Source organism: Abrus precatorius, unplaced genomic scaffold, assembly GCF_003935025.1.
Source record: "Abrus precatorius isolate BTA unplaced genomic scaffold, Abrus_2018 Scaffold11, whole genome shotgun sequence".
In the NCBI taxonomy this organism is placed as follows: domain Eukaryota; kingdom Viridiplantae; phylum Streptophyta; class Magnoliopsida; order Fabales; family Fabaceae; genus Abrus; species Abrus precatorius.
In genome coordinates this window covers 17,088,953-17,340,290 of record NW_020874303.1, presented here as the reverse complement: position 1 = coordinate 17,340,290, position 251,338 = coordinate 17,088,953, and the positions used below count along the sequence as shown (strand labels likewise).

At 31.2% G+C, this 251,338-nt stretch overlaps 25 protein-coding genes and 1 non-coding gene across 49 annotated transcripts; 16 read left to right on the top strand and 10 right to left on the bottom strand.

Moving 5' to 3' along the window:
- Nucleotides 1-5,727: 5,727 nt before the first annotated feature.
- LOC113854452 lies at nucleotides 5,728-13,963 on the top strand. Of its 2 annotated transcripts, none has more exons than XM_027485428.1 (12): nucleotides 5,728-6,960; nucleotides 7,176-7,310; nucleotides 7,440-7,584; nucleotides 8,434-8,736; nucleotides 9,102-9,327; nucleotides 9,423-9,589; nucleotides 9,665-9,775; nucleotides 10,040-10,091; nucleotides 10,228-10,337; nucleotides 10,462-10,590; nucleotides 11,345-11,434; nucleotides 12,409-13,963. In XM_027485428.1, exons 1-12 carry the CDS (start codon nucleotides 5,768-5,770, stop codon nucleotides 12,919-12,921), a joined length of 3,174 nt encoding a protein of 1,057 aa, XP_027341229.1. In that variant the 5' UTR covers nucleotides 5,728-5,767; the 3' UTR covers nucleotides 12,922-13,963. The 2 variants fall into 2 exon arrangements, with proteins under 2 accessions (XP_027341229.1, XP_027341228.1); XM_027485427.1 differs by having other exon boundaries at nucleotides 8,434-8,748.
- Nucleotides 13,964-14,379: 416 nt separating this feature from the next.
- LOC113854774 (protein SUPPRESSOR OF GENE SILENCING 3-like) lies at nucleotides 14,380-18,901 on the top strand. Of its 3 annotated transcripts, XR_003502796.1 has the most exons (6): nucleotides 14,380-16,034; nucleotides 16,183-16,480; nucleotides 16,639-16,883; nucleotides 17,699-17,856; nucleotides 18,272-18,706; nucleotides 18,748-18,762. XR_003502796.1 is itself a non-coding variant. In XM_027485989.1 (5 exons), exons 1-5 carry the CDS (start codon nucleotides 15,009-15,011, stop codon nucleotides 18,495-18,497), a joined length of 1,869 nt encoding a protein of 622 aa, XP_027341790.1. In that variant the 5' UTR covers nucleotides 14,380-15,008; the 3' UTR covers nucleotides 18,498-18,901. The 3 variants fall into 3 exon arrangements, 2 of the variants coding, with proteins under 2 accessions (XP_027341790.1, XP_027341789.1); XM_027485989.1 differs by having other exon boundaries at nucleotides 16,267-16,480; nucleotides 18,272-18,901; XM_027485988.1 differs by having other exon boundaries at nucleotides 18,272-18,901.
- Nucleotides 18,902-21,167: 2,266 nt separating this feature from the next.
- Nucleotides 21,168-21,731, top strand: LOC113856511 (VQ motif-containing protein 31). The gene has a single exon (XM_027488344.1). The coding sequence runs from the start codon at nucleotides 21,168-21,170 to the stop codon at nucleotides 21,729-21,731; it is 564 nt and encodes a 187-aa protein (XP_027344145.1).
- Nucleotides 21,732-23,777: 2,046 nt separating this feature from the next.
- LOC113856307 (calcium-dependent protein kinase SK5) lies at nucleotides 23,778-28,982 on the bottom strand. Of its 3 annotated transcripts, none has more exons than XM_027488080.1 (7): nucleotides 28,253-28,982; nucleotides 26,473-26,616; nucleotides 26,214-26,366; nucleotides 25,981-26,096; nucleotides 24,541-24,708; nucleotides 24,088-24,312; nucleotides 23,778-23,997 (listed from the first exon to the last, which is right to left on the bottom strand). In XM_027488080.1, the coding sequence occupies exons 1-7, from the start codon at nucleotides 28,797-28,799 to the stop codon at nucleotides 23,842-23,844; spliced, it is 1,509 nt and encodes a 502-aa protein (XP_027343881.1). In that variant the 5' UTR covers nucleotides 28,800-28,982; the 3' UTR covers nucleotides 23,778-23,841. The 3 variants fall into 3 exon arrangements, with proteins under 3 accessions (XP_027343881.1, XP_027343882.1, XP_027343883.1); XM_027488081.1 differs by having other exon boundaries at nucleotides 23,834-23,997; nucleotides 26,214-26,354; nucleotides 28,253-28,905; XM_027488082.1 differs by lacking the exon at nucleotides 28,253-28,982 and adding an exon at nucleotides 27,312-27,419 and having other exon boundaries at nucleotides 23,834-23,997.
- A 2,644-nt stretch (nucleotides 28,983-31,626) lies between these two features.
- On the bottom strand, nucleotides 31,627-35,229 carry LOC113855344 (protein DYAD-like). 3 transcript variants are annotated; one of them, XM_027486953.1, is made up of 8 exons: nucleotides 35,142-35,229; nucleotides 33,917-34,264; nucleotides 33,450-33,833; nucleotides 33,304-33,361; nucleotides 33,142-33,225; nucleotides 32,518-32,810; nucleotides 32,299-32,407; nucleotides 31,627-32,213 (listed from the first exon to the last, which is right to left on the bottom strand). In XM_027486953.1, exons 2-8 carry the CDS (start codon nucleotides 34,189-34,191, stop codon nucleotides 32,106-32,108), a joined length of 1,311 nt encoding a protein of 436 aa, XP_027342754.1. In that variant the 5' UTR covers nucleotides 34,192-34,264; nucleotides 35,142-35,229; the 3' UTR covers nucleotides 31,627-32,105. The 3 variants fall into 3 exon arrangements, with proteins under 3 accessions (XP_027342754.1, XP_027342755.1, XP_027342753.1); XM_027486954.1 differs by having other exon boundaries at nucleotides 31,732-32,213; nucleotides 33,917-34,193; nucleotides 35,142-35,201; XM_027486952.1 differs by having other exon boundaries at nucleotides 31,732-32,213; nucleotides 33,917-34,193; nucleotides 35,007-35,198.
- Nucleotides 35,230-38,615: 3,386 nt separating this feature from the next.
- LOC113855718 (zinc finger BED domain-containing protein RICESLEEPER 2-like) lies at nucleotides 38,616-40,756 on the top strand. Its single transcript, XM_027487347.1, has 3 exons — nucleotides 38,616-39,231; nucleotides 39,278-40,614; nucleotides 40,712-40,756. Exons 1-3 carry the CDS (start codon nucleotides 38,616-38,618, stop codon nucleotides 40,754-40,756), a joined length of 1,998 nt encoding a protein of 665 aa, XP_027343148.1.
- A 3,027-nt stretch (nucleotides 40,757-43,783) lies between these two features.
- On the top strand, nucleotides 43,784-55,826 carry LOC113855146 (E3 ubiquitin-protein ligase CHFR). Of its 2 annotated transcripts, none has more exons than XM_027486648.1 (15): nucleotides 43,784-43,885; nucleotides 44,616-44,766; nucleotides 45,155-45,252; nucleotides 45,924-45,985; nucleotides 46,083-46,174; nucleotides 46,277-46,400; nucleotides 47,883-47,969; nucleotides 51,792-51,882; nucleotides 52,532-52,639; nucleotides 52,878-52,978; nucleotides 53,213-53,278; nucleotides 53,364-53,451; nucleotides 53,865-53,925; nucleotides 54,868-54,931; nucleotides 55,549-55,826. In XM_027486648.1, exons 1-15 carry the CDS (start codon nucleotides 43,825-43,827, stop codon nucleotides 55,678-55,680), a joined length of 1,386 nt encoding a protein of 461 aa, XP_027342449.1. In that variant the 5' UTR covers nucleotides 43,784-43,824; the 3' UTR covers nucleotides 55,681-55,826. The 2 variants fall into 2 exon arrangements, 1 of the variants encoding a protein (XP_027342449.1); XR_003502832.1 differs by having other exon boundaries at nucleotides 43,806-43,885; nucleotides 53,865-53,990; nucleotides 55,549-55,597.
- A 4,504-nt stretch (nucleotides 55,827-60,330) lies between these two features.
- LOC113853778 (myb-related protein 308-like) lies at nucleotides 60,331-61,782 on the bottom strand. The gene is made up of 3 exons (XM_027484382.1): nucleotides 61,630-61,782; nucleotides 61,370-61,499; nucleotides 60,331-61,115 (listed from the first exon to the last, which is right to left on the bottom strand). Exons 1-3 carry the CDS (start codon nucleotides 61,760-61,762, stop codon nucleotides 60,449-60,451), a joined length of 930 nt encoding a protein of 309 aa, XP_027340183.1. The 5' UTR covers nucleotides 61,763-61,782; the 3' UTR covers nucleotides 60,331-60,448.
- An 8,315-nt stretch (nucleotides 61,783-70,097) lies between these two features.
- Nucleotides 70,098-70,616, bottom strand: LOC113856131 (defensin-like protein 1). Its single transcript, XM_027487815.1, has 2 exons — nucleotides 70,562-70,616; nucleotides 70,098-70,267 (listed from the first exon to the last, which is right to left on the bottom strand). Exons 1-2 carry the CDS (start codon nucleotides 70,614-70,616, stop codon nucleotides 70,098-70,100), a joined length of 225 nt encoding a protein of 74 aa, XP_027343616.1.
- A 4,407-nt stretch (nucleotides 70,617-75,023) lies between these two features.
- Nucleotides 75,024-78,276, bottom strand: LOC113856233 (patellin-3-like). The gene is made up of 4 exons (XM_027487969.1): nucleotides 76,952-78,276; nucleotides 76,642-76,766; nucleotides 76,411-76,546; nucleotides 75,024-75,517 (listed from the first exon to the last, which is right to left on the bottom strand). The coding sequence occupies exons 1-4, from the start codon at nucleotides 78,191-78,193 to the stop codon at nucleotides 75,260-75,262; spliced, it is 1,761 nt and encodes a 586-aa protein (XP_027343770.1). The 5' UTR covers nucleotides 78,194-78,276; the 3' UTR covers nucleotides 75,024-75,259.
- Nucleotides 78,277-83,089: 4,813 nt separating this feature from the next.
- On the top strand, nucleotides 83,090-86,885 carry LOC113856661 (serine/threonine-protein kinase SRK2A). The gene is made up of 9 exons (XM_027488604.1): nucleotides 83,090-83,748; nucleotides 84,292-84,366; nucleotides 84,462-84,563; nucleotides 84,661-84,714; nucleotides 84,804-84,896; nucleotides 84,986-85,078; nucleotides 85,249-85,353; nucleotides 85,445-85,543; nucleotides 86,332-86,885. The coding sequence occupies exons 1-9, from the start codon at nucleotides 83,629-83,631 to the stop codon at nucleotides 86,644-86,646; spliced, it is 1,056 nt and encodes a 351-aa protein (XP_027344405.1). The 5' UTR covers nucleotides 83,090-83,628; the 3' UTR covers nucleotides 86,647-86,885.
- Nucleotides 86,886-89,672: 2,787 nt separating this feature from the next.
- On the top strand, nucleotides 89,673-95,761 carry LOC113854015 (ferrochelatase-2, chloroplastic-like). Of its 3 annotated transcripts, none has more exons than XM_027484801.1 (11): nucleotides 89,673-89,938; nucleotides 90,030-90,200; nucleotides 90,842-91,169; nucleotides 91,371-91,514; nucleotides 92,095-92,196; nucleotides 92,899-93,002; nucleotides 93,098-93,224; nucleotides 93,637-93,789; nucleotides 94,400-94,500; nucleotides 94,649-94,850; nucleotides 95,024-95,623. In XM_027484801.1, the coding sequence occupies exons 2-11, from the start codon at nucleotides 90,094-90,096 to the stop codon at nucleotides 95,246-95,248; spliced, it is 1,593 nt and encodes a 530-aa protein (XP_027340602.1). In that variant the 5' UTR covers nucleotides 89,673-89,938; nucleotides 90,030-90,093; the 3' UTR covers nucleotides 95,249-95,623. The 3 variants fall into 3 exon arrangements, 2 of the variants coding, with proteins under 2 accessions (XP_027340602.1, XP_027340601.1); XM_027484800.1 differs by having other exon boundaries at nucleotides 89,718-89,904; nucleotides 95,024-95,761; XR_003502721.1 differs by having other exon boundaries at nucleotides 89,718-89,938; nucleotides 93,637-94,012; nucleotides 94,400-94,850.
- Nucleotides 95,762-96,152: 391 nt separating this feature from the next.
- Nucleotides 96,153-102,570, bottom strand: LOC113854016 (TOM1-like protein 5). 4 transcript variants are annotated; one of them, XM_027484802.1, is made up of 11 exons: nucleotides 102,114-102,570; nucleotides 101,709-101,808; nucleotides 100,887-100,993; nucleotides 100,342-100,420; nucleotides 100,092-100,190; nucleotides 99,891-100,004; nucleotides 99,120-99,280; nucleotides 98,659-98,734; nucleotides 98,213-98,298; nucleotides 97,342-97,503; nucleotides 96,153-96,931 (listed from the first exon to the last, which is right to left on the bottom strand). In XM_027484802.1, the coding sequence occupies exons 3-11, from the start codon at nucleotides 100,985-100,987 to the stop codon at nucleotides 96,574-96,576; spliced, it is 1,236 nt and encodes a 411-aa protein (XP_027340603.1). In that variant the 5' UTR covers nucleotides 100,988-100,993; nucleotides 101,709-101,808; nucleotides 102,114-102,570; the 3' UTR covers nucleotides 96,153-96,573. The 4 variants fall into 4 exon arrangements, with proteins under 4 accessions (XP_027340603.1, XP_027340604.1, XP_027340605.1 ...); XM_027484803.1 differs by having other exon boundaries at nucleotides 96,231-96,931; nucleotides 100,887-100,987; XM_027484804.1 differs by lacking the exon at nucleotides 100,887-100,993 and having other exon boundaries at nucleotides 96,231-96,931.
- Nucleotides 102,571-107,996: 5,426 nt separating this feature from the next.
- LOC113855348 (alcohol dehydrogenase) lies at nucleotides 107,997-111,979 on the top strand. Its single transcript, XM_027486962.1, has 8 exons — nucleotides 107,997-108,494; nucleotides 108,819-108,954; nucleotides 109,097-109,166; nucleotides 109,247-109,340; nucleotides 109,542-109,755; nucleotides 110,203-110,344; nucleotides 110,730-110,900; nucleotides 111,431-111,979. Exons 1-8 carry the CDS (start codon nucleotides 108,197-108,199, stop codon nucleotides 111,620-111,622), a joined length of 1,317 nt encoding a protein of 438 aa, XP_027342763.1. The 5' UTR covers nucleotides 107,997-108,196; the 3' UTR covers nucleotides 111,623-111,979.
- A 3,444-nt stretch (nucleotides 111,980-115,423) lies between these two features.
- On the bottom strand, nucleotides 115,424-122,899 carry LOC113854590 (DDT domain-containing protein DDB_G0282237-like). The gene is made up of 11 exons (XM_027485683.1): nucleotides 122,768-122,899; nucleotides 121,557-121,710; nucleotides 121,172-121,344; nucleotides 119,453-119,871; nucleotides 119,182-119,260; nucleotides 118,456-118,802; nucleotides 117,848-118,287; nucleotides 117,584-117,746; nucleotides 117,342-117,503; nucleotides 117,174-117,262; nucleotides 115,424-116,019 (listed from the first exon to the last, which is right to left on the bottom strand). Exons 2-11 carry the CDS (start codon nucleotides 121,667-121,669, stop codon nucleotides 115,869-115,871), a joined length of 2,136 nt encoding a protein of 711 aa, XP_027341484.1. The 5' UTR covers nucleotides 121,670-121,710; nucleotides 122,768-122,899; the 3' UTR covers nucleotides 115,424-115,868.
- A 6,047-nt stretch (nucleotides 122,900-128,946) lies between these two features.
- Nucleotides 128,947-133,145, top strand: LOC113854575 (phosphatidylinositol 4-phosphate 5-kinase 1-like). The gene is made up of 8 exons (XM_027485651.1): nucleotides 128,947-130,176; nucleotides 130,265-130,429; nucleotides 130,560-130,725; nucleotides 130,866-130,976; nucleotides 131,077-131,270; nucleotides 131,366-131,496; nucleotides 131,586-131,625; nucleotides 132,675-133,145. The coding sequence occupies exons 1-8, from the start codon at nucleotides 129,158-129,160 to the stop codon at nucleotides 132,982-132,984; spliced, it is 2,136 nt and encodes a 711-aa protein (XP_027341452.1). The 5' UTR covers nucleotides 128,947-129,157; the 3' UTR covers nucleotides 132,985-133,145.
- Nucleotides 133,146-142,103: 8,958 nt separating this feature from the next.
- Nucleotides 142,104-148,033, top strand: LOC113853735. 5 transcript variants are annotated; one of them, XM_027484313.1, is made up of 9 exons: nucleotides 142,155-142,394; nucleotides 142,522-142,651; nucleotides 143,309-143,400; nucleotides 144,241-144,388; nucleotides 145,097-145,228; nucleotides 145,318-145,470; nucleotides 145,739-147,346; nucleotides 147,433-147,593; nucleotides 147,679-147,929. In XM_027484313.1, the coding sequence occupies exons 2-9, from the start codon at nucleotides 142,526-142,528 to the stop codon at nucleotides 147,824-147,826; spliced, it is 2,568 nt and encodes an 855-aa protein (XP_027340114.1). In that variant the 5' UTR covers nucleotides 142,155-142,394; nucleotides 142,522-142,525; the 3' UTR covers nucleotides 147,827-147,929. The 5 variants fall into 5 exon arrangements, with proteins under 5 accessions (XP_027340113.1, XP_027340114.1, XP_027340115.1 ...); XM_027484316.1 differs by lacking the exon at nucleotides 142,155-142,394 and adding an exon at nucleotides 143,007-143,140 and having other exon boundaries at nucleotides 142,538-142,651; XM_027484312.1 differs by having other exon boundaries at nucleotides 142,104-142,651; nucleotides 147,679-148,033.
- On the bottom strand, nucleotides 147,929-152,810 carry LOC113853737 (MACPF domain-containing protein At4g24290-like). The gene is made up of 6 exons (XM_027484317.1): nucleotides 152,322-152,810; nucleotides 152,000-152,238; nucleotides 151,443-151,644; nucleotides 150,664-150,847; nucleotides 149,890-150,056; nucleotides 147,929-149,346 (listed from the first exon to the last, which is right to left on the bottom strand). The coding sequence occupies exons 1-6, from the start codon at nucleotides 152,571-152,573 to the stop codon at nucleotides 148,678-148,680; spliced, it is 1,713 nt and encodes a 570-aa protein (XP_027340118.1). The 5' UTR covers nucleotides 152,574-152,810; the 3' UTR covers nucleotides 147,929-148,677.
- A 4,219-nt stretch (nucleotides 152,811-157,029) lies between these two features.
- LOC113853678 (MACPF domain-containing protein At4g24290-like) lies at nucleotides 157,030-162,905 on the top strand. Of its 2 annotated transcripts, none has more exons than XM_027484194.1 (7): nucleotides 157,030-157,511; nucleotides 158,056-158,294; nucleotides 158,601-158,802; nucleotides 159,795-159,857; nucleotides 160,097-160,289; nucleotides 160,909-161,075; nucleotides 161,842-162,905. In XM_027484194.1, exons 1-7 carry the CDS (start codon nucleotides 157,260-157,262, stop codon nucleotides 162,529-162,531), a joined length of 1,806 nt encoding a protein of 601 aa, XP_027339995.1. In that variant the 5' UTR covers nucleotides 157,030-157,259; the 3' UTR covers nucleotides 162,532-162,905. The 2 variants fall into 2 exon arrangements, with proteins under 2 accessions (XP_027339995.1, XP_027339996.1); XM_027484195.1 differs by having other exon boundaries at nucleotides 157,332-157,467; nucleotides 161,842-162,818.
- A 2,036-nt stretch (nucleotides 162,906-164,941) lies between these two features.
- Nucleotides 164,942-173,586, bottom strand: LOC113853866. 3 transcript variants are annotated; one of them, XM_027484547.1, is made up of 12 exons: nucleotides 172,818-173,586; nucleotides 170,834-171,156; nucleotides 170,610-170,702; nucleotides 170,406-170,496; nucleotides 169,221-169,314; nucleotides 168,253-168,350; nucleotides 167,957-168,026; nucleotides 167,496-167,599; nucleotides 166,861-166,977; nucleotides 166,280-166,356; nucleotides 166,083-166,127; nucleotides 164,942-165,964 (listed from the first exon to the last, which is right to left on the bottom strand). In XM_027484547.1, exons 1-12 carry the CDS (start codon nucleotides 173,088-173,090, stop codon nucleotides 165,463-165,465), a joined length of 1,887 nt encoding a protein of 628 aa, XP_027340348.1. In that variant the 5' UTR covers nucleotides 173,091-173,586; the 3' UTR covers nucleotides 164,942-165,462. The 3 variants fall into 3 exon arrangements, with proteins under 3 accessions (XP_027340348.1, XP_027340350.1, XP_027340349.1); XM_027484549.1 differs by having other exon boundaries at nucleotides 165,011-165,964; nucleotides 166,280-166,332; XM_027484548.1 differs by having other exon boundaries at nucleotides 165,011-165,964; nucleotides 169,236-169,314.
- A 3,769-nt stretch (nucleotides 173,587-177,355) lies between these two features.
- LOC113853795 (probable magnesium transporter NIPA7) lies at nucleotides 177,356-182,537 on the top strand. Of its 4 annotated transcripts, XM_027484419.1 has the most exons (10): nucleotides 177,356-177,650; nucleotides 177,725-177,781; nucleotides 177,882-177,972; nucleotides 178,085-178,245; nucleotides 178,348-178,475; nucleotides 178,633-178,770; nucleotides 179,271-179,363; nucleotides 179,466-179,573; nucleotides 180,037-180,040; nucleotides 182,251-182,537. In XM_027484419.1, the coding sequence occupies exons 1-10, from the start codon at nucleotides 177,530-177,532 to the stop codon at nucleotides 182,385-182,387; spliced, it is 1,038 nt and encodes a 345-aa protein (XP_027340220.1). In that variant the 5' UTR covers nucleotides 177,356-177,529; the 3' UTR covers nucleotides 182,388-182,537. The 4 variants fall into 4 exon arrangements, with proteins under 4 accessions (XP_027340220.1, XP_027340222.1, XP_027340219.1 ...); XM_027484421.1 differs by lacking the exon at nucleotides 179,271-179,363; XM_027484418.1 differs by lacking the exon at nucleotides 180,037-180,040 and having other exon boundaries at nucleotides 179,466-179,583; nucleotides 182,257-182,537.
- Nucleotides 182,538-184,289: 1,752 nt separating this feature from the next.
- TRNAH-GUG lies at nucleotides 184,290-184,361 on the top strand. The gene has a single exon. It is a non-coding gene; the product is annotated as a tRNA-His (tRNA).
- Nucleotides 184,362-187,424: 3,063 nt separating this feature from the next.
- LOC113856342 (ammonium transporter 3 member 1-like) lies at nucleotides 187,425-192,284 on the top strand. Its single transcript, XM_027488127.1, has 3 exons — nucleotides 187,425-188,087; nucleotides 189,183-189,468; nucleotides 191,755-192,284. The coding sequence occupies exons 1-3, from the start codon at nucleotides 187,425-187,427 to the stop codon at nucleotides 192,261-192,263; spliced, it is 1,458 nt and encodes a 485-aa protein (XP_027343928.1). The 3' UTR covers nucleotides 192,264-192,284.
- Nucleotides 192,285-195,631: 3,347 nt separating this feature from the next.
- Nucleotides 195,632-200,801, top strand: LOC113853935 (probable LRR receptor-like serine/threonine-protein kinase At5g63710). Its single transcript, XM_027484657.1, has 11 exons — nucleotides 195,632-195,669; nucleotides 196,144-196,296; nucleotides 196,677-196,809; nucleotides 196,961-197,032; nucleotides 197,303-197,446; nucleotides 197,724-197,789; nucleotides 197,896-197,966; nucleotides 198,201-198,344; nucleotides 198,661-199,002; nucleotides 199,366-199,760; nucleotides 200,113-200,801. Exons 2-11 carry the CDS (start codon nucleotides 196,188-196,190, stop codon nucleotides 200,422-200,424), a joined length of 1,788 nt encoding a protein of 595 aa, XP_027340458.1. The 5' UTR covers nucleotides 195,632-195,669; nucleotides 196,144-196,187; the 3' UTR covers nucleotides 200,425-200,801.
- Nucleotides 200,802-211,355: 10,554 nt separating this feature from the next.
- LOC113856275 (auxin-induced protein 6B-like) lies at nucleotides 211,356-211,844 on the top strand. Its single transcript, XM_027488026.1, has one exon. It carries the CDS (start codon nucleotides 211,441-211,443, stop codon nucleotides 211,765-211,767), a length of 327 nt encoding a protein of 108 aa, XP_027343827.1. The 5' UTR covers nucleotides 211,356-211,440; the 3' UTR covers nucleotides 211,768-211,844.
- Nucleotides 211,845-233,960: 22,116 nt separating this feature from the next.
- LOC113855174 (diacylglycerol kinase 2) lies at nucleotides 233,961-241,487 on the bottom strand. Its single transcript, XM_027486689.1, has 8 exons — nucleotides 241,327-241,487; nucleotides 239,534-240,649; nucleotides 237,639-238,014; nucleotides 237,489-237,565; nucleotides 236,905-237,024; nucleotides 236,630-236,794; nucleotides 235,039-235,176; nucleotides 233,961-234,399 (listed from the first exon to the last, which is right to left on the bottom strand). The coding sequence occupies exons 2-8, from the start codon at nucleotides 240,617-240,619 to the stop codon at nucleotides 234,247-234,249; spliced, it is 2,115 nt and encodes a 704-aa protein (XP_027342490.1). The 5' UTR covers nucleotides 240,620-240,649; nucleotides 241,327-241,487; the 3' UTR covers nucleotides 233,961-234,246.
- Nucleotides 241,488-251,338: the final 9,851 nt, after the last annotated feature.

Sequence of the window (251,338 nt, the reverse complement as noted above, 5' to 3'; positions counted from 1 at the left end):
ATTAATCAATATTATTCATTTCAATCATTTCTTTATAATTTTAAAGACAGTAATAACCATTATTTAATGACATTAAGAATTAAAATTGTCATATTTTAATAATTTTAAGAATTAAAATTGAATTTTATAATTCATAAATTAAATTGATCGAAATCATATTTTCTAAATTATTATCCCATAATATAATTTTTTTTTATAAAACTTACTCACACTCTTTGAGATTTAATGTAACTACACCAAATACTCCTCTTAGTTTTACTTTGCGCGTACTTTCCTCAGTTTATTAACGGCATAAAGTATATCCTTCTTATTAATATAAGTCTGTTTCTAATTTTAAAAAAATCGATTATAAATTTATTAAACCTAAGAAGTGCATATGTAATTTATTATTGTGAATTTTTTCCTTAAAATACAATGTTTGCTTTTAAGAAAATTATTTTGTTATTCAGAATATTTTATAACTTTCGTTTATTAAACTTTAAAGATAAATACAATGTATAAAAACAGTATATTGCGATTGCCCTTGATTTTGCTAAAATATGATATTTTTAATTAACTGTAATTGAAAATAAATATGCCTCTACTTTTACATTTTAAAACGAGTTTCTCAATGTGATTGCCTTACCAGGACAGGGTATGGCAAATGGGAAAAGGGAATATAATAATTTAAGGCTTCGTACGTAGCTCATTTATTTTGTGTTGGGAGACAAAGAAGGTATGATTGGAGAATGGCATAAAAATTCAAACTTTGATACTAATAATGATTGATAAATTAAATCATTCTGGACATTATCAGGACATATCCTATTTCACTTTACAGAAAACAAAAACTAAAAACCCATATGCCAATTAATTTTGGTAATTGATTAATGTCATCACGTCATTAAACTTGTGCGACGCTCCATTTCATAAATTGGAAAGAAACTGTTTAATTCCGAATGGTTTTACTTTTTATATCTCTTGAACAACGATTATTTGAGAAAGGGTCTATTATTCGAGTAGAATGAAAAATAAAAAATATATAATATATAATGAATGTCATAAAGATAAGTATAAGGTAGATATAAAAATTTGAGTGTAAAAAAAATATAGTTACTACTGTATATAAAAAATAAATGAAATTAGCTACTTTTTAAACTTCGTGTCCATTTTATTTAATTTTTCAAATATATTTCATTTCACATTATTCTGACATGTAACGATGACTCAAAATATCCTTGAGGCAGTATAATTCATCACAATAAAACATAATTAACGTAACTTTTTGCTTCTTCTGTCTTTGATAAAAGAAGAAAGCTCTAAAACTTTTGGGAGTTTTAAAAGTTTTGGTAATGTTTTAAAATAGTAAACGGTTTTATTAATATTTGAAGATAATTGAACGTTTATGTTTATGATTTGTCTTAGCGAGTGAGTATTAAGTACCTACCACATACATTCTTCAAAATCTTAAAAGATAAGGAAACACCGCAATGAGAGGCATTTGTCATGTGAGTCTCTTACTTTTTCACTGTTCTCATATCAACCAAACCACAAATCACTGATTCATTGCTTATTTAATTAAGCATCGTTCAACCGACGCTATGACGGCAACGCTAAACGATGACATGCACTTTAAAATTTCAAACCCACCATTAAAATATTGCACATGCATGTAGCCGTAGTCAGAGACATTGTAGCTTTTAATTATAATTATTTTAGATTCTTAATTGTTAAATAAAAATAGTAAATATTTTTATGTTTCTAAGATAATAAATATGTGTCATTTTTAATGATATGATGTAATAAACATATATAAAATAAATACCAATGTTATTAAAAAGTATACATTATAATTCTTTATAAGATTTTTCTTTTCAAATTTTTTTGTGGAGTATATAAGACAAGTGTATAAAAAAATGTAAAAAGAAAAAACTAAAGTTTAAGTGGTACATGTAAAATTCGGTAAAACTTTTCCATGCACTTGCTTAAAAACTTGCTCAAATTATACATGTTTAGATTTTCTTAAGGTATGTTGGGTGTTTGATTTTGAAAGGAAAGAAAAATGATGATAAATGTTTAATTTCTAAATTTTAAAAGTTATATAATGTTTGTAAAAATAAATAAATATATTGATGTATTAAGTTTGTTTTAATTTAATGTTTTATAGTTTTTATTTTTTAAAATTACATAAAATTATACAATTCTAATTAAAAAATTCACAAACACGTCATTAATTTCTTGTAGGAATACTTCCAATTCCTAAATATAGAATTATTATTAATCTCTGACATTTGTCGAACCACTTAAGCCTATCTATTTCAAAGTTAATATTAAGTTGTCGTAGATGCTTTGGTTAGTTAGAGATTAAAAAATAAAAATATTATTAATGTATATCCAATATATTTTATACTACACTCTTAATATAATCTTATACGATAATTATTTTTTGTTCTTTAACACGTGTCTTAAGGACACTAGTTAATGTTACTCTATCCATTAAATATAATTAAAATGAGTTTTGTTATAACTTTTATCTTTTTACATATCATTCCCCTATTTTATAAAATACTAAATACAAATATATTTGTTATCTTAACAATATAAAAACTATTTAATAACATATTTATTTAGGAATTAAGAAGATTTATAGACATATTTTTTTTTTTACAAATATTTATTTAAAACGTGCATTAAAATTAGATTTAACCGTACATTACAATAAAAACGTGTTTGTAAAAGATTACAATTGACTTTTTAACAATAAACTAAACCAGGCACTTAATTTATAAACGTTGTTCTTGATAAACTCGATAAACAACGTAGTAAAATGGTAACAAATGTTGCAGTTGACGTGTTCAAACCAATGAAACGTTGTTTCTCTTCCTTTGCAATTGCCGATTGACTTGGCTTTGAGGGAAAAGCAATCTTTAAACAACGTAAATTGCTTTTGTTGGAAAGTGAGTGAGGTTGGTGGAAGTGTCTTTTACACAACCACTCAATAATGCATTGTTTGGTAAGAATAAACAGAAAAGAAAGAGAGGGGAAATAAAAACACTGTTTAATTTTAATACATCATTAATACGAAGACATTTTTTCATCAACTAATAAAAATATATTACAAATATAAAAATTAAATTTACTATTATAAAAGTTAATAATACATAGGCAGTGTGTTGTATTACCCTTTTTCTCTAAAATTTTATTTTAAGATTGTCGGTGAATTGAATTGAATTGAATCGGTTTTTGAAATAATCATTTCAAGTTCATTGTTTATTATTTTATCATTTCAACAAATAATGAACTGAATTTTATATAAAAACATAGAGTTTAAACAAAAGCACTTAGATTTTGAACATATTTTAAGATTTTTTACTGAAAAAAAGTGTGATGATTATTAAAATACACAATGAAAAAAGTCAAAAGTATGACGTATTTAAATTTATAAGTCAAATTCGATAGGACTAAAATTAATATATATCATTGTAAATTCACATACTATCAAAGGATAATTTATACGTTGTCACAGGTAGCATTTTTCGATTACAAGTTAATTTGTTTAATTTTTATTTTACTTTATTTTAGGATAAACTACATTAATACTCCTTCAAATTTAATAAATTTTCATTCGATATAATTTTTTATCCAGAAAAAATCTCTCCTAATTTTTTATACACGGGTAATTTTCTTAAGCATTGCATAGGTATCACTAAATTAAATTATTCGTTTAAAATAAATATTGAAAAATATAATATGTAACTGTTTTTAAAAAGTAAATATCATAATAATTATTGTTAAAAAATTAAGTTGAATATAAGTTGTAAAAAATCCAACTTTAAGTTAATACTAAATTAAGAAAAATCACAATGTAAAAAATATTACTACCATGTGAGCATGAATTTGGATAATGACAAATTTTAATTCGGCTTTTGCGTCGATTGCATTAACTAACAATGCACTGTTCAGAGTTCAATTCTAGCTGTAATCGTTTAATTAATAGCACTAAACAGCAAGACAAGACAGTAGCTCCCAAACACTTAAGCCTTAATTTCCGTGATTATGGAATTTTGACTAAGGAAAAACCAAACCAAGCCAACTAATGGGTCTCAGCATTATTCGTTAATGTAAAGGAAATGAAATAAATAATTAATATCTTTGTTTGAGACCTTCTTTTCTGGATTTTAAAATAACATCCCTACTTTGAAAGTTGAACGTTCCCTTGGGTCTTAGGTCCTATAATTAATATATTTTATTAAAGTGAATTCACCTTGATTAACCACTTTCCGAGGTAGACAAATTTTGTTAAAGTGAACTAATTAGTAGTAATACATATTTAAATGTTCAAAGGATTGCTTAATCAAGATATTATGGATTATATTAAGGTGAAGAAGAAAAAAGCACTCCATTGATAAAATGGCCCAAGGACATGTTCTATGGTGTTTCATGCTCTCTGGTCATTAAAAACTTTGAATAAAAATATTTTTACTGTTTTTGAAAATGTCGGCACATCTACAGAGACTGCAACAGCGACAACTCATCAACCCCTCTCACATTTTCTTTTGACATATTATTAACTCATTCTAATTTTATTCTAGGTAGCATCCCTTCTTGGCTTCGCCTTTTTCTTGTTTTATTGTTAATTTTAAAACAAAATATCAATATTTCAAAAAAAATTATTTGTTTATAGTTTTTTTTACGTGTTATAGAATTAAATTTATAAAAAGCGTAATTAGAGAAAGGTTAGCTATATATTTTCAATATTTTTATCGTTTTTAATGAAATTTAACTAATTATTAAATGTGTTGTAAAAAAGTGTATCATTAACGTTAATCTCTTAATTATTAAGAAATAAATTGTTTCAATTGGTAATACTGCAGAAATAGTTTTTCCTTTCATTGTTTTATTTGTTGACATTATTTTAAGCAAACGTTTTAACTAAAACACAACTGCACTTAAAAAATCGAAATACATAAATACTATGGCTCTACATTTCTAATATAAAAACTTCCATGTTGAGAGACAAATGGATAAAATAAATCAAAACATAAGTACTGTCAAACCTTAAACACATATGTGAGAGTGAAATTGCTGCTGCTAAGAACAATTACAACCGTGCCATATGCTAACCCACAATAGATTTAGGATTTGTGAATTCAACTTTGTTCAGCATATGAGAAAGGCAAAAACTGATGTGCACAAAGGAAAACAACTGAAGAGAATATATCCGAGACACAATCAATACATAAACCAGATGATGAGAGGAAATTGTATGTATTTGTTAGAAGTATTGCCATTTCAGAAAAGAAAGAAAGAAAGAAAATTACCATTTAATAAAGATTTAGAAGTATTCTTCTTTGAGAAGCGTGTGGTAGCTTAACCACTTTTCTCAGCATCAAGGTTAGGCAAAAGAAAAATTAAAATACACTAAAGAAAACAATTTAAAACTTCCTGAATAAATGAAAATGTCGTCACAATAAATAATTTAAAATAATAACAATTATTACTATTAGTAAAAAAAATAAAATTATATTTATCCTAAGATAAATGAAAATTATCAAAATATGACAAACAAAAAGTTTTTAACGGTTACCGTGGAGTTTTGACGGCGTGGTAAGTTATAACCGAATCCAAACTTAACCCCGTTATCAGTTTCTATTCCCTCAAAATCAGAGTTTTGGAGGGAAAAAAAGGAGAGCGAAAATCCATGGATTCGCTTCTTCCTTCTTAGAATTCATTTCCATTAGTGTTTCAAAATTTTATTCTCTTTCGATTCTTTGATCGAATCCTCACTATGATGGATTCCGATTCCAATAAGAAGAGAAGGTTGGCGAACGATCCTTCTTCTTCAAACAAGAAGCAAAGGACCATTACAGCCTCCGTTGTTTTTAAACACTTGGAGGTTCCTCTCTTTTCCGCCGCCGAAAACGGCACCGTTTCACGATGCAACTCCTTGCGCCTTCATGCGGATCAGCCCTACTCGATCGGCCGCAAACCTCGCGACTGCGGATTTGTCTTCCGCGACCCTCGCGTGAGCAAGCGCCACTGTCAGATCCTCTTCGACGGTTCCCTCCGCAAACTCTACATCCTCAACGGCGTTCTCTCGCTCAAGGATTCTACCGCCACGTGTCACCTCCTTTACGAGTTCAGAAAAAGGGCTATGACGATGACGACGTCGTCTCGCGACAGCGACGGTGGCGTTGAGTTTCGAGAAGCTTCCAACGGGGTTTTTGTGAACGGCGTCGAAATTGGAAAGGGAATGGCCGTGGAGTTATCGGTTGGAGATATGGTCTCGCTGGTTTGTGGGAACCATAACGGTTCGTGTGCGATTGGGAACAATCGAATTGGGTTTGTTATTCAGAGAATTGATTTCGAAGGGTTTAATAGTGATGACTGTGTTGAAACTGATGAATTAACATTCTCGGGGCACTCACAAAGTGGGAAAAGGAACAAGAGGGTTTTTGCTGTTAGGGCTAATGTTTCAAGGTATGAGGGGATTATTGGAAGGGCAAGGTTTCTTCTTGGTAAGTGTAGAGACATATTGCTTAGTGATGATACTGTGTCTTGCATTCTGCGTGATGTGCAATCTGGATTTAAGTGTGTCCCTGGTAATGCTGAAGTGCAATCAAGTTCAGCAATACTTTGTGACAGTAAAGTGATGAATTTGGAGGGGAAGAGTCACGGTTTTCGTCGAAAAGAGGAAGTCAGAGTTAGTTGTTTGGATGGTGTTGGCGATGAGGTTCGTAATGTGATGCTATTAGATTCTGTAGGGAAGAATGATCCTCCTTCCGTTGGTGACTGCTGGCAGGAGAAACATGGCGGCAATGTTTATTCGCCGCCTGGGAAGAATTTTTACTTGAATCGTCTGGAATTTATGGACCATGTCTCCTCGGGGCTTCACCGGTCCATATCTCTCCCGGAACTTATTCATCCCGTTGAAAGCATTTCAAGGATGTTTATTGCAACATTTACGAGTGACATAAAATGGTGTGACTACCTAAAATTTCCCAATGTACTATTTTCCTTTCATAATACTCTCTTTTTGATTGAACTGTTTTGTCTCTTGACTTGTGTTTCTCTTTTGTGCCTCTTACTATTTTCGTTTCGCATCTGCTTACTTCTTGATGTCTCAATATGATGTGTGAACTGCTACACTTGAGTTTTTTTTGTATTTTACAATCCTGACTGAGTTGTCTTGTTAGGTTCTTGACATATTGCAAGATTCCTTGTCATCTTCCAGTTACAATTGCATGCCACAATGCTGAGAGATGTTGGAGTTCAAGACCCGATGAAAGAGTATTTGTGCCTTACCAGGATTATCCTAACCTAGTTGTAGTGTAAGTTTTTTTTTTTTAATATTTTTTTAGGGTTGGGGGGTTTGGCGGTGACGTGCAGTTTAATTATGCCCTTACTATGTGCTGCTTTATCTGTCCTATTTGTTAATGAAGTTTGTCATTGGATATTAGGTGTCCTCAATTCCCTGAAACCATAGCATTTAGTAATAACCGTAAGAGACAGGGGATTGCTTGCCATCATCCAAAGTTGATTGTTCTGCAAAGAAAAGATAGTATTCGAGTTGTTATTACATCTGCAAATTTGGTGGAAAAGCAGGTATTCTATTAGCCAAACTTCTACTTATTAATGTTTATACATTTTTTATCTTACAAATTGAAGAGCAAAATGTTGTATTTATGGTATGTAATTGATTAAATTGGTAAAACATCAAATGCTGAGTGGCCTATTGCCCTCAGGTGAAATGTTTCTAGCATAGGAGTATTGTCCTTTCGATTTGGGTTCTTCTTGCATCCGAATTCTATTAGAAGTATGGTATGTAGATCCTTTCATTAACATCATAGAACGTTTATTGGGTTCAGTGGTGACGTAAAGATTAAAATAATGTTCTTTCACGGTTTTATCGAAGAAAAGTTTATAATTTAAAGAATATGCTGAATATATTCTTACAAAGGACAAGGTTTCAGAAATAAAGCCATAACTAACATTTTTCTTGTATTGGCTGTACTGTATTTTCACTAGTTATTGTCATAAATAATATTCTTTTGGCATTTCATTTTTAATGTACAAAAACACTGCAAAAATTGAGTGGACCAATCATGTGAGATGGAGAAGCAACATAGTAAAAGAAGGGGAAAAAAGTTTTGGAGGCCTCTTTACTTGGATAAATTAATATAAAATCATAAGCTTTAGCATTTCTCTTGCAAAATCTTTAGATGAATGACATAAGCTACAGTTGTCATGGTTTCGTTACTTGAAGTTTGAAACCTAAAATGGCAACATTTAAGTGATTTTTTTATGCAGATCATCATGTAAAATTTATGTACATTAGCATGTCTATAAGACTTACCTTGAATAGTGTGGATAGTAGAGTAGGTTTACAACTATTTTATGTTTACATGTCATTAACAGAGTAAAATTATTGAATTAATTTTAATTGTTATGTAGTGGAACGGTGTGACTAACACTATATGGTGGCAAGACTTCCCTCATTCCATTTCTGTTGATTTTGCATCACTTTTCCCAAAAAATGGCAATGGTGAAATTCATAGGGACTCAAAATGTGATTTTTCTGCTCAGTTGGCTGGGTTTATGGCATCACTTGTTATTGATATACCCAGCCAGGCTCACTGGATTACTCAGCTGACAAAATATGACTTTGGAGGTGCAACAGGACATCTTGTTGCTTCAGTACCTGGAATTCACTTTTATAGAACTTCTGTTCACTCAGAATCTTTTTGGGCCTCTCCTGTATGTACTCAAGTATGTCATGCAAAGATATTGGTAATTGATTGAGGTGCGGGTTGACTACCCTTGCCTCTGCCTCTGTAGAGTTATTTTTTTTATAAAAACTATCATCCTTTTGTGCTTTTAATATTTGAAAACTGCATCCACCTTGCTTACAGTTGGGTTGGAGTATTATACTCCAAAAATCTATCTTGTGGGTAAGGTGGTGCTAGTATACGACTGCACTTTTTATGGTAAATTCCAGCACTAATGTCATCCGTGTTATTGTTTGGGGGAAAAAGTAACACCTCTTCTTCTGTACATTCTTTGACTTCAATTTATATCTTATAGATACTAATTACTGTGCATTTTCGTCATCTGGTTTGAAGCTTCTTGGTTCAGTTGTGGCATCAGTGGTTGGTTTAAGCCATGTTTTCCGCACTGTGACAGACTCAAACAGTGCAAGACTAAAAGCACTGGCTGCTTTCCTGAGGAAGTCTTGTAAGAATGCTTATGGGATGTTGGAAATTGTTTTAAAAAGAAATCCTAATGTGCCAGTTGACGAAAATGCTGTTAGTGTTCTTGTTCCCAACCCTGATCAAACTTTTGAAGGAGGTAATCTTCATTTTTTGTGTTTTGGACTTGCATTTAAATTTTTCATGCAACAATTAACAGTAATAATATCTATTGTTTTTCATTCCTTTCTATAGATTATGTTCAACTTGGTTTTCTGCCTAGAAATATAGCAAAATGGGTTTCTCCACTTTGGGATGCTGGATTCTTCACATTTTCTGGATATGTTTGTCCAAAAGAGGCCCTTGCAGCTGCCTTGGGAGAAAACTGCAAGAAAGTACAACTAGTACTAAATGTGTCAGAGGTGTGTTGAGTGTAGCTTCTATAGGATGACTTGTTAGTTTCCATGTATATGTTACCTGACATATAGGCCATGCAGGGGCATCGTTTTAAAGATATGTCAAAGATGATGCAATCTGAACAGATTGTTGCATTGTGCTCACTCATTGCTTCAATTCAAAGGTGTTATGGCCTTTGGAGATTGCAAGAGGTAAATGGTGCCTGGGCTAGAAAGACCTTTTTGCGTTGATTGTGTCAAGATGTTTTATATTTGTTAGAAATATAAATAAAATACTCCTTCTAAAGCTTAAGCAATCTTATCTTCTTGGGTTTGCTTTTGATGTTTTGAGTTATACCTAATCCTTTTCTAATATGGTATCAGAATCTATCTACTTGCATATGAATGAAGAACTTTATGCTAAAATAGTTTTTGAAAGATCCTGTTATGAATAATTAATCTTACTTTTTATACTAGGTTCTAAATCGATATAGATGGCCTGAATCATTAGAGTCTGAAATTATATATGGTAAGTGGATTATTATTATTATCAAGCATAAGGCCAACCTTATTTCATTGCAAGTCGAAATCAACTAGCTGACCCCACCCCATTCTTTTATCATCTTTTTTGACTAATATTGCCTAGTACCTTTTCTGTCAATCAGGTGCATCTTCTATTGGTTCGTCTGTCAATTCAAAATTTCTTGCTGCTTTCTCAGCTGCTGTTGGGAAGAAATCATTGCAACATTTTGATTCGGAAGAGTCTGATCCTGAAGTAATTTGAAGGCTTTTGCTCTTCCATTATATTTTCTTAAAAAAATTTGCATCTTTTCTGCTGGATGCATGATTTGTTGAAATTGTTTGTTCATTAATTCAGTAATTTAATGATGGTTTGACAGTGGGGCTGCTGGAATGCTAGCGAAGAAATGAAGAATCCTTCTGTTAGGATTATTTTCCCCACTATTGAAAGAGTGATGAATGCTTATAATGGGATTTTGCCTTCAAGACGTATTCTTTGCTTCTCAGAGGTGATATGCTTTTCTAGTCAACTTTGAATGCATAAAGTTACAAGTTGTGTACTGGAATATATATTTTTCTTTAAGCTGGATTCCTTTGGTACCCTTATTTTAATGAGTGAGCTGGTTCCCTTAGTAGTTAGTGGTCAATATTTTGTTTAGTGTCCTATTTAATTGAAATATGAATACAAAAACAACTTACTATACTTTTATTTCAAATAAGGACAGATGAGCAGATATTAAACCTTAATTGTTAAGGGTTACCAGTACACTCACAAGAAAAGATTTCCAGTTAAACATCTTTCTTTAAGACATTCTATTCTAAATTATCAAGGACCAGTCCTCCGTTGTGAGTTTTTTACGAGACACCCACACAAAGATCTTGCATGGGACAAAATTTATGGGTCCCTACTTTGGATCTGAGCCAATCTTTCTTAACATATGAAAAATTCATTTCCAAAGAGGTATTCTAAATGCATATACAAATACCACTCTCCTCCCCCGACCTCTAAGACATTTTAAAGGGGTCATTCAAAGGAATTATCTGAACATGAACTTGGAACTTTCAAGATCAGAAGAATTTTGTTCATTATCTTTCTGGTATCACACATGTGCATGCCATTTAGCTCGTGTTTGTGATTCTTTAGTATTGAAATTTGTTTTTTGGAAAATTTCTTTGCAAAACTATATTAGGAAGGTGAACTTTTGACAAATATAGATGGTAATCATGTGAACAATGCAGAACTGATTCTCTACTTTTCTACAGAGAACATGGCAAAGGTTGAGGACGTTAGATATACTACATGATGCCATCCCTCATCCCCATGAAAGAATAGGGCATCCCATGCATGTCAAGGTAACTGTATACTAATTTATACCCCTATACTACTTTTTTTATGATTAACTAGTTGCTGTATGTATTCTTGTTATGCTATGGATAAAGTCCCTTGTGCTGATGAATGTAATGCTGATTGACAGAGATTTGCGTCTTTTCTTTTTTGCGTCCTGTCTTATCCTGTCTCTAATTTTGAATTTAAAATCGGTAAATCATAATCCTGAATTAGATCTGTGCACTTTCAGAAATTTGAATTTGTATAGAAAACAGACAAGGGTTAACTTAAGTGATCTGAATGTGTCAAAATTTTCAAGCTCAAGAAAAATATTTGTGGCTCAGGGATTTTTGGTGAACAGTTTCCTGATCTCATTCTATTTTTTAAAATATTTTAGGTTTGTATATGCCTCGATGATGGTCAGCATGATCACAAATCATATTATCATACAATCTAACGATAGCAATGGGCTTGCTATGGAAGCTATGATTTAGCTTATTTGTAAATCATCAATTTATATTGTTTGGTTGCATGGAGTGAAATATTTTTTGTTTTTTCGCTGCTTCTGCTGTAATAATTATCATTTTCCAGAGGTTCCCCACCATTTTCTGTCCTTTGCATGTACACTTGTTCTGTGTCTTTTTCTCTGACATTTCAGTCATTTTTCTAAGGAAAACTACAGAATCCAAATCCATCTGTATATGGCCTTTTGTCATGTCTTTGTTGGTTATGGTTTCCAGTGTACAATTGTATAGATAGTGACAATGTTGATGAATTTTCACTCTATTTGTTTCAAAAGGGTTTCTAAGGATTCTAATATGTACTTTAAACATGCATACGGTTGTCACTTGGTTCTGTTTGTAATCTTATGCCCCATATGCTGTTCCATAAGATTGGACTTGGGTGATTAGCTTCTCAATTATTAAACCTATTTGTGCTTCTCCCCTCCTACATCACAAATGTATGTTTTAAATGATTTTATGGAAATTTTTTTGCTCAGGTGGCACGTAGATGCTTCTGGTCTGGGAGGGATGCACCTTCCGTTGGTTGGGTATATTGTGGGTCTCATAATTTTAGTGCAGCTGCTTGGGGGCGACAAATTTCAAATCCTATCAGTACAAGAAATGACGGACCTCGCAAAGAGGACCCTTCTGTGAAATATGGGCTTCACATTTGCAATTATGAACTCGGGATTATATTTACTTTTCCTCCTAGAGAAAATAATGATTGCCCTAAATTGAAAAGCACAAATTTAGATGATATAATTTTGCCATTTGTTGTGCCTGCTCCTAAATATGGATCTAGAGATAGGCCAGCTACTATGCAGACTATGAGGGAGGTTATGGTTGAACTTGCTGAGAAAGGGAGGGAGAAACATGCAGAACAAGAAATGGAAGAGCTTGACGAGGAGGAAGAACTGGAATCAACCAATTATGTTGAACAGGAGAAGGAAGAGGAGAAGGTATATGCTGAGATACTCTGGAGTCAGGTTGATTCTTCCTCGAGCAGTTGAACTTCTGCAAGAAGCAATACTGGGGGTATTTGATACACAATTGATTCTTCACATGGTACTAGGCTTGGAAACTAACAGAAATAGTGGCAATTATTCAACTTGTGAGGAAGTAAAGGCTTATCCCGAGATATTAGGATTAAAGAGCAAAGCCCTTGGCATGTCCATAGAAAGTCATTACGAACATTCATCCGGGAACTCCATCTTGTCTTAAACAAGTTGATTTATATTTGGATCAGAAACTGGTATTTTCTATCTCTTGTGGTTCAGCTCATTTTAGGCTTGGTAAATTATTGATACCACTTCGTAGCCTAAGGTCCCAATTCTTGTTGCTGCGACTGCCTTGTTTATATTCCAGCTCCACGCGGATTTCTTAATGAAAGATATTAGGAAGACTGATTGATGGAACCTACTGTAGCATTTCTCATTTTTATGAATTCAATTGGAGGATTTGAAAGTGGTAGTTACATATGCAACAGATCCATAAAAACAGACCAATAACCCCAAGAAAGTACAAGGTAGGACCGATTGTGATTAGATGGTGAAGATTATGTAAATGTTAGGTGATATGGGTCTCAGCGTGTAACATTCTTTTCTGCTAGTTCTTTACTTCTTGAAGCTTTGGAAATGTGGGCTTCGACAATAGGCTGTTGCTGTCACTTATGGGATTGGACTTGAGGATCCCAAGAGATCAATAGAGGCAATGCCATTCCGTGGTGCAACTAGGGTTAGCAAAATTGAACTTGCAAAATCTTCGGCTGGATACTATGTTGGATCAGTAAGGGTTAAGGTTGTATGCATTAATATTGAATTTGAAGACATCCTTTGCCAGGTAACTGCAGAAGGTTGCAACCACCTGTTTGATTGTCACATCAATTGGTGTGTATCCCTATTTATGATACGGCGGAGAATTGAGCGTTGTATTGTTGGAGACAGTAGACTGCATTCATTATGCAACAATTCTTTCATAGTGTTCCCATTTTTGGGACAAAATAAGAACCCGTCTGTTATATGAGCAAACAAATGAATGTATGATTTATTTCGTAAGTTTATAATGATTTTGCAGTTATATTTTCATTGTCGAATTAGATTTAAGAAATTTTTTAACGTAGATTTAAGACTGATTTGTATTTGCATTTGAGTTAGAATAAATAGATTGATTTAAACAATCTTTTGATTCTTGTAAATATTTCAAAAATTTAATTTCTGGCTCTATTTTTTTAAAAGAAAATGAATTTTGGCCTTAAGTAAAAGTGCTGAATTGATTAACATGATTTAACTCAATATTACCCTTTATATCTTAATAGTTACTTAAAAATGTATAGATTTCATAAACATTTTAAAATTTAGTTTTAGTTTTTAGAAATGATTTTTTGTCTAGTTTTGATTCGTGTATATATATATATATATATATTTTTTTTTTATTTTTTTATTTTTTTTATTTTTTTTTTTTAAAGTGAACAATTTTAGTATTAATATCGACTTTACTAACAGTAATTCAAATAACCGTTGTCAGGTGTATTCTAGTTACTATGGCAAATTTTTCTTTCATCGTTTACTATCTCATCTTTACTCAAAGGCCAGGTAACTTTAAAAATTTGAACGTACGGTAAGCGTTAATTTTGGTGAATAAAGTTTTAAAGTCCGAAATACGACAAACTTGAGAGACGAGGCTGAGTCAACTCTGACTTCCCTTTGCTCTTTCCTGAATTGCTCCTTCCTTCCTTCCTTTCTTCAGTACCAACGCAACTCTTTCCATTCTCTGTTAGCTTTCTCACTCAGACTACTCAGTTACTCTTTTCATTCCATTCCTCACTCACTCTCTGATCTAAACTTTTTTGTTGCTTTTTAATTCAACTCGGAATCTGTTCTAAGTCATTTTTAGGCACCATATGCTTAATATTAGTATTGTTGATATACTGTGTTGAATACTAGAAATGAAAGAGTTTAATTTTGATTCACTGTTTGTTTGTGTAAAATTTTTTATTTCAACCATCAATCATTTGTCTACCGGAACATCACAGATTCCATGTTTTTGTGCTTGACTTGACAACAACCATGATCCAGATTCCAGTACTGAGCTCGTAGAAATGAATTCAAACAGAGGGGGTGAAAGACCTTTCACTATGGCAAACGATGATTATTCTTCCAAGGGGAAAAACATATTGGAATCTCATCCAGAAACTGAGCAATTAACTCAAGGTGTTGCTGAGGAAGATGATGGGGAATGGGTGGTATATGCAAGGAAATCTAAGAGTAAGGCTAGAAGCAGTGCTACTAAACCATGGAGTCCTCCAGTTCATAATTCTAATTCTAGAGGAGTGGGAAATACAGAGATGACTCAAAAGCCGGTCAATCGGAATCATGGTGGAGTTGGAAGGGCTTCTGGCAGTAGAAATCCTTGGCAGTCCCAAAATGACAACTTCAAGAGACCTGTCAGCGGAGGAAATGAAATGCCGCAGTTGATTACTAGTGAATCTGAAAGCAACAGTGTGACTTCAAACCCATTTATTCAACCTCCGCTGGAGCATGGGTGGAATTGGAAATCTAGAACTGGTTCTAAACAGTCCAAGAGTGGTGATGATAGCCTGGTAAAGGATGAAATTACAGTAGAGTCCCCTGTGAAGAATGATAGTGTTGATGATGAGGGGGAGGAGGGCTTTGATGTTATGGAAGACACTGATGACGATCTAATCAGTGATGATTATGATTCTGATACTAGTCAAAAGAGCCATGAAACTCGTAAGAAGAACAAATGGTTTAAGAAATTCTTTGAGATTTTGGATTCCCTAAATGTTGAAAAGATAAATGAAACTGAAAGGCAGTGGCACTGTCCAGCTTGTCGAGGTGGTCCTGGTGCTATTGATTGGTATAGTGGGCTGCAACCTCTTTTGACTCATGCTAAAACAAAGGGGTCAAAAAGGGTGAAGATCCATAGGGAGTTTGCTGAGCTTTTGGATGAGGAATTGCGCAGAAGAGGTACTTTGGTAATTCCAGCTGGGGAAGTATTTGGTAAGTGGAAAGGCTTAAAAGATGAGGATAAAGATCATGAAATAGTTTGGCCTCCGATGGTTGTTATTCAGAATACAAGGCTTGAACAGGATGAAAATGACAAGGTAAAATTTCTCATTTGCATCAAATGGTGAATAATTGGTGATAGTAATATTTTTATTTTGATATCTGGGATTAATGTGGCAAAACATTATTAATTTTCCTGAAATATTTCGGAAGTTTGTGTTAAATCCATGTTTTCTTTGTATGTAGTGGATAGGTATGGGTAACCAGGAGCTTCTTGATTATTTTAGCTCGTATGCTGCTATGAAAGCTCGACACTCTTATGGCCCGCAGGGTCATCGGGGGATGAGTGTTTTGATATTTGAAGCCTCAGCTGTAGGTTATCTTGAGGCTGAGTGCCTGCACAAGCATTTTGCAGAACAAGGAACTGATCGAGATGCATGGTTTAGTCACTACCGTAAATTGTTCCTCCCTGGTGGCAGGCGACAACTCTATGGATACATGGCTGTAAAAGAAGACCTGGATTTTTTCAACAGGCATTCCCAAGGTTCCTTTTCGTTTCTTTTCCTTCCTTGTACTGCTGATTGTTTGATTTGTTCTGGTTGCATGTCAACAAAGCCTTTTCTGTGTGAACAGTATATTAATTCTTTTTTTTTTGTTTGGGGGGGGGGGGGGGGTTCACATTTTTTGTGAAATTGTATACAGGTAAATCTAGACTCAAATATGACATGAGATCTTATCAGGAGATGGTTGTAAACCAACTTCGGCAAATGAGTGAGGACAATCAACAACTTATTTATTTCAAGGACAGGGACGTCAAAAAAGAAAAACACGCAAAAGCTCTTGAAGAATCTTTGGGTATAGTGACTGAGAAGCTGCGAAGGACGATGGAGGAAAATCGTATTGTGAGGTTGAGAACTAAAATGCAACATGAAGAGAACAAGGAAGAGGTAAAACTAATAGCTGACGACTTTTTGGTACTCTAGATTTATGGAGAAACTGCAGATAGATGCATTTTTGCTTTCCTTGGACATGTACTTCTAGCTGTTTGGATGTGCTTTAGAATGAATTGTTTCCTTGAAAACTGTTATCTGTAATTTATACTTTTTAGTACAATTGCTGAATTTTCATTAGCATGGGTAAATTAAACTTTCTCAAATTTACCTTCTCTTCATGACTCAGATGGTTTTGCATATAATATTGTGACTTACGTGCCAATAGAACTTCAGTCTAACCTGTCAAATTGGAGGATCAATGAAAAAAAGATCTTGTCAATGTTTGGTTATTTGATCTACGTGCAAAGCTCTCACTCATAATAAATCAATGAACAATGATAACGAATTGCACTGGCCCAAAATGCTAGTTTATTTAAGAGGATGTTTTCTTTAATTCTTTAGAAAATTAACAGATATTCTTGTAATGATTTAGTATTAGTAAATGATGGTTATCACTGTTTTGTAGTAAAGTTAGTTGCATAGTTCCTCTGACCCAGTTTTTCACATCAGTTTGTGTTGATAAATTAATTAATTCAATTACTTTTCTGCCAAGTGTTTTGGTAATTTCATGCTATTCATAGTTTGTTTTCTCTTTTCTAGTTATCCAAAAAATAATTTATTATTTTCACACTGGGATGATTTCAATCTTAATTTACTTTCCCTTATGGTTATTCATTGTCAATATTTCACAAATGTCTTCTAGGTTACAAATGTTTCTTTTTATTCTTGTTATTTTTTCCTAACCATTGGATACTTTGTCTCAATGGAAGATGTACATGCAAGAACAATTTTTCAAGGATCAGATCAAAATCATTCACGATTCAAGGACTGAAAAGGAAGAAGATTTTGAGAGGATGCAACAAGAGAAACGTGAGAAGGTGAAGCAGTTAAGTGCTGGTCATTTAAATGAAGAGGAAAGGAGAGTCAAGTAAGGACATGTCACTCCTTGAAATTATATGTTAAATTCAGTTGGACTAATCGCCATTAACTTTTTATTCTCATCTGGTGCTAGTATATGTTGTGAAAATTTTGGGAAATGCAATTGCGTGTTTGCTTCAATTTATTTTGAAGAAATGATTGCTTGCTTTTACTAACTTCCTGCAAGAGCTTTTGAAAAACAAAAAATTATTACAGTAAACATGCACATTATCTCTTGGGCGTTTCTGTATTTGATGGCCCTAGGAAAATTACAAGGAAAATTAATTCACATTAGCAAATGAATATTTTGAGAAGAGGTTTATATGCATACATAGAACAATGTAGTCCAGTTGTTTTGGATGAGCAGTTGTGATATTCATATTTTTCATTGGCCTGTGGTAAAATCTGATTTCTTTGGATGATAGGTCGGATGAATATCTAAAATTTGTTGAATTTCAAGATAAAGAAATGGAAAACTTTGTTGCTGAAGAGGAGAAACTCCGTCAAGCTCATAAAGACAACATTGCTGCAATGACCCGGAGATATTGGGAGGAAAAGGTGCAGTGGGAGGAAAAGTTTAATAAGGAACTAGCCAAGCTGATGGAGAAGTACTCCCTATCTCACCCAGAAACAAAGTCCAATGGTATCTGATGATAGGGTGTAGCACAGTGCGGACAAAAAGATTAATGCAGCAAACTAAACAGAGAAAATAAATGGATAGATTGTTCCAAGTTGAAGACCCCAAACGTCAGCATTTTAGTATTGGAAGACAATATGCCTGGAGATTGAAAGCTGGCCAAAATACAGTTGTCATTGCTTATTTTCTGTTCTTTGGGACTAGAGGCTAGAACTTTTGACGTGTTTGGTTGTTTAAAAATTTAATGAATAGCAGCAACTTTAGATGCAGGGTGTGAATGGGTATGAATGGAAGCCTGATAGATATATGGGATGGTGCTTCCTTGGAAAATTGGTATCATTAGTCAAGCCTGCCTCTGCTGCTTCAAAATAGCCTGATTCAACATCTTCATAAAAATATATTTAATGGTCTTAAATATTAAATTAGTTTTTCAGCCTTGAAACGTGACTGTGGTTTAAGGTTGATTTTATTTAATTTAAAGCAATGAAATTTTGTTAAAAAAAATATGATCATATTTTTATATTTTTTAAGCAATAAATATGATTTTTAATAAAATTCTTTATCACTTATAATTAATATATTTTTTAACTAATCCTTGCCGAGCTCCTCATAAATAAAGCGACATATGTTGACGCAACCAGACAAAAGATATTTTATTGGATTCTATTTGTGACCTTGGTAATGGTAACGTTTTCCCACGTACTAAAACAGAATATAACGGATGACAACGTTTGACGTGACGGATTGCAGGTCAGTAATTTCATGCTTGTTGCATATTTAAATTACCCCTCATGAAAAATTACCATATATATATATATATATATATATATATATATATAAATAAAAAACTGCCTGGAACTCTTTTAACCCAGTCTGTGATTTGGACGTACCTTAACATTTTAAAGGTGAACTAACATTCCAAATAAATGGTTCTAGATATAGACGGTGGTTATTGGTCTCTAGATGTGGTTATTGGTCTCTAGATGAGCGTTATCTTAAAAAAAGGAACTAACCATCAAGTTGTCTCTCTCTTTAGAATGGTTAATTTTTCTTTGAATATGAGTTAAGCCAATCCATATTTGGAAGTAACTGGAAGGAAAGTGGTATGGTACATTGCCCTTTACAACATGTAGTTGATGTGGCAAAGCCAATGGCAAGACTACTTTTTGAGGTCAGAGATTCTTTGTCCTAACTGGCCTGCAACCTTTATACCAGAAATCGTTAACTACACTCACTTCCAATAGGCCCCTCCCTCTCTCGGAGACTTTTTTATTCTTCCTCTTCCTTTTCCTTTCTTTCTCAACTTGTTTTCTTCTTGGGATATTGAGATACAAGAAAGCAGCTGCATTGTTTTACTTCCATCAAAACCACCTTAGGTAGGCAACAACCTTTTCTTATATCATTTTAGTTTCCAAGTTTCTTATTTATATGGTTTTCTCAAAGTTGACATGTTATTTCATATGGTTTCCAGTCATGTCAACTTGTTTTTTTGTATATAACTACAAAGATTTTGAATTTCAAGACATTGAATTGTATAGACAAAAACCCCTTCTCTTGGGATTCCACACAAAGTAGAAACTAGTTGTGGGTGAATATTGTTGTCCATTGCAAGTTTGCGTTGGTTTCTACTTCATTCCTTGCAATTTAATGGTTCAATTTTCCATTGAATGTGTATGAAAATGGAGGACGAATTTTTTATCAGGTCAAGTTCTGTATCCAATCCATTGTTAGCTGAATGGGACTTAATAGCTTTACAATGAGCTGAAATTTTCTGGAATGGGATTATTTCAAGCTGGAGCCATGTAGAAAATCATTGCATGCATTTAACATTATATTTTTAATTCAAAAAAGAAAACATTATTTGGAGGTAAAAAAGTTAACAGTTGGTCTGTGCACCCTGGCTAAATTTGAGTTATCAATTTCAGTCAATAAATGAGAGATCAGAGAGAAAAAGAATAGACAGACAAGTCCACTCCAAGACCTCATGAGTCAAAAAGAAAACAGGTAAACCAGGTAATAGACAGTTAGGCATAAAGTGTTCTGAGCAACAAAATCTCATCCACATCCTATAATAAGAAAAACATATGATTCACCAAGCTCTTGATGGATTGGGTCAACAAATGCCAACCCTCCACCTAGAACATTATTGGGGGACTGTGTAGTGTAGTTTCAAATACATGTCCTGTGTTTATGGACACAGCTCCTAAGAAATCCTCTACCTTAATCTAATTTGTTAGCCATACCCCATTTGAAGAATTATTTGATACGACATGCTTTGGACAGGACAGAAAACAATTGGCTTTCTCATTATGACAAGAGATGTGGGTCATCATCAGTCATGAAATTATTTAACTTTGCATTTCTTTAGAGCCCTCAGCTACAATAGGTCTATCCATGGATCGCCAATCATATATTATTATATCACCTCTCGTAAAACTTCTTTTGTCATGAAATAAAACTCATAGCTCAAGTTGTTTTTCTTTCCATTTTCGTGTGTGTAAGACATATAGATTGCAAATGTTTTTGGAATAAACACTGATCAAAACATACCATATGAATGGTATTTGTTAGTTCCATGTTAGTGTGCCATGGATCATTTTGTATCTGAGTTGAATTTAATCATCAATCATGAATATTACAGGTGAGATTCTAAGTGACTGTAAATCTTATTGTCAAATGAAGTGATGAGAATGGAGAAGCCACCAATCCATGGTACTGCAACTGATTGCAAACCACTAACCACTTTTGTTCAGACAAACTCAGATGCATTCAGGGAAGTAGTACAAAGATTAACAGGTCCCTCAGAGGCTACAACACCAAAAGAAGTAGAAACAACAAAGGTTGCAAGTGTGAAAAGGACAACATCAAAACTCCATGAGAGAAGGAAATGCATGAAGCCCAAACTTGAGATTGTTAAACCCAGTTTTCATTATAAATCATCAGGTGCATGTTTGTCACCCTCTAAGTCAAGAAGTTCTAGCTTTCCTCCAAGCCCTGGATCAGGGAGTTCAAGTCTTCTTCCAAGCCCCACCACCCCTTCAACACTGTTCTCTCAGTTAACTATTCTAGAAGATGAAAAGAAAGAAGATTCCTTAATGCCTCAAATAAACACAGAAGAAGAAGAGAAAGCTATCAAAGAGAGGAGATTTTATTTGCATCCTTCCCCAAGGTCTAGACCAGGTTACACTGAGCCTGAGTTGCTTATTTTGTTTCCTCTGGCATCTCCCAATGCAAATGAGAAAGTATAGTTTTGATCATCATAACCTGTTCCTCTGTTAAATTCAGCATGCTTCAAATTACATATATACCTGTTTATGGGGGCAATACTTAAAGTGAAATCAATATATAATGTATGCCCTCTTCTACTTATTTGTTTATTTTTTACCAATTTGTAATACATGCTTTGAGGAGAGTTTCTTAAGTACTATCTTTCCCTTCAAGATTCCGTGAACCCATGCTTGTATAGTTTCATCTCAATAATTAGCGTTTATTTTTAATGTTAACATTTATTATATAAATTATTAAAGTGATATTTTAACTTTGATTGAGGAATAACACAAAAGTAATGTAAGATATTACATTTTATGTCTTTTTTATTATGGTATCATTAAGTAGTCTAAAATTGTATTAATGTGTGCACAATTTTAAAATAAATGTGAAAAAGGTTGGGCATATAGCTCTTTCTCAATTTGCAACCAAAATAAAATTCTAAATTCAACTTCTCGCTGGATTTTATTTGGAATGTTTAAATTTTGCAAGTTTTATTAATGAGTGTCTTAAAGAAAAGTGTTAAAAATATAATGTTAACTAATGGGATAATAATTAAGCAATAAAAAATGATTTACTCTTAATGAGTGTTTTTCAGAATACAAGTTAACAAGAGTTTTTTTTATTGTAAATATTGTGCCAAATATATAGCTATATCCTTTTATTCACAACCACTCACAAAAATTACAAAAAATAAAAATTTTAGTGTTCATGAGAAAGGCTTTTTTTTTGGCTCATGTACTTTTTTATTTCCATGTTTTATTTCCTACGTGCCAATTTTTTTTTTCTAATTTTAACTGTACATATTTTGTCCTCATAATTTTTAATAGTTAAATTCAATATTTCACTCAAAGTTTGTTTAATAATTATTGAAAATGTAATAGAAATGTGGCATGCCACTGGTTTACATATATTTATGAATAAAAAAAATACATAATTCAAATAAAAATAAAAAAATACAAACAAGCCTTTGAAGTTTCTTTTTGTTATTTTTTGTATTTAAATATTTCTTTATTTTTAGAGAATTGTGTTGCACCTTAATTATATTTTCGTTAATTGTAGAATAAAATTCGAGACGAGAAACTTAATTTTAAAAACTGAAAAACTACAAGAATTAAACAGTAATAAATAAAATTAAAAGGATAAAAAGGAATATGAATCAAAGAGATTAAAAATTTTATTAAGTTATTTTTTTATTTTAAAATTTATAAACATGTCTTTGAATTTTAAATTTATTTTTAATAAAATTTTCAACCACATTTCTATTAGGACTTTATTAAGTATAAGAACTTAATTAAACATTTTAAATAATTTAAAGACTTATTAAATAATTAATTAGTAACATAATCCTTGAATTATTTAATTTTTTAATTATAATATTATAATGTAAATATTCATTTAAAAAAATTTAAAATCTTATTACAAACTTTCAAAATATAAAAATAAAAATATCTAAATAAGTTAATGACCTACACATTAATTTAGCCTATTTTATAATTATGGGACCAACAACTTATATCTTGGTTGACTATTATTATGAGTAAAAAATTTATAATAAGTATTTTTTTAAGAATTTTATTAACCTTAAATTTAAAGATTGAGAATAAATAGCTAATAATAGCAAAATTTTATTTAAAAAGTTAATATTTATTATATTAAAATGTACTATTTTCATTAAAAAAATTTGTTTATAAATGTTTAAACTTAGTCCTTAACAAAACTATGGTCGTCAATTTCATCTTCTTAAGTTCACATTTGTAGTAGTGAACTATGGTTGTCGATCTGAACCTTATATTGCTTCATTGTACATAATTTTAGACAAGTCAGAGAGCTTTATATGTGAGGATTTAATTTTAGATAATTTTAGATATTGATTGTGCCATTACCTTCGCTGGCAAGGGGCTTGACCTTTATTCGTTGTGTGGACCTTGTCAAGATCAAGGTGAAAATCTTTTTTCGGAAAGATGAGTTTATTAAATTACTAACGGATATGCATTGTAAAAAAAAAAGGAGATGCAAAATTTTGTCACGCAACAGATAACTTTGCAATAAACTAAAATTATCTTTTGGCAAATTTTCGTCTCCAAGTTACTACTTAAGGTAGCCATCAATAAATTGATTGGGCCCATTGTCTACTAATCCTAGAGCATCTCTTAAATTTAGTGTTTTTCTCATGGTTCGCCTTCCTATCCCTCCATTTCCCTTTCTCATCATGGCAGCAAATTCCCCATAATCTATTTGCCCATCCTGCATCACAAGACTGCCATTAGTACTCAACAAACAATGTTGGCATATAATCTTGAAAAATGAATTAGGAATTTTATGCTCAGTACTTACGTTATCTTGATCAATTTCCTTGACGATGTCATCAATATGGACATCATCTAAACCAAAGTCCTTACAAGCTTGTTGTATCTCATCAATGGTTATGTAACCACTACCATCTTTGTCAAAATAGGAGAAGGCTGAAACCAGATTTTCCTCTCTCTCTAGCTTATTTAAATGAACAGTGGCAGCTATGAATTCACCATAATCTATTGTTCCACTTTTGTCAATGTCCGCCTGTCACATACCAAATAAGATCTTATGTCCCACGTTAATGGACTAAAAAATTATTTACTGAAGAAAGAAAAAATGCTAATAACAAACTCTTCTCAAAATACTTGTTATTATTGAATGAAATTCATGTCATGGCAATCCTCTTCCCTATTTAGTGGAATCCACATAGATTTCAGCTAATACTAGGATGTCAAAAGTAGTGTGTAATTAGCATTCTTTAAAAGATCTTACAGCATCCATCAGATCCTTGATTTCAGACTCCATAAGTTCAGATCCTACTCGCTTCAAGCCATCTTTTAATTCATCAAATGTTATGGTACCACTGTTGTCTGTGTCAATCATCTTGAATAACTCTTTCAGACCACCGATTTCTTCTTCAGATAGCCTCTCAGCAATAACCTAGAATTAAGCAAGCCAAACTGTAAATAATATGAATCACTTTCAACTTCCTGCTTCCAGAAAGCAGGAATGATAAATCCTAGTTCAAACACTTCATTAACTCAAATATTTTACAAACTACAGAAATATAGTGATCTTTGAAGTTCAGGCTAAGGTGTAGTAGTATTTCATTTCACTGGTTTGTCTTAATGGAAAATTTAGCAAGGTAGCAGTGAAAGGAAAATTCTAAAAATTTTAATAACAGAATGTAAATAAGCTTCTTTAAAATTCTATTCATGTTGGCTTTCCGACCTTGGTGTTTCCTACTTGAAGCAACTCAAGACTTTGATGCAACCAATGGTTCAAGTTCCTTCAGAACTGAACCTCAGCAAGCTTTGACTTCCAATTTTAAGGCTCATGGATTAAAAAAAATGTAATAATAAGGATGAGGCAGCCTCATGGTCCATATCCGACACCCAAAAAATAGAATTCATAAGTCATAACAAAGAACAGAAATCCAAAAACACATGTACAACAAGAATCAATATAAAAGTAGAAATCGGCCTTCATATCAATGAAATGCATCTAACCAATCATAGCTGTTGAGAAATCCAGGACATAATGCAAATGCGAGTCCAACCATGTAGCTTTCTCGCTCCAATGCATCTAATGCCCTTGGTGTTGCTTTGATGGTTAGGGTGATCAAGAGTGAAAGTTGATCTTTTATTTAATTTTTGTTTTAACAACAAAATGACATTCAGTAAAATTCACTAATGATATTTATTATGAAAAAAATCCTTCATACTTTTTAATTTTCCCATGAAAATATATTTTAAAAAATTGGCTCCAGTGAAACACTCCACCAGTTTCTGAAGGGCAACCAAAAACCATTATACATGAGAAACATAAACACAATAAGCACTGCATTCCTTGAATGTCAAAGTAGGTACAAGATAGCTTGGGTATCTAATACCTGATGGTGCATCTTGCATTCCTGCAGGCATCCCACCATGTTTTGAAATAACATTTAGATCCAAGCAGCTTTTTTGAGTATAGTGAAAATGAATGCACAAGAAATTGATAAACTACCAAAAGAAGGCCTTCCAGTGGATCTTGAAATAATTGCAATCTGCTTAACCGAAATTTTAATAATAAATGCATATAATTACTTTTTCATTGTAAAAGGAAGACAAACAACTTAGTAGTCATGAAAGCAAACTTGTTCGTCCATGCTCAGCTTATAAACACCAAGAAATTGTCTAGGCTCAGCAAAAAGGTCTACAGAAGCCTTACACGTAATGCCATCTTTTTCAGTTTATTCATTGCAGAGAATTGTTTCAGACGAGATAAAACTGCAGAATCAAGAGGTTTATCAGGTGCAATGTTGTCATCAACAATCCATGGGTGACCTGACACAGAGGGAAACTTGTAAAAATCTTACAGCTGTTAACCCATTCTAAGAATTGTTAGAATTAATGCTGCTAACTCAATCATGCTAAATGCTCAATATAAAGTTTGGGACTTACGAAGTACTTGATGTGCTGTAAGCCTTGTTTTTGGATTTTGATCAAGCATTTTCCGAATTAGATCCTTGGCGCTGTCTGAAATGCTAGGCCAAGGCTCAGACTGAAAATCAAGTTTTCCTAGTAAAATCTGTCGGAAGATCCCTGGTTCAGTTTCTGAAGGTGACAAATATGCAGATTAGCATTAGCTAAGGCAAAGGATGAACATGAAGAAAACAGTGCCAAAATGGTAATTAAACAAAGGAATAACAAATAGCTCTACCAGCCCAAAATGGTGGCACCCCACTTAATAAGATGTACAGAATAACCCCAGCACTCCACACGTCTGATTCAGGTCCATAGTGCTTGCGCAAAACCTCTGGTGCAACATAGTATGGGCTCCCAACAACATCACAAAAGGATTCACCTGAAAAGTATCTTTCTATGTTAGGCATAGTGGCACATAGATAGCCCTCTCCCAGAGTCCAAACTTCTAGCAATTAGAATGCCAAAAAAGGCACCAAAATGCATGGGGCAGAAAAGATTACTAAGTACAGAAGTACTAACAACCCTTACGCCATTTGTGCACCCTTTCTTTTTTTCCCCTGTAATACAGCACATTGTTTTATGGCATCGTCCCCTTTGAACCCCAGTAGAAAAGAAAATCCCTTTCCTCGCATATATAAGACATAACAATTGTTTCTAATTGATGTAATACATATATGTATTAGCTTTATCTGTTTACATGACTAAAAATTCCATAACTAAAGATTGTGATTTTAATTAATGAGAGAACAAAAATTAAACTAGATTCTACTTTTGGAAATCAACTATACATTTACTACGACATGCAATCATTAAGGCATTCACCGGAAACAAGTTTATAAACCTAATGAAACTCCATTTATAGTATATATCACTATTAAACACTTCAAATGCAGCTTTTACAGAAAAATATAATAAAGCTTTATTTTAATATCATTTGATGGTAGGGTCTAAAACGAGTTTTCAAGTACCAGGACTATGTCAACAAGAATGAAATTTCTAATTTCCATGGACAATAGTTACACGGGACATTTTTAATTATTTATTACATAGAAGAAGCACTTGCAGAGCACAAACTTAGAGAACTTGTTATCGTTAATATAATTATGAAAAGCAAATATGAATTCTTCTCCAGAAAAACTACTATGCACATAAAAGATGCAACCAAGAACTGAAATCTGGAAGTTCAACAAGAGTAAAATAATATTTTGGGATCACTCAAGAGAAGACAAAACAAATAGCATAGAATTAATTTAAGCTGCCAAAAATGTTAATTCATGCAACCAAGGCTTATTACTCAAATTCATGACAGCATGAAAAAGGAAAACATAAAATTCTTGGAATTTAAAATCAAACACGGAAGCAGTGACCTATATTCTATAAGGACCCATGATGGACTTGGAAACCAGCTCTGAACCCTGTAGAAAAGGGAAAGAATATTCTCTTCTCAAATTGACCACATTTCAAAAACAAATAAAAAACATAAGCCAGCACAGCCATTCCCAACAACTCTTGGCCTCTGTAATTCAGTCCTATCCACAACAACCAGCTCATAATCAATTCAAAGAAGCATCCTGCTTAAGGACCTATGGCCCTATGCAAATTAAACAAATAATTACACCCAACAATACAACCCGACCCCTTTCTCGCCGAATGAACCGAAAAGAAAAAAATTGAAATAGAATACAAGGATCAAACAATCAGTCAAATTTGGGACACAACATTCGTTGTGCTGTAAATGTTCCCGGTTCAAGAAAAGTTGTCTCCTGTGAAAGATACCAGAGTTCTGAACAAAAAATGAGTCCAATTTGGGACACAACATTAGTTATGAGTCTTATGACCTTTGGATAAGGAATCCATCAATCTCTAGTTATCCACAGATTCTAAATTTAGAAAGTAAAACAAATAAATAAACCACAAAAGAAAAGAGAGAGAGGGTCATTCAACATTCATTCACACTCTCACAATGCTAAAAAGAAGATAGTAAAAGCAATTTGAATAAAAACCAACCAACCCACCAGGCTTGTAAAAAACAGACAAACCGAAATCTGTAGCTTTAAGCTTAGCATCCTCATCAACAGTATCAAATAGAAAGTTCTCAGGTTTGAGGTCCCTATGCATGACACCAAGCGAGTGACAAGTCTCAACAACCTCAACAATGGTCTTTATCAACTTCGCAGCTTGCCTCTCACTATAGTGCCCCTTCTGCACGATCCTATCAAACAATTCCCCTCCCTCACACAGCTCCATCACAAGGTGCACCGCAGAGGAATCCTCGTAGGTTCCTTCGATTCGAACAACGTGCGCGTGTTCCGACAAGTGGTGCATTATCTGAATCTCCCTCCACACATCCTCGTAATCCTCCTTGCACAAGAGCTTCCGCTTGGGAATGGACTTGCACGCGTAGCTTGCACGCGTTGCCCTGTGCGTGCAGAGGTAGGTTGTGCCGAATTGACCCTGTCCCAGCTTTCTCCCCACCTCGTACACCTCCGTGATGTTCCTCGTCCGGTACGGTAGAACCCATGCCGGTTTCACCGTTACGGTGGTCGAACTCGATTTCGCCATTGTTCTTGTCTTATCCCAAACACAAATTAAAAAGAGAATGAAGAAGACAAATTAATAGCTTTAATTATAATTAATTAATTAAATTAATTAAAACCGTGCTGTGTGGTGTAGTTGGGCACTGAGTGGGAAAGAAAAAAGAGGTTGTATCTGGTGTTCCCCTGTGAACCATTCTCATCTTTCTATTATTCATTTTAACAACGGAAACACAAACTACTAGCAAGTTGTGTTGTCTTCTGTCTCTTTCCTCTTTTTTCCTATGGGCTGTTTCAACTTTCCACCCCATATTCAACCACCACGTGTCTAAATTTCATTTTTTTACCGCATACGCAACTATAATTTATAATTATTATTCAACACGCACATCAATGAGTATAAGCAGTTTCAATTTAAATTTAACAATAGTAAATATTTTTAAAAAATTATCGGATCAACTATAAATTATAATTTTGTAATTAATTTTATCGCTAAGACCATGATTATTTTTAAGTCTTGTTGATGTCACTTTATTATTTTATATTTTAATTAATGACGCATACAAACAATAGGTGAAAGGACATCATGCCTCGCCCGTTCCACGACCACCAACTCTGCCCATGCTGGACACTGGATATGACATTTTACACCTTTTTTTAAAAAAATTATAATAATTATTTAGATTGATAATATATATAGTCTTAATTATCTTTTTATACTTAAATTCATCTTACATAAGTAATATTTTTGTGTAGAAATTAGAATAAGTTTCTGGGTCTAAGGTTAATGAGAGTGAGAATAATTTTTCTGATCTGTATACTCAGATTTGAATATTGTCTAGTCTAGAAGATCCAACAAAAAAGAATAAGGCATATACATTTAAAAAATTGGCAAGAATTGCAGACTCATAAAATATATTTATCTTTGTACCTTTCCAATTGGATGACATAAAATGAGGGATGCAATTGATCACGTGTGTCACTGAATGAATACAAAGGTTTGAGTTAGCTAATATCTTCAGAATTATGTCACACAAATTATTTTCCTATTTATTGATGTTGTGGACTGAGTCACGTGCCATTCATCTCTGTCATTATCCCTTCGCTATTCATATGTTTAAAACTTCAAACAAAGGGGCACATAAAATATCTTTTTTTTTTCCTACCACTTGCGATATTGTGCATTTTTATGTGAATGTTCTTTTTTGAAGAGAAAGAAAGAAAAAGAAAAACTTATATAATATATAGCTATATAAAGTTTTTAAATAAGATCTTAAGTGAATAGAGTTTCAAAATTTTCTTAATTTTATATTTTTAATTTTTTAATCTGAAAATTTGTATATTAATCTCTCTTCTCCTCTTTTACTTTTAAAATCTTTTTCTTCTTCCTTCACATTCTTAGACAATTTGCCTCCGCTGTCAGGTATTCATAATTCTAGATAACAATAATAATTATAATTTATTTATGATCCATCCTTAAAAGACGAGATCTGTGAATAATTTACGATTTTTTTAATAAAATATTTGCAAGTTTTAAAAATATGAAATAGACGTGAGTAAAGCAGAATTCAGTTCCCCTCATCAACTGGGTAACGAATAGCGTCATGCATTAGTAATTTAAGTATAAAAATAATGAATAAATAAATAAAACTTTAAATATTCGCAAAATTTGTCAAGAGATCCTCTGTTAGAAATTTTATTTTTAATTGTTAATATCAAGGATACATATTATTTATAGTATTTATATTTGTTATTTATAAATACTATAAATAACAAATATAAATAAAGAAAGATAGAACACTCAAATAGAAAAGGTTCAATAAAGAAAGAGCACCAACTCTAAAATAGTTTAGTTCGCAGTAATTTGTCGTTATTGATTTGGTTAACCCACTTCTTAAAATTAAATTGCAATTCTACAAAAGAGAGCTAATAATCAAATCACGTGGAGTACGGAATAGACACTGCTCATAATCTATCTTTATATGCAGGTTATGTTTATATTATAATTTATATAAATGCATTCTACCTTTATGCATGTTTATCCTTTCATGCTCATGTTTGGCATACAGGAGCAGAATTAATCTTGGGACCCGAACAAGCAATTTTCAATTACTGACAACTAAGATTATTTATTTAGAAAAGGTTCAACGAGATTCAACAATGGCAACTCTGCAATGTTCTTTGTTTTGCATGTCGAATAGTAAGATCCCTAACTTTTGAATTGTTAAATCCTTTCAAAGTTCGAAGTAATTTCAACTTATTTTCACCAGAAAGAACGAATTATGGGGAGTACACTATTTCAAACAGGATTTAGTACGACGAAGAAAATAATTTTATATTCTAATCAAATTACGTGAATAGCCCTCAACAAGACACGAGAAAACAAAAGGATTCCAGCATCCTTCAACACTCAATAGAGTTTGGATATTTCCATATTTAATAATTTTTTAAAATAATAATTTATGCCGTAAATTTAGTAATAATATTTATTAAATTAAAAACAACTTATGAAAGTAATAAATTATTTAAACTCTTCCAAATAACCCTTTAAATCATGATATTTCAGTCAAAGTGAATAAAATACTATAATCACTGTACTCCTTGAAACTGATTTCTTCGGTAGAAAAAACTAACAATTTCATTTTTGTCGACACTTCTTTTCCTATATAACGAAGGTAACTCTTCAGATCTTATATCGTTTAGAAATGTTGTAAATTTTAATAGTAAAAACATTACACATTTTTACAACTTGGAGATTGTGAAGGATTGAGTAGCTATAGGGAAGTCACATCGTCATAACACCTGAATAATGAAATTAAAACACTGGGGTGGGGAAGTGACATAATACATAATCACAAGTTACATACATCATACATATAATCCAGAAGATCCGATGAACTATAATGTAGGAATTCTATATATTAAAAGATCCACCTTATCCCCAAAATAAGATTACGTATATATTTTAAAAAGTCACTTAGCTAACAAGTTAACAAGGGCAAAACCTACCAGAAGAGCTATCTATCATAAGGATCTTCATTTTACCACAAAACTAGAAAACTGCCACTTATAATAATGTCGTACCAATGACCAAACGACCTACCTCAACCATAACCAACTGTAACGTAAAAGGCCAGGGGAAAACATCAACAATTTGCAGCTCACTGTGAGAGAGACTCAGAAGCAGCTTCCATTAATTTAGTGGTTGGAAAAGGATTCCACTTTACAGTTAGATTGTTAATTCTGTACAATATCTAAACCCTACACTCTTTAAGAGTAACAAAGGAAAACCTCGACAGATGATGGTTAGAATCATCAAATTAGGCTTCATATTTCAAAGTAGAGTGTACTTCATTGCCAGCATGCGATATACAGTATTTGACAACTCCAATAACTGCTGCTCCAGCTTATCCTTCCATGTAAATAATTCCACGAACATTTCCTGTGAGGAAACTATTCTACAATGAGTATTAAGCTGCAAAATATTAAAATCTAGAAATATTACAGTCAAGGTTTGAAACAATCACCTGACACAACATCAATGAGTTGCCAAGGTCTGACTTTGAATTAACAGTTGTAGAAGAAACAGGGGTCACATTAGGTTGATGTTCCTTTGGCACCAACTCCAGCAAATCACTATAATCATGATAAAAAAAATGAGGGGGCTACTGAAATAACAAAATCAGCATTTTCCTCTGAAAGGGAGCATGGAAGAGTTTTAAAGAATAAAATTTGCTGTGCATTACATCTTCATGTTAATCAGTTCATTGTGCGGCTGAGTTGGTATGGTTGAGTTCAGATTTTGGAATACAGCCTCTTGCGGAACATTAAGCAGCTCAGAATTCCCAAACCAAGGTGCAAATCCATTTCCTTGAATATTGAATAAGTTGGTGGTTTCTGGCCAATACTCCCATCTTACTGAAGGATGACTTAAAGTGGGGTGTTCTCTCAATGTTTGCACATCACTCAATTTATTTGTTATTTCCGTTAGCTGTTGCTCAACTTTAGTTCTCCAAATCAGAGTGTCTTCATGCATGCCCTGTCAATATGTAAAGCTACAGTAAGCCAGAGATCATTATCATGGTCAGATTAACCAACCAAAAGAAAACACATTCAACATAATATGAATCCCATTGAGGCCTTGTTTAAAAGTTACATAATATATAGTTTTATTAGAGCTCACTTTCAAAAGTCACTATTTTTAGCATCTAAGAAAAACACTACAACAGTTTTTTCATCTGAAAATTTCAAATAATTATTATAATTTTTTAAACATATCTTTAAAGCAATTTTTCATTTTAAAAAATAAGCACAAGGAACAAGCCCTATATTCTTAAAGAGAAAAAAATGTGGAAATATACTGCTTAGACCTGTACAGCCTTCAAAGAAGTCATAATCTCAGTTACACGCTGCTCAGTCATAGTTTTCCAATTCACAAAACTTTTCTGTCTCTCCTGTCAACAGATATCAAATATAGAAGTTCATAAAGTGCTAAAAGAGACAGCAAACCATTGAATTACTAAATTATTCACCTCCATCAGACACATTTCACTTTTCTCTTGCTTCCTGCCAATGAGCTCTTGCATATCTCTGCCATGCAAATTAACTTGTTAAAATTAAACATACAATAGTAACCATACAAAATTATTTTAAAATTTTGAGTTTCCAGGTTCAATACTTTTTCATTTGGGCCATTTCTATTCGAAGCACTTTCAGTTCACCAATAGAATCAGTATTCTGAGAAGGGACACTGCCTCCCCTCGATGTAGATGGTGGTATCCAGTAAGGGTCTTGCACCCCAGCCTCCTGGCGAACCTTATCCAAATTAGCACACTCCAACCAATACTCCATGATTCCATTGGTGTTGAACCATCGTCGAAACCGCTCAGCTCCTCCAGGTGCCACTTTACCATCAATGTGCTTCAGTAAGTGGTCTAACAGTCCAGTATCACCAATGTGCTTACGAGCAGCCATTCTTAGTGCAGGTCGGGTAATTGGATTTTGAAAAGTTGCACCTTCACCCTTTAAGACCTCCCACATGCGTTGTTCAGCCAACTTATACCTATATTACATTACTGTCTCAAGTTAATACAAGTAAAAAGACAGTTACAAGTAACAACAGAAAGTATATCATATATTATTTACCTCTCAGCCGACCATCTGTCTCTGCTTTCATGCTTCTTTGTTTTAGGCTTGGCACTACTTAGCCTTTCACATATATCTGCTTTAATCTCTCTAAGACGATTAAGGCTAAGGCGTTTTCTTTTCTTAAATTTTGGCATGAAGATGTGTTCAGCTTTAATGATTTTTTCTTTATCTTTTGATTCCTCTACCTTAGGAATACTTGATGAAAGTTCATTTCCACATTCCTCATGCTGACCAATGGACATGACTTCATGACAAACACCCAAATGACCCATCCCTGCAGAATGCAGATCAGTCACACTCTTTGGTGCTCTGTTGGTCTCACACAACTTCTGTACATTCAATCAGCTGCATTACAAAGCATTAAAATAAAATAAAATAAAAAATTAAATATTCCAAAAAAATATGAATCCAACATTTGCATCATGGCAGTATCATTTAAAAGATAACGAAAAAAATCAACCGAAACGCTTAGAGCAATGGCACTACCTTTATGAGTCATGCCATATTATATCCAATGTAACACAGTAAACCATACATTGCAATTACAAAAGTATAATTTGACCAACTATTTAGTATGAAGCTGAAAAGGAAATACAGGATTGAAATACAATTTAACTTTAGGAGTATAGACATATTCATGTTGGATATAACATAATGAATATTATTTAATTTCAGGATCATTCAATATATATTCCTACAAGGCAGATCATTCAATTTAATTAATTGTTTGATATAAAATTTTTGCCTGGCACCTATTGAAGTAAATTGATGCCCCAAAAGTCAAGTTTCTCATACAAAAGCAAGTTTCTCCACCAGAGTGTGGAGGAGAAAGAGAAGTAATGACATAAAGGAGTGTCCAAATAGCTTCTCTTCAATAGTTGCATTACATTACATATTCAAAAGGGAAAATAGGTAAATAACCCCATGATAATCAAACTTTAACAATAAAATCAAACAGTAAAAGATAGAACAAATAAAAAATAACCAAGCTCAAAAATAGTTTTAAAAAGTTTAATTCAATTGAACAAAAACACGTTAGATTAATAGCATAAAACCATAGCAAACCCCAATTCTAACAGGAGATTACAAATCATCGGATTCAGAGACAATGAGCGCGAATCGGCGATTGAGAGAGCAATGAAGAGGAAACCTAATGAATGAAGGTGAATTGTGCGATTAGGAAAGGAATGAAGAGAAGAGAAGAAGAAGAAAAAGGGGTTACAGTGACGAAACGAAGAGAGGAAGTGGCCGACACAGTGCGAGGAAACCAAACAGCGACTTTGTGAAGCTAACGTTGCTTGCAACGAAACGCATTACTTTCTTTTCTCACTTTTTTAAATACTAAAACACTAAACCCTAACCGCCAAAACCCACAAAATCCTCCAATCATCAAACATCATTCGAATTCTTAACCATAATAATCATTTTTTTAATCAAAATACCACCCATACCTTCTTCTTTTTTTCAAAAGTCCCTTTCCCTTTTCTCGTTCTGTGTTTTTCTTTCTTTAAGAAAAATATTTTTTAAATATTATACTCAGTATTCAAATTTGTAACTTTAAAAGTTATTTAGACAATAAACAATTTGAGATGGGTCAATGGGTATAAAAAATTCTTTAAATAAAATAATTATTTGTATAAAAAAAAATCTACAACAACAGTTATAGGAGATAATAGAAGGTAAGAGACAAAAGAAAAATATAAATGATATGTTAATGTGGAAGTGTGATGGTAATAAACACTACAAGTGACAAATAAAGAAGTGCAAGTTATGAATAATGGACAATTTGAGATGGATCAATGGGTATAAATAATTTCTTTGATAAGGTAATTATTTATATGAGAAGAGGATTTACAACAACAGTTGTGAGAAACTGTTGAAGGTAAGAGGCTGAGAAAAAATGTAAATGACATGTTGATATGGAAGTGTGATAGTAATAAAGACTCCTTGTGGCTATATTTATAATTACTTCAGGTAATGGTATTCGTGTGGAAGTGTGTCTAGTCCAAGCATTACACAGAATTTGGAAGATTAGTACACTAAGAAAAGTAGTGTTATTCGTGTTTGTTGTCTAATGCAATTTCAATACTGGGAAATTTAACCAAACACAGATTAATGATTTCTTCAGAAGTTTTTGTGTTGTGTGATACTAATTATGAGGATGTACTACACATTTTTTTTGCATTGTAATACTTTTATGAGTCTGGGGTATATGGTGTTTGAATGGTTTGATATTAGTATGTATTTACTTGAAAATTTGCATGAGACATTACTGAATATGTGTGAAATTTCATGTGAAAAAATAAATGAAAGGGAGTTGTAATAGCATGATTTGCAGTAATATGGACAAACTGTCTTTAGAGGAATAATATCATCTTTGATAACAGTGTAGTAGATGTTAATGAAATGTTTGATTCTATTAAATATTGTTATTGAAAGTGACTCGCATTCTTAGAAGTAGGGATGGAAACAGGCTAGTCCACTTGACAGGGGCCTATGGCCTGTCCTGGTTTAGGCCTGACCTTTTTAATAAACAAACCAAGTTCAGACTTTTTTTAAGGTCTGTTTAAGTAAATAAGTCAGGTCAGAGCTATTTATAAAATCTGTTAGGCCTGATAGGCAGGCCTGTATAAATATATATATATATTATATAATTTAAAAATAAAGCTGTTAAAATATATTTAAATAATAAAGTTATTTAATAATATATTTTTTATATTCTTAATTCTATTATTATTAAATTAATATATTATGTTATAATTTTATTTATTTATAATTATAATAAACAGAAATTATATTCTATTAAAAATTAAAAATATTTATATATCATTACACTTTTTAAATAATAATTTATTTAATAATAAATTATTATATTTGTTATACTTAAACAAGTTAAAAAATAGTTGTCTTTGATCAGGAATAAGATACAATCAAAATTAAATAATAAAATTATATTAACATATTTTTTATACTCTTAATTTTATTATTATTAATTTTATTATTTAATTATTATGTTATAATTCATTTTATTTATAAAAAATAGAAATTGCTTAAATATGAATTATATTTTATTTGAAAGTAAAATTTTATAAAAAATAAAAAAAATAAAATAAAAAACTTATTATAATATATATTTATATATATAATCAGACCATGTAACAAATAATATAAATGATATAATTATAAATAAATTATATAATAATATATATTTTTGTTACTTGCACGTGTTTTCATTAAATTATTAGTTAATTTATTAATTTATATGTAATATATAAGTATATGTTTTAATTTACTATATCACAGTATCAGTAATATTTTTTATATTACATTAATATTATAGTGTAGTTAATTTTACGTTTATTTATTAATTTAAAATAATAAATTAATAAAATAAATAAAATTAAATATTTTGTAATTATTTTTTTAATTTAATAGTTATTATTATTGTCATTATATATATATATATATATATATATATATATATATCTTAAGATAAAAATTTAAAAATATAATTTATTTTAATTTAAATATAAATTTTAATATATGCTCATATGTTATTTTTCTCAATCTATGAATTTTATAATATAAATATTTTTTATTTACATTTTTTATAATGACGATATTTATTTACTTTTAAAATATAATAATTTTTTTAGTTGATTTAACAAATTTTGTAAGTGTTATTTTTTGTTATTAATTTTATGTGTTTACTGTGATTTTATTTATTGAATATAAGATGTCTTTATACGAACAAAATATAATTATCATAAAAAATAATTAAAATATTTAATAATTTTATAAAATTAAATTGAGAAAAATAAAAATATAAAAATTTTATAATATAAAAATATTTATAATTAATGCTCAAACAATATTTTAAAAATTATTTATAAAATTGTATAAAAATTATTATAATTATTTAATAATTATCAATAACACAAATAAAAATTTGAATATATGTAAATTAATTTGATAATAAAATAATTATATTTTTTTAATATTATTTAATAACAACAATCATTATAAATTTTTAATATTATACAAATTTTATTTTATTTTATTATCTTTTCTTAAGCAATTTTATTGGTATAAAATCTATAATAAAAAATTACATTGATTGTATTCACTACATCACAAACCTAATATAACCACATACCTCTGAACCAAAGCTGCTATAGTTGTTTGTCTTCTTCCTCAGATCTCGTCGTTGCTCACCTTCATTCGTTGTTTATCTTCATCTTCTTTCTTTGATCTCGTTGCTGTCCACCTCTATTTGCTATTCATCACTGTTTATCTTTTTCTTCTGTTTGTCACTTCCATTTGTATTTCCTCCTCCATTGCTGTATCTAGCTCCACATTCGCCTTCACCACAGGTCACTTGCTTTCAGCATAATACTTTGCAAATATTTTTAGTTTGATGAATGGCATAATCTCTTAAAATGTGATTATTGATTGTTTATAGTATATTTTGTTGGTGGTTTGCTATTATTAGAAGTGATAGTATCAATTTTTGATAGTCAGTTATGATTTAAAATTCTAATTGCATTGATATTTGCTTCAATTTGTTTGGATGTGCAAGATTAATGGTTTCTTGCAATTTCTTGCAAATGTATGTATTGAAAAGTGATTTGATTAGTTGCTTTTTTTTTTAATCTTACTTTGCTTTTATTTTTCCTTTATGTTATAGGTTTACTTAATGTCTTCTCCACTTGAGGGTAATGAGGCAATGTCATCTAGCACTCGCCCTCCAAGTAATCTTAATGTACAAGCACTAACATCTTCAAGCCAACTTCAAGACAATAGTGATAAAAGTAAAGATCAAAATGATGAGAATTGTGTTATTAAGAGGAAGAGGCAGAAGACATCAGCTGTTTGGAATGATTTTATTGAGACTGAAATCTCTGGAGGAGTAACAAAAGCTATTTGCAAATATTGTAAGAGTCATTTTTCTCACAGTGGGAAGGTAGCTAGCACTAGTCATATGAAGAGACATGCAGAGAATTGCTTGCAAAAAAGATTACACATAGCCTCACAAAAGAAGCAGCCCACCATTCCATTTCAACCCTCCAACTTAGGAGTCAATCCTTTTGTGACACCTGATGTGAGATATTCAAATGAGAAGATGAGAGAAATAATTGCAACAACAATCATGGTGCACGAGTACCCTTTCAACATTGTTGAGGATGAAGTTTGGATATGGGGCTTCCAATATGCAAATCCTGAATTTAGCAAAGTGTCTTGCAAAATAGCTAGAAGTGATTGCATAAAAATTTATGAGGCAAAGAAGAAAAACTTGAAGCTTTTGTTGAAAGGTGTGAACAAAATCAGCTTAACTCACAGGTCATTTCATTGATGCAGGGTGGAATCTTCAAAAGAGGGTCCTCAGTTTTGTGAAAGTGCCTGCTCCTAGACGCGGAATAGATGTAGCAGATGCTATTTTCAAGTGTCTCAAAGTTTGGAGGATTGAAGACAAAGTATTTTTTGTGTCTGTTGATAATGCTTCCTACAATGATTCATGCTTGAGGAATCTTAAGGACAACTTATCACTCGATAATAAGTTAGTCCTTGATGGAAAATTGTTTCATGTCAGATGTTGCGCTCATATTCTAAATCTATTGGTCCATGATGGACTTGGTAGAATAAAGGATATCATTCACAATATTCGGGAGAGTGTCAAGTATATTAATTACAACGATTCAAGGTTGAAGGTATTTTGTGATATTGTTGAGCAGAAGCACTTGAAAGAAAAAAAGCTCATCCTTGACTGTCCAACGAGATGGAATTCAACTTTCAAAATGTTGTCAACTGCCTTAAAGTTTAAAATTGTTTTTCCAACTTATAAAGAAAAAGAGCCACACTATACTTATGAACCATCTCAAGAAGATTGGGAAAAAGTTGAGAAAGTTTGTCAACTCTTAAAGGTTTTTAATTTGGCCACTCATGTCATTTCTGGTAGTGATTATCCAACTGCAAATTTATATCTTCCTGAAGTTTGGAGGGTTGATAAAGCAGCTGAGGATGAAGACTACTTTATGAGAGAAATGGTAGCAGTAATGAAAGTTAAATTTGATAAATATTGGGGGGAATGCAATCTACTAATGGCTATTGCAAGTGTTTTGGATCCTAGATGCAATTTTTATGTTGTCAATTATTGTTTTTCATTGATATATAAACCTGAATATGTGGCTAAAGAGAATGTGGATATGGTGATGACTTCATTGGAGATGCTTTATGAAGAGTATTTTGAATTGAGCAAGAAAGAGGCATCTGCTAGCATTAGTGGTGAAGTTGATAATAGTGGCAACAACTCTTCCTTCAATGTCCCTAGTTCTGGCTTATTTACTGGATTTGAGCAAATTATGAGTATTGTTCGTGAAAAGCAAGCAATTCCTCCAATGAAATCTGAGCTAGAAGTTTATCTTGAGGAGGGTCTTTGTATTCCTGATTCTAATTCCAACTCTTTTAGTGCTTTGGAATGGTGGAAAAATAATAGCTTGAAGTATAAGATTCTATCAGAGATGGCTGCTGACATTCTTACTATTCCGATTTCAATAGTTGCATTAGAGTCCACATTTAGTGCTAGAGGAAGAGTAATTGATGAATTTCATTCAAGATTGAATGAAGAATCCATTGCAGCACTCATTTGTGGTGGAGATTGGCTTCGCAACAAGTATAATTTGAAGAAAATACAAAAGGTATCAATTTTATATATTAAAATGTAAATTTATCCTTATATTTGTTAAATTATGTCATGATATAATAATATGAGTAATTTCTTTTATTTTTTTCAAGGTACTTGAGTTTCAAGAAGAAGATGAGATCATTTTGAAGATTTGATGTTAATTTATTGGATATTGCAATAAATTTAATGTTATTAGATTGTTGTTATTGATTGTAAAACTTTGTTACATTGTTAAACTTTATTTGGATTGATGCACTTAATTTTTATTCTTGTTTTATTATAATCTATAGTTACTTTGAATATAAAGGTAAATTATTATATTTGTTTGAACAAGCTAAAGAGCAGTAAAGTCTTCGAAAAAGATTAGAACGCATTTAAAATTAAAGAAATTAATATTTAAAAATAAAATAATAATATTATATTAATTTATTTTTATATTCTTAATTTTATTATTATTAATATTTAATTATTATATTAATATATTATATTATAATTTTTTATTTATAATAAATAAAAATTATATTATATTCGAAACTAAAAATATTTATACACGATTACGCGTGTTTAAAAAATAAATTTATTTAATCATAAATTATTATATTTATTATATTTAAACAAGCTGAAAAAAAAAATAAGATACGGTCAAAACTAAACGAATTAAAATTTAAAAATAAAAATATTAACATTCTTTTAATAAATTTTTTATATTTTTAATTTTATTATTATTAATATTTAATTATTATATTAATATATTATGTTATAATTTTTTAAATTTATAATAAATAGAAATTGCTTAAATATAAATTATACTTTATTCGAAAGTAAAAATTTATAAAAAATGATAAGAAAATAAAATAAAAAATTTATTATGATATATATATATATATATAATCAGACTATGTAGCAAATAATATAAATAATATAATTATAAATAAATTATATAATAATATATTTTTTTGTAACTTGCAGGTGTTTTAATTAAATTATTAGTTAATTTATCAATTTATATGTAATATATAAATATATGTTTTAATTTATTGTATCAGTAATATCTTCTATGTTACATTAATATTATAATGTAGTTAATTTTATGTTTATTATTTAATTTAAAATAACAAATCAATGAAACAGATAAATTTAAATATTTTATAATTATTTTTTAATTTAATAGTTATTATTATTGTCATTATATATATATATATATATATATATATTTCATTAAGTTTAAATTTATTTATTTTTTAAAACATAAGAATTTTTTTTAATTGATTCAACAAATTGTGTGAATATTATTTTTTTATTAATTTATATGTTCATTATAAATTTATTTGTTTAATATAAGATATCTTTAAACAAACAAAATATGTTTCTAAAATAAAACTAAAATTTTTACTATTTATATAATATTTAAAAAATAAATCAAGAAAAATATAAATATGAATTTTATTAATATAAAATATTTTATAATTAATACTTAAATAATATTTTAAAAATTATTTATAAAATTATATAAATATTATTATAATTATTTAATAATTATTAATAACATAGATAAAAATTAGAAAAATATATAAATTATTTTTTTATTAACAGTTTTTGTTAACAGGCTTCAAGTCAGGTCAAACCACTTAAACAGACAGATCAGCCCTAAAATAAAGCCTGTAACAGGTAACAGGTTAGGTTTAGGCCTAATAATTATGTTACAGGCTAGACTTGTTTAAAGTAGAATCTGGCCTGACCAAATCTGTTTCCATCCCTACTTAGAAGTGACGAGCGGTGGAACTTTTGGAAAGTTAAATTGCGTATGTAAATTACATTAATAATCTTTTGACATATATTATTAATTTCTTTGGATATTTTAATCTTTTGACATATATTATTAATTTCCTTGAATTAAAGTATCCATTGTACTCGTATTTTATTTTTAATAAAATATTGATGCTTAAAAAAAAAAAGTTATTCTTATAAATTTTTAATATAATTTTTATTAAATTTTTAACAAATACTTGAAATATAGTTGTTAATAAAATTTAAAAGAATAAGTTAAAACCTACAATGCAATAATATATAATAAAATTAATAGTTTAATATATTTATTAAAAAATGTTAATAATATATTTTTTGTTAAATTTATAAAAAAATTTGAGTTTATTTATTTTTTACTCTTAACTAGATGTTTTTCTTTTGTATGTTAGCATTTTTAATAAATTTAATTAATAATAAAATACATATTAGAGACAGTGTATTACTAGAATTCTTCCTCTATTAAATTATGTCATGAGTTATCTATAATTAAATTACCTTAGTCAAATATTTTTTGCATGATATCACTTCAAATTCTTCAAGCAATTGTATTGTTTATCTTAATTTTTTTTAATTTTATAAGGTTATTTATGGAATTAATTTTATGTATTTTAAAAAAATATTTTTAAAATATTTATTTTTAAAATAATTGATATTAATTTTAATATTTGAATTTATTTGATATTATGTTTATTGGTTTTTTAAATAAATTCTATCCGCCTATGAGTACAGTTGCATATATATACAACTTTCTTTTCTTGAACATTTATCTTTGCATTTCTTTTACATTTTTTATACTCTTTGACAGTGAGGAAACAACTTCGTTTTATAAATAGAACTGTTCTTAGACATATTTTAATATATTTTAATGTTAAATTATATTGATACAATTATTAAATTATGCATATTAAATTAAAAGAAATTAAATGTTTGTATGCATCTAATTTTATTACTAATATATATTTATATTTTAAAAAAATATTATAATTAAATTATATAAAAGTTGTAAAATTGAGTACGATAGTTAAAATTTAATATATAATTAAGTTATAAAAAAGAATTTAAAAGTATGTTTAATTTCTGTTTTAAAAATAATTTTCTATTTTTAAAATTAAATTCTAATACAAAATTGTATTAGAATTATATTAAAATTTATTTAAAAAAGAACTGTTTGCAAAACAGAAATCAAACATATTTTTATTTTTAAATTAAATTCTTTTAATTTGATAAATATAATATATTTTTTAAATAAAAGTAAATATCAACGGACTAAACATCGGGTGGATACCTAATACCCACACCAACACGGTGACAGGACGACATCATGCACGCTTTGCAACACTATAAATAATAAACCCTTACTCAAGTTCAACACTTGAACACCTGTTCCCCTCAGAAAAACAGAAGGCCTTTCTCATCAATGGAGGAAAGAGGAGAATGCTCTGCTTCCAAACCCTCAGATGAAATCTGGGCCAAGCTTGGTAATCATCGTTCTTCTTCAATTTCCTTTTGGGTATCCATAATCATACCAATTTATTACAGATACCAATTCAAGTTTCAAACTTGGGGCAATCCATGTTTTCAATTCTCCCCCTTCCATGCCGCTTGTGGGATTTCATTTTCATTGTTCAAATTTTAAATGGAAGCAGAAGTAGGGTATTTTTTTTTTTTTTTTGTGTGTGGCTGGAATGCCCAAGCCCCCATTTTGTAGAATGTGTAAGGTTCCATTTTTTTAACATTGTCATTGTAAGTTGCTCGAAATTCATTTTATGCTACGTTCCCGCGGTTTTGGGCTTTGGTTGATTAAAAGGTGTTGTTGCCTTCACAATGACAAGAACTTTGTAGGTTTGCATAGAGAAGGAGTTGGGATTGTGTTTCTGTTGAGTTGAAGTGGATGAGAGGGAATAGAGAGGCTAGTGATACAGCTTATTGTTCTATTGGTTTGTACATTTCATGTTGGTTATTGAGGATGTAAATTGAACGCATTTTACAAGCATAGTTCCTTCAACTGATAGGGTCAGTACGGTGTTTCCTAAATAATAAGATTGCAAAATACAGGGATGAGTTTTCTTTGAAAAATTTTAAATAACATAACTGATTTGATCATTTTCATCCCAATTTCAAGGGTTACCAACAATTGGAGAGATAGATTTAGTTTGATGTTTGAAACTTCCTTGAGGTTCTTATTTTGGTCAAGCTATTTCCTTGCAGTTCCATCAGACTCGAGATATTCAGACGTGGAAATAAGGTCAGATGAAAAAGTAATATCTTCGGAGATATCAGCTACTTCTAATGACAAACATAGCTGGTGCAAAATAGTTAGGAATTCTGACTTATGTTCTGCCACAATGGAAAACAAGAGGTAAAGTCATGACTGCGTAATAATATTCAAGTAATTAAGTAAATCATGCTCCCTCTTAGCCAAGACAAATATTTGTGTTTATTAGATATTATTAATTTAAGAAGAACAGGGAACTGTTATTTTTAAAACTAGAAAATGCAATCTATATGGCCTTCTCACCCACCAGTTTTTTATATTATTGGACAAATATCATTCAAAATTGCAGTTGAAGTGGATAAATTTCTTGATTATTGTCAGTAGGAATAATCATATTAGTAAAATCAGTTCTCTGCTTTGCTATGGTTGAAATCACTGTATCTTTCCGGAAGGGTCTTTATCCTTTCATTTGCATACTTTACTCCAATTTTAATTTTTCTTTTTTTGGGTGTTTTATGCATTCATATTGTAGTCCAAATACAGTACTTGTTGATGGGGCTGAGTTATGCAGTGATGACACCATTATCATTAAGGATGGAAGTAAAATTATCCCAGGTCCTGATAGAGAAGGTCAGAGTCTTCTAATATTTTTGGCAGTGCAACAATATCTATTACCAATTACATATGATGAATAGAAAATTGTAAATTTTTGTTTGCATATCTATCATTCAGTTGTTGTGGTTCTATAAAGTAGTTTTGCTGTTGGGCTACTGTCAATCCATTGATTTGTTTCAAGCAAAATTTATTCCAAATTTTCTTTGGGTTGAGTTACATGTTATACTGTTTTCTTTAATAAAATTCAACTTGGTTTTGCAAAGTGGTAATAATAATTGTTCAGTGTGTCAAATAGCCAAGTCATTAGAGGGTTTCAGCATAAAAAATAGGTGATTGATTGTCATCATGTTGCCTTGTACAGTCCATGGGCATAAATTATAGCATAGTAATTTGTGCCTGTTTTAATCCTGACCAAGTTGTGTTCAAGCAAGTGCGAATTACATGTCTCAGTAGTGTTTCTGCTTTCATCTCGTTAAATTGTATTTGGCAGTATTAAATTTCAATTATGGTTGATTAACATGATTTTTGGGTCTTTGGAATAAATAGTGAATATCATTATTGTGGTCTTGGACAAAACAAAATTTATATGCTAATTATTTAGTTTTATATGCTATTTTTCAAATATTTCTAAGCTGGTTATGAATTACTTTAATTCTATCTTTCTCTCTCTCTCTTCATGGCGCTAGGATTGTTCAGCTACATATTTCATATCATGTCCAGTCCAGAAACCTGCCAGAGGCAGCTAAAGGTTGACAGCCTCTAATTTGTTCTGCATCCTTAATATCTTCTTCAATACTCTTTTTATCTGTAGCAATGCTGATGACTTGACTGTGTTTCTTTTCCAGATATGTGTAAATGTCGAGCATGCAAAGTGTTGCATTTGCTTAAACATATGGCATGATGTTGTTACTGTGGCTCCATGCCTTCATAATTTTTGGTATGGGTAACATTTTCTCTCTCTCTCTCTCTCTCTCTCTTTAATATTGTAGTTCTGTTTCAGTTCATTGACTTTTGCCAGAATTGCTACGTGGCATTACAGCAATGGTTGCTTCTCAGAGTGGCTTAGGAGGTCAAAGGAAAAACGTCCATCTGTCCTTTGTCCTCAATGCAGAGCAGTTGTTCAATTTGTTGGGAAAAACCACTTTCTGCGTACTATTGCAGAGGTAATTGTATGCTGAAGCATTTCTTAGAGATTTAGCTGAATTGTAGATGATAGGTAGTCAAGTGTGTTTATTGTTTGGTTGTAGACCTTGTGGTGTCCTCCACTCATGGGTAGTTGAAAAGTTGGAGGAAAACGACTATGTTGGGAATGGGTTAGAGTATTGTTTCATACATAAGACAGTTTAAGCCTTATTCTCTTTCACAATTCCTAGGATGAGCTGTCCAAAATATTGTTTTCTAAAGTTACTACTTGCTTATATTTGTTAACAGACTTGTAAAATACTACCTCCAGTTCAATTTATAAGAAAGAACTACCAATATTTTTTTGTTCTATATAAAAGAAACGAAAATAATTTTTTAGATACATTAATTGTGAAGTTCTTTGTATACCTTTATTTATTGTAAGTTTGTATTAACAAGGTACCCACCCTTTATCCATAAAAGTGGATATATTCTTTCATTTAAGATATATCCACTAATTTGGCCATTTAATATTATATGTATTTCTGCAATAGAGGATAAATTTACAACATATAACTATTTTTTATTGGTTTTGATGAATAAGATACCTGCTTTTTATAAATAGGACCAGAAGTAGTACTAATGAAGCAGGGAATTTTGTTTATTTATTTAGTTTTGGGGTGGGTAGAACAATGGAACATGAGCATCAGTGGTATTTTCTCTGCCATGATCTTCAAATTTTTCTTAATTGCAGTGGAAGTCCACAGCTCTGGGGGCTCAATAGCCCTCAGCTCTTATTGTGGGGTCAATCCATAAGGGGGGAGGCACTTGTTCTGATTAAAGTATATTAATTTTATGTCTGATATAAGATATTTGTATCTCTAAAATCTTTATCCGGTGAGTGACTAGTCTTTATCATACATCTCCTTGTTTTGTTTTTTTTGCCTTGACACAATAGAAAGTCTAGAGTTTTGCATGTGTAATATCTTCCCAGCTCTTAATGTGTGGGTCCATGATGAAGGAAGGGAACTTGTTTGGATTCAAATGTGTTCTCAGTCATTTTGATCTCTAAAAGCTTAAGCTTCTACTATTGACTTGTCTTTATCATAGAGAGAAACTTCACACACATTTCTAAATATTTATGAGTGGGTTCCTTGTGATGACTAATAACAAATTCTTGAATAAACTCAATCTAATTTAATCAAAGGAATGTAGGCATCATTTATTATTGACATCAAGAATAGCATCTAGGAATGATAATTAATACTTTTGATGAACATAAAGTTCATTCTTATGAAGGTTCTCTTTCACTTTGTTGTCAAACCTCTAATTTGTTTGATCTATTGATTTTCTTCTCTTTTTTTTTCTTGGTAGTTTGTCTAAACTATTTCATTGAAAAATGAAAAAAAAAATGTTTTCTTGATATTGCCCAATGATGTGGATTATCCATGTGGTTGATTTGCTTGGTGTAGCAAGGCTTTGTTGTCTCCACTCATTATTTTTTTCTATATATATTTTTTTAGGATATGCTAAGGGCTGATTCTTCCCTACAGCGCTCTGATGATGAAATTGTGCTTTTAAATGCTTATGCATCAGTACGATCAAACCTTGTAAGTAAGATGATTCTTTTAATGGTCAGAATTTATTTTCCTCTAAATCATTATGCAATTTGTGTCCATCTTTACTGAAATTTCAGATATACACACACGTAATTCTATGATCATTTATGTTAGATTTCAAATGATTTAGGCATTCACAAATATGTAATTTGATAGTAGATAGGTTAAAATAATCATTTGATTCCTATAGCTAACACTCATTCATAGATTGGTCCCTATGCCCAAAAACACTAATTTTTGGTCTCTATAGTATTTAACTTTACATATTGGTCCCTGTTGTTTGTTCCTGTTATGACACTATGAGTTGAAGCTGATTTGTCTAATGAAATCCCTAGTGGCGCTGAAAAGTGACAACCAAGATAAATGATTCAACCACCTTTAAACCCATTGAAACCTTAATATGTTGTCTTCTTGTTGCCCGCTTCCCATCATTATCATTTGACTATTACAATGCAAATTTGGATGATGGTGAAGATAAGCCGCGGTGGGAGATTTTGGTCTGAAATAGCAACAAGCGAAATGAAAATCAGTCAAAGGGGCTGGAACGATGCATGCTGTGAATGTGGAGGTAGGGTGAGAGTGTATACATCATGGAGTTCCCAGAATCGTGGTCGTAGGTTCCTGAGGTGTCCAAACTATAGGGTATGCAGGATTATGAAAAGCAATGTGCATTACAAAGGTGTTCTGAGATTTGGTTTTCATGGTTATTGATTTGAGTTATAGTGTGTTGATACAGGAGTCATGGAGTTGTGGTTTTTTTTATTGGATGGATGAGGCAACGTCTGAACGTACAAAGGAGATCATTGAGGGGCAACGAAAACTCTTGGTAGATCTGAGAAATAGAGTTTGGTTTTACAATCTGTTAGTGTGGAGCTCATGGGGGTTGATAATTGCTATTATGGTCACCATATATGCAAAAAATGTAAATCATGTTGAGTAAGAGTAAGAGAGGCTGGTTTGCTGATGAAAAGAGTAGATACATGGAATTTTTTATTTTGATTTGAAAATGTGATGAGACGATGCCGTTTGGTTTGAGAAAATATTTTCATTTTTTTGGAAACTATTTTCATTTTCATGTTTTTTGAAAACAGAAAACATGCTTTAGTGTTGTTTTCTATCTTTAGAAAATGAAAATAATAAAATGTGTTTGGTCTCTTTTTCAATAAATTAAAAGTTTATATAATATTTTTATATAAAGTAATTAAAAAATTGAATTTATAATTTTATTAAAGAATATTTTTTAATAAAAAATTTAAAAATATGCTAGTCCCTGGATCCTAAGAACTCTGCTCGTCACAACTGGATCCAACCACATAATATACAACAACACTCATCACAATTGGAATTCAAAGCTTGTACCACGAAGGCTCAGAGCTATGGGAGAGCAATGGAAACTTGCGGCAAAAACCCACCATATATAGCCTCCATCATGCCACCTTGCAGCAATAAAATGTTGCAAGGAAGAAGACACAAATATTCATTGGTGGATGAAAGGTGTAATAGGAAGAGAAAGACAATGCTTGCTCCAAGTCGCCAGATGTTGCAGAGACACTAGAAATGAGAAAGGATTCTTACAATTGAAGAAAAACAAAGTGTTAAATATTATAATTATGCCACTTTGTTTTTTACTTTTTCATTTTCAAAATGTAGTACTGAAAGCACACAAAACACCATTTTCTTATTTTCATTTCAGGCCTGTTTTAAAAATTAATTTCATAAAAATGTTTTTTAAAATATAACCAACTTTGTTTTAATTTTCATTTAAAATGAAAATAGGTAAAACATGTAGAACTTTTATGTTTTGAAGAATGACATTTACAATTTGGTCAATGCTTTAGCTTTAATTTATTGCACTATAACTATACATAATTGTTAAAGAATTCAAAAAGATTTGATGATAATGATAGAAACTTTAGGAGAATCATCTCATAAAAGCTTTATAAACTTCCATACTTCCCATGTGAGACTCAAATTCTATACTTTACAATTGAATCTTAACATTCCACCTCACTCCACAGCCCTAATCCATGTGGGCTAGTTGTATAAATATAGTCCCTTGACTAGTCTCAAACATCGACTACAAGGTTGCATCACCACTTGCAACTCTCATTTGGAATTGAGAGACATGGTGGAAGACTCTAATACTAATTGACAAGAATCTTTAAAAGTTAGTCGTTATAACTAGAGAGTTCAAGGCTTTATAAATCTCACACGAGAATCATATACTTTAATGTGAGACTGAAGGTTCATACCTTGCAATTGGATCCTAACATATAGGTTCGTGAATAACTTAATGACCAAATGTAAACAAGAGGGAGTTAAATGATTGACATGTTGCAATAAAAGTAGCATCCAATTACAACAACAATAATACACTACAAAAACATAGCAAAGTGAATAAAATATTTCAAAAGTGATCCACAAAAGTTGTGCAAAGCACTTGGGGCAATAAGCAATTCATACAAAATGATCCCTGTTTACAAAACCGTTCCCAAAATGAAAACTTAATTTGTTAGAGGTTTAGCTACTCCATTCCATTTCTTCATGTCTTTGGTGTAGAACCCTGATCTGGTTGTAAGTTTTGCACATCCTTGGTGCACAATGTTCTGCAATTGCTAAGTTGTGACAGTAGGATTTCCTCGTTATAATTTTTTTTGTTGGCTCATGGATTTGCAATTTGGGCCAAAGATTAGTTTGTTTTTGGTGTTGATGTTGAAGCTTGCAAAGTGACAATGCCTGCAATAGATCAAATCAGGTTATTCTTGTTTTTATAGTAGATTGAGTCACAATTGGTTGAAAAGATGGTTTACATGCAATCACACTTGCGGCACATCCACTCAATCTTGGTTGGAGAAAGCACCCTTAGTTTGCTAAGAAGAAATTGCACCCTTGGTTGGTTGAGATGATGCACTCTTAGTTTGGTTGGAGAAAGATGTGTTGCCCTTTTGCCTTTACCTTTGTTCTTAGCAGTTGCTTGTCCTTTTTCTTTCCCCTTTTGTTGTAGCAAGGGGTGGAGGTAGAAATGCAATATTTTGGCAAGTCTTCATATTGTGGCCATACATGCTACACTTGCTACAAATGATTGAAGTGTTCATTCTCTTCAATTTGTGTGGTTTAATGGTTTATCCTTCTCCACTCTAAGAAGCTTCTCCTCCCTGCCAGCAACTGGTGTCCTATCTTGTGGAGGCAAGATTGTAGGTAATTCAGTTAGGTGCCACATCTATTCTCCATTTATGGGATGGATGGTAGGGGCATAACATGCTTCATAGTGTCTGTGTAATCCTGTACAAAACTGATAGAATAAATTGCTGCAACTACCTTCCTGCATAAAGGAGAAGTTAGGATAATAGAATCAGTATTATTGTACACAACATCATGAAATTGAGTACTTGCAAGTTGCGAGGAAGGCCAGTTAGATCCCAAAACATGCATGTGCAACTTTTTTCTTCCAAGTCCACTTGGAATGTCTTAGGATAGCTCTATACCTCATATTTGTCCTTTAACTCTTATAACAGACCACTTATTTGAAAATAAAATTGTCATGTTTTAATATTTTTTTATAAAATCAAGAAAATCTACTAACTTCAACTAATTTTATTGGTTTGTGTAATAAAATATCCTTTCCTTTGTCATGCAATTTCATTGAAAGTGAGTTAGATTATGATTAAACTCATTTGGCAGATTCTTTTGTTTAATCAGAGAACATCTATTGTTATCTCTCTTTTCTTGGAATTTTAGATCTTGCATCACAGTTTTATTTTTTAATTTTGTGTTTATGTTCTTTTGCCCTTTTTTCTGTGAATTTACTATTAGGTCATTGGATCTGGAAAGAGGAATCGAAAGAGGGCCTACACACCACTGGATAATCAAACTGATGGCACAGACCATCAGTGTGCACAGTGTGGTAATAACTACAATTATGTCAGATCTGGAACAAGTCCCTAAGAGAATACAATTTATGTAGCACAATATTTTCCTCCCACAATCTCCGTAGTTTGCGGTGCTAATTATTCATGGCATCAATTATCAGTCATTATCCATAAGAATATGATGTTTATATTCTGTGCTGGCCTTCATAAAAGAGATCTTTATGCTTTTCCTTTTGTGCCATGCATGGGCCTGTAATTCGTTCTTTAAGTTTAGTAACCAAATGCACTAGTAATGTCATTAATGTGCACTTATCATCAATGAATCATAAAAGTAATTCAAAATACATAGGAATTGAATGCTCAAGAATGTGGAAGGCATATTTTGTTTTTTGAACAGAATAGTGCTTATGATACTGAAGCTTCTCTCTTTGAAATGGCTTATTGAACAGATATGTTATTGATTTACTTTTTCTGTCTTTCTTTTTTGCCTTGTCCCTAGACCTGAAATGGATTTGAATCTATCTGTTTGCATACTCCCTATTCGAGATTGTGATTATGCTCTTTGATTTTCTTGACAATATGCATCACATGTCATAGAACAAAAGAGAAAAAATAGTCAAATTTGCGTCTTTTGTCTTTATTTCTTTGTCTCATCGAGTTAACTATGTCACTTATGATTTTTAGTTACTGAAGTTAGTGGGTTCTGTTGCAATCAAAACACTGTTCATCTTCAATGTCAAGCATGTGGAGGAATGATGCCTTCCCGTACTGGTTTTGGTGTTCCTCAATATTGTAAGTTGTCAAGTCTGATTTAGCCAATTGCACAGTCAAACTTTTGTTTTTGTTTTTTGATGAATGGCTTTTGATTTGGATTAAGATAATTCATGCTAGCTTGTAGCATTGTGGTCCTTCTAGGTTATTCAAATTTGTGCTGGTGAACTGGAATATTTTATTTATTTTTTTTGTCGAGAGGTTTAGTTTACACATTCATTCATGATGTCAGATAATTCATGTTTTTCTTTTATTATAGGTTCAGGATGTGATAGGCCTTTTTGTGGAACTTACTGGCATGCTCTTGGGGTAACTGGAAATGGCTCTTACCCTGTTTGCTCCCAAGAGACTCTCAGACCTGTACGAACTATCGTTCATTATAATTGTTTAACTTTAATGATAGTTTCTTTCTGTGTAATTATTATTGTGCCATTACAGGGTGGATGTTTTTATCAATTTCCATCATCCAGTTCACCGTGCAACCCAACCTTTTCCTGTTTGGCTCTTTTCTGCCAAGCATACTAAAGGCTGTTGATATGATATAATGGTAACTTACGCACAACCTTTGTTTGCCTTTTCCCCCTTTCTTTGCAGGTCTCAGAACATTCTATCTCAAGAATTCCATTGGTAGCACATGAAAAGAATCTGCATGAACAGAATGTATGGGCTTTCTGATTCTATATTTTTATTATTTTTGGTTGTTTTAGCTGATTATTTATTACTATGACCATCATTTATGGTTTAGATCACTGATAGTTGCATTAGACAAATGGGGAGGACATTGCAGGATGTTATTTCAGAGTGGATAGCAAAGCTGGACAACAAAGAAATTGGTAAAGTGATAAATTTCCCTGCTCTGTAATGGTTAATGAGAGGCATTTTTCTGAGTTTTTAAGGGTACATTTGACTTGTTTTCTATTTTCATTTTCAGTTGATAAATATTTACAAAAAGTGTTGCCCTACTTTCACTTTGTTCCATGTTTTGTTATTTTGTAAAAGAAATGCCAAAAACAAGATGGTATTTTTGAATTTATTGAAAATATATCAACGGAAATTGAAAAAAACAAAACAAACATACTGTAATATTTCTGTTTTACATTAGCTTGCTATGCACAATGCAAATTTTCAATCTAGTGGTGGATTTAGCAAATTATTGTTTTTGTCAAGTTTTTCATTGTTGTAAATTGATCTGAAATGCAGCATCAACAGATCTTGACTTACACAGGTCTCCTTTTTCTCTTGGCAGATACAGCGCGAATGATGCTAAATCATGCTGAGAATATTACTGCTGGGACTTTTTTATGCTGGTAAGCATTGTCCTGAATCATGGAAAGCTAAAGTGGAATTATCTAATTCAGTCCCGGACTTTTGAGTAATTCCAATTTCCAATTGTAGGTTTAAAGTATTGTGTCAGATGATAGCTTCATGAAAATTTTTTAAGTGGATGCATCTATAATCCAATTACTGCTGTAAACTAATGGAATGATAATTGAAAGTAGCAATTGAGGCAAGAATACATAGGATGTACAAAGTGTGCTGTTGAAACTCTCCTCTGATCTTATTTTTATTTTGCAAGCTTTTAAGTAAGGAAGTATATTTTATTCTCGCTTACATGTACCACCCCTAATTTGTGTTGTTTTCGATATGCGAGTTCTCAATACATTAAGTAGAAGCGTTATGTTTTGCTTTTTATTCAGAAATTACGAGGAAATACCTTGGGGTTATTTAGTTTGTTGCAATCTTCCATTTGCTTGTGCAGTTTCATCTTTTGAATTTTTACACACAACTGCTTTTAAAATCAGGTTTCCAAATATAATGACCAATCAACTTCTATCGCATCTTCCAAAATACTATTTTAAAACAACTTTTGATTGCAGTATTCAAAAGGTGTTCTATAATCCACGAAACCCAGGTTCACATGAACTAATCTTTACAGTTATACACTGTCAATTTTTTAATGGAATAACATTGGTTTGAATTTAAGGCTGTTATAGCCGTGCATGGCCTTGTAGAGACTGAACATCCCTTCTAGCAATTAATTTGGCATGTATTTTTAATTTGTACAGACACCCATACTCTATTTGTTTAACATTGAAGTGTCATATTCGATGCTGGCTTGACTTATGAATCTATTTGAATGATAAAAACACCTTTATCTGGTTGACAACTGTCTATAGTACAATGGAATTAAGTCTCTGATTGTCATTTCAGCCTTTGCATATTCCTAATGCATTATTGTAATCATGCAGTGATTGTTATCAGAAGTTGGTGTCATTTCTCTTGTACTGGTTTCGCATTTCAATACCCAAATATGTAAGTACCTTCAACTCAAAGCATTATTCTGATAAACTGATTCTAGGTCTACTAAAACTATTTATTGGTTTGGTTTTCTGTACCTCCCTCACTGATCTGTCCTCTTTAGTGTTCACTTGTTACAAATATTAGGCCAAAAAATGGTCGACCAAATAGAATCGGTAGTGTTTTTCTCCTCTGATAATTTATGTTCATGAAAGCAACATAAAATACATGTGCTTAAGAAAAAGAAAATATCTAATGCTATATTTGTTCAGAAGAAGAATGCTAGTAACACTTTTTCAAACACCTTTTGTTATTGGTTGAAATTCGTTAGGGTCTTAGTTTCTATGTATTATGTCGTACTTTTATTTAGGGAGTTTCATATGAATTTCAACTAATGGCAAAGAAAGAATTGGAATTTGGAAAGTGTCTCATTTGGTATGTTTTGCCATGTTGCTTGGTTTCTGAATTTAGTCCTTACAATTTAGTGCATATGAAAAACTGATTGCATCTTTTAAAATATAATTGAACAGAAGATAATTACTGATTTTATTCTTATATGATATTTATTATTAATTTAGTTTGAAATTGGTGTGCAAAATTGACCCTTTTTTGTTTTTATTTATTATTAAAAGCTTCTTCCACCAGATGCATCAGCAAGAGAAGATTGCTGGTATGGATATGCATGTCGAACACAACACCGTAGTGAAGAACATGCTCGTAAAAGGAATCATGTGTGCCGTCCAACCCGAGGCTCCAATGTGTGATTCATGTAAATATTATTAAAAAAAAACAACAAAATGCTTTCTCGGTTAGAGTTTTCCTCTTATTGGTTCCCAATACTTCCAGTATTCAAAGCAATTCAAAATTAAAAGCTGGTTATCTAATTAATAATTTTATCCTAATTTCTTTGACTAAAAATGTTGATTCCCCAAATGATTATAATATAAGAATCGTACATACTATAATTCAATATTCAAAGTAATCATCAATCACTTAAAAATTTTTAAACCAATAATCTGTTTGGTATACAATTAAAATTTAATGGACAAAAATTTAAATGACATATTTTTCAAGGACTGGAATGATGGGGTAAAAATTTGAACTTTTACAAACTTAAACGTAAAACACTTTCCTTTCAAGTAACTCCTTGCATTTGCCTATTTGGTGCAAAAGTTCATATTGTAATCCTTTTTCATGCTACTTTATACGAATCATTAGGTTTTTTCAAGGGGAAAAAAAATTATCTCCTAAAAAATCACAGAATATTTTCCCTAGCAAAATGATAACAGCTATGAATTGGGTGTAACGCACTGGTGCTGTGGATTGGGGAAAGAAAGGCAATGGGAGCTCTCACCAAGATTAAACATCCTATGGTGGCCAATTAATGAAATTGTATTTTCTTTCAGAAACTTGAAATTAGAATTTGAATCCTACATGCCTTAGTTAATTTTTGCCATAAGACGGATTGGATAAAGATTTGTTTTAATAAATTATTCTTAAAAGAGATTTATACAGACGTCACATGACTTACATACTTTTCTTTTCCAGCTTCTGCAGAAATCAAGAAATTCAAGTCTATCAAAATTGTGCACAAACAAAAATATTTCCAATCGGCGACTTTGACATTACATATACAAATATGACTTAATTCAAAATTGTACACAAACAAAGAAATTCAAATCCAGGCAGCTAAATGAATGAGGCCCTAAATTCATTAATGATGACTTTAGCATTACATATATGACTTGATTGAGAAGACATATATAATTGCGAATTAAATAAAAAAAAAACATTTTTATTTTGGTTATTCACTTCTTTTCTTGCTGTGGTCACTCACTTTAGGAAAGAAAATTCTTCATTTTGGATCCGTCTGACTTGTTCCTCATTACTTGAGGCACGCTGATAAATTTTGAACTAGGTTTAGATTTGACTCATTAGTTGTGATTTGACTCAAATAATGATTTAACATAATATGATCCAAATAAATAATGATATAAAAATGTTAAAAAATCAAGCCAGTGAAATCACAAGTTAAATATTGACTTAAATATATATTTTTGACCTCTGTAAAAAATATCTGCATAAGTCAAAATTGTGGGCTTTAAAACTAAAGAAAAATAAAAATAACGGGTGATCTAATTGTTAAGAGTCAAGCTTTCTTATTTTTGTTGTTTCTCACTCTCTTAACCTAAACCATCAATAGTGGGGCTAGATGGGTTCAGTATACATTTGTCAATCACCCAAGTCAAGTGTGTCATTTAGCTTGAATAAACCTAACATGAGTTTGAGCATCATTGATTTAATTTCTTCATAAAATAATAACCGATTAATATTTTATGGAATAAATAATTGTTCTAGATGCAGCAAGGGGCTGAGACCTCAACTGAAGATGACAATTCATAAAGAGTTGAGAGTTTGAAATAGACCAAACTACAATAATAGTAGAGAGAGAGGAAGAGAGTTCAAACGTGGAAGACTCACGTGGAGATGAAAATGAAAGAATTAGGTGCAATGTGAGTTTTCTTAAATCCTAAACCTTCTGGAAAACTTTATTGAATAATAAACAAAGTCATTGAGCACTTTATTCGTGGCACGTCCATGGAGTCAACATAATACCAATTAAAACATATCCATATAATTTTCTTAAACAATAGTTCAAATGATTGGGTTACGTGTTGATTGAGTTACGGAACACGTAAAGAAATTGTACAAATTCAAAACTCGTATTCTTTTCGCTCATCCTTTTAAAAATACTTGTGACTACACAGAGACCTCACTTCAGTGAAGTTTTCCTTCAAAGAGAAAACACGTTGGCAAAATTCAAATTGGGTTATGGAGTTGTGGTGATTAACATTTACTATTTGACAAATAATTAACAAAGTAATTAAACGTGACAGATGTAGATTGAAGATATATAATAACAATGATGCATAGGGATAAAAGAAAAGAGTGAGAATTTATGAGAGGGTAGGTGAAAGAGATGACGTGAGCAGCATTTACCTACCTAACCTGAGGAGGGTTCAATGTTGATGTTTCATGCATTGATTCATATGTTTAGTATATTTTGTATTTTGTAATGTTATGTGATGTGTGTGTGTGTGTCTTCTTCTGCTCCAAGCCATGCATTCATCCTGGAAACATGTCTGGCCCCACTCCTCACCAAACGCTTCTCTTTTCTCTTCGATCTTCAATCACTGACCTTTATTCTCACTTCTTTTTTGTTCTCTTCTGAAATTTTGAGTGGTCGATGGACATTCTGCCCAATCACATGACATGGGCCACATCCACATTCATTTATTAAAATGGATAACGATTTTCCACTCTATCCTATGTGTCAATAATATACATGAAAATCCGTACGTATAAAATATAAGCTATGTATATTGTTCATAAGGGACAAGTATGGTAGGAATATTCTTCCACCTCATCTTGTTTATATTACTTGAGAGTTATTTAACGATTAATTTCAGTTAGTACGTGTTTAACGATTTCGTTTCTAGAGGCTGCCCAGGAAAACTTCAAAATCATATAAACTCTTATTTTATAACTTTTTTTTTTGTTCACTCTTTCATGGGTATTCGTGTTCAATTTCCTAACGAAGACTTCATTTTTTTTTTAATTTATCTGCACAAATTTGTAAAATTTCCTGGAGATGCAATCAGGTAATATACTTACTTATAATAAGCACTAATAATTACCAGATCCAGAATCATCTAAGTAAACATTTTTCAATGATATAAATTTCTAACATCATTGAACGTTCACACACAAGCATGTTGCTAGCTAGACGTTACTGGGTTTTCAATATATAAAATTGCTCAAAATATAGAATAGATTTATTATCAATTTAGATATTATAAATTAATTTAGAAAGTTATTATTAGTATCATGAATGAAAATAAAGAGTAAAACGTATTCAAATTTTCTAAATAAAAAAATTCTGGAAGAAAATAGAAATTAGGTGCCAAAGTAGGGAACTCTTTTTATAGTAATATAGATTAAATGGACAATAATAATGGAAAATTTTGGGAAATAGAAACTGGATAAATGAAAAAACAAATTTTATAGTAATATAAATATTACATTACTTAAAATTTATAAGAGTTTAATTTGTAAATATCAATATCGATATATATTACAAATTAAAGTATAAAATTAATGACATTATGACTAACAACGAGAAAAACGTATATACAAATTTTAATTTAACATAATGAAAACAAATACCTTGTTATGTTAAAGTTATTCTTTTTACTATTTAGACAATTTAACTATTAAATTACGTAATCCTAATAATATTTTCATGTTAGGATGTACTATCATTTTTATGCAGTAGTTGGTATACGTTACAAACGAGCGAATAACAATACTTGAACATGTGTACTTCCACAGCGATACAATTAATATTTGTTGAAAAGTCAAAAGTAGCCTTTAACATATAATTATCAATTAATGTAAAAGAAACTTGTGCCCACAAGTATTATAAACCTTTGTCAACCAGATCAGTTTCTTATATTATCATTTCAATAAATTTATTTACTAATTACTTCAATCACAACATTTCACTAAAAAATTCATTTATCAATAAAAAAAAGTCAAACATTAGATTATTTTTTTAATAAAGCGAGCAATTATTCAAATCAACCACTTTAATGTTATCTTGTGAGATGTAATGAAGGGGGTTAAAACATTATTAAAGCAGTTAGCTGAAATGGGTCAGTAGTGGGGTTTGAGTAATTAGAAATAAATTATAAGTTTAGACTTTTACAATGTAATCATTGTAACAAAAATTGAATTTTTTTTACTTTGTGTTTAAAAACATGATAGCACTATTTTTATTTTTTTAAAATCCCGACAGTTACTGTTTGTTTATTATACAAATAGTTAGTGAAAAGCACTTAAAATCGAACATGTGAGAGATTTATTATGAATATTTGCAAACGACGCACACTGTCTCTATTGAGCATGTCAAATAAAAATAACATATTTAAATGTAATTAGTGTCCCTTCTTTACAAAGAAAATACAAATCCGGGTCAAGACAAAGAAAAAAGTTATTTAAAACTATTGAAGTAAGTAGATTATTCATGTTTTATATCTTCCCCATTATTAACAACTTAAGAAATGGGTCGGGGCAAAGAAATTAACCCTTATACAATCAGCAGGCAGCAAATTAAATTGTATAAAAACGTATCATCATTATGATATGCAGCCAAAATTTTAGTGTGTTCAAAACTTTTAAACATAAATTCAACATAACAATTATAATTAAAAAATTAAAATAAACATGAGTTTATAGTATTCAAACATTTAATCTAAACATGTTATTAGTCGTTGATATCAAGCATTTATAATTGACTTTAGAACTTAAGAAATGAAAAATTTTAAACAATTAATTGAAACCAAAATCATCCGAAAAAATCTCTAAAAAAAGTTATGAAAATCTGCAACTACCGTCCTTGTTCATTGCTAACTACAAGCACTAGCGACGTTACATATAAGGACTCTATCCTATAAGTCTTATTTCTGAACCTCAAATATTCATATTCTTGGCCCCCATAAAATCGGTACACTCATAGTCACACAGGTTATTGTCAGTAACAGTTGAAATAACTGTAATAGCAGCACCAGAACCCATGGCTTTGCAGCCACAAGCTTGGTCACTTTGCAACCCTAGATTGTAACACTGGCACATACATTGGCTACCTTGCTGTTCTTGTTGCTCTTGTGGTTTTAGCATATCTGAATTCATAGAATCAGAAACTTGGGGCTGATCAGAGGGTGGGGCTAAGGAAAGCTCCAGGCTGAGTTGAGGATAAGGTTCCTCTGTGGTAACACCACTGCTACTATTTGAGTCTTCACCAGCTGAGTTAGTTATAATCTGTACCTTCGAATTGAGATAAACATTGAAGTAGTGAAAACTGTAGTTATTCTTAATGTTGTTGCTGCTGCTGCTACTGTTAATACTGCTGTTTTTAGTGTTCTTCTGGCTTGTGGTGTTGACCACAGGCACTGGAGTATTAGGTGTTGGACTTGTGGTGGTGGCAGCGGCTTTAGAGGAAGTTGCGGTGTCCTTGAGTGATTTATGGGTTGTGGGGTCTATTCCACGGACATGGAGTAGGCGCTTGAGGTGAGTGTTCCAATAGTTTTTTATCTCATTATCTGTTCTTCCAGGTAATTTTGCTGCTATCAGAGACCATCTGAAAAATTCATAATGACAAAATACCATAAACCCGTTTCAGAATTAATTTCTCATTCAAAAAAGAGTAAAGAGACAAATAAGAACATAAAAGTCATTTAATGTTGTGAGAGTGTTGTTTCAATTTATTTGGATTTTATCTAATGATATATTAAATTGATAAAAAATAATAATAATATAGATTTATTAGATACTCAATTTTTATGATGTGACAATTAAACGAATATACGTAGAACTAAAGGTTAGTGTTCATACTTGTTTCCATGTAAACGGTGGAGGCGAATGATTTGGTCATTTTCTTCTTCGGTGAAGTTCCCTCTCTTGAGATCAGGTCTGAGGTAATTAATCCATCTGAGTCTGCAGCTTTTGCCACATCGAAGCAAGCCTGTGCACATAATTAATCAAACCATTGGACAAGGTACATTGAAAATTGTTCTACTAATTAATTGTAGCTATATATATACAGATATATAAATGGTGAAGGATGTTGTGGGAAAAGTGTATGGTAAATTTACCTGCTTCTTTGGGAAGAGATCTCCAACAGCCTTCGCCATGAACCTTGATGTAGTTGATGAGGCGTTGGTCTTCCTCTTTGGACCAAGCACCTTTGATTGTGTGTTCTTTGTCACAACAAGGACTCCTACCCATGATGGAATTAAGAGTGAGTGAGTGAGTGAGTGAAGAGGGGATGGAGAAAAGTGAGAAGAGAGAATATAAATGGGAGGTGGTGAAGGGTGCAATTGACTAAGGGATCTTCTTTCTTTCTTTTTCTCAAAGTGATTGGAAGAGAGTATTTGTATTTGACCGAGTTGGTGAGAATTCAGAAAAGACGAGTGGTTACCATTTAGTGATCCATTGAGTAGGTAGCGCTACATTTCGTGTCTTTCAACCTCTCTTCATTTCCTACCCTCCCTCACCCCTTTTATTTGCACTTCTGCCCCTATCTCTTCTTCTATTCACAAACCAAGTCCTAATGAACAAAGTAACTTTTTTTTCTTCCATAAACTGTCTTAATTTTCTTCTTTTTAATCCTTATATTTTAATTTATTTGTTGCTTTGGTTGTGTAGTTTTGATTATTTAGTTTTTACTTTATTTTTTGTCTAATTATTAATAAAAATATAAAAAATAGTATTTAAGATCAACACTTTGAAACTCTTTTTTTTTTTACGTTCTATATGCTTTTTTATTTGTTAATATATAAAGTTAATATTATTATACTTTAATTACATTTCATTAGTTGTTGAATACAGTATTAAATGTGAGACTCGTTTTTATAATCAAAATATTATAAACATTAATTATAAATAAAATAAAAGAATCAATACTGTAATTAAATGTTTTATATTAATTATTTTTTTTAAAGACGCAATTATTCTAAAGCGTTGTACCAGTTCATTTTAAATTAACAAATATTGCCCTTTATTAAGACACAAATTCTCAACGGTTATTTCCTTTTATTTTAAATGAATAGTTTCAGCTGGCGAATTTAATTATTTTGTTAAGTTAATAAAGAAAAAAATGAATAAAATATTTCTGATTTTTTTTCCTTTTGGCCACTCTCGATTGTGTTGTCATCGCAATGTTATCAAAATTCTGATTCTTAATTAGTTTGGAATACTATTTTACTCTTAATTAATATTAATATATGTCATATTTACAACTCTTTAAAGAAATTCCAGATATATTTTAAATTAAATTTATTTACATGTGGGACGCTAATAAATAAAAATAATAAATATTTATTACATTACCAAATAAAATATATTTAATAATTTAAAATTTTTAAATTACTATCTACTATTTAATCACTATTCTTAATCTGTGCATCAAGGATTTGAATTTTTGAAAAAAAATGTAAAATTAAAATATATTGGGAATGATAATTTGAAAATCTGTTTTGCATAATTAATTTTATTTAGACAGCAAAGTAAAATTACTTTTAAATCATAAATATAAATATTTTTTTGAATTCACTATTATCTTAAAATTTGTGCCTGAGAGTATACGTTAAAAGGTAATAAATACATCTGTTTAAATGCCTCGAATTAATATAAAGTAGTAATAAAATAATTTAAATTATATTTTTGAAAAATTAAAAATTTGAAATTTGATTCAATTAATAAAATAAATAATTTTTAAATTAATTTGAATTTAATTTTTACGATGTATACTATGTTAGATTGATTTATGAAGTCTCTTGATTTACCCCGAAGCCTAACCATAACTATAAATGATTGTGTAAAATAGAAAAAAAAATTTGTTTGTGTAAACTACAATGTTCAAGTATAATTAAAATTAAATATATTTTTTAATGAATTAGCCAAACAACTTAACAAAGAAGAGATTATAAATAACCTTTTTTCATGTGTGAAAAAAAATGTAATTTTTATTATATGTATGTGTCTTATAAATTAAGAGATATTTTATATTTTTTATTGAACTTAAAAAATTATCATAATTAATTTTATATAAATAAATAGAATAGTCAGGAGTTTATTAAAAAAAACATGAACTTTTGTAATTTTTAAAATATTAAATAAATCATATTAATTTAAAAATAATATACCATGACATCTCAAAGTTATTGTTACTGTATTAAGTATTTAAATAAAATTATATCGTCATCATTCTTTTTCCTTTTTTTAGAATTAAAAAATAATGTATATTTAGAATAATAACATAAAAATATGTTTAAAATATTTTAAAATTAAATAACAAAACAATATTACTTTTAAATTACTAATACAAATGTGTTCTGAAAAAATTAATTGAGTTGACTAAGAATCAATTATCCCACAGAAAATCTATAAATTTATTTTAAAATTAATTCTACTTGACGACCATAAAATTGACTTTAAAAACTCAAAATCTAAAACAGTGCTAACAAAATCCATTTCAAATTAAGGGTGCGACTTTTGTTCGTGTTTAGTTCACTGACTATCTTTATTTTGTGTTGAGCCAATTAGGCAAATTACACTATTGTACCCATCATTTGTCAGTTTAAGTAATAAGAAATATAGCTTTCATTAAATGATCTATATTGCAAGATTGAGAAAGAAAAAAGATTGTCAAGACCCACCACAGCAAAAGTAAATTTCCAACATATTCACACGATTCCCTGATTTACAAGTTCAAAATAAGCCAATATGCCTACCGAACATTTTCTTAGGTACACTTCTAAGACACTCTTATCTTTGATGATTCGTTTCCCCAACCTTTTTATGTGTATGGTCTTCCACCTTTCCACTTTCTTTCTAACCAGTTCTTTTCTTACTTTATCTATTTTTTGTTTCATAAAAAGGATTTCTAGAAGCATTATATATTCTTTAACTTACTCCACTCACTCTTGTCAATTCAGATTTCATGAGTAACTAACTTCCCCTACCACCCATTATTCAGATTTTAATTAATTATTTCACCCAGTACAATATATATACAATCACACAACAATGAACTAGCCTCAAGCTTTTATTATACTTCATGTGTATGTTTTCAAATTTGGATCAGAAGTTGACCAGAGTGTTTTCCTTAATAGAGAAATGATATTTTTATGATAAAAAATCATAATTTTAATGCAAATTAGAGAAACATTACTCAGAATAGTATAAGTTGAAGCAACAAGACATCACATGATCCATTTATCTTTTTATTATATAATACTGCCACTGATTAGTATCTCACAAAAACACTGTCATATTCGAACTTCAACGAACCTCCTATATGCCATCCAACATGGTCATGTCATTTTGAGCCAACTGTGTCAATTTTTACGAACATGGTTGGTAAGCCTCACCCTCTTACCTTAGCTTTTAGTTGTTTCTAGAAGCACTGAAAGAAAAACAAAATAAAATGCATTTAAGTAAGGGGAAGAATATGAGGTTGGTGACCCACCTCCTTCTCTCTCCATGGTTTTCCAACCCCCCATCCATTGAAGGGAGTGGGGCATTCATTTTTGTGCTCATGTCACACTATTCTCATGCTTTTCAACTTTTTCACATATGAATACCTTTAAAATGTTAGTTAAATAATTAAAAAAATATATTAAAAACATAATAAAAATGCATTGAAAATGGAATCAAGTCACATGTTTGTTTTTATGATGTTTGAATAAAAAAAACACTTCAACAAAGAAAAAAGTTAAAAAAAAAAAATGATTAAGAAAATGTAAAGGTGAAAGAGCAATATAATGTAATGTGCAGCCTTTCAACGTCACGTGGCATATATTCCACAATTCTAAACCGATTATAGAAGCATCGTGTTTTGTTGACGAATTCTTCCACGTTGACAATAAAATCCGAGTATTATTGGGTTTATTATATCTGAATGAAGTGCCTAATTCGAACCTTCCATTTCACTACACATCTCCATCCGTTTGTAAAATCTTCTACCAAACAAAGTAGATTCGCAGAATCGGATTCAATCTTGTTAAAACTAAACAGTTCACTTAAATGCACTTTGTATGTAGGGTGTGAATGAACCAAGAAAACAAAATATATTACACATTGAATTCGATCATATCCCCATTATAAATTTTCCTACCTCCAAATGATAGTGTCCCAACTTTCAATGTGGAGTTGGGGGTAGGTAGTGTGACGTATACACCTTAATACATAAGATATTCGAGAATGTTGATACACAAAAGTTGTGCTAAAAATATTATTTTTACTGTGTAACACTTTTTTCTCTCTTAATAAATAACATTTTTATATTCCTAAGCTGGGTCTATTATTAATCGACTCCAGTTTTGAATTTTAAGTCCAACTAAGAAGCACTGTGCAGGTCTTTTCCTTTATTCTACAAATGAAGGCTCCATATTCAAACCCCTCAACTGCTCGTGTTTCCTCCCTCCCTCCAATTAGTGTTTCTATAGCACTCGTTGAAGATTTAAAGATAAAAACAAAGATTTGTATAAGTTCAATGCATTGAATGTTATATTTTTTAATAATACTTTTCATTTCTTTAAGAAAAACCCCAACCACGTAGCATAACCAATATTCAATAGAATCGAGAAAAAGTAGAGTGCATAAAACTTCGCGTTGTTGCTTTGAGGTTGGTTGAATTGTCCTACAAAGATGCCACTCGGATAGCATTTTATAATTAAAGAAATATTAAGATCAATATTCTACGTAAGCATGTAATAAATTTTAAGGAATAATTCTCATTTTAAGGATTTAAAATCAATCCTAAAATTTGATATTAACAAAATCGTATAATAAAAAAACGAAGTATGCTCTACAAAATGACATAAAGGCTACCATCAAATACATTACCCAATGGCAATTAATGAGCTTTGAATTTAACCTGGGCTTTTACAATATACCCCCTATAGCTAAGAGATTATATAAGAAACCCATGGGCCAGGTGTTTTCGAATGAAAACTAAAGACAAAATCATATTGGACAAAAGTTTACAAAAAAGTAAGAGAAAATCAAAATCATTTTATAAACTCAACAAAATAGGTTTCCAGTTGTTAGTGTCGAATCGATTTCCATTATAGTTATAAGGAATAGTGTGGTATTTATACGTGTTAATTAGTTCTTCAACTTACTTTTAGGTAACTAAAGTAACATTAAGCGTAGCTAATCCTATTACCTGGACACAGTTAATCTGAAATTTCATTTATTCAATTACTATATATCTTTTTCTGAATTAAAAGAAAAATATGTTATACACATATGAAGATATGAATTCAAATTATTTTTATGTTGGATGTCATAATTTTTTTGTCATAATTTCCTTATAAATGACCTTATTTTTTTGTCATAATTTTTTACGCTAATAATATGATTTTAAAAGGTTCAATAAATACGCCTAATAAATTACCTTTTTTTCATACTTTTTTTTATCACAAGACAGTATCTTTTATAAATATTTGATACTTAATTACTTTCCAACTTAAAATACTTTCTAGTATATGGTTCGTTTTTGAAAACTATTTACTCTTGACAAAAAAAAAATAAAAAAATATAAAAGCACCGTTAACTACTTGTCAAATGAATAAACATTCTCCTTTGCAGTTCTTCAAGCTTATCAATTCTTCCTGTATTTATAGGAGAAAAGGGCATTGAAAGTTTATACAGAAATTTTGGAAATCAAGGAAGTTAATTACACTTTACTTGACATGAATAACGTCAAATAAATACCTGCATCTTTGGTGGTGGTGACAGAATGAACATGTTTAAATGCAATGCTTAAGAATTATATATTTTTTATTTCTCTTAATTACAAATGGTTGATAATTTTCATACGGTGCCGCAACTCTGTTTACGGTAAAAAATGACAATTGTAAACAAATAATCTAAAGATCAATCTGAGAACTGAATTTAGGTCTTCTTTAGATTCTTTTAAGTGTGCTGTTAACGTGATGCTCAAATTAACAGCGTAAAAGAATATTAAGCAAGAATAGGGAATAGTAATTGTGCAGAATTGAATCAAACGTAGATGCTTTTATAAAAATATAGTAAACAGGAAATAAACAGCGTACAAAGATATAAGCAACAAGCACTGAAATTAAAATGCAGAAAGATAAATGCGGAAATGTAAAGGTGCGTGAATGTAAACGTACGACTCCTGACAATAAACAACAATGACTGTAATGCCTCCTTGTAGCTGGTGTCTAGCACAGTGCAAGGTTTCAGCGTCTCAGAGAGTTTAGGTGCGGTGTCTGGGTGCAAAAAGTTGTCCCTTATAAAATGACGCTTTAGAGTATTTATAAACATGAAGAACACCACCGTTCTCCTCCTTTTGCGGGCACTTCTTAGTAACTTCCTTCAACTGTTGATGCCCATCATCCACGATTGCTTGTGATCGTGTTGTTGGTTGGGACTTCTTTCGTAACTGCTATCGTCAATGATCTCCTTTGCGTAGTGGTGAATGTTAATAACTGCTGGTAACCGCTATTGGATTTTGCAATGACTTGACCTATCGAGACTCTTGCTTTTCGAGTATTTCTGGAAGAAACCTAAGAGACTCATTTAGTGTTATGGCCTTAGAAAAATTTCTTCTTGACTTCTCTTTTCGAGCAATTCTGGAGTTTTTGAGAGCTTGTCTTGGTCTTGTGGACTTAGAATATTTTCTTTGCTTATTTCTGTTTTTCAAGCAATTCTGAAGGAAATCTGGAGTTCAACCAAGTTTGTGGACTTAGAATATTTTCTGACAACTTCCTGTTTTTCGAGCAGTTTTGGGTGTCAGGAACTTGGAACTTCCTCAAAACGCCTCGAAAAGCCGTCAGTTTTTTGTGAACTTCGAATATTTTCTTGTCAGTCTTGTTTTTCGAGTAATTTTGGGTGTCAGTGACTTGGAAACTCCTCAAAACTCTTCGAAAAAACCCTTAGTTTTGTAGACTAAAGAATTTTTCTTGTTAGTCCTATTTTTCGAGCAGTTTTGGATGTCAGTAACTTGGAAACTCCTCAAATTACTTGAAAAAACCTTTAGTTTTGTGGACTTTAAATATTTTCTTGTCTGAAAAAAATCTACAATATGACAAAAATATTCTAAAATAGCTCAAAATGTGTCCCTTTTAATAAAACTGAAGGTCTTAGATGGTCTTTTAATATTCTCTTATGTTTAAGCTTATTTTTTAACTCCTTCTTGACTCTCAAAACAAAACTTGTTGAAATGTAGTTTTCTTCAAGATAATTTTTAACTTAAAAAATTTTTCTTATCCTAAACAAATCCTTATCCTTGTTAGAGTAGAAGACACAAAATTCAATGGAAAGAACACGTCCTGCGCCAACGTTGCGCCATATATGCATATCATGTTGGATTTTCTTTTGGTTCAAGAATTTCACATTAGGCATAAGTGTACGTGTGTCATATAAACCTAATTATTAACTAACAATCTTGTACTATTTAAATTAATTTTAGATGAAGTTTTAAAGATTTAAATAACATTTATTATGTTTCTCTTTATAGAAAACATGACATATATCCTTTTTTTAATTTTCTTCTTCGAAGACTGTTTAGTTAAAAACTGCAACATGTCAAGCAAGTAAAAAATAAAAGTTATAGCAAACATCTACTAAAATTTTACTTTTTATAATAATAATTCTCTTATAACACGGTGACTTGTTTTCTATTTGCTAAGATATCAAAATGAGCTTTTGAATTTCTATACACTTCCTCATTATATATCTTTTCTTTCATTTTCTTCACTAACGAAATCGTGCTGGAAAGAGGTTGACAGGTTGTGACGACGGTGTGACGGTCATAGGGTTTATGTTATAGTCTTTCTCAAATATATACGACAGGAACAACCGAGTGAGGAGTTCCGATGCTAAAGATTAATAATCTCAGTGTTCTTTTGGTGAGTTAATAATCTCTATGTTAATTCAACAAGATTAGGTCTGATTTTCTTTTTAAATTCTCTTCAGTTCAAAAATTGATACTTCAATTAGTTTTTATAAGCTGTTTTTTTAACTTTTTTCTTCATTAAAAAACTATACTTTTAATATTCTTAAATCTTTTTAAAAATAATATTTAGCAAAGAAGCCTAAAAAGGAAAAAGCACTGAAACAATAGTACTTATATCATATATAATAACGATGTGTAAATACCTAGTTTGATTAGTACATGTAATTTAAGTTTAGTGAGTTTATTCAAAATCTATGCTGTGGGAAACGAAATCAATATCCTGTTTTGGATAGGCATGTGTATCAATTGTGTGTGTTCTAGATCTTGTATTTTCCTGTTTGTTCTAGGTTTCGTTCTAATATATATACGTGCCTATCAAAAACATTAAAAGGCAACATTAATACCAAACTTTATTTCCATTAATTATTATTACTTCAGTTAAAATTGATTACACCCCGAACTTAGCAGGAAGATCATAACGTCATGATGCATATCATACTTGCTAGAGCGATAGTCTTATGATATTATTATATATATGATGACTAACTAGTTAATCACCTAGCACTCCGACACTATATATGTATCAGTTATTGCTAATTTATTTGTGATAGTAATACATGAAAAGGGGTTTCAACAAATCTTAGTGCAATAGCAGCGGCGACGGACCCCATGGCAGTCACCACCAGAGAAACCTTCGGTCCTGCATACATGTGCACAGTTGTTGTCACTTAGACATACACCCTTGAACCCGTGGCTTTCTGATTCGCATTCTCTAGCCTCTCCTGTCTTCACTGCCACATCTACTTTCATTCCATTCATCAAATTCAATAATTAATCACAATACAATTACACAAGATCGAGCAAAAAACAAGTTCATCATGTCTATGTATTTTATTTTATTTAAAGTTAATCGTTTTTTAACATGCAATTACTCAACTATAGAATCACATGATAAAATAAGAAATAATAGCTTATCACATCTTATTAAATTTTAATCTACATTTTTTTTTATCATATCTTAATATGTATAAAAAAGTATCATACTATATGTGTCCGAAATGATCAAATTAACACGGAATATATGTACATCTCACCGGCAGCTAAGACAAGAAGGAGCAAGAACAAAAACCCAAATGTTTTCCTTTCCATGAGCAGCTATAAAATATACGAACCACGGAAATTCAATTGTTGAATCCCTTGGTAGTCTCTAGTTTAGTATTTAGTACATAGTATAAAGGGAATCAAATGTGGCCTTTTGGATCTTCTTATATAATATGGGACTTGGAAGCATGAATATATATATATATATATATGACGTGTCAGAGAGATAGGAAAAGAAATAGTGTGACAGTGCAAAGATGGAATTGAAAATGCGGCATCTGTTGCTGTCTACGCTCGTGACATGTTAAATGCGACAATAGGATTTGAAACGACATGGGTTGTGGGGTTGAAGGTAGTAACAAGGGAAAGCATCGGTTTCACATGCAAAACTGCAACGTGTGCACAGAGAACGCTTGCGACCTGCCACGATAAGCTTGTTAGACATGTACCTCCAATAGGGGAAGAACAGAATAGAATCACCACGACATTTTTTCGGTGCCATTATGAGGTATGTTTCTTGCTACCTTAAACAGGTTTTGTGTGTGTATGTTTATACTTTCAGATTCTACATTCGTAGAATTTAGAGGTGAATGCTCGAGTTAAATGGTACATCCAATGCGTCAATTCACCTTTCTCCTGCACAGAAAGCATGGGCTCGTAGATTTATTAGGCCCATATAATAAACAACTATAAAAAGAACTACGGGTTCGGCAAGGGATAATGGGTTCGTCGGTTTTAAGCACCCAAATTGAATTGATCATGGGCCTGACCAAATGTTAAAATACGGTGAGATAACCTTGTTTTTTACAATAGCACTCCGTCCAGGAAAAAGCCCAAGAAAAAAAATATATAGGCCCAGAAGCTATCTCCTACATCAGAAAGACAGCGGAAAACAAGCTGAAGAAAAACAAAGAAGCAGGCCAAGCAAAAAGGACAGAGCCCAAAAGATACATCAGAAAGTACAATACAAAGAGGAAATTAAAAAAAATAATGATATATTGTTTATTTAATTGAAAAGGAAAAAAATAATTTTCAGAAATACAATTTTATTTTTCTATAATTTAAATTTATTTTCTTTAATACAAATATATATTAATCTTACCAAACTCGTGTAAATTCAAATCCGGTAGCTTAGGCTGGATACAGCAACTGCTGCCAGGCAAAAGGTACAACGAGGCTCAGATGATATGGGTTAATTTTTTTTCTTCAACAAAATATTATTAAAAAATTTAATGAATAAAGATGAATTTTTAAACGGGAAAATATAATCATTTTTGGGAATAAGTGTAGGAGCTGAATCCTGTGTGAATATTATTTCTCTCGAGAACACTAATGAATACATTTTTAAAATGAATCTATATTATTCAATTAATCACATAAATCCTCTCATAAAAAAACGTATTAATTATAAAGCTTTATTTTGCCTAGTTTCTCTCTTATTTTAGTGGGGTTTTTATTTACTTATTTATTTATTTTGGTCATGAGCTTTCATTTATTATTATTTTTCATCCTTGTCTGTTTTGTGCTGGGCTGAAAGGTTCTAAGTCAGATTTCAATTTTTTTTTTATCTTATGTTGTTTTAAAAGTTATTCTATTTTTCAAAAAAAAATATTAAGAGTATGTTTGATTTTCATTTAAAAAATAGTTTTTTTGTTTTTTAAAATAAATTACAAATTTATATTATATTATATTTTTAAAAATAGAAAACTATTTTTAAAATAGAAATCAAACATGCTTTTAATTATTTTTAAAAAAATTTTTTTCTTGTATTTATTATTTTCAAAATTATTAAAAATTAATTTATTATTTTCTGTCTGTATTTAAACATGAAAATAAAAGCATTAATACAATAGTTAAGTCAAATACAATTATATTTTTTTAATTCAAAATAGTTAATATTTTCTTAATTTTTATAAAAGCTCAAGCATATAGTATTTAGAAATAATAGTAATAACAGAATTTTAAAAACACATTTATATCTTACTTGGCAATTTACTTTTACTTGAAATTTCACGTTTTATTGTCAAAATCTACATATGTAGGAAAGAGGAGTATTTTATATCCTTTTATAACGTAGCTCGTGAACAATTACAAGGCTTGCAGCTGCAACTAAAAGTATCATGGCAAGAAGAAATTATTGAGTGAGTTAAGATCATTAGTGTCTATAATTTTCATCAATTATCATACAATATGTTTTTATTAATTAAAAAAGCAGTCACAAATCATATGATAATTTTTCTAAGAGAGAAAGATGCATACAAAAAATAAAAGAAGAATAATATGAACCCTGGCTCTGTGCACTGGCAAAGGCAAATAGTCAACTAAAATGGCATCACGTTGTTGCTTGTTGTCTTGGTGTTTCTAAATGCTGACCCTGCATGCATCTCTGTTCTCTATCTTCCAACCCCCCCAACCTATTCATTACTCATAACATCTTTGGAAGGCATGCCTTTGGCTTTAGCGCTTTACCTTTACACTTTCCCTAATCATACAATCATTTTTTGTCACTTCATTAACACTTGTGAACAAGTCCTTCCCTCAGAGAGTTTATCATTTGTCGTATAATTTTCAACTCAAAATACTATTCTTCATAATATTTTAGATTGGAATTGGATTCCCCTCAATCCCATCAGTCATTTCTAATTTCTTTCTGTCTTCTTTAATCTGTTTTGCTAGCAAAAATTTGTGTGACTTGACCCAAAGATACAACAATATACAAATAAAAATAATGTAAGAAGATGAGTACCAAAATATCAAATAATGTAAGTCGCTGACAGGCTAGAGGGATATGATTGCTGCAAGGATTCCAAAAGATTTGATTTATTTAAAAATGAGAACAAAAAAGAAAGAGAAGTTTTTGTTTGGATGATGAGAGAACATAAATTAATTTTCTTTTTTACTGTTTGAATGAAGAAAAAAATTTTTAATTGAGAAGAATAATTTTAAATAAGCTTTATACTTTCATAAAACAATAAATAATAAGTAAATTTTCTATTTCAATATTCGTTTTTCTCTCATTTATTGCTACACCGAAAAAGCAGAATGTTTTTGATGGAATCCACACAATTTATTAATTTTTCTTAGTATTTTTCTCTCAATTAAATGGTAAAATATAAATTTTCTCAATCTATTTTTTGACTCCCGCTAACTAGCATCTAACATTTTTAATATATTAATTAAAAAGTTAAGAAGTCTTTTTTTTTATTAAAAAAACATTAAAAGTCACAAAGTAAATGCATTATTATATTTTTTTAATACAATATTTGTATTCTTAACAATGCCTTAAACAAAGAAAGGCATAATGAGCAGTGTCTACATGTACAGAAATAACGTTATTATTGATTTTGACAGGCTTTGATCAAAGACGAAAAAGTACTAAGATGTTTTATGCCTTTACCCAACTAAAGAAACAAAAAACATTTCTATAACTTTGCTGCCTGGCTGGTCTAAATGATGGTCGTCCTGCACTTGATGCCTTAAAAGGATCAAAAGTTTGTTTGAAAAAAGAAGGCAAACAGGTGCATAAAGAATATTTAAACAGATAAAAAGCTACATAGGTTAGATTAATAAGTGGGCTTTATGATGAAATTCGGTGCAAAAAAAGTTAAAGTAGCCACCATACTACTCCACATTTAATTTCTTTGAGGGCCCCTCAATGTCTTCTTGTTTGTCAATTTACACATTGGACTTGTTGAGATTCAGGGCTCTATATACCTTACAAATTTACTCTCTTTTTTTTGTGTGTGTAAAACATCATTTACTTCGTTCAGGAGATTGAGGAAATCTATCCTGTTCTACCCTCATTTTATTTTATTTCTTTAATTTTTATTGTTATAATTATAATCTCTATTAAAGTGAAATTAGAGGCAAAATTATAATTGAGGTCGAGGGCAACATATTTAATTCAAAGTGGCCTCATCTGAACTGAATTCTTAGATAAAAGTGTGCATGAGACAGGACCGATACCTATCAGTATTAAATAGATAACCAAAATTTCCATTCTCGCTGTCAATTTTGTTTCTTACGGCAAAGGCAAATAACAAAGATGATTCAACTAAGTCTTCTCTACATTGTACCAATGTGACATATTGCAGAAGTCCAGAGTCATGATAATAATCCATATCACTTTTTTTTCCATGGTGGGAACATGGATCATGACAGCTCTCAAACACATCTCATGCTGGAATACAGACAGAGGGACAGTGATATAAAGACCCCACCAAAATTTACATGATATTCATAACATATAAAGGGTATGATTGGAAAAATTTATGATTCTCAGAACTTTTTTAACTTATTTTAATAATTATTAAAATAAATCTTTTTTAATTTATATTAATAAAATTTATAGTTAAATTTATTATATAAATATCTTGTATAATAAAAATTTATTACATAAGCAAGATGTAAACGCATCCAAATAATATGACTAACAGATCAAAAAGATACCCTCCAATTCAAAAAAAGGACATTGACATTTATCTTAGTGATAACAACACCAATAAATAATTGCAAGAAAGACACGAAAGAGTATATATAATTATATAACATGATTGAACACATAATAATCATTAAAATAAAAATAAAAAAGAAAAGAAAAACTATTTATATTCATATATGAACAGCAGGAAAGTTCATCTTTGAAGCTCTGGTACTGTTTTTGTCCCTCCCGCTTGCACATAATGATGTTTTCAGTCAGAGGGGGAAGGCTTGGTCTTCAAACGGTACAAGAGCTTCTTCTTCTTAGAACTTTGATTGTCAATGGTGAGAACAACTTTCCCCGGTTCACCTACTTTAAAACTGTTGCATAGCACTGGTTCTTCTGATGATGCAACCTTTCTAGCCTTTTGCACAATTACTGTATAGCTTCCTTCTGAACTAGGCACAAATTCTGCACCATAGCTTACTTCCCACCCTATTACTCTCAGCTCCCAAGAGAGTAAGCAGTTCTGAAGATTACCAAAAAAATAAAAGTAAAAATATTAAAACCATTATACCATTTATCAAGGCAAATATGCCCAACAAGTCTCTATCTTCTCATCAATTGTAATAAAAAGGTTTAGTGTTGGATTTAATTGCTACACGTGGTTTTAATTTGCGAAGTCAAGTCATATAACTGTTTCTGATAACAACAAAAAAATGTGGAGCTTAAATATCCAATCCTATGAATCAACATCATTAGGTAGTTATCTAGACAGTGAAAGAGTTCATAGGCTGTTGAAGTTTCTTTTCTTCTTGGACTTTTATTCTACACTCTTGATCCTATTGCCTCTTTTTCTCCTCTGAAGTCTTTTTCATGTTTCATAAATCCATGTTAACGTTGGTTGCTAGCTCTTGCTTAAACATGAATTTCTCACATCAATCATTTTATGAGGTAAAATGAAAATATCTGAAAATTTTTTATGTTCAAGGTTACATTATTGTTTGTACAACCTAGCTAATCAAGCATTTAAGTGGTCCATACCATTTATTGGTTTGCTAAACACGGGAAGGTTTTTGACTCTCAGCAATATTAATAATTATCTGAAGCAAATTTTGACCATTCCAGCTTCCCAGCAACAAATAGCTAACAAAAGAAACAGCTTTCTATGTCTACTTTCCTTTTTCCCAATTAGGAGTATAATCTTTCTTTGTTTATTTTATTTTCTTAATTTACTAACACATGGTGTATTTACTTTCAGGCGTGCACAGTCTTTGGCATAAAATATGAGAACTATTCAAAATTAGATATAATATTGGTGATAAAGGAATCCTATGAAATATACCCCATTCCGATGCAGCATTCTTTGGATTCTAAAAACCAGTCAATTCAATTCCGACAAAAAAACAAGGGAAAACCCACCTCAGTAACAGAAAACTCCACGGTATGTTTTGCTGCTGGCCTTACTGTGATTTCTGTAACAGCATCGGTATTTCCGAATTCTCCATCTTTGCTTAGGCCACCATATTTTACCGGAAGCTGCTCCGGAGCTATGTATCTGAAAGTGCAAAGAGACAAAAGTTAAAACTGTCCAAATACAAATCAAACAGAAAACAACAAAGAATAGCAAATTTTGAATCTTTATGTCTTCACCTCAAAAGGGTCTCAGTTGATTTGGAAGGCCCAGCAAAGACAAACTTGCTTTTGGTTCTCTGAGTAAGGAAAGGGCTTATCATCCTATTCACTGCCAGGTACCACCATGGCACATTGATAAATACCTGAAGCCCGAAACATAAAGATTTAGAATAAGATATATTCGAATTTGAACATCCAATACCCACTTAAAATTTCCTCACTAGTGCAAGCAAGGAAGACACAAATACAGATCAGATATAACAGTTAATTAGCATGCAATTAAAATTTACGAGAAAACAATGAATGATTAAAAACTATAGAGGAGTACCTGTTTGGCCACAAATTCAGGATAATTGTCCTGAAGCAATTGAAGAGCGTGTTTGGTGGCTTGTCTAAGTTCCCACTTGCCAGGTCCAGGAGAGTTCTTGAGATCATTGACTTGAACGATGGTGCAAATGCCACCAGGGTTGAAATCCAACTTCCTTATACTCTTCTCAAGGAACTGAATTCTCCATCTCAGGAATTTTTCTCTCTTCTCCTCATCAGAAAAAGTCTTCTTGTACAACTCCTTGTTCTGGAACTCTCCATATATGTTGTAACACACAGGGTGGCCCTCCTTGTCGAATCCATGCATGAACACCACTTTCTCCAACTCATCACCGAGCTTCTCCTCCATCAACTCTTCCATTCCAAATTCCTTCCTCCACCGGATTGTGTTCTTGATCATGGTGAATGCCTCCTTCACCTTGAAGTCTCTGGCACGCAGAAACTTCAACAGAATCACATCGCTCCTGTCATCTTTAAGCAGCGGTATCCCCCAAATGGATACTTCTTCAGGTGGCAATGGAACTGAAGCTTCATCCTTTGCTTCTGTTTCAGAAGCTTTCTCTGTAGATGGAGGCTCCTCTGTAGGAACAGAAGAAGAGACAGCAACAACGGTCTCTTCAATGGCCTCCACAGTTTTTGCTCCATCATCATCCACAGATGGAGCAGCATCAGCATCAGCATTAGCAACCTCAGTTTCTTTCACTTCTTCTTTCTTCTCTCCTTCTTCTTCTTCTGTTTGTTTGGCAACTTGCTCCTCCTCAGTTTTTTGTACAGGTTCTTCTGCTGTGGCTGCAACAGTTTCAACCGGTTCAGGAACTTGTTCCTCATGGGGCTCTTTCCCTTCCTTGTCTGCAGTTAAAGCTGGTGGCTTTTCTTCTTTGGGTGGATTGTTAGGGGAAGAAAACTCGTGCTTGTTGAGTGCTTCTTGAATGAGGTGTTTGAGCTCTTGGAGTGACTTGTTTTCATTCTCGGGGAGGTCAGAAAGTTTGGTACTTTCTTCCTTGAAGGAACAAGATTCGGGGATTTTGTCATCATTGTTGGTGTCGTCACTATTGGGTTTGGACAGGTGAGTCTCAAGAGTCACAGTTTCCTCAACGGGCTTCTTCTTCTCTGGCTCAGGTTGAGGATCTTTCTCTACAGTGGGGGTTTTGTCAGGTTGAGGAACATGAGTTACCACCACTTCCTCCACTTGCACCACTGACTCTTGTGTTGTGCTTGTTTGCTTTGGAGCCTCCTCAGCCATGTTTGTTTGTTTGAAGAATGAATGTGGGGTGGTGAATAATAATAGTAAAGAACAAGAAAAGAGGGTAGAGAAAGAGAAGATGGGGAGATAAGAGGGGGGGGGTTTGAGGGGGAGGAGTTATAAAGAGAGGTGATGGAAGTGATGAGTGTTGAGGAGAGGGTGTAAGGAGATCGTGTAGGGGTTGTGCCAGCTTGGAAGGTGGATCCTCAATGGAAAAGGTGGGACCCGTGTGTTATCTGTACATTGTAATGTAACGTTGTAATTAGGCAAATCAACGGCGGTTTTGCCGGCTACCCTTCTCAATTATCAAAGGCATGCCATTGGATGGCCCTACTTACCAGTTACTACCCCAGGTTTCTAAGCCAACTGTATTAACTCATTTTTCATTCCATAACGCACCCCCCAATTCTTCTTTAACAAATGCCAATACATGATATGCGTTTGCTTTCAAGATGCTCCTATAGTTCTACAGAATAAATGTGGTGAACAATAATTCAAAGGCGCAAAGAGGGGAATGAACAACGTTAAAAGTTTATGACGAGGTGTTCATACGGTGTTACTGTTACCTAAAAGCAAGTGTGCGTTGCACTTTGCACTTTGCATGCTTCTGTTTCTGTTCTGTTTTGGTGTCACTTGTGACTGTCTAGCTGTGTACCTATTATTATCATTCCATCCAGGCCGTTAAAGTCTTTTGGTTAGGCCCACACCATAACCAATATCTTCGTTCCATTACATTTCTTTTGCCAGTTAAATTAACCATTTTTAGTGAATATTATAAGATATCACATAACATGGTACATTAATGATATTCAATGATATAAATTTCAATAAAAACACATTACAAAAGCCATTACTTAATTTCTTTCGGAGTAAGTATCAACAAGACCAAAAAAAAAATACACGGTCCCTTTGTTTTTTGGGCCCATTAACATTTAACACCCCCTTGTGGATCCTCCTTAAGATTGTCCAGTGGGCTCTACTACAGATTCCGATCTTCTTCCCTAAGCCCGATGACGTTAGCCCAGAGATCCTTGCACAGGCGTAATGAGAACCAGCCCAAGCGTGACAGTCCATATTTTATTTGAGGCACAACTTGCAAAGAGTCCTTTATCACTGTAAGTAGGGATTTAGCTTATCCAAAACGAAGAAATATATAAAATGAGAAATTAAAAATATATTTATTAATAATTTAAAATAAAAAATATTTATGAAATACTTAAATTAAAATTAAGAATTGATAAAATGGAATTGGTGTGTTGGTCAATCCGCTTAGTCGGTTAATAATGATGGAATGGACTACATATCATATTAATTAGCGTAACATGCGGGCCGTAGGTCAGCTTGACTTGACCTTTTTTTTTTTTTTTTTTACTTTTACTCTTTCGACTTTCTGAGTCTGAATTTTTTCACATATCCCTTTTTCATAAAAAAAAAATATATTTGTATAATGGACTCATCCGCATAAAATAAAATTAATAGTTTTTTAGTGAACAAAATAAAGTCAATCCATAGTTTACTATTAATTGTATATCAATATTATTATTATTATTTTTATAAGCAAATATCACAATATTTTTATACTAAATCTCATAATGAATATTTCATTGATTCCTTCTTTTTATGTATTGAATACAGTAAAGACTATATCCATTTATACAAGAATAAATGAATCATCCATACATAACAAACTAGAGAAATATTAGAAAAAGATTGACATATGTACCGCTATGCGAAATAACAAAATAATACAAGAATAAAAATAACAAACTATAACAACTTGCAAAGAATTAATTAAAAATAATTATTATTTGGTAATACTAAATAACACAAGACTAATTATTGCTCACGATTCATACTAAAATTATTACTAACTAAATATAATAATTTATTAAATAAATTAACCGCACACATATAAATTAAAAGTATTTTACACTGTTATGTTTTAAATAATTTAAAATTAATTAATCAATATAAAAATACAAATAGAATTTAATTTTTTGTCATTTTTATATTTTAACTTATTTTAAATATTTTATTATCTTGAAATCTATTGATCTTTTTCATGAATTGAAATAATATAATATAAATAATGAATGTTATATTTTCATAATTTTTTATAAAAAAATATTTGATAGTTTTGTTAAATCTTTCCCAAGAGTGTGGAACTTTGTTGCTTTTGAAAGTAATGTTGGAATAAATATATAGTGTCGGTGTTTTGTGACATGACTCTTACCCATTTGAACAACAAATTATGATTATTATTTGATTCAAATAAACTTATATTTTGTGAATATTAAAACGATTCATTTCTTAATCGTTAAATAAAAATTTAAAAAATATGTATAAATTCTATTAACAAGGTAATAATTAAATTAAAAAATAAAAACAAAAAGTGCAATTTAAAAAGTATAATATTTAATAATGACCAAAATTCGTAATAATAAACAATATATTAGGAGTTTGTGAGAAAAAAAAAAGTATCGTAAAATAGAACGCTATTTAAGGCAATATTGATTAACTCAAGAAACTACAAATTTATGGAAAATATATATATTTTTCATTAATAAAACAACTAAATAAACATATAAAGTAATAAGTAATTGAAAACACTATGGTATGAAACACACACTTCATTCCTTTTCTCTTCCGTGACACGTTGAAATTCCACTTTAGAAGTGGGTCCTTTGCTATAAAGCAAATAGAGGAATATTGGGTATAACGGTGTCAAACAGCATTAATGCAGTAGCCCTCGAGAGCGATGGATACTTGTGGCCACCAAAATTAATAAATGGTAATTTAAATATATAGATAACCTCCTTTAATTAAACCGCATACCCAATCCTATATTGCCATCTATTTTGTTTAATCCTTTGTAACAACGCAGTTAAACTAATAAAATAACTAAAAATATAAGAAATTAATATTAATTTACGAATTAAGTAAAATTTACCTAGTATTTATAGTTTTTAATAAATTTAAAATTGTGACACACTTTATTTTCCTTTTTATTTAACACAACGACGTCGTGTCGAGTAACGTTATCCTTTGCACAAAGAATAACAACCCGACGCGAAACTCTCCCACTGCAAACCATTAGTTATTATTAAAAGTTATCTAATTCAGATTAAAGTTATGTGTATGGTCACGTCGTCATCTTTTTAACCGTACTTTGGTAGGATTTAAGAAGGCTATGGTGGATTTAATTTTACGAAGGGAGTGAAATATCTTATGGATAAAAAAAATAAAAGAGAAAGGCAACTTAGTTAAAGAAGAACAGTGTGTACATTATAATTTGTTTAAAATGTTAGATAATTTAAATGTTTACGTGGGTTTTTTATTTTTAATCGTTTGCGACAAAACTGATGAAGTAAGATAAAAAATTAAAAAATTAATTGACTACATTAAAAATATTTTGAAAAACTGACCATTGAACTAATTATTAAATATAATTTGAAATAATACTTAGAATATTGCTTGTAAGTTTTGAGATGCAAATAATGAGGAGGCTTTGTTGTGAGATAATAATGTTGCATGCATGGGAACCATACCTACAATTGATGGGAGTTGAAGGACTTGAAACAAACTCTAAACGTGCATTCAGGTTTATGAGTAGGACACGACCCTATATATATTATATTATTTTGCCACACTACATGTCTAAGTTCCCTGTATCATTCTTAGTCCCAAATCAACACAATTAAGATCAAACGGGTATTTCAAAATTTAATAGAATATAATTTAATTTTATAAAGTTAATTTGATTTAAAAATAAATTTGAAGTGATATCATTTTTGTTTAATTAAAAAAATAACTATATAAAAAATATACAAACTTTTATTATAGATAATTTATTTATAAATGTTTGCTATAGTACTTGTAAATTTATGAAAATATTCTACATCTTTCTTAGATTAATGACTGTGATGTGGGAGGATATTAACATTTTTTAATTAAATTATTTATTTATATAAAATTATACTTTATTTATTTATAACTTAAGTTTTTCATGAAAAATTATATTAGATTGAAATATAGGATAAATTAATATGATATAAAAAAAACGAGTGATAGTAAATGGAAGGGAATGATTGGGGAATGAGAATAGGGAGATGGCATTGTAAAGTTATTTATGGGTTCACAGTAATAACTGATGGCAATCTGTTTGAGGAAAAAAGAGTCAGTTAACAAATCACACTCACGCGACGGTGATGCTGCGTGTCGGCTATGTCCCACCACCACTTGGTCAACGCGTTTTCTACATATTCCTTTATTTTCCCTTTTCACTATTACTAATCTTCCTTCGTTTCCAAAACAAATATAAAATTATCATCTTACTAATCAATATTGCAGGATAATTTTTTCTTTACTTCTTTTAACGAAATATCACAAATTAAATATTTTGTTATAAAAATAATAGAAAGAAGTAAAAACAAAACTTTTATTAAAATTATAATTAAACTATTATTATGATATTTTTATAATTTGTATTATTATTTAATAATGTGTTGAACAGTTTTGAAAATGTTTGTTTTTTAGAAATAATTTAGATAAAATTATCCTTGACTTAATATATTTCTTTGAACAATTGAAAAATATAATAATAACTTTTTTTTATTATGTCTATTTCTCTTTTAATATGAAATAAATAAATATAGCCCAATATGAATAAATGCAAATAAATTTGATATTTATATCTTCTTTAATAAATATTAAACGAGTAAGGTAATGTAAATGAGAAATCCAATATCCTAGATACCTACTATCAGCAATGATTAATTTAATCAAACGGTGGAGAGATACTTTGAGGAATGAAAGATGCCACTAAATTAAAAAAAAAAAAATGAAAAATGAAAAAGAGGAAAAGAATAGATAGCTTGTGAAAACGACAAAGAGATTGAGGAATGAAGAGAAAGGTGTCCTGTCCCTCCCCTAGAGCAACGCCGTTGTTAGAGATCCAACACCACATACCAATTCCAATCCCAAAATTCTGAGTTTTCAGAACCAAAATCAAAACGAAGAGGTGAAGGAAGATAGTACTAGTAACCCTTAACCCATGCCAGTGAGTTACTAACTGGATTCGTCATCTTCGTCATGGTTCATGCTCATTGATTGGATTGGATCCCAATCCCATGCTACCCCATTTTTCTAATGCTTTCTCTCTCACTCTCCCACGTGCGCTTTCCTCTTCCTCACTCTAAATAATTCTTCTCTCTCACTCTCCCTCTATACATTATTGTTATATTTTATTTAAATCAGGAAAAAAGAACCATTTTTTAGTTAAAGATACCACCTTTATATTACCCTTTTGATCAGAGTGTAAAATGGTGCTGTGATTCTACAAGGGTCTTGCATGCCCCTTTGAGTTTCAACTTTGACCCCTCTATCCACCCGTAACCATAACTGATAGTGTCTTTGTTCGAGTTGAGGATTTGATTATGGAAAAGTACGAGGCCGTTAAGGATTTGGGAGCTGGCAATTTTGGGGTGGCTAGGCTCATGAGGAACAAGGAGACCAAGGAACTCGTTGCCATGAAATACATCGAACGAGGCCACAAGGTTTCTTTTTTTCTTTTTCTTTTTGAAGAAATTAAAATATAATTTAAGTATTTTTTTTCCTGTATGTTTTTCCTTTTCTCAATCTTCAGATTTGTTACTTTCACGTTTTGCATTTGGGATAATCAATGATGGACTTGTCAGGTTGGAGCTCTGATTTGTGAAAAGTGAAAATCTAGGAAAGGTGTTAACATGTTCATTTGTCCAATTTCGTTACACGTGATTAGAAGAAATGTTGGAGGGGATAGATGATACAATTATAAACTATTTTGTTTTTAGGTATGAAGCAGATCCTTCCCGGAGATAGTTGTCTGTGATTATTGATTAGAATTTAGGACTACAAAATTTATCACTTAGTCTTTCTTTTGAGTTAGCAAATCCAACTTATGGCTGGCTCATTTGCTCCATGTTGCTTGGATTCTTCTGTAAAGCCAAGAAGGCTAGATGGAAAGGCTTTATCCTTCTATTTTTTATATATGAAATTGAAATGCTATTATTGTTTTGGCATCTTCGATTTTAAGCTTTTCCTGTGTCTTCCATTTTCAGATTGATGAGAATGTGGCTCGCGAGATTATCAATCACAGGTCTCTTCGTCACCCCAATATAATTCGTTTCAAGGAGGCAAGGACTTTATTTGCTTACCTGGATCACTTTGTATTGAATACTCTATATAACTAATTATTTGATCTCATTTTAATGGGACTTTGATTTTGCAGGTGGTTTTGACCCCTACTCATTTAGCAATAGTAATGGAGTATGCAGCTGGAGGAGAGCTATTTGAGAGGATATGCAATGCTGGAAGGTTTAGTGAAGATGAGGTTGATCTTTGAATTATCTGGTTTATCTCACTCTTTTGGTTTTAGTGCCATTAATATTGTAGCCATATTTCACTTATTTTCTCCTTTGATTGTTCAGGCTAGATATTTCTTTCAACAGCTGATTTCTGGTGTCCATTACTGTCATGCCATGGTATAATCATGCTCAAGTTCTTGAAAAATTATTGGACTTAGTCAAAATTGTACGAAGTGAGAACCTATGCTTTTACTCTTCTTTTGCAGCAAATATGCCACAGGGATTTGAAGCTAGAAAATACCCTCTTAGATGGAAGTCCTGCACCCCGCTTGAAAATTTGTGACTTTGGCTATTCCAAGGTATTGGATTGAATAACATTTAGTTTCTATGTTCTAATAATATGTTCTTTAGCCTTTATATTTTTGAATGTTTGTTATTTGTGGTTTAGTCGTCTTTGCTTCATTCACGACCCAAATCAACTGTGGGAACTCCAGCTTATATAGCACCAGAAGTTCTTTCTAGGAGGGAGTATGATGGCAAGGTATATACTCTACATAGAATTGGTTCTTTATAATTCCCCAAATCTTTGTCCTCTAATCATGCTACCTGGAAAAAAAATCTTTTATAGTGTCTACTGTATAAAGGATTTGTACGCTTCTGAACCAATATACTAATGATTCTATTGATGTTGTATTCTAAAAATTGTTTTAGTTGGCTGATGTATGGTCATGTGGAGTGACGCTTTATGTCATGCTGGTTGGAGCATATCCCTTTGAGGATCAGGATGATCCTAGGAATTTTAGGAAAACAATTCAGGTATAATATCATCCTTTTTAAACTGATTTTTCATATTGTTTCGTGTTCTTATTCTCACCATCTTACCCCTATTTCCTGCCCTCTTCTGCAGCGTATAATGGCTGTCCAATACAAAATCCCTGATTATGTTCACATATCTCAAGACTGCAGACACCTCCTTTCTCGTATATTTGTAGCAAATCCATTAAGGGTATGTTATAACGTTCAAGTAACTTTTTCCCTGCTATTATTACAACTTGGAGTGACTGTCATGTCTGTTCTGATCATGCATTCATTTTTTGTATCATATTCTAGAAGTTCACTTGTATTAGTGTTCACTAGTCAATCCTTGCGGATCACTATGTCAATGATAAATAATCAAAAGAAATTTGCTGGTGAAAACCCTTTTGACTGACAGCTATACATAGCAAGAAAATTCCACACCCAATATTCATCATCTGGTACCATCTTATTTAGTTGGTTGGTAAGACTCAGAATTACTCTGTATACATAACATGAATTTGGTGTTCTTTTCTCTTTGTTGCACCACTTTCCATATTATCACCTTGCTCAGAGTTATGTCAGAGAACCAGGACATTACAAAATGAAGGCATCTATATTTTGATTAGAAACTAAGGTTGTCTTTTGAAATTTTGGTGCCATGTACCCACTGAAGAATAACTTTACAGGCTATTGGTTGTATATTTTCATACAAAAAATTGACAGAATTTTAGATTTTTACTTATATTCCATTCAGTCCTTATTAATCAAATTATTCATATGGTTTTTACATCGATATATGGCTCCCTATTTTGATGCAGCTAATGTTGTCTTCAGTTCATATTCCAATTTCTTTGATGCATACTCTAAGCAAAAGACAAGATTTCAAATATAAACATGGTGCTTTTGAAAATATACTTGACTACATTTGATATTAGGATTCAAGATCTTGTTTATATCAAGCTAATTTCCAGGCCTTGTTCTCTTTATTGTTTACAGAGAGTTACTCTTAAGGAAATCAAAAACCACCCTTGGTTTTTGAAGAATCTTCCAAGGGAGCTAACTGAATCAGCTCAAGCTGTCTATTACCAGAGAGGCAACCCAAGCTTTTCAGTTCAAAGTGTGGAGGAGATAATGAAAATTGTGGGAGAGGCAAGGGACCCTCCTCCAGTATCCAGGCCGGTCAAAGGTTTTGGCTGGGACGGTGAAGAAGATGAAGGAGAAGAAGATGTGGAAGAAGAGGAGGAGGAAGAAGATGAGTATGACAAGAGGGTCAAAGAGGTTCATGCAAGTGGAGAATTTCAAATCAGTTAAGCAGTATTATAATTCTTGTGTACTTGGTTATAGTATTTATTTTTCCCTAGAAGTCGCCTATTTATGTGTACTATAATTTATAATAACTACTATAAACCAGTGAGGCAGTCTAACTCTTGGCACTGTCCATGTAATGTACTACCTGTATCACCATGGAAGCCGTGTATGAGAACAGTAGTTGTTTGATAACTTATAAATTACCCGTCTCTTTTATAACCAGCATACTTAGGCTTAAAATGCTTACTATAGTAGATGAAAGAGTGGCCTCAGCTATGTATAACGCCTAAAGTTTTTGTATTCACTGGTTTTGGCGTGTGTGAATTCAATCATGACCATATGATACTATCTTAATAGATAATTAAGATTAAATAATCTTGACTATATGATTATACATAAAAGATGAAGATTATATTTGAATAAAATAAATCTTCTCCGTTTACATATATGGTTAAATGAGTAATATTAATTATTATCATTTTCTCACTGATATGTCTTGTTTGAATTTAGAATTACTTCCTTTATTTATTTTTATGTGTGCTTTTTAAAGAAAATTTGTCTTTATTTTTCTGTCATTTTAAAAGTACAAGACAATACTAATTACAATTTTTTAATTATATTTTTGTTTTCACCTAATTCTTTAATATTTTATACTCATATTTTGAGTGAGAAATAATAAGGGGTGCTAGAGAAATAAATGAGAAATAAATCAATAAGAGGATGACAGATAAGAGACCAAGGAAATAACAAAAGGGTAACAATAAATTTAATACAAATGAAGCTATGAATTGCATTTTTTCAAATCGGTGGCATTACTTTGAAAAACAAGTGGAATCAGAATATTAGAATGAAAATAAAGTCTTTATGGCTCTTTCTCGGACCGACACATAAAAATATATCAGTACGGCGATGATCCCGGCGTCCTCACAGTCACACACAATGCTAAATAAGTAAGGCGTAGGTGTTTTGACATACACACCAAGTAATGGATCACACGCAATGAATCTTTCATGTGTTTGCATTGCATAGAATCCTATGAATTGGAGGAACAAGTGAGGCAAGTGTGCATGTGGAACCGGTCCAAAACATGAGGTTGATGTATTATTATTACAGTTTAATAAAAACATAACTCGAGAATTGCATTGTAATACCATGAACTTCCAGTGTTGTTAAATTTTGTAACAAATCTCAACTACTGCCAAGAGTATTAGTCTAAAGACTTTAAATTTTTTTTAAAGATTGATACTGTTCAACATCAGTATCTCTGACGGTGGTTGCACTGTTCCAAATTGGAGGTCTATGAGAGGTATTTCTTTTAAAAAACCCTTTTATGGCTAAGTAAGATAATTTTGATAAAGTAACTATATGAGTGAGATAACCTATCTTTAGGAGGTTAATCTCTTCTATTTTTAGGCATGAGCGTCTCTTGAATAAGTAAAATTTCATTATTGTATAACATGTAAGTGTGGGGATTATTAAGACTATACTGTGCTGCTATAATCCATACTTAGCACAAAAGTTAAATGCACCACTTCAAGCTGATGCATGAGTACCAAGGGATAGTATGAGAACGAACTTTTGGTTTAAGTCAAGATATGACATGTGATATAAGTAAATGTTTGAAATGGAAGTGGCCTAACAATGTTTAATCCTTGCAGTTTTAGAGAAAATTATAATCTGCAATCTAGAAAAAAAAATTGAAAGTTTTGAAATTTTTTACAATTTTAACTTAAAGCAAATTTTTTAACTTAAGTAAAAATAACTTTTTTATTAAATTTTTTTAAACGAATTTTATTAACTTAAATAAAAATTATTTTTTATCAAATTTGTTTAAGCAAATTTTATTTTACTTAAAAATTTAGACTGTAAGTTGCTGTTTCATCCAAAACTGTAGAATATCCATATCTAAACAAATGATAATGTAATTTAAGATGAAATTTTTTTGACATATAATATCATGATTTAAAATATACTTAAAAAGATGGTCATTCCATTCAAGGCAAGCATTCAATTCAGATTGGAGTTGTTACAGTTGCGCAAAATCTTGTACCCCTTGAATCAGATGTATTTTATAAAAAGATTTTAATTAGATTTTTTTTTTCTAACCTTACTATTGATGACTCTTTAATAAAAGGGTTTTTTTTTTTTATTATTGTAAACTTTCTGAATTATGTATGCATTCCATCCAAGCTGGGACAAGATAAGGCCACAGGTTACATGGCAAGGAAGAGATAAAAAAAATGGAATTCAGACTCTGCTGTACTCGACAAATTGTTGTGTACCTTGCGATCCACAGAAAATAGGACAAATTAGTTTATACCTATAAGCATGGTAGCTTTAGGATTTATCCCTCAATCGGCACCCCGAGTATCTGAGTCACCCCATGTAGCAGCAATAGCACAAATCATGAGTTCATGATCGAACTTCCACGTAGAGTTTCTTGTTCATCTATTGTTCCAACGTATTTATTGCTAATACACTGTACAGTGTTTTTCAACAATCATAAGCGTTTTTGCATGCTTGATTACTTTAAGTTTAAAATAAGCTTTCAGTCCCACTTTTATTTGTAATATTTTAGTTAGAACTCTTTTTTAGTGAATATTTTACTTAAAAAGTGGTAACTCAAGTGAAAATTTTATTCTTATTATGAAAATTTACTTGTTATTGAAAACAAGTTAAATTTGCACGCATTTTATTATTAAAAATTACTTAATCTTATTTTATGTATTATATACCCCTGATTTGAAAATAATTCATTAAAAATATATATACCATATATCTCTGATGGGCGCAATGCACCAACCTTTAATTGGATAATTCAGAAATTCCCTTAAAATAAATGTCATTTATCAATTTTTTTATAAAATATTTAAAACAAATAGGGCCAAAAACCAGGTGAACCATCAAGGGAAAGAGTCAAGGTAACATTCAATTTTTTTGTCACATACATCTCTGTTTATTGATAAAGAAAGAAAGATAATGCTGAAGATGGTAGGCAGTAAAAAAATTGTGGGAGGTGAGATGATAATAAACAAAAAGGGGAAGAACAGGTGTGGATTTTTTTCAATCTCACCAGTCACTCTCAACCTCAAAGGTCCCTCTCTGCATTCAGATTTCAGATGCAAATGGCCTCTGAACATTTATAACATTTCCACCTTTGCATTAAAACCAGTCCAATTGGAAAATTTTTTAAAATAATAAAAATAAATAAGCAAAGGAGATTTTCATGGTCTTCATTCACAGTTCACCCTCTACTTAGTGGTAGTTTCTTCTCTTCCAATTTAGTAGGAATTTGGTAAAGCTTATTCCTTTTCCTAAATCTATTTCTGGGTTTGTTTTTTAAGCGTTGAATTTTGCTTCTAAGGGCTCAACTTGCATTTTTGCAGTAACAGAAAGGCGAGTAAAGGGTGAAGGTGCTGTTTTTTTTTTTTCCTTTCAATCAATCAAGCTATGAATTCTCCAATTCGTGCCCCTTCACCACCTTCCTCTTCTTCTTGCTCCTATAATCGTCCTCGTCCATGTCTCACTCATGCTTCTCGTAATTTCAAGTTTCCTCTGTAAGCTTTCCTTTTTCTCATGATTATTATTCTGTTTTGAAATTTTCAGTATCTAAGTTTCTCTCGGAACTCAACTGTATTTCTTATATCTCGTTGGGAGTTTAGTTGTGAGGGTTTGATGATGGAGTCATTTAACTGGAAACACCTTATACTAAGATATGAAGTAGTGTCCCTAGCTGTTATGAGATAGCTTTTCATATGTCGATCATGAAAGTAAATGTTGCTTTGTTATATAATGAGGGTTAAAAGTTGTTCTTTTAGGTTATGTTGCATTGCTTACAAGGTAATTGTAGTTTTTGTTACTAACTTCCAATTTTAGAATGAAATATTTCATTAGTGTTGAATAGTTGGTATTAGTGTAACTATTCCTTTAGTGTAAGTATTTATGTTTATAATTTCTTTCCCATTGAACATCCAGAGCCAACTTGTCTTGGGTTTCTAATTTGTGTTGGATGCTAAGATATGACTAATGACTTTCATTTGGTTGTTCAAAACATTTGATGTTTACCATTTCATTTTGATGCCAAACATACCTTTAGCTTTTTCCTCATGTTAAATTGTGTTTTTCTTGTATTTCAATTATTTTATGACTAAATGTTTGTAGAATTGTCCAATGCTTTTAATATTCTTTATTTTCATAGGGTGTTGCCGCAGTCAATCTGTACCTCTCAAAAGATGCATCGCTGCTCTGGAGGCCATGTGGAGGTTTCTGCTAATACTAATCCCTTGAAAAATAATGTAGTGGGCAGATGTACTCCAGGATGGTCTGAGCCACAACCCTTGTTTTCCAAGAAATTACTCAACCGGCAGTTGTTGCCCGTGGAAGCTTTAGTAACTCCAACAGTTCAAAATGTTTCTGATACACCTCTTCTTGGTGATGATAAGATTGGAGTGTTATTGTTGAACCTTGGAGGTCCAGAGACTCTAGAAGATGTGCAGCCATTTTTGTTTAACCTTTTTGCTGACCCAGTAATACTCTAGCTTTAACACACACTCATCTGAGCTAATTGTTTATATCATCACTATTCCTTTAGCTTGAGATAACCTATAACTTAATTTCTTAGTTTTGTTGGCTAGTTATAGTATATATACAATTTATGCTGGTTTATATGACAAACTTTGAGTTTCCTATTCTTTGATACTTAGTTGTTTTTTCTTTCAATTATGCAGGATATTATACGATTGCCAAGGTTATTTAGCTTTCTTCAAAAACCATTGGCCAAATTTGTATCTGTTTTAAGAGCACCAAAGAGCAAAGAAGGCTATGCTTCAATTGGTGGTGGATCTCCTCTTAGACGTATAACTGATGCACAGGCATGACCCTTCTATGCATTACTATATATATTTCACTTTCAATGTCTTAGTGCATTGGAAATTTCAAGTTATCATATATTGAATGCATGTAATTGATCTTTTATATACTGAATGCATGTCATTGATCTTTTATGAACAAGAGTGGTTCTGACCTCTTTATATATACCGAATGCATGCAATTGATCTATTTTTAAGTTTTAGAAAGTGAAAGAAAAGCTAATCTCCTTGAAGAAGCCATTGTCATTTGTATTGCTGTTCTTTCGAACAATCGAAGTTAGAAATGTTTTATGTAGCCAGAATTCAGAATTGCTGTTTCCATGGAAAATTTATAATTACCATATTGTAGAATTTCATATTGTCTTCTCATCTTTGATTTAATTAATCTTTTCCCAACCATTTCAAAACAATTCGAAGTTTTCACTAATCCATCGAGATTTTACAATTGAGTTCTTTCCACTCAATGCTTTCTTAATTTTAATGCTATGATATGGGATACATAACATACCCAGTCCTTTATATGCTTTGTTTTGTTTGTTTTTTACACTCTCATTGTTATGGCTTTTAATTACTCACTACACAGGCTGAAGAGTTGAGGAAATCTCTTTGGGCAAAGAATGTCCCAGCCAAAGTGTATGTTGGCATGCGTTACTGGCATCCATTCACTGAAGAGGCTATTGAACAGGTATTTGGTCGTCTTATTCTTAGATTACAATGTGAAATTGGATAGCATTTAATTAAGATTATGCCACTAATCGATACTTATTGTTACAATTTCAACAGGATGTTATCTGATGCTTTCTGATAAGTTGTTTATGAATGTACAAGAATATGCATTTTTCACTTGCATAGTCTGCATGAATGATGGCTTGCATGCTTTCACTGCCTTTTCTCCTTAGAAAGATATTTCTTGGCTGATACCTTTGTTAGAGATGATATATAAAACCATTCAAATCAAAGATATGCAAACTAACAGGTTATCCTATTGAATAAACTTTTTACTTTCAAACAGATTCATAACTTAATCTCCCTGTGTTTCAAAATCATTTGAGAAATGAACTTCTATTTGCCTGGTTTAAAGTAGGAATGCAAATGTGAAAACAGGTCAAGTTAGTAGTTTTTTTTAAACGGTCTTCTTAAGAAAATAAATTTTATTCAAAAGAAATTAGGAATACCCCAAAATGAAGTTTTATATTGAATGTAATGGAAAACTGGATTTACTCATTTTGGGGAGAGGATATAGGGAACAAGGTTGGATAAAATTCAAGATACTCTACATGGAGAGCTGATATTTGTCAAAGTAATTGATGTAGTTTGTCATTTGTCTGTTTGTGGTGTACTCTCAATCTGGTTATAATTAATTTTTCCTTTGAAATATAATATGCAGATTAAAAGGGATGGAATTACAAAGCTTGTTGTACTTCCACTTTATCCACAATTTTCAATTTCAACCAGTGGTTCAAGTCTGCGTCTCTTGGAGAGTATTTTCCGGTGATTACTATACAAATGTACTGTTATTGCATCATTATACTCCTATATATTATCTAACATCTTGTTTTGTTATGAATTATGTGTTGGTTCTTTAGAGAGGATGAGTATCTTGTCAACATGCAGCACACAGTAATTCCTTCGTGGTACCAACGTGAAGGATACATAAAGGCCATGGCAAATTTAATTGAAAAAGAGCTAAAAAGTTTTGACAACCCTGAGAAGGTACTGCATCATTTTTTGTTTGAATGACTTGGACAAAACTGTGGTTCCTGGACATTTTTATCTTATTACTTTATTCTTCTACTCAAATGTTGACAGCATAATTTTTATAGGCAGCATATCAGTTATTTCTGGTTTAGGATAATTGAATCATGACAGTAATAGTAAATTTACTTGATTTTATTTAACTCAGAGTATCCGGGACTGGGAAAATATTAAATGGCTTTATTTATGCTTCTTTTCTTTTTATATATATTTTTCTATTAATAGGTTTGGTTATTCTGCATAATCATTTTTTGGCATTGCTATAGCTGATGAAAATTTTCCTGAACTTAAGTTTCCCTTGGCCTTGAGCTCGGGAGTCACTTCATTGTAAATATTTGTTGTTAGCCTTAGTAATTGATGCAAGTTTCAGGTCATGATATTTTTTAGTGCACATGGGGTGCCTCTTGCTTATGTGGAAGAGGCTGGTGATCCATACAAGGCAGAGATGGAGGAATGCGTGGATTTGATCATGGAAGAACTTGAAAAAAGAAAGATAACTAATGGATACACCCTAGCTTATCAGGTAACTGATTTTTTTGTCTTTAATTCATTACCCTGCTTTTCTGTTTTCCAAGTATTAGTACATGGTATTAACCTATTCCTTGAAAAAAAAAATGAGGCTTATCAAAGTATATGGTACAAGGTACACCGCGAGGGGAACTCCAACAGCTTTCCAAATGTAAACATTCCTATCAAGGATGATGGGAATTTTTCAGCACAAGAAAGTCAAACATCTAGACTTTAGAGTGAGATTTCTGTCTAAATTATGAGTAAAGTTTATACCAGATGGCACAGCCCTCACCAAAGTCATAACTGGAATCACTCTTCAAAATTGAATAATCAACTAAGCAATAATATTCTGAACAGTTTGTGTGATTCACCTATCATTACAAAAAGATCTTTGCACAAAATATACCTCTTTGATAAAAGATCTCCTGAAATTCGGCAAAGACTACTCAACCAAATGTCTTGCTGAAGATTAGATTACTGATCTAGGTTAATAGATGCTTCAGGTTACTTGTCTCTCCACAATTAATCTATGCCAATCTCTTCCTACAGCCAAACCTGGCTACTGTTCATGGATGTATCCTTTTTTGAATTTATAATAACAGTTGGTTTAATTCTTGTTACAGAGTAGAGTTGGACCTGTGGAATGGTTAAAACCCTATACAGACGAGACAATAGTTGAACTTGGGAAAAAGGGAGTAAAAAGTCTACTGGCTGTACCAATTAGGTGACGTCACCCAGCTTTATTTATATGGTTTATTATATTAATACTATCTATATACTTACTGTCTTTTTCTTTTTCCTTTCACTCTGTCTGATAATATGCATAAGAATAAGTGACACTAGTATTTTGTTAATATATGCTTGATTCACAGCTTTGTCAGTGAGCATATTGAAACTCTAGAAGAAATTGATGTTGAGTATAAAGAATTGGCTCTAAAATCTGGTATAGAAAAATGGGGTCGTGTTCCTGCTCTAGGATGCGAACCCACCTTCATTTCAGATTTGGCAGATGCTGTAATTGAGAGTCTCCCGTATGTTGGTGCCATGGCGGTTTCAAATCTTGAAGCTCGACAGGTACCATCATATTTAGAATTTTATAATCATGCAAGAATGTTTTATTCAATGTTTTCTGTTGAGTTGTCATAGAAACACCATCTGTTTCAGCAAACTTTTGGTTTAAATTACTGTATTTTGTAGTCTTGTACTTCTATTGTGTGATCTAATAGAAATTTTTGGCTCTTTGGCAGTCTTTGGTTCCCCTGGGCAGTGTGGAAGAGTTATTAGCAGTATATGACACACAACGTAGGGAGTTGCCGCCACCAGTAATTGTGTGGGAATGGGGATGGACAAAAAGTGCTGAAACTTGGAATGGAAGAGCAGCCATGCTTGCTGTGCTGCTTCTGTTGTTTTTAGAAGTCACCACTGGTGAGGGATTTCTGCATCAGTGGGGAATATTGCCCTTGTTTAGGTGAATGAGTCCTCATCTGCACTTCATGGCAATGGAATATAGTTTTGCTTGTATATGTATACCATTAGCATCACATAATATACCCCTTAAAAAATAAGGCATGCACTCAGGAGTCTTCAAATCTAGTTTAGACATAGCATTCCTGGATGGAAACAAGAGAAAGATAATGTATAGTGATTTGGTTTGTAGACTACGCAGGGTACCTCTTGTATGTATCTAAAGCATTTTTACTTGGCTTCCATGACTCTTGATACCTACTTGATTGTTGTAGCTGAAATAAAAAGCAGTTATTGACATAACAAATTCCTTGTGAACTTGTGAGAGACTTTGTCATTTGAACTGTTTTGTTGACGAAAAAAAACAGAAGAGGTTTTGAAAAGGGTGCAGAAATTCTTGTGTATTTTGTTTGCTTCCCGGGTATTTTGTCAACCATAAGAATATACTGATTTTGGTTGGTTTAAGATTATTCCGGTTACATGTTTAGTCTTATTTCTAATGATCAATTGCACCCTTAAGTATGCATGTAAGCATGTGTTGTGGTTTGTGGAAGCAGAATGTATGAAAATGTGGTTACCTCGATCTAATGGATTAGCATCTTTTATAGTAGTAATAATAATATAACAATAATTTGTCTACAATACTTTATATAATAGATTAACGATTATTTCTTGTATAGACATATATGATTATGACATTGGTTTGGTTCAGAGTTTAGGCTTATTTTGTATTTGATATTTATTCCCTTTTTATGTTATATAACTTTTTTTATTCTTTTAAATACCAAGTCAAAAAAATTATTTTTCAAAAAATACGGATTAATAAGAAATTTTTTTAAAAAACAACATAAACCAATAATCTGCATGAATGGGTGGCTTGCATGCATTCACTGCCTCAGAGTTTGAATCGTGAAAACTCACTATCAATTTTATTTTTTTAAGAAAATACTAAATCCAATCCATACACACTACAATAGATCACGCACTCTGAAGCAAACGCAATACAAAAGATCTCTATGAAAAAATAGAAAAACAAAAATAGTTACAATCATGTTACAGTAGGTGTAGGAAAAGAGAAGGAAATATATAGTTAGCTTAGTTCCCTGAAAATTAGAACAGCAGCAGCATTATGACACCAGCACATGGAACCTACAAAACCTCATAAACAACTCCTCAATTACATGCATTTGTCAAACCAAAGCAGTCTTATAATCCCCCTCCCATCCTCTCACCCCAACACACAAAAAAGGACTATATCAGAAATCAAGTTCAATTCCCAACAGCAAAGTAGGAAAACTGAAAAAAAAAAGGGTTAAAAAGAAGTGTTTAGAAATCAATCACTAAAATCAAAGCTTCCACTATGAGAGCTGCTACCGTTGTGACTATGCAACGAGAGGCCTCTCAAGTGGCCAGCCAAAGTAGCACCATCTTTCTTATTCTCCTGAAAATATCTCTCCCTCTCAACGTGCTTTGCAGGTGGCGGCGGAATTGCCACATGATGAAGCTCCCCGTTCTGTTTTGCACTTGGCAGAGGAATCACTGCTGGTGCAGAACGAGTATTAGCTTCCCGAGATGGCTCCAACGAGAGTGGTCTTATCAGCGGACGGTTGAGTCTCTCTTCAAGCAAACCCAAGTGAGGGAACTCAGCTTCATCATCTTCAGGCCTTGCACAAGCCTTTCCTTTACGTAATCTGCCAGCCATTAGTCATACAAAGTTGAATGAATATATTCAAAATCCAGTTTTTTTATACTTCATTGAAAAGTTACTCACATTGACACAAGATTCCTAGTATTCAAAATATCTTTCATTTTATTTCACTATCTATTGGATAAAATAAACAAAACTATTATGACGTGTAGTCAATTTCTTGATGTAACTTGAGTTCTTATTAGTTTGTTATGACATTTATGGTGGTTACTACAGTGATCGTGTATATAAACCTTACTGTATTCTGAATCAGAACAGATAATCCCATTCTTCTGTTCTCTCATGCTTTAGTTCTCTCTTAACCAAAACCAAAAGGAAATAAATATTCAAGATATAGTGTCATCCTTCACAAAAAGGGAATAAATTAAGTTTGATGAATAATAGGCACGGTACCTCCGGAATAACTGTTCAGCTTCTTCTTCCTCCTCTGCTTGGTCACAGTCTAAGTGATTAGCGATTGTTGTGGCTCTGCCCGAAAGAAGGCAATCGTGTCTTGCAAGAACTTTCTGAAGTTGCTCGTTCAATTCAATTGCTTGAGAAACTATCCTCTCATCTCTAAAAACCACCAAAGAAAAAGAAGTTGAAGGTACAAATTAACCATAGAATAAATGCATGCATGTACAAAATTCAAATATTTGAATATCCAGGAATTTTAGTCTTTTTAAAATATTTGCAGTTCAAGAACAAACAACCCCCCAAATAATTAATTAGATTCAATAATGCCATTTATTGACTTGATTGCTTTCTACAATAAATTCCCAATATTTTTTTTTCATAAATTTTCCTAAATTAATATATCAATTTTCCAATATATCATATAGGCTTAATTAAGTTTTTGGTTGCTCAAAAATGTGCAATTTTCTCATTTGGTCTCTCTCTCTCTTAAAATGAGTACCTAAAAATAATGTTTCTTACCAAAAAGCCTCTTCTATTTTTTCTTTTTCCTTATTTGATTCCTCTAAATATCATGAGTTTCCCACTTGGTCCTTGTAGAAAGAGAGACCAAACTGGAAATACATGATATGTAGAGGGACCCAAAAAGGATAGCTCAACATTAAAAGTCTTCGGGTGGCTGTTGTAAAAAGGGCAGAGAGGCTTTCCTTCTTGAATTGATTTTCTTTCATTCCCAGTTATTATACATTCTGCATATCCCTTTGTAATCAAAGCACTGTTCTCTGAGTATTTTTCTCAATTATTACACAGTAAAATTCAGTTCCTATGATGTATACTTCTAGCAGAAAAGAGAAATTTAAAGCAGCCTTACCGAGAAGCCATCACAAGATGCATTACCCTTTGCTTCTGAAATGAACATTGTTCAACAAGGTCAAGGGTGAATTCATCTCTTGCCGCCTAAAAATGGAAAAACATAGTTTCAGCAAAAGGTGGAACGTGATTATTTACATAAGTACATATCAGAGTATTTCATTCACAAGATAAAATAAATTTAACAAACATCTTAGCCATTCATGAAATTCCATCCCGCTGACAGCATACTACAGTTTTTAATCTGTTGTACAATCTTGAAAAAGTTCTAATGTTTCCATACTATCTCCTTTTTGAAATCATCAAGCAATATCTTGAGCATCTCAACCTCAGTCCTTGTTGTCAATAAGTAGAACAAATTTGAAAGACCTATTACTTTAATTGAAGACTGAAGAAGCATCAATGAATGTGACATTCTGATTTCAGGATGACAGGTCCTTGGCTCACCTGAGGATTATGGACATCAACAGCATCAAGGACTTCTTTTAAAACTTCTAATGCATTGCTAGCCTTTTGAATAATGCTGCAGAACATAATTGTCGAATAAGATATGTGCTTAGCTAGATAAAAAAGATGACAAGAACAAATATTTTTAGAATGATATTTCTCCACCAGCTCAGTGGAGAGGTCTCCAGATCAAGAATCATCCACATTTCTGAATTTATAAAAAAAAGGGAACTGCAGAAAAGTATCTGATAAAAAATAGATTTTCAAATTTATCTTTTTCATTTGACAAAAATACTATTGTATTTGGATTTGGACAAATCCTATCAAAGTTTCAATCCCAAAATAATAATAATGACGATGATGATGAATCCTCTTAAATATATCGAGACTATCCAGTCAGAACAGGATTACTAAAGATCCTGTCCAGCACAAATATAATAAAATTGAGAAGAAGAAGTCACCTAGACTCAGGAACAGTCCGGGACTCTGACTGCTGAGGAACCCCTTCATGTCTAGGTGGGGCCTGCTCCCTGTTAGGTACATTGTTAGTCCTATTAGGTTGTGAATGAGGACGATTTGATTGTACCACTTGAGGCCTTTGAGGAAATTGCACCCCAGCACTCTGTAACAAAGTAAAACATAACTTAGCTTTCACATTCAGATGACAGGTAATAAACCAGTATTGACATAAAAACTGTTTACATATGATCCTTGTATCATATACAAAGGGAATGGGAAATCCATGGCTGTCTATAATGCAGGTAGAAAACGTTAGAAAAGAGAAGTTTATTAGCATAAATAGAGACTCTATCTGATACCCTGCATATTTGCAGGCCAATCACAGTCTCTAAGGTTAAAATACCACCATTTGCTGCAAACAGAACTGACTTGGGATCATTTGTCTCGCTTAGCATAAGCTTCCTGTATAATCATTACAAGTACATTCCATAAACCCATAACAGAAATTACAGTATGACTTGTTTACCCGAATTTACCTTGTGGTTAGCACCAACTATCCTCTTCAAATATGAACCAAAATAGGGTGAGCTGTATTAGCTTCTAACCCAATTTATATAGTATGTATTTTAAAAATCATCACATTTAATTACTTCAGTTCTTTCTTACTTTGCTAAGAGAATAGTCCATCTGTCTCTTATTAATGAAATAATCTAGATCAGAATCATAAGAAAATCCCAGGGTTGTAGTTCATATATCTATATATCTATACCTACCACCAAATCATAATATGCATTATAATACTGTGGAAACTTTCCAGAAGCACCACCAAGGGATGTTTGTGTGGCATCTAGTAGGAGAAATATCCGCTCCCTTACTGGCAAATCTGACTGAAAGCAAAGGAAAAAAACACAGAAAAAAATTAAGGAAAAATTAACATTGCTAAAGGACAATAGGGTATGTGGAGAAAAATTTACCTTTTTCTTCACAATTTTCACAAGAATAGGAATAATTCCTGTATCAATCACCTGCTGATGAATATGATTCCCAATATTGTTCATCAACATTTCCAGCAACTAGTAAATCAACAGATGACATATGAGTTAGCACTAAGTACAGTAAACCAAGCAATATACATATTTATACCAAACTGAGTATTGGTAAAACAATTCTGAAAGATCACATGAAAAATTAGAAATAAACAAATTCATAATGCATTATACTCACCGTGACTGCAAAAAGTTGAGCATTAGGGTTCTTGTTACCCAGTCTCTTTTTTATAGCCTTAACAACATCTCTAGCTCGCCTGAATATGCCGAGAAAACATGATGGTTACAACAGCAACATTGCTTGGAACTTAAGGATTATTCTGACACATTAATGACTCCATAATCACGTGACAGGCCAGGGCCAGCCAGCTTTTGACATCATAATTGGCATGACATAAAATTGGCATCACAAATACAGAATGCAGTTAAATCAAATTTGGCATGAAGCAAAGTATTATCATTCATGAGGATTTCTGATACATGACTAGCCAATAGAGCACAATTCAAGTAGTAATAGTAGTAGTGATGAGATATGTGTGGAGATCGATTTGAATCCCGAATAAAAAAAGGAATACATACTTACAAAGTGACACGAAAAATCTAAATGATAAGAATTATATATGAATAAATAAATGAGGTTAATTTCATCATGTTTTAGGGCATTGATCAGTTATCAATACAAAAGACAACACCATATAAGGAAAAGAAAGCTTTGTGAGGTACCTTTGATCATGGGCAACTAATTCACAGATTTCAATATTTTTCATCCAATCAGTTTCAGCCAATTTCTCACTTGTTGCAGCATTGACTAGCTCAGCTGCCATCTTTATCTACATTAAAATATAAAAATTAAAAGATATTTCAAACAAAGAAGCAAACATTGAACACCGAGTTAAATATCAAATAAAATTAAATTAGGACTTGGTTTGAATAAACTTCTAAATAAGTACTTATAGAAGAAGAAAATTAATATGAAAAATACATAAAATTTCTCTCAGAACTTAAAAAAGCAACTTGTATTCTTCAAATTTTAGAAAAGATAAATAAAAAAGCTTTTAAAAAAAAATAAGCATAAGTTAACTTATAGGACAAGTTTGATTCATTTTACTACTTTGTTTTGTATTCCGATAAATAATTATTATTGAAAAGTTTATCCAAATTAAGTCTAGGTTTTATAAACAAACGGAGTGATAGTCTGCTTTCTCCCTCTCTCTCTCTCTCTCTCTCTTTCTCTCTCTCTCTCTCTCTCTCTCTCTCACACACACACACACAAATAATAATCAATCTAAATTGAATACCAAACTGATAATAAACGTTTGTGCCCTTTAATGAATAGAACTATAGAATATAGTATAGTATAAACTAAAACTTGGGTTTCATATTGGTATTGACTGTTAACCATTATATATAATTTCTTTAGGAAAGCGGAAGGTAATTGATACACAACATACAAAAAAGTTGCTATCACAAACTCGTAATTTGTCCTATATAAATCATCTTCCACCATAGACAATTAAGTCGACCTCATAAAGAGATGAAACTCACCTGATGTAGCAGAAACAAAAGGGTAGGGCTGAACTAAATGCGGTGTCTTAACTCTTACAGCAGCAACCAAAATCTGAACTCCTTGTATGTCATGAACGACCTACAACAAGATTTTTTTTTTTTTCAGTCGAGATAATTCAACACTTCACTCAATTCCAATGTCACTTAAAAGAAATGGAACTGAGGAAAATGGGCAAAAATTATAATATTTACACATACCCATAAGCCAAATGATCAGATCTTAATTAGGACACACCAAAAGCGTAATTGGAATTGAAAAAAAAATGAAACCTTGAAAAATCAAACTTGTGCTTATAATATGTGAGCATGGTAGCACACACTCAATGAACTGAAAATTACAAAAACTTAACAATCATAAATAAAAATAAAAAAATCTATATTTACCTGGAAAGATGGATAGAAAGACAAAGATCACGAGGAAGAAACCGACGATGCAGTGATAAACCTCATAGAGTTTCAGCATTTCAATTGCAACCCAAAACCAAAGATCAATCTTGTTGCTGCTTTTTTCTTTCCCAAAGTGCTTTTCTTTTTCGCTAACTTTAAAGTTGGAAGCTTTTTAGCATATGACGATGAAATAGTTAATTGGGCGACTAAGTACTTTAAAGTTGTGACAAATTGTCAGCTTAAACAGGTCTTCACAGTCAGAGAAAGAGAGAGAGAAGATATGAATGTGTGATTTATAAAGAAATGAAATTGAGAATGGTGAGAGAAGAAGGAATGAAATCTAAGGTTGGGTTTGGGCGTTTGTTGTTGTTAAGGTAATTGAAGAAAGTGAATCACCGTCATGAGAATGAGACCTGTCACTGTCCCTACTCTCCCAAAGCTAAAGCTTCTTTTCCAAGGATATGTTGCATTTTGCTAACTTCACCTTCCACCCTTTTAGTTGTCTGTGCTTTAATTGGAAATTAATTAGGAATGATGTACTCATTTTTCTTATTGTTATAATGCATAAATACAGATATTTTCTTTTATATTAATTATTCAAAATTACAAAAAAATCCAAAGTGTGTTTAAAGATTGTAATACAAATTTATATATAATAAATTTTATTAAATAAACTATCACAAAAGTTAATAAATTAATTATATTAAATGATTTTTTAATATGATATTTAAAAATAATATACTAAAATATAACATTTAAAAACATACCAAAAATATGAAAATTTTAAAATATAATATTAGTTAATTGATTAAAATTCAGAAATTGTCGATGAAATTTTTAAAATTAATTTATTTATTAAAAAGTAAAGATATCTGTATCTTCTGGAAACAGTATGCCCAAGATTTAATCTATTGATTATATTAAATGTTTTGCAATAAATTTTTTTTAAAATTAATCCATTACAGTGCAGCTACATTGTCGAATCATGTATAATAGTGTTTAATAACTATGTTTTACATTTTATAGCTGCATCTACAGTCAGATCATTAAAACAATTAACGTAACAACTTTTTTAAAAGTTATTTAAATGGTGTATTGATAAATCTTGGTGTAAAATTAAGCATTTAATATTATAGCTATTTTCTAAAAACAATCTTAACCAAAAAAAAATAATTTAAGTTCATATATAAATGAAATAGAAAAAGAATCTGTTTATATATTTATTATCATCATTGCACACTGTTGACAAAAAAAATTGCATAATAACATAAAATATAATTAGAGAATTTAATTTTAATTTAATATCAGTATAAAAATGTTTATATTGTCAACTAAATAAAAATATCTTAGATATAATTTTCAAAATAGTCATCGTAAAATTTAATAAACTTTAATAATATGATAATTTATAATTAAAAATAAAAAATTATATACCATCAATATATTCTAATTAAATTATAACTTATTATTCTAGCATTTAGATGATAATTTAAAAACTTTACAATGACATTAATGAACAAATTATTATGCTGTGTCGATATTCCATAAATGTCAGAATATCACTTTGATTGCCCTTTCTTACAGATGATTTTCTTATCGCAAACTCAAGTTTTTGACACTGCAGCAACATTATTCAATCATGTTAATATATTTTATAAATTATCCATAAAAAAATATAAAATTTATCAAAATAAGATAGTTTGTGCCATGCAGCTGTCCTATATCTACAAAACATTTTTTTATTTTGTGATAAAATATACTATTCATTGTAAAATATTATTAATCTTAATTAATATGCATAATTTTTGTGTCAATAAATAGTATAAAATTTAAGTGATATATTATTTGTTGGAATATATATTTATGTGAATGTTATTATTTGTATCAATATATGGTTTTTAATTATAACTACTAACATTACTAGTGTGTATGAAATTTTGAATAAAAACATATCTTTTGATTCTTTAACTTAGATAACTGTAAGCAAGACTCTTTTGTAAAAGAAAAAAAATTAATACGAGCTAATTTTAAATAATTGAAAATAAAAAAATTACATAAAATATAATAAATACTTTTTAAAAATTTATAATAATATTTTACAAAAAGGGAAAAAGAGGATAAAGCAGTGTCATGGAATGTGAGTTGTCCCCACGGACACGTTATCGAATCAGAAAAGAGACATAAAATAGGGTGGTTCAGCTCACACGTGTCAACTATGGTCAATTATCATCTGACACTGACTTTTGTTGTCGTTGGTACACGTGTGAGGCATGGCCCACTCGTCGTTTCTATGCTGACCCATTCTGTTGATGCCAACACCTTGCAGCATCCATCCATTTGACTCCCAACTAATCTACAGATTTTTTTAATTTTTTAACAATTTAATAAAAAATTGAAAATATTAACCACATTAAAAAAATTGAACGTAATCAAAACTATAATTAAAACAGGAAAAACATAAAAGAGAAATGTACTAACAACTCATATCAATAATTTATATAAAAATATCAATGAAGTTATGTATTGAAATAAATAAATAAATAAATTTTAATCTATTAAACAATAGTTTCTTATTTATATATCAAATAAGAGTTCCTTAAAAACTAAAACAAAAAAAATATGAAAAATATTTATTTATTAAGGTTATAAAATACAACAAGTATTTTTTTAATAAAATTTTACTACTATTAACGGTTTATCTTTAATTTTAAGAATTGAGATTAATAGTTTTTATCAAATCATTATATAAAATAATAATTATATCTTTTTTACCAAGGTTTGAGAAAAGATATTCCTCCATAACTTGATATAAGATATTGATATCTCATATGAAACAAACCTTTTTTAATCGATGCCGTGGTTGATTTGTAGGTTACAAATAAAGGGCATATTGAAGTTGAGCTTGTATTGTAGTGCATTTGAGACAACATTCCTAGCTGGAATGTATCCCTTAGACCTCATCAAGGTGGTGGGTGCCAACCTTAGGAGTTGTGCATTATGCAATTTAGGTAATGGTCCCTTAAGGAAGTATATAGCTATCATGTCCCCTTAAATTGAGTGTTGAGTTTAGTTGTGTGTTGCTTCAAGAGTGAAGGGTTGTTTTCTAAAATTGTCTTACCACAAGATTAGAAGTTGAGTCTTTGTTCAAGCATTGTCTTGTACACCAAATTTCACTTGCATTAATGGGGCATTGTTTTTTAGCCAAGATGTATTCCATAGACTGTTTCATGCCAAATTGAAAAACTAGTCTCACGAATAGAGCATAAAAACTAGTCTCACGAATACAGCATTATTAGTTTTACATAATTTGAAATTTTGGTTTCTTGAAGGACATGTATCCCTCAAACATCATCAAGCTAGTGACTAGCCAAGTATGAGGGTAGTGCTTAAATGGTTTAGCACATTCGATATTACAGGATGTCATGTACAAGTTTCTCTCGAACAACCCTAAATTGACTGAGCCCAACTTTATGAACAATGCATTTACGAACAGATATGTTGGACCTTACCAAGTGAACAAAATGCTAGACTTATGAACAATGCGTGTTACCATGTTAATATGTTATGGGTTTTGTTTCAATGCTTATGCTATAAAACCACTTATCATATCTCCTGAAAAAACTTCAAATAACAAAAGAGAAAAGGTTAATTAAATCACAAATTTTGTAAATACAAAAATATGACATGATTCTGATCTAAAACAAAAATAGCTACAAATGTTGATACGTGATTGTGAGAAACTAAATTAAAAAATAACACATTTGAGAAAGATTAAACTATGTTTTTTCTTTATGTTTTATTTTGTATATAAAATGATTGTTTTATACTCAGTTTGGACGTGAAATACAGAAATATATAATAAAAAATAAAATGCATAATAAATAATATAATAAAAATAGATAAGTAAACATAAGAATTATTTCGTATATAATTCAAACGTTATTTTAGAATGGATATTTATACATGTTTAGTGAGTATTTTTTATCATCAACTTTTTAAATATATATCTAAAAATACACAAGTAGTAATATTTTATTATACAAAATATAATTTAGTGCACTAATATATTAAATTATATATATATATATATATATATATATATATATAAACTGTTTTATTATATAATAATGTCAGATGTGAGGCGTCATATGTCTTATCCGAACAAGGCAAGTAGGTCTTATCCAAAAGGTTAATCTTAAATAATTTATCAACAAGTTGCATATCCGTGGAATTATTTAACGTAAAAAGTCAAATGTTTCCTTTTCAAAAGCAATTTGTAACAACAAAAAAATAGAAATTTGAATTTAATAATAAGAAGAAAACCGGGGATTGGTTTGAAAATTTGGTCTTTGAATATGCTCATATAAATCTAGTTAATTTTATTTTAAAAAATAATTATTTCATTTTATTATTTTGAAATAACTTTTTTTAAAATTTAATTTTAACCAAATATAAAGTATTTTTATATTAAAATAATAATAAAATTATTAAAATATGATGTTTTGAAAAAAATAAAAAATTAGAGATTTTTTCAAGAATTGTCACTAGAAAGTCCAGAAGAATATTTTGGAATGATTTTTTAGTCTCATATTTTTATAAGTTTTTAAAAAATATTATATTTCGGTATATATATTTTCAAATCTCATATATAAACAATTATTTTCCAAATATATCTAACATATTTAATATTTTAATTATTTAAATTACTAAAAATTGCCAATATGTAATTTTTATTTTTGTTATTTATATTAGCATACTTTAAAATATATAAATAAATACATAAAAGTATCTTGGAATGTTTAACAAACATTTTCGTATCCTAAGAGAAGAAAGAGAGACGATTTATATGAGTAGAAAATAAAACTAAAAGAGATCATAATAATAATGTTTATAAGTTTGTGTTTTTTTTTTAATAAATAAAATTATATAATAAGGAGTTCATCTAGTGGTGGCAGTCCAAGTAAAGCAGCTAGCCGAATCTTTTAAAATAGATTGGATAGGATATTCCATTAATTCATCTCAAACCAAATGGGTTTGATTGGATTGAGTTTTGAAGTGATAAATTCCAAGTTTATCACCTTTTTCTAAAATTAATGTTTTTAATTGTTGAAACATTTTTATGTCCTGTAGCTTCTTTGAAACTACATTTTATTATAATTATTAATGATATTAACACATTAAAGATATTATCACTAAAAAAATCTTAAATATTAAAATAAATTTATCTATTTAAATAATTATCTTTCTAATAATCAAAGGACAAATTTAACATTTTACTATGTTAAATTTTTTTACAATTGAGAGATTCTTGTTCACATTGGAATAAATATGAATGTGAATAATTAAACATAAATTTAAAGACATATTTAGCAGATAGACCAGAATCAATTCAAAATTTGTAAAAGAAAATACAAAAATTTGTAAAAGAAAAATAAATTTCCTTCATTTAATTTATTTTTAAGATTGTTTTAAAAAAATATTTCGTAAGCATTTTTCATTAAAAAATTATATTTATTAGAATTCAAATACGAGTCTACAAGCTAAACTTGAAGAATTTTTGTAGTTAATCCATACTCTTTAGTATATTTATGATACTTTTATGTAATTAAAGTGATAAATATATTTTAACAAAAAAAATATTATTTTTAAATACATGAATACTGTGGTTAACAAAGTCAAAGTTTTATCTACTTTAAATTTAAAATTTTACAAAATTATGAATTTTTAATTCAATGATAAAAGACTAAAATTACACAATTTTTTTTATCAAATATAAATATTTCAGAATAAAATTTTTTGTTGTAAAAGTAAAAAGTAAAAATTATTATTTTTAAAAATATACGTTATTATACAAATAGGCAAGGGAATTGGCACTTGGGGGAGGTTGATGTAATATTTTAAGGCTGATTACACGGCACGATGACATGTAAAATTTGGATCTCTATCTACCTTGCTTGAGGTTTGGTGTTTCATATTGTAATTCATACGTAATAATCACAAATCAATCTTCATCGTCAACATACTTAGTTCTCGTAGGCTGTCGTGATCCATTCCACACCCCATCACATCAAATTCTCAGAATGGCCTCTGCTATAGTTCGCAGAAGCATCAGCCACTACTCCGCCAAGCTCCCTTTTGCTTCTTCTTGGTGTTTCAATCACCACCTTCTCTCTTCTCATTCCTCAATCCATATCCATAACCCTCTCTCTCAACAACATGTTCATGTTGTTTCCTCTTTTCATAGCGAAGCTGTTGGTGGTGGTGGACTTCCATCTTATATGCGTGGAGCTGTGTTCTGGGAAGCCAATAAGCCTCTCACCATCGAGGAATTCCAAATGCCTCGCCCCAAGGCCGGTGAAGTTCTCATCAAAACCAAAGGTATTTGATACCCCTTTAATTCTTCTGCATCCCCAACATTAATGGGAACAAGGGTCTTCCCCAAGATTCTTTTTTTTTTTTTTTAATTCCCCAAGATATGATTCTGATTTTGTGCTCTGGACAAGTCAACTGAGAAATGAAAAGAAGCAAAAAGAGAGAGAAAGAAACCTGCAATGCAAGTGGACAAGTTTTAAGATAGTAACCATTCTGAGTGATTATTTGGTCTTTGAATGTAATTAGCACGCTTCATAGTTTGAAAAAGTGTTAGGGTGTAATTTACTCACTATTCGGTCTAATTTGTCTGTTGTTATCGTTGTGATGTAGCCTGTGGAGTATGCCACTCTGATCTGCATGTTATGAAAGGTGAACTTCCATTTTCCAGTCCTTGTGTTGTGGGGCATGAGATTACTGGTGAAGTTGTTGAACACGGACCACTCTCTGATGCCAAAATCATAGAAAGGTGAAAGTTTTTGGAAATACAAAACTCTTTTACTGCTACATTTTTTAGTGGAACTGTTCTAGTCTGTTTACATGTGATGAAAATATGACTATTCTCGATAACAATGAAAAAGGAATGACAGTTATGCATCTCCATGTTTCAGGCTTCCAATTGGATCTCGAGTTGTGGGGGCCTTCATCATGCCTTGTGGCAACTGCTCCTACTGTTCCAAGGTAATATTGTAACTGATATTCCACTCTACATGTCACATGAATTCTGTTCATCCTTGATTTTGTTTCCTTATGGTACACAGGGCCATGATGATCTATGTGAGGCTTTCTTTGCCTATAACCGGGCCCAAGGAACCCTCTATGATGGTGAAACTCGACTCTTTCTTCGAAGCAATGGTTAGTATGATTTACCTATTATTTCAAACCTAACTATGATTATTGCTATTTTTTCTCCAGTTATGCATATAATTCCCATTTTTTTTCTACTATGGTATTTTATATTCAGCTGGGACAGATTTCAATGTTCTTCAAGTGTATTTATCCCTACTTGTTAAATCATTCATAAGTGGAACACTGACCGCTGTTTGCAATTTATAGGAAAACCAGTATTCATGTATAGTATGGGAGGGCTTGCTGAATACTGTGTTGTGCCAGCAAATGCATTGTCTGTATTACCTGCCTCTATGCCATACACCGAATCTGCAATTCTTGGATGTGCCGTTTTTACTGCTTATGGTGCTATGGCTCATGCGGCTAAAGTACGTCCTGGTGATTCTGTAGCTGTTATTGGAACTGGGGGTGTTGGTTCTAGGTAAATAAATCAAATTTTAAAAGATTTTTATGCTGTTAAATCTTCAATTAGCTGTGCCTACTGCCTTTTGCTGTTTTTGTTGCCTTGAATTAGCTTGCATGCTGTTGCACGTTGTAGTTGTCTTCAAATGATCTTAAGAACTCAATAAGAAAAAACAGAGTTTTTGTTTGTGGTACAGTATATTTTACTTTTCAGCCATATGATCATGCCTTATTGTTTGGAAATTTTAATAACCATTTTATTTACATTTATTATTACCATATGGCGAAGATTACTTTTGAATTGTTGAAAATTTACTGGGAACTATGCACTTAAGCGTCTGATATTATACAAAACTGAATATGTGCTAGCCACTTGGGAATTAGTAGATTTCCTTTGTTGACCATTTAGAAGAGCAAGTGGCTCTAATCAAATTGTTTTTCCTCTGAACTTTATCACCCATTCCAGTTGTTTGCAGATAGCTAGAGCATTTGGTGCCTCAGATATAATTGCTGTGGATGTTCAGGATAAAAAACTACAGAAAGCTAAGACATTTGGTGCTACTCACACTATAAATTCAGCAAAGGAAGACCCCATTGAAAAGATAATTGTATATGCATTTCTCTTTTGCCTCATTGTTTACATTTTCCCCGTATGTATGTATCATGAATCAGTCTTTGTTAGATGACTTCCATTAGAAAATTGTCAAAGCAAAAAGATCTTCAATGGCTCTAGCAAGACTGCTGCATTGGAAAATTTACAAAGGATATGCTGTGTATTTCAATATGTAAAAAGGAGGAGCGGCTCATTTATTACGTGTTTATATTAAGCTTGTATAATCTATGGTCTGTGTACTTTGCCAAATCACCTTTTTATGCTCTCACACACACACACTCTGCCTATTGGATCCTGACATGTTATTGGCTCAAACTGTCATGGCATCATTTTGTTCACTTTAGGAAGCACTTTTTTTAATTGTTTGCAATAATGCGTAGGAAATTACTGGTGGAAAGGGTGTTGATGTTGCTGTGGAAGCCTTGGGAAAACCACAGACATTTGCTCAATGCACACAAAGTGTGAAGGATGGGGGAAAAGCCGTGATGATTGGACTGGCACAAGCTGGTTCTTTAGGAGAGGTGGATATAAATCGGCTTGTTCGCAGAAAGGTGTGTTCCGTGTCCATCCTTAACTGTTATTATTATGACCGATACTCCCGCATGTAAGCACTACTTCCATTCGGATTGAATTTAAATTGTTTATTACGATTATAGTATATTATCGTTTGTTTTTCAGAGATTTTGGTTCTTTTTCCAATTTGTCCCCTTAATAGTCTTCCTCTTACTCTGGCCATGGCCAAGCCAACTTTAGGCTTTTAAGGACTAGGTTTTAGAAGTATTTGCCTTTACTTAAACAAAATGATTGAAGATAATCTTGTGGCTGAAATTATACACGCCTGTGGCCTCTTTGAAACCTAATTCAGTACAAAGGTGAAAAATTCATAGACTAAAAATATTTGTTAATGTTTGTTAATAACAAAAGTTTTCTAATTCAAGTGCTAAAACATTAAGGAGTGTATAGGACACACCTTAACAAAACCCTTTGTGTTCTATAATATTAAGGATTGTATATTTTCTTCCACATTTATTTAAAAGTAAAAACTCTTCATCTAAACATATTAAAATTCGTATTTGAGCAGATCCAAGTTATTGGCTCATATGGAGGCAGGGCTAGGCAAGATCTTCCAAAGTTAATTAGATTGGCAGAAACAGGTATCTTCAATCTTAGCCATGCTGTCTCTAGAACATATACCTTTGAGGAGGCAGACAAAGCATTTCAAGATCTCAACCAAGGAAGCATTGTTGGTCGAGCTGTGATTGAGATTGTGTGACCATAATTCCAAGCATTGCTTCTCTTCAGCAACAACTTTGCTTCTCACACACCCTACAAGGTTTATATGCTTTGGAGTTGCAATGTGTTGGTTCCCTGAGAACACATGTAAGTTTCTTCTGTGTTATGCTGTCCTGACAAAAGAAATAATTGGAGGGACATGAATAAAAAAATTGTTTTTGTGTGTCTCTTTGCTTCTAGCTCATGCAGTCAGACAGGTACACTACGGTTTCTGAATGCTCATCATTGGCTTGTCATAGAACAGATGAAAAAGTAGGAAAATAATGAAAAAGATAGACATGCTCCTTAATTTATTTATTTTTATCAACAGAAAAAAGATCACTGATGCTTCCAAAATAAATTCATGTCTCAAAGTTCACTTCTGATGAGGAACAAACTGGGTTATCCCTTTTTATAAAGGAGATTTAAAGGGGTTATAACTTCTATGTGGCGTTTTTCTTTTTCAGGATTGTTTTTGTTGAAAATTTTATGAGTAAAAAAATTACCAAAATTAAATAATTTGAACGTATACTTAGTTACTCTGTTAATTGATAATAGATATTGTAAAATGCTCCTTTGGACTTTTGGCAAATGAAAATATTATGTATCCAAATGTTTGGAGTGAAATATGGAAGAAATTATGTTGTTTGTATGAATAGAAATAAAATTAAGATAGTTAGAATTATTGTTTTATTTATTTGAATGACTAAAAGAGAGAGTAGAAATAAATAACTTGTATGAAAACTATACTAATTAAAAATAAATAAATTTAGCTTAATTTTTTTTAATTATAATATTTTCTTCTTAGTATAAAATTATGTATTTCTTTCTATGAAAAAGTATTTTTTAAATACTTAAAACAATAAAATTAAAATCCCAGCCTTGCTCCCATTTCATGCTTGTGAGGGATATTTTTTTAGTTGTGGATCTCAATTGGTTTTTTACCTTTTATATATATCCTTCATCCTTATTTTAAATCCAACTAAACAGTGATTTAAGTATTTACAATTTCACGGCCAAAGATAAAGTATTTGAAATTTGATACATATGCTAGCAGCTCAGTACAATTTTATTTTTTTTCATAACTTAATGCCTATTTATTTTTTGCTTTAAAAATTAATTTTCATATTTTCTAATAAGAGATAGAGTTAAATCAATTTTAAAACACATTTTAATTGTATGCAATGATCCAAAATAAATTATACTCAACTTAAAAACAATTAAATATTTACTATTTTTTGGTTAGAAATAAAGTAAGCAAGGCTGAAATGAAAGAGTTAAATTAAGAAAAAACAACTGTTTGCATTGCTTTATTTGTTTGTGGTGTTTTTATTCTTTTAATAATTTTATTCTTTTTGTATTTCTATCAATCCAAACATAAAAAACAAAGCGACATAACTTATCTGCAGTTTCATAACTCTTTTAGCATTATCTTCTGATAAAAATTAAAATTTTACTTCAATAATTTCCGTGATAATAATCGACTTTAAAATTAGCACATCTGTATTGAAGTACATATTATTAAAATAAAACTTTAATTCCAATTAATGAACAATACTGATACACAGTTCTACACCTGAGTTTTGTTTGAAAAAATATTTCTTTCTTAGTTTCATCAATGCAAATGTGTATAAATTTTACTGCATGTTCATTATTTCATTCATTATCCAAACTAGTGTTACTCACTTGGGAATTTGAAAACTGTTTTGTATGCAGTTTTCTTGGGTAGTTTGCCTTCTCAACAATAGATCATTCACTGTCAAAATTATAAGTCGATAGTTTTTCTGCTAACCAATAGTTCATTCATCGTCCAATAATCAACAGTCAATAGTTATATTAAAACTATCCAAAGTTCTTTACACGTTTCAAGGTCTGAGATTAGTTTCTCGCTCAAAAGTTACAACTCAAAATACTTATTTGTTTTTTTTTTTTTTTTTGGTTTAAAAAACACTCCTTCAAAATTAATAATCGTTAATTTCAATAATTGAAAATCTTCATAATCAGAAATAACTGGAGTATTGCGATGACCAAAATCTTGAAGTTCTTTTTATATTTTCAACATGCGAATAACTCAGTAATAATAGATTTCAATTCTTTATTCATCAGTAGTCACCCTCGAGCTCCAATAAACTTGTTGGACTTTACCTTCTTTAAAAATTATGTCAAAACACATACATAGTAATTTTCAACTACGTTGAGAAAAAGTCCAATTTACTGAATCGAATTCATAACTAATATTAAATTAATTTTAAAAATTTAAATTTATATTAAACTAATTTTTTATTAACTATATTTGTATAACCACTTTAATGTTTAAATTCACTTTCTAAAATTAAATTTTTTTTATCCAAATTTATATGTATAAAAGTACTACATTAATTTTATTGTAACTACATTTTATCATTAATATTTTTTTTATTAATTTTAATTCTTATAATTAAAATTAAATATCTAAAATAATATTTTAAAATATAATTATTATATTAAAGATATTAAAATATAAAAAATATTTTTAAATTAATTACTACTATTATTTTTATATTTATATTTATTTTTTAATTTTTAAAATATTATAACAATAATTTTTATTTTTATAGATTTTAATTTAAACTTTTAACATCAACTTTGTTTATTAAAAATAAGTTAAAAAATAATAAATATTTTATAAACTTCTATAAAATATAATATAATTAATAAATATTGTTAAAAATAATTTTAAATGTATTAATTTAATACAACATTACGCACAATAAATTAGTTTTATCTTAAAAATAAAATTTTACAAATCTATTGAAAATCAGTTTTAATTTAAAAATAATTTAATGTAAAACTAAATTTAAAACTAGTTTCAACAAAAATAAAATTTAAAATTAACTTTAAACTAAATTTAAATTTCAAAACTATTTTTAAATTAATTAAAAATAAAATAAAATAATTTAAAATTTAATTTATATAATTAATTTGTGTGATAAATAAATGATAAAAAGTAAAATATTTAAATATTTATTAATTTAATAAAATAAAAAATATATTATTAATAAATTAAAATATATACAAATATTCTCTTAATATATATTGTTAATTTTCTTTAAAAATCTAATAAGTTAGAATACTTGTACTCATATTTAATTTTTAATAAAACGTTAATGCCTAATAAATAAATAAATATATATATATATATATATATATATATATATATACAAATATAATGCTATATTAGTTATTATCAAAGTTAAATATTTTTAATTTAATAATTTAATAATAATATAAACAATATTTATAATATATTTTTACTAAATTTAAAATTGGTTATCAATTTTAAACAAAATCTATATTTTAAAAATAAATTTTAACCGATTTTCAAAAAATTAAAAAAAATTAATTTATAATCTAATCCATATAATTAGATTTTAAATAAATATAAATTAATTTTTAAAAAATCCAATCCATGCACCACTTTAAATTCAACTGCCCAATTTCAACCCAATAACAACATAAACAAAGGTAATAAAATAACAATATAATTCAATACTTAACTTTTCTATTTTATGTATCTTAAAATTTATATTAACTTGTAACTTGACAAAATAACAACAAAAATAATATTACAATCTCATCACGTTGTAGAACATAATAATAACCATGAGTAGGGATATCAATGGAAGGGGTCAAGCGCAGGTAATGCTTGCTCTGAATGACTGTATTTGTTTCCATCTATATTTAGTATCCATGCAATTAAACGCCAATTAAATTAGATTAACAAATTAAATTAACCTCATCTAATGAAGAGCTTCAGTTGTTTGACAACCATGGTCTCGACCAGTGGCCATTCCTTCCCAAAGAGATTCCCTTAAGAGATTCCGGTGAGTTGCTTCTATGTAAAGAAAACTCAGACACTAGAAGCAATCATCTCAGTAATCCTCTACCAGTCATTTGAAATCCCAACTCCAAATTATGTTATTTATAGTACAGCAATAACTTATCCTTACTACCATGTTCATCAATAAAAGAAGAGGGAGTAAAAGTCCTACTCTTTTACCAGTTTTCTGCTATTATTGAAGAATTGTATATGTCATGTACAAAATTTCAGAAACAAGCATACACACATGCTTGTCCATCATCCAAAAATGGAACGTAAAATTAATCCCTATTACTGTCAAGGCTGTGTATCAACTCTCAACTTGAAAGTTCCAGGATTAACCAGTGTGAAGGTTAACTTATACCGTGTTTCTCCCTTGCACCACCTACTACTCTTCTTTCCACTTGTTAACGTATCTGAGGAAAGCATTGGCAGGGTTCTGCCTAGGAGGAGCTCGAACTCGAGTAGATCTTCGAAGCACAGACTCATCCATTGCAATCTTGTGCATCAAGTCCTTCGATCTTTTCTGGAGTTCTGAGCTGTAAATAAACAAATAAAAGGAAGGTTTGATTATAAATTTGGTCCATTTACTTGAAATTGTTTTATCTTTGAGTCCGTATAAGAAAAAAAATATCTTACATTTTGATCCATAAATGAAAAGTCATTTATAAAACTGTCCTTGCCGTCAATCAAAGTTAAAACAGTATCAAATTTAGTCCTTAGACACAGTTTTTTATTTTAATCCCTATACTTGCAGTCTTGCACTTTATCTTGGTCGCTACATTAAAAAAAAGTATACCTTAATCCCTAAACATGACATCGTTTTTCATTTTGGTCTCTACATGAAAAATACACGCTACTAAATTGTAATTTTCATATAGGAACCAAAATATAGAATTTTTTCATATAATGACAAATTATAATTTATCCTAAAAGCAATGAATCTCAAAAGGCAAGGGGGAAAATGATTAAAAAGTAAAATCTCAACAATTAAATTTAATAAAGTGAACATGGAAGCAGCTTTAAATCTTCACTCTTCCAGAAGTTTCAAAAATATTCTAATCTAATTCAAATGTTTGTCAGATAAACTACTAAAAATTGGTACTGCTGACACGAATTTAAACCCCAAAATATAAATCATAATTTTTTTTGGGTAAAATACTAGTGTTATATTCCATAGTTTCTCTGCACCTGTATTCAATCACTCAACTCTCCTCTCCACCACTTTCTCTTAATTTCACATGGTTATGTGTGTTTACATTCTTGTATACAGGTAAAGATAGTTCAATTAATCACAGCATCTAATTCGTAAACAAGAATGATGGAAATCATGTTATGAATTCAATCATGGATGGTCATCAATATAACCACATTCATATAAAAATTTTAGTATATCATGTTTCATGTGAGCCACAGCCAACAACTCCAGAATATTGCTTATCCCAACTTCAGGATCTTCCTACACAAGTAGAACATTAAAAAACTTATATCTAAGATCACACATGTAACATCAATTTTCTGATTTTCTGCTTTCTCTATTTATATCCACTTACAGTATAGATACCTTAGAAGCATATTTGGATGTTGGACTACAAGTCTTCTAAAGTATGCATCAAAATAACTTAAGTACTATGTATATAGAAAACAAGGCCAGAAAAAGCTATATAGGTGCTGAAAATCAAATCTAACTCACCATATTCTACTATAATATTTTTCCAGTTGCTTTCGCAGTGCCCTTTCCCGTTCACCCTTGCAATTCAGTGAACCCATCAATGCATCAAGCTATTCAAGCAAGCCAACAGAAAATTAGTAAAGGAAAATGTCAAAACTGCAAATATAGCTTGCTATGCTCATCTTGTACCTCTTCCTTGCTGCTGTAGTATCCCCACTCCTTGAAGTCACAGCTTTCAACAAATATTCTCCCATCACGACGGAACCACCAATACCTATTGTAATCTCTGTCCTTACCTAATGGACTTCTACGAATAAATCGTTTCTCCATCTCTCGTTCAAAATATTCTCTCTGTACAATAGACAAAACAAAGTCAATAAAGCATCTACCTAAACAACAGACAACAATCTAAACAGGGAGATAGGCAGCACCCTCTGTTCTTTATTATTCTTCTCTGATGGATCCTTGTCACCCTTCAACTGTTTTAGTAATTCCTTTCTGGATAATTCTTTTCCATTTTCTGTTGGTTCTTTCAGCTCTGAATTCAGCTTCTTGGGTGACTTTTTTGAAGCAGGATTTGAATGCTTGATCCCACTACAAAATAATTTTTAAAAGAAAATGAAGTGTAATGTAATAACCACAAAACAGAAGAATGTATTTTGTTGGAGGTTTGTGAGTGTACGATAAAATCTAACCTTCTATCTAATGGATTGTTTTGCTTGGACAATTCTATCTCTACATTTCTTTTCTTATCCATGTCTCCATTTTGTATCCCATGATCATTGTTTGTTAAGACATTGGCATTGTTCAGATGCCCATCCTCAAATCCATTGCTTTTGGACTCAGCTTTTAACCTCTCCTTTTTTTCTCTTCTCCTCCTACCATCTTCCAATGCCTCTTCCCTTCTAGTGGCCCCAAGTGCCTGCCGCTGTTCAATAAACTCGTCCAACTTTTCCCTGAAAATTGCAGTTCCAAGGGCTCGATTGACCAATTCACCTAAGATTTCTAATTTCACATTGGCATCTACAAGACCATAATGTCCCCTTTTTATAGTTGCTTCATAGTTCTGTAGCTCAGGAACATTGATCATTTCTAGAAAATCACATAAATATTCTGTCCAATTAATCAATGTAATCTGAAAATAAAAATGAATGAGATATTGCCATATCAGAAAGAATGATGGAATAAGCAATAAACAAGTTATGAAGGATACCAGATATAGCAAGGAGAAATATTATTCTAGAACAAGCCATATCTATTGCTGATACTAACAAAAAGAAACTTATGCAAGTGAGATGGTAACCTTCGACTTCAACTTTCGTTTCTTTACAGCTGAAGAGTATTCATTGTCATCTTTCATGAGAATTCGAAAAAGTGCTGCATGAGATTCCACTAGGAGAACCACATTGCTATCCTTATGGCAGATAGCATTTTCAAAATCTTCTAGAGAGTAGGGCCACAGGTGCAACAGTTTGCTAAAAGAAGAACAAAATTCCCAAACCATTAAAAGATCCCCTACACAACACATTGGAACATTAAAGTCTCTTGATGGAGAAGGCCGATCAGTGAAAACAGGATCATCTGGACTAGGCTTCACCAATAGATCATCAATGGGGTATTTGATTGGTTCTTCCATGTATAGGCCATTTTCTGGAAAATTTGAGTTACAACCACCTTTTAGATAAAACTAAATTCACAAGGGAAAGGGGGTTCAAGGTTTTTTGTTCTTTTTAAAGAGATTTTATGTGTAATGATAGCTATATGACATAGAGAAAAAATATATATATCAAATAGTTGTAATTTATAAAACATAAGAGAGGAATGCTATTTAGTTAGATACGCAACAAGAAGAGATGCACCTCCAAATCATCCAATTACAACAAAATAGAGACCAAGAGAAGATAGAGAGGAAAAATGAATTTCAGAACTCCAGGTCATATCAAATAGTATTTGACAAGGAAACAATTAAATTAAAGGATAAAATCTAATCAACATGCAGCAAAAAATTGTTTCAGTATTTGCGCTCTACCTTTTTCTTGGGCAGAATGATTGATTTGCACACCATCCAATTTCTTCCTTTTAAAGTTATCAGTATCCTTCGTTGATTCCTAAACATTATAAATTTAGGACAGAAAATGTGATACAATTCGTTAACAAAAGAAACAAATCATAAAAGTCATATATTATTAGAATATCTAACCCATGTTCTTGTACTGATTCTATGTTATTTATCAATAATATTATATTCTTATAGGAAAGCAGAAAAGAACCAGAAACTATCATATTTCCCTTCTATCTACCTCATTTTTCCTTTTCTTGGAGCAAACTACAAGTCCATCTTTGAAAAAAAACCTTCCTCTTAACACCTCAGGAACATCAGTTGATATTCCATGATTTTTTGCCAGTTCATCATGTAAAACCCAAGGGGCATTCCGATATGTAGATTCCCGAATAAAAGACTTCAAAATATTTCTACTAAGAAGTGGTTTCTTTTGCACCAAATCTTCTGCACGAACTTCCTCTTTTTCACTTATATTCTTGTTTTTGTCGAGCCAGGCTACCTCATAACAGACTTTACCAACTCCTTTCTTGATGACTTTTAATATTTTGCATGGACATACTCCATCATCCTTTTTCCCATATAGTTCAGCACCCACAAACAAACATTCCTGCAACTTTTCAGCAATGGAATCAGCTAGATCCTTCAAAGGGAGCATACCTGCAAAATCAAAAGATCACTAATCAGTCCAGTACAAAAATGAAAAATAATACAATCTTTTATATGAAAAGCAAATTATTGTACAATCAAACATGAATGTATGGCCAGCATGTGTCCCAAGACTCCCAACAACACTTTATGTAGCAATTCTTAAACAAGCATGGTTTTTGTAGTCTCCAAGTTTCTCAGAAGCATTTCTTTTATTATTTTTCCTAACTTTTCACAAAACACAAATTTAAGGAGTCTTAATACCATATAAGTTGTGCTATTACTTAACCACTTCAATTCAATCTTTGCAAGTGCTGCCAGCATTATTATTCTACTAGTCTGTTTAATATAATATAATGAATATAAATCTATGATATATCTCAGATATAAGAAGAATAATCAAAATATCAGCACTCATAATTCCAAGGACTTCTTTAAGGAAAACCAAAATTCTTTTATATCCATCAATAAGATGAACCTAGAGCACAATTTCATTTGCTGAACAGTATTTTATAGCCAAAAGTTAGGACTTTCTGTGATAGCTCACAATTGAATCCATGTGTCAAAAAAGATACATCAAAACTGAAAATCTAACAGTCTCAATGTCAATAGAAGCAGGCATATAAACATTAAGGTCATTATGCTGGTGGAAATACATGAACATGCTTCATGTCTTAACAAATTTGTATGACTTGTTTAACCATATGCACAGTAATCTATTAATGCAATCAAATATCAACTACTTAGTCAAAGCCATATCATCATCTTCAATCTGGTCATCAGAGGTCAGGAAACAGAGGACCCAGTGTATCATATCAGAGGTACTATATGTAATGAATTATAAGTTGAACCTTTTGGTAGACACTAGACAACCACACATCCAGACCAAATAGGTAGTACAAACATCAGGGCAGGATAAAAGTCCAAAGCTACTTTTGTCCCTTTTTTGAATGCCATTATTGAATCAAAATAAAATCAAATTTTGGTCCAGCTGTTCATGTTAGAGATGACATACCTAGAATTCAATAGTCCTACTGTGGGATTCAATGTAAATTACATTTCCTAAATAAATATAACTTCACATACATCATACTTTCTGAAACAGGCATCTATACAATGTATGTTAACCCTCTACATTAATCACCACACATTATCACAAAGTTAGCAGATTCAACAGAAGTCCGAAACAAATGACTGCTGAAAACACTAGAATTACTCTCACAGAAAAAAAAAAAAAGAAAGAAATATCCACAACTATAAATAAAGAGAAGGTAAAAACAGATGTGCATCACTGTATCAACATATGTCTTACTGTACTGAATAATCCTTAAAGCAGAAGTCATTAATTCTTTAGGAAACTGTTGAACTTTCTCATTGGCACGTTGTTCAGAAACCAAAGCCTCTTCATAAGTCAAGCCATTTTTTCTAGTGACTTTACACATCCAAATCCTCTGGCGGTATAGATTCAAACGTTTCAAATAATCACTACTTGATGTTAAGGATCCATTTTCCACTCAATGCTGGGACCAAGCATGGAATGCCGAAGACATGTATTATCAATGAACTTTGTAGCAACTAGCCTAAGATGCAAAATTACACAAAGCAATCTAAAGTTTTTACCACTTTCCCATTAAAGACAATCAAAAAGCAATAATGCCAACAGTAAAAAAAAAAAAATAGATGAGTTCACAGGATACTGATATTCTCGGAATATTTCTTTTGTAAAACGAATTTGATAAACATGCTCTTCCAGCTTCAAATCCTCAGGAGGCTCAGCCAAGGCAAAAGGCTTTCTACTTAAAATAGGCATTGAGAAAGAACCTCAGCTCTTGTCAAACAGAGACATGCACCCTGCATTGAGAATTTGACACAGCAGAAACCGTTCAGTGGCATGGTCTTAGCAGTTCCATAAATTAGAAGAAATGAAAAAGGGAAATAAACAGCTCCTGAACAAGCTGAGCAACCACAGTACAGAAGCCAGTCAAATAATCATCTAAATTAATTTTAAGAAAGCTGTAAAATCTGTGACTTTTTATTATGAAAACAAAAATTGTCTTAATTTTCTATTTGGTCTCCTTCATTGATCACTGGGAGCTTAAAAACTAAAGAAATGAAAATGTACGTCCAGTTTACCCCCAAAAGAAGCAGATACACTTTCACTCGCTTAAACATGCTTTAAACTGCATCATCACAACCTCTCATGTTATTCAAACTCATTCATCAAAGCTACAAATCTCAGAAGCCCAAACCCTAAGAAACTCCCAGAAACCAAAAAATTGACAATCAACAGCAAGCAAAACGAACCTACAAAGATCTCTAGGACAGTTGAAAGACAGCATCACGAAAACCCAGTCTAACACCAACGCAACGATCTAAAAATGCAACAAAGGTTCATACGAAACCCCAATACCTTCATTTCCAACACCCCAAAAAAAAAAAGGAAAACAAGACAAATACAAATATTTCATTTTTTGATAAATGCACACTGCGTAAAGCCCTACATTGAAAATCAAAACGCGAAACCTTACACAGTCCGAAGAAACCCAAACGCAAGAGAATAAAAAGGAAACCCTAGAATGCGACTCTTTTGGGGATCTCAAAACGCGTAAACTCCTGGGGTACCAAAATATGGAAACGCCACGACAAAACGCGGCACCGAATATCCAAAACGCAAACAACGAAGGGAACAAAGGCGGCGGCACACACTCACCAGAAAAAACCGAAACGAAAAAAGAAGAGAAAATGTGGAATCGCAGAAAAACCTCGGTTCCCGCCACAACCAAATGGTAACAGTTGAAAATAAAGTAAATTAAAAAAAAAGCAAAAAGTTGAAGGGCGAGAGAGTGTGTGTGAATTGTGAGTGGGGATGGGAAGAGAGAGAGAGAAAGAGAGAGAGAGAGGATCTTACAGTGAAGAAGTTGGTGAATGTTTGAAACGAGAGGCGAGAGTTGTGTTGTGTCTTCGTTTTGTATATTCTGAGTTCCAAGCGAAGAAGTTTCTCACGTTTTCTCTTTCTCTCCCTCCTTATGTGTGGGAAAGTACTAACACCATTTGCATTTTTTTCTAATATAAATAACAAAATTGCTATTGTGTCCCGTGCTAATTTAATATTGTGGTCTTCAACTTGGACACGTGTTTATTCTTGCAACACCTCGCAATGCAATTCAAATTTCATCCCCCTCTTTATTTTTTCATTTCACTACACTCTCGCTTCAGCCCTATAAATTACTGGGATTCACTTCTTTTTTTATCTTTTACTATTTTTATTTTTTATATTTTATAATATCTTAACTTAATTCTTCACATTTAGAGCGACTATATATCACGTCGTCTATGCTAAAAATCAATTTACTAACATCCTTTTCTATATTCGATCTTAGTTTTACTGTAATCGATATTATTTTTTATAAATAATATAAAAATATTTTTAAAATAAATTTTACTATTTTTTTAATTTTTATCATGTGTCATTTGATACACATTTAAAAATCTATTTATATATTAATTTTTAAACTTATGTCTTAGATTATCTAATAAAAAATTATATTATATATATATAAAGAAAATATTAATAAACTAAACACTTGTGTTAACATCAATTCTAAAGCTGAAGTTTAAGTATAAAAAAGTAATATATTTTTGTTTAAATAAAAAATTACTGTTTTTATTTTTTAAAATTTTAAATTTTAAAAATTGAGGTTAAAAATTCATAAATTAAATAATGCAATACAAAATTTTCTATTATTGATAATGCATTTTTTTTTTTTCTAAATCACGTATATTCTCCAGTGAAAACATTTCTCTTACCATTAATTCATTGTTTAATATCAAAAGGTACCAATTAGAGAAAAGATAGAGAATAGTGTGAAGTTTATGAAGCATTTTTAAAGAGATTCGGCGACAAAGATAGTATTAATAATATAAATTTTCATTTAGAAATAAAATTATGTTTGAAAAAAAAATTATAATTATATAACTTTTTTTTTACACCATGAATCAATTAAAAATCATTTAGAATATGAATTTAAAAATATTTGTGAAAGAGGTTAATAAATTTTAATTACATCACAGTTCATAATTAATTAAGAATATAAAACATGCTTAACATTTAATTATAATTAAATATTTTTTATCACATGTATCATCTACTAAAGATAATTATTCGAGACAGCGATTACTGTGAGTATTAAAAGTTGTTTTAAATCTGAAAATATAATTTATTGCATTTAATAATATAATTTATAATAAATATTCTTAATCTAATATCAATTCTTTAACAAGTATTAATTATATGTGTTAATATAAAAGATTAATAGAATTCTCTAGAAAATGAGGCTCCGACTACAGCTGAGTCTGACGGGCCTACGACAGTCTGAGGGAGGAGGATGCTACTTTCGGCCGTATTCGCAGTTTTAGGATGGGAACTGCAAACCATTCATTCCACTGTTGATAGGCTATCCAAAGGCCCATTCGCTTCATATTCCAGAAATTAGGATTTATTTCAATTATTTCACCACATAAATAATTTTATTTCAGGTGCAGTGATAAAATTAAATAATTATATTGAAAATTTTATTAATTCAATTGAGATGGATTTATTTAGTTCATAACTTAACTTGGACTAATTTGAGAGGAATTATATAGTGGCGGATCTAGAACACTATATCAGCAGGGATGATTTAATCAAAATACATGAGTCTTTTTTACATGCATGATATACCAATGTATTTCTTGTAGCTATGACTAAGAAATAGTGGTGCATATCTAATGTTTACGTGCACTTTTTCCTACTTCTCTAAAAATTTGCACAAATTGGGCCATAAATTCAAATTAATGGAAGAAAAGGCACAAAACAACGTAACTTGCTTGCAGGCAAAAAGAAAGAGCTGTGGAAGGTGCAGATCAAAGAAAGAAGAATGAACGAATGAGTGGTTAGTTTCAGCAAAGAAGGCTAATAGATCATCTGATTTGCAATAACTTGGTTATTGGCCAGTTAACTTGAGATCATGGAAAGTTTTTTTTTTAATGCATGGTTTACGAAAGGAAACCGTTTATGCATATCTTACAGTTTTGTAAAGATTTTGAACACACATATGGGTTGAGGTACGTTTGGTATACTTTAGTTTTTTTACTGATATGTAATATAATAATGTGTATATCCTATGCTGAAGTTATCATATTAAATAAAAAAAAATTAACACGTGTAAGAATCAACAAGCTTAAAAGGGAAAAGAAAAAGAAATCACAGACGCATAACATAAAATATATATTTAACGAAAAGAGTTAATTTTGATTATACGATCATAAATAGACAATCGGTAGAGTTTTAATTAATTTTAACTGTAGCTATATCTACTTTAATTATACAGTTCTCTTCTATATATAAGATAAATTTATGGTGCTATTTTAGTAAGTGTAAATATAAAGTAAGTTTTTAGTTTAACGAGTTTAAAATTATAAAGATAAAGAGACCTAACGAGTTTAATTATATTTTAATTAAATGGATTTAGAATTATTAAAACAAGAGGTGCAAGATTAATTTATCATTTTTGTTTTTGCAAAGATAAAAAAGTACACATGTCCATCTTCATGGGTGATTGATAATATAATAACAGTGACTTTGAATAATTCTTTAAACAAACACTTATTAAAATTAAATTATCCATCTGAAATTTTTTAAAACTTCTTTCATTCACTTCTTTGTAAGTTTGAAATCATATGTTAATTTTAATAACTATAAAAGAAACTTAATTTATTTTTTATTAAAACATAAATGTTTTTTATAATTGACATTTATTATATTAAAAAAATTTATATTTGAATCCTTACATCAGTTCATTATATTTTGATTTCTTTTATTTTAATAATATTAAAAATTAAATTAAAATTTATATAAAAAAACAAGGACTAAAGTGTAATAAAAATTTTATATGACAATAAATATGTTCTTTTAGTATAAAGATAGATGAATTTCGCATGTAGTGACTAAACATGTATTTGATGTAACATTTATTTTCTTTCTAATTATTTTTTAATTTATAAATATTTATTGGAAAATTTGTTTTACCTAATTTAAAATTTAAATGCTTGAAATGCTCTTCATACCTGGCTTCTTTTGTCGTAGCAGCACAGTACTGCTATTACTTTGCCCTTTGACTTGAAAGAATCTTTTAAATTTGATTGAAGAGAATAGTATATTTGTACTTTGATATTTCACATGAAGCCGAAGCTTTCATTCTTCCATTGTTTACTGTAACGATATACAATTGCATCAGAGAGTTAAAGCTGGCACGTGATGTGAAATTCAATTGCTTTTATATCAATGCCACTTGTTGTTTTTATCCCCTACATTGCCTAATGCTTATTAGATCTCCCAGTACTTTTTGCCTTCACTGTATTTCCTTTATGATGTAGTAATAAGATGAACTCACATTCTCGATCACTAATATTTGCAGATTTTATTGTTTATCATGGAGATATATGATGTCATGATCTGACTCTTTATATTTTATTGTTGATATTATATATTTATTATAAAAATTATTGACACTGATAAAAAATAAAAAAACATTTTAAATAAACTCTTCATAAGCTGTTTGAAACACACAAATTATACAAATCCTGCTGTGTAGAATAGTAGGTACTTGTGAGACATTAAATGGGATAAGAGCTTGAATCATGAAAATGTTGAGAATTCTGGGAAAAGAAAAGGGTCCAATGTGTTGATGATTTACAATATTTTGAGCCTATTGCAGCAGTGGCTAAAAAGCTGCTGCTTAAAATCAAATGAAAAAACTATTACTTTTTTAAAAAACAAAAACTATTTTGCAACAATTTTCTGATTATAGTAGTTTAAGACAGTGCCTTTTCTTTAGACAAATGTTTGATATGAGCAAAGCAGCCACAGTGCCATACTTACCCGGGTGGTGGTAAAAATTGAGAGGCAAGGGAAAAGAGGGAGCCGGGAATCTTGCTATGGCATTTTTGGCCAACTACCTAGCTTTTCAAACATTCATATTAATTTTGAATTTTTGACCCAACTTTTTCTTGGGATCCTTTTCTGTTCATCCATTATCGTTTGTCATATTTATAATCATTACTAATGACACATGATGTCTGTTGTGTCTAGCTATAGGTAATATTGAGTGCCCATTCAATCGGCAAAAACACACATATATACATACAAACACAAAACGCTATTCTCACCTAATTATATCTTCTCACTCAACCAAATCGGAATTGGGTTCGAATAGATTTGACATTGAAGAAACACGTTAGTAGTATGTATGTCATGGCACGTACTTTGCCAAGACTTAGCTAATCATATATTCTGCTATATGCATATATTTTATTAAGGCGTGGTTTATGATTTAGAACCAAAATATTAGTCTAAACTGTTTATAAAGGCGACAATGAATGCATGATAAATAAGGCAATTATATAAACCAAGTGTTCTCGTCATACGGGTATGGTTGCTAATTGAGATAAAAACAAATACGTAAATATTATAAAGGGAAAGTTGCGCATGGGTAATGAACATTGACCGGAATCTTGTTTGCTTTCGAGTTTTATGCCGTGCAAATATGGGTCAGCGACTTAGTGAGAGCATTATTGACCTGCCTCAAAGAAAACCAGAGAGAAGAGTGATTTTCATAATTTAGCAGCGGCCAAACAATTGGTGGCTGTGCCCGTGACCCTCTTGCGTTGTTTTGTTATAATTTAGTCTAGTTGACTAATGCTTGATTATGTCCACATCACCAACAAAACAGCACAAAAATTACCTAATGTTCAAGACTTTCTGTGATGTCCTGACATGCATGTAGCTAATTTTAAAGTCAAAGCTAATTACTGATAAAAATTAAAAGCAAAATATTTGACACGAATCACTAGCAAAATAATATGCTACAACAAGAAACATCTTGAACTTACATCTTATTTTAGAACTTTCATAATTATGTAAATTGGATGAAGATAATTTATTAAACAATATGATAAGGGTGCTATGGGTAAAAAGTAAAAGCATGTGTGTTGAATAGTAGGAGTTGCCTCTTCCAATTCATTGACCGGATCATATTGTGAAAGCTGCTCGGTAAAAACAAGGCCGGGCCACCTCAGATGGTCCAAAGTATTACTAATCTTAAAGTTCTCAAATACCCATGTGGTGACTGCTACAAGCATAAACAACAGATGAAAGTATACCGGAAAAAAAAAAACAGATGGAGAAAAAAGAAGAAAATATAAAAAACAGAAGTCCCAAAAAGTATAAAAGAAATCATTGTTATTTATGTTTTATAAAAAAAACGATGATATATGTAGCAATTGGTTGGTTGATGATTTGGATTCTTTTGTCTTAAAGGGCAGCGTGTGGCCCATAAATGATTGACCCTAAATACGGACCTATGATATGATATGATACCATGTCCTGTTTTGTTTTATAGTATTTCTGGCCGACAATTATCTACAGATCAAAGTGACAAACTTTTCTTAATGCCTCATGTGAAATCGACCTACTGAATCAACGCCACACACTACTCCTCCCTGTGTGTCTCCCAAAACACCGTGCTCAAATTCCATTTTTCAAAACAATCGCACCAAATTCGAGTAAGTTAATCTCAATCTCTTGTAATATTCTTTTCCTTTTATTTTCACGAATTATAATCGTCACCTTAATCTGCCATGATCCAGCGCACAAATAACCAACAGCAATTTGCAAGAGATGTGAAGAAAGAGAGCCCTTATTGAAATTTTATTTGTTTCTTTTTGCCCAAACTTTTTTTTGTTAGAAAATTGAAAATTGATTTTCAGTATCATTTCATCAGACCATTACCACCGTCATCATCCTATATAACAAAGATAACACCACCCTCAGTGGTGGGATTATGTGTGATGCCCACTATATATTTCCTCCATTTCATGATGACTATAATAATAATAATAGCAATAATGATATTCTTAAAAAGTTGTATACTGTTATAGTAATACTAACATTATTATAAGAATACCCGATATATAGGTAACGTCGGTGACGGAGTACAGAAAAATTCACGTGGAAAATTAGTACAGCATTGTTAACGATGGTTGAAGAAATGAAGCGAAGGTAGCGAAACAAAGCAAAGCAAAAGAAGCCACAACTTCTGCTCTCTCTCTCTCTCTCTCTGTGAAAACCCATTCATTCCTCTCACTTTCTCTTTCTCTCTCCTTTCGACACTTTTTATTTTTTTGAGTTTCGCTGGAGATGCTGTCGACGTCGCTTCATTCTCCGGCGACGGAGTGAGAATTTCTTAAACCCTACTATACCATGCAAGAGACGCTTCTCACACTCTCTCTCTCCCACCAAGACATTCACATTCACCCTAACGCACCGAAGAAGAAAAAATCTCAACCGAAACCGGGAACCGACGCGGCTTCTCGCGCGTCGCGGCGCGTGAGCCCTGCTGTTTCTCCTTCCTCTGCCGCCGAGAAGTCTCTCCCGAACGGCGACATCTACACCGGAGCCCTGTCGGGGAACGCGCCGCACGGCACCGGAAAATACCTCTGGTCTGATGGGTGCATGTATGAGGGAGAGTGGAAGAAAGGAAAAGCGTGTGGGAAGGGAAGGTTCTCGTGGCCTTCAGGAGCCACATACGAAGGGGAATTCAAGTCGGGTCGAATAGACGGGTTCGGGTCATTCATCGGTGTCGACGGCGACATGTACCGTGGGTCATGGGTGGCAGATAGAAAACACGGTTTCGGAGAGAAACGTTACGCTAATGGTGACGTGTATGAGGGCTGGTGGAGGTGCAACTTGCAGGAGGGGGAAGGGAGGTACAGGTGGAAGAACGGGAATGAGTACGTTGGGGAGTGGAAGAACGGTGGTATTTGGGGAAAAGGGGTTTTGGTTTGGGCTAATGGGAACCGTTATGAAGGGTATTGGGAGAATGGGGTTCCTGTAGGGAAGGGTGTGTTCACGTGGTGTGATGGAAGCACGTGTGCTGGGAATTGGGGTGAGGAGTTTGTGAAGAATGTGGTAGAGGTGGAGGGAAGGAAGAGATCTTCGGTGGATGGGTGTAAGAGTGTGAGTTTTCCCAGAATTTGCATTTGGGAATTGGATGGAGAAGCTGGGGATATTACGTGTGACATTGTTGATAATGTGGAGGCTTCTATGTTTTATAGGGATGGTAGTGAATCCGAGAACGGTGGAGAAGCTTATGGGGTGTTGAATTTGAACAAGAGTCCTTTTTGGTCTTTTGATGGCGGTGAGGTCAAGAAGCCTGGTCAAACTGTGTCGAAGGGGCATAAGAATTATGATCTCATCCTTAATTTGCAACTGGGTATCAGGTATTGTCGATTGCTTTTCGAGTTTTGTGGTTAGATTCAGTTTTAGCTTTGTGTTATAAGTTATTTTGAGGAATTGTTATTCTTGTAGATTCACCGTTGCCAAGTATGCTTCCATTGTGAGAGAGCTTAGGCCTGGGGATTTTGATCCCAAGGAGAAGTTCTGGACGAGGTTCCCGCCTGAAGGGTCTAGGATTACACCCCCGCATCACTCAGTGGACTTCAGATGGAAAGATTATTGTCCCATGGTGTTCAGGTGTTAACAAATCTGTATCAATTTTCTTTGATTTTTTTTTATCATTTCTAAGTATAGAAAATTGATTGTGTCTACGATACTAATTATGTTTATGTCTTGGTGGTTACTTGTTGGTTGGTTGGGTATTTAGACATCTAAGGGAATTATTTGCCATAGATCCTGCGGATTACATGTATGCTATTTGCGGAAGTGACACACTTAGGGAGATGTCTTCTCCTGGCAAAAGTGGAAGCATCTTTTATCTCACTCAAGATGACCGGTTTATAATCAAGACCGTCAAGAAGTCTGAAGTCAAGGTTAGTTGGAATGAATTAATTTGAATTTTGAAGACAAAACTATTGACATTATAATTGAGTGAGGTGAAATTTCGCTTTCAGTTCTGGTCACCTTGCACTTTTGTAGGTGTTTTGTAATAATTAGCTGGTGTCCATGTCAGGTGCTGATCAGGATGCTTCCAAGTTACTACCAACATGTTTGTCAGTACAAGAACTCCTTGGTAACGGCATTCCTGGGCGTACATTGTGTCAAACCTGTTGGAGGTCAAAAGGTATATTTTCAAATTTGTTTTTTTGCAGCAGTAAGGTGATTTACCATCCAAATACCTTTCAAAATGTAATGAGAACTTGTAATGTCATGCAAAAAAACAGATCCGGTTTATAGTTATGGGCAATGTGTTTTGTTCGGAGTATCGGATCCATAAGAGATTTGACCTCAAAGGTTCTTCTCACGGTAGAATGACGGATAAACCGCGTGAGGAGATTGATGAGACTACCACTCTCAAAGACCTTGATCTGAATTTTATCTTTCGTCTGGAACAGTCTTGGTTTCAAGAACTTAAATGGTACAGATCTTGCCAAGTTGCATATTCGATTCCACAATGACCCTTTTGTGTTTTTCTTACATAGAGTCGGTCTTATGTAATGTGGCTTTGCTCAGGCAACTTGATAGAGACTGTGAGTTCCTGGAAGCAGAGGGAATCATGGATTACAGTCTTCTGATTGGCCTTCATTTTCGTGATGATGACTCGGTTGATGAAATGAAAAGTTCACCATGTTATTTGAATTCAGGTATTGGTATTATTTTCTCATTCTGTATTTCCTTTTCAAATGTTAAATCCCCTAGGGATATAAAATATTCTGGGTTATTGATTTACCAGGCAAGAGAGACATGCATGATGATGAGATGCACATATGCCGGTAAGACCTTGTCTCTATTTGTATTTTAGCTTCCTTATTTTTACTAGTTTATAATTAGCCATTTTAAATTATTCTAGATCTCCTTGCATTTTTCATTTATTAACTGATAGAGGACAATGGTTGGAGATTTAGAAGTCTTGATGCGCTTCTGTCAGTTTCTGGCCTGACTATTAATGTAAATTCCAACTCAGCATTTCGTGTACAGATGTAGTCAAATAAGAGAATATGGATTCTTTTAATTACACACCAATTCTCAGTTACTAAATGTCACCCCTATATGATTTATAGGGGGTATAGCATTTTTGTCTCTAACATCATCTATTGCTTGTACCCGTTGGTGGCCAATTGCTTTCCTTTCTATACATGTGTCGTGTCCTTGAGGTTTGTTGCATATGGACCCGGACCAAGAGCAGAGAGGCTAATTGCTTTCGGTCTTAAAATATCAATATGGCCCATGCACTTGCGAAGCGCCAAGAGGATATGGCCGCAAGTCATGTACAGACAAATCACTGTATGGTGATTAGCATTATGTTAGCCATTCTTTCGACCTGTCCATTAGAGTCGACTTATTGATCTTTTTTAAGATTATGTCCACAATGGGTGAGAATTGAGATGCACCGAAAGTGACCTGAGTTGTACTGCCAAAATTGGATGTAGTTTTGTTGACATTTGAAACAAATTCTGGTGGGGTCATTTTGATTTTTTAGGCAAGGCCAGAGCTTTCTTTTCTAAAGCCAAATGGTAGCTGACAGGGATTTTGATGGATCAGTGATGTTTTCTAGGACTTGGGAAATATATTTGTGCCCCAGTAACAGATGATAAATGTTTTCATTTTTTGTAAACGTTCCAACATTTTTTTTTTCTTTTTCAAACCCAAGTGCAGGGTATACAACTTATAATCTAGTCACTAACTATAGAATTGTCATTACTTCCTGACAATAAAACCAACCTATAAACTATGGTAATCTTGTTTCCTCTTAATGACAGCTGGTTTGGATCCTAATCATGCGAAAATACTTGATCCATAATTATGATTCTTGATATTCCAGGGGACCTCTAATCAGGCTGGGAATGAACATGCCTGCAAGAGCTGAGAGGGTGTGTAAGGCGGGATTGGATCAGCAGACGGGTAGTGGAAGCAGCAACTCTATCCCTTCACGGAGCTGTAGTGAGATCTCTGATGTAATCCTCTACTTTGGTATCATTGACATTCTCCAAGACTACGATATTAGCAAAAAGATAGAACATGCATACAAGTCATTGCAAGTGGATCCCACTTCCATCTCAGCCGTTGATCCCAAGCTATACTCCAAGAGGTTTAGGGATTTCATACACAGAATCTTTGTAGAGGATAAATGACAAGCTTGGAGACAAAAGACTATGGGAGAAGTGAACCGGGACCAACTCTGGCATGCTTAGGTGACACCCCATGATCCATGAAATGTTGCAAACATGGGTGATTTAACACTGATGTTGGTGTTGAAATTAGATCCACAAGATTGGAATATAATATGGTTGTAGATGGCTAAATTTTTCTCGGCCATTTTGCAAATAGGAGGGGGGGTTACTAGAACACGGATGCCATTTGTTTTTTCATTTATGTTGGTGGGGGGTAGCGGGTGGGGGGAAGGAGGGATTATCACATTTAGCTTGTCCAGGGCTTGTGATAATTCTTTATTTTAATTATTGCTTTCGTTGTGGATGTGGACATTGTGGGGTGTGGAGAGATTCAAATTGACCCGGGAGGGGGTAATAAATGTACAGACAGTCAAAAAGATTGATAATAGAATTGAATTGAACATACATTTTTGGTTGGAACAATCAAAAAGAGACGGTTTACCTGTAGAGCAAGAAAGAAAAGTTCCCAGAGGGGGACCCCATTCTGGCCCTCAGTCTCTCTCTTTCTGTCTCTTTGATGTGCATTCAAACGGGTTTTTTTTTTCCCACTTTTGCAGTAATGCATAAAAAGAAGAGAAAAGCAGAAGGAATAGGTGGGTGTTTCGTTGGTTCATGACCCTCCTTGAATAAACGGAGTTTGAAAAGTAGAATAACAATAATACAGGGTTATAGTATGTCCCTTTTGCTTCTTTAGAACAATACCGATAGCAAGATGCAAACAAGACGACAAACCAGTCACTTCAATGTGGACCAGTGTGGCATCTGATAGCTATTTATGCATGTTATGCCTCGGCATTTTAATAATGACAAAAATGATGGAACTTGACATTGAAGTCTCCGCTTCACTCAATACGTAACCCCACAAAGACAAAATAAAAATAAAATAGTGATGGTGATATCTCATAGGGTCAAATCAGAAGGTGAAAGGGAACGGTGGATTTTCTGTTGGCAAACGGATCCTGCAACTGTTGTGTGCTTGCTGTGATTTGGCAGTTTTTGAGCGTGACAATGTCTCGTGTCCGACATTACTGGAAGTGAAACATCCTTGTATAAATAGTAATTATACTGAATCTGGCACTGCCTTCTTGCTATCTGTTCGTTTTCTATTTCTTCTGAAAAACACTGGATCCCATTCACCCATTCATTTTGATTGTTTATAATATTTTGTCAATGCTTATTTTTTGTGGTCTTTTTAGACATTCGATAATAAAGTGATATTCTATTGATTTAAATTTTCATATTTTATAAAATTAGTTTTCAATTAATGATAAATCGAGTTTTATTTTTTATTTTATATATCTTTTCACTTTTAAGGAGTTAAAAGACTTCTTCATAAGGTGGCAATTATAAGTCTAATATTGGAAAAGATAAAATTTAAGTGTAATTTTAAATATTTTTATACAACTTGTTAATCAAATTTGAAGTTTTACTTGAATAACTCAAACAATAAAAGTTGACGTGAATTATTGAAGCACAACTTTAATTTTAACTAAAGAATAACAACAAATAAATTTTATATTTAAATGAAAATGTCAGCGACGCATATTTTAATACTTTCTATTATTATATTGAGTTTATTGGGGAAAAAAAAGATATAACTGTGTAATATAATTTTTAGAATACTTTAGTATTGATTAAAATTATTAAAAATTACAAAATTATATTATAGATTGTATTCTCTATTTAATAAGTTTACTTGTAATTTTATAATTTTTAATAAATTTAATCTAATAATAAATAATATATTACACGGTGCATTATTATCACTTTGTTTTTATTAAAACTCAATTGAATTTTGTTTTCAACAATTAGTATTTCATAAAGGCTGTATTATTAAATTTTATTTTCGTATTAATTTTGTTATTATAGCAGTGTTAAATCTTGTCAAAATCTCAATAAATTTTGTATGATTGTTAAAATTAGTTATAAAGTATTATAAATATTAGACTATGACTACAATGAGAATGTATCAGGCTAAAAGGCTTATAAATTAACCTATTTAGATCTAACCTGACTCAACTCGTTTATTAAAAAACTAGATTTAAACTTTTAAAAATACTTATTTAAATAAAGAGATTAGACATAAACTTTAAAAAAAAAAAACTTTCATATTTTATTAGATCAACCTAATTAAATAATTATATTATTTTATAATTTATATTTATTTATTTATTTGTAATAATTTTATATAAATGTAATTATCTAAAATATATATATATATATATATATATATATATATAATATGTAATGTAAAACATAATTTAGTATTTATACTTTAATAATATAATAATTATAATTATACTATTAGAATATCAATTAAAACTTACTGTAAAAAAGTTATTAATTAAAATTTTATACATATTAATGTATATATAATATAATTTAATATTTAATTTATAATAATATAATAATTATAATAACACTATCAAAGTACCAAAATTAAAACTTATCATAAAAAAACTATCAATTAAAATTTTGTCTGTTCTAAAATATCTTAATCTTTTATTATAATTCATTCATTCCTAATTTTATTCTAGTATTTTTAATTTAAATATTTTTCAACTTTTTAACCCTCAGATAATTCTTCAAAGTCATTACTACATAAATAAAAAAGATGTTATCTTTGACAATTGTTTGTTGAATTTTATGTTCTAGTCTCACTTTTAGTTTTTCTTTTTGTAACAAATATCTTAATTATTAACTTAGTATTTGATATTACATAATATAGACATAATACTTTTTGAACTATTTGAGATATGAAATTTTGTGAAGTTATTAAATATGATCATGTTGAGATATGATATTTGTAAAGTCATTTATGTATATATATATTTTTTATTAAACATAATATTTAAATATAATTACTTATCATATGTTATTTTATTAATAAGAAGTCTTTCGGCTTGCTAGCCTATTGGCTACTAGTTCATTGGCTTACTGGTATGTAAAATTTAAATGTATGTTATTTAAAAGCCTTAATATTAAATATACTACTAAATAAGTTATTGAACAAAGTCAGATTTCTAAAAAAGTCAGATCAAACTTAAAAATTTAGCCTATGGATCATAAGCCTAAACTTAAACTCTAATTTTATGTAGTAAACAAGGTTTATTTAAATATAAGCCTAGTCCGTTCTTATTATTATCTGTGACCAATATTTTAAATTTTGATATAATTTAATAAGTTAAAATGAAAGACTGAAGTTCAGGAATAAAGATAATAAAATTATTTGTACATATATATATTTGTAGATAAATTTCTATAATAACAAAAATATTTATATTTGTGAATATTTGCGAGATTGATTAAAAGAGTATTATGTGCCCACACGTTAATGGGACAGGTATAGTATTGTGGTATCCTACTTGCGGGTACCTCAATTTATAAATTAAATAAAACGTTTTTACGTGTATAAAAGTAAATATGATTATACCTTCGTTGTTTTACACGTGTGTTGAAATTTTTGCTTTTAAGTGTCCTGAATTTAAATTATATTTGGAAGCCGATTTGGGGTGGTCAAAAAACAAACACTCCCTAATATGAAGCAAACATTTCAATTGAAGGAGCAATTGATGGATGAAAAGTTGGTAATAAAGTAGTGGCTCATCACAGTAAACACGCATCATTTTACACCCAATAAATGATGTCGCTTTATGAATCCATAGAATAATCAAAAAATAAAATAAACACCTACTATATTAATCCATTTTCTCAATATTTTAAATAACATTTTTTAATTTCGGTCATGAATTGTATCTTTTTTCTGCTATGTTCACTAATTTTTAACTGAAACCGTAAAGATATTAGTTGTTTATTTGACTGGGAATATGTGTAAAATCCCTCTTTTATATTGAAATTAATTTATATTTAATAATAATATTATTAAAACATAATTAACAAAAATTTGTATGCTTTGTATAAATAGTACAGCATGAGAACACAAATTAGAAAACTTGACGAATTTATAATATTTCTTTAAAAATATATAAATATATTCTTAACAGAAGATTTCTCTTTTAAAATGAATAAAAATACATTAAATATTTATACATCTATTTCATAAAATTTTATTAGATCCGAGCAGTTCCTTTTCCATAACTTCTTAATGAGTATGATCCTAGAATAGATCATCTATCTCCATTCTTTCTTTTTCAGTACCTAAAACATTTTAATAAGGGTGAGTATTTTCCGTCCACTAAATTTCTTTTATTATATCTTAACTAATAATAATAATTAGAATCGTAGCCTAATACTTTATTCTAATTTATTCTCATTCAAATACATATAGTCATACAATCGTCCATCAAGCACATACAACATTTCACTTATTATACACACATTTCAATATTGACCTGTATGTTATTATACATGTGCCATATCATTTCAATTCATGTGTCATGATACATCTGTCCCAGTAACACCTGTCGATGTACTGCAACACACATACCATAACAACATGACCTGATCTGCTACGATACATATATCATATCACAACTCATCTATATTACTTTTCATCATAATAATTGCCCCTGTGATCCCTTGAGGACTTCTAACATGGATAGTTGCTGGATAGCCGCAACATCACGAATACACGTGTGTTGCCCTGGCCCCTTTTAGCAAAGGAATAGTCAGGAGTTGCGTCGGGAGATGCGGGTGTGGCCTGTGAATGTTTATTTTCAATAATTTATTGTGCACCCTTTTCATTACTAACATTCACAATCCTCATTTTCCTAAGATTTTTCAAATCTTCTCCTTAACTCTATACTCCTAGTGTATCGCTGTACTATTTATACTCATTCTCTTTCTCATTCTCAGCATTTCTCATTTCTCATTTCACATTCCTTTCTATCAATCAGCATGTCATGATTCATGAGTCACAATTTATATAAAAATTCATAGATTACAATATACATGATAACACAACCTTCAACGTGCTATAGTTTATATTATAATCACTCTGTTTCAAATTACGTGAACTCATGCATTATAACCACGCATCATATTCTCATTTCTCATTTATATATGACATGCTTTCACTTCCAATCAACATTTCATTCATATTTCCATCATTCATTCATATACCATACACTTCCAATTTCAATCATTCTATTCATATTACATACATTTTAGTCATCATTTCACATCTATACTTATTACATCATACAAGTCCAACATATCAAATTATCAGGCAATATCACATCATATCACTAATGCAATACATCAATCATATCATAGAGACTACCACACAAGCTCACACCATACAATCAGTATAATCTGCCAAAGGTCAGACACCTTCGAACTCAGCTCAATTCGCACAATACCAATATATGTAGTCTTCTAACTTAAAGTTCATTATCGTATATCTTTTAGTATTTAATTCATATACACCCTTAGAAACTTAGTTTTGAAACCTCTTAAAGTTGTCCTAACTCATATCTTTCTTTAAAAAATTTGATATTATCAGTTCAAATAAACTCAAACCTTTCTTTATGTCAAAATACTCATTTATCATATGCTATTATCAAGATCTACCGATCTTTTCTAAGTGAGATGCCCATGTTTCTCATATAACCACTAGATCTATATATACATATAAACTACAGCTAGAAAATACTCCCCTTACCTGATAATGGTTCCTCCAAATTAGTTCTTTGAGTGATCTACAGAGAGATTTCACAGTATCCACAGAGAGATCTTCCAAAAGATAAGATTTCCTAAGTATTTTGAGGTAGAGATCTTATCATGAGAAGAGAACCGAAGAAAAGGAATGAAATAGAGATCTGAGCTCCGAGAAACTTACATATATCCAAGAAGAACGAATGTTTGAGCTCAAATCTGAAGAAGATCGAGAGTTATTAGAGGTTTTCTCTGAGAAAGGAGAGGGAGAAAATGAAGAGGATGGAGAAGGATATGTGATTTGGTTGAAAATGAAGATTTTAGGACGAGAGTTTCTTAAATATCTCTCAAACTCGCAACTTTCTTGCTACAGCGAAAAAATCAGAAGTTTTCTTCTTTTGCTGTTTGTCATTCTAGCTACAACGAGAGCTCCTCGCTACAGCGAGAGAGTAGCATTCTCGCTACAGCGAGAGATTTCAGCTACAGCAAGAGGGCTCCAGAATGTTCTATTTTCACCGCCTTATTCTCGCTACAGCGAGATATCCTATAATTTACATCAATTAAACACTTCTAATTTCAAATAACATGCACAAACAACTAATATTAATTGTAAAAATAATAAATTACAAAATAAGGGTGTTACAATATGAGAATCATAAGATACATCATTTATAGTATTTTATTTTAATATATTTCTGGTGAGTTAATAGGATTAATAATTTTTGTTTATTAATTTAAAAATTGTATTGCATATTAATAAGTTAGGATAATTTTTTTTATCATCACTTTGTATTATCATTATTGTTATTTTTAAGTATTTATTGTTAGTCTTATTATTGTTATTATTTCGTGTATTGTATTTTTTATTGATGTTGCCAATACCGGAATAAAGTCATAATTATCGCTATTATTGTTATTACTATTATTATAAATGTATTTACGTTGATTTTACTTTCATTATTATTGTTATTGTGATTATTATTACTTTTTTTTATTGTTATTAGTATAATATTATTATAATTACTAATATTGCTAATATTATTTTTATTATAATTACTATTGTCACTGTCTCAACATCACTATATTATTATTATTGTATTTTGTTGTTACTGTTAATATTACTGTTATTATTGATATGATTACTTTTATTATTATTGTTATTGTGATTATTATTACTATTTTTATTGTTATTAGTATAATATTATTATTATTGTCACCATTATTATGTTATTGACACTCTAATTAATATATTTTTTATAAATTTTTTGAAATAGTTTATAATAAGACTTTTAGAATAATCGATTATATATGTGAATTTGATTAATAATTTTTTTATATATATTATTAATTTATTTAAAGATTGTAATAGATTAGAGTATCTTTTATACTCAATTTATTTTTAATAAAATATTAATATTTAATAAAAAAAATTATTCTCTTCATATTATTTTTTATTTTTATTTTATTTTTTATTCTCTTGTTATCAGTTGAATTCTTAAAGCCCTACATTCTTTTGTTTATTTTAAAATGTTTTCATGAGTGATGCATTTTTTATTTTTAAAAAACACCATAAATTTGTATTTGATGCTTTTAAGATGTAAGCTCGAAATGACTAACATAATACTCATTGTTTGATGTTGAAGGGTTGGTCTAAAAAAATTGAAGTTTTTTTTCTCTGAATTCACAATTTTGGGCTTCGTCATACGCTCCAACCAATTAGCCCAATAGCTAGCTTATCTAAGCTAACTCTTCTTCGGCCTGACCCACTTTTAAGCTATGTTTGGTCGACCAAAAAAAATACAAAATCATTCTGGCGTAGTATTTAATGCCATAATTTATTTACTATATCAAGTTATTTATAAAGAGTTAATATTGGTTTTGTAGATTTTGTGTTAAAATAGTACAAAAATTGTATGTGTAACCCTTATTGTATTTGCTTTCAAATTGATATTAAACATCTTAATAAGATTTTATTTAAATGAAAATATTATTAAAATTATTAATTATTTATTTACAGGGATTGCAATTTATGGAGAATAACACGATATTAGTAAATTTTTTGTATATTATATAGTTATTCTTAAATAAGAAAATGACAAACACAAGAGTTTAAAATTAATTGAAAAAATGAAAATAAAAATAAGTTAATACATAAAAATACAGGAATTTTAGATTTTAAAAAAATTATTTTTTTTGCTATAAGATTTTTAAATTTTTAAAAACTTGTCTTAGTTTATTAAAAGATTATTTTATTGACACCCTGCTAAATTCTTCGTTGTGTCTAGCGTTGATTAAATAAGAATAAGTATTGATTAAAGTATTAAGGAAATTAAATTTTTTCGAAGTAAAGCATCCTCCTTATTTATTTGAAGTAATAAATAAGTAAAGATGAAAATAAACTTGAGCAGTTATGAGTCACAAAACAAAGAGGATACGTGATGAAGCGAGAAAAAGTATATATAAAATTAATCTTATTTTTAAGAACAATTACGATATAAATGGATATCATGATATGATAAATTACCTGATTTTTAAGATTCAATATATTAAAAAATATTTGCAATAATTTTCAATTTTATTATATTATTCTGTAAGTGAGTTTCTTAAACTACATATGTGTATGGGCAAATTGATGAATATACACATCAGAGGATAGCAATGTTTGCATATTATATTTTGAGAGCTGAAAACCCTATCCCAATCCTATCCATGATTTCTCATTTCATTTGGTTCATAATTTTTGTGACTTTAGAAAGAAAAAAGGAAATGCACAGAGACAAGATTTGAGGGTGTGTGTGTGGAAGGGACACGTAACCTTCGATGCCATATTTATTAAAAGTTAATTAACACTATTATCCTTTTCTCATCATCCATAGTAAACTAAATTTTTAAGAAAGGATTGTTAATTTGGCCGTTTTACAAGGCCAAATTTCTGTTTTGTTTCGATTTGTTCAAACAAAAACTTGGATTTAATTTTAGTATTAAGTTAATGTACCCTTAATCATCAAAGTAATAGTAGTTGATAATGGGACCATTGGAATGCCATTTATTCTGGTCAATTGAAATAAATATTTCTTTGAAAATCTTACGACTTAATACAACACTTCAACAATGTTAATTAATTCCTCCAAATATGGCATTTAATAAGGTCTTTTGAACTAATTTAAAAGCAACACTAACACCTGTCTGTCATAAAGAAAAACAAATCAGTGTTCACACTCTACACATGAAAACATTTATTTTAGAGATAATAATAATAATAATAATAATAATAATAATAATAATCATATTTTCTCTTTAAAAAAACAAAAACAAAGGAGTGGAGAAGACATGGCTATTTTTAGTTGAGAAAATTCATACACTCTCTAATATATTTTTTAACCCAATTTTAATTATTAACTAAAATTTATTAAAAATATTAAAAAAAGTGTGTAATATAATATGTTGCTATTATTATTATTTTCAATCAGCAAAAGACAGGAATGAAAACATGCCAGAAGATGTTGACCCATCCACCGAAATGGAACAGTGAATGGAAAGGGGAATGTGCCTTAATAACTCCAACCTCATCAAATCATTGGCTGTGTCTGTGTTTCGTTTCACCTTTCAAATTTTCTGCTCTATTCTACTGACAATAACCAAAAGAAAGAACACTAAAAAGGAAGACAGTACCAGAATCCTGGGTGTGTCTTTTGTGGCACAAGACTTTTTGTCGATCGTACAAAACACACACAACCGATACTAAAATGTATAAGGTATAAGGTTGTAGCTTGTCACATACACACCAACGTAACACCTATATATAGAAGTGTATGGTTGAGGTTGTCGCGTGTTACTGTTACTATTTCTTTTGCATTTCGATTTGGATTGGGGGGAAAACAGATAAATGGTTTGTGAAGAATCTTCATCGGACACTGCCCCATCTTCCGAGTTCTACAAAATCGCTTCTGTTGATTCTTCTTTTTCCTCTGCCGAATCCAGCTTTCGTGAACTCGATGATGCATTCCTTCAGGTTTATCACTCTCTGTTTCACTGTTTTTCGTTTGTTTTGATGATTGCTTCTTAGTGCGATTTTGTAACCGATTGATTTGTTTTGGATTTTAGAATCTGTTTGCGTTGATTCATTGACAGAAGATAATATTTATTTCTTTTTCTAGTTCTTGTACTCCCATGGATCGACCGTTTTGCTATGTTACATTTTCTTTTCACTTGAAGAATTGGAATCAGGATTAACGCTGTTTTGATATGTATATCAGTTTGCACTCTGCATATTGATTTTGTTGTTTCGATGCAGAAGCTTTACTATGCTTATGTAAGTTATCGTATTAAAGTTTGAAGATTGTGCTAATAGCATTTTCTCTTCTTAGATATAGGCAGATGATGCAGGTAGAGTTTGAGAGCTAAATAAATATTTCTGAAATTATAAAACTTTTCTGGAAAAAGAAACATCCCTTACTATTTATGGAGAAACTTTCAATTCTTCAATGTGGAATTTGGGGTGGTAATATTGGTCTCGATGGATATTATTATACAAGCTTTCTGAAAAATGAAATATAATCTTATACTTTATAATATATTATTATAGGTTGTTTTCTTTCCCTTTTCTTCGTCGCTGAGTTTTAGATGATATGGGTTTGTTCTTATTGCTAATTTGTTTTCCAATTTACAGACTCAAGCGAGAATTTGGCTTGGAGAAGTATTGCAGATAAGACTAGATGAGCAAATTATTATATCAGAACTACTTGCTGATGGAGAATTGCTGTACGTATTTTGATAATGTGTGTGATGGACAATGTTGTTTTAAAATTTTTAATTTTACTTATGATTATTATTGTTGCTAATATATTGTATTTCGAAAACTAATTCGTAATATATTATGTTTGCATTTCTATTAAAATTTAAAAGCTACATTTATCATAAAGATAATGCAAATACTAAGCCGATTATACGATATTTTTATTGCGTTAATTTTGGAAAGTAGATAATTAAAATTAATATAGTTTAAATGATGAAGTTAAAAAAATCGAGGATAAAACTTTGAGAATTGAAGAAAAAAAAATAACGAAGGAATCTCATTGTGACCACCTGCATGGAAAGTAGTAGGAATTAGAAAAAAACATTTTTTTTAATCTGTTTGTTTCTAATTTTTCATGATTTTTTTTCCAATAAAAATAAAATCCGTGTTAGAAGAATTATAACAATCATGTAATTTTTTAAAATTGAAAACGATAGTTTCTGAAAAAAAAAAGCTGATAAAAATTTACACCACAAAGTTTTTTTTTTTTTTAATAAATCTAAAGAAATGAGCCTTTATCAATTACTGACATTCATTTGTGAGTAAATCATTGTGCTATAATAACATTTTACATAAAATTTCTGAAGATATTGGGAAATCCTAAACGTTCTTATGTTTTATTCCAGGCAAATCTACAGCTAGAATCTAATAAACTCTTCATGAAAGAATTTGATTTCGCCAGAATATAAATAGAAGAATACTTTTACTTTGTATGTTGTGAGTAGAATTTAATTCCTTACAGAGGAAGCTCTTGCATTGGCACTTTACATTGTTTGGAATCTGAATACAGTTTAATCGGTTTTCAGGTTTCAAGTGTCAAAAGTTGTGTGGAAATTTCTATTGGCAAAACACATGGAGCTAAGACATTCAAAATTTTACAAAAACCAACCATTTGCTTCTAAGAAGATCAGTGGGAGATACAGGCCTTATTCTAATGTTGATTCATTTCTGAAGGTAAATTGTTTGATTTTTACATCTTTCCTTTTGACAAATTCGGCAACAATTCTTATATTTTCCTTACTTCCTAGAGAATGCAGTTAGAATAATTTTTTAAGTGATCACACAGATTCATACCAGAAAACTCATTACTGATCAAACCAACATAGGGTAAATTTTGCATTTTCATTATAGTTCTGAAACCAGCAGTTTTCCTTGTTATTTCATTTGAATTTAGTGGAACGTGGTTGTATGGAGAATGGGTGTAGACTTCTGTAATCCAATTCGGAATCCAAATTGAAGCACAGTCCGGGATGTTTATACTGTTGAAGTTTTGCTCAACAATTCTTTAGTTCTTCCTCCCAATGTAAATGTGTTGAGAGCTTCTGAATTATGTAATGACTTATGGTCTTTTCTGTTTTGTTGTAATGTTCTGTTTTTTGTGAAATTAAATTGCACCACCATGACGATTTCTAATGATACTCGTGACATGAAGATTCAAAATAATTATTGACCATTACATCCGTATCAATTTTAGTTTGCAACTCTGTATGTTATGCTGATACTGACTTATTTGAAATAGTATAAATATATGTAAACATAGGAATACAGTAAAGACAAACTCTGAAAACTTATTTTATTCATTTATATTTCCAACTTTTGAATTATGTAAACAGATAAAAGTAACTGGACATCTATGTAATCTCAGTATCTTTTAATTCGCAGATTTGCAAAATTTTGGGACTTACTGGTGTTGACCTCTTCTCTCCGTCAGATGTAGTTGAGAGAAGAAACACTCGAAGAGTTTGTATGTGTATACGTTCATTCTCCAAAAAATCAAGGTCTATGAATATAAATGTAAGAATTCTTCACAATCTTAATTTACTTGCCCCTTCCATTTTATTCTCAACATAATGGTTTTTACTAACGTGAAAATGTGGTGACAGGTTCCAGACTTTGACATTGTGACTTGCATGGTAGCCATGCCCAAGGATTTGGTTGGATGTATCCGTAGGAGCATAGAGCTGTCTCATAGCATCCTAGCAGATTCCTCAGATAGTTATTGTTACCAAAAACATGCAAGAGGAAAATCTAGACAGGTGTGTTTTTAATTTACTATTCAATTAAAACAAAACATTAAATTCTTTTATGATTGGGTATGATAATAGTGCCAGAGGTTAATTCCTCACTTCCACCTATCCCTTTTGTATCCAAGTGCTTTTACCTCCAATTTAATCCCAAAGAGAATAAGTAAATAAAGTGCCAATGAATAGACATTTTTGTTAATGCCATGTGCTTTACCTTGTGCTTCTAGATTCTACCAAATCATTTTGTTACTTGTATCTCTAAACTATGATGCTTCTGTAGGGTTACTCAGCTACAGGCTCCACTAGAGACTGCAAGCCATATTCAGACCAATCTGAATATACAGAAAACCAACACCTAGTGCTTCAATTTGATGGCTTAGGTACGGACGACTTGTATGATTATACATCAGAGACAAACTACGACGTAGAGTCCCCCATGGTTGAATTTGGAAGTGTTTATATGCCTGAAAATTTTGATCAATTGGGCATTCAAAACCAACATAGAAATGAAGATTTTAATGATGATTTTGAATTGTTATGTTCAATGGAATCATTGCAGTGTCATTGCTCTAAGAATGTAGAGCATGATTGTGAGCTGATTTGGTCATCATCTCATCCTTTTGGGGATTTACGTGCTGACCTTATTGGTATGACCTCTCATTTAGATAATAGAGTCGAAAAAATCCAAGAAAGTAGGTTTATGGACTTCGATTACTTTGAGCATGTGTTGTCAGGTTGGACTCCTTCGAATGACAGAATACCATGTACGATAGATGCTAGCTCGCATGCAAATGATGGGAAGGACCCGGATCTGTTTCAGGAAGGAAATAGTACACCAAATGTGCCTCAAAGTGTTAGTTCTCATGGTTCAAACCCAACTCCAAATACTACTGAAAATGGTAATTGTTTTGAAATTGGTGACAATATGGAGGTTGCTGGCATGAGCTGTTTGTCAAGGGAAGCATTGAACTTGGGAGATCAATTTGATGCAGAGAACAACTGTCAGAACATTGAGTCTTTTAAATTGAACAATGACAAGAGTGGTCACTGGGACAAGATAAAAGAAGAACATGAATCTCAAGGCATAATGAAATGTAAGGAAATGGCATATGGTATCACTTACAATGAAAGATATTCATATTTTGTAAAGAAATTTGAGGAAACTGAGCATTCACTATATTGTTCTGATTGGTACTTCAGAAATTCTAATTCTTCCGATAGAACTGTACCTCATAGCAATGACATTAGCTCAACTTCACTGAAAAAGTTACTAGCATATGAAGAGAGGAACTCTCAAGTTGATTTAAAGTGCTTGGATAATGCTAGTTGCAACCAATCTGGTGAGTGTCCGTCCGATCAGTCTTATTATTTGCCTGAGTCTTGTAAATGGGATCAGAAAGGAAAATTTGCTATGACATCATATAGAAATAATGGTAACAAAAGTTCTCCATGTATTTTGGAGGATGGATTATATGAGGAAACTACACCTTGTAAACAGAAAACTTCTGAAATCTTGATGTCCAAGGTTATGTTGTCCTCTCTACGAAACGAAGATGTAGTTAGTGGAGCTGCTATTGAGTTGGGCACTGATGGTAAAGAGCTAAACAATGATTGTCTTGCTCTTGCATCAAATTCTATAGGTGTAGATGACTCTGAAAAATGCCCAAATATTGGTGATGAAGTTAATGATTTCTGCAAAGGTGTCGCAACTCAATACATGGGAAATGGAGACGGAGGTCAGAAAATACTACTAGATTTAATAACTAATAATGTAGTTCCTGTCAACTGTGATGATCAACGCTTGAAACTTGAATTGAATGATGGTCATCAAGCATGTCAATATGAGAAGGACCCTTTCTACCTTTCAGAACATACTCATGTAATTAAAGTAAGCTGTTTTGATATTTTTTCAGGCAGGCTTGTCTTAATCATACCTGTATGCAAATTGAGTTTGTCTTGAAATTTTTTATATAGGAAGAAATAAAACCGGATGATGATAGCCTGCACTCCTTAGAAAAAACAGACGTGGGAGCTATAGAAATACCAAAAGAAAAAACTCAAAAGAGGCTACTGCTAAGATCAGTGTTGGGTGGTGCAGCTGCTGTTGGTTTGCTAGTCATGGTTTTGCACCTAAGGTTTGTGTTTGACACATTTTATAAGATTTCCAGGTAGTGCTGACTATTAGTCCATTGATTTGACTTTTGGTCTTTTGTTTGATAGGAGGAATGGTGGAGAAAAAGCTGCACAACCAAGTATGGCATCTAGTCATAAAGGCAAAGAGAAGATACAGAAAAAATCACCTCTGAAAGTAAAGAGGATAAGTACAACAAAAGGGATTTATCCAGCTGAAAAGCTCAAGTTAAAGTAATAAATATTTAAGTCTCTTACAGATAATGAGAAAGGTGTAAAGAAAAGTTTCATCCTATTTTACAATGTTTATCAAATTGACCCCGGGGAATAACAATTTTGAAAAGCTCTTCCCAGAATCTTTTTTCCCCGTTTCAAACATGATAATATAGATTTCACCCTTACTCTTCATTGCTCCAAGAATCGTATTGAGCAGCTATGGTAACGTGTATCTTGGTTTCTCATCCTTCTATGACCTTTCACGCCATGCAATTGAAAGACTTTTGACCATATAGGGGTATTTTTCACAAGAACTTGTCAAGTTTGGATTATTAAAAAATTGACTAAATTAAACTATCTTCCTTTAAAAAAAATATGCTTCAATTATACTCTCATTCACTCTTATTTTAAAATAGACAATCCCTTACATTAAATACGCTTTGTAACGGATAAGCATGCTTAGACACTTGCCCCCAAAGTCCTAATTCACTTGAACCATAATTAAACTGTCAAGCTGAAGTTACATTGGGCTAGGTAAGTTTACAATTTTATTTACATGTAAATCTAGTTTATAACCCCCCAAAAAAATAAACCAATTTTGAACTTTAAAGAAAAGTATATGCTAAGGTGATATATATTATATCTAATTCAATTCCATTGTTGGCAATTAGTTGCACACGATTGACGAATCTGCCATAAATTGGTCTGTAGAAATGATAGGACTAAATTAAACAACACATACATGCATTCATGGATACACACGTATGCATGTATGTATATGAAAAATCTAATGTCAAAGCCAAACCCGCTAAAAATGCAGGCAGTCAGGCACCTTTGACTTCAAAGGAAGGTTAATTGATCATTAGAACACTGTTATGAAGCTTCAGTTTCACTTTGCATAACGAAGGAAAACAGTGAATACTTAACAAGGAGATATATCTTTCCATTCTGAACAGAAAGCCTTGCTCCGGACACAACCCAATATCCCGGAGTATCTTCTGGTCCTCTAATCATTTCTTTTGTTTCAACAAACCTTTGAAGCTTAGGTGTGTGGACTGGTGCAGGGCGTGCAGCAGAATATGTAGTTGAACCAATTGTCTTATCACCTGGCTTTGGATGACCCCTTTGTCCCTCTTTGGAAATAAATGCTAAGATGCCCCCAGATTTGATGCTGAAGTGGCCAAGACTGGAGGATTGATCCCACTCAGGTGCCTTCTGTAGAGTGGCACCAATGACTTTGGAGAAGCGCAACCTTAAAAGGAGACACTTCTTTTCAACTTGTAACTGAGCTCCTGTCACAATGGAAACACTATCATCTGATTCAACAGGAGCAGTACAAACATATGAGAAGCTGTTCCATTTAACTTTTTTATGGAAGCTGCAGTTGTACGAGTTACAAGACAAGTATGCATTTGCATTGTCTGAAAGTGGTAAGGACTTAGGTAGAGAAGCCAGATGCTGCAGGTGAATGGCCAACCGGTTGCTTCTTCTCCCTTCCAATTGTAATCTCAGCCCAATCACTGGTCTATTACCTACATCTACCTGCCATCAAGGAAAAAGGAGCCAATGCATGTAAAATGCATAATAGGAGATATGCATGTAAAATGCATAATAGGAGATATGCATGTAAAATGCACAATTGATATTTGGTAGTATGATGATAATAGGAGATCATTATACCATCAGAGGCTAAATAACCTATTAGGATTAGCAACATCAAATTAGAATATTCCCGATAATTATATCACAATAGAGTTCTGCAATTTTTTATGTGTGCAAGGATTATGATCAATGATATTTCAGTATTTCAGTTTAACTCTGTCAGAAAAAAGAGAAATTAACACACCATGCCATACAGATTCAACAACTACCCTTACTTTCTTTTTGTTTTTAACAATAAGAAAAAGGAAAGTATATGTACAGAAACTAATCTCCCTTTCTTTATGTTTATAATAAAAGGAAAGTAAAAGGAAAGTAGGGACCATTTTCTTTTGGCTCACAGTTTACTAGAAGTATAGAACAATAAAAGTGCGGGGAACTTCAACTCATAAAATGCACATTAAAAATGAAGGATAGAAAACTTACTGGAATTGTATTTATGTAAAGCTTAGGACCCAAGATACTAAATCGTAGCCAGGTGTTCACTTGATGCTTCCAGTGAGAACCAAGACGTATCTCACTAAGCACAGGTGCCCATTGTCTTGGTAGTTGAAACTCAAAGAACTCATGGAGATCTTCAATTGGAGGCTTGTCTGTTTCAGCAGCCACCGTTCACATGCGGGTTCAGGTAACTCAGTTTCAGACAGATTTTATTATACTCCTAATGTTCTTATTTGTAAAACTCTCTTAATTAAACCACACAGATAAATAAATAAATAAAATTAATTAACGCATTAGAATTACAATATTCCAAGTTTATTCTTATTTAAGTCAAACTCTAATATCAATATATCATATTAATTGTTGAGAAGTTAGAAAGATTTAATATTTATGAAAGATAAATATGGAAAAAATATATATTTCTAAAACTTTGTAAAGAATCTTATAAGATCATAAAAAATCTTTGAAAATGTCTTACAAAGAAAAATCAGCAAGTGTCTACTGGTAAGAGTTATATGTACTTGACCTAGTCTAACCCTTTGAAGCGTTACAGCATAAGAAAAATCTGCTAGTGTGCTAGACCCAAAATATGGTCAATTGTGCTCCCTTCAAAAAACAATTGAGATTTTTTGTTTGTCGATAATAGCATTTTTCTTGACATAATGATCATTTTCTGAAATTTAGGTAGAATCTAAAAGGACTCATATTTACTGTTCTGTGAAATATTTGTGAAACAAAACAAATCAAATAATTGCTTACAACGAAGATAGAGATTTATGGCGTGGCTCACGAATCCACTTCCTCGGGTACTTCTCAAAAGGGATGTCAGAGGGAGAAGAAACATTGATATTACATCAGGTTCTGAGTCAATAGTATTTAACCATTCAGTATGATACATCTTTTGACTGCTTCCACCCCTCCTACTATGCATCACAAAAAGGTTCTGCAAACCCAAATGAGAGAATTTATGGATGATCAATTTGGTTATGAAATTTAAAAAGCTTTTTTTTGTTTGTAACAAATGTTAATATTGTGAAGTTATTGATGCTAATTGTTACATTAAATGAGAGCATAATAGAACCAGCATTTCTTCATTACATTGGACATTAAATGTTAATATTGTGATGCTAATTGTTACATTAAACACAAGTTCTTTCAGCGGCCATTGACAGAGTAACATACTAGGGAGAATTTAAAATTTCAAAGTGAATTATTTTATCTAAGAAAAGAAGAGATAATTAACGAGTAAACCTCCATTTTGGTCCTGAATATTCTAAGTGTCATTCGTTTTAACCCTTAACTTTGTAAAACATTTCAAATTTCATTCATTTAGTTCTTTTTCACTAACACGTTTTAATTGGCATTAAGGATTAAATTGAATGAAATTTTACAAAGTCAAACACTAAAGCAAAAGTTTTGTAAAGTTAAAGACTAAAGCGAATAACTTATAATTCTAGGGATCAAATATTAACTATCTTCGGTTTCCACTAAAACATGAAGAAAGGCCATAGCAACTCAATAAAGATGTGCAATGTGACCTCTTTTTCATTACTTAAGTCTTCAGAAGCTAGGCAATGCTTTTCTGCAGAATCCATGAACGTCATGTTAGCTGTATCCTTCAAAAGCTTTTGAATACTTGTTGGAAGAAGATATGATGTATCCTCTTGTCTAACGTATAACACATCCTTCCCTCCCATGCTCACCCCAACTATGACATGAGTTCCAAAACGTTCTATAAACCTTGCATGAATCAGTAGAAATTACTTTATCATTATAGAGTTACACACATACAATTTCAATTGTGTTATTCAATGACATCCTATATCATAATGCAATAAAAAATAGAATTAAAAAACAAAGTAGAACTTTATCCAATGAGTCAAGAACAAACCACACAGGCACATTAGAAACCATATCTAACCCAAAACCACAAGATATTAAGTATATGAATTATTCTCACTTATATGTTGCTTAACTTGTATCCAACGTGAACTGCACTTGTCACTCTTGCAATTTCTAACCTAGAATCTTTTTGATAGGTATATTATATTTACTTCTTACCACAATTTGAACCTATGACCTTAAACCCGCTCACCTTGCCAAGGCCTCAGGGTCCCATGATGATGGCACAGCTTCTTTGACATGATCAAGGAGTTCACCATGATATCTTTCTAACTCAATGGCATAGCGTTTGATGAACCACCCATCATAAGCAAGAGACTTGATAGAAGCCAAATCTTTTATACATCTACCAGATAACCCAAATGAAGCACAGAAATGACCAGATGCAGTTTTGCCTCCCAGACACATTTCTTGGTTGAAGTATTCCAACATCTAAAAGACATCATAGGAAAATTAACACCATTCTAAATGTTAATATAAGTGTTTAACCATGTGGTAATATATTCATAACATGCCTGTTGCAAGGTGAGAACTTCTGAATGGATTCTATTTGATTCCCCTCTGACACATTTGATAGAGATTGGAACATTTGGAATTGAAATCCCGCCAGGAATCTCAAGATGACGGCATTGTTCATCATTGATAAATATCAACCTTGAACCCCTCTTAAAGTTGTCAAAATCTATATCTTGTGTTATGTCAAAACCCAACCCAATTGAGTTTATTGCTTTCTGGGCTGCTTCCAAACGCGAATCTCTTGGTGCCATTACTCAATTTGAAGGTCTAGCTCATGCAAGCAACACACATGTTGAACATAAGTTGAAGGCTCAATTAAAGTCAAGCCTAGTCAACAAAAGCGAAGACTTAATTTTAAAAAACATTCTGAAGTTTCATTGATCTATTAACTAAAATTTGGGAGCTAAAACTGGTGCCATTGATTTGCCTTCTCTGAGCAGTAAGGAAGTAGCAAGGAAGCAGGATCTCTTATTCGGTTGTGTTGACTTGAATGGATCAGGTTTTCATGCTTCAGACTTTTTTGGTACACACAATAAAGTATCTGTTTGACTGTCAAATTTAGGATTAATAACTTCATTTTAAAATTATAAATTATAAATACTAAATATGAATAATTAAAATAGTAGTTAAATTAAAGTATATATATTAGAATTTGTAATCAAGTTAAAAAAATCAAATAATTTTATATTTATGTGTTTAAATTGATAAAAAGAGATGAAATATAATCAAATGAACAAGAACAATAATAAAACCATTATTTAAATTATTTGTAATAGAATTCGAATGGAAAGAGTTATGAATGTATGATAACCTGCCTATTTTCTCCTTCATCTGTTTTGGGATAGAGTACTCTTTTTTTTCGTTGTAAAATTGTCCAAATGATGAAATGATAACTGTATTTTTTGTTTCATTTCATTTGCCCATATCTCATTCTATATTTTACTTACTATTGAATAAGGAAACATAATCTTCATTTTAACCGTTTGTATGAATTGTATTAATTTATAACTATCACATTCCGGTGTAAATAAATCATATAAAAAAATTACAATAAATTTGTTGTACCTTTTACATGATTTTTAAAAAAATGAACGATGTTTTAAAATTGAGAAAAAAAAATACATATTTTAAAAAATATTTTAAAAATAATATAACTCAATTATATATATAAGGGACTAATCCAAAGTGTTAACGGAGTAGTGTAAAAAACCATTACATTTACATGTCATCAATCTTTTAACGACAATTTGTTACAAACCTTACAATAAATAAGGGAAGCCAAGAACAACAACAATAATAATAAGAATAAGAATAAAAGAATAAGATTTGCTTTTATATATATATATATATATATCTATCGTGAACTTGTATTTTTTTACTAATAATTATAAAAACATTATGTTATATATACTTAATTTTATATATTTATTATTCATATATTTAAATTTTTAGAAAATAGAAAATAAAAAATATTTTTTTTACAATAGTAATCTACTTTTATTTTTTATTTTAATCCTTTATCATTTAAATTTATTTTATATAGGTAATTTTAAAAAATATCATATTTTTTTTATATTTTTTACTTTTTTTTGCTAAATACTGATTACTATCATTATTCACTTCTAATGTTTCTTTTTTTATTATATTAATTAATATTTTACTTATTTATTATATGTGCCAAAAAAAATATTAATTATTGAGGACAGATTTATTAAAAATATTAATTTTATAAAATGAGAATAAGAAATAAATAACTAAATTGCTAAAATGTTATAAAAACAAAGGAAGTCCCACTAAAAAAAAAAACTCCTTAAAAAGTTAGGTGGAAGCAGCTGGACCTCACCAATTAATTAGTTTTAAATATAAGAATATGTCTTTTTTTTTAAAAAATTCACTGCTCGTTATTTTATTATTTTCAAATTTTAATTTTTAAAAAAATGTTTAATACACTTTAAAAATTAGAATTTTAAAAGTATTTATAAATTAATTTTAGAATGTAATTTTTAGAAGAAATTTTGTTTTTCTCAAGAACTAAATCCTGGAATTTATTTATAAATTACTTATAGAAATCAATCTTAAAAGTGATTTTATATTTTAAAAAAATTAAAATTTAAAAGTAATTTCGAAAATAACTTTTAGAATTTAGTTTTGCAACAATATTAAACGTGCTTTTAAAAAATTAAATTCAAAAGTCAATAAAATAAATAGGGTAAATAGAAAATAAGAATTATGCAGATAGAAATCCCCATTGTTTAATTATAAATATAAAGTAACTGCTATTTAGGCTTCGTTAAAAAAGAAAACATATAATTTTTTTTTATCAAAAAATAAGTTTAGTTATATTGTTAGTCTTTATATTTTAATTTATATGTAATTTTAATATCTTAATTTTGATTGCTCACATTTGATTTTTTCAAGATTTTATTATTCAAATTATCTTTTTTATCATAAAATTTTATTCAATAAACTAAGAAAAATATAATAAGTATGTAATATATTATTAATTTATGAAAATTTACCATATTTATATATTAATTAAATAAAAAAACTTTGTTATATTTTATCTAATAATTTATGAAATCAATTAAATATTACCTTTTATTATTTTTTATTATAATAGACTTGATTTAAATAATTAAAAAACAGATAAAATACATTTAAATATTTAAAATTAAACAAATAAAAATCACAAAATAAAATAAAATATACTGATAAAAAGTACAGTTAAACTTGAAAATTATTATTAATGTAAATTGTTTTGTATTTTTTAATCGTATATTGACACAATTTTTAATTTCTTATAAAATGTCATAGAGATATTTAAAAATAAAAAATTCTCTGTAAAAGACAGCTTTAAAAAAATTATAATAGAATAATTAGTTTTTTTATCTGTCTATTTTTTAAAAATAAAATTGATAAGAACAAAAATAATATAATATTAAAATAAAAGAATTGTGGCATGTGATTTTGAGGCGCAGCAGACTACCAGCCGCCGTAGAGTTTGACTTTCTCCAGAAACAATACACCTTTCATTACCTAACCCTCCATCCACAGATTTTTATATATAATCATTAAATGAATAATATTTAAATGAAATTTAAGCAAACACGATTATTAAGACTATTATTTTTTATCATGTAACTTTTTTTTTTTAAAGAGAATGCTCCTTTATAATATCACCTTTCTAATTTTTTATGATAATTTACTATCTCTTAAAATTATAATAATATTTTTCTATCTGGTTCCAAATTTGGCCATTGTTCTCCAAAGCTTTTTCTTCTTATATTGAGAGGGGCGGTTGGAGAATATTTATCAAATTATTTTAATTTTTTATACAATATACGAAAAATTCATTATTTTTATTTTTAAATTATAGCATCAATAATTTAAAATTCAGAAATTCAATTATGAATTTTGCGGATAGTTGCTGCTGTGCGAAGCGTGGGGTGGCTTATAGTAACGCCGTCAAATTGGAACGGTACCTCGTTGACTGATACACATGTTTCCGTCCAAGATGCATACAAAAACCATTTACTTTCCAAATTATCCAATTCACAAAAACTATATAATTTAATCTCAAGGCTTCGCTGTTTATATAATTTTCATTTGATTTGTATGTAAAGGAATTAAAAACACAAAGAAAAATCACATGAATATATATTATATGATTTGAATCCCTAAACTTCCATATGAAGCCCACCAACCAAAGAAAATAGTAGCTGCAAAGTTTGCATTAAAATCTATAAAAAATGCTAAATGTAATGATTAAAAAAATTAATTTTTTTATCAAAAACTTAAAAAATTATTTATTTTACGTTTTTTAATTAGACACTGATTGCCAAAACACTTACAATAATAATAATTAGAAAATCCATATGGTCGTGGCTTTTGTTTTTCCCTTTCAAATTGGCTTTCTTTAGCAGGTAAACTATATGGTTATAGTTGAATACAAGTTGCTACAAGTTTGGGACATGCAATAATAAAAATAGCAGAAGTTAAATTACTACAAATATTTAATTTATTTATCTTTCTTGCCTTTGACAACGAATCATTCTTATAAATATAAGTTTAGTTTATTGCTATTTAAAATTTAAAATTTATGTCATATGATTGATGATTGAGAATATTTTTTTATTTTTTAAAAATAGTTGTGATGTTCAAGTATAACTTTCAAACTGTGGTTTGAATGAGTAAATTGATGAAGAAATTAAAAAGGAAGTAGTATTGATGTCTAATGCCACCTAAGTAAAAGAAACAATTATGATTTTGTCATACCATATTATGGACATTTTAATTATGTTAAAATTTATCTAATATTTACTATTTGTTATTACATCATATTATTAAGAAACATTTAAAATATAATGTAAATAGGGTGAAAGGATATAATATAATTGAAGCGGCAACTATTGTTAATTGACAAATGGAGAGTTACCCACGAAAACACTGTTCCAACTGTACAGATTACGAAATGAAAACAAAACGTTGCTGCCATTAGTAATTCAAATTGAAAAATGTCTCAACTTACTTAATTTGATAAAATAATTCTTAATATATACTTAAAGACAACTAATAAATATGGTGAACCTACCTATTTTATTAATATAATCCCAAAATACACATTAAAGAAGAGCTAATGAAATGAATAAGGGCAAAATTGTTACATTTTGAAGAGAATAAAAGTATGAAGGTTGAAAAAGGGGAAATAGTTGGAAAAGGTGACTAGTTTGACCAGTCATGAATCCATAAACATAAAGCAAGTATAATAGTACTACTTTGACTATACCCATTATTCTTCTTCGTCTTCTTCTTCAATTGTCTCGTGAACTCCCTTGCTTTTGCTTTTGGTTTTCGTATTCACAGAAATTGGATTCGGAGAAAGAGAGAAATTGATTGAATTGGAGGGGTGATGAGGGAGTGAGAGAAAGGAGAAGAAGATGATGGCAGACAAGAAGAAAGGGGTGGCGGCGGAAGATGGCATAAAGGCAATTGGATTGGGTTACGATCTTACCACCGATCTCAGGCTGAAATCGTGTAAGAAACATTCCAGATTGATCGTTTTTGATGATGAACAGCTTCGTACCCTTCACCTTCCTCCTCGAATTTCAATCCCTAATGTCCCCAAATCCATCAATTGCGATAAAGGTGACCGCATGAGATTATGCTCCGATGTCCTCTCTTTTCAGCAGGTTTTTTCATTTTCCCAAACTATGCCCTTTTTTTTTCATTATCAATATTATTATTTTTGACTTTTTTTTTTGTGTGTTCAAGGGATACTGTGAAAAAAAAAACTTTTGTTTTTGGTTTAATAAGTCAAAGGCATCATTTTTGTAACCAGGTGATGTGATTGGTTGCAACTTATTTTTAAAATTGTAACAATTATTTATTTTTACCGGCATTTTAGGGAATTTTTGAAAAATAAGTTGTTATTTTCGCATCCTTTTAGTAAATATGCTACAAGTTTAAAGTTTTTTTTTTTTTTTTTTCATTTTTAAGTCTTAGCTCAAATTTATTACGTGGGTCGAGGAAAGGAAGTTGTTTACGTGTCCATGTTGGAATCTAGATTTTTTTTTGCTTTAAATTTTAACTTATTGTTCTCTGTTATTTTCTGATGAAATGAAAATCTTTGGCATGCTTGTGTGTATGTGACATTGGTATCATGTCGATGGGGGTGAAGGATTTTTTTTTTTTTTTTATTTGGTTTAACAAGGGATATGTACATTGTCTTTTCAGATGTCGGAGCGGTTCAACCAGGAGTTGTCACTGTCTGGTAAGATTCCAACGGGCCATTTCAACACTGCGTTTGATTTTTCAGGAGTTTGGCAAAAAGATGCTGCCAATACCAAGAGTCTTGCTTTTGACGGTGTCTCCATTACACTCTACAACATTGCATTTGAGAAAACTCAGGTTGTTCTCCGTGATCATGTCAAACAAGCCGTTCCTTCGTCCTGGGATCCGGCTGCATTGACGAGGTACTTCCTTGATTCAGCAAAATATTGTATAATGCATAGTTGATGTGTTCAACAAGTGTCCAGGAAAAACAATAGTGAGAACAGAGTACAATAAGTTTATGCCTACACAACCATATTTGTGTCCTTCAGAACTCTGATACCACTTGCAGCAGACCCTTTGCATTGTGGTAGATAGATTCCATAACATTTTTCCTGTAGCTGAAACAAGTTTAGTGTACACTGATGACTGCTTTGGCGGTCATTTGAATTAGCCATTCCACTTGCAATGTTGGAGTTGCAGCTCATCTTTTCATCTTATCATTTCAGGTTCATTGAGAAGTATGGAACCCATGTTGTAGTTGGGGTGAAAATAGGGGGAACCGATATAATCTATGCAAAGCAGCGGTACTCCTCTCCTCTCCAACCTGCTGAGGTGCAGAAAAAATTGAAGGACATGGCAGACAAATTCTTCATAGACCAAGTTGGACAGTCTAAGGGTAATGATGTGGGGTTTAATGCAAACGAAAAGGTTTGAAGATTTTCTAGTTCAAAGTTATTTTAAATGCTAAAAGATTACACCATTTTATTATGCGGTTGTGAATACATGGTAGGTTCATGAATAGCTTCCCTATAACTGTAGGATTATGCCAAGTTTCTGTTTTTTTTTTTTTTTTTTAGGGATATACTGAGCATATTGAATAGTTTGTGCCTCAACGCATGTTATTTGTAGATGATACCAGGTGAAGGAGTTGAAAGAGGGAATCAATGGTGTACTAGAGTTGTGAAGGGAAACTTTATAATCAAATGCTTTTTGATCACGTAGAAGTAAAATGGAGTATATTAAATTCAAGTTTAGTCAGATGCTCACTAGCACTGCCTTGGGGGTGGAAATTGGAGATCATAGGACTTAAGTTTGGTGAATGAAATTAATAAATGTTTCAGGAGTTATCTGGGGTCAAAAGGTTCCTATCAAACTCAATGGAAAATCCAAGGTTGATTTGTAGATTGTTCGGTATTTCAAATATCAAGCAACCTGATATCCCCAGTCTTTACTAAAAGGATTCCAGTCCTTTACAAATATAAATATATATTTCCAGTAAAACACTAGAATATTTTGGTATAAATTAATTATGACATCTTATATTATGTCATAAGTTAAAGGAATCATGTATTGAACCCCTTACATTGTAAGTGGTGATTTAGAAAGGAAATTACGAAGTTGCATTTTGTACCCTTTACTGGATTTTTTTAGATTAGGAGCACCAATGAAAGTATCATCTGTTTTGTATGAAATCTGGATAATAATGTGTAAAATGAGAAAGACAGATCAAATAAAAATACTAGGGAATGAATCCAAAGGACGTTCTCAATATATGGGTAGATCCCACTTATTTGTGGTAAAGCCATTTGTCACTCATTAATATTTATACTTTTTTTCTGAAGAAAATATTACATTGCACAATGCAGACAGCCATTATAACTTGTATTTTCCTCTTCCCCCCCCCTCCCCCCTCCCCCCAGTTTATGAAGGACAATGGGCTAGGTTTCATGGAGATTCAGTCTCGTGCCTACTATGAATCAGAGGTAAATACGATTATTTTAGTAAATACTTTGATATATCTTTGAAATTGTGGTGGATCAGTATTATTTGATTTGCCTCGTTGCATTATTGGGTTTATCATTCCAGCCGAGAAAGTCATCAAAATGGTCTTTTTCAGTATCGCTCTCCTCTTCTTCAGTTGAAAAGCGAAATAAATAAATACTACAAAGGGTCACACAACAATTATTCTTATATTTTTCCCCCTTTTCATTAAACATTCTAGGTGCAAGATATCAAGTATATGTGCAAGAGGAAAGGTGGAAATGGGAAAAAATCTTTGTCCCATAGTGAGTGGTGCCAAACTGTTATGTCTCAACCTGATGTGATATCAATGTCATTCATACCAATTACATCCCTACTTGGTGGAATAAATGGGAGTGGATATTTAACTCATGCCATTAATCTCTACCTACGGTGTAAGTAACTAAGCAGTGACTCCTTTACTCATTTTCTTATTTACATTTTGCTTCAATGCCTATGGATATGGCAGTATAGATTTAAAGTTAACTGAGATATGATGATATATTTTGGTTTGTCAGAGAAACTCATGATTTCCTTTTAGCAACATTATACGAATAATCAAGCAACTTCAGTTAAAATGGAGGTCTGGTGCTGAAAATTAGTTACATGGGATGGTTTCTTACAGCAGTGAAAGGGTTCTTGATCCTTATTTCGATGGAATGCATAACTTTGAACCTATTATTGATATCACTGTTACACTGATGATAGTTTGATAGTGTTGATGCAATGGAATAAGATTTTATGCTGGTGACACTGGCATTATGTCCTCCACTATTGTTTTACAAAAGATTTTAAATATTTTCTCATTTATTTTTCTGAAAATTCATTGGGCATGATTATGAGAAAAGTTACTGTTCTAGCTATAGTTGTGTTTGTCATTGGAGGTGGTCTATTTATGAAGTTAATTAAATATATGCTATAATTTCAATTCTTAATCCTTGAGTTGGAGGCCCAAAAGAAAAGCATGTCTTGTAGTAAAATATAACTATCATCCACTGTAACTTCTAACTGCAGATAAACCACCAATCGAAGAACTGCATCAGTTTTTGGAGTTCCAGCTTCCAAGGCAATGGGCTCCTGTATTTGGTGAGCTTGCCCTTGGTCCTGAAAGGAAGCCACAAAATACAGCATCTTTACAGTTCAGTTTCATGGGTCCTAAGCTCTATGTAAACACAACACCGGTAATGCTGCTTGTTTTATTTTGAACTTTTTGAATCCAGTCAGTCTGTTGTTATCTTTGGTTCTATGATTTGCATCGTTTTTCTTTAATACATGTGGATGGCCATGTTGATTCCTGTGCTACAGGTCAGTCCCATCCCCCTTCCGTACAGGGAAAAAATGGTCCGTCAATGATGTGTTGCTTTCTGTTTTCTATATTTTAAAAATTGAGTATATGCGAATCTTAGGATTATTGGTGTCTTAGAAGTGTCATTGAGCTGGGCTTGTGCTAATTGCACTCGTACTTGACCTAGAACATCAGTATGAATAGGAGTATCGGGTGAGTTTTTGGATATTCAAGTTTTAATCCAAAAATGAAAATTTGAAATATTGTATCATAGATTTGGTTTTCATTTTTCCTGTTCCTGTTTCATTAATTATTATCTGTGCAAATGTATGAGTAGATGAACAAACTTCATATTTCGTGTTAAACTTTAAAATTTTAGTGACTAGATTTGGTTTGGGGTTCACATTTACTTCTCTACTCACTATCTGTGGTTTATGTACCAAAAGTGTAGTTAAATTTTCTCAATAATTTTTGGCAGGAAATGTAAACTTGTTTATGACATTAAATTTTGTCGGTCAATACTTAATAGTTGTGCTGCTGAAGAGTCTTCTATTTCTTTGTTTAGTCATTCAAAATTAGTCAGTTTAATTTTTGCATTATTGGATATTTTGTACATTGTGTTACAAATGTGGTGATTTAGACTGACCTTGAACTACTCACAGGTTGATGTGGGAATGAAGCCCGTGACTGGCCTACGATTGTATTTGGAAGGGAAGAGAAGCAACTGCTTGGCAATCCATTTACAGCATCTCTCCTCTCTGCCCAAAACCTTCCTACTTCAGGATGGCCCTAATAGGAATGTTTCTAATGCCGCTTCTGAACGCAAGTACTATGAGAAGGTCCAGTGGAAGAGTTTCTCTCATGTTTGCACTGCTCCTGTTCAATCAGACGATGAAAACGCTGTTGTGACGGGGGCTCACTTCGAAGTTGGAGATACTGGTCTTAAGAAAGTTCTCTTCCTAAGACTTAATTTCTGCAAAGTTGTTGGTGCAACCCCAGTGAAAGGATCGGAGTGGGATGATTCTCCTGGCCTGACCCAGAAATCCGGAATAATCTCAACTTTGATCAGCACTCACTTCTCAGGTCCACAGAAGCCACCCCCACCACCACGGCCATCTGATGTAAACGTCAACTCTGCTTTATACCCTGGGGGCCCTCCTGTGCCCACTCAGTCACCCAAACTTCTAAGGTTTGTTGACACAACAGAAATGACAAGAGGACCACAGGACTTGCCTGGGTACTGGGTTGTGTCTGGGGCAAGGCTTTATGTGGAGAAGGGTAAAATATCACTTAAAGTAAAATATTCTCTTTTAACGGCAATTTTACCTGATGAAGAGATGGCAAGTTATTGAAAATATCAAATGAGGCAGTGTGAAAGATAATCTCATCAGATAAAGTTCGAGGAATGAGATGGGTGTGTGTATATAATAATAGTGTCTGATTCTTTTTCATTGTACATTTGCCATTATTTGTGTATACCTGCACTGCAGATCTTTTGGGGGAATTCCTTGTAGTTTTCAGAATGGCTTGTGTAGCAATGCTCGTTACATTCTTTGTCTGTATGTTTTAATGTATTATTCTATGTTAGTGGCTTCTTAAATGCAATAGTTCCTTCTATGTTTGCTTTGAAGACAATGAAAGAACATTCATTTTATACACTGGGAAAGTTATGCAGTGTCTTATAACCGTGATAGGGATAAAAAATAAAAGGGATCAGCAATGTTGCATACAAAAACCAAAGCACTACAGTACTCGTATGAGCTTGTAAACTGCAGTATAATTCATTCATCTCAAAGACTTCCTATAAAATAGAAAAATCAACATCAAATTATATTAAGTTTATATAAAAAACCAGGTACTTCAAAAACAACCATCGAAAGTGTCAAGGTGTCATATGGGTATTGAAGATATAGCTAGGTATATAAGATATTCAGGTGTTTTAAATGCAATTAAATATAAGTTGAGTTTGTCCTCAATATTGTGATTGATAAAGGAATAGGAGCAGATTTTTATTTCTGATTCGTAAGCATGATCATTCACATTCTAAGCCGTGCAATTGACAAACCATAACTAAGAAGAAAAATTTCAGAGTGGTCCCGCTTCTGATGTGATCAACTCATTTTTCCTAGGCTGTAATTGACTAAAGTTGATGCAACTAAGAATTTTTCTTGGGTTATATGAACAACCCGCGTTGCGTGCGGTGGGGGTGCATGCATCCAATTCCCGTATGATGAATCAATCACGGAAGGTTCCTCTCAGAAACGAAAACAAAAAGGTTTTACAAAAGCAACTTCTTACTTTCTTATTTTATATTTTCATGGCATGACATCCATTATTCACGTGTGGTTAATTAGCACCTTTGTAACAATGCTTAGTCTCATTCGGAAGACTCAATCGTATTTATATTATTATATCAATGGTGTAATGATATTATATTTTGTAAGTGAATAAACCGTATTTATATTAACCACACGTGATCAAGTGATTTTCAATTTTGATAATCAGTTAAAAATATATTTTTACCCCATTCCTTTGGGAAGGGCAAGGGGTACAATGACGCACCCTAACTAATAAAATTATGTTTTTTAAAATTGGATTGAACTGCCCAATTCGACTGAAAACTGGCCAAGTTACTGGTTTGTAAAACTTAACAAAAGTTAGTGTGAAGCAAAAGATCGGTTGAAAATTGACTAAAAGTGGTACCAATTAACTAGTTTAAACTGGTTTATTGTTTTAATTTTTTTAAAATTTAATGCTATTTTTTCAAAAAAGCTCGCATGTGAAATGTATATATGAATTGCTATTATTTAAATATTTATCATAATTTTTTTATTTGGTAAAACATGTAACATAATTCTTTTATATTAATTTAAAATTTTACTGAATTTAATTTTTTTATAGTTTTACACTAGTTTGTTATTTAATTTATTATGTAATGTTAAAAATCTTATTAAATTATCGCTAGTCTAACCTTAGTTCAACCACAAATGCTTTTGTTAATTTAATGACTAATCTAATTTTAAAAACATAGAATAAAACTATACATATGATCTATTCAGGATTTTTCTTTTTTGTTTACTAGAAATTCATCAAGTGTCATCATAATAGTATTAGAACTATTACATGTATAAAACATTAAATAAACTCTCATTTTAATTCATGAAAATCATAAATATTGGCTATATTAGTTCCTTTTATAAACTAATATATTTCATTCTAAAGGTAAGTGTAAGAGTTTATCCAGATTAATTGATGCATATATTTCACATAAAAGTGATGACCAGCATTAATGGAATAAAAAACATGAGAACAATAAGAACGATGATAATGATTATTATTGACTAGTTTTAAACTCTACCTTTCAAATGAGCTTATGACTCTCCAGACGAGTGTTTGGATAAAACCTCTACAGCTAGCGTAGCTGTATTTGGATCGAGAATTGCTGTCTATAATAAGATTAAAATAATCACATTCTCTCTGCAAAGAAAAGAATCATTTTTGTTTTGGTAATTAGCTTGCATCTTTTGTTTTTTCTTCCAGATATAATACTAAAAATCAATGTCAATGTTTTGGAAATTCAATCTCAAGCTTTATCATCTCCTTTTTTTCAACAAATCTCACATACATCATTTCTATGTATTAATTGCTTTTGATCATTTTGGTATAATGTGTCTCATAAATACATCCCAAAATCAAAGACAGCTTTTTGTTGTCTCGTTTTATTATTCGCAAAACATTATCCTATCTGAAACAAACACAAGACATTAAGCTTTTTTTTATTTTTTATCATCCAACAATGACAAGGACAACGATCTATCACAGCATGGTCTACACTTGAGAAAAATAGTTACAAGATTCGGCAGAGTCAATATGCATAGGGAAAGTAACCAAACCAACAATTATACGTGTAATGAAAAACCACCATTAGTACCATATCCTCATTGTCTATACACTCTCAAGAACAAAAAAAAAAAACAGAAACCACCCTGCTCCAATGGCAAGTGGGCACTGCAGTAACATTGGTACAAGTAAGAATACTTATCGTGTCAACAATTCCTTCGGTTCCATATCTACATCATGCATGATAATGAGCAGCATTTCACCAAAACAAAGCACCCTCGTGAAGCAAAGGAATCCAGGGTGCCAAAAGTGCAGCCAAAATTTGACCTTCAACACACTTGCATCATGAGTATGCTTGTATATTTACACATGAAGTCCCATTCTTCTGTCCCCTTTTTTGCTACTACCCTTTTGTTTTGAAGGCACACAAGAATAATTGATAATTATCTGGCCACATCTAATCTGTCAATCACATCCAATGCTCTCTTTTTGTCAATACCGAAATCAATCACAGGAAGTTTAGACAAAATTCTATTAAAAGATATTTCCTTGCTTTTACTTGCTGATGAATAACTGCTACTCTTGGTGAGTCTGCCATTATCTGTCAACCCAGTCTTCACACTGTCAAAGTCCAAGCTTTTACTAACCCCTCTGATACGAATTTTATTACTTACATCTTGAAGCATATCCTGCTCATCAGGTGTTAGTAATGGCGGTGAGGCATTTCTGGATTGTTGATTTGTCTTTTGTGGAGCAGTGCCAACTTGGGGCTTGAAGTTAGAACTCATTTCTCCGGCATCAATTCCAGTTTTACTTTTGATGGCCAAGCGGTGAAGCCATAGGAGAAGTTCAAGGATATATTTTTCTACTTTGTCTTTGTCAGCATGGTGAAGTGTTTCAATCCGCATCACATCACTCTTCAAGTTCTTCTTATTTAGCTCAGAGCTGCAAGAATAAAACAAGAATTTAGAAACAGGACTTGGGAACAGAAAAATGAAAAGACAAAAAAGGTAGAAAAAACCAAGTTTCAATTTCAAAATAGTAGCAGTAGATTGTTGCTTACCCAGTGCTTGCCCACTCCCCTACCCAACCAAAACCATGATGGGCTCTGAATCGATTTTAGAGTAACAAATCAAAAGAACAAACAGTTAGTTTTATATAGAAACTAGAAAGTAAATAAACTAGCACTAAAAGAATTTCTCAAACAGGTTGTAACAAGCTATTTTGAGTCAAACGTGTGCGTAAAGCCAGACATCTTACTTGGCTGTGTTAGTAGCAATGGGAACCAGCCAGTGCAATGTTTTCTCCATCTCCTGTTTAATATCTGCCACAGAAAGCTGCAGGAAACAGACACCCAAAGGAAATAGCAAAAATACAATTGAGAAAATAAAAACTAAATTAATATAGGAGATGTTACATTGGTTGAAAGAAGAAAGTAGAAAGCCAAAAGCAGAAGTGAAATAGTATAAATTTTTGTTGATCATTTTCCTTGACATTCAAATTATATATGATGTCGCAGTGTTTTAATAATCTAGTAAGGTCACAAGGAAAGTCCTATGGATTAAGGAGGTATTGAATGTCAAATCCAGGGTATTAGCAGTGGATTGATTATGGGAGATTGTCTCTCTGAATTAGAGAGCTGATTGAGAGGTGATTAATCAACAACTATACAATTGTATATTCCACCCTCTAGTCAAGTGTTGGCTAGAGGCAAAGTGCGCTTCTCTTCAACTCAAAGGCTTTCTATATTGCCTCTATCTCATAACTTTTCTAGACAATTATCTTCTCTCTCAATTTTTAAGAGTGGTAATAAGAGGAAGTACCAGAAAAGAAGATCATACCTCTTTTACAACATTCGAGGTTGGTAATTTGGAACGCAAAGTAGATTTTAGGTTAGGAGGCAAGCTCTGATACAATGCATCCCTTGTATTTGCAGGCATAGAACTGGATCTGGCAACCTGACAGCATCAACACAGGCTAAGTACAATGCTCCGCAATGCATAAGCTAAATCACACATATGGGGAGTAAAGCAGACAATTATTTAAACAACTATGAACTATTACACCTGATAAAGACCAGGAACTCAAAAGAGATTCAGCCGCAAACAATTACACCAGTTATCAAATGGTCAACAATAAATGTACAATCGAGCCTTGAATCAAATAAATAGTGGCATAGTTCCCTATTACTCTAGTTGAACTTTTATTCAAAAGATACAGAAAAAGCATACTGTTTGTACTAAACCAAGTTATGAAATAAATACAATTAAGAAGAAACACTAACCAGAGTATCAACTTGGAGCACTATATTAGCATAATGGTCAACAATAAATGTACAATCGAGCCTTGAATCAAATAAATAGTGGCATAGTTCCCTATTACTCTAGTTGAACTTTTATTCAAAAGATACAGAAAAAGCATACTGTTTGTACTAAACCAAGATATGAAATAAATACAATTAAGAAGAAACACTAACCAGAGTATCAATTTGGAGCACTATATTAGCATAATGCAAAGCAAGGCCAGCAGGACCTAATCTTTGGCGATTGCTGATGGTTCGAATTAATGGTTTATGGTCGTCTGCAGGTACACGTGGATAAACACCAATCAAGAAGCAAAACACGCCTTTCATTATGAATAGACTTGAAGAGTAATTCAATGATAATAAAACCAGATAACTTTCCTTCCTAGCTTACTCTCCCTCCCTCCCTCCCCTCACTCCATCCCTCTTTCCCTTTCTTTTCTCCCTTTCAAATTTTAAAAGTTTCCAACAACTAAAAATAAGGTTAGCAAGGCTGAAATTGGTACAGTGGCTATCAATGATGTCAACTAAGTTGTAAATTTGATAACTGATCATGATTAAACTTGGTGAATCCGCATGAGTATAATACAACAAACAAGGCAAGTATGATATTATTGCCTTTAGTGGGTACATACCTGCACTGCCAAAGGCATTGTTTATCTCCAAATGCAAAAACTGTACTATCTCTACAAGCTTCTCCATAACCTGTAATCCATTGGATTAGGAATTATCCTCTACTTTTCTCAATTATCAATATATATTATGCACCAAATGAACCCCCCTCCCCACCAATAAAGAAAACATGTTAAGAGTCTCTGCACTAGTTCTTGCATTATACATGGATAGAATGCAATGAAAGGATAAAACATATTAATTAGAAGAGAAAAAGAGATAATAATCACATTCATGTAGAACAGTAATCTGAAGTTACCTCCTCCAAACTTCTGGACCACAGTGACTTTTTTTTCAAATGTTTAACTTGCTTCTTTTGACTTTTAAGTTCTGCTCTCAAGATTGAAAGGCTATCACCTATATGATGAAGAGAGACAGTCAAGATTATATAAGAAATTATGGATAGAAATACTGTTCAATATAATGAGGTCAAACTTTTAGGTCAGAGTGACTATTTCATTAAAAGTGTTATACAATAACCAACACATAGTACCTTCATACAAGTGCTCAACAAAAATACCCAGTCACCCCACAAAATTCAAATAAAATATCAATGAAAACCAAAAGAATGTGCTTTGGCAACTGTGACCTGATCATTCTCTGTTAGTCTTTAATAGGGGTGACTTGCCATGGGATTGCTTACTCAAGGCAGATGATGAAGGCATTCAGAACAGAAAAATATAACAAATACAGCTTAAATAAATCATAATCCATTTTAGAGTCCTGGTCAATTAATTCTACTGCTTACATGCTTTTGTTTCGTTTGATAAAAACAATAGCAGTTAACATAGGAGTAACATAAATTCTGGAAGTATATCACAGATCATTTTCACTAGAAATCTGAACAATGGAACATGTAAAGCAATCAGTACTACTTATGTGGAGTTTCAACCATCAAATCAATTACAACTTTTCAATATACAACAACAACAACAGCCAAGCCTTATCTCACTAGGAATCAATTACAACTTTTCAATATAACCATGATAAAATAGGTTGATAATGCTACCATATATCTTTCTTCACCTTTTCAGAATCAATTGGGTGTTCAATAAGTCTTGTCCAAGTTTCATACACTCCACATCCTCTAAATGATTATTTAACAATACCAGAATTAATCTTCTCTTTTGAATTAAAATCCTTCAGAAAAATTTGCACTTTATGACAATAATTATTTATCACAAATAAAAATTGCATATTATGTCATAGGTAGTACTCTTCAATTACCGTTTTGAGCTGCACCTGAATTATCATCCTCTTCACGCTTATGATGATAATCTTGTGTGAATCTATCCAAAGCATGCAATTCATGGTATAATTCCTGAAACCACAAAAAATTGATTTTCCAATTTCTTTTAGACTAAAATCCAACAAGAAGAAAAGAACAAGTTGAATGAAGTACAAATGCATGGCAACAAATTCACTGTATACATGATACTATTATAAAGGCCTTGGTTGTGCCCAAGAAAATATAATAGAAAATATTGGAGATAATTTTTCATAAAATGATATAGTAGCATGTGGAAATTGAGTCCCCTTTCCTTTACCACAAAATATGAGCAAGTACATAAAAGAAGATATCACTTCAATAAAAAACAATTTGTACTTATTCAACCATTACAGGAAGAAAGTACAACCAACCATCACATTTGTTTCATTCCAAAACATTCATTTTATAATGAAGCAGCACTGAACTACTAATATACATTTAATGTTGGGTTTGTTAAAAATTATAATACAAGCTTTGCAATAGGGCGGCCATAGAAAGTATAATACCCACAGATTACTACAGAGCTAAGAGCCTAAGAGTAGTTAAACTTTGTTAGCAGTAAGCAGACAGGAGATAAATTTAGTTGACAACAGTTAGAGTGATTACTAGTTAGTTAGAGGAGTTAATTAGATATAATTAGGAGGATGTATATTCTGTTTTGTATCAAGTGTAAACTGAGTATTAGCTCTGCGTGAAAGCGGGAAATCCTTGGAGGACAGATCTATGCTTGGTTCCTTTCTTTAGCAATCAAGAAATACAATCTTCCTTCTGTTTCTTCTATTCTCTAATTTGGATTCCTAACAAACTTGAATACAACAATATTCCTTTATGCAATTTATGTGTGACACAGACAGAAAAGTAGAGAAACATCCTTCAATCAATTCCTTAACAAGTCATTCCCAGGAAATAGTACCAAAAAAATATTTTTTGGTAAACAAATTTCCACTTTAGGAACAATTAATTACTCAATTATTTAACAATACTCAAAGTGTGATTAATGAGTAACCATTTAGTGATTGTATTAACACTTGAACGTTGTTTTATTTTTACCTAAAAAGACTTCATTCATTTTTTCAGCTTCAAAAGTAACTGTTATTTCTGGAGCAACAGTAAATATTTCTTTAATAAAGGAATACACTCACAGCTGTAAACTGAACCAAAGTCATCAATTGTTGCATTAACAATTCTGCCTCCTCCTTTGATTGTCTTGGAGAATTAAGTTCTCTGCTAATTCTAAAATTTACAACAACAAAAAGACTGGTCAGAACAAAAATATAAAAGGCTAAATTTTGTTTTTCTGAAAGGCTAAAAACATAGAAGAATTGTGTGAGTACAATTTATATTACTTCTCAAAGTATCGGTCCAAGTTGTGCCACTGGGGATCCTTCGAACGATTTCCAAAACGAATTACCTCATCAGAGAAGACTTTCAACTCACCCCTGAAAATATAAATGAAAAATCTGATACAGTTGGCATTTTATAAAATAATGGTAAATTAAAAGGTTTGAATGTTAGCCTGTTCATGAACCAGATGCCCCTCTTTAGGAATTTGACTTAATCCAATAGTTACCTCTTGTCTGCAGCAACAATCCTTAGAAGTTCATCCATATCCTTTGATACTAAATCTTGCACAGCCTCTAACAGAAGCACCTCTCCTTTTAAATGCTTAATACTTCTTGTTGAAAGAGATTCCATAAGACTAAAACCCTTGACTATAGTGTTAGCAACCTCAAATGCTAAAATACCAATTTCATTCCCCTTTGCTGCAGCTCCAGATACAAATCCACCACCACTTAAATTTGTCATACTGCTCCCAAGAGTGTCCAAAACATCAACTGCCTTCCCAAATCCAATAGTACCAGCTCTGCCCAAGCGTAAACTCACCTCTGAGACCTGAAATAGAAATATCTCAGAAGATAACTTCATTATCACCGTATTTAGTACTTACCTGCTCTTTCCTGGGAACTCAGCCTATTCTACTTAAACCAAAGGGGCACTATAATAAAGAGTAGGCATGTTTGGCAGTGGTTATTCAAATATAAGGGGAAAAGAATTAAACACAGCAAACATCAAAGCAGACTCAACCAGTATAACACGGAAGAAAAAGATGAAAATGTGATGTTCAGGCAGTCGAAGAAAGTTTTTCAACTTTAACCAATTCAATGAACTTGTCCATGATTCATTAACTTTAGGGATTTATTTACTCGTGCTGTTAGTTTTTTCTCTTATTTCCATTGGTGAGATTTCTGTATAAAGTTGATCTTCAATAATTATCAGAAATTTTTCTTCTAAACGTTAGATAAATAAAACAAAGAAAAAAGAACATAAATGTATATACAATGCCAAACAAGATGAAACCAAGGAAATATCACAGAAAATTGTCATGTTTCCCAACATGTCAAATTCAAATAACAACAATGAAATCCCTGAGATGGATGATATGCCTAATAAAGACAAGCAAACAACCCTAATAATGCCGGGTCCAGCAAAACAAAGCTAAGACTCAATTAAACATAAACTGCGGCAATTAGTCTATCCAGAAATAATCTATCCCAAGACCCAAAAAATGGAGTTCAGAAATTCCAACAATCTTAAAACATTAATAGCCCATACTGCATTTCTTCCCTCATGTTGGAGAAAACTCATTCTCAAGTTGAAATAAAGATTTAACAGAAATATGTAACAGGTAGTAGTGGAATAACCAATAATGAAAATGGGAAGTAACAGAAAAGTGCAACAAATGGTAGCAGCAACAAAAATGGCAACAGGTGGTGGAAGCAACAGCAGAACCACTTTTTGGTTCTCAAGCATTTTACAATTACAAGATCATTGGTTTTCCCGTAATATTACTTAAACAGCAAAAATACTACCAAGAGTAACCCACATACTGAGTTTCTAAACTTAATATAACTGTTCACAACATGCTTTTTTAAGTGAGTGACAGTGTGAATCTGGAGTTAAGCTCGGCTCTAATGCTAAACTGATAAAGAGCAAGAATAGTCGAAAGGGAAGGAATCTCAAAAGACACTCAAATACTTAATATTTATATTCAATAAGGGCCAAATCTCTAAGCCCAATTATGGGCATCATATAGGCTGCTTGAACAACCAGAATACTTATTAAGACAAACAACATAATGAACTAAACAAATTTCACTGCAACAACACCATCCCTGTCATCACTTGCAGGTTTAACTATTCTTCACAATCCTATCTAACCAGGTTCTGGCAATTCTACTTTCACCCTGATCTATCTAACCCAATCCGTATCACAAACTGCAACAAGTTTCATGACTATACCTTGTTTTTCTAAGACTAATAGCATATTTGGAAACTAATAATCTTAAGAAACAATAGCTTAATTTTCAAAAGCTCTTTCACAAACCTGATGAAAATAAGTAATTGTTCCTTTAAAATAAGTTAAACCAATCACCAACTAAGATTACTGATTTGATCAGTTCATTAGTTGAACACAGAAACAAAATTTTAATTAACGAAAAAAGTTAAACATAATTGATGAAACTGAACAAGGAGGAAGAGTAACCAAAAACTAACCTTTGCCACAGCAGCTTGCCTTGATCTTACTGACCGAGACTTGTGAGGAAAAGAATCAGTGTAACGTGGGATTCCATCATAGAAATCAACATCAGGGCCAGTCCCTGCATCCCCTTCTTGCTTTTTCTTCTCTACTCCATTCCCTGCACCTTCCAAATCACTTGGCATGGTGGCCTTGTGGTTCTTAGCACTAGATTCATGGTTATGTGAATGTCCATCAGTCTTGGCAAACACCTTGTCACCTTTGACAGACTTGGAACAAAGACCCCCCATAGCAAAATTTCAATTTTTGAACAACTGGGCATGCACAAAACACCTCAGAAGAAAACCCAGTTTCAGTTCAGCTCATCCAAATCAGGAACTGACCCTTTTATTCGCTATACTCAAAAAATCAAATAATACAAAGGTTAAGAGGAGAAAGAATAGGTGGCAGTATGAGTTGAGAATAGAAGAGAGGGGGAAAGGGGTTCGTGGGACTGAGACAAAGATTGAAAAATGGGGAAGAAAAAGTCTACACTCAACTTCCTTTGGTTGACGAGAATATATAAAATATAATATAATAATAAGATTAATGATGGAATGGAGGAGAGAAAAATCATAGTTTTATTAGTGAGAAAAGGAAGAAGAATGAGTTTATGTTACGTTATGACAATCAAAGAGACATGAATAAGGCGGCGTTTCTGGTAGGTTAAGGAAGCATTGAGCAGAAAGCAAACGCTATTCTCTCTCTCTCTCTCTCTCTCTCTCCTTGCCTTCGACTTGGACTGCCAACACGGGAACTGGTCAAGTTCCAACTTCTCCAACCCTGTACTTTTACCCAATATTTCAACATTTGTCCTTTTTTTAATTTATACAATAAAATATTATTAAAATTATAAAATATCTTAATATCTAATGTAATATACTACTATGATTTTTAATATTTTTACTTTCAACTCGTGACAGCAAAATGTTAAACTAAACACAAATAAAAATGGCAATATTTGTGAATGTTTAGATAAGCTTATTTTGAAGAATTTCTTCATATACTTATGTAATGGAAAATAGGTGTATAATATAACTTTAAAATTTATTTTAAAAATATTTAAAATATTAAATGATTGAATTGATTATATGATAAAATTCAAGATACTATTTCTGAATTAAAATTGATATTTTACTTTAATAATAATATATGTTAATTGTGAATTATTAAAATAATTTTTAAATTTTAATTAGAAATAATACTAAAAGTACTTATAATATTATATTAAAGTTTTGTCTTTAACTATATTTATGTGTATGAAAAATAAATGGGTAGTTTATTAAGGCAAGTTAAATATGGACAAATAAATTTAATAATTAAAAACGTAAAAAAATCGAGTGATGTTTTCTACAAACAAAATTAAAAAATATTATAATATTTTTTCATATTTTTAATGTAATTTAACATATATAATAAAAATATTTTAAACTTTTACTGATATTCTTAAAATACTAATTAACAATACTTTTCTGGTAATTAAGATAAAAAAATCCATATTTTTTTAAATTTTTTGTAATACGTATTAATTGATACAAGATAAATAATAATTTTTTATTAAAATATAACATATTATTGTATATAAATTTTTATAATGTTTATGAAACACGTATTAAGTTATTTTTTTATAATTGAAACAGGTGAAAGTAATTATTGTTTTTCGAGTCCTATGAGTTTTATATTAGAAAAATTATTATTATTTTCATAATAGTATAATTAGTTTATCAATGAAATAATGTTCATTTAATTTAAAATTAGATAAAATGAATTTAAATCATTAAATGTAACTAAAACATATATTCAAATTATTTTTAATTAAATATTAACATTAAAGCATATATTACACTATAAGTAACATTCCAGGCATTTTCCTAATAAATAATATAGTTTTTTTAATAAAAAAAAGATAAAAAATGTTAGTTTAACATGTTTTTTATTATTTGCTAAAGTTTATTAAAAATTAAAAAAATACAAGAAAAAATACTAATTGAAGAGTTATAACAGTGAAATTCACTTATTCATTAATAACAAAAATATTATAAATCATGTCTTAAAAAATATGTTGTTATCATTAATTAAGAAATATATCATCTGTGTTTAATAATCAATCGTGTTTTAAACATTATCGCCTTCAACAAAACAGCGCGTGCATTAAAGGGGGTTAAACCAACATTAGCCAGTGGTACATTCATAAGTTAAGTTTGTATTTGAATTTTTTTTTTAAATATTTGATTGATAACGTGATATTCTTTTTATGAATAATAACGTGGTATTAAACTTTTAAATATTACGTGGCCTAAAGTTTCATGTTTTTATTTTATTTTCTACATCATGCGTATGATTCAACTCAAATTCAAGATCGCAATTCTCACCTGTTTGTATACTATTTGGAGTGAGGAAAGAATAATATAATGATTTAAGAAGACATTATTAAGTGTTTATAACATAAATTATGGCATACCTAAAATCTTACATCAGTTTTGAAGAAAAATCTAACCTTTTAAACACGGAAAACACTAAAATCTTTCTCCTTCTTACGGGTCAACTTAGTAGCACTCATTACATGCGACAAACCAAGATGCATAGCCTTTCCCATTCTGACAAATGGCCATCTATAGTATATAACATTTTATTCGAATTATTTTAAAAAAATCTCACTAACTTTACTCGATCAAGGAAACCTCCTTTGTCTGCTGAACCCGTGGGAACGATTGACCCATTCCCGCGTGCGGCCATTTATGCTTGAAATTATATTTTTGGGTACAGACTATGGACCTTATGCTTTGATTCGATGATATCTAATGTTCTTTTCCACGCTTGAAAACTCATCCACATTACATTATTAGCTATCATGACAATATTGAAAATAGACTATGAAGAGTTCTTTCCTATTTTATATTAATTTATGTATTAGTATTGTTATTATGCATTATTTGCATGATTTTGCATGTGTACTATTTTGTGAAGATATTTGTCTCTACAAATCCTCAAAATTTGAAGAATCTAGAAGGCTGTCCACTAGAAAGGTCAATGAATGACAGCTGAGGAAGTAGCAACTGGCCAGCCAAGCCGACAGTGAAGAAGAAGCCATGAATCATACATGTGCATGGACTAGAATAAACGATAATATCAAAAGTTTACTAATAAAGTTCTACATAATTATTACATAACTATATATTTTAGACATTGATAAATTTAATTTGATTGTGTGTATGAAAAGATATTCAAAACAAATTTTATTTAAATAGTGTATACTCTTAAAAGAAAGGAAGTCACGAATAAATTAAACTCTAAATTAGAATCCTCGTAAGTTTCGCTAAATGTGTTTATTGATTGAAAAAGAAAAAGAAATTATGTGATATTAAGAGAAGAGAGGTGAAAGTTTAAAAATTAACTTTTATAAAAAAGTGTATAATAAAGTATTAATGGGGTGATATTAAACTAACTTTTATATTTTTAAAACAGCGTATTTGTTATCATTCTTATTTTATGTGTTTATTGCTACTTTTATTCCACAAATTTTTATTTTTTTTTATTAATATACTAACAAGAGAGAAAAAAATAGTATTTTAGACAATTTTTTTAATACATATGACAGTAAATGCATTTTCTTTAAAATTATAAATATTTATCAATCGGACACGTCTCGATTAATAAGAGTATTTGAAATTCACATTAGTGAAGGGTGAAAGAATAAAAATATAAGCTTGTTGAACTTTTTAAAAACTAAACATTATTAAATGAAAAAAATTTCCAAAATTTTGACTATGTGAGAGAATACTGTCATTCATGCATGCACAGTCGCTTGTTGTACGTGACAAATTATTTGTCTGTTAATGTGTTTCATGAATTTTTGGATTGAAAGTTAGGTGTTTCTATATTTGTGTTCTTAGGGGGTTACAGTGGTCCCTATTGTGATATATGTTGCAATAATGATCAGTAATATCTTCCATACCTTGTACTAGCGGCCCAAATAGTGAGAGAATAATGATCAGTAAGATTTCAAAATATTATAAATATTTTGGTGTTGATATTTCTTTTTACCTTAATATTTACTTTGCAGTTAAATTTCTTATTAAATATGAACGTTTGAATAGAAAGAATGCCGGTGACTATGCAATTTTTTTTAGTTCATTTTTAATAAACCTATATTACATCTATCTTTTATAAAAGAAAAATACATATGTGAGTTAAAAATATAAGATTAGTTCTTTTAATATTTTTTTATTCACAGTATTTGAATGTAAGATTTCACTTAAAATAATTTAAGTAGAAAATATGTAAGCAAAATTTACTTGAGAAATAGGGATTGATTTAACATGTTATAATTTACTAAGAAAATGCATGGAGTGAGAGTGAGGGTCTATAGGTAATAACAACTTATCTATATAGACAGGACGAAAAGCGAAACGGCTACCAATGTTTTCTCATTGGAGCCACATTGACACACAAGAGCGCCAGAATTTAATGCCAACTAAACTTAAATAAAAATGAAAATGAAAATTAAAATTGTGAGTTTGAACAGCGAATGAAGGTGGAGACTAGGAGTTGGTCGTACTCATCTAACATCTTCCTCTTTCGAGTTAGGGTTCGTGTCATGAGTTCCATCGATTCAAGTACAACTACCTTCTGTTACCGTTGTCCTCGTTTTCATCGACACATGCAACAATAAAAAACAAAAACATCGTAGATGAGCTCCAGCAATTTGACGGGGTTTCTGTTGGCCGTGGTTTCCAGTGCTTTCATTGGCTCCAGCTTCATCATCAAGAAAAAGGGTCTTCAACTCGCCAGTGTCAATGGCCCTCGTGCTAGTATCTTCTCCCTTTCAAACCCTGAGATTATTTTTTATTTTACGATGGATATATTATTTGTAGTTAATTTGTAGGTGTTGGGGGCTATGGTTATTTGCTTCAACCCCTCTGGTGGATCGGAATGGTTACCAGTATGTAATTGTGTTTCAATGTCTCTACATTTTTATTTTATTTTTTTGCTTTTGGGTTTTTATGAACACTTAGACATTTCATTTTTCAATTTTGTTATAGTGATTGTTGGAGAGATAGCGAATTTTGTTGCTTACATTTATGCCCCTGCTGTGCTTGTTACTCCACTTGGTGCTTTGAGTATTATTGTTAGGTAAAAAAGGTTCATTTCTATTCTGTCTAATCATTTCCTTCTTTACTCTATTTTTAACACAATCAACTTTTGTGATTACCTTGATTCTGAGAATTGACATGGATGTGGCCAGTGCTGTCTTAGCACATTTCCTCTTGGAGGAGAAGCTGCAGAAAATGGGAATGCTGGGGTGTCTTCTATGCATCGTGGGATCTACTGTTATTGTGCTCCATGCACCTCAAGAAATGTCTCTTACTTCTGTGCAGCAAATATGGCAATTGGCCATTCAACCTGGTATTATCTCAAGGTTTCATTGATTGTCCATTATGAAATGCCTCTTGCTATGTCATTCATGGGGCAATTTTCCTGATCATTGCTTTTGATTTTGGCATCCAGCATTCCTCTTGTACACCGCCTCTGTCATTGCGATAACATTAGTCTTGGTTTTGTACTGTGCTCCGCGCTATGGCCAGACTAATATTTTGATTTATGTTGGAATTTGCTCTGTAATTGGGTCCTTGACGGTAAGTGATTCTAGCCAATTAAACTTGTCAGTTGTCAATGCTTAGTATATGATATTTTTATCATCTTGGATATTTCTGTACATTCTAACAGTTGACTCATTTGTATACCATGGTCCCCCATTTGTTTTATATTTCTGACAAAAATCTTATTTGTCAGGTCATGAGCATAAAAGCAATTGGCATTGCGATAAAGCTTACACTAGAAGGTGCGAACCAGGCTTTCTACTTTCAGACGTGGATTTTTACAATGGTTGCTGCTACCTGCATGATTCTCCAACTAAATTACCTTAATATGGTCAGTATCACTTATTTTTTCTTATTTCAGATACTTTGTCATTGCATTCTGTTGCTTTGTTCACTGTGGCATGTGCTTTAGATGTATAACATATCCCATTGAGTAAAAATATCAGTTAAAACATGTTAGGCTGTCTGTGGCGAAACTTGCGGATTGAGATTGTGGAAAACTATGTGAACCTTGTATTCTAGTTTAATATTTCTGTAATTGTCTTTGTTAGGGAGAGATGCAGTCATACACACATGTATGCAGACTGTTTATAAAATCTTGATCTTAAAAATTCATTCTAACTGTTTTCTTTGCTATAATTCATTTGACTACATGTTTTATTCTTTTTGAATGCTATGAAGTCCAAATAACATCCATGTAATGCTTGAGCTGAAGCCCACTGCCTGAATTTTGATTTACTTGAGTGTTGTTTTATACTACTCGTGTTCATTGCTATGTTATTTGATCTTCAATTGGGGCTTCTGTGGTGTCCAACGCTTCCATGGTTGCAGGCATTGGATAATTTTAATACAGCAATTGTTTCTCCAATCTATTATGCATTGTTCACAACTTTTACAATATTAGCCAGCGCAATTATGTTTAAGGTTGGTATTTTTCAGAAACATAATGAGAAAAAAATGTGCATGGAAGGATGTCATGGTTCAGTTATATTTTCTAATCCTGCCTCCTTTGCGTTTCTTATCTAGGACTATTCTGGTCAAAGTATAACCAGTATTGCATCAGAGCTATGTGGTTTCATTACTGTTTTATCTGGAACAACTGTGTTGCACAGTACAAGAGAGCCAGATCCTCCAGTTATTACAGGTAAATAACCTTTTTCACTTTAATGTGGAGGACTAGGATGATACAACTCAATTATTTGTGGCAATAAAGGATATCCAGCTTTGCTTGACCTGTAATATATTATGTTTACACCAAAGGCTAAAACTAAATACATATTGTAGATAACATGGAAGAATTGCTCATATTTTATTGCTGCAGACTACTTGCTCCATTTTTTGTGGTAGTAGTGCCTACTAAATAATTGATGATTTCTTTTTCATAATAAATATCTGTTAGTGGTGAGAGAATTGCATGCACATGATATATAGTTTTATTTATATATTTTCTGGATTAAACCAGAGAAAAAGATAGAACAGGAATTGGATGGCAAATGAAGAACACATGACAGAGTCCCTCATAGAGATTAACCTCCCTCAATACACAATGCACAGGCCTAAGCCCTAACTGAGTTTTTCTCTCTCAAACTCACTCAAGACCAATTACCTACTGAATAAAGAAATTTCCATGCCATGTACATATAGAACCCCACATAATAACTTCCACCCAAATCCATAACTGCCTAAAGATACATCGCATAACTTTCCTATCAGTTCAGAGTATGCAAATATAATAGGGAGGATTGATGACAGTATATTGGCTATATATATTGATAGCTACTTGTTTGGACCTAAAGATTAACACGGATTATCTAGATGCTGACAATTGGTTAGAACTAGTGAAGCTGTCCTAACTCATTTGAAAGAAAAAGACATTCAGTTCCTTGAGATTTCAATTTTTGGTGATAGGATGAATATTCTATTATGATTCAATGCTTACAGGAAAAAAGATGGAGATTAGTAACTAGTAAGTTCTGCGGTCAACTCTTTCCTGAGAATTTGGACTTCGGAGATAGATGATGGCTCTTTATTAAGCAATTATTATTTGATTTGTCTTCTGTATTTCTGTAATATGAGAAAGTTAACATATATAGAGAGCATGGGTGATTTTTTAAAAACTTTTGGTCCTGCACAATTACAGTTTTGCATTTTAAGTGCAGAACACGAGGTTTCAGAAACTTGTAGATATCTAGTCTTAAATATTGTACAGAGTCCTCTAATTTCCATCAATAGTGTTATTTCACTTTTCTGGACTTTGTTAGGATGTATAATGAGATTATGAGAGTGAATAAGGACAGTCATTGGTCATCAGTTATTTCATTAGTTAGTTGAGCTAGTTAGTTAGAAGAGATTGGCTATAAATAGGAGAAATCAGATTGGGGGAACATTGGGTGAAAAGGAGAGATCCATTGTGAAGGGGAAACGCTTTGGGACAGAGATCCTATGTGAAGAGGAAACCCATGGGTAGAAATTTCATTCGCCATTTTCTGTTCTGATTATTGTTTTCTGGTTTCCATTTTGTTTTCTCTGGGTTCTTGTGCGGACATTTGCATGGAGGGGTATGTATTTGGCAAAAGTTTAAACAAGGGATAATCTCTATGGTGAAATTCAGAATAAGGGAGGTCAGTTTAAGATCTGGAAATTGAGGAGGGGTGTTTCTGTAGGTTTGGAAAAGTTTAGGGTAAGTCAACCATTCAATGTATTTGTTTTTTCTGGTTAGAGATTAAATGAAGAATGTATTGTTAGAAAGAAAGAAGGGAAAATACAACTGGGGAGAGTGCAGGAGTTCATAGGAAAACAATCTGAGAACAATGAACTAAAATGACTCAAAAATACAGTAAGGCAGTCTGGTTTGATTGCGTATCAGTAATAGGAACTCCCTTGAAATTACTATAAGTGGAGCACCAAAGACAGGCCACAAAATACAATCATATCCTGTTACATGGACATTCCTCTCTCATTAAAATCACCAAATAATTTCATATCCTGCACTGGCATATCATATAGCTTCCTTTTTCCTGCCAAAATATTTAAAAATACCATGGGGAACTACTCCCAGGTGAATGGACAGCCCAAGTATAGTCTTTCCAAATAATTTTGTTTGAGTATTAAAATGGGAAATTTCCTATATATGTTTGGTTGCAAAAATTTGGAAATATAATCTACCATTTGAGCAACAACTACCAGGATAAAGAAGGGAGTATAATTGAATTATGAGGTATCCTAGTGTCACACAGTATATGCTAATATGTGCTGAATGATTGGAAACGAAGAAATAGAATAATTGGTTTGTGAGCCCTCATGCACATATACTGTCATTTAATTATTATCATTTACAACTGTTTTGCTTTGTGATGTACATATCTATTATGCAACTGAAGCTATGCTTGTCTAGACCTTTTCCAGATACTGTATGCTTACCATTGTACCAAAGAAAATATATTTATAAATATCTTATGCCTGACCAAGTCCTTTCTGTTTTCTACAGCTGAATGAATTTCCTTTCTTGAATATTTTTACGTAGATAAGGATTTTCTTATATTTTTATTCAAAATTCAGAACTTGGCATCATATAGAGAGATTCGTGAGTTTTCTAATCAGTGTAGTATACATCTTGTCTTAATCCCGAATTCAATATTTGGATGGGATTACAACCCATAGGTAACATTAAGGACAGTTTAGGAATGTTGGCATAACTGGATGTGTTGACTCTGCAGTGAGATTGGAAATCATTTGCTCTTTCTAGTGATCTTAAGTTGAGATAACTAATACTAATTTCCAAAGGTACATAGATTATCTGATTATCATCCACATACAGATTTATATTCGCCATTGTCTCCAAAAGTGTCATGGTATATCCAAGGCAACAGTGACCCCTGGAAACAGAAGGAGGAGGATGTGTCACCCTTTAATCTAATTGCAATTATACGGCAAGATCATTTCAAGTGACACAGGAGGCTTAAAATGCTGAAGTTAAATCTATCTCGTGATCTCCTTCCATTGGGCTAGATATAGCACCTGTACTTTTCTTATTCCTTCAGTTGCTTATACTAAGCAACAGAAATGTGCCAGTATTGTGGGGGGTTTGGCTCTCTGTAACCCCAAAATAGTTGGTTCTATAGATCACATTGTGCAGCAGAGAGGAGACAGTGCTAACTTTTTTTTATTCCCGGAATCTAGCTTTTTGTCCTCTGGTAGCTCGTGAAGTGAAGGGTTGAGTGCTATTACCTAAAAATTAAAGCTGTCCTTGGAAACAGGCCATGTTTCCAGGGAGTTATTTCTTGTGTAGTTTGCTTCTTTTCTATTTCAACCCTCCTGTTTTCATTCATTGGTTCTTCCCTCACCTCCCTGGCCCGTTATTTATTAGGGTTTTTTTTTTTTTTTTTTGGGGTAAAATGAAGAATGCTTCATTGTTTTGGTGTTTAGCAGGTTGTAGAAGAAGCTAATTAATGTATATTGATCAGTGAAGTTTTAATTATTTAATTGGTACTTGCAAATTATTGGTAGGATATATGTGATATGTTATAGTTGAAAATCCATCCGTGTTACTTCCTAGAGACCGACGACCATGTTATCTACCAAAATGAAGTTATTCAAGTTTTAATTGTGGGGTTTAGCTCTTATGAAGGGAGGGATTTACTTTATGGCAAATGTTAATAAGTGACTTACCTTTCTTCTAGTTAAGAATGAAAGTAAAGTTTTTCAAGTGTTATTAATACACTCTTATCATAATTTTTAATAGATTTTTAACAAACTATTTTTTATTGATTTCTTAGGTAATGTTTTTAAAGTACTGGTTAACAAAATCTTTACTGTATAAAGTAAAAAGAAGAGAAGAGGAATTACCATTAATGTTGACATTTAAACAAATATATAGTTTATTATACGCGTGCATGCATTTAATTTTAATTTAAATGTTTTTTTCAATCAGTTTTAATTAGTGATTATAATTTTTTATTTTGTTTCTTAAAGTGAAATTGTATCAATTCTTTGTTTTAGAGAGGATAAATCAACAATAATATATTTTGTTATTTGATATAATTGTGTTCTTGATAATCGGGAAAACTTAATACATTGTTGTATATGTGAATATATTTTTCTATTCTGATGGAAGTTTATCAATTATAATATTAATTAAAAACAAAAAGATTAATTATAATATTAGTGAGATTGATATTATTCAAATAATTGTAGATTTTTTAAAAAACTAACTCTTGTGTATTAAATTAAATTACCCTCTCTTGATGGAGAGGAGGGCCTTTAAGATTTACTTTCTTTCTCAACGAGGCTTTTTGTATTTTTCATATGAAAATGTTTCATATATTTTTAAATTTATTGTTTTAATTTAGTCTGTTTTCATTTAAATTTAAAAACACTATTAAATTAATGGATATACAGATTGCGTATCTTTATTTAAATAAATTACTTCATATTCTATTTTTCAATTTTAAAAGTTTTATCTTTTTAATTTACTATTTAATAAAATAAAATTTTCACTGTTGGCAATAAAGTCATTTCTTATTAATTTTTTCCTTTCTTAATATACTCAATTTCACCATTATTTTACAATGATAAGATTTTAAATTTTAAAATTATGTGTATAATATATAAAATCTTGTAAACAGAATATTATAATTAATAAAAAAAATTATTAATTTGTGCAAACATTTACTTGATATCAATTTTGTTCAGTAAATTACAATATCAAATAATTCATTCGAAGCTTAAAAATTAAATAATTTTTTGGGTCTTTTAATATTTACATAACTTAGATAATGAGAAATGAAAATGGTTTTTAAAGTGAATTATCTAGTAATATATATCTTTAAACAATACTTCATCTCAAGCAAAGTGGCTGTAGTTTAGTGGTAAGAATTCCACGTTGTGGCCGTGGAGACCTGGGCTCGAATCCCAGCAGCCACATTTTGAAGTTGAATCACAATATTTTTTCCTCTAGAATGAGAAATCCACCAACTATATCTCTAAAACGATCTGGGACATGCTTGTTTAAAAAATAAATAGTAATTTTATGCATATTTTGATCATATTTAATAATTTAAAATCGTTTTTTTATCAAGTTAAATTTTATTTGACTTTAAACAAAACGAACACTTAACTAATAAATAAAATAGCTATTAGTGTCTATGTACAAAATTCTGTATGGGATTAGGATGCAGAAATATTACAGAATATACCTTTTTGATAAATAAGTAAACTCAAAATAATAATTAATGATGATTCATACTAGCTGGAAGCTATCATCGTTACTAGCGGTTTTTTTTTTATCATGTGAATTTACAATAAAAAAATCATATATATTTTTTATTAAAAACTATAATATTTAATATTATTAATTTAAATTTTTTATATTTTAATATTATTATATATGAATTTTTACAACATATCTTCAAATATATATTAAAAAAAATCGTATTGCTAATTGCTTCTAAGATTTTGCTAACTAAACTTGAAATCTTCTATTTATATCAATATTAGTTCAAAACTTGAGATCTCAAAACAGATATTTATTATTATTGTTACTGTCGTCATCGTTTGAGGCTGGAAGCATGCATCTATCCAACATTTCTGGTTAAGACTTTAGATCTTGGGAATATTCATGTTTGAAAAGAGAGGAACATTATGGAATCTACGTGATGGGATTCCATTTCTACTTTTAAAAAATTTCTTTTATACAGAGTTGTTTAAATTCAGTCAATTAATATTTAAAAATTCTAACATTTGGTGTCACCTAATCATAAACTATTTTATGATATATACTTTGTTAACTAGTTTAATCTATCTCTATCTATTTAATATTATAAATGTGTTCTTATTTTTAAATAAGAGTATTTTTAAGAATTATTACTATTCTTATCAAATTATGTACTTATCTTATAATTAGTGCTATTTTTTAAATTTTGATACAGTGTACCAAATTAAAAATAATTTTTATCAGATAAAAATATGTTTTAAATTATTATAACCTTAATTAATTTTTTTTTAAATTTAATTTTGACGTTGCATATTAATAACAGTAATGTGTTTTGATTTTAACAATTTTTTGAATTTTAAAAGTCTTATATCTTTAATTTAAAAGATTAACCCAATGATGCGCAACTTTGTTTCTAACAGTTTGTATTCTAGTTTTTCTTAGTCTTGTCCCTGGTTTAAGAAGGAAACCTCCTTCCCCAAACGTTCATTAATCCAAGTAAAAGAGATTCGAATCTCTTAAGCATGCAATATAGATTCAACATCATAATAGTTTATACATGTGTGTCGAATATTTGTTATTAGAATTCTTGCTGCGACACCAGTTACTTACGAAACGTAGTATATATTTTAAGAAATTAATCTCACTTAATAGCTTAATTTCCTTTAAATAAGTTTTTTTCTTTCGTTTGACTTGCCTTTCCTAGCTGGACATTACCCATATTACGGATACTGAAAATTGATCTTAGCACTTACAAATTTCACTGTTTCAGCTGCAAATTTAGAGGTTGTTTGAAGGTCGATTTAAGGTGCATTTGTTTTACATTTTTTCTAATGCGTAACAGTGTTCTTACTTCTTAAAGACACAATAAAAACATAAATATAACACATTTATATAATAAATTACAGAATATCATAACACTCGATGCAATGTTAATATTAAATATCATAATTTTCAATAAAAACATTATTATTTTTAATTTCATGTCCTTAAACACACATTTAAAAAAATATTTGTTTCACAGTGAGCATTGGCATTGTTCAATAAAAATGAAGTTTTCAAAAAGGATTCTTGCCTTTCATTTATTTTCTTTGTTCTGAATTTTAGGGGAGAAACAATTCTTAGAGTGTATTTTTATGTTTCTTAGGTAGTTTTTTTAAAGATTGTCGAACAATGTTAACTACAAAATTCTATGCCCTCCGACTTCTTGTCATTTTGAGCTCTCGATCGGTTCCTTATAGTGAGAATTGATATGATTGGGATAGCCTAATATATGATCAGAAATTATGTATTGATAGGTACAGGTATATCAATTAAAATTGATCTGGTTGGGATACCTTAGTTTATGCTCTGAATTCATTCGAATACTTACAAAACATTACTGTTTTTGGCTAGATAATCTCTTTTATGAACACATTTTGATCATTCTTATCGATCGCACTTGAGCAATATTATACTTGCAAAGACCACACATAGAAACAAGGCATCTATCACCGAGAAAGGAATTAAAGAAGGAGCATTCCCATGTTAGGTAAGTGAAGTGTAATGGAATATACCAAACAAGAAGTTAATTGCTGGGTAATAAAGGGGGACTTCTCTTCTATGGTTGGTTAATGGTCACATACCTGGAAAGTAACATTATTCGGAGATCAAATTGTTTACATCATTTACGTATATAAATATTAAGGGAGAATAAAAGACAAAGAAGGCATATATAAAAAGAATGCATATATTTCTATTATGTAAAATATAACGTACGTCACATCAAGCCAATGTGGCTAATACGACAACAGGCGCCGCCCTCCTTGTCAGCTTCTCTGCTTATCCTTATTCTTCGGCCCTATTTAATCTTTTATATCTTTCGCATTAATTAGTTCCATAATATTTCTATTAGAAATTATAATTTAATTATTCAATGTTATTATACTTTTGTGATTTAATATAATAAACATGTAATTTTTTCATAAAATTTGTTTATTTATAAACAGCTAAAGGCTAACGAAACCCTTAAAAATTATAATTTATTTATACCACAGGTATTGCATGCACACGGAATGAAGCAAGGGAAATGCAAAGTTATGAGTGGGTCGAGTATTAGACTCCAACTATAAAAGTGCGACCAGACCAATCAGGTCATTGTACTAGTTCCCTTTGGAGTAAGGACACCCCACACAAAGAGGGAACAAGAAAGAGGCCACAAAATAGTTGCCATACTATAAAGTCATAGAGTTAATTCATAGAGGCAGTTAGCTACAATTTAATTAAGCAGCGTTTGGATGGGTACTCCTCCGGTGAACACGTTGCCGGTAGCATACCAAGCATGGACAAGTTTGGCAGTACCTGACTGGTTGAACAAAGGTGATAACGCATGGCAAATGGTATCAGCCACCCTTGTGGGGATTCAAAGCATGCCAGGGTTAGTCATCCTCTACGGAAGCATAGTCAAAAAGAAATGGGCAGTTAACTCTGCTTTCATGGCCCTCTACGCATTTGCTGCAGTTGTCCTTTGTTGGGTTACCTGGGCTTATAAGATGTCCTTTGGGGAGAAGCTGTTGCCCTTTTGGGGGAAAGCTGGGCCTGCGTTGGGCCAAAAGTTTCTTATAAAACAAGCGCGGTTGCCGGCAACGCCGCATTATTATGACAACGGTGATCTGGAGACTGCTGATATAGAACCCTTTTATCCCATGGCCACTATGGTGTGGTTTCAGTGTGTTTTTGCTGCCATTGCGCTTGTTATTTTGGCTGGCTCTGTTTTGGCTCGGATGAATTTCAAGGCTTGGATGATGTTTGTGCCTCTTTGGCTCACTTTTTCTTATACCATTGGTGCGTTTAGTTTGTGGGGTGGAGGCTTCTTGTTCCAATGGGGTGTTATGGACTACTCTGGTGGTTATGTCATTCATCTTTCTTCTGGGATTGCTGGCTTCACTGCTGCTTATTGGGTATGTTAGTTCTCTCTTTCACTGCCACCACCCTCAAATCTCTCTAGTTGCATATTTATTTATTATTTCATTTTTCAACTTAAAAACTTATATTTTAATCTTTGCTTATTATAACATGGCTACAAAAATATTAACGTGACTCAGGAATAACAGCTTGATGAACAATTATTTTTATAATTAATGTTTTTAAACATAAATTTTTAAGTATAAAAACAATTTTTAAAACAAATTTTAATTATAAAAATTAAATGTGTATTTTAATGTTTTTTAAGCACAAACAAAACAAAACAACCATTTGTTGAAGTGATATGTGAAGTTTGTCTCGAGTTTAACGTATGAAGAAACTGAGTTGAGAGCGCTTTTCCTCTTTGTCGAGCGTTTAGGATATAGAAAGCAAATTATTTAACATGCTAAAAATTAACGCGTCTGTACACGTTACGTACTTAGTCTAAAAGTCATGCATACACATTACACGCTAAAAATAAATTTTTGTTTTGATTAATGTTTGCTTCTTTTTGCTTTACCTTCATATTTTAAGTTGTAACCTCTACTGATTATGAAAATGATATAAAATTAATACCGTTGGCATGCTTCTTTGTCCAAATGTATTAAATTGCTAATGCTAATTGCTAAAATCCAAAACGATTATTGTGTTCATACATTTCTTTTATATATATATATATATATATAATTTTCAATGATAGAAGAGATTCGTTTGATAGCGTTTGTAATTTTTATGTACTTCATCCCTCACTATCTAATACATTGTTATTGAACAAATGGTGCATCAGATGGGGATGGGGAACCTATAAATATTGCGGTCAATCATCACGTATTAATTTACTTAAGTTATCTATACTTTCACGTTTCATTCAAAAGTAAACCTTTTCGTCGTGACATCAATACAATATAGAAAGGGGGGAGGGCTTGGAGGGTAATCAATCAAATAAAAATAATAAACTATATCTTTATCTGTAATTTGAAAGCTACTAAATTTATTATTGCAATGCAATGGGCTGATTTATTATTTAAAAAAAGAGAGATAAAAAGATTATTGAAGTGGGTAAATATGATTGTTAATTATATTTGAAATAGGTGGGACCAAGATCGAAGAAGGACAGAGAGAGATTTCCACCAAACAATGTGTTACTAACGTTGGCAGGGGCAGGGCTACTATGGTTGGGATGGGCAGGTTTCAATGGAGGAGATCCCTATGCGGCGAACACAGACTCATCCATGGCGGTGCTCAACACAAACGTTTGCGCCGCCACCAGCCTCCTCGTGTGGACGTGGTTGGACGTTATTTTCTTCAAGAAGCCCTCAGTTATTGGAGCCGTTCAGGGCATGATAACTGGCCTTGTTTGCATCACTCCTGGAGCTGGTACGTTTTGTAATCTACCAACTTCATAAATTAGTGCAGTTTTTAATAAATTATTTTAACTTCATTTGCACATAAAATTACTTATCTCATAAATAAAAATATATGCTTTGAAAGTGAAAGAATACTTAAAAAATAATACCTCAGGTTTGATATCAGGTGGGAGATTCCATTCTTGACTATGAGATTCCAAGAGTTGAATGCTTAATAAACTAGCAGTACATCTAATTTAATTTATTGACTATTCTCTTAAAATGTTTTAATTAGTCTTGATTGTTTTCCTTTCCTACTTTGCTGTCGGGTTTCATGCAGATGGAAATGTAAAATTGAAGCAAGAAACATTCAATGTTAGAGAGATTAATCAAACTGCTAACGCATTATATCTAGGACCAAATCATTATTTAGTGTCATGCTAATTATGAAGATCCACATTGATAGAGGAATATTAAATATATTTGATTAAATGTTTGAATTGTTTAAACAATATATATTAAATAGTTTTTTTTTAATATATTAAATATTTTTGCTTCCTTTTTTTATCCGACCATTTTTGGAAAAAAAATATTTATCTATTTAGATTAAATTTCAAGATAGCATTAATTAATATTTTTATTTACACTTTTTCTTATTAATTCTTAAATACTTTACATACAATCATAAATAAAAAAGAGTTCATATTAAAAAATCAATAATAACTAATAATTAAAAATATTAATTATTTTTCTTTGTGTTTTATTTTTTTTAAGAGGACATATAAAAAAGTGAAGGGATTAAAATATTTCTAATGACATTGCAATTTATAATTTCAACATACAATGTGTACTCAGATTCCAATGACTTCATCACTTTTGTCCAATGGTAGCAGTAATGTATATTCAAATTCGTTAGACAAATAAGACGTTTAGATTTAAGGGTTTACATTTCTAATCTAGAATATACGTGACTATTCTTTTGCGTCTGTTTTCCGAAAAGGAAAAAGTCAATGCATCTTTGCTTTTAAATTATGTTTTGAAGAACTACGTATTCTTATGATATAATAATGAGTCGTGAAATGACGAAAACCATTAGAACTAGTGTTTGTAGCTGACAAATGCTAATTAAAAGTTATAAGGATAAAACTAAACAAACTTTTTTTTTACTGAAATCAGCCACAGCACTTGGGAGTAATTCGTTTCATAACAATTTGGAATTGTCTCATCTTATAGATGTATCTAATACTGATTTAGTGTTTATTAATTATACATTCTTATCATTTAATTATGTTCTGTTATTATATTTTTAAACAAAATTTTAGATAGTTATTATCGGAATAAAACTCTTTAAACTGACATTGTCCAAAATTAAGCTTATTATCAAAATATGAAGCTTATTATCACAGTGATGTTGTTTACCATCATAACTTTAAAACTTTCTGTATGACTTTTTCAAAAATTTCTTTCCTAGTTGGGTAGTGTTTCCTCTTTAGGACTCACGGATAATGTATCCCCTTCTGCAATTCCCATCCAAGATTTTAAATGGAGTAATATGTAAACATTACATTAAAATTTGGATGTGCAAGAACATTAATACAAGCCTGATTCAATCATTTTTAATGCGGAACTCTATTCTTCTTTTGTGATTATACATGTAGTAATGACTTGACAAATGCATTAAATAGGAGAATTTTTTTTTTCGTAAAAATAAGATAAATAAATTTTTATTATTAGAGCTTAATGTGAATTGTCATTGTTAAAATATGATGTAAATTTTTGAAAAAAATTGTAATTTTTTAAAATAATTATGTAACTATTCAATTTTTTTAACTTGGATCTTTCACGTATGATTTATATTTACGTCTTTCGCTTTTATGTTAAAAGACTCGTTCTACTTGATGCATTTCCTCCTGTATATACACACAGATCATATTTAATTGTTTTAATGCATTTTTTTCCCCGTTCTTACTTATAAAATTTTTTCTCCCCTTCCTTATAAACCCTATTATGAATTTCTCTTTAAACAAAAAAAAAAATCTATTTACTGATAAAAAATTAATATTTTAGTCATTAAACTTGCCTCTGTTGATCTAATCAGACCATGTAACAAATAATTTCATTAATATATATATATATATATAAAATATAAGTCATGAGTTCATCGTCTTATTAATATAGCATATGGTACCAATAGAAATTAGATGACCCTTAACAGACATGGTTAACATAGAGATATTTTTTTACAGTGACAACACAGGTGCTAGCAACTTGGCTAACTGACTATTAACTAATTGATCCATAATGATGTTGTTAATAGGTCTGGTTCAAGGATGGGCTGCAATTGTGATGGGAGTGCTTTCAGGAAGTGTGCCATGGTTCACCATGATGGTGTTGGGGAAGAAATTGACACTGTTTCAAATGGTTGATGACACCCTTGCTGTGTTCCACACTCATGCTGTGGCTGGCCTTCTAGGGGGTGTACTCACTGGCCTATTTGCTGAGCCACGTTTAAGTGCACTCTTTCTACCTGTCACGAACTCCCAAGGAGCAATCTATGGTGGCCCTGGCGGTGTCCAAATCCTTAAACAAATTGTGGGAGGTTTGTTCATCATTGGATGGAACCTCGTGGCCACTTCAATTATTTGTGTGGTTATTGGTTTCATTGTTCCTCTTAGAATGACAGATGAAGAGGTTCTTATTGGGGATGATGCGGTTCATGGTGAAGAAGCTTATGCACTTTGGGGTGATGGAGAAAAACTTAGCATCTACAAAGATGATACAACCCATCATGGAATGGTGTCTAGTGGTCTCACTCAAGTGGTCTAGCTGATGACCAAACAATGCAAAGATCGAGATAATATGGTTGAACAACATAACTTTAAGTATAATTCTTCGTGTTTTTTTCAATTACAATTATAGTTTCGTTTCAAAAACAGTTTCGAAACTAAAATTTCAATTGAAAAAACAATACTAAGAAAATACATAAAAGAATTACACGTAAGTTTTGTTCACAGCTGAATTGATTCTTTATAGTTTAATTTGCGTGTACACTTGTCGTTCGAAGTTGTTTTTTTAGGATGTAGCGGTTGATGTGAAACAGGAAATTGCAATTTCTAAGAGAAGAAAATTAAGAAAAAGAGAGAGATGATTTGTTTTATGCTTGTTTTAATATCTGTGACAAATGTATAAAGCCATGCAGTTATGTGTGTTATACTCTTGTTATCTTACAACTTCCATAGTTCCAATATTCCATATAGGGAGTCTTCGTCTGAGTATGTGACTTGGACGTTGAATTTGTGAAATTTCATAAATAAATAGGTACATAATTTTATTTTGGAATATCTGGGGCTGTTTGTTCCTGTTATATGCGAAGTTTATCATTGAAATTTGTATTCATAATCCTTTCTTTTTCATAATTTTTCCGTTTACATCTTTTATACTTTGTATAACTTCAACAATTGATTATAGTCTTGAAATTTGGTATTAAATGCATGTGATATCGTAATGCTATCTCTGTTGAGTCTGGACTGGACTTATATGGTGTATTTGGTTCGATTAAAAGTTATAGAAGTAGGGTTTATTTATTTCTTCCCTCATGTATTTTCATTACCGGGAGATTAAACTGATACGAAATTATCTCTTATTGCTTAATAATGTTCATAAAATGAGTTGATTTATACGTTGTTATGACTGTTCATGTAAACCCAACCCAAGCAAACAGCCCTTACATTAAAAGCTTAAAGTTTGGGATGAGTGGTTATGGAAAGCAAGCCCATTGTGTTTGTGCCCATATCCTAACAAATATATTTAGTGGTCCCTAAATTATGCGCATCATCTCATCTAATTCCACTCTCTTTTTGCTTTGAGGAGTGGCTGTCATTCCACCCTAAAGAATTAATTAAATATGGATGTGATGTGAAGAATTTCACTGCTATCAACGGATGCTTCATAATCCCCTCCATTATCTCTCTCCTTCTGCCCTAATTGGTAACTTAATTAATACTTTATTTAGGGGTAAAAACAATTGTATTTTATTAACAAGTGTTTTAGAAACTCTAATTAAGGAATTAATATATTAAGATGTGTTGATAATATTTTTTTGAATTTTATTAACCTAATTAAGGACAAAAGATAAACAGCTAATAATAATAAAATTTTATTAGAAAGAAAAATATTTATTATATTTTTATAATTTTAATATAATAATTATATCCTTTTCTCATTAAAAATTTTTTATTTGTGAATATTTAAACTTAACTTTAAGAGTTGAAGTTAACAAAATTCTATTTTTTATATAAAAATATTTTTTACTTATTAACAATACTCTCAAAACACTTGTTACCATTCTCCAAAATAATTTATGTAGTTGGTGTTGATGGATAAATTTTCTCAAACTTCTTGATTATTGTTTTTTTTAATCGTCAGGAAAATATTAATGATATATTTTTTAAATATATTTTAGTATGTTCTTTATTATTAACTATAATTTGATAAAAGTAAGGAAATCATGAATCCCATTCATTCGTTTTAAAAAATATTAAAAGGCCTGTAAAAAGAAGATGTTAAAACGTACTCTAAAATTTATGTATTCACTGTTTATCGTTGACTAAATTTTATTACAGATTATATATTTCAGAAGAGAAACCAAATGGTAAAATTTTTAAAATTATATATTTTTGTTCCTTTAATTTAATATATATCTGATTTTAGTTTTCTAATTTTTTGAGTTAATTAATTTTTAAAATTTAAAATTACTTAAATTTAATTCCTTAACTGATTTTGTCTATCTAAAATACTCAAAATTTTATGTTTTACTCAAAACCTTAATAAGTTGAAACAAGTAAATAGTTTTAAAATTCCCCCCTCAAAATACATAGATCTAAAACATCTTATTTTAAGTAAAATTTAATATTTCTTGGTTGATTTTGAGTACAAGACAATTAAAGTCTCACATGAAAAAAATTGAGAGAGACGGAACTTACAATCAAATATTAAAAGTAAAAACATGAATTAACTCAAGAAATTTAAAATTAAAATACACAGAATCTAATTTAAAAAAACTAAAATACAATTGAACCTTTGTTTCCACCTCCTTATTTCTGTTTTTTCTCACCAGATTTTCCATTGATGCAGTTTGTCTAGTACAAATTAGAAAAGCTAATATTTTAACATTTGATTTGGTTATTCTCAAAAGAAATAATGGATACATGGTTCCCTCCCCCACCCCACCCAAAGAAAAAAGTGAGCACAACACGTGAGCGTTTTGGCTCTTTGGAATTTTCAATGGAAACAATGTACTAAAATAACCATTACTATATCTTTCTCCTTGTCTCCTTCTATCTCCTCGCTAGTTGTCGCCAAAATGTCCAACAATGCCACACCACAGTAACTTCTCACCCTTTGTTCATTTTCTTTTTCTCACAGCCAACAGTAACACCAATCAACTGTGCTACCAAACCGTTGACTGCCACATGAAGCATGTTTGTAAGGCTAAGCCACCACTTTTGACATTACAAATGTCACAATCTCCCTCCACCATACGTGCCTCATCGGTGATCCCACAATTATCCACAATTGCTTATCCTTAAAGACTCTTTACTAGTGAGTCTTGGTCTTCCCACACTGTGGTCCACCAATTTTGCTTAATTATTATTATTAATTGCGCCTTTTAAAATGTAAAGTGGTTCTTTGCCTTTTAAAAAAAATTGAAGAGGCGCTTTCACAAAACAGGAGAATATATAATCAAATCATTTATAGTGGAAGCTTCATTTGTGCCACAGCTCAGCACAAACATGGGAATGAGATATATGCTTGGAGTTGGAGCATTTCTCATCAATTTGTTTTAAAAGACCAAATAAAGGGGTGATGAACATCACCATTATTATCAACAAAGTGAAATCCTTGTTTAGTGGGATTCTCATTCTCTTCCCACCATTCACACTTCCAACTAGCTCTCATATTCTTTGCCAATGCCTTCCTTTCTATATTTCTTTTTTTTATTATTATCAATTATATATTTTAGTTCTTATATTTATTATTAAAAAAAAAGAGTCCTCGTTGTTGCCCTTTTGAGTCCTAGTGCTTATTGCCACGTGGGTCCCTTGCACTACCCTGCATCACTCAACTCACTTGATCTTGACACTCATAAAAGTGACAACAATAAAGTGTTCTCCTTCTTCAACACCCTCTCTCCTATCAGTGTTCATGGTTGTGTGTGCAGCGCGCTAAACTAGTATGTTTTTTGTCCCTTTGTTAGCTTCATAGAAATACTAGCTAGTTTCTTGTGTACGTAGATAAAACAACTAACATGAACATTCATGTGATGTGAAAACATGTAATAGTCATGATTGAGTGTGAAAATTCATGGACTAATAATCTTGTTGCATGGGAGTTTTGGTCTGTATTTATATACATATTTTTTCTTGCCTCATGTCCTGGTTAGTATACTATAATTTGTCACTTTAATAAATTCCATATTCGGAGTTCTTGCAACTGTATCACTCTGTGTATATGCTACACTTTGGAACGCACCTCGTTTTTGGGCTGAATAAATTTCTCTCTCTTGCATTCATCTTTGAAAACTATTTTGGAACAAAAAGTTTATAAATTTCCGGGCATAATTCTTTTGGCATAGTTTTATTGTTATTTTATGTTAAAATGTTGTTAACCTGTTTCTCTTGATGATGATTTTTTTGCCCCTGTGAAGGGACTCGACCAGGTGAGTTTTCCTTGAAGATCAAAGAAGTTTATATGTTTCGCCCAAATTTTAGTGGGGGTCCTCTCAAAATATTGACGAGGTGGCTCATATTCCTTACCATCTTCAAAGTCACTTGTGCTATGAAAGATCCTGATGTAGAAGGTGTGGTAAATTTGCTGTTATTCTTTTCTCATTGGAAACGTATATTGTTTGAATATAATTTTGATTACTGTGATCATACATGTTTGAAAAAACAGTTTGAAGCCTCGCTACAAATGAAAAACCTCAGTTATTATGTGATCTGACACTGTCTTGTACATTGTTGGTGGAAAAAAAGAGAGCATAAACTCCATTGTTATTAGTGATCTTGGGTTTTCTTACAAGTTAGATTATTTCTATTTTTGTTTCCATAGAGCATTTTTTAACCGTGTTATTCTTTGGATCATTCATAACTTCAACCCCTACGTGACAACTTTTTATTATCTATTGACAGTTTGACACTCTTAATTGAATAATTTTGAACTATATTTGCTAATCTTCAGGTGAAGCTTTGCTTGACTTTTTGAATGTTCTCAATGATTCCAATCACCAAATAAGGGACTGGGATATTTATTTAGTCAGCCCGTGCTTTAGTTGGTCTCATGTCACTTGTAGAAACGGGCATGTGATATCTCTGTAAGTTCATTCTCATAGAAAGCACAAAATGCATATTATTGTTATTTTCTTAATCTAGTTTTTCCATTCTCTTTTCTATCTTTTTTATGATGCACTGGAACTTTGTAAAGATTTGCAGTAATTTAGTTTGTCAATGCCAATCAATCTGCAGGGCCCTGGCTTCGGTTGGATTTTCTGGAACACTTGCTCCCTCAATTACCAAATTGAAATATTTGGTTAGCTTGTAAGTTGTCATCTTGAGAAATTGACATTTATAAGATTTGAAACTTCTGCTACTGTACTAATCCAGTTAATCTGATTATCACCATATATCTTAAGTAAAATTTTCTAGACTTAGGAGTATGATGCCATAAAAATTAAGGTAGTTTTTGGATTATACTTTTGAAAATCAACAGTGAATTCGGTAGATGAAAATCAATGTAAAATAGTGAATAGACTGAATAATGGTTTTTTACATCCATGATAGTGACCGGGCTGGCAACTTGTGATGCAGAGAATTGCAGAACAACAATCTTTCAGGCTCCTTGCCTGATTATATTTCCAACTTGACATACCTACAGTATCTAAATCTTGCTGACAACAACTTCAATGGTTCTATACCAGCTAAATGGGGTCAGCTATCCAGTCTAAAACATCTGTAAGACTTGACTTTCCATTCTTGTATGAGTACAAAATTGATCTTTGAAAGAAGAAAAAGGCTTCTTGGAGGAATAAATAGTTTATAATTGAAAGTGGTGAGTTTGTGTGTTTAGAGGGAATCAATTGCAAATGTTTAAGGGTCAATAATTACAAAACTGTAAAAATGGCTATCTTTAGTTGCAGCTATACTTCAATTTTTAAAAATTTCTGGTGCATTCTCTATGTTCCTACCCTGATCTTGAATACTATAATTGACTTGTGTTTCCATTTGACAGGGATCTTTCATCCAATGGTCTAACTGGAAGTATCCCAATGCAACTCTTTTCAGTTCCAATGTTTAAGTAAATTTTGTTAGAACTTCATATTCACCTGAGGATTTTCTTTTAATAATAAACATTTGTGTACTCTTAATTTATTGTGTTTTTTTTTTTCCATTATTACTTTCAGCTTTTCACATACGCACCTTCATTGTGGCTCTGGCTTCGATCAGCCTTGTGTTTCTAAATCTGAAAATCCAGGTTTGATTGCTTAACACAAAAAAAATAATATGTTATTGTTTTTTGGTACATACTAAAGAAAACGCAATGTTGCTTAAAGAATATGAAATACAACACCCAAGTATATATAGAGGGGATGGGATTCAGTCCCGTTTAAGAGAGAACTAGACGGTCCACTCAAGCAAAATTTTACACTTTCACTTAAGCGGAAAATTTAGCTAAGTAACCACCTATAAAGTTTATCTCTTTCTGCAGCTTCAACCCAAAAATCAAAACTGGCAAAATTTGTACGTTTTGCAAGTTGTGGTGCATTTGCACTTTTGTGTCTTGGGGCTATCTTTATGTATCGATACCATCAAATGGACAGGCGCAAAAATGAAGTCTTTGTTGATGTTTCAGGTAGTTTTTCTTTTCATTTCAAGTTCTTATTGTCTAAACTATAATCTAATAATGCCTAGAAGGAAACAAGGGAGTGTTTGATTTGAAAAAATGATTATGTTTTCATTTCTCGCTTTAACAAATCATTATAAAAATAACGCCTGTTTTTATTTCTTTTTTCCTTTATTTTTTATTTTTAAATATTGGTCTAGAAAATAAAAAAAATTATATAAATCTTTAAAGACATAACTCTGTTTGATATTTTAATAGAAAATATTTCCGGATAGGTATTACATGTATGATTTTAAGAGCTTCATATATTTGACTAATTGTACAGGTGAAGACGAGAGTAAAATTTCTTTTGGGCAATTGAGAAGATTTTCTTGGCGTGAACTCCAACTTGCCACAAAAAATTTCAGTGAAAGCAATGTAATTGGGCAGGGTGGCTTTGGAAAAGTGTACAAAGGAGTGCTCTCAGATAATACTAAAGTTGCTGTTAAACGCCTCAGTGATTACAATAATCCTGGTGGTGAAGCTGCTTTCGAGAGAGAAGTTCAACTAATAAGTGTTGCAGTTCATAGAAACCTCTTAAGACTAATCGGCTTCTGTGCTACCTCAACTGAAAGAATTCTTGTATATCCTTTTATGGAAAATCTAAGTGTAGCATACCGATTAAGAGGTAAAATTCATAACTTCTTTTATCAACTGTTCTCCCTTTAGTGCATGATTGATTCAGCTTATTTTGAGGAAATAATGGCTTATATTTTTTTAGTTTTGTGAGATAATTTTTTTAAACAATCAGCGATTTTTTGCCTGAAAAAAAGTGTTTCTAAACATGCACTTAATATGTCTTTGAGACCATGGTATGTATATGATATTTTATGTTTTTTTCTTTTTAAAGATAGAGTATGGAGGGGCATACAAAGAAGAGATATTAGTAGTCCAAAGTGAAGCTAAGAGAAAAAAAGAAATTGATTATTTGATGCATCCCTTTCCAAGCTTTGTGCTCATTACTTAATATTCTTTCTCTATGCTGCCTTAGATTTAAAACCTGGGGAGAAAGGCTTGGACTGGCCAACAAGGAAACGTGTCGCTTTTGGCACAGCCCATGGTTTGGAGTATCTTCATGAGCAATGCAATCCAAAGATAATACATCGTGATCTAAAGGCTGCAAATATCCTACTAGATGAAGAGTTTGAAGCTGTTCTAGGTGATTTTGGGCTGGCTAAGCTGGTTGATACAAGAATGACTCATTTTACCACTCAAGTTCGAGGCACAATGGGTCATATTGCACCAGAATATTTGTCCACTGGAAAATCATCAGAAAAAACTGATGTTTTTGGATATGGCATAACACTTCTTGAACTAGTCACTGGTCAGCGTGCTATAGACCTCTCTAGAATTGAAGAGGATGAGGATGTTCTTCTCATTGATCATGTAATCTACTTCACCCATTACTTGCTCATGTCTGTAAATGCTGCTTAATGGTGATACAAAGATGTGTTCTTACATTGTTTTGCATGCTGTTATGGTCTTGCTCTAATGCTTTGCCTTAAAATATCTTTTATAATTTTTTTCAGTTTTATGAACATCAATTTTTACGACTGATTTTAAGCATTAAAATTACTAAACTTTTATTAAAAAATAAAAAATTATTACGTTAAAAATACAAAATTATAATAAATAGTTTTTTTTTCAGTAAGTTTACTATTAAAATCACCCCTTATATTTTTTCTATTATTTTTCTAGATATGAAATTAATTTATATTGATGAAACTTTTATAAACAGGTGAAAAAGCTGCTGAGAGAAAATAGGTTGGAGGACATTGTGGATAGGAATTTGGAGAGTTATGATCCAAAAGAAGTGGAAACCATTCTTCAAGTTGCATTACTTTGCACCCAAGGCTTCCCTGAGGATCGTCCAACCATGTCAGAGGTTGTTAAGATGTTGCAAGGAGTGGGGTTGGCAAATAGATGGGCTGATTGGAAGCAACTTGAAGAGACTAGGAATCAAGAATTCTCACTCATGACTCACCAATTTGTATGGGGTGAAGAATCTACTCTTGATCAAGAAGCTATTCAGCTTTCAAGAGCAAGATAGACATAGCTTGAATCAATTTTGAAATGTGGGTCGTTGACTTGTTAATTGTATGATAAAATATATACATATCAATGGAAAAAGGCATAAGTACCTAAAAGCCTGTTCATATAATGTTGGATGTACAAAGAAGGAAAAGAATGAGGGGATTTGGCACAGGCATTAATGACAATGTATTCGAAAAGAGGGGAAGATTCAGGTTGCAACATGTGTATCACAACTACGTGTTCCTTTTGTAACCTTAGAAAAGTCTTGAGCTTGTAACGGTTACTATAACGTGTGTTTGGAAACATGTTACAGTAGTTGTAATCGTGAATTCAATATAGAAGTTATAATTAATAGCATTAAAGTAAACACATATTTATAATATTCAAATACATTAATCTAGACATGCTAATAATCTTTCCTTTGTATTCTCTTTTTATTTGTTGATTTTGTGCAATAAAAATATCACTAAAAATTTTCTTCAGAAAAAACACATTAATATTCTATATTGTGGTCTGAATTTTTATCTGTCTTTTTTTTTTTCAAAAATTTTAGAAGAAAGAGTATATATGAAGCACGTAATTCGCCAGAGCAATCCATGGTCATTGATTAATGATATTTTTAATTATTTTTTTCACTCTACTTTTTTCTTCCTTGCTCTCATTATTATAATGTTTGGCATTTATTTTTTTATTTATATATTTTAAAATCTTGAACCTAAAGAACCCAACCTGGAATCAATTGTCTGACCCACTAAAGACTAGTTCAATAAGCCCAACTCTTCAATAAACCCAACCTGGATCAACTCTGTTTTTTTAGAATATTGCATTATTCACTTTGATTATTCAGAACAGTATGAAGATTGGGGGAAAATCACAGGGCTTTTTTATTTAAATATTATAAATTAAAAAACTATTTCTTAAATTACAGATTTTTTTAAACTAATTCTCTGTTTAGAGTAAATTTGTCACGTAGGTGTGTTGTTTCGCTAAAGCCGCTGGTGAAATAATAATTTTTTTTTAAATTAGTTTTGCCAAAAGAAGAACGAAAATATAAGATTCGCATTTCTGATGGAGAAAATAGAAGTGACTTTTGCCACGTGCAGGGTGAAACTGGTGTTTTGTCATTGAAGTGGCGAAACTGGTGTTTCGACATTAAATTGACAAAACTTTCATTAACTTTCGTCATTTGCAGGGCGAAACTTGCACCCATATCCTTTCCCGTCTCCAGCAACTTCTTTCATTCTCATCCTTTCCAATCAATAGAAAAATGAGGGTTTGGCACACTTGAATTGGGACTTTGATTGGAGACCAACTTACGGTACTGGTTTCGCCTTAGTTTGGTACGTTTTTATCTACTTGAGTTGAGCCTTTCGTTGAGCGGTTGAGCAATCAGCCCTGTTCAATATTTGCACCCTTCTCAAGCTACATACACATTAATTTTATACCGCAAGATTTTTGTCAACTAACACATTTGAAAGAAAACAGGTCAGATTTATATTTTTTTTCTTCATTTCATGTAAATTTATGAATGTAGTTATTGTGTATTTTATTTTAATTAAATAAATTGATTAATAAAGAAGTAATATTATTTTGTTGATATTAATTTTAAAAAAATTAGATACTAAATAAATTTTATTTGTAAGAATGTAGGATGAGTGGACATATTATAATGATATATTGGAATGGTAGAATCTATGAAGGGAATGAAGGTGTGAGTTTAGAAGGAAGAAAGAAAATGATTCAGATAAAGCGAGGAATAAGTTTTGAAGCCTAAAAAAGAAAAATTCATTTGAAACTTAATATTGATCGTAACGAAGTTATTTCTAGATTAATTTCACATTTTTTGATTGATATAAATAAACAGTATACAGCTTTGGATATTTGTGATAATAAAGATATTGATTATATGATAAGTGCATTTCAACAACAATATGATAAGTGCCGTTGCAGATGGTAAATTTAAATTTATTACTTTCACAGTAAAATAATGGAACAATTTTGAGTAATGATTACTATAAAGGTAATATGAATTACTTTATAAAATAATTTATTGATATATGTATTTGTTAGATAATAATTTATATATTTGTTACAATAAATAAATAAATTAGGATTGAAGTTGATGAAGATAATGAAGACTCAGATTATGATAGTTAGGAGAAATTTCACTAGACAGTTCTTCTTCTACTGATGTTGATGGAGAGTTTGATTCCAACTTAAATATACAAGAAAACAGATTAGGTGGAGGTAATATGGACTATTGTTTAATTTTTTTTATTTTTCATTAAATATGTTGATAATAATCTTACAAATTTTTGTAAATTATGATGCAGGAGATACTATAATTCTTTTTTGGAATAGTACTCCACAATATAAGTATATTAATTGGGAACATCCTGATGAAGAGATGATTGAAGAAAATTGTCAAGATGTAAATTCATGGGTTGAAGGAGATCCCTTATAATAGTATTACAATTTACTAATTACTAATAATAGTACATAATAATAATAATTAAATTTAATAGTATTTTACCTACAAATCACATTCACATACATAATACAATATATTCACATACAAATTACTAATACATACAAATATTTAATTAATCTTAGTATTTTACATACAAATTACTAACATATTTATAATAATAAATTTATCTTTATTAATTTTAATAACATAATAAAATAATATCTACTTAATTTTTACATACAAATTTTTAATCCATTTTAATAAAATACAAACTACTTACATATTTACAATACATAAATATACAAAATTTATAATCTTCCTATCATAATTGAAATTTATTTACGTATACAAAATATTTTATACAATTAAACCAAATATTTCTTATTATTATATTAAATTATTTTATTTAACTAATTTTGTATTATTCTTTAAATAAATATATAACAAATATATTATACAACATCATATTATTAATATTTTACAAACATATAATTAACAAATATCATTATATTATTCTTTGTCTACAAATTTTTTTAATAATTTAACATAATCAGTCAAATTTTATTTTTTAATCTATTAATCTAAACATAAATTAATGAAATCAAATTTAAAATTAACTAAATCAATTTTACTAACCTCTAATTCTTCTAATTCTCTCTAAACTCTATTTACCTGCAAAACAAAACATATTTTTTTCAGCATTTTAAAATAGTAAATAGAATATAATTTTATATATAAATATAAATAATATCATTATCTTAAATAAAAATTTAAAAACTGTAAAATCTTACAATCTTTAAGAAATGGAGGAGAGGAGGCATCGGACACAAGATGAAGGAATGGAAGAAGCAAAAATGGAAGATCGAAAGGAAGAGGAAGGGGAAGAAGGGGCAGGAACGATTACTGTGCCGCCTGCCGCATGTCAGCCTCCATTAGTTTTGCTAACAAAACTGGCAAAACACTCTTTCGCCATTGACAACTCGCAACAAGTACGATGTTGTCACTTGTCTTCGCCACTCTACAGCCGATCATTTTAAATTTTTAAAATTTTTATTTTATTTAATTTTATTGCTTTCGTATTTTTGGTGGTGAAACAAGTCGATCATATCCACGTGTCATTTTTCCATTAGTTGCGTGGCGATGGTAGCAAAACTCTTCATTAATTTCGCCAATTAAATAGCAAAATTGTTGATTTCCTGACACGTCCTTCAATTTAATGTATTTTGCATTATCAGTGACGAAAATTATTATTAAAAAAATTCAAAAATTATATTTTTGCCATTTGGTGTGAGAAAATTATTACTTGACATGACAAATTCACCCAGAAAATTAGTTTGAAAAAATGATAATTTAAAAAATAGTTTTTTAATTTATAATATTTAAATAAAAAAGCCAAAATCACGAGATGCATTTAACATGAGAACATAGACAGGACGGACATAAAAAATTCAAACTCAAGCGATTGTGGCCCCATTCCCAGCAACGTGTCAAAGTGTAGAACGGAACATTATAGTCTACGCGTAAGTAAAGAGTCAGAGGAAGAAATCATGTTGGGTTTTTCATTCCAGCAGTTATATTTATATCTTTCTACGGTATCATACCTTTTATTTTAATTTTTTATGTTTTTTTTTTGTCCTTATTTTTTGCTACCATTTATCCTTTTCATTCAGACTGCTATAATGTGATTTCTCGACCAAGAGTGAAGGAAAACTGAAACCCTTCACACCACCCTCATCGTTATATTACATGCTTTGCTCCTCTGTTTATTAGGATCCAAAACATAAGCCAGAACATAATCTCCTTTATCAACTTTTATTTTTAGTTTTATTAACACCAATACTTGATTATTACATTTTAAAACAATGAAATTAAATCATAAAATCGTCATTTATTTAAGGAGCTCTTTGAGAAATAAAATTCTGAAGAAAAAAAGAAGAGAGCACAACATTTTTATTTTAAATAAATATATACTATTTTGATCATTTTTAAAATAAAATAATAGATTAGTATAAACTTAATGTATGAATTGTTTTATTATAGATAATATATAATTCTATAAATTTTCTCCCTTTTAAAACTTTCTCCTAAATGATCATCTTTTTAATTTTTTAATATAAATTAATAAAAAATTATTTTCATCATTTATTGAATAAATTTTTAAAATAAAAAATAAGATGATATTTTTATAATCATTTATAAAATAAAAAAAATAGCTATTCAAACTACATTAACCTCTTTTTTCTTATTTAAATATATTTTAACTACCTCTAAATAGGACTTATTTTAAACTATTATCTATTAATTTTTTTTTCATTTTAATGCTTAATTTTTTTTTTTTAATTTTGTACTTAATGTTAATCTTTGTTAATTAAATGGTGATGTGGCTTACCGTTTACTACGTCACCCCAGTCTCTTTCCTACACTTCACTCTTAAATTTTCACATCACTTATTCATATTAGCATTTTATTTTTTTAAAAAATTATAAAGGTAAAAAAATTAAAATTCAAGCGCCCATTATTTTAAAATTAGAATTCCTTATAGCTGAATCTTTTTTTTTATTTTCTTATTTTTTAAAAATAAAATATTAATATGAACTCGTGACGTGAAAATTTAAGAGTGAAGTAGAGGAGAGAAATTGGAATGACGTGACAAACTGTAAGTCACGTCATCATTTAATTAACGGAATTTAACGTCAGGTACAAAATTAAAAAAATTAATTAAGTATTAAAATAAAAAATTAATAAATAATAATTTGAAATAAGTTTAATTTAAAGATAATTAAAACATATTTAAATTTTTTTATTATTTATTTAAAAAGAAAAAATACAAAAGAATTAGGTAAATCTTGAAAAATAGAATGGAGTAAAAATAAGATGGATTTTTTTAAATATAGAATGATAAACTCACTCGTTTGGTAACATTTTCACTGTTTATTCAAAAATATTTTTTAATACTATTTTTTAGTTAAATAAGAAAAAATAAATAAATTTATTTTTTCTTTCTTTTGCTTCAATTTTTTTTCTCTATCACGTATTTTTTTTATAAGCAAAACATATATTATTAGAGAAAGTTCAAGGAGAATTCAAAATCCATATACACAGAAAAAACTAATACTTACTCAGAAAAATAAAAAATAAAAACATATTTATACTTAGCTAAGACGAATGTAATTTTGTGGGTTCAAATACCAATCAGCAAACAAAATAGCTTCTCTCTTATTAATAAGTGATAGTCATTACCAGGACTTCAGAATAATAAAATTTAGGACTTCTCTCACATCCAAAATACCATTGAAAAACACAATTCTATTTATATGTAACCACAAAGACTACAGTATACTTATCTAAACAATTAATAAACATATCTCTTGTCTTTTACTACAACCAACATCAACCCAATAAAGTATATGAGTCGATAAACCTGGAGGCAAAACTAGTGAGAATTCAAGCCAATATGTAGTAAAGTACCGAATTTGAGATGAAACTGAACATGTTAAAAACAAATGAGTTGGAAGTTCCTCTAAATCATGACAGAAGTAACAAGTTATATCATCAATTTGAACACTACGATCAATCAGCAAACCTTTACAAGGAAGTGCATTCAACAACAATTGCCAAGAAAATACCAGACACTTAAGATAGACATTTCCTCTTCATAGTCTTTGTAAGATGTCTGCCGTATACTGATCTACACTATTATGATCACCAAAAAGTTCAAATAGCCATGAATACGCAAATTGCACTGAATAACAACCTGAAGAATCTGCCTTCCATACCGGCCCATTTATCTTTTTGTAGTACCTTAATAGAAACTTCATTTACAAGCTCTAACAAAATATTAAAGCTTGAGATCTCATATTGAAATAGTCCTCTTTGCCAACTAATATCTCAAACTCACCTAGTGTCATCATGAAAATCATTCTCCAATACACAAGATTCAACATTTCTCGCCATCGCAAATAATCGCGAAAATGCCTCATACAATCGCACTCCGCCTACCCACTTATCTCTCCAAAAAAGAGTGTGCAAATCTGCACCCACACTCGTATCCAACTTCTCATCCAACCATGAATTTTCTGGATGAATAACCTCTAGCAAATCTGCACCCACACTCCTATCATACCTAACTTCTAACACTCGCACCCACAATGAACTTGAACAATTAACACCTCGTCACAATCATTTATCAAGAAGCACCCAGTTAAACCATTGCACATTCATAATGCCCAAGTCACCATTCTTCCACAGTCTACAAACCGATTTCTATTTCATCCAAGAGATTTAGATCCATCCTTAACACTATTTTATAAAAAAATTTCGTTGGATAGTGACAATCTCATTTATTACTAACTTCAGCGCCTTAAAAAAGGATAACAAATGCAATAATATAAAATTAAGAACGGTATTAATCAAAGTTACCATGTCTCCAATCGATAAATACATATGTTTCCATGACACCAATCTATCACATATTCTCTTTATATTCAGAAAAGACATAAGCAGCTTTCAATCTGGTATATATAGGCAAACAAGATATCCATTTTATTTGTGTGAATTTGTTTTCATTGTTTCTTTTATTAACTATCAACATAAATTTTCAAAGATCATCAAATAATTAAGAAAAAAACAATTGTTCAAAGAATGGCTCCGTTGAATTTTTTTTTAAAAGGTATAACTGCATTTTTTATTTTTCTACCTTGAAATACGTGTGATTTTGATTATGTGGTATTTTAAAAAATTAGTTAAGCTTTTTTATCATTAAAATTATACAAACTTGTTCTTTTTATTGATTTTTTAAAACTTAAGACTCTCAGGATATTTTTTTTATCATTTTTTGGAGGATTTATAATAGAATTGAAACATCAAGTAATTTTAAAAGTAAGAAATTTAGTAAAATTTTTAAAAAATTATGAAGTGTAAAATTATGGTTTAAAGAGATAAAGTTTATATTTTTTCCGTAGAATTTGATATTTTATTTCGATAACTCAATTGATTCAATTTTATAAATATTTACAGTGTAAAATTAGATTTTGAAGAACATTATGTGAAAGAAAATTGATGAGACTGAAAATTTTAAAGTTGGAGGACTTAATTAACTTCAAAAAATTTGAAGAAGTGTGAAATCTATGTCAAAATCTGAGTAACTTAATTTATATGCAGTTGTGTATGTGTGAATTATGCACTTCAATTTAGTTTAATTAAGATATATTTTATTTAAAATCTATTAATTTTTTTTAAAATATATATATAGCCATACTTATACATTATTTATTAAATAATCAGATTTTTTAATATATTACATAATGACTCTATTTGATTTAAATAGAATTGTCTTTTATTGATGATGATCTAGACTAAAAAAATGTCCTTTACAAATTAAAGAACTTACTTCAAAACTAATTTTTCATAACGTTTTTTTTTTTCTCGTATCAACATTTGAAAATCGGTACATTGAACTTCTTTAAGTTGAAGAAAGTTGTTTTAAAAAGATTAAATATAATTTTTTCTTTAAAAACTAGTATAAAAAAACTAAAAAATTACTATTTTAATCCATAATTATAGCTAAATTTGATTCACTAAAAGTACATGGGGGCACTTTTTCACACATGGACAAGAGATAAGAGTGTAAGGAGATACCATTAAAGTTGATAATAAGGAGAAGCTTGGCACCACCAACTCTCACCGGCCAAAGAGAGACGATCACTCGTTCTCTTGATTCAGGGCGTTACCACAAACAAAATGCAAGGACACCATCACAATGGTCCACATATATATATCTTCTCCCTTACTCCTCTTTCGTCTTCATCTATATATGCTTTTTAATTCATCTCTTTCCAAAATTATTTTTAAAAAAAGAGGTTTAATTGGTTGATAGAGATGTGCCCACTAGTGCTTCATTACGATAAGAATCACGTCATAATAAGTATTTTTCTATTTTCTACATGTTTTGAGTGGGAGATAAATGAGCTAAACACATTTTTTAATAATAATTAATTTTTAAATATATAATCATTTTGTTATTCATTTTATTGTTATATGTTGGTAAGATATATAAAGCATATACGAATAATTTTTTAAAAGGTTGGTGAATATAGATAGATAGATAACCATTTTAAAACTCTGTATCTTAAATTATTTTCATTCTTATTTGAAATTATTTTATTTATACAACAATATTAATAGAACTATTTAATAAAATAATTTTATTTTAAACCTTGAAATTAATATGTCTTTTTCCTTTTTCTTTCTTCTATGTTCTTTTTCAGTCAATTGCCTTATTTTTTACTATCTTGTTAGCACTGGTTCAAATAAAGAATATCTAGAGATAAATATTATTATATGATCATGTTACCAATGACGACTCCACACTTGTGGAAGACAAGTAGTTAAAGGAAGGCCAACAGCTATTTGGTATTGCAATGTTGTACCAAATACTCACTGTTCATAGTGATTTACATCCTGCTATGCATATTTGTGTTTAGTTACAAATGGTTTTGGTTTAAAGCCAGATCTAGTAGGTCTTATATATCACTATGCATGCCTGAAATAATAAGAATATTGGTTATTCTGCAAAGGTACTATTGTACAATTATGCATGTAAATAATGCCACATATTCATCGTATGCATTGGTGTCAAAGTCACCGTTGTCAAAGCCTTGAAATTTACTGTTATAGAAAAAAAATAAGACAACACTAACGTAGAAAAAGACGACAACAATAACAAACATGATGAGCCCTATCGTTTATGGTTAAATATATGAACACCGAAAATGTACACATATATGAATTGTTCTGACACAAGCAACACCTCAAAATGTACACAGCGCTCGTGAACATTGAATTTCAAACACTTCTCGCTCTATCGAAACAAAAAAAGCCCAGCTTACAGACAAAATGATAGCAAGAGCTCAACCGACCAAAATGTTATAAAAGCACCACTCCTTGCACATGTAGATTCATGACAAAAACTTTTGTACACACAATTCACATTCAAGAGATTTTCAGACTCCAATTCACTCTTTGATCCATGTAGGAGCGATATTAATTTGATTCATTCTTTTGAGCTTCAAGTAGGTGGACATAGTTAATACACACAACTATTTATTTTTAAATAAAATGAAAGATGCTCTTACGTGTACCCCAAATACACACTAACATTTTCATAAAAAAAGGGAGGGGGGGGTCCAGAAAAAAAATACAAATATCTAATTAGTTTATGAATAAATAAGAGAAAAAGATAAACTTTGAAATAACTAAATCTGTTCCATAACTTTCTCCCTAAATCTTTACCTACTTCACAACCCGCCAACAATCTCATCTCTCTTCTTTACCAGGATCAAGCTTTAGTTTGCCATATTCATTCTCAATTGCTGAGTTCTTCTACACTTCTTACCTTCCTAGCCAGTCCCATCATCTGTATCTGACGCTTGAACTATCATATGAGCATATTTATTAACATTCAATTACCCTTATTAACGTAAAAAACTAATATGACTGACAAATTAAACTCTTAAAAAAATATTTAATAACTTTTACCATTCAAAATAAGGATTAAAATACTGAACTGAAATTAAGACAGAGACAGAGAAATAGCCGGACATCCGTACATGAAGGCTTTCAACTAAGAAGACAAACTTTAACTAAATATTTTTTAGTTTTTGTTATAGTGCCGTGTTGCAGTGCAACTTTTGTTATGTCATGATCTGCTAGATCCTACGGTTAGGACAATAGGATTTGGATAAAGAAAGAAATTTTAAAGCATATCCCTAGGATACTGAGTGATAGCGTGACACTAATCTGACTACGACACTATTAATTATGTTTATGTGCTCCGTTATCGGTAATCATATTGTCCTCTTCTAATTATGATTGAGATTTGTTTATTTCCCATTACAACAAGAAGAATTGAAAAGATAACTCCAAAAGAAACGATAATGTTGATGTGCATACATTTTTTTTAAAAAGTTGAAAAGTAAAATATGAAATTAAGTTGACGATAAAGTGCACTCCCATAGTAACTTTATTTATTTTCTATGGAAGCATGTAGAACCATTAGTTAGCCACAACTAAGCACTCTCATTCATGATTCCATGTTACAACGTTAAACACGATTAACGAGGAAGATGTGTCTTTTGTGTCTCTTTATCCAATATCCATAAATGCTAACACGTGTCTGGAGGTGAAGGATCAGGCAAACGCAATAGTAACTGGAATGGGGCTTTCAGTTTCCATTTCATGTCCCCATCTGACTCGTAGTCTCATACTCATAAACCCTCCAACTCCGGAATGGGACGGCACGTGGGACCCATTTTAAAGCGTCACTTCTCCACTAACCCACCACCCTCCATTTCTATTTTGATTCCGTATCAAGTACGAACATAATACACAGGCATACAACAAAAAGTTGTTTTTTTTATTATTTTAACCAAACTAATATTAATTTTTTCCTATAAAAAGAAAATAAAAACGCTTTACCAGACTCTACCATTGAAACCAAAGTACCAAACACCTATATTACGGTTCTTTTGCTTTCCTCTGCTTCAGTGTCTCTTGAGGAAGAAGATGAAGGTGAAGAAGGGGTGGCTCGCAGTTCAAGTGGAAGAGGAATCAGAAGAGGGTGGAAGTAACTCTCAAAGATTTGAGATCCCAATTTCTTATCTTTATCATCCTCTTTTCAAGGGTCTTCTTGACAAAGCTTATGAGGTTTATGGCTATCACCCAGAGGGTCCCCTTAAATTGCCATGTTCAGTTGATGACTTTCTTCATCTTCGTTGGAGAATCGAGAAAGAATCCATACCCCATCATCATAATCATCATCACCATCACCATCATCACCATGATCATCATCATCGCCAACTTCCTCACGCCTTGTATTTCCACTCTTGTTAATTCCCACTTGTATAACTCCTTTTTTCTTGGTCCTTTTAGTGTTTCTCTCTGCCTTTGCCTTTTTTTTTTCTTTTCAAGAAATAGAGAGAAAAGAAAAAGTAAAAACAGAAGATTGACACCGCTCTGTATTTTAACATACACTTGAAGAAGAGAAATATATTACTCTGCTTAGAAACAAAATCTTTGAGCATTTTTTTTAATTTTATTTTCTCATGCTTTTCTAAATTTCTTGTTGGGTAATCGCTATGTATCCATCCCTCTTGAATTTGGAAAGCCCAGAATTAACGCAGTTCATGTGCATTTAATGTACAGCAAATTGAAACTTGTTAAAAGAATTAAAAAAAAGTTCTGGCTGAGTGATACGTGCACGAATCGGGCTAAAATTCAAATAGCTAAATTACGTGTTTAGCAGCCACAAGCGTTGACGATCCAAGAATAAGACATGGTGGAGGTGTTTTCCATAGCATTAACCGATGGTACACCAAAATTTATTTTTATGGGTAATTTTTTAGTAGCAAATATTGGTGGATGATCCATTCTCTGAAATACAAATTTTATGGTTCTTTAGTATTTAACTTATTAAAAAATTTGAGCTTGGATTTTTTTTTTTTGGTACATAAATATGAGATTAATTTTAATTGAATTTGTCCGAGTTAGATTTTGGATTTTGTTTTAATATAAGTTAATAGAAATACATAAAAAACATGTACGAAATTATTTATTTTATTAAACACAAATCATTTAATATTTACTTTTGAGTAACAAGAAAGATTTAATAAGATTGTTATAGTTGTTTTAATCAATTCCTTGAAATACTTATTAGTAAGATTATGAGTGTGCTTGACTAATCATTTTAACTAGCTTATACTTCATTCGATCGTTTATAAGTTTGTTAATTTGACTAAAATAGAAGTATTTAATAAAAAATGATAAAATTAGTATATTAGGGCTTGTTTGTTTTTTTTAAATACAGTTTTTTGTTGTAAAAAAATAGAAAAATTTATTTGTTAATATAAATTTTAAAAATAATTTTTTATTTTCAGTTTTTAAAACTGAAAAATAGAATTACTATTTAGGTTTTTCTCTTACTTTTTTGTTTCTCTTTCTAAAACTAATATAAGTTTGATTTAAAATAGTTTTAAAAACTAAATTATCAAACAAATTTTATTTTATTTTTTCTAAAAAATAGTTTTATAAAATAGTTTTAAGATATAATTTTAAAAATTAAAAATCAAAACTAAATTAAACAAACCCTTAATCTCTATTTTTTTATGGTTTGGTCTTTTTTATTAACTTTAGATGTGCTTTAAAGAATTTAAATAGGTTCTCTTTAAAGACATTAAACTTTATAAACTTTTTTATTTTGCTTTTACTAACCATTATTCATTGTCATTTCATTTTATTACTTTATTTTTCTTTTTCCTTATTCTATATCATTCCAACCGAGAGAAATTGCCAACGTCAAACATAACAACACCCAAACCATGAGTCACTGAACACATGACTTTGAAATTAAAATTGTCTCCACCACACCATTGTTATAGTTCCATCATTAAGCCACCAAAGAAGTCATGCTCTGAAGGTCATAACCACCCATTGCACCATCAATTATAGCTCTGTCCAACACATATCCTTCACCAATTGCACCTCTTGATGCCTCTTCCAATGTCTACAAACTTGAATTGCTTTCTCTATGGCAATGAGTTGAGTTCCTCACACTCCATCCCCATGAGCGTGCATGACACAAGAAAAGAACAGAAAGAGGAGGAGATAACAATAGAAGAAGAAAACGATCAACAATGATGAATTAAGAGTGATTAGCATAAGGATATAAAAATAATAATAATGAAGTTTAATCTTTTTTATAAAAAAGATTTTGTATACAATGCATTTAGAAGTTAAAAATTAAAATAAAATAAATAAGATAAAAAATTTCAAACATAGTTTAATTATATTTTTTCAATTATATTATCTGTATATGAATCTCAATTTATACTTAACACGTCTAGACTTAGAAAGTGAGTAGTACAAATTATAATTAAACACACAGATAAAATTTTATGTTCAGAGGATAGATGTGAATGAAGTAGTTAACACTCTCAAACAAAAAGATTTTATATATATTTGAGAACACATAATAAAATTTTAGATCATATAAATATATAATTTATTAAATTTAATAAAACAACACGCATGATTTATATATGCTTTACACGTATATTATATTATATTTTTAGTGGAGTGGGTGCAGTATTTTGAGAGTGTATAGCGACTATTTAAATAAATATATTAACTTGAGTTAAACGGATTTCTATCATGACATTATTTTGACTACTTTTACTGAAAATTATGATGTTATGTAGTTTAGTGGATACACATTCAAAAGATATTGATGAAGTAGATGTTTGATGATCTTGGTCCTGGATGAGGAACATTAACACTGGTGGACATTTCCTGCTGGTGATGATATAAAGCTTAATGTTAATGGAGCATTGAAAAGCTTGACAGGTGGAGGAGCTAGTGGTGGTCTAATTCACAACGACAAGGGGTCTCTTTCTTGGTGGATTATTCTGCAACTTAGGGATATGCTCTTTTGTTAAAGCAAAGCTTTGGGGCCTTGTGTTGGGTCTATGTCTGGCTCTTACTATGTCTCTTCCAAAGGTGGTGCCTAAATTAATTTGATGCACAAGTTGTAATTCATTTGGGGAAAAGATAGTGTCCCATATCCCAAGGTTGTTCCAACCTTGTTACTAAGATTTCCATTAATTGTCACATTCTTAAGGAGGTGCCTCATGTGTCTCTCAGTTTATTTTCGGCCATGTCAACCACCCTCATGTGCAATTAAATAGAATTATCTTTAATTTCATATTTTTATTTTATTATTTAAATATATAGTCATAAGTTTTTTTTTCTCTTTTTATAAACTAAATAAAGTTTTTTTTTGGTTAAAATTCCCCCTGTCTTTTACTAAAATCTCTCTCTTTCTTTTCTTCTTTTTTAAAACTAAACAGTGCATAAGTTTTGATCATCATTCTTAAATAAGAATATTTTTAAAAAATTATTTATCAAATTATGTGACATCTCTTATATTAAATATTTTTATTTAGCATTTTATTTCTTTCAAATATTTTTTAATTTAAATTTAGATAAATTTTAAATCTTAATATATCATATCAAATTAAAAAAATTATAAGCTGAATTTTATAATTATAATAATGTTAATTAATTTAAATTTAAATTTAAAATTAGGCACGCCATAACAAAGATGATGCGTTTTAAATTTGATAACTTATTCATTTTAAAAGTCTTAAAAATCTCTGTACTTTGCGCAATTTAACATAATAAAAAATTATTTTCAATATTCAAACTTTTTATTATTTTAAATAATTTTAAATCATTTTTTAAATGTAAAATGTATAAAAATTGCCAATAATATTTTTAAATACTAAAATCAAAATTTTATAAAATATAAGGACTAAAAATATCTTTAATATAATTCAATTTATGACTCTTGTGTCTAAAATCAATTTTATTCAATAAATAAATTAAAAATTGTACTCCTCAACTTTATTTATTTTTCTGTAAAATTAATATTTTTCACCATAAAAAAATTACCAAACACGATTTTCTTTAATCAAACTAAACCTTCTGACTACGAACCCTGTTTGGTGTTAAACTAATTTTTTAAAAAGATTATTTAATTAAAATCAAACAAAAATATTTTTTAATAGCTTTTATTTTAAATTATTAAAAGCAATTAAAATATATGTTTAAGTTAATGAATAGGGTACTTATTGGGAGAAGCCGAGAAGGGACAGGAAGACTATTATTTTAAAGATCTGATTGGTGAATAAAATGAAAGAGGCAATGATATAATACGCTAAAAATAAAATAGTATAAGAACATTACGTTTATTGTTTTATTTTATATTTTATATTTGACACACTAAAATAATAAATTATTTTAATTATTTTAACTCAGTTCTTTTATTAAAAAAACATTTTAAACAGACATATAATATCTGAATGATTAAATAAACATTAAAAATACAATAAGATAAAAAAATATTTGATAGTATTCTCTTGCTCTATCCGGGAAATATGTCCTAAAGATAGTGTTTCTTGTTGCGTGTAGGGTATGTGGGTGTGTTCGTCGACACGGCATGGTGGGGGGTGTTGAGTTTGGACACACGAAAACAGGAACAAGAGGAGGAGCCTTACCCAACCAAGTTGTGAGATCAAACACTAACCATCAACCTTCAAGACCCTCATCATTTTGGGGAAATAACTCCATCACAGCTAATTTGAGTTTTGAGTTTTGAGGCCTCAATTGTTATCTTGGTTAGTGCTTCTGCTTTGGTCATCTGACATGTCATTTGTCACGTTGGCCCAGAATTCTCGAGAATGTTTCGTTTTATCTCAGATTTTTCAGAATAATTTTTTGAACCGTGTAAGGTGCTAATTAAACATGAACATGACAAGTTTTTTAAAATATTACTCTCTCTCAGGGATACAAGATCTTTTTTCCCTTATTATGTTCACTAGGTTTTATAAACTCATGTTAAACGAGTTTACAATGTGTGGTCCTGCTTTATTTATGTTATCGTATTAATTTGCTTAGCTTTGAGGTAGCCTATTTAGTAAACTCGCAATAGCTAAGTTTCTTTAATAATTTTAAGTAACACGATTCCATGATTTAATGCTTTTTTTTTTTTATCATAAACATAATCAAAATAAAAAAAGTTTCATTCTCTCAAATTGATGAAAAAAAAATCCAGTAAAATGTAATAAAATGTTTGCCTTCGAGAGGACTACTATAACTTAAACATGATTTATACGATCCTAAAACAGTTTATACCTTCATAATATAAGGAATAAGTTTTATTGAAAAAATCATTGAGCTTTCCTTTTTGTCATCTTAAAATTACAAATTTATTGTTCACATAATAACTACTGGCAATTCCTAATCTTTTAGTCGCATCAGTAATTTCTTATAATTATTTATTAAACTTTGTTTACATATATGATGTTTTAGTTATCTTCTCTCCCTTGGGATTTTTATATCTTTTTATTATTAATTTAATTTGTTACTATCATCCTACAATTTATAATAATAATTCGTTTTAATTTTCTATACCATTTGAAAATTGGAAGTAAACATCTAAATTAACTTAACAACGTTTATATTTATATATTTATTTTCTCATACATCTACTTTTTTATCCTTCTTGTGAACTTTTTTTTTATCACATTATTTATTTTTCTCTTTTTTCTCTCCTAATTTAATCTTCTCTTTTGAAATACTTTAAAAAAGTTAGTTAAGTTTATTTTTTCTATCATAAATATTTAATAATTACCGTGAATTTATCATTAATGAAATTCCATATAAGTATAAATTTTATTATTAATTAGTTTTTGTTATAAATTTATATTCACATCAAATACTAAAACATCATGTAAATAAGATAAAGTTAAAAGATAAAGTGAAGTTAAAGAAAAAGTTTTAACACGAAAAAATAATTTAAAAGATTACATGAAATAAAAAATTTAAAAGACTTAAATGTAATATAAGTTAAAAATTAAAAAAATAAAATTGAATAAAAATATATTTAAAAAACCAAATGAAAATTACATTTAAACTTGGAGGAGAAAAGTATAATTTAAGGTGTTATATGAGAAGGGATAAAAAGTGAAAGTGTAAGGAGATGAAATGAGGGTGGCATGGGAGGCATCAGAACGAGGTAGTGCGGTGGGTTTGGGAACGTTTGGATTGTCGCATTACCCAATGCGGTTTCCAAATTCCCTTCACTCTGAGGATGCATGCATTCATGCCCATTCCTCTTTATCGCTTCGGACTGTATGTTATGTGCTATCATGTCATGACTTCACTGGAAAACACAACTTTTCTCATTTGCAGTACATTCTTATTCTTCTCTGCTCCAATTTTTCATTTATTGCTACTTATTTCAAAATTATTGATGCCTACTACTCTATGTAATCTATTGACTAAAAAACTGGATGTCGTATTTGATGCGTATTAGGGGTTTAAATATATGAATCTCTTGTTACTTATCTTACAAGAATTCTTGTTGTTATAAGATACAAAACACAGATTGAGTTAATTTTGTATGATACAAGCAACTCAAACGCATACGTAGTTGCAATTCAGTGTTGTCAAATTCCTGTCTGATTGATTATTATGTTAGTCGCTGTAGATGAATTAACTGTGTTTAGCTACAAGAGTAGGTATATCCAAGCTTGTTATAGAATCTGATTCATCTTCTGCTATCAGGCTTGGAGATAGTCATTTCATTAGCCTTAACTGGGAGGTCAAATGGATGCATATACTCAGTCAGAGAAGCAAATGGTGAAGAATGGTTTATCAGCTGACCCCCTGCCCTGCATCTGTTTGAGATCATTTCTTCTTGTATTTATTTGCATTATCTAGCTGATAGTTTTGCTTGTTTGTCTCCAAGAATAGGTTGAGTCCAAAAAAGTAGTAAGGCCATTTGATGGTTGTTAGAAACATGGATAGGATAGATAGATTGACGGGGAATGACCAAGATTAGGAATATTAAACTCAGTTGGGATCAATTTTTTAAGATACAAGTCCAATGTACTTCAAATTAGAATTATAAAGATTTCTGTCATTTGGATGATTAATTCTTAGATAGAATCATAGAGAGATGGAGGCAGACAGAGGGAAAATTGTTTAAACAAGACAAAATACCATCTATGGAAATACTATATAATTCTTCTTCTTCTTCTTCAAGTAATTAATAGTTCAATACTTGTATTGTATCTTAGTTTAATTTCAGTATAGGCGAAGTAGCCACGTGAACCATAAGCCCAAGGGATTTTATTTGAGGGATTGTGTTAGTGATATAAAACATAAGCCATTCCTTGACCTGGACCTAACATCTTTAGCTTTCAGGATGATTCATTGCTTGATAATTTCTATGTATCATATGACATTATTTTGTTTTTTCAACCAAAAACTTAGTTTGTTCCATATTGTGTTTAACCCTATCTGCTTTTTAGTCCTCATGCAATTGCACACAACAAGCATGACTCTATTTTCTTAGCTTTTGTTTCAATTTTTGCTAGATGGAGGAGAGGCTTTAAGGAGAGGGATAAAAGAAGGTCTGGTAGACTTGGTCATGACCATGACTCAAGCATTCTATGATTCTTTAAAACTAACAAATTGTGTGCCTCCCCTCCCCTTTACGTCAATATTTGGCTGCATGATTGTTATTATGATGCTTTATTATATATTTTGTCCATCTAACAACTGAAAGACGAGTATCAAGAATTATGGGGTGGGTAATGATATAATTAGAAGGATTTTCATAGCCTATGCCAATTACATAATTAATTGGTGCAGAGAATTAACTTGCTTTTTATCGCTTAAAAAAGAGATGATTGAGTTTTATTACAGTACAGTCTATATATTAGTTCAGGGAAAATAGATTGTAGAATCAATGATAATAAATTCCTGGGGAAGGATGCAATTCTCTTTGAAGAAGGTAATAATTTCTACTATTAAATGGTTACTATGGTTTATTGTTCTATCAACATAGTTGGAAATTTTCCACCAAAGGGACTCCTATGACTTTCTGATCTCATTATCTGCCATCATTGGTTTTTTTTTTTTTCACAAATTGATGTTTTTTTAAATTCATAATCAATTTATATATTTACTTGACTTATGAAGCATGATAGAAGCACAAACTGAAAGATAAGAAAGAGAGGCAAAAATGCCTTCACTGTTAGTGATGAATCCTGTTCGTAGACAACAAAACTGTGACTGAATTCTATACTCAAAATATGCCAGCAAAATTCCTAAATTAGAATGTGCATTCAGTAAACATTTTAACCAAGCTTTTTTCACGGGAGATTATATCATACATTGAACCGTAAAACTTATTGAAATAAGTTAAAAAATGCTTATCGATATCATTAGACATTTTCATAAGCTTAAATATATTCTGTAGAAATTCTTTGCAATGCTTAATTAGTCTATAACAAAATTAACTATTTTTATATGGTGTCTATTTGATAGATACTGATATATTTGTCTCAATCATGAAGTGAGTGTGCCCCAAGTGTTATAGAGGATCTTGAGAGAATTAAGGTGTGATGTTGAAATTGAATTTAATGCCTCTTTGTTTCTAATTTATGGTAGATCTGTTCACTTCAAGCTTTTGAATATAATCTATGCTGTTTAGCTCCATTTCACATAGAATTTGTTTAAATACATTACTGCTCAGTCGCTAAAATTGGTTTAGACTGTTATAGTACTTAAATATATCTGATTCTAATATATATATTTTTATTTCTCCCTCTGGTGATCCCTTGGTTGCACACTTCATTGGGAATTCACCTGTGGTTTGTGTACTTCATTTCATGTGAATGTTGCAAGAAATGGTTCTGTTTTTATAATTGATGAAATAGGGATTGGTAAATTCGTACGTTGAATGATAGCAATTTTTTTCCTCCACCATCTACTGCTTGTATCAATAATAGATTTTTCAAAAAATATTTAGCCCGTGGGGGAAATGCATAATGCAACAAAATTGTCCTTGATTAATCAACTTCTACACTCAGAAGTTGCATGTGGTACTTCGAGCTTGGTTACTTAGCTCTACATTTCATTTTCTGTGGTCTGCATGCTGTTTTTTTTTTTTTTTCAGTTCCTCAGATGTCATGCATATACCTAATTAGCATCATGGTTCATCGTTCAAGTCTTCTGTTTATCAGACTTGTTATGCTGTTTTTCCTTTGCAGTTGAGTTGTGGAAGACGACTGATTACGTAAATGAGTTCACGGAAAATACTTTTCAATATTTATCAAGCTTAGATCCATTGACATAAAACTTACTCCCTCTGTGGTCCCTTGCTTAATCAAAACATATAAAGGGCTAAAAGTGTCCCATCAAAAAGTATAAAAAAAAAAAAAACAAGAAATTTATTAAGATTGGGTTTTGCATGGTTGAGTAGTAACTCTTGGGCACATGTAACATAAGTTGAAACAAGTGATCTAGACTCATGAAACCAACTATATGAAGCTAACAGCCAAATGCCTCTAGGCCCTAACAAACATTTGGCTGACAGAAATTGTTACCCATAGTTATGTACTAGATTTGTGGGAAATTTTCAGTTGTGTAAAGCTTGGGACACTTTGGCTCTACGTCCTGAATATTTTGCTATTTTGAATTACCGTGTAGGGTAGCTTAGTGCACTTGCCTTGAAAATTTGCTCTACATTTTTGTTGCCTGTATCTACTGCTTTGGTATTTTGCCTGCAGCTCTGTTTGTGATCCCGATGTGATTTTGAAAAATCAATGGGACTGATGGTAGAGGTAAGAAATATACTATATATTTTTTTTTCAGAAGCTTTATTTTGTTTTGTTTTACTTTTTTGGTTTTGCTGAGTTATGGATTACACACGGACACACAAAAAGCTAATGTCATCGCTTTGTTCCCCGAGAAAAGTTAAGCAGGTGGTTCTAGTAAATCATAGTAGGAGCAATTATAAGAACCTATATCTTGTTAATTGTCACCCTACGTGCTGATGCTATTCCTTTTTTATTTGTATGTTTTGTATGGATATTCTCATTGATGTCTGGTTTTGCAATTCGAAACAAAAGATCGTATCCCTCAAGATGGAGCATATAGGAATACCAGAAACTTCGTACGGCGGTGGGCTCATTTTCAATATGAAATTCCAATTCATCTTTATGGTTTGTCTAACAAGATGTAGAGACAAATTAATATGGCATGACAGTGGTCAGAAATTAAACAGATTTGTTTCTTTGCCCCTGGTTTTTCTACCAACAAGACCTACTATACATTTATTGAAAAGAAAATAATCTGATTTTTTTCAACATTAAAATAGCATTTCGGTGGTCCTGTAGTTCAGCATTCTTCGGACCCATTAACTTCCTTTTTGTGCATGCAATCACCAATTAATTGCCCTTTAAAAACATAAAGCTTCTGATATGATTTATATGTTGAAAATGCAAGCTCAGCTGCTATTCAAGTTGTCAAAACACCAAACATCTTTGGATTCCCCCGCTTGACATGCACAGATCTTCATATATAAAGTCGATGGTAATAAATGTCTGCGCTGATTAGTCAAAACATTGGGACATAGCTTTCCTGTTGAGCTTATGGCTCGAGAATTGAGAGTGACCACCTCATTCACTCACTCACTCCCACCCTTTTTAAAACAAGCGTGACAATATCTATCTGTCCATGTTAATTTAATTTTCTTATTCTTTTTTCCCTTGAGATTTAGGATATAATGTTTCTGCTTAAGCAGGTTACTCACAAGTGTACAGTTAAATAGATTATCAATACATGAGAATTTCCCATGCCCCCCATAATTTGTTCATATTATTATTTTAATAATAATGTATTGATATTTATAAAAAGAATCTAGTATTCTGAAGAATGTGATAATATAAAGTCAAATGATTAAGCCATTTTTGCACTAGATTACAATTACGAGTGAGATTCATGTGCAGTGCAGGGGACATGCAGGTGATATATAGATTAGGGGAGGGCCCGAGAAATGCGCAATACAGGGTGTTGAAGATGCATAACATACTACTGATGAGCATTATGATGACCCCATAATTGAAAATAGTGGTCCCTACTAGAAAATGAACCAAACATATCTGGTCACCAATGGTGGTCCCCCACGTGACCCTAGTCTTCAATTCACACCACGTGCTCTTGTCCCCTCCAAACGGGACCCACACAACGCCGTACCAACGAGCATTTAATGGCAGCACATGGCCATGCCTGCAGCGTACCATGCTCGGAGAATCTCAGCCGTCGATTCCACGCACACCGCTTTGACTCTCCGCTTACTAAAGAAAACAAAAAAAAACACTCTTTTTGTGGGATTTCATTTAATTTATTACTTACTATTTCATAATGCATTGAAGGACCCGTAATAAACAAGAAAAAATAATATTTAAAATATTTATTATGTACTCTCGAATTTACATAAAAGTGAAAAGGGTTGAAACTTGTGAGGAAAAGAAGGAAGAAAGAGAGAGAGAGTGTATTGGGTGGAGTGGTCGACGTCAAGAGGATTAAATGGGGGGTGGAGGTGTGTGTTGTACTAGACATTCATTGATTGATTATGATTCATATATATGGTGATAGGTGAAGGGGTGTTGGTAGGAGTAATTTGTTGTGGCACTCCTCGTTACTCGGGGTGTTTACTCGGTTCTCCCCATCCTACGCTCCCGCTGACACCGACATGTCCGCTTTCATTTCTTACCGTTAGATCTTCTCATTCAACGCCTCAGATTCACCCATTCCCTATTCGCCGTCTTTCCCATGACGTCTTTCACGCAAGACACTGTTCCCTCTCCCACCCTTACCCTATTCATTCATTATAAACAAAAGTGTCTGCATGCATCATGCATCATGCATCTGCATCTGCATCTGCATTATCCTTCACCTTCCATTCCTCTAATTCTTCATATCCAATCACAAACACCGCTGCTTATCCCACTCCTCTTAATTAATTTTGTGGTACCTCTCTCATATATATATTCACATACTTGGCCAGACAAAAGTTCTATGCCATCGCTCACACACCTTCTACTTTCTTTTCTAACCTTATACTTTCCTCTCAACAAATTTACAACTCGCCCTTTTGCTCATCACTTTATGACAAATTTCACTTTGCTCACCTTGTTGTTAGCTCCTAGCTTGTTTCTTGTGCTTAATTAAGATACTATCAATTCTCAGAAGCCCATGCTCTATCAGATCGATTAATAGAAAATTTTCATATTACTACACATACCATTGCTTTAATTTAGTTAAGCTACCAATCTATAAAAATACGGTTATGCCATTTGCACACTTTTACAACAAAGGTATGCATTTATGTGTGTGTTTTAATTTTAGTAATTCTTTTTTTGTGTATTATACAAATATTATTAAATTAAATTGATATTTTTAAATAAATAATTTAAAATATAGTATATGATTATTATTAATAAAACTATATTATTTTAAATCAAATTTAAAATAAATTATAAAAATTAAAATTTTAAGTAATATTAAATTTGAAAAATAAATGAATAATATAAAAAATCAATTAGTATGATAAATAAATCAATCTCTAAAAATATTCTTGTTTGGTAATATTTTTAAAAATACTTTCATTTAAAAAAAAATTAAAACATTCTCATTAAAAAATTAATACTCACAATCTATAGATAGGCTGATTTTTTAAAAAAGTTATACATATGAACTTTGGTCATTAGACTCATATGAAGGAAAGAAGTACGACTTATGTATAATACGGAAGAGTTGTTTTTCGCGTTCTAAAATTTTAATCAGGTCCAATTATAATTTAAGTCCTATTAACAAGTGTTTTAAGTATAGTTATTGGGAAATAACATATCTGATTACATGCATGCTTTCAAATTCTTTTTTTTTAATTAAGTATCAAAATAATCTTTTTGGAAAAAAGATATTCTCTTGTAACATGATTAGTCATTTTAATTTTAGGTGTAACTCTCTTTTTATACATATTAAATAGTTTTCACCTATTTAATGTCTATCAAGAGAGAAATACACACGTAATTTTACTTTGACTAAAAAATTTATTTTATATTTTTTAATATAATAATAAAATTTATTTTTTTTCATGAATTAATAATATAAGGTTACTGTTTGTCTCACAATTATGTAGAACGATAGATACCGACCTAACTAAATTACGCACTAGATGTAACTAATTAAATCTTTGATTAATGTAAACCTATTGAATATAATCAAGTAACATGAATTGACCTTTTTATCATCAGCTGAGTTCACACAAAATTGTGTAACCACGCGTCTTTTATCGGCTCAATTGAGGTAAATTGTGTAGCCTAAGTTCATGTAATTTAAAATTAATTTTCTATGTAGAATCAACTTTAGAATCGATCTTGAAATTGTTTACCTATTTATCGAGTAAATAGTCAAGTCACAAGAATTGACAACTCTCTTATTAGAAATTCACAAAAAATGTGTAAAAGTGGTTCTTCCTAGGGTAATAAATAGTAAAATATTTTGCTTACGTAATAAACAGTAAGAGGAACAACCCATAGTGGTTTGAATCGTAAGAAAATTTAAAGTCACCGGTCAAGGAGTTTATACAATGTTATATTTAAAATTATAAAAGAACTGTAAAAAGAAGTAACGTCGATTCTTTAAGTAAGGATACGTAAAACATATTTTAAGACTTGATATTACAAATTAAATAGGAATACTAAAATATATTTTCAAAAATAAAATACATGTTTATATGAAAGGAATGATAAAAATTCAAGCATAAGTGATAACGTAAAGTAAAATAAAATGGGAATCAAGAAGAAAAAAAATTACATATTTACAACTCACCTGATTGATCCTTAGATTTTTGAAACAGTAAAATGAGATGACACATAAGAAGCTAGATACTAGACATGGCACTGGTTGGAGTCAGAAGTGTATATCGTGCTCTATTTATGATAGGTTGTATGCCCCCTTATGCTGCTCATTAATCCATTTCTCTGTACATTAGAACACAAAACTCTTCCACTCACATATTCAAATCTACCTAACTTATTATGATGTACAATATGGTAAATATGCTTTATATATACCCTTCGAGAGTATGATCGTTTAGGCTATTAGTAAAAGACGGATGAATACATAAATATTAAAAATAGTAGTATTTATAATGAAAGTATAAATGGGTTCACATAATTACGATTGCATTTGATTTGCGAAAATAAAGCTTTGCCTAGCCATAATTTTTATAATTAAAAGAGTTAGAGACTCGTGATTTTTATTTTGAGTCCAATAATTGAAGAGACTGGTCTCACAAAGGCTGAGACTATTTTCTCTAGCTCACTAGACCATCCAGGTAGGGAGGAGAAATTCTCGTCTACCGTATCATTATCATTATAGACATTTAATATTTAACGTTAAACGAGCAGGGTGCAGATATTTCCCGTAGATAATTGCATTTTTAATATTATAAAGATAATTAAATTACATAATACCAATTTATTTATATAAACTAGGTTTTATTTAGCTAGTCTAGTCTTAGAGATGAAACAGTGAAGATACATTCGTACTTGATCAGTCATGCATGTGTAGAGTTATAAAATGGATGCGGGGTATTAATGAGTAAATCTTAAAAGGTGTTTAATAGAACATTCTCTTCTCATAAGTGAATCAAATATTGGTAAAGGGAAATCCTTTGTTTGGAGAGGTTAGACACTAGGGTGTTTATGATTTATCTCATCGCATTAACGTGACTAAGCTTGACTTAATTTTGAACTTTAGAAATCATATTCTATTTCGAGAATAAGAGCAAAATACTTTAAACTTGACCTAATATCTTATATAATTTTAAATTTTATATCTTCTAACAATTATATATTATTAATAAAACCTTGTAGGATACGATACTATCTCTATCTTTGTATTATTTATTTTAAATATATGTTATAATATATATCTTAAATTTAGTTTCTATTATTGATTATAAAGAAAATAGATTTAATAGTGAGTAGATGCATAGGTAGAGGGAAAGTTGAAAAAGAAAAAGGAAGGAAGAAGAGGTGATATGTGATTGTGATATGATGTGGCCGTGCGGGTAAAGCATCGTACAGGGGAGTTCGAAAGTAGGGATAACAAAAGGCTAAAAATAATAAGGCAATGATGAAAGAATCGCATTGAAGCCATACTTGTCTCGTGTCAAGTGTATTTTAAATACTCATTTTGTCTTGTTCTCTGTGTTTGACTACGAGCAACTGTTGGTAGCAGGTAACGGGTCGGTTGTTGACCGGCACCATCAGGTCATTCCCAATTTTTTTTAATAAAATGTTGAAGGAATAACAAATTAATCTTGATAGTCAATATTAAACTTTACAAGTACTTCGATGTCTTCGCGGATAATTTCCTATATTATATTATTTGTTTGTTTTAAAAAATATTTTTATTTATATAAAATTAAAATCTGAAAATATTCAAATAATTTGAATAATCTAAGAATAAAAATCATTAATAAAAATTAATAAGTATAGCAATTAATGTTAATAAAATAATTTTTTTATTTGGGTAATATTTTTTCTCTATTCAAATAAATCGGTAGTTTTTACTATTATAGTATTGTTACATATGTGGGAAATTCTAGTGTGGACATAAAAATATGGATGAATTTAACGGTGAGCAGTCACGTTAGGCAACCGAATTTAGTAAATCTGGGCGCATAAAACAAATCGAAATTACTTACTTAGATGTTCTTCGTTGAAAGAATTTCTCCGTCTTTTGTGGCCTTGCGTTAACTACGTACGATGGTTCGGTTTTTTTGTTTATTTTATCTAACACACCTCAGTAGTTAGTTTAAGTTTCATTTTGCATAAAGCTAATTTTGGAACATCTGAATGGGTAACTAAAAAGCACCATTAGTGTAGTGTGAGTCAGTGCTCTTTCTCTCTCTTCCACACACCCACATGGTCTCCCATTATATAAGAAGCTATATGTGGGTTAGGGTTTTGAGGGGAAAGAGCAAAACGTGTTGAGATGGGTTGGTATTGAGGGGAATGTTGGCTGGCTCGAGGCTTTTCACAAAGGAGGTTCACAGTGGATAGAACTATAAGGCTTCGGACCAGGCTTCATTCCCCTCAAAAGTACTTCTTCTTCATTTGGGTTTCTAGTTATAATCTTCAACTACATGAAGCTGTTTCTTCATATATACATGTATATATGAATGGTTATGTGGCTATGTCCTTGCAAAGGTGAGGTTGAGAGGAATGTTGTCTGGCTCGAGGGTCATGGAGGAGGAGAGTACTGATGAGATCAATTCTTTCAGTTAAAGTTTCCAATGGAAATTTACCCTCTAACACATCATGATTCTCGGACCAGGCTTCATTCCCCCCACCCAACTTTTGCTATTATTTCCTTTCAATTTGTCTCTCCTCTTCATGCCATTTCTGTTGGTAAGCCTTTCTCTTCCTTTCGTCTTTCTCTCAATTTACACAAAAAGAAGGGTCTTTTACTGTTTGTTTGCAAGGTTAGGATTTTCAACTCTTATGATCACTTGTGATCTTTTTTACTTGTAAATTTTTATAAAGGTTGCATTTTTTTTACCTTTGTTTTTATTACACATGTGAAGTTATATATGCTATAGCTTCTTCCATTTTCCAAGAACTTTAGTGATGGTTGAATCAATTTTTCCGCATATCTAGAAAAACAAGTTTGAGTTTCCCTTCATACATTTATTTAATTTTTCTCATGTGAAGCACTTGTGCGAAGAATTAGTCCATGTTTAGAAACCTATTAATTTTAGAAAATACTTGCATTTTTTTAAGCTTAAATAAAGAGGCGAGATTTATCCTCCTTTTATGTTTCTCCTTTTCTCTCTCACACACAATGACTCACGGAGAGAGAGAGAGAGAGATGCATGTGTGCAAACAAACAAATCTCTCTAGTTTTCTGGTATATTAATTTTAGATTAACATATATTTCACAGAGACAAGACTTATAATATATTATTACGAAATAAATTAGCTAATCCCAGGGTCTCACACCTGCGGGAATGTTTATTTCACGTGGACAAGAAAGCTAAATGAAAGCATCAACAGTGAAAACCTATCAGATGTGAAATTCTTTCTTTGTCTGCAACTAGCTGCTATGCTTCTTAGGTGTCTGTACAGTTTCAAAACATAACATCCCTCTTCTGATGTTCTTTCAGCTTTTCTCTATTAACCAGTTTTCAAGCCGGTAATTTTTATAGGGAAGCCAACCTCACAATTTACTTGGGAAAAAGGCTAGCCATCATTTTCGTGAATATCTGAATGAAATTACATCAGGTAAATTAATAGTTACCCAGTAAAGCAAGTAATAATGAAATATATCTAATGGGCAATATTAATTCAGTTATTATGTTAAATAATTATTATATAGCATATACATCTTCAAATGAATATATAAATAAAAAAAATGTGCGTGTGATGCGGGCTTTTGAAACATGATGTACTGTTGAATTTATTATATTTTTGTTGCGTAGTGAAATGACAGTGATGAGTATTGAAGTCATGCACTAGTTGCTGAAGTTGCTGAGGCATGTGTGAATGTGAAAGGGTGAATGAAAAAAGGGATGAGATGCCAGAAATAGAGATAAGATAAGAGATGTGCTGGAACAGTTAACGAGAATCAGGAGAAGCTAGCTAGGGATTCTATGTCTCTGCCACTTTTGCTAGCTAGCCAGAGAACAGATATATGATCTATATGACCACACCAGCAGCTTCCATTATCATGACGATGTATCTAGCTGCATGCATAAGCTGATGCAAACTAAACATGAAAAAAAGAGAAAGAGAAAATAGAGCTTCTCTTCTATTCTATTAGTGTCTGTATGTCTGATATGTGTGTTTTAGTGTAATGTATTTATGGAGCTTCTAAAGTTGTTGAAAATTCAGAAACCATCTCAGGAAAAGCTTGGATCAGCTATATCAGCTTCTTCTTCCTTTTCGTGGAGTCATAGTAATAGTGAGATGAGATCTTTTAGCATTTCAAATTGAAAAGCATTTGGAGAGAGAGAGAGTAAATGTAGAGTATCTGACTTTTCTTGGGAAATGAAACTCAGAGAAAGACACAGCTACTCGGGGATCGGTTCATGACAAACTTGGTCTCTTTAAAGAAGTGAAACAATTGCACTCCTTTATTGTTGACAGCTTCATCATGAATTTATTATCATTTGAGCTAGTTGCTAGCTTTTCCACTGTCAGCCAGCCAGCAAGAAATTTTTTAAAACAAACTTAAACTTTCAGTATCATACACACTCATTTTTCAATTCAATAGCATATTTGAAGATAATGTATTATTTAATGTTGATTTAATTAATAATATAGTAATAAAAAAATTGTTTCTCTTGCCATTTTTTTCACAACAATATCACCAAAATATGATCTTGTGATCCTTATAATTATATAAGCTTCTATCCTAGCTAGCTTATAATTGTAACTTTGTTTTCATATGCACGTAGATGCAGCAGCCAATTTATAACTCCTATTATTCATTCATTTTTTAATTAATTGCTACAGCATATAAATAGTTAAAATAATGAAAATAAAGCGTTTCATGGGCGGATTTTCGACTATTCATGTCTTCAAATATTTTGCTGCAGTAATCATTTCATTTGAAATGTGTCTGTAATTTGAGTGCGTGTCTAAAGTGGAGGTTTCTTCTATACAAGAAAAAAAAATGTTAAGCGTGGTTACCCGGCGTATACATGACCTGCTATTATAGGTCAGCATGTGTTTGGTTTTATCCAAGTTTAAACCCTTACGTTTATTGCCTTGATTGCTTCCTTTTCACCCTTATTTACTCCATGTTTCCCTTCTTCTATTTGGCATGCACACATAGAAGGGAATAAAAAAAGAGGAGCCACAAACGAAGGCCATCCTTTGTTTGGTAGGAAAATACAATTAAAGAAAAGGAAAAGAAAGTATGCAATTTTTGTTCTTGGGAAGATCGGAACGGAGGGAAAGATAATACCAAAGTGGTCCTATATGTCTTCATTCATTTTGTTTTGAACCAATTGCACGTGTTTTATTGTGCGTTTGGGATTAAAGAGTTTAATATAAAAATTAATAAACTAAAAAGTGTTTATTTTAATAAAATATATTAATGTTTTTATTATAATGTAAGAACCTTACGAAAATTAGGTTTCAAAAGTTTGTCATTTCAATTGAAGAACTCAAAGTCTTATAAGTCTCGTACCTTTAACGTGAGACTTAAATTACATGCTTTACAAATGAATTATAACATATCATCATATTTCGTAGCTTTAGCACTCACACGGGCTAGTTATGCATTATCTCCTTGACTAGTCTTATTCGAATATTGTAATGCTAGTAGCACCATTTCCGCTGCTTATTTACAGCTAAAAAATATATTATTTCCATAAGTTCTTGTTAATGATCCCTTAATCCAACATGTCAACACGAGGCTTTACACTCATGCAAGTTTTTTTATCACTCCTACGTACACTACCCAAAGCGACTTGGTTAGCCACCTGAAGCAAGGATCAAACATGGCTTTTGGAAGATTGTGGGACCAAGCAATAATGCATGTTGAATTTCAGACTGAATCTCACTTAGCTAGCCGTGAGTCACATGTAATACAGCGCTATATAGGAGAGTGCTTCTCTACCACGAGATCCATACTCTCTCTAACCTCACATTACTAGCCGTGAGTCACAAGTACGCTTAGCATTGATACTCTATCGCTAATGCTCACCCAATGTGTTGAACTAAAGTGTGCTTTCTTTAGGTACTTTTTTCTTCTTAATGTCCAACAACTACTTGGCTTATTCATTCAAGAGTGGAGGCCCCGCCAACCAAAAGTACGATTAGATATGCAGATTCAAAAACAAACAGTCATGATCCAAAAGAAATAAAAGAACAAACAGTCACACTTGCAATATTATTGATTTATTTTCATCATTTTCCCCCCCTTCATTGCATGATTCCAAATTAAGGTAAGTGATTACCAAAACGTGTTTTTTATTAGCTTTGTCTTTACATTTTTCTCCCTTTTTATCACCTAAACGAGTAAAGTATCTAACTGATAAATGTTTTTGAACATGTCATGGAGACAGTTTTAGGTATCTTTTTATATTTTTTATGTATTTTTTCGGATGCATAAACATAAAATAATTATATATAATATTATATACAATAACAAAATTTGTATCGGATATCAATGTGTGATTTTGCAGGAGGCAAAAACTAAAATCCATGATCGAATTACAAGGGATTTCCTGTTCTATATAGAAAATAAAGTAATGCATGTCTGATATCCACACATGCACACGCGTTTTTTTTTTTGTGTCATGTTATTTATTAAGAAAAATATCCATATACAATTATTTGTGTATGATGCCAATAAATGCACGTGTTATTGAAAAATTAATTACTATTTTTTAATTTTATAAAATAATAAAATATTTAAAACAAACAAAAATAGTCAAAGAGGTGTATAATATGGGGTAATGAGCAATGAAGGATAAATTATATTTCATCTGGTCTCTTTTACGAGTTTAAATACAATGAAGCGTCAATGCACTCTAGAATAGATGGGCACTTCATTGTAATTAAATTATTCTTTTATAGGATGACGTTAAAGAAAATTTTCATGATCCTATTTATTAGATAGTTTACAAAATTTTAAAAGTATTTAATATTCCCTTGTTTGCAGTTGAATTTTATTTTTATTTTATAGTGAATTTGAATTAATGATTTAATGAATTTAAATTAGAATTTAATTTTTTTAAGTAAAATTAAATATGAAATATTATAAAATGATCTTTTAAAAATTAATGCATCAACTGATGCTAACATATATTTTTTTTAACATAGATAGTTTGATAAAAGTTATCCTATAAATAAGATTAAAAAAATTGTATCATGCAAAGTACAATGAATTACTAATTTTGTATTTATAAAAAATAGTTACTAATATTTTTTGTAATAGGTATAAAAACTAAAGTCTCATTTTTAAATATATTAATTATTTTTTATATTTTTTATCGTGATATTTGTGTTAACTAAGTACTATTTTTATTTATATAAATAAATATATTTATTGATTTAATATATATATATAAGCCATTAATTAATGTTTATTATAAGTATTTCTGGAATTGTTTATAAATTTATGATATATGATTATTTGTTATTAATTTTGATGAATTAAGTGTTTGTTTCGAAAGAGAGGTAATATTTGTTTTAAAAAATGCGTTAATCATGAATGACTAATTAATGGATAAAAAACCTGTAGTCCATGACCCAAATTAAAACTATGGTAACATCTCATTCCTATTGCCAAATTTTGGCACCCCTTTGATGCGCCGATAACAAATAGGTATAACTTCGATATCATATAAAAATCAAGGCCTTTTTTTGTCTTGTTAATTAGTGTTTGTTTTATATAAATATTTTTTAAAAAAGAGATACGTCAGAGTGCACTAGAAATTATGTTGGGAGTATATTTTTTAATAAAACCATTTAATTTTTCTTATGTTTGATTTGGTCCACGGATCATTTGCATATTGTTTCCTTGTTTTTAACGTAAGCATTTGTTATTTTGGGGTCTCTTCCCAACAGGAAAGACAGATGTTGTGATCAGTAGTGAGAAGCAAACCGTTTCTTATGCTGTTTCAATAATTTTGAAATTGATAGAACGTATAGTTGAGAGCAAGGATCGATAATTCCAAGATTAATAAACGCGTTAGGTCGTGCGAATCGTAGGAGGATCAAAGTGTTGGATGGTTGCATGGCACACATGACTTTAGATGCCATAGGTATCGGCTGCCTTAAACTCGGAGAGAAAATCGTCGTAGAAGAGAAATGAAAGGCATTGGTTGAGTTTTAGGGATTAGACAGAGTGGCCTACAAATCGATATGTGACTACAAATAGTTTCGGTTCTCTCCAACGTGGAAGCAAAATCCTCCAATTCTTAGGACATGCGTCTGCTCCTTACCAGCACGACAATTAATCGTGAAGACAGCTATGCCTAATTAATGCTACTTGATAAATGAGATTATAGTTTTTGCCCTTTTGACCACAAACTCTTGAAAGAAAAAAGGTGATTATAGTAGCATAAATAGTTTCGTTAATTTAAATACATTAAATTAAATAATTAAAAATATTTTCTTGCTAAAAACTTACGTTAAAATATATGAAATATTAATAATATTTTTTTTATTTTTAATTTCTATCGTACTTCTTAAACATTGATTAATATATGTATAATAAAAAAATCCAAAAAAAGGATTTTAGCTATTTTGCACACGACGCGTGGGTGCAATGTACAGTTTATATTGCGCTGATAACAAACCATTATTCTTTTTTTAAAAAAATTACTGCACTGAATGTCATTTTTTAATAAAAATAATTACTTTCATTTTCTTCATATCAATCTTTAAAGTTAATGGTAACAAAACCAATAAATATATCCATAATTTGTCATGTAAAAAAAAATTAAAAATACACATTACTAAAATATTGCTTTACATTACTTATAAGGATTGTAAATGGATTTTTTACTTTATAGCAAAAAAAAAAAAAAAACGTTTAAGTTTTTTTAATGCACTAAGAATAATTGAACATTTTTTTCTTTTCAAAAAAGAAAATCTCATTACGGTAGAATACTACAGTGATTTAATGACACTATATTTCGCCCGAGTTACAATATACACAGGATGTTAGACGCAACAGAAACAGTAAACGGAAACCTTGACCATGCCGCCGCAAGTTTTTCACTCTTATATTAGCTGCTTCGTGGAACTAATCTTTCTCTCTATTTCCGAGATTTTACCAAAACTGGTCCTATGAAAAAGGATTAGAGGGGCAAAAACCCATGAATGGGCAACTATATATAAAGTGGGCTGAACGAGATGTGGATCTTTAAGAAAGATGGATGGCCATCTCCTGGAGAAGAACTTTCTTCTGAGATGCATTAATAATGCCCTTGCACTCAGCATCTAGCAATACCTCTGTCATGATTGCAGTTGCTTGTCCTTTAGGTTCATCTTCTGAAGTCCTCCTCAACATGAATGCCTGAAGAAGCAAGATAAGACTGCATGATATCAACACTACCGTACAAAAGTGCAATTAAGTTGTGCTCAGAATTCTTGTGAACTAGACAGCTTTTATAAAAGAATTTTTTTATAACATCTTAATTCAGTTCAATAGGCAACGCCAATCAAGCCTTCCGCATGCTAAAGTCTACAGTATTTTATTACAGTATTTTATTCTTTCAATGAGGGGGAAATTGGGAGTAGGGGAAGACTAGTTGGACGGGAAAAGGGTATTGGAGAATGCATAATGCGCCTTTGACACAGGATATTAAACCTCATCATGCGCAGCCGTGATGATCTGGATATATTTTCCTCTTTGGCATCAGGAGGTACAGACCGTTTTTAACTATTGCAATAGGGACAAGCAGTAACCTACGCCCCCGTTTCCCTTTTTCTCATTGTCAATGTGATTATAATAAAACCCATGGTTCTATTTATTTATTTTATGAAAGGCTGGATGAGTTATTACTGTTTTAAACCCAGAAGGGAATGCACTCTACACCCATAATAAGCATAGAACGTATTTCGCTTAAACCACATACTAGAGATGTACCATTGACCATTGGGTTAAAAATGTGAGAATTAGATTTACTACAAAAATATGAAAGCATGCCATTACCTGCCCACGATGAGTTATTTCTAAGTAGCCTGGTTGTAGGATAAACGGCTCCCCATCAATTTGAACTGGGAAAGGACTGGAAGAATGTATTTTGATGACTTTACCTTGAGCTAGCCTTCTTGCTTGTGAAAGTCCAACCTATTGAGCAAATCAAGCACTGGTATTACTAATTTACCATCAATTTAAAAATTTATCTTTATCTGTTTTATAAGCATTGCAATAAAATATGAGTGAATTTAAATGTATAAATACATTAATCTCTAAAGTAATCATTTCAATAGACAAGGTTTTATATATAACTTGTATATAAAAAAAAAAAAACTGTTTTCCAAATAGTATGACAAGCTCTATTAAAAGATACTAATGTGAAAACAGATTAACACTGACGTTGGATCAAATTTAAAATCTCTTTAGTATATTATATGGAAAAGTAAGACTTTCAAATGGACAGAAATGGAAGACTATCATCAACATAAATCCAGAAGTTTATTAATTTTATTGGTTTAATGATATGTCGGTTAACCATATTTGAGGGAAATGGGCTGACTAAGAGTGGGCTGCGCTGCACGAAAGGAGGAATAAGGGGGAACCGGAGGTGTCTTAGCAGCAGAAACAAAGACAGAGCTTTTTAACAACCAAGACAGTTTTTTACCAAAAAAAAACCTAGACAATGTACAGTTAGCATATAAAATAAAAACATAGAAGGTTAATTAAAAAAATAAAATAAATTCTTGTTAGGGAGGCTCCAACATAGAATTCAGACCCATGCTTAATCAAGAAATGATGGGAATCATTGAACCTGTGAAACTTCTTTATGAAGTTAAAATTTGGATTAGTTTGGTACTTTCGGTATTTGAATTACTTTGTGAAATGACTAAACTACATCATTAAAAAATAAATAATACGTCAATAACTTCCTTAAATGTATTCACATCATTACTTTATAATTATATGAAATTATAAATATGATTTAATTTTGAAGTAGTAGAATAATTTAATTTAGGCACTTAATCAAACTTATGGTTTTTTTGGTTTGGACTATGTGAAATTTAAAATTTAGTAAATTTGGTCCCTTATTAATTTTATTCTACTTAAAACTCTCAAATTATCTTTTTATTCAAGTTTTTGGAAATTTTTTATAGATTTATTAGTGATATAAAATAATTTTAAATATAGAAGATGAAAACTTAAAAAGATTTGAAAGATTTTATGAAATGATATAGTAGGGCTGAAGAAGAAATTTTTTGAATTTTCGTATGATTTGATTTAAGTTTGATGTTATAGTGTGTAAGTTTTGAATAAATGAAAGTTTATAACAATTTAATTGATTTAATTTTATGAAAATTTTAAGTGAAAAATAAAAATTTAATAGTTTTAAGCAGAAGAAGTCGACAAAAAAACTAAATTTTGCTTAATTTAAAAAGAAGAAAGAATTAATTAGTTAAATTACAAGAATCAAATTAAGAGAATGAAATTGTACATAGTCCAAATTACAAGAATAAAAAATATAATTAAACATTTAAATTAACAATATCATTATAAAGACTTGATTTGATATTTCATAAGAGCTTAAGATTAAAATATCCAATACCTGAAGTTTTCCTAGGTGCCATGCTCCACAAACACATACCACCTCCAGCATTTTATCATGCATGGATTGAAGACTAAAATCATCATCGCGCTCATAATCATTTTGCCAAAGATCTACTCCACCCATATAGCTTCCAATATTGAGCACAATTAAGCCCTCAGAATCCTGTATGAAAGAAGAATAAATAAATGATGCTCTGCGTGTAAATTTAAAGAACACAATACTCATAACATGAATATAAGAACGTGAAAAAATTATCGGAACCAGTAATTAACCTTAGGAATCTCCAAGTCTCTCCCGTCAACTTCAAGCCATACTTGCCATGGCAAGTCAGCACAAGTTCTGTCCATAATATCTCTTGCTCCTTCTTTTGCATATCGTAATTTATTCAAAAACTGTTAATAGAATTACCAATAGAGATAAACAAACCCAAAAGTAAGTAAGAAAGCATGGCGTGGGTCCTACACAAGTTAAATACCCCATACAAGAGAACCAAAAAATTAACCAAAAATGATGAAGAAAACATGCATAATTTTTTGAAATGTCCAAAAACCATGTTGCTGGACATCCACTCATCTTCAACATGGTCTCTCCTGGTTGTCATTAAGAGGTATAATAAACAACAATAAAAGAATCAATCTAAATTGCCTCATATTTCAGTCAACTAAATTAAGTACCCTAAAGCTAATAGGGCAATTTAGAATAAGTTTATCCTTAGAGCATGTACCAGTAGTATAATTTTAATGAAATACTGCTCAGTCTTTACAATGGTAATTATTGAAAGAAAACTAGACAATTGACAAGGACTAACATGAATGAATATGTTACAATGATACTTTGAGGAAGGGAGAATTTCTACCTGACTACTAAACTTTTCAGGATTTATTTCTCGAGTAACATGAAATTCATAAGCAACCTTTGCATCACATCCAATGCCTATAAAAGCAGATTGCAGATGTCAGTAATTCTTAAGAAACAAGCTTAGATGGTTGTAGTTTGAGAGAAGTACCTAAATAGTTCATCATGGATTTAGTTTTCACTCTTTTTGGTTTTCCTTCAGAGTTTTCTTCTGCAATTTTAACTTCCCAGCGATCTAGCATAGTAACTGCTGCGTTGTTGATGTTATGCAAAAGCATGGTTAATCCGCCTTGTCCGTCAAGTGCGGAGAAGCCTCTTCCCCAATTCAGTACCCTAGACAAATCATTTCCAGTGCCAAGGGGAAGAATGGCCACAGGTGGAGGTGACTCAAAATTGTGTCTTTCTATAGCATTAAGGACCCATGCAATAGTGCCATCCCCACCACATACCAGCACTCTAAAATATCGTACACTTCCGAACAATTTCAGGCCCACTTCAGGGCCTTGAGAAGCACTCAATTCAAAAATCTACAATAAAATAACCAAATCAGAAAATGTCAAATGAGACTAATATGAAGGAAAAACCTTGTCTTTATCCAGGTAAGTACTGCTAGTTTACAGAAGAAAGGAGAAAATATTTTTCATAGATGACTTGCTCTCAACAACTTATTTAGTAGGATTCAATGAAACATTAATCTGTAATATCACACAGATATTCACTATAAAAAGCCCGAGAATTTCAAGGGGAAAAAGGCAACAGAAAGTTCTATTCAATTAGAAAATTGAAAGATAACAATAGTATAAAACATGAGTAATTTCTCATGTTGCATGGTAGGAGGAACAAACACAATTTTGCCTGACATTTTTTTTTATTTCTTTTAACTATTTATGAATCTAGTTTCTTTTCCTTTTTATTAACTAGTCAGCAGTTTTAAAGAAGATTATTAATACAACACCAAAACATTTGCATTACTGCAAACATTCATGAACAACGAACAGGTTAAAATATCATACCCAACAATGCTTAATGATGAAATTACAGCATTTCTTTTATTAAAAAAAAAAACGTTCTCCTTGCTCTAACAAAAAGAAAAGGAAATTTCATGATCATGAATCCAAATTAAATGATGTTAAACCAACTGGTCACAAAGTTGCACTATGAGAGTTAAAACCTTCTATTATAAGAAAGTACATGAAAAAAATTAGTCCTCTTTTTTAAATTTGAAGTGGGTAAAAAAATATTAGCACACTGTTCAACAACTGCCCTGCTTTAAGAATATTAGTCAAAATAAGTTAGATTTAAGCTATCTTCACCTATCTTTGAGAATTTGATTTAGGACCGAACTCAACAGCATTGTGTAATTCATGTAGTGAACCTTATTTAATGGGAGTTTTTTATTTTGTTGCAGTTGTCTTCCACCAAACTCATCACTCAGCAACCATATCTGAAACAGACTACATCTCAAAATACTGAAGTTTCATTTTTTCATGTCTACAATTGTTATGTCCAAAGGGCAGTGAGTGTACTAATTGGGTCTGTGAGTTGAGTTCAACTTAGTAAGGCATCCTCAATGGCTTAAAAGGTGAAGGGTCTGCATCAAATGCAAAGTATTATATGTCAAGAATTGTGTCTCTACTAATAGCTTATACTTTTCGTGTGGTGGAAAGCAATCCTAATCATATCATGTGGTATACTGAAGCCAGCAAGTTCAAATCTCAAGTTTGATATATTTTCAATTATCTCAAAGTTTGAGAGCAGACCTTCTCTAAGAGAGAAGGAATGATATGCCCCAAGTCATGAGGGTGCACATTGGGTTTATGGGTTGGGTTTAACTTGATTGCCCATGCCCAATGACTAAAGTATGAAGAACACAGCATGGGTAGGATCAAGTGATTCTAGATATAAGATCACAAGTAAATATAATCACTGATCTAACAAAAATCATATGATCCAATCTAAGATCAAAAGGATATATCTGCAACATGCTTGATAACAGATGACATTATTTTGATAAAAATGTTTGTTTACCAAGGACAAAGTAATCACCTGAACAGGATTTAGTAGCATATTCAATCTCCTATGAAGAGAAGGTCCAAGCTGCCCACCACTTCTAGCATTGATGAAGACCAAAAGTGGGATTGCATCATGTGGCAAATCAACCAATGAGTATTTCTTGATTTGGCTAGGGGTAGCAGTTAAACCATTTCCTAATAGTATACCATTATTCATGTGATCAAAGATCTTATCATCACTGGACTTATTCCAGTCAAGACCATTCAACACATATTCAAATAATGTTGCATCGGTAACTGAGGACCCGCGTGACCTACCATTAGGATGGCAACCACCTCCATTTTTGTTGCGGTTACGCCGCTTTCTAATCTGACCATGAACAGAAGAGGTTATAATAGAACTTAATTGCCCTCCCTTTTGATCTTCATCAACTTCTTTGACACATAGAGGAGAAAGGATAACTCGCCTCAAAGGACCCAAATCACAAAAATCACCAGAATCTCTAGTCAATTTGTTATGACATTTCACATGAATTAGGCGCTGACACCACTGGCAATGCCATGTAGGAGAAGCTTTAACAAATGGAACACCACATGGCTCGTCACAGTAGAAACAGAAGGCAGATATCTCATTATTTTCATCCACATTAACCCATCTTTCCGACCAGTGATGTCGAATATGACTAAAACCAGCCTGAGCCACACATTTGCAATCCTTTGCTGCAAACTGAGAACAAAGGAAATGAGCTGCGACACCACAAACAGAGCAACGATGGAGAGGAGTACGTGGTGAGGCTGTTGTAGCTAAATTTTGAGAAGGCCAAAGTGAGGTCAAGCAGAAACAACAAGTGGATGGCTGTTCTCTGTAAGTAAAATCTTCAACCCACAAATGAACCGATAGAGGTACTTTAAACTTTTTCCAAACTTTCTTCTTTTCTCGGGCTGCAGCTTTAATCCAATTCAACGATGATCTTCGCTGCCACTTTAGAACAGCATATACGACAGCCATTAGGCCAAATGATCCAGTGATCAGCCACCCAAAAATAGATGCACAGGAAGCATCAGGGCTCGTGATCACCCTCAAAATTGAAATTCCCAAATCTATCATGGTTAAACTCATCTGATTGACCTCATCTGTCTGACGCAAAACCTGAGCATTTAAGATGAAATGTCACTCATTGTCATAGTTAACAATTATGTTAAGGAAAAGAGATATCTGACTGTCAAACAATAACTAGACAGATACAAAAAAACACAGTGAGTATGGGCAGCAAAGCATGATGAACCAGTTGAAGTGCAGAAAAATACAGAACAGAAAATGATGGTTCTCCAGAATGGAGTTAATTAACGTGGTACATTTTCCAGAAAACGAAAAAAATGAAAAGACTATTCATAAAAATTACATCGAGAAGACAAGTAAAAGATAAGAATCATGATCGATTAACTTGGAACAAAACAGCATCCTTCAACTGGCAAAGTAAATGAAATCACATCACACATATAAACAATATGCAAAAAGAAGAGATAAATTCCGAAACAATTCATAAAAAAACTGCTTAATTACGAACGAAAATAAAATCGTAGGGTACGCACAGTGCTCCATTAAAATTCTAAACCGAATTGAGTATTGCGGAACCTAACATTGAAAATTGAGAAAATTCGAAAAACGTTTTCATAGTGAAAGGAAATGCAGCTAACGATGGAATCTAGAGATACGATGAAGGAAAAAGAAAATTGATGAGAAAACGAATAGAAAGAGGAGAGGGAATAGATCTACGCAACGCAATGAATTAGATGGAAAAAGATTTAGAGAGGAATTTGTGAAACCTGAATGAAGGTTGCAGAGAGCGAGAGAGGGAAAATGGAATTGAAGCTTAAACGAATACTGTTACAATCCCTCTCTTCCTCTTCCCCCTCAAAGAAGTAAACATTATAACAACTCCAATATTATTGTTGTTATATTATCAAAATTTTCGTTTCAGCGTGTGATTTTGAACCCCTGCTTTTTCATCTTACTTAATTAAAAAGTAAGTTGAAATTTAATATTATATTTATAATATTAATTAAAAAAACAAAAAGGAAAAAGTAGTGAGACAGAAACGGAAAAAGGGCGGGATTTCCATTGCAGAATGAACACGCCTTCCCTGTTGGATCCACCGTGAGATGCGAATGGGCTACGCGTTCCTCCTCTATTTACCATTATATCCTTTCTTCCTATTTTTTATAATTCTTTTTTTTTTACTAAACAAATATTTAACCAATTTTCGTTGCATAGTTATTGTAACCAAATACATTTTTTTAGGGATTTCGTTTCTTTTTTAAAAAATAAATCAATAACTATCTGTATATTGTATGGTTATTTCTAATTTATATAAAATTTTAAATATTAGAATATTAATAGAAAAAATATGAGAATAAATACAAACTCAAGGATATTATTTTAATGTATATTTTAAAAATCATAAATTACTTTTCTCTTATTGGATTACTTAGTAATGTCATTATGGTACGTTTTCCAAATTAAATGATTCCGTCCGTAAAAGATTGAAACATTAATAATTTATTATTGACAAATTATTATATTAAAAGCACTATATCTTTTAGTTTATTATATTTTCTTATATAAAATATAAATATTATTTAGTATTATTGTAAATTAAAATAAATAATTTAAGAAATATTTACCGGAGCAATTTATATCACAACATTGTATTATATTCTTCTCAATGGATAATGTACAGATAGAATTATTAGTTTATACTATAAAGGTTGATAAATTTACTTGTATTTTGTAAAAGAAAAAAGTTTAAATAGGTAGTTTTGTTTTGAGGATTAATGCTTAATTATAAAGGAATTTGTATATATAAATAATTGTTTTAAATATACATGTCATGAAATGATTCCAATATAAACAAAATTTATTGTAGTGATATTCATATCCGAAATTGTTGCTTTGAAGCTAATTGGTTTCAAATTTTCAATACTATCATCAATTGAAGGCTGACAATTTGACATATAATCAATTTTGTTATTTGTCTATTCGAAGTAATTGTTTTAAAATATTATAATTAAAAAAAAAGTTTTGGTTGAAAAAGGACGTAAAATTTTTCCTCAAAAACTCTGATAGAAGACTTGTATATCTCATAGCATTGAGAATAAAATCTCTGATATAATTAAAGATTCTTAAAAATTATTGAATCTATTTTATAGAAAAAATTTTATCAGGAAAATTAAGTAGTTCTTCACATATATATAATAAAATTTTTAATTTGATTTTTATATTATTAACTTTATACTAAAAAATAATAACGTTTCAGTAAAAAATATACATAACACAAATATTGAAAATATTTTTTAAAAAAAACACTGATCCAAAATGGCTATTAACTATACTCCAACAAAGAAATAAATAGGCACTAATTCCTTGGCCAACTACTTGGTGAAGATATTGTCAAAATTAATGAAATGATGAATTGTGTATCCCTATCAAACAACTACTAACTATAAACAATCAGCTATCAATCATCAACTTACATTCCAAAGGAATAAAAATAAACTATCAACCATCAACAAGGAAGCACATCGCACATGCACAAGCACCTTACCTTATTTGATACGAACCCTCTGTGTTTTATAATAACATTCGTTTAAATTATACAAAATGTTAAGATCAGTATTGGAATAATAAATTAATAATCAACAATAACCCCATTGTTTATTATTCTTCTAGACAGAGAGAAAGGAACAAGGTGCTGCAACTGAAACAGTGCACTGATGCATCACTGCAATGGTTTCCATTTTTCTCACATTTTATACTTTTATTTTAAATTTAAGGTTTAAAGGAATTAAAAGTTTAATTTTAACACTGCACTGTGTCATTTTTTGTTACAATGGAGAGAAATTTTGAGAATAGAGGCATTAGGTCGGTAAAAGTAAAACGAGGAAAAACAATTATATTTTAAAATAAATTCTGAAAGTGAATGAAATTTTAATTTAAATATATTAACAGTATAATGCAATTCAGTTATAAATTGTGATATTAATTAAAATTTTATTTTTTATAATAATTAATCTAAAATTATGTTTGTATTAAATTTGAATTCATGAGAAAACATATGGATGGAGATAGAAGAGAAAAAGTTTAATTATGATTTTATTTTAAATAAAATCTATCATTTAAATGAAATTAGTCAAAATATAAAACATGTACGTAATAAAGGGTATTTTGGTATTTTTATCAGAGATGGGACTTCCACGGTAGAAGGAGCATGATAATGGATGGAGATAGAAGAGAAAAAGTTTAATTATGATTTTGTTTTAAATAAAATCTATCATTTAAATGAAATTAGTCAAAATATAAAACATGTACGTAATAAATTATCCTCATCCCCAAATATACTTCGGAGGGAGTTATAACTCCATTCCAATTTCTACAGGGAAAAATATCTTAATTTGGGGTTCCAAATGGGGTTTTTAAAAAAATTATATATACTAAAAAATAATAAAATTTTAAAATTACCAAAAACATGAACTTCAAGACACGCCAAATGCAATTTTTATATATGTGCAAAAATTTAAAGACAAAATAACGATATTTCAAATCTTGTTTCTGATAAATTTTTAAAAAATAATAAACAATTTTAAAGTGCCAAAATGTTTTATTGGTAATTTTTAAGTAAAAAAATCATAAATTTTATCCTCTCTTTTTTTTTTTGTTAAAAGTGTCAGTTTAAATTTAAAAAAATCATGTAATATAATTTAAATCTTTTATTTAATTTTTTACTTTAATAATATCTGTATAATGAATTTTTTTTTACTAATATAGAGTCCTAAATGTATGTATTATAAATTAAAAATGCTTTAAAATTAGGCTTTTTTACACAAATAAAATAAAAAAATTATTATTTCCTAAATATCCTAAAAAGAAAAAAATTATGTAAATATCTTAAAAGTACATATAACAGAAGTCAATTTAAATTTACTTTTATTTTGGAAATTTTTACACAAAAGTCGATTAAATTTTTTTACACAGAAGTCAATTTAAATTGACTTCTATTTTATTTTTAAATTTTTATATAAAAATTAATTTAATTCAACTTTCATTCAGGTTTCAAATTTTGTTTACACATAAATCAATTTAAATTAACTTTTACTCATACATGAATATGTTTTAGAAAAAAGTTGATTATAATTAATTTTATAATACATAATTAAAGTTGATTAGAAAGAACTCTATTATAAATAAAAAGTTATCTTTTAAAGATGAGAAAATTTTAAAATTAAGTGTGAAAATTAGAGTGAGATGACAACATTCATTAGCAATCGCTTTACACCTCTGTTCTTAAACCTTACAATAAATTTTAATATAATGACATAATGTGTTGCACACAATATGCATGATATGCTGAAGGGATGTCATTCATTCCTTATAGCTTCCAGAGCTAATTTAATTACCTGATAGGGATCGGGCTGGAGCTCGACAAGAGCAAGACAAGAAACCATACAGTCGATGACTAGCAAGAATAAGAAAAAAGATAGTAAAAGCTCAAAGAATTCATCACGAAGGCAAGTATTCCAGCAGAAGCTATCAATTAAAAAGGAAGACCAAGTAAAGGTAGTTAATCGGGAAAGGGAGCAGCTCATCCGTCATAATAAGGAAAAAGATAGTAAAAGCTTAAGGGATTCATCACGAAGGCAAGTGCTCCAGTGGAAGCTATCAATTAGAAGGGAGACTTGGTAGTGATAGTTAACCGAGGGATGAAGCAGCTAATTCGTCGGATGGGATCCCTCTACTTCACATTTTTTGCTTATCTTTTTTTTTTACGTTGATGCTTTCAAAGCAGCTGTATCTCTAAGGACTTGAGCTAAGGAATTATTTATTGAACGTCTCATATAATTATCATGCAATCAAATTAGCTCTAAAAGCTACAAGGAATGAGTGACATACTTTCAGCATATCATGCATATTGTGTGCAACACATTGTGTCATTGTATCAAAATTTGTTGTAAGGTTTAAAAACAGATGTGCAAAACGATTGCTAATGAATGTTATCATCCCACTCTAATTTTTACACTTAATTTTAAAATTTTCTCATCATCAAGTAACAAATTTTTATTTATTTATAATAGACTTCTTTCTAATCAACTTTAATTATGCATTACAAATTTAATTATAATTAACTTCTTTCTAAAACATATTCATGTGTGAGTGAAAGTTAATTTAAATTGACTTATGTGTAAACAAAATTTGAAACTAGAATGAAAGTTTAATTAAATTAATTTTTATATAAAAATTTAAAAATAAAATAGAAGTCAATTTAAATCAACTTTTGTGTAAAAAAAATTTCAAAACAGAATAAAAGTCGATTTAAATCGACTTCTATGTAAAAAAATTTAAAAGCAAAATAGAAGTCGATTTAAATCAACTTCTGGGTAAAAATTTTCAAAACAAAAATGAAAGTCGATTTAAATTAACTTCTATTATATATACTTTTAGAACATTTACGTAATTTTTTCTTTTCAAGATATTTAGGGAATAATAATTTTTTTATTTTATTTATGTTAAAAAGCCTTAAAATTACGATGAGAACAATATTAATATTAATTCTGTAAGTGTAATTTTGTGTAAACAAAATTATTTTGTAATTATCAATGATAAGATAAAAAAAAATTACTCTCAATTTTTTTTAGATTATTATTTGAATTTGTATTGGATAAGGAACTACTCGGTCTTATATGTAGGAAAAGGAAAAAGAGTACTTATTTGGCCTAGTTTGGACGGATACACTTTGTCAAGATTAAAAGGTAATTAACCTAATTAAGGGTAATAATCAGAATATTATCTACTTTAAGTAAAAGGCCAAAATCAAGGTTAATTCAGCAGACCCATTAGCCCATTAGCCCATAATAGTGCCTATATAAGGAAAATATAAAGTACAGGTAAAAAGTTGACTTTTCATTATTAAATAGCATTTATTACTCAATACCGAATCCTGACTTTAGCATCGGAATGTCTTTTGCAGGTACCATCCCCACACCAGCAATAGTCAGAAGGACGTCACCATCCTAGAGCAAAAACCAGAAGACAAGTGTTTCCCAAACAGAAACATGTTGGTGCCCACCGTGGGGCCCGATTTACCTCATTTTTCAGAGTAATCATGGTACTAACAAGGAGTCAGCAGGATGGACACACCCAACAAGGAGGAACCTCTCGGCAACAACAGGAAAATGTCACACCTAACCAACCGACACTTGAGGTTGTGATGGAAGGAGGAACTGATGAGAGCCTTTTAGCAGTGATAAGACAACTTAAAACAAAGATGATGGAGATGAAGAGGGAGAGGGAACAAGATGCCCTGGAGCTCTCAGCTTTGAGAAGGGAAAACGCTAATTTAAGAGAAGAAATAAGAACGCATATCCCTTCACAAACTACACCCTTTGCCCAGGACCAGGGGGAGTCCTCGGCATTACAAGAGAAACCAAGGCTGATACATTCGTCTGAAACCAAGAATGACCGAGATGATGTCGTAAGGCAAAGCCCGTTTGCTCACCATATCTTGAAGGCCAAGTTACCCAACAACTAGAGAGGCCTAACTATAGAAAAATATGATGGCACGTCTGACCCTGGGGAACACTTGGACATCTTCACAACCTAGGTCGATTTGTACATCGAAAACGATTCCTTACTATGCAGGATTTTTCCCACTTCACTTCGAGGATCAGCTCTCAATTGGTTCACCTGACTCCCCCTTCATCCATTGACTCTTTTGCGACCCTCACAAGGCAGATCAACTTGCAGTTCGTCGCAAGCCGACCTCACCCTTTGACATCATTAACATTAGTCAATATTCGCCAGGAGAAAGGAGAATCACTTAGAGCATTCATGGAATGCTTTGACAAAGTGACTCTATTTATCCATAATCTGGAACCAGCCATGGCTATGCACCACCTCACAACGGCCCTTAGGCCAGGACCCTTTGTTAACAACATCTGTAAAAAACCACCTGCTGACTTGGATGAATTGAGGAGTTGGGCTACAAAGTATATGTAGATGGAAGAATTGTCCGAGTACCGAAATCAGGTTCGGATGGACCAAGGGTCTAATTCAAAAAATACAGATAAGAGAAAGACTTACAAGTCCCAGCAAGAAAATAAAGAAAGAAGGAATGAGGTCGAGAGGCCGCCTAGGGGGCCCAAATACCCTTCATACACTACTCTCAATATCAACCGTTCGAGGGTGTTTGACCAAGCTTTGGCAACTGAAATACTGAGCATGCTCAGACATGCCAACACTCTCCCTCGGGCAGATAAAAGTAAGTCTTGCCGGTATCATCAAAATAGGGGTCACACTACCGAGGAATGCACGGCCCTAAAGGATAAAATTGAAGAATTAATCAAAGAGGGACATTTAAAAATTTTTGTGCAGACAAACCCTGTCGAACAGTCCAGTAGAGGAAGAGACCGATATCCTGAACCATTTAGACAATACGATGACAAGAGACCTGAACGACAGAGGAGTCGATCGAGGGAACCCCCAGCTAGATGATACGATGAACGTGAGAAGTATCCTAAAAAGGTCATTAATACCATAGCTGGAGGATTTGCAGGGGGAGGACCTACCTATTAGGCTAGGAAGAGACACTTGAGGCAAGTACGATCTGTCAATAACGTCTCACTAGGAAGTAGGATTCGGATTGCCCCCATCACATTCACTGACGAGGACTTTCAAGAAGTGGATCTGGTGCAAGACGATCCCATGGTTATAAGTGTAGACATCCTCAACTGCACTGTTAAGAAAACACTCATTGACTAGGGAAGTTTGGTCGACATCCTCTATTGGAATACTTTCAAGCAGCTGAGAATACCAGAAGAGGAACTCAAAAAATATCATGAACCCTTAGTCGATTTTTCAGGGGAGTGAGTAGAAACTCGTGGGTGTATTGACCTTTACACCTTATTCGGATCAGAACGCGAGGGAAAGCGCATTAAGGTCATTTACCTGGTAGTACATGCGAATACCTCGTACAATATACTACTCGGCAGACCATCCCTTAACAAACTCAAGGCCATAGTATCCACTCCACATTTGGCTATGAAATTTCCATCAGAAAAGGGCCGAATAGTCACAGTCCATGCTGACCAAAAGACAGTGAGAGAATGTTATTTTGCAAGCCTACGCCTAAAACTACTCCAAGATTATGGACGAGATGTCAACATTGTGTCTCGGTCTGGAGAAGAGTTGGAGATTGAACTGGATCCTAGGGTTAACGAAGGGTGTCGGGTTGAGACCAATGAAAATAAGCAACCTTTCCAGCTTGGACCGAAGCCTGAACAGGTTACTTATCTAAGGGTCGATTTGTCTGAACAAGAGAGGCAAGACGTTCAGAAAATACTGATACGAAATGCTGATTTATTTGCCTGGTTAGCCTCGGACATGCCTAACATTGACCCAGTATTTCTCTGTCATCACCTCTCGATTTATAAGGCAGCAAAACCAATAGCACAAAAGAAGAGGAAGATGGAAGGCGACAGAGCGAAGGCAGTAAAGGAGGAAACGACCAAACTACTACAAGCCGGTTTTATCCGAGAGGTCAGATACTCTACCTGGCTGGCCAATGTAGTCATGGTCAAGAAAGCAAATGGAAAATGATGAATGTGTACCGATTACACAGACCTTAATAAGGCATGCCCAAAAGATGCTTACCCTTTCCCAAACATCGACACCCTAGTAGACGGTGTAGTAGGTCACATGATGCTTAGTTTCTTGGACGCCTACTCTGGTTACAATCAGATCCGAATGTACCCTCCTAATGAGGAGAAGACAGTGTTCATCACTGACTCGGCTAATTTCTACTACCGAGTAATGCCCTTCGGTCTGAAGAACACAGGGAAAACATATCAGCGGCTGATGAATAAAATTTTTGAAAAACAAATAGGAAAATGCATGGAGGTGTACGTCGATGACATGGTGATCAAATCTGTCAAATTAGAACATCACCTGAAGCATTTAAAGGAGGTGTTCGATGAGGTTTGACGACATGGGATGCGGTTTAATCCCGAGAAGTGTACGTTCAGAGTAGCCGGCGACAAATTCCTAGGCTTTATGTTATCCGAAAGGGGAATCGAGGCAAACCCCGATAAGTGCCAAGCAATCATCGAAATGACCAGCCCTCGGGACGTCAAGGAGGTCCAAAGACTAACCGGGAAGATTGCTGCCCTCGCCAGATTTTTACCCATAATGGCAAAGAGATCTCAACCTTTCATTGATCTACTTAAAAAGTCACAGAAATTTATGTGGTCTGAAGAATATGAAACAATCTTCCTTCAGTATAAAAACATGTTGGCTTCTCCTCCCATTTTAACCAAACCAGAATCGGGGCAAGACAAGATTATTTATCTGGCTGTGTCAAAAAATGCCATAAGCTCGGTCTTACTATAGGAGACACCCGAACCAACCCCGATATACTTCATCAGTCAGACACTTCAAGGCCCCGAATCACACTATCAATTAATGGAGAAAGTGATACTGGCCCTAATCCACACAGCTCGTCGATTAAGACATTATTTTCAGAGCCATCGGATGGTCGCATGTACAGATTGTCCAATGTCCAAAGTTTTGAGAAAACCATAGTTGGCTAGTCGGTTGGTAGCATGGGCGATCAAGTTATCCCAATTTGATATACACTTCGAAAACCGAAGCCCTCTTAAAGCTCAAGTGCTTGCCGACTTCATCAATGAATTCACTGCCTAGCCACACACTAGCTTGGATATGAGGAATTTGCACGTTGATGGATCATCAAACCGATTGGGAAGTGGAGTAGGAATCATACTGGAAGGGCCGAATATTGTAACAATCGAACAATCTATTCGATTTGGATTCATAGCCTCCAACAATCAAGGTGAATATGAAGCCCTACTGGCCGGTCTTAGGTTGGCAAATGAGATTGGAGTAAAACGTGTCACTTGTTGGAGTGATTCAAAGATAGTGGCCGAACAGGTCAATGAAACATACCAGGTGAAGGATTCGATTATGCTCCAATATTTTCAAGAATTTAAAAACATGAAGGATGCTTTTGACGAGATACATGTTCGGTACACACCAAGGACTATGAATGCACAAGCTGATAAACTTGCTAGGCTGACTAGTCAAAGGAAACCAGGGCAACTGCAAAGTGTGATACATCAGAAAATCTTTCAACCTAGCATCACAAAACAAGAGTGCATGGACATTGAAAATACGCCTCAAAATTGGATGACCTCAATCTTTCAATACCTCACTTGTAGTAGCTTACCAAATGATCCAGTTTTGGCTAAGAAGATAAGAATGCATGCAGTCAAATACCTTCTTCTCGGAAAGAATTATACAGAAGAGGAATTTCAACACCGATGCTTAAATGTCTTGATGAAGATCAAGCCTGTTATGTCATGAGAGAAATTCATGAAGGAATCTATGGAACCCATTCGGGTGGACGAACCATGGCGGCTAAGATACTCAAAGCTGGATATTTTTTGCCGACATTATCCCAAGATTGCCATACATTTGTGAAGAAGTGCATCCCTTATCAACAACATGGTCCTCACATACACCAAAATGCCAACACCCTTCACACCATCAGTTCTCCTTGACCCTTTGCCATATGGGAAATGGATCTTCTCGATCCTTTTCCCTTGGCAAAAGGGCAATGTAAATTTTGCTTGTCGCCGTGGACTACGTTACCAAGTGGATTGAAGCCAAACCACTTGCCATCATTACAACTAGCAACGTATAGAAGTTTACTTGGAAAAGTATCATCACACGTTTCGGCCTCTCCCATGCATTAATTACAGATAATGGGCTGCA

What these genes read in the sequence shown, in the direction of transcription:
- LOC113856131 (XM_027487815.1), bottom strand. Translation starts at nt 70,616, where the DNA reads ATGGAAAGGAAAACATTTGGGTTTTTGTTCTTGCTCCTTCTTGTCTTA. An exon ending in CCTTCTTGTCTTAGCTGCCG is followed by an intron (nt 70,268 to 70,561) that starts GTGAGATGTACA and finishes GAATGAAAGTAG; the next exon opens with ATGTGGCAGTGAAGACAGGA.
- LOC113856511 (XM_027488344.1), top strand. Translation starts at nt 21,168, where the DNA reads ATGAGAATGGAGAAGCCACCAATCCATGGTACTGCAACTGATTGCAAA.
- LOC113853678 (XM_027484194.1), top strand. Translation starts at nt 157,260, where the DNA reads ATGATGGCAGACAAGAAGAAAGGGGTGGCGGCGGAAGATGGCATAAAG. An exon ending in CATTAATCTCTACCTACGGT is followed by an intron (nt 160,290 to 160,908) that starts GTAAGTAACTAA and finishes TTCTAACTGCAG; the next exon opens with ATAAACCACCAATCGAAGAA. An exon ending in TCTATGTAAACACAACACCG is followed by an intron (nt 161,076 to 161,841) that starts GTAATGCTGCTT and finishes AACTACTCACAG; the next exon opens with GTTGATGTGGGAATGAAGCC.
- LOC113854590 (XM_027485683.1), bottom strand. Translation starts at nt 121,669, where the DNA reads ATGCCTATTTTAAGTAGAAAGCCTTTTGCCTTGGCTGAGCCTCCTGAG. An exon ending in AACGAAAGTTGAAGTCGAAG is followed by an intron (nt 118,288 to 118,455) that starts GTTACCATCTCA and finishes TTTTATTTTCAG; the next exon opens with ATTACATTGATTAATTGGAC. An exon ending in AGAATAATAAAGAACAGAGG is followed by an intron (nt 117,504 to 117,583) that starts GTGCTGCCTATC and finishes TCTATTGTACAG; the next exon opens with AGAGAATATTTTGAACGAGA.
- LOC113856233 (XM_027487969.1), bottom strand. Translation starts at nt 78,193, where the DNA reads ATGGCTGAGGAGGCTCCAAAGCAAACAAGCACAACACAAGAGTCAGTG. An exon ending in TCAACTGAGACCCTTTTGAG is followed by an intron (nt 76,547 to 76,641) that starts GTGAAGACATAA and finishes TTGCACTTTCAG; the next exon opens with ATACATAGCTCCGGAGCAGC. An exon ending in TGGAGTTTTCTGTTACTGAG is followed by an intron (nt 75,518 to 76,410) that starts GTGGGTTTTCCC and finishes GGTAATCTTCAG; the next exon opens with AACTGCTTACTCTCTTGGGA.
- LOC113856275 (XM_027488026.1), top strand. Translation starts at nt 211,441, where the DNA reads ATGAAGGTGAAGAAGGGGTGGCTCGCAGTTCAAGTGGAAGAGGAATCA.
- LOC113855718 (XM_027487347.1), top strand. Translation starts at nt 38,616, where the DNA reads ATGTCTTCTCCACTTGAGGGTAATGAGGCAATGTCATCTAGCACTCGC. An exon ending in CTTGAAGCTTTTGTTGAAAG is followed by an intron (nt 39,232 to 39,277) that starts GTGTGAACAAAA and finishes TCATTGATGCAG; the next exon opens with GGTGGAATCTTCAAAAGAGG. An exon ending in ATTTGAAGAAAATACAAAAG is followed by an intron (nt 40,615 to 40,711) that starts GTATCAATTTTA and finishes ATTTTTTTCAAG; the next exon opens with GTACTTGAGTTTCAAGAAGA.
- LOC113853735 (XM_027484312.1), top strand. Translation starts at nt 142,526, where the DNA reads ATGGTTTGTGAAGAATCTTCATCGGACACTGCCCCATCTTCCGAGTTC. An exon ending in TCGATGATGCATTCCTTCAG is followed by an intron (nt 142,652 to 143,308) that starts GTTTATCACTCT and finishes TCCAATTTACAG; the next exon opens with ACTCAAGCGAGAATTTGGCT. An exon ending in CTTGCTGATGGAGAATTGCT is followed by an intron (nt 143,401 to 144,240) that starts GTACGTATTTTG and finishes ATCGGTTTTCAG; the next exon opens with GTTTCAAGTGTCAAAAGTTG.
- LOC113854575 (XM_027485651.1), top strand. Translation starts at nt 129,158, where the DNA reads ATGCAAGAGACGCTTCTCACACTCTCTCTCTCCCACCAAGACATTCAC. An exon ending in TCAAGAAGTCTGAAGTCAAG is followed by an intron (nt 130,726 to 130,865) that starts GTTAGTTGGAAT and finishes TGTCCATGTCAG; the next exon opens with GTGCTGATCAGGATGCTTCC. An exon ending in ACCATGTTATTTGAATTCAG is followed by an intron (nt 131,497 to 131,585) that starts GTATTGGTATTA and finishes TTGATTTACCAG; the next exon opens with GCAAGAGAGACATGCATGAT.
- LOC113853935 (XM_027484657.1), top strand. Translation starts at nt 196,188, where the DNA reads ATGTTTCGCCCAAATTTTAGTGGGGGTCCTCTCAAAATATTGACGAGG. An exon ending in TTGAAATATTTGGTTAGCTT is followed by an intron (nt 197,033 to 197,302) that starts GTAAGTTGTCAT and finishes CTTGTGATGCAG; the next exon opens with AGAATTGCAGAACAACAATC. An exon ending in ATGTTCTTCTCATTGATCAT is followed by an intron (nt 199,761 to 200,112) that starts GTAATCTACTTC and finishes TTTTATAAACAG; the next exon opens with GTGAAAAAGCTGCTGAGAGA.
- LOC113855174 (XM_027486689.1), bottom strand. Translation starts at nt 240,619, where the DNA reads ATGAGTTTAACCATGATAGATTTGGGAATTTCAATTTTGAGGGTGATC. An exon ending in ATCCATGATGAACTATTTAG is followed by an intron (nt 237,566 to 237,638) that starts GTACTTCTCTCA and finishes CTGCTTTTATAG; the next exon opens with GCATTGGATGTGATGCAAAG. An exon ending in GAGACTTGGAGATTCCTAAG is followed by an intron (nt 236,795 to 236,904) that starts GTTAATTACTGG and finishes TCTTTCATACAG; the next exon opens with GATTCTGAGGGCTTAATTGT.
- LOC113854774 (XM_027485988.1), top strand. Translation starts at nt 15,009, where the DNA reads ATGAATTCAAACAGAGGGGGTGAAAGACCTTTCACTATGGCAAACGAT. An exon ending in TTTCAACAGGCATTCCCAAG is followed by an intron (nt 16,481 to 16,638) that starts GTTCCTTTTCGT and finishes AATTGTATACAG; the next exon opens with GTAAATCTAGACTCAAATAT. An exon ending in ATGAAGAGAACAAGGAAGAG is followed by an intron (nt 16,884 to 17,698) that starts GTAAAACTAATA and finishes TCTCAATGGAAG; the next exon opens with ATGTACATGCAAGAACAATT.
- LOC113856307 (XM_027488080.1), bottom strand. Translation starts at nt 28,799, where the DNA reads ATGGCGAAATCGAGTTCGACCACCGTAACGGTGAAACCGGCATGGGTT. An exon ending in TGAAAAAGATGGCATTACGT is followed by an intron (nt 24,709 to 25,980) that starts GTAAGGCTTCTG and finishes GCTTAATTCTAG; the next exon opens with GTTATTGCTGAGAGGCTATC. An exon ending in TCAAGGATCTGATGGATGCT is followed by an intron (nt 24,313 to 24,540) that starts GTAAGATCTTTT and finishes GGTATGTGACAG; the next exon opens with GCGGACATTGACAAAAGTGG.
- LOC113854015 (XM_027484800.1), top strand. Translation starts at nt 90,094, where the DNA reads ATGAATTCTCCAATTCGTGCCCCTTCACCACCTTCCTCTTCTTCTTGC. An exon ending in CTGAAGAGGCTATTGAACAG is followed by an intron (nt 92,197 to 92,898) that starts GTATTTGGTCGT and finishes TATAATATGCAG; the next exon opens with ATTAAAAGGGATGGAATTAC. An exon ending in CTACTGGCTGTACCAATTAG is followed by an intron (nt 94,501 to 94,648) that starts GTGACGTCACCC and finishes CTTGATTCACAG; the next exon opens with CTTTGTCAGTGAGCATATTG.
- LOC113853778 (XM_027484382.1), bottom strand. Translation starts at nt 61,762, where the DNA reads ATGGGTAGGAGTCCTTGTTGTGACAAAGAACACACAATCAAAGGTGCT. An exon ending in ATCTCTTCCCAAAGAAGCAG is followed by an intron (nt 61,500 to 61,629) that starts GTAAATTTACCA and finishes TTATGTGCACAG; the next exon opens with GCTTGCTTCGATGTGGCAAA. An exon ending in CACCGTTTACATGGAAACAA is followed by an intron (nt 61,116 to 61,369) that starts GTATGAACACTA and finishes TGAATTTTTCAG; the next exon opens with ATGGTCTCTGATAGCAGCAA.
- LOC113855348 (XM_027486962.1), top strand. Translation starts at nt 108,197, where the DNA reads ATGGCCTCTGCTATAGTTCGCAGAAGCATCAGCCACTACTCCGCCAAG. An exon ending in GATGCCAAAATCATAGAAAG is followed by an intron (nt 108,955 to 109,096) that starts GTGAAAGTTTTT and finishes TCCATGTTTCAG; the next exon opens with GCTTCCAATTGGATCTCGAG. An exon ending in ATCGGCTTGTTCGCAGAAAG is followed by an intron (nt 110,901 to 111,430) that starts GTGTGTTCCGTG and finishes GTATTTGAGCAG; the next exon opens with ATCCAAGTTATTGGCTCATA.
- LOC113853737 (XM_027484317.1), bottom strand. Translation starts at nt 152,573, where the DNA reads ATGGCACCAAGAGATTCGCGTTTGGAAGCAGCCCAGAAAGCAATAAAC. An exon ending in AAGTTCTCACCTTGCAACAG is followed by an intron (nt 152,239 to 152,321) that starts GCATGTTATGAA and finishes GATGTCTTTTAG; the next exon opens with ATGTTGGAATACTTCAACCA. An exon ending in CATAAATCTCTATCTTCGTT is followed by an intron (nt 150,057 to 150,663) that starts GTAAGCAATTAT and finishes CTGCTGAAACAG; the next exon opens with ACAAGCCTCCAATTGAAGAT.
- LOC113856661 (XM_027488604.1), top strand. Translation starts at nt 83,629, where the DNA reads ATGGAAAAGTACGAGGCCGTTAAGGATTTGGGAGCTGGCAATTTTGGG. An exon ending in ATTTTAGGAAAACAATTCAG is followed by an intron (nt 85,354 to 85,444) that starts GTATAATATCAT and finishes CCTCTTCTGCAG; the next exon opens with CGTATAATGGCTGTCCAATA. An exon ending in TTGTAGCAAATCCATTAAGG is followed by an intron (nt 85,544 to 86,331) that starts GTATGTTATAAC and finishes TATTGTTTACAG; the next exon opens with AGAGTTACTCTTAAGGAAAT.
- LOC113854016 (XM_027484802.1), bottom strand. Translation starts at nt 100,987, where the DNA reads ATGGCAGCTGAGCTAGTCAATGCTGCAACAAGTGAGAAATTGGCTGAA. An exon ending in CGGACTGTTCCTGAGTCTAG is followed by an intron (nt 98,735 to 99,119) that starts GTGACTTCTTCT and finishes TATGTTCTGCAG; the next exon opens with CATTATTCAAAAGGCTAGCA. An exon ending in CATCTTGTGATGGCTTCTCG is followed by an intron (nt 97,504 to 98,212) that starts GTAAGGCTGCTT and finishes GGTGGTTTTTAG; the next exon opens with AGATGAGAGGATAGTTTCTC.
- LOC113855344 (XM_027486952.1), bottom strand. An exon ending in GACAGATGGTCGGCTGAGAG is followed by an intron (nt 33,834 to 33,916) that starts GTAAATAATATA and finishes AATGTAATATAG; the next exon opens with GTATAAGTTGGCTGAACAAC. An exon ending in GAACTGATTAACATGAAGAT is followed by an intron (nt 32,408 to 32,517) that starts GTAATGCACAGC and finishes TCATGATTATAG; the next exon opens with TGATTTGCTGGAGTTGGTGC.
- LOC113856342 (XM_027488127.1), top strand. Translation starts at nt 187,425, where the DNA reads ATGGGTACTCCTCCGGTGAACACGTTGCCGGTAGCATACCAAGCATGG. An exon ending in GCTTCACTGCTGCTTATTGG is followed by an intron (nt 188,088 to 189,182) that starts GTATGTTAGTTC and finishes TATTTGAAATAG; the next exon opens with GTGGGACCAAGATCGAAGAA. An exon ending in TTGCATCACTCCTGGAGCTG is followed by an intron (nt 189,469 to 191,754) that starts GTACGTTTTGTA and finishes TGTTGTTAATAG; the next exon opens with GTCTGGTTCAAGGATGGGCT.
- LOC113855146 (XM_027486648.1), top strand. Translation starts at nt 43,825, where the DNA reads ATGGAGGAAAGAGGAGAATGCTCTGCTTCCAAACCCTCAGATGAAATC. An exon ending in CCATGCCTTCATAATTTTTG is followed by an intron (nt 46,175 to 46,276) that starts GTATGGGTAACA and finishes GTGGCATTACAG; the next exon opens with CAATGGTTGCTTCTCAGAGT. An exon ending in CCATCAGTGTGCACAGTGTG is followed by an intron (nt 51,883 to 52,531) that starts GTAATAACTACA and finishes TATGATTTTTAG; the next exon opens with TTACTGAAGTTAGTGGGTTC.
- LOC113853795 (XM_027484419.1), top strand. Translation starts at nt 177,530, where the DNA reads ATGAGCTCCAGCAATTTGACGGGGTTTCTGTTGGCCGTGGTTTCCAGT. An exon ending in GTGGATCGGAATGGTTACCA is followed by an intron (nt 177,782 to 177,881) that starts GTATGTAATTGT and finishes ATTTTGTTATAG; the next exon opens with TGATTGTTGGAGAGATAGCG. An exon ending in GCTTTGAGTATTATTGTTAG is followed by an intron (nt 177,973 to 178,084) that starts GTAAAAAAGGTT and finishes GGATGTGGCCAG; the next exon opens with TGCTGTCTTAGCACATTTCC.
- LOC113853866 (XM_027484547.1), bottom strand. Translation starts at nt 173,090, where the DNA reads ATGGGGGGTCTTTGTTCCAAGTCTGTCAAAGGTGACAAGGTGTTTGCC. An exon ending in GGCAAGCTGCTGTGGCAAAG is followed by an intron (nt 171,157 to 172,817) that starts GTTAGTTTTTGG and finishes TTTCTATTTCAG; the next exon opens with GTCTCAGAGGTGAGTTTACG. An exon ending in ATTGCTACTAACACAGCCAA is followed by an intron (nt 166,128 to 166,279) that starts GTAAGATGTCTG and finishes AAATCGATTCAG; the next exon opens with AGCCCATCATGGTTTTGGTT.
- LOC113854452 (XM_027485427.1), top strand. Translation starts at nt 5,768, where the DNA reads ATGATGGATTCCGATTCCAATAAGAAGAGAAGGTTGGCGAACGATCCT. An exon ending in TGATCAAACTTTTGAAGGAG is followed by an intron (nt 9,328 to 9,422) that starts GTAATCTTCATT and finishes TCCTTTCTATAG; the next exon opens with ATTATGTTCAACTTGGTTTT. An exon ending in AGAGTCTGAAATTATATATG is followed by an intron (nt 10,092 to 10,227) that starts GTAAGTGGATTA and finishes TCTGTCAATCAG; the next exon opens with GTGCATCTTCTATTGGTTCG.